Source organism: Anolis carolinensis, chromosome 3 (assembly GCF_035594765.1).
Source record: "Anolis carolinensis isolate JA03-04 chromosome 3, rAnoCar3.1.pri, whole genome shotgun sequence".
In the NCBI taxonomy this organism is placed as follows: Eukaryota; Metazoa; Chordata; class Lepidosauria; order Squamata; family Dactyloidae; genus Anolis; species Anolis carolinensis.
This window is the reverse complement of record NC_085843.1, coordinates 169,319,254-169,607,611: the sequence shown is the minus strand read 5'-3', so window position 1 is coordinate 169,607,611 and position 288,358 is coordinate 169,319,254. Positions and strand designations below refer to the sequence as shown.

At 40.2% G+C, this 288,358-nt stretch overlaps 2 long non-coding RNA genes across 2 annotated transcripts; both read left to right on the top strand.

Annotated features, from left to right (window-relative positions):
- The first annotated feature begins 128,243 nt into the window (after nucleotides 1–128,243).
- On the top strand, nucleotides 128,244–268,027 carry LOC134297654 (uncharacterized). The gene is made up of 4 exons (XR_010004475.1): nucleotides 128,244–129,126; nucleotides 193,176–193,363; nucleotides 196,647–196,706; nucleotides 265,560–268,027. It is a non-coding gene; the product is annotated as an uncharacterized LOC134297654 (long non-coding RNA).
- A 1,387-nt stretch (nucleotides 268,028–269,414) lies between these two features.
- On the top strand, nucleotides 269,415–272,292 carry LOC134297653 (uncharacterized). Its single transcript, XR_010004474.1, has 2 exons — nucleotides 269,415–269,974; nucleotides 272,089–272,292. It is a non-coding gene; the product is annotated as an uncharacterized LOC134297653 (long non-coding RNA).
- The last annotated feature ends 16,066 nt before the right edge of the window (nucleotides 272,293–288,358 follow it).

Genomic DNA, 288,358 nt, shown 5'->3' with positions numbered 1-288,358 from the left:
AGAAAGACTGGGTCCTATTTATTACATTTCTTCAGCAAAGATGAGGCCAAACCTCAATTACTGGGTTTTTCTATTAGAAGAGTGTCATCTTAGGGGACAAAGAACATATTAATGATTTTTCTTTTCGTTTCTTAAAAAATTGAGATAATAAAGCAATCAGGAAGAGAGTGTAAAGTCCTTAGCTATTTAGGGTTGGGCGAATTTTTCGTATGCTTGTTAAATTTGTATCAAATTTGGATCTAAAGCACTTTTGAAATGGGTTCCAACCTACTTGCTAACTGCCTTCCCAATATTAAGAATTTGAATCAAAAGGCACCTTTGTTTCTTCTTTCTTGGATGTCTTCGGGTGTAGCTGTGACCAAGCCCTGCTGAGAGGTGAAGCCAAACATGTTCCCATGCCTCTTAGCCAATCAGGGAGAGAGAGCCTTTTAAAAAACCCACTTGGGCAAGTCACACACTCTCAGCCCCAGAAAACCCAATGAAACAGGAAATAACACTTTCAAACCAGGAACAGATTTTCTTATTGAGAGGCTGATGGCCATCTGTCAGGAGTGATTTGATGGTATACTATGATTTCTGTTCCTGGGTGATAAATGTCATTTCCTAATTATTTCTGTCATAGAAATATGGCTAAACTTTATTACACTGCCAAAACTTTGTCTTTGCGCAAGGGACATGGTCCTATGATAGCACATTATGGTTTGCTGGGTGTCCACCGATTTCACTGAGCTTCAGCCACAAAAACAAATTTCTGAAGTAGAACAACAACTTTCAAAGTAAAGACAACCCAATGAAACAGGAAATAAGACTTTCAAACCAGGAACCAATTTCTGCAATTATTAAAAAATGGTTTCTTGTATAAGCTATGAAAATTCACCAGTGTTAAATGCAGTGTTAAATGCATTCCACCACTGTACCAAGTTTGAAAAGGATAGGTTAAAAAATGAGGGTGGGAGAGTTCCCCCTGGTCCTGTTTTTGGCCATTGCGCATGCGTGTCCACCATTAACGAATTAATTACGAATATTCTGAATATTCGTTAAGTTTTAAAAAAATTGGGTCAAAATTCGGAAGTAGTTTCAGAAACGAAGCACCAGCGGCCCCTACTTTAGAAGTGAGTATTGGACCATTTTTTTCATGGATCGCACGTACCTACTAGCTATTGTAGATTTGTATGTAGTTAATGATCATTGTATATGTGAGGGTATTCTAGTGAATGTAGTAGTATTTTTTGTATTAAGAAAATGTATCTTTGCTGTTTTTGTATCTTGAATTATAGATTATAGTATTGCCTCTTGTTTGTTTTGTTCGTAACTTTGGTGTTAGTTTTTTTCTAAACAGAAATTATAAATTTCTATTCAGACAGGCATTTAAAGATGAAGTTGTTTAAGATCTAGTCTGGGATGCTGTGGTTTTATAAATTTTTATGAATTGTTTTTAATATGCATAATGTTTAATACTGTCTTAATATTTGTATATTTGTATATTTTAAGTTGTATTGTAATGCGTTTAATTGTTAACAGCTTTGAGTCTCAGTATGGAGAGAAAAAGTGGGATATCAATAAACATAATAATAATAACAATACATACATTTTATTTGAGTACTAAAGCAATATTTTTGGAATCCAAAAATTAGCCGGGGGGGGGGGGGGTCTAACATTAATGAGGGCATAGAATTGTTATGACAAGGTCCATGCCCTTATCTAGTCCTCTCCTTAGGTACATCCATGTCCATATGTTATTTGTTTTTGTATGTGTCTCAGGACACACCCAGACAGTATCTTAAGTGCACACCCTCCCACGTTTTCCCGTGGGGTGTCCAAACGATGCTCTATGTAAATGTGACTGCATTTGGCACAAAGCAGAAAAACTTTGGGAGGGGGTGGTCGCTGTCTCCCTGTCTTCCTGAAATGTTTCTGGAGGACATCTGGACACCCCCCCATGTGATTTTTGGAGGGGATGGACTACAACTCAGGAACAAGCACATTTTTTAAAATGCAATTGCTCTTGGGTTAAAGGTCTGTGTGAGACAGAATATATTTTTGGTATGGAGTTACACTTAAAATGTATATGTTCCAATTACATACAAATTCAACTTAAGAACAAAAACCTATAGCATCTATCTTGTTAGTAACTTGGGGACTGCCTGTATTGATAATATCTAATCACCCTATGCATACAGTGTGAAACTTTGGTGCCTTAATCATTAATCTAGCACCAGTTTTAGTTAGTTAAATTGCAGAACTGGGACTTAGGCTCCAGACATTTCAATGGTATGTGTTCAGATACCACTTCGATCAACAAAAATATGTGATGGATCCTCTCTCTGAGTTGGCCCTGCAGTTCCAACCTTTCAAATAGAAACAGCCAAAGAAATAAAAGAAGTAATGATTAATTATGTAGCAAATAAGTTCAACAAAGAATCCTTGAATTTTCCTTCATTTATAGCTTCCATAACCTATTCACATCTTCATGCTATCTCTGACTACTATAATTCTGTTTCATCCTTTCCTTATCCCACTCCTAGCTCTTTAGCAAATAAGCCTCAAATTGGCACCTTTTCTTCATAATAGTCTCAGTGTTGTCATCGACTGACTTTAACCAGGATCTCCCAGCTCATTTCTTCACAATCTGCTCGAGGACATTCTGGAACATTTGCTTTTGCCCCAGGGATTCCCTTAGGGCCACGAAAATGATCCTGGGGCTGTATGCAGTCTATGTGCCATATTTTCCACATTCCCAGTATGGTGTGAATAGGGTCCTTATTGTAGAGTTTTCTTTTCAAAAATAGTTTTAAAATATTGAACCTCTAACAAAAATGGGGCAATAAGGTTTCAGTAGGCTACATTGTCTTGACTAATTATTGCAATCTTTAATGAATATTGCTAGTTCATGCAATTATCAGAACCTTCAGAATGAGAGAAAATGAGAGCACTCTTGCCATAATCTTGCCACTTTGTTATAATCATGAGAGTATGTATTGACAGGGAAAACATTGTTCTTTTGAAATAAGGAAAATCTTTTTCAGACATATAACTGTCAGAAAGTACATGTAGAACAAACTGCTTTGAGATTCTGGCCCTTTTACATTGCCATATAAAATTCAGAAATGCAAAACACGTGGGTATGATCAGTTCAGTTTTAACTATAGTTGTTGGGGGAAAATGGGCAGAAATATATTGTTTAAAGACAAGATAATCATATGAATGGTGGGGGAATTATTGGAATGTAGTGTTAACCTAGCCAAGAGTTCATTCATGAAACTGGGTTGTTGGATAGTGTTATATTATATGGAAAAGCATTATCTCTGTCCAACCTCCATTGATGGACTGGGGTCTGTGGATATATTCCAATTCTGCTGTTTCTCATTTCAATATCATTTTGTAGGGTGCTAGTTTATGTTTCATTTTATTTTTGGTACAAGAACAGCTGTGTGTAATACTACAAAATTTGTATCTATGGGTTTTGTACTAAACACATATTCTCCCCCCTTCTTCTTACTGAAATATTTCTGTTTCAATCTATATGAAAATCTCAAGGCAATATATTAAGTGAAGTTAATACAAATCATAACAGCTTAAATCAATATAATAATTTAATCAACGAAAACTATATTAAATCTAATTAAAAAGGTAAAAGAGATATAAAACAATTTAAAGCCATGCGCATTTGCTTTAGAAATAAAATCAATGAGGCCTCATGTGAAAAAACTGGAGGGGGTAAACAGGAAGAGCTGACTGTAGGATGTTGTTGACCTTAGCCATGGGAAGAACACATGAAGATCTCTTCATAATGGATCAGCTAATTGGTTTAATCAACCTAGCATTTCCTAATATTTACAACTTTAATAACCTCTGGCCATTCACTATGATGAGGTTGGTTGATGGAATATGTTTTGAGCACTTGAAGGGTATTCTGGTTTACTAGTGCTCTTCCATGCCAAGATCTTTCATAGCTGCTCACTTGTCAAATGTGAAAAAATCAGTTATGTTATAAAATTAAATTTTCTTTTTGGAAAATGAGTCTGGAGTTTTTTCATGTGTGCGATTAACATTATCTTTCTTCCTCTACGATGCCATAAAAGAGAGACCAAGAAGTGTGGAGGCATAGTCCATATTTCAAGAAAAAGTGACTTGACGTATTGCAGTCCGTATTTCAAGCAAATAGGTGTAACTAGCAAGGTCAATGTATCTGTAAAATGAGAAAATCCTTGTAACAATTCATTCATTCTTGAAATGGAAATTGTACGCTATCAAATGGGTAATAAAGAAATGAAACACTGTTGCTAGTAAAACACACACATGGCTTGCATGCAATATCAAATTTAAATACTGTGGTTTGTGCTACAAATTTATCAAAGCAATGAGTGGTATGGAAAACAAATACATAACATACAGGCAGAGCCGGCCCTAGGTATTTTTCAAGTGTAGGCGAACAGAATTTTGGCGCCCCCCCCCCCAAACCAATCACTGAAAAATAAAAGCGTTGGATAAGCGAAAATGTTGGATAATAAGGAAGTATAAAGGAAAAGCCTATAAAACATCAAATTACATTATGATTTTAAAAATTAAGCACCAAAACATCATGTTTTACAACAAATCAATAGAAAAAGCAGTTCAATACATGGTAATGTTATGTAGGAATTACTATATTTGCAAATTTAGCACTAAACATTGAACAGGGATATAGGGCAGTGTGGACTTAGATAACCCAGATAGCCCTCAGTATTAAAAAAAAACCCTCTAAAATCAGGACAATAAATAAAGAACAACACTCTGAAAACAGAAGAAATCCAGACAGTAAACAATCAGGGACAGCTAACTCCTCCCAAAAAAAGATTCTCCCAGGCAAGAAGAAGCCAGGCCTTGAAGCCACAGGGCCATTAAATGCTAATCAAGGTGATTAATTACAACATTCACACCAGCTTCAAAGAAAAGTTCTTTCTCCCACCCTGGACCTTCTACAGATATATAAACCCCACATACCTAGCTTCCAAGTTCCTACAGACCTCACAATCTCGGAAGGCCCCAAAGGTGGGCTTGCGTGGTGCGAAGGTGAGTCCGCGCTGGCCGGAAGGCCCAGCGCAGCCGCTGGAAGGCCCGAAAGAGAAGGAGGTGGAGAGTGGTGCCCTCCTCCCAGGACGATGGTGCCCCCGGGACGATGGCGCCACAGGCAAATGCCTATTTCGCCTTATGGTTGGACCGCCTCTGCATACAGGTAAAACTGTAGTGATTAGTGTTATTCCAATGAATAATTTCTTATTTTGGGGAACATGGTTATGATAAAGTAGAACTCCTGTCTCATAATTCAGAGGTGCAATCAAGAACCAAATGCTTTTATATAGGTCAAGCATAATAGTCACCTTTTTTTGCAAAGAAAGACTTCCAAGGCATGACAATGAATGCCTTGATTTTTGGAACAGGAAATCCAGTTTGTTTCTCAGTGTGGAAAGCTCTAACAGTAAGAAACTGCCAGCATTTTAATGGCACTTTAATGGCTATGACAACTTGGGTAACCACCCCTCCCTGATGATATCGACATATCTTGCACTTTTGGCCCAGCTCCTTTGGATCCAATCCAAGATTTTATCATTATATTTTTGTATGTGATTTTTATGACTTGTTTTTATTGTTGATTGATCTGTTTTATTGCTTTGTTTTTATATGGTTGTTGTCCGGGCTTGGCCCCATGTAAGCCGCCCCGAGTCCCTTCGGGGAGATGGGGCGGGGTATAAGAATAAAATTATTATTATTATTATTATTATTATTATTATTATTATTATAAACTGAAGATAATGATTAAAAGAAAATGAAATTGACTTCTCATAAGGGAATCAGCAAAGATATTAGATGAGAAATGCTACTATAAACAAGCATGAAGAGAGAAGTAAAAGTTTCTAGTTAACAGAGAAGATGCCAAGATTTTTCTCTGCCTATTCTTCCCAGTAGAAATAGTACAATACTATTTGACAATGTATTAAACTTAGGGCTAAAGTATTTAAAATTGAATAACTGTATCAGATAAATAGTCAGGGGTAAAGTAATGGATCTTTCAGCATCAAATAATCTTTTTTGGATATTTTAAACACATTTTCAAAGCCAACTTTGTTTAGTGTTTTGAGTGATGAACTATGGTTCCTGAAGACCAGGTTTCAAACAGCCATTCAGCAATGAAAACCTACTGGGTGATATTGGGTAAATCACATATACTCTCCGTTTTAGAGGAAGGCAATGGCAAACCTCCTCTGAAGAGATCTTGTCAATAAAACCCATGGAAAGGGCAATCATGACCTCATCAAATGAGGTACTTTTCAGTGGCATGAGCCAGTTCACCTATACTTTTATGATGGAGCCCTCCTACTCTCATCCCATGACATAGATCAACTTCTGGTGGGGCTCCATTGCAAAAGTATAGGTAAGCCAGCAACATGGGAGGCTTTCAGTGTTTAATAGAAGTCAATGGGGGGAAGCCGGGTGGCTGATGCTTTCCCCTGTAAGATGGGATGACAGGTGAGTCAGTTGATATGGCATGGGGTGACAGGTTCCCCACACCCCCCGAAGGGTACTGATGAATTCCAGAAGCTAATCTGATGAGGTCGTCAGTTTATAGGCAACTAACAACAGCAAAGCACATTTTAACAGATTACCATATATACTCAAGTATAAGCCTAGTTTTTCAGCTCTTTTAGGGCTGAAAATCTCCCCTCTGCTTATACTTGAGTGTGTGTCCTGGCCGGCTTATATTCAGGTCGGCTTATACTCGAGTATATAGCTAATCAGAGTTGGACAGTCTTATCTTATTAAAGCCTTTTTATTATCTTATATTACGGTTTTATATAAATATTCAGAAACATTCAACCTACTGATGCCTCAGTTAATGTAATTCTATTAATATCTATTTTTATTTTTGGAGTTTACCAGTAGCTGCTGCATTTCCCACCCTTGTCTTATACTCAAGTCAATAAGTTTTCCCAGTTTTTGTGGTAAAATTAGGTGCCTCGACTTCTATTCGGGTAGGCATATACTCGAGTATCTACAGTAATGTAGGCAAAGTTTGGCATCATGATGAACTGATCTGAAAGTTTTACTCAAGCATCCCAGAGTGTCTAGAATGAAAGAGACTAGGAGTCAGAGATAATTTTAACTCTCCATGACAGGAATTGGCTAGAATCTTGCCAGTGGCCAAGCCTATTTTGTCATATTGAAAGCCACTTGGGTATGATCTAACAAGAAAAGTGCTGATGGTTTCTCCTCTCCTGCCTGTGCTTATTTTTCAAGGAACGTTATTTTGCTAGGAATGTCACTTATTTTATCATAACTGGATGCCCAGGTATCAACAATCACCAGAAGTGCATTTGAAATGGTTGATCTGACTACAGTGACTCATGCTTTGATTACATCCTGCTTGGACTCCCTTTGGAAACAGGTTGGAGGGTTCAAAATGTTGTGACAAAAATACTGTCAAGTTATAGGGAGCATATAACTCCCTTTTAAAAATAGCTTCACTGACTGTCAGTTTGTTTCTCGGCACAATTCATAACACTGGCCATAACTTCTGAAGCTTAAAATGATTTACATATAGGTTATCTGAAAAACTGTGTGAATCTGTCAAAATTCTTAGATCTTAAGAAGGTTTTCTCTTGGTTATCACAGTCTCACTTGGTGAGGACTGAAGACCTTTCAATGGTGGCTCCCACCCTAGGGAAATCTAGGCTGCCTGCCCCTGCTTTCCATTTGCTGGCTGTTAAGGACCATTTTGATTAAGCAAGTTTTAAATATGCAAGCAGGGGAGTATCTTTTGGTGATATTTTATTTTTCATTTTTCAATTTTGTATATTTTAAATGATTTTATACTGTTTTTTTCTGGGAATTTTAGTTGTTTTAAAATTTTTATTGTTATTTTTTAAAGACTACCTCTGGGATCTGCCTTGTGTCCCACTGCGGGAGAAAAACAGCGTACACATGAAAAGCATTAAAAATCTGTAGCCTGCTTTGAGGCTGCTTTTTTCACTCTTATGCAGATTACTGTGTATTTATGCTGGAAGGGGGAAATGAACACGCATTCACACACACCTTCTACTAGGATACCGTAATCCACAATCTATTGGTATGGGCATTTATATAGTTGAAGCTCTCTCTCTCTCTCTGAACTCAGAAACAACAAACTATGCAACTTGGACTTTATAGTTTCTCTATTCTAAGGAGAACCAATTTGGTGTATCAGTTTGAATGTTGGATTAGGACTGGGAGAGATCAAGACTTGAGTCCCTCCACACTTCATGATGGAAACCCACTGGATACATTGGGCAAGTCACACACTCTCATCTTTAGAGGAAGACAACAGCAAACTTTGAATAAATTCTATCAAGAAAGCCCTATAAGGTAAAGGCTTCCCCTGACGTTAAGTCCAGTCGTGACCGACTCTGGGGGTTGGTGCTCATCTCCATTTCTAAGCCGAAAAGCCAGCGTTGTCCATAGACATCTCCAAGGTCATGTGGCCGTCATGACTGCATAGGATGCCGTTACCTTCCCACTGGAGCGGTACCTATTGATCTACTCACATTTGCATGTTTTCAAACTGCTGGGTTGGCTGGGGCTAACAACAGGCACTCATTCTGCTCCCGGGATTTGAACCTGGGACCTTTTGGTCTGCAAGTTAAGCAGCTCAGTGCTTTAACACACTGTGCCACCAGGGTCAGACTCAACTTGAGCTTTGTTTAGAGATAAAAGGTAAAAGAAGAAGAAGAAACTCATCATATCAGTATATTTGGGTTCTTACTGCCAGTAGGAAAGGTATTTCAGCCATTTTAGAACAGCAAGAAACAATCCAATGATGGCATGGAAAATCCAGAGGACAAAATTCAGCCTCAGGACCTGAATTTTCCTCTTCCTGTGGAGCTTTCAAGTTATTGACAAAGTTCAACATCAAGAGGAGATCACAGAAACAAACAGGAGACAGAGGGTAAAGAAAAGTAGATGGTTGGAATGAGAAGCCAGAGCATTATGCCTTGGAGCAATCATAGCAACATAGTTAGGATTCTTATGAATTTCCCCATGTGTGACTTCCAAAGTACTCCTTTGACAGCACTGTAGTCCTTCCATGATATATGTGTAATACTATGCTTTCACTTTAATTACCATAGTACAGTTCTATGGGATAGGAGCCTCCGGTGGCCTAGGGGATAAAAGCCTTGTGACTTGAAGGTTGGGTTGCTGACCTGAAGGCTGCCAGGTTCGAATCCCACCCTGGGAGAGCATGGATGAGCTCCCTCTATTAGCTCCAGCTCCATGCGGGGACATGAGAGAAGCCTCCCACAAAGATGGTAAAATATCAAAACATCCGGGCGTCCCCTGGGCAACGTCCTTGCAGATGGCCAATTCTCTCACTCCAGAAGCAACTCCGGTTGCTCCTGACACGAAAAAAAAAAAGTTCTATGGGATACTAGGATTTGCATTTCAGAGCAGGGTATGCAGAAGTCTCAACCAGAGAGATCTAGGGACTCACCAAACTACAAACCCCAAGATTCTATTGGATGCAATAATGACAGTTAAAGTGGAATCATATTGCTATAAAGGTGGAGTATGGAAGACCCCTAAAGTGTATAGACCAGAGAGAATCCTGAAAGGTGACTGCAACCCAGCTAATAACTGCCCCATTGTGTGTCTTCAGGACTATACCTTTTCTTTTTTGTGGGGCAAGGGGGCACTTAACCCTTCTCTCACCATTCGACTATTGACCTCATTCCAAATTAACTAAATACAAACAACAGTTTTATGGAAGAAATTAGATAAATAATTCTCAACCAATCTCCACCACATTATTCCCAGAACATCTCTGCTATAGAATATTAAAAATATATATTATGAATATTTTTATGAAATACAATAAACATAGAGCTAAAAAAATCACTTTTATTAAAAGCAATAAAAACAAACTATTAAAAAGGAAAGCCAAATTATATTTAGGATTGACTCATATTGGTAGTATTAGCTAAGATAGATCTGCTGAATCATGGTGGATCAGCACTTAAGTAAATTACATTTATTCGCTGAGTTTCCTTTAACTGGGACAGAAAAAAAGGATTTTTGTAATTGTACTTTCACATGCACACACATTGTTTCCATATATTTTCAAGTTGACTGGCGATAACAATCATGTCATAGTTTTTTTTCTTGGCAATATTTATTCAAAGGAAGCTCACCTATTACCAGTGCAACTTGCTGAGTTTCTATGGCTATGAATCCTGATCTCTGAGTCCAATACTCAAATCTCTGCACCATACAGAGAAATCTATATTTCTATCTACATATCACTTGATGTAATGAAGGCTTGGATCGAGATTTAATCATGTATATTGAAAACTCACTGATATCAGCAGGATAAAGGTTACCTATGAAGAGTGCTCCATGCAGTCATACTGGCCACATGACCTAGGAGGCATCTACAGACAACGCTGACTCTTCAGCTTAGAAATGGAGATGAGCAAAACACCCCAGAGTCGGACTTGACTAGACTCAATGTCAAGGGGAAACATTTACCTTTACTATGAACAAATTAAGTCTCATTAATTTGGATGAATAAATCGTAAACAAGATTTAATCTGGATCCAATTGAAAATATTACATACCACTGTGGAACAAGTTCAGATTGATCAGGCATGTGGGGAAAAAACAGGTACATAGTAGGCCTGTACAATCAATTACAAAATTAGCGGGTGCGGGAAAAATCATTTCCTCAATTGGATGGGGTCCATATCATAACTTTAATGGGTTAACTACTTTTTCAATACTTTTTGTTAAATAATTGTGCCAATGGGGAAATTTCAAGGGCTCCTTTCTCCCTCACTGTTAGAACTAATGGCACAAACCTTTCTACAATTATAGAAGAGATGTACCCCTGCTAGCCCATCAAGTTTTAGAATGTTTCACTTATCAAAAGAAACCCTGGCAAGATGGCACTACCTGGAGGAATCCACCACCTTGTGTGACTGTGGAGCAGAACAAACAACTCCACATATGTATGCTTGTCCTGCCTCATGTAGGGAGGAGGAGTTGTTTAAAGCTACGGACAATGTGGTCGCTGTTGCCCGCTTTTGGTCTAAAAGTATTTAGCTGCTTGTGATTCCTTTATTTCATCACTTTTAAACTTATTTATTATGCAATGATTTTGACACTGAATTTTTTAAAAAAAACTTATCCACAGATTTTTGGGGAATTTTCAAAGTTTTTATAAAAATGTTGTAAAAAACTACAAGAGTTAGCTCTCAATTTTTCATATAACGAGACAAGAAAACAAGGATCATCCCCCCAAGTTCCAGAATTATTTATAAATCTACTGATTTTGGAGATTTTTGTTAAAGTTTTGACAATTTTTTTTTAAAAAGCCTCAACAGCAATCTCACTGAATGTCTTTAACCAACAGAACTTCAATTTAGGGATTTCTTACTAATATGGAAGTATCAGTCAGTCCTCCTCTTTGTAGATTCAACAATTTATTGGAATTCTGGCTGCTTCTAGGAGGCTAAATCTCTTCCCAATCCTAATTGGAGTTTGTTTTTTTATGCTGAACGAAATTCTGGGAAATGTAGTTTAGGGCAGGGCCTTTTGAATTCTCCGCCATAATGCTCCTCACCTTCCCAAACTTCATTTCTCAGAATTTCTGTGCTCTCTCAGTCTCTTTCACTCAGTTTGTCCCAGCCTGCTGCTTTCCTCTCCTCATGGCGAGATGCAGCCTATCTCTCCTTAATTTAAAGAGGTTTCACCTTGCTTGTATTGAAAATAAAACTGTCTTCCAAGCATTACAGAATTTTTTAAAAAAATTATTGGGTGTGTTTTAAATCTTAGGGTTTTGCATGGGCACCCCCATTTTTCTTAATATCTATTTTTATACACATAACTTATGAATTAGATATGACTTATGATTTAAAAATGAAGATTTGCACACCCCTAGTGCATAGCATGAACATATGTATTTCAGACAAACACACTCACATATCTTTGAACTATGACTTATGTTTTCATATTTACATGAGACTTAGCTTTCCTTTGAAATCTGAAATTGTTCTAAATGCTTAATCTAAAGTCTTCAGGCTTCTAAAAACATTTTAGTAAAACCCAGAGTACTGACTGTGTGTATATGGAAAGGACTGAATACACTAGAAAAAGTTTTGAGTGTATGGCACATGATGCAACTCTGGAGTTCCAACAATGGCAAAACCTCAGTAAGCTTCCAAGACCATGCATTTAACATAATGATAGTGATCTGAAAAAATGACATGACCTCACAGTATGATAAATCCAATGCTCAAATCAAGGAAGGGCTTCATGAGAACCACCACTCCTCTTGATGTTCCTCCAGCAACAGCAAGGGTGTACCTCTGGGCAGCTAAACCTGGCAATTCTAACTGGATGGCCCCCCAAGAGGGTCTTCCTCCAGGGGCAAACCAAGAATGGGCAACTTGGAAGTCCCTGAACAGACTCAGAAGTGGAGTGGGCAGATCAAAAGACAACTTGGCGAGGTGGCACTACCTGGAGGAATCCTCCACCTTGTGTGACTGTGGAGCTGAACAAACAACTCAGCATATGTATGCTTGCCCACAATGCCCTGCCTCATGTACGGAGGAGGAGTTGTTTAAAGCTACAGACAATGCGGTTGCTGTTGCCCGCTTTTGGTCCAAAACTATTTAGTTGCTTGTGATTTTTTTTTATTTCCATTATTTGAAATGTATTTGCTGTACCAATGCTTTTGACACAAAATAAATAAATAAGTATGATAAATGCATTATGTCCTGCATTGTAAGTTATGTCAGACAAGCTGGAAAAAGATCTATGTACATGCTTTAACAGATGAAGAATGTGTACTTCCTAACATATCTCACATACAAATGGATTTCCAGTCATTTCAATAATATTAATGGAAAGTACAGAAGGGAAGTTTGTCTTAAATGCCAGCAAAGCTCTATTGTTGCAGTTTCATTGGATTAGGAGGAGAGGGAGATGAAGGGTATCAGAAAGGGTACCAGGATAGTGAAGATCCTGTGGCTCCTCCATGATGACATGATGGCAACAGTCTTGGACAGCAACAGCTCCCAAAGTGACCCATTTAAGGTGGAATCAGATGTCAAGCAGGGATGTGTTATTGCCCCTACCTTATTTTCCATCTTCATCACTATGATACTTCACTTTGTTGATGGGAAGCTTCCCACCGGTGTGGAAATCATCTATCGGACAGATGGCAAGCTATTTAACCTCAACAGACTGAGAGCCAAAACTAAGGTCACACAACATAGAACTCCAATATGCCGATGACAACGTAGTCTGTGCGAATTCAGAAGAAGACCTACAAACCACTCTAAACACCTTCACAGAAGCATATGAGAAGCTCGGCCTCTCACTGAACATCGAGAAAACCAAAGTGCTCTTCCAACAGGCACCAGCTAATCCCTCTGCAATGCCAGGAATACAACTTAATGGTGTAACATTAGAAAATGTTGACCATTTCTGCTACCTTGGCAGCCACCTCTCCACAAAAGTCAACATTGACACTGAAATACAACACCGCCTGAGCTCTGTGAGTGCAGCATTTTTCCGAATGAAGCAGAGAGTGTTTGATGATCAGGACATCGGTAGAGATACTAAGGTGCTTGTTTATAAATCCATTGTTCTCCCAACCCTGCTCTATGCCTGCGAAACGTGGACAGTCTACAGACGTCACACTCAACTCCTGGAGCGTTTCCATCAGCGTTGCCTCAGAAAAATCCTGCAAATCTCTTGGGAAGACAGGAGGACAAATGTCAGAGTGCTTGAGGAAGCAAAGACCACCAGCATTGAAGCGATGCTCCTACGCCATCAACTCCACTGGACTGGCCACATTGTCCGAATGCCCGATCACCATCTCCCAAAGCAGTTGCTCTACTCTGAACTCAAGAATGGGAAAAGTAATGTTGGTGGGCAGGAAAAGAGATTTAAAGATGGGCTTAAAGCCAGCCTTAAAAACTGTGGCATAGACAATGAGAACTGGGAAGCCCTGGCCCTTGAGCACTCTAATTGGAGGTCAGCTGTGACCAGCAGTTCTGCGGAGTTCGAAGAGACACAAATGGAAGGCTTAAGGGAGAAACGTGCCAAGAGGAAGGCCCGTCAAGCCAACCCAGACCGGGACCACCTTCCACCTGGAAACCGATGTCCTCACTGTGGTAGAACATGCAGATCAAGAATAGATCTCTTCAGCTACCTACGGACACACCCCCAAGATAGCAGAAATGGAAGACAATCCTCCTCGAACTATGAGGGATTGCCTAAGTAAAGTAATTAAGTAAAAGTACCATGATACTACCATCATAGGGTTGGGGAAGAGCTGTGTTTATTTCCCAAAAGGCACTCAACTGATATGTGAGTCTTTCTTCTTGTCACTTTACAACTGCCCATACAAGAAGGTCCTGGCAGGGTTGCCAGGTGTCAGTGGTGAAAATAGGGACACTCTGGGAAGGGATTAAAGTATAGTCAAACTACATTCATTCTGCAGTATAGAAGATGCAGCCTGTGTCAATTGGGCCTATGGAAAGGATTTTCCTGTTTCATACTGGGGGGAGGGGGAGGTCTTCCTAAGGACCGGTTCCAAAGGAGTCAGGGAAAGAGTTGGAAGGGAGAAGAAAAACCTGGAGCAGGATTATTTCCGGGGGGGGGGGGGGGTGTGCTTCTTCTCCTCATCCTTGGGACCTCTAGCCCCATGAAGAGGGACCCCCACAGCTACTCAGAGTGGAGTGCAGCCTGCTTCTCACACAGAAGGAAGATAGAAGACGTCAAGTCACCAATGCCAAGCCCTCTGACTCAGAGGAGAGAGATAGTCCTGGATCTTGTGCCAATCTGAGCATGCGCTGCTGAAAGTGAGCACAAGATCAAGGCGAAGTATGGGAGAATCGATGTCCCAGCCAATGATGAAACAGGACACGGAACATTTTAGGTAAATAAAGGATTGTAGCTTAAAATCTGGGATACCTGGTAAAGCTAGGTCCAGGATATTTCTTTGCAAAAGGTAGCAGTGAAACTTTTTGTAAATACCATCCATACAAGCAAGAACAAATATGTTTCCTATTCTTTTTTTTGCTGTGAAAAGGTCATTGCAAACTATAAACTATGCAAGTTTTCCATGCAGAAAATTCATGAAAAATGTACTTGTTTTCTGTGCACAAAAAGCCATTTACTACACACACAAAAATACCACATACAGTTCTTTAAAAGAAATCAAAGATTCTTAGCCATCTTGTCACAGTTTCCCAACACTTCAAAAATATCATTTTTCCATCCCTAACACAGAGAATATATAACCACTCATGTAGCCAGGGGCTATGAAAGCATTGTACCTCAATAACATTTAAGCCAACACTACTTCTTTGATAAGGACAGAACTGAATTGAAAATGGAGTATGGAAAGAACTTTACAGAATGAAGATAGAATAAAAAATCATGATTGATTTGAGGGCTCTGGCAGTCAGAACCATTAGTTAAGGCCAAGCCCTATATTTGTTAACTCAAGAAGACTGGGGTTTCAAGATGTGTCTGCTATATATGAATTAATGTAGGATTTAATTGCTTAGAAGAAACAGTCAGATTCCTGAGAAAAAGGTAAGAGAAAACAGTTACAGACATTATAAAGACACAATTAGCCAAATATTCAGTTTTTATCTTAGTGGCATGAAATTATATTGTATATTAATATTCATTTTGAGAATATATATATATATATATATATATATATATATATATATATATATATATATATATGTTGTAGCCAGCATTTCAAAAGAGAAATGTATTTATATATTCATGAAACAATTAATAAAACAATATAAAATCTACAAAATAATAAAGTATAGAGAGCAGTTCAGTAAAATAGCACTGAACTCATTTTATAATGTACAAAGTAGGAGGTGGTACAGGAAAGTTGTGAGTGTATCACATACAGAGGTAACAGTTCAAGTTTCCCTTCATCATTCCATACCATAAGCTCTGGATGGTTTGATCATTGCACTGTTTGATCAGTGCATGCTATTTGATCATTGTGCATTTGATCTATAGGTAAAGCTGTTTGATCGTGAGGGATCTGAAGTCCCTTTATCACAGACAGTGGAGTTGCCCATAATGAAGGGGGAGCAAAGCTTCGATGTATTTTGTCCAAAATACAATACCCTGGTTTTTAACTCCAGTTTCTTTCAGTCAGGGTGCTAGTGAAAAGTGAACAGCCTTCGGGTATACTTGGACTGCAACCAATATCTTTAACCAGCATAATGAACAGCAAGGTGTACTGGGAGTTGCACAGTTCTGATCACAGTTCTAATCTCTGCATTACAGGAAGGTTTGGGAAGAAACTTCAAGATGGAGTCATGCATATTTGCTCAAGGTTTCCAAGAATACATCTACACTGTAGAATTAATGCAGTTTAACACCCCTTTAACTGCCATGACTCAATTCTATAGAATCACAGGAGCTGTAGTTTTATAGGTTCTTCAGCCTTTTCTGGCAAGTAGTGGTGTGAACCTTAGCAGTTAATGTTCATTAATTCAGTTGCTTCCAACTCTTTGTGACCTCATGGATGAGCCCACGCCAGAGCTCCCTGTCGGTCATCGCCACCTTCAAGGTCAAGCCAATCCCTTCAAGGATACCATCCATCCATCTTGCCCTTGGTCAGCCCCTTTTCCTTTTTCCTTTCATTTCTCATAGCATCATTATCTTCTCTAGGCTTTCCTGTCTTTTCATTATGTGGCCAAAGTACTTCATCTTTGCCTCTAATAACCTTCCCTTGAGTGAGCAGATGGGCATTATTTTCTGGAGAATGGACTGGTTGGATCTTCTTGCGGTCCAATGCACTCTCAGAATTGTTCTCCAACACCACAGTTCAAAAGTGTCTATCTTCCTTTGCTCAGCCTTCCTTATGGTCTAACTCTCGCATCTATAGGTTACTACGAGGAATACCATTGCTTTAACTATGTGGACCTTCCTTTCCAATGTGATGCTGTGTCAGGACCCAGGCTGCAGGGCACCAATAACCATACACAGAGGCCAGAATCTATCTAATATCTTTATTGAAGGAGTATATAAAGTTAATAAAAACAAGTGTAGAAAATAGTCCAGAGTTAGACCTTTCAGGAAAGGTCAAAATTAGTCCAAAGAAACAATGTCCAATATAAAATATTAAGGTCCAAAGTTGTAATCCAATAACCGAAACACTCACTTGCCAAGCAAATGAGGGGAGATGACAAGGTCCTTTAGTCCATGAACTTGAGCAAGGCTAGGAAAATAACTTGATACTTGGAACACAAGGCTTGATTCAAGACAACAAGGTAACGAGGAGCAAGAACAAGATCCGTGGAATTACTTGGTAAAATCCGGGAAAACAAAGCGAGACTGAGTCCTGGAAAACAAGGCAAGGTCCGCGAAGGTAAACAAGGCTGGAAACAGGAGCGAAGACTTGGAATCAGGGACAAGGCTTGAAACAGGAACGAGGCTTGGAAACGGAGCGCGCTGTCCACACACAACTTACTCCAGTAGCTGACGAATTGACTCCGCGAAGTTACTTCGCGGGTAAAACACCTATATAGAGTCTAACCTTCCCGCCAAGAGCAGTTCTCTGGGAACCAGAAACGAAAGCTAATCTCTGAGACCAGATGTTTGACTCCTTAAAGATTCTCATGGAAAGCAGGCTTAATTGGCTAAATTCTTAGCAGCTATTCTAGCACTCCTGCGCGAGGCCGCTTCCAAACCTCTCTGTTGTTTACAAAACTCATGGCGAGAAAACACAGGAGATGTAGGCTCAGGGTTTGTTTGACATACTTCTGGAACACAACTCTCTTGCAGGTGCAAGGTTCCCAGATCTGGCTGGGAAGAATCTGGCTGGGAAGATTCCAGTTCTGACTGGGAAGGTAAAAAACCCAAGTTTTCTTCTTCATCAGGTATCACCATGTCATGAGCAGGACTACAAGGCCCATGAGTCATCACACTATCCCCCTCCTCAAGCCCCCTCCCAAACTGGGACTCTCTCCCCGGGGCGCGAGGTCGTGGCTTGGCGGGATAGGTCTGATGAAAGCGACGGGTTAGATCAGGAGCATGGACTGTGGAGGCGTCTTCCCAAGAGCGTTCCTCAGGGCCAAAACCCACCCAGTCAATGAGATATTGCAGGCGGCGGCGGTGAAAGCGAGAATCCAAAATGTCCTGAACCTCGAATTCTTCCTCCCCATCCACCAAAACAGGGACGGGGGCCGGCCGGTCAGCATCAGGGCGCACACCATCCGCCGGAAGGAGCAGGGAGCGGTGGAACACTGGATGAATGCGCATTGAACGTGGAAGTTGGAGTTTGAAAGTCACGGGGTTAAGTTGCGCCACCACTGGATAGGGGCCAATGAAACGGGCATCTAACTTCCGGCAAGGGCGATGGGAGGGCAAAAAGCGAGTGGACAGGAAAACCCGATCTCCTACCTTGATTTCGGGGCCCGGCTGGCGATGTTTGTCCGCGTGACGTTTATAGTCCTCCTTGGCTTGGTCCAGTTGTTGGAGCAAAAGTTGTTGCACCGCTGTGAGTTCCTGCAGCCAATCCTCTGCTGCGGGAACTTCTGAAGTTTCAATGACAGGGGGAAAGAAACGTGGATGGAAGTCGTAGTTTGCAAAGAACGGCGTTTCTTTTGTAGAAGCCTGGACTCCATTGTTGTAGGCAAACTCCGACAGTGGTAACAGAGAAGCCCAATTGTCCTGTTGGTAGTTTACATAACAGCGAAGGTACTGTTCCAAAGTGGCATTGGTGCGCTCCGTTTGCCCATCTGTTTGGGGATGATGAGCTGAAGATAAACGAGAGTCTATGCCCAATAGTTTTTGTAGTGCCTTCCAGAAACGAGAGGTGAATTGGGATCCACGGTCTGTGACCAAACTCTTGGGCAATCCATGTAATCTGAAAACATGTTGGAGGAATAGATCTGCAGTCTCTTTGGCCGTGGGAAGGCCTTCACAGGGAATGAAATGGGCTAACTTGGTGAAAAGGTCCACCACCACTAGGATCGTGGTAAATTCACAGGAAGGTGGTAAGTCAGTGATAAAATCCGCAGAAATTATTTCCCATGGGCGAGATGGGGTAGGAAGGGGGTGTAAAAGCCCTGAGGGCTTCTCCCTTCTTGTCTTGGAGCGCTGGCATACTGGGCAGGTGTTGACATATTTTTCCACATCCTTGCGGATCTTGGGCCACCAGAAATCTCTTAGGATCAAATGCATGGTTTTAAATAGTCCGAAATGCCCTGCTGGCTTGCAGTCATGACACAGACGAAGTGTTTTTTCCCTGCCCGGTCCTGGGGGGATATAAACATGATTTCTATAGCAAAGCAGTCCATCCTTAAGCGAAAAGGGAAAATGCAATCCTTGGCGGAGTTGGTCCTGCGCCCAGGCATCTGCTTGCTGACTAGCCCTGATTTCTTGAGCACAGAGGGGCCCTGGAGTAGAGGGAGTTGAATCAATGAGAGTGGATTTGGTGTTCCCCTCTGTGAGCGTGGCAAAGTTCTCGGGTTGTAGTAGTTGGGATTCAAAAGTCTCTTTGCGTCCTGCAGCGTATTCCGGTTTACGTGACAGGGCGTCTGCTTGCTTGGTTTGGGCTGGGGTTACATAATGAATCTGGAAGTTAAAACGTTCAAAGAATAAAGCCCAACGTTGTTGCCTCTGATTTAGCTTGCGGGCAGTTCTTAGATGTTCTAGATTCCGATGATCAGTATGGACTTCAATGGGAAATTTGGCCCCTTCTAGCCAATGTCTCCAAGTTTCAAAAGCTGCCTTTATGGCTAATAGTTCTTTTTCCCAAATGGTATAGTTTCTCTCTGGTGCGGTTAGTTGACGAGAATAAAAGGCACAAGGATGAAGGTGATCCCCCACCGGTTGTAGGAGTACAGCTCCAATCGCCACATCAGAGGCGTCCGCTTGCACAACAAAAAGGGTTTCAGGATCTGGATGCTGAAGGATTGGCTGGGACGTGAATAATTTCTTTAGTTGCTGGAACCCTTTCTCTGCTTGATCAGTCCAGCGGAAAGGCTGTTTCCCACGGATGCAGCTGGTGATTGGGTCAGACCAGCGGGCAAAATCTGGAATGAACTTGCGGTAATAGTTCGCGAACCCCAAGAATCGCTGCACCTCTTTCTTGTTGGTTGGCGCTCGCCATTCCAATACTGCTGAAACTTTTGCCGGGTCCATGGAGAGCCCTAGAGGCGAGATGCGGTACCCCAGGAAATCTACCTCTTGTAGATCAAAAGCGCATTTTTCCAGCTTGGCATAAAGCCCATGATCCCGCAATCGTTGTAACACCATTTTAACGTGGTTCTCATGTTCTGATTGTGATCTAGAAAACACCAAAAAATCGTCCAGGTAGATGATCAAGAACCGATCTAGATAGTCCTGAAAAATGTCATTGACAAAATGCTGGAACGTTGCGGGAGCTCCGCATAAACCATAATTCATAACTCGGGACTCGAATAATCCGAATTTAGTCTGGAAGGCGGTCTTCCACTCGTCCCCTTCTCTGATGCGAACTAGGTTATAAGCCCCCCGTAGGTCCAGCTTGGTGTAGACCTTGGCTCCTCGAAGTCGGTCTAGTAGATCCGAGATTAAGGGCAGGGGATAGCTGTTCCGCTTAGTGATATTGTTCAATGCTCTGTAGTCCACCACCAAGCGTAAGTCCCCTGACTTCTTCTTCACAAACATTACTGGGGAGGCGGCTGGGGATTGAGAGGGTCTGATGAATCCCTTGCGAAGGTTTGTCTCTATGAATTCCCTGAGAGCTTCTTGCTCCGGTTCAGTCAGGGAGTAGAGATGCCCTCGCGGGATCGGGGCCCCCTCCACCAAGTCAATGGCACAGTCATAAGGTCTATGTGGGGGTAATTTTTCGGCTTCTTTTTCATTGAATACATCCCAATACTCGGAGTACTTCTTTGGCAAGGTGATAATGGGCTCGGTGTCTGTGGCATGGCAGACCTTGGCTACGAGGCAATGGTTTTGGCAGTACTTTGAAGCAAACTGCAGTTCTCTGTTGGACCAGGAGATGCTTGGGTCGTGAAGTGTCAGCCATGGAATCCCCAAAATCACAGGGAAATGGGGAACCTCAGTAACAAAGAAGGAAATCTCTTCCATATGTTCCCTTATCCACATCCTGGTGGGTTCCGACCACTGGCTTACGGGGCCCGTCTTGAGAGGGCGGCCATCGATGGCTTGCACCACACGGGCATTCTTGAAGTCGTGATATTGTAATCCCAGAGAGTCGGCATACTCTCTATCAATGAAATTGTTGGTGGCTCCTGAGTCTATCATGGCGTGGATCATGACGGGTCCCTTTTTTGCTGACCATAAGGTGACCACTAGAAGGAACAGGACCCCGGTGGGCGGCTCTTGAATGGGTTTTTTGACCGGGTTGGCGAGCCTCTCTACGCCCGGTCGTTGGCTTCCCCCGCCGGCTGTGTGCCAATCGCCTCAGACGCCTTCGTCTCCGTGGAGGACGCCGCCGCAAGACGGGCGGCGGGCTTCCCTTTGGCTGGGCACTCTCTGGCGAAGTGGCCCCCATTCCCGCAATACCAACAGAGGTTTAGGCGTTGGCGGCGGGCCTTCTCGGCGGCATCTAATCTGGGACGCACATTGCCCAACTGCATCGGCACCTCCTCGCTCCCTCTGGGGTATGGGGATGGTGGTGGGGGTCTCCACACTGGACGCGGCTGAACGCTGGTGGGAGCGGGGGGTTTTGCCCCAGCTCTACCGCTCTGGCCTCGTACCCACTGTTTCCTGTTGGCAATCATGACTTCAGCCCGTAAACATTGATCAATGAGTGCTTCAAGAGTGTGGGGAGGATCCACCTTGGAGATTTCCTCCAGCATTTCAATGTTGAGACCCTCCCGAAATTGTCCTCTGAGGGCTACATCGTTCCAGCCGGTGTTGTGGGCCAGCACTCGGAACTCGGCTATGTACTGAGACATGGGTCTGTCTCCTTGAAAGAGGCGGCGGAGTTTGTGACCGGCTGCCTCCAAATTGTCCTCGATTCCCCAGGTCTCCTTAAGGTGGTCCAAGAAGTGTTGCGCTGATCTTAGGTGTGGAGAGGCTTGGTCGAACAGTGCCGTCGCCCAGTTGGCCGCTGGCCCGTCTAGAAGACTGTAAACCCACGCCACCTTGATGTCTTCTTGGGGAAACTTGGCGGCACGGGCCTCTAGGTAAGCCTGGCACTGGCGGCGGAATACTTGGACCTTGGAGGCTTCTCCAGAGAACTTGGTTGGCAACGCCATGGCCGGGAGGCGGATTCCGCGCTCCCTCAACCCTTTTATTTCTCCATCCTGCGCGTTGAGTCTGTCACGGATGCGGTCCACCTCGTCCTTGCTGATGGTGTAGCTAAGTGGCTGTCCACCCGGCACGGCTCCGGTAGACATTCTGGCCTTGGTTAATTGGTGCTTATGGTGGCGGAGTCAAACTGTCAGGACCCAGGCTGCAGGGCACCAATAACCATACACAGAGGCCAGAATCTATCTAATATCTTTATTGAAGGAGTATATAAAGTTAATAAAAACAAGTGTAGAAAATAGTCCAGAGTTAGACCTTTCAGGAAAGGTCAAAATTAGTCCAAAGAAACAATGTCCAATATAAAATATTAAGGTCCAAAGTTGTAATCCAATAACCGAAACACTCACTTGCCAAGCAAATGAGGGGAGATGACAAGGTCCTTTAGTCCATGAACTTGAGCAAGGCTAGGAAAATAACTTGATACTTGGAACACAAGGCTTGATTCAAGACAACAAGGTAACGAGGAGCAAGAACAAGATCCGTGGAATTACTTGGTAAAATCCGGGAAAACAAAGCGAGACTGAGTCCTGGAAAACAAGGCAAGGTCCGCGAAGGTAAACAAGGCTGGAAACAGGAGCGAAGACTTGGAATCAGGGACAAGGCTTGAAACAGGAACGAGGCTTGGAAACGGAGCGCGCTGTCCACACACAACTTACTCCAGTAGCTGACGAATTGACTCCGCGAAGTTACTTCGCGGGTAAAACACCTATATAGAGTCTAACCTTCCCGCCAAGAGCAGTTCTCTGGGAACCAGAAACGAAAGCTAATCTCTGAGACCAGATGTTTGACTCCTTAAAGATTCTCATGGAAAGCAGGCTTAATTGGCTAAATTCTTAGCAGCTATTCTAGCACTCCTGCGCGAGGCCGCTTCCAAACCTCTCTGTTGTTTACAAAACTCATGGCGAGAAAACACAGGAGATGTAGGCTCAGGGTTTGTTTGACATACTTCTGGAACACAACTCTCTTGCAGGTGCAAGGTTCCCAGATCTGGCTGGGAAGAATCTGGCTGGGAAGATTCCAGTTCTGACTGGGAAGGTAAAAAACCCAAGTTTTCTTCTTCATCAGGTATCACCATGTCATGAGCAGGACTACAAGGCCCATGAGTCATCACATGCTGTTACTTTTCACTATTTTATCAAGGTTGGTCATTGCCATCAACTTGATTTTCTTGATGTTTAACTGCAATCCAGCTTTTGTACTTTCTTTCACCTTGGTTATAAGGCTCTTCAGCTCCTCCTCGCTTTCAGCCATCAAAGTGATATCATCTGCATATCTAAGGTTGTTGATATTTCTTCCAGCAATTTTAACTTCAGCCTTGGATTCACCAAGCCTCACACATCATATGATGTGTTCTGCATACAAGTTGAATAGGTAGGGTGAAATTATACAGCCCTGCCATACTCCTTTCTCAATCTTGAACCAGCATGTTGTTCCGTGGTCTGTTCTTACTGTTGCTAATTGGTCATTATACAGATTTCTCAGGAGACAGGCAAGGTGACTTGGCTTCCCCATAATGCCAAGAACTTGCCACAATTTATTATGATTCACACTGTCAAAGGCTTTAGAATAGTCAATAAAACAAAAATAGATTTTTTTTCTGAAATGCCCTACCTTCCTCCATTATCCAGCAGATAATGGCAATTTGGTCTCTCTAGTTCCGCTGCCTTTCTTAAACCCAGTTTGTACATCTGGCAACTCTCACTCCATGTATTGCTGGAGTCTACCTTGCAGGGTCTTGAGAATTACCTTAATGGCATGTGAAATAAGTGCCGCTGTATGAAAGTCTGAGCATTCTTTAGTGTTTCCCTTTTTGGTATGGGGATATAAACTGATTTTTCCTATCTGATGACCATTCTGGTGTTTCCCATATTTGCTGGCATATGACGTGCATCACTTTGATAGCATCACCTTTCAAGATTTTAAACAGTTCAGCTGGGATCTCGTCGTCTCCTGCTGCCTTGTTATTAGCAATGCTTCTTAAGACCCATTGAACCTCACTCTTCAGGATGTCTGGTTCTAATTCACTCACTACACCATCAAAGCTATTCTTGATATTATTGTATTTCCTATATAGGTCTTGTGTATAGTCTCGCCACCTTCTTTTGATCTCCTCAGCTTCTGTTAGGTCCTTGCCATACTTGTTCTTGATCCTGTCCATTTTTTTGCCATTTTTACCTTTCTAATTTTCTAAGTTTCTAATTTTCCGGAAGTGGTCTCTTGTCCTTCCTATTCTATTGTCTTCTTCCACTTTCATGCATTGCTTGTTTTAAAATAGTTCTTTATCTCTTCTGGCTAACCTCTGGAATTGTGCATTTAATTGGGCATATATTCCCCTATCACTGTTTTCTTTTGCTTTCTTTCTTTCTTTCTTGGGCTACTTCCAGTGTCTCAGCAGACAACCATCTTGCTTTCTTTGTTTCCCTTTTCTTTGAGATGTACTTTGTTGCCGCCTCCTGAACAATGTTGCAAACTTCTGTCCATAGTTCTTCTGGGGCTCTATTTATTAAATCTAGTTCCTGAAATCTATTCTTCACATCCACTATATATTCACTAGGAATATTTGTGAGATCATATCTAACGGGTCTGTGTATTTTTCCTAATCTCTTTAGTCTGATTCTAAATTGTTCAATAAGAAGTTTGCAATCTGAACTAGTCATCTCCAGGTCTTGTTTTCACTGACTGGATGGATGTCCATCACCTTTGGCTGCAAAGATTTTGGTGTTGACCATCTGGTGAAGTTCATGGATAAAGCTGTCTTTCAGGTTATGGGAAAAGAGTGTTTGTTATGCATCCTGGCAAAATTTTATCAGCCTACATCCAAAATCAGAACAGTAAATAAGGAGCATCTCTCTGAAAACAGAATAATTCCAGACATGAATCAATCAGGGGCAGCTAACGACTCTGATCAAAGGATTCCCCCAGGCCAGGATGTGAAGCTGGGAAGGCCATTAAATGCTAATCAAGGTGATTAATTACAACATTCACACTGGTCTCCAACAGACAAGAGTTCTTTCTCCCACCTAGGAACTTCCACAGATATATAAACCTTCCTTGCCTAGTTTCTCCATATGCCTCACAACCTCTGAGGATGCCTGCCATAGATGTGGGTGAAATGTCAGGAGCTAATACATCTGGAACATGGCCATATGGCCCAGGAAACACACAACAACCCTGTGATCCAACTCAGCTGCAGACTCAGATGCTGGGCAGAGAGGCACTTCATCTTCAGCACTGATCCTGTCAATTAAAGGGATGTTGAATGACATAAATGTGATAGTGAAATTGAAAATGAATCCCTACACTGGCTGCTCTAATATGCTGCTATTTTGTCCGTTTTATGGAGTAACTATTAGGTTTACTCACTCAGTATGGAATTTTTTTGGAGGTACTTCCCTTGGAGGCCAATTAGTTATTGGAGAAGTTTAAGTTAAGTGGTCATGGTGACTTGCTACCATTTTGCCTCAGGGGTGGACATACCCTTCAGGGCCAACCTCGAAGCAGGTTCTAAGGCCTCCATTAAAGGAGACATCATTGAAATTCCTATTCCCAGAGAAAAGAGAAGTAATAGGATTTAACAAGATTTAATGAAAACAGCCTCGAAGGTCAGCTTCTATTGTCTTCAAGCAATTGTCTGTTAGTTAAAACAACAGGCAGGGTGAGACATCAAGACTCCATCACACCACCAGTATAATGACATCGCATCAGTTTGGACAGAAGAGCTGTGAGTTCAGCTGCAAAGGTCTGAAGGGGATCTTTTATACTAGGAATGGGCACTTTTCCTAGATAATAGAATCTCATTATTCCTTCCCAATTACTGGGATCTCAGCCCAATAAATTTTGCAAGCTGGGGAATATTCAGGCTTACTTATCAGGGGAGGGAGGGGTAAACCTGTGTTAGCTTACTGTCTAGAGAAAGCTTGTCTTATTTTGGGAGGAAGTCAACTGCATGCTTTTCATAGAAGTTAGTATTTTCATATATATTTTCTCAAGCCTGAAAAAAACCATCATTTCATCAATGAAAATTATTCAGAATTGACATCAACTTGGATTCTAATGGCTTAAAATGTCCTCCCACTTTGAATCCTTTCACTATTCACAGTGATAAATTATGTTTTGCCTCTCATCTTTTTTTCTTTTAACTTGTATATTTGGTTTAGAGTCAAAGCAGGCCACTCTAGATGAAATACTTTTGGCTTTCTTCTCCTTCCTTTTTATTGTGAGAGTGCTTAGTGATTCAGACAACATTGCTTTGGCGAGCTTCCAACACTCGTTCAGCATGATCAACTGATGATGAATAGGAGGATTAACACTAGCAGCATCTCCAGCTCCATCAGACACATTTGTTGTTCTCTTCTCATTCAGCATTAGGGTAATAAAATCCAAACTGATAAGGTCCTCTGCAGGTTTAATAATTTGCACTGCTTTGTCTCCATTCTGATAAAGCGCTTCATCTGCAAGGATAATGTTATCATTATTATCTCCTTTTTAATTCTTTAATATCCACTGAATTTTCCATTGTCATTAAAGCAGTTCAGGACATCAATACTAAATGTATCTGCACTATGCTACTGTGAAATCCGCTGGGATCTATATTTTTGCCTGTGAAAACTACTAGAATTTGCATGGACATCCAAAAAAAAACCCCCTAAAAATAGAATCAAGACTATTGTACACCAAAACTAGAATTGGCTATAAGTTTACTTTTGTTGCTCCATCCCATATCAAAAAGTGTGTGCAGGCTCTGTGTATGCATGGGCATCAAAGTGTTACAATTCACTAATTTTGGCAGAAAAAAGTAATTCATTTTTTCTCTTATCTGTAGGAGCACCCGGTGTGTCTTAGAGTGCTGGAATGGTGAATTTACTCTGGGTTTTTTAAATTATACTTTAAAAGAGATAATCAAAGTGCTGAACCCACTTGGGCTCACGTTTCAGCACTTTGGATGGATCCTTTAAAGTTCAGGCTGACACCAAGAGTGAATGTATTGCAGCACTGCCATGGTAGCCAATACAGCTACTATTGCTCTAACATGTCAATTTTCCTCCTATATTGCTTTCCATTAGCATCTCATTTCATTTTCATGCATTACTAGTGGGGGGGGGGATCATCCCAATGTGATTTATTAAAGTTTAATTGTGTTGACTTCTTGGTTGGATTTAGTATATTTCTCTTGACACCCTGAACAAAAAGCTCCAATAGATGCCAAGAGTTTTCAGTCAATGCCTCCTATGCAAGGTACTAAATTTAGCTGCAACAGGGGAATCCTAAACAAGAGGAAACCAAAAGTCTGGGACTTCACTCTTTGATGTTTTTTTTCCCTCCTCCAACAAAGGTAAAACTCTTTAATTGGCCTAGAATTTGAAACTACATATGGCAGGTTTAGCCTATATAACATCTGCATGGCTTTTCCCATGCAACAGTATGAAGACTCATTGAGGAAAGTCAGTATTACCCTCTTTTCCCCCAAAAATAAGACCTACCCTGAAAATAGGCCCTATCATGATTTTTCAGCATTTCTGAGGACGCTCAAAATATAAGCCCTATTTCAAAAATAAGCCCTAGATATAGTTCATTTAAAAAGTCCATCTGGAAAAATAAGACTGCCCTTGAGAACAAGCCCTAAGGCATCTTTTGGAGAAAAAATAATAATAAGGCCTTGTCTTATTTTGGGGGAAATGGGGTATCTGCCTTAAAAAGGAGCAATTGGCATCACACAAGACAGAGGCACCTGGATATCAAGGGAAGTTACTTTTCTGTTGCTAATGAAGTTGAAATAATATTACTTGTCTTATATTGCTCAAATCCTCTAGTCCACAACTGGCTAACAACGGGCATGTCCTTGCTTGCACTGAAATCTGCCAACATCATCTAAATTGATAACATTTCAGACAGAAAGTAGACTTGTGACTCTACATTGTCACCATTATTCTCCTGCATATGTTTTCCCATCTTTATGTGATGACAAATCTAGTGAACCTTCGAAATATTGAATAATGTATTTCATATTTTGGAGTTTACCAAATAAAGGTATTGCTACTTGTAGATTTTTGTATTTTGTTGTATTTTTCCAACAGAATGGTTTCCTGTTTTCACTCCCCTGGCATAAACCTTGGGCTACATGAAACCTCAGAGACCCAGGCAACTGCTCTGTGTTGAAAAGTTTTCTGGATCCATCTTTTGATCCTCCATTTTCTGACCTTGTCCACCTGCCAGAATTTGGTCCCTGATTCCAGTTAGGTAACAAAGTTTTCAGTTTAAATCTCCAGCAGATTTCATACTTTCAAAGTCTGCTTGTGTCTAGTGTAGATGAATGCAGAGTTAAAGTAATCTTTGTCATCAATATAATGGAGTGAAAATCTGGCAAAAAAATTGTTTTCTTCTGTTTAGTAAAGGTAAAGGTTTTCCCTGACATTAAGTCCAGTCATGTCTGACTCTGGGGGTTGGTGCTCATCTCCATTTCTAAGTCGAAGAGCTGGCGTTGTCTGTAGACTCCTCCAAGGTCATGTGGCCGGCATGACTGCATGGAGTGCCGTTACCTTCCCGCTGGAGCAGTACCTATTGATTTACTCACATTGGCATGTTTTCGAACTGCTAGGTTGGCAGAAGCTGGAGCTAACAGCGGCTGCTCCCGCCACTCCCGGGGTTTGAACCTGGCACCTTTCGGTCCACAAGTTCAGTAGCTCAGTGCTTTAACACACTTTGGCACCGGGGCTCTCTGTTTAGCTTGTGCCAAAAACACATTATCCATAAGCTTCTTAGAGAAATACAAATGATGAGATACAAATGTGCCATAAAAAGGAATGCTCCTGAGAATTGAACTCCAAGTTGAGTCTGCGTTTTTTTGTTGTAAGCTGACCTCAGTTGGGGCCAAAACATCTAGAATTCAAGTGGAGAGAGACTTAATTTGGTAGCACTGTGTTTCTTTATAAGGCAACCAGCATATATACCAGGTGTTGCCCGGGTGTCAGGGGGTCTGCTGCCACTCTTACTTTTATTCTTTATATTTTCCTCCACTTGTAACTTTTCCCATTCCCTTTCTCTTCCTTCTTTCCTTTTTTCCTCCTTACTGTCAGGACCCAGGCTGCAGAGCACCAATAACCTTACACAGAGGCCAGAATCTATCTAATATCTTTATTAAAGAAATATATAAAGTCAATAAAAACAAGTGAAGAATATAGTTCAGAAGCAGACCTTTCAGATGAGGTCAAATATAGTCCAGAAATGTATTGTCCAATATAAGATATTAGAGTTCAAAGTTTTAATCCACTTGACCGAAACACACACTTTGCCAAGCAATAGTGTGGGGAAATGACAGAGTCTTTAAAGTCCAATGTAGCTTGACAACAAGGCTGGAAAATAAACTTGATTCTTGGCTAGATCAAAGACTTGAAACGAGGCAAACATGAAGCATGAAACAAGGTCCGTGGCAAAACGTGAAACAAGGCAGGCTTGAAACTTGATCCGGGAAGCAAGGAACTGGAGTTACGAAGTCCACGCACGATCTCTCTCCTCAAGCTGATCAATTGACTCCGCAAAGTTCCCCTTGCGACAAACACCTATATTGGGTCTCGTTTTCCCACCAACAGAACACTTTCCCTAGAGAACGAGAAGCGAAACCCAACTCTGTCCAGATGCATGACTCCTTAGAATTTCCCAAGGGAAGCAGACCTAATCAGCTAGTTGTTTGGCAGCGATTCTCAGGCTCCGGCGATTAGCCTCTCTGACTCCTCTATCTCTATTATAATTGTCCCTCCGGGAAAACGGGGGGGAGTTCTGCCCAAGGCCTGTTTGGCTGAATTCTTGAGGGCAAACATCCTCCAGGTGGAGAGGCTCCGGCTCTGGCTGAACCGGCGAAAATCCCATGTTTTCCTCTTCGTCTGCCACAATATTACTAGGAACAGGACTACAAGGCCCATGAGTCATCACACTTACTCCATTCTTTTCTTACCCTTCTTTTTCTCTTTCTTTCTCTCCTTCCCCTTTCTTCTATCTCCAACTTTGAGAGAGCCTACCTCACAATGTCTCCATGGCAATATGGCTATCTTTGTGGCTCTTTACTTCCTCCCTCCCTTCCCCTCATACACATATCATCTTTCTTTTCCAGAGCCACTTCACCTAGCAACAGCCAATCCTTCACCTAGCAAAAGTCAATTCAGTGATATTACAATAGACCACTTCACTTCCAACAGCATTTGTGGTATAGACAGACAGACATACTTTGGCTTTTGTATACACAGATTAGCTATTGTTGATGGAATAAAAGGGAGTGAAGGAAATCAATGCTCCATAGAGACTCTGTAGTGCAACAGAGCTTGGAAAAGTTGCTTATGAATTATACCTACCTCTTTGCATGAAGGACATTATGTTATAGCACATTTTGTTATTCAGCCCATCAATTTAACATTATCGTCCACTCATTTTACAAAGTTTTTGGTGCAAAAACTAAGTTCCTGGTGTAGAACCACTACTTTCAAAGTAAGGACTACACAACCAAACAGGAAATAATACTGTCAAACTAGAAACATATTTTTTATTATTAAAAATGTAGTTTACAAAAACTTTGAAGATTCCTCAAAAAATCTGTGGATAAGTGAAATGTTCTGAAATTTGGTGGGCTAAGAATGGTAAATGTGTTCTAACACTGTAGCGAGTTTAACCCCAACAACTGTAAAAATGAAGGAGAAAGGAGCCCCTGAAATTTTCCCAATTATAGTAAGGTAAAGGTAAAGGTTTTCCTCTGACATTAAGTCTAGTTGTGTCTGACTCTGGGATTTGGTGCTCATCTCCATTTCTAAGCCGAAGAGCTGGCGTTGTCTGTAGACACCTCCAAGGTCAGGTGGCCAGCATGACTGCATCGAGCAACACTGTAGTGAGTTTAACCCCAATAGCTGTAAAAATGAGGGAGAAAGGAGCCCCTGAAGTTTTCCAAATTATAGTAAGGTAAAGGTAAAGGTTTTCCTCTGACATTAAGTCTAGTTGTGTCTGACTCTGAGAGTTAGTGCTCATCTCCATTTCTAAGCCGAAGAGCCGGCATTGTCTGTAGACACCTCCAAGGTCATGTGGCCAGCATGACTGCATCGAGCGACATTGCAGTGAGTTTAACCCAATAGCTGTACAAATGAGGGAGAAAGGGGCCCCTGAAGTTTTCCCAATTATAGTAATTATGCGCAATTACTATAACGAAATAGTAATGAAATTTCATGACTCTCGTTATAATAATGAATTTTTACTAACTATCCTTTAGAAACACTTTAGAAATGAAATGCCAGCACCCCCCAGTTTTGTAATGACTTTTGAACCATTTTAATGGATCACACATCCCTAGTATTAAACTCATATTTCATAAAATATAAGTCCACAATGATGTGCGCATCACTGATAACTCTCTTTCTTCTTTTTGCTTGTTCACATATAGTATAAAATTGGAGCAAATTTATTGTTTCTGTGCATGTTTTGCATTGTTGTAGCCATATATGTCAACCTTTCAATCACTATAATCTCTAAAATTCTCTCCACCAGCATTCTGTATTTACATTTTCACAAATTTATAGCTGCTTGTGCCAAAAATATTATTTTTATGGCATTGCTTTGTTTTGCTCTAGCAAATATTGTCAATGGCAGTAATTTCCCATAGAATATTTTGTTATATTTCAATTTACAGTTTTCATCATTGTTTTTCAGAATTTATAAATGGGTGAACATTCTAGCGAAAGAGGGACATAAAGTTCATATTTCCTCCAGCACCAAGAAGATATTCTGTTGCTTATTTCACTCACTTTTGCTGATGTATAATGCTACCTGTGAAGCAGTAATAATGTAATGCTAAACAGATATTTATCAGCCTGCCAAAATATAAGCCATTCAAATAATTTTGTCTTAAAAATTTTGTAGCCTTTATTTTGGTCAACAAACCATTGGCTAGGATCAAGTTACAGTACAATGATGGAATATATATAATTTTGCTATTTCATTCCTGAGATATTTTTCATCATTATAATGTATTTGCTCAAAAGTATTAACAACTTCACATCATTTGTATCTTGTACAATTTCTTTATCTATTTCTGTATCCAGTTGTAATGGGAGTTACAGCTTTAAAGTGCTTTATCCTTCTGTGCCTAAGAATCCTGGTGCCAAACAGCTCCAAGGATTCAATAGCATTGAGCCATGGCAGTTAAAGTAACGTCAAAATACATTAATTCTTCTGCATAGATGCACCCAACAATTCTAACAGATCTTAGGTTCTGCAATCTCCCACATTACCATCTCTCCTAAAGTTAGAGTCCTAAAGTCAACTCTTGTTATTTAAGCACCACAGTTTATATGTCTAGTTCTGGGAAACCACAAAGAACAACTTTTTAAATTTACGACTATTCCAGTTTTCTGTAGATTGAGTTAAGTAGTGTATTGTCTAGAGCAGGGGTCCCCAAACTATTTAAACAGGGGGCCAGTTTAAAATCCTTCAGACCATTGGAGGGCCGGACTATAGTTGGCCACCGAGCAATAAATAATAACAACAACAACAACAACAATAAATAAGAGGGTTGGAAGAGACCCTTTGGACCATTGAGTCCAATCCCCCTTTGTCTTTGTGGACTGAAAGCACAAGCAAAGCACCCCTGACAGATGGCCACCCAGAATCAATGTTAATAATAATAATAATAATAATAATAATAATAATAATAATAATAATAAAAAAGAGGGTTGGAAGAAACCTCTTGGGCCATTGAGTCCAACCCCCTTCTGCCTCTGTGCACCATAAGCACAAGCAAAGCATCCCCGACAGACCAGCCTCAATGTTAATAATAATAATAATAATAATAATAATAATAATAATAATAATAATAATAATAATAATGGTTGTAAAAGAAGAAGAGACCCCTTGGGTCATTTAGCCCAACCCCCTTCTGCCCTTGTGCTGTGGGGGCCGGATAAATGGCTTCGATGGGCCGCATCCGGCCGCCGGGCCTTAGTTTGGGGACCCCTGGTCTAGAGAAAGGAATTTCAGAGTGCATGAGGCTGGCATACATTTCTGATGTCTTTGGTATTCTAATCCCATGTTTCTGTGATGTAGGAGAAAGGAAGCAATTTAGGAATATGCTGGATTGTCTTGTGCAGACATTGTCATTTCAAAAGCAAAACACACAACTCCATATTAAGCAACCCCAGAAAAATTTTTCAACATAAACTAAGTAATATGTATTTTCTCAGTACTATAGGGCAGTCTCAAACTAGATATGGAAAAGAAAGCAAAAACACTTAGTTTTCAATGACAGTAGATGTTCACCCCAGATTTGAAACCAGGTCTACAAGACTCGACTTGCCTTCATTTCCAATTTGTTACAGCATAAAAGAGGTGATAAATGCAAACCAAAGCAGATGAAAATATTTGCCTCCAGCTTGTATGAGTGCAAATATCTGTATGATTCAATCAACAGGAAATTTATTTGACTCAGTTTTAAATTTGGTTCTAAATGCTGAAGTCTGTAGAAGAAAATTGTGCTGTTCAAAAGTTTTTGACAACTTATTACAATCAAAGATCGAGTTCTCTGAATGCACCAGATCCCATTTGATCTTGGAAGCTAGCAGAGTCAACCCTGGTTAGTACTTAGATGAATGACCACTAATGAATAGCAGATGTTGTAGGCTATATTTCAAAGAAAGACGTGGCAAAAGCACCTTTGAGTATTCCTCACCTAAGTCATTGGGTTAACAGGTGATTTGAAGGTACGTCATGTACACTGACAAGCAACTGGCAACCCTACAGTGACTACAAACAACTTTCATTCTGGATTTTGAGGCCTTCAGTTTCATTGAAAGGTATACTGACTTACTGAAACCAAAGGCTGATGCTTTCAGCTTTCTTTGTTATCTTTCCACCAGTTTTTCCACCATTAGTACTAGGGATGTGCAATCCATAAAAAGAATAGTTCAAAGATCATTACAAAACTGGGGGGCACTGGTGTTGCTTTTTTAAAGTGTTTCTAAAGTACAGTTAGTGAAACATTTGATGTTAAATTGGTAGACTGGATAGAAAAATGTGTTATAACATGATGTCCCTCATGCAAAGAAAATGTTTTTGCAGTTTAATAAAAATTTCACTATGTTTTTATGATAGAACCAATTAGGAAATGACATTTAACCAGGAACAAAAATAATAATTTATTGGAACTCTGGCTGGTTATGAAGAGACAAATCTCTCTGTACAAATATGGTTTATTAATCAGCCCATCAGCTATATCAAACATTTGACAAACACATTTAACACATGAAACATACAACCTACATTACAACCAAAGTTAAAATAAGCAAGCTGTTAATAAACAAGGGCTCAAGATCCTGAAACAGATCAAATATCTGCATCATACCAATCTCTCTGATGCTGAGCAGTGCACTGCATTCTGAGAAATGTAGTTTAGGGTAGGACCTTTTGAATTCTCTCAAATAGGGATCCTCTCTTCCCAAACTATATTTCTCAGAGTTCTGTACTGTTTTCAGAAAACACTGCTCCCTCTTTCCCCCACTCCTAATGCCAAGACTATTAATTTACTGACAAAAGGAAGGCATTAAGACAGCCTTTGGCTTTCCTTTCAGCTTTGCTTTCTTGCACTGAATAAGAAACTGACTTTGGGAGTCTTCCAAGGTTTACAAAACTAAAACAAAAAAAAGTATGGGGTAAGTTTTGATTCCTAAATTTTTGGCACAGACCACACCCACATATCAGATATTTCCTCATAAGTATGAATTTAATGAATTTGATCCAAATTATGAGGACTAACAAAAAATATACACCCCTAATCAGCACCATTCACTGGAAGTACACACAGTGGCCACTTTGATATTTTGGTCTTTTAAACATATTGCAAAAGTAAATAAAATATTATCAAAATTAGATAATCTGGTTAAAGATTATAGGATTCAATGGTCAAAGAATGTGGGTCATAATATTCATTTAGACATGTAAAAACAGATGTGGAAAACAAAAATTAAACTCACAAGATGCTATGGACTAAGCAAAACTTCTACAGGATAATGTATAGATACCACTACATGACCCTGGAAAGGTTAGCAAGGATGGATCCAAAATTAAAACATGTTTGTTGGAAGTGTCATCAAAAAGAATGAATTTTTTTTACCATATGTGGTGGACATGCCCTAAGGTAAAAAAAAAATCTAGATTACAATACACAAAAATATTGAAAATATCCTAAAAATTAAGATATCATTAAAACCAAAAGCATTTCTGCGGGGGTTTACAAATGCAATATCACCAAATAAATTTTTGATTTTTTTCTGTATATGGTGACTGCAGTAAGGATTATCTGTGCCTGATAATGAAAAAAGAATAAATTCCATCTATGCATTACAAAAAATGATGGATCTGGCAGAGATGAACAAAATGATACAAAATTATACAGTCACCAGACCCTCCCAAATTTGAAGAAGAGTGGCATCCTTTTTATTAACTTTTTAAAAGAAAAGATAAAATAAAAACATAATAGAGATTATCACTATTACAGAATTACAAGAAAATTATAAATGGGAGTTAGCGACAAGAATAGCAGGATCCCCAATGTCAACTCCTGAAAAGTTAATTTAGAAGATGATACAAGATGATTATGAAGAAGGCAGCAGTGTTAGGACAGGAAATGTTATATAGAGCTTTCAATGTTCTATTTCTTAACTTTGCTATCTTCTATGTTTCTATATATTCTATACTAGTGATGTGTGTGGTATTCCTTTAATCTGTTTCATTCATCTATTAGTTTAGTATCGTCCATTCAGATGCACAAAATGAAAGATGCCATTTTCAGACAAAGCAAAAGGCGACACGAAAGAGAAAGCTGCATGGTCACCATGCTTGCTTTCATTTTCCTTTTGTTTCAGGCTGAGTAACAATAAGCAGGTACTAACAGAGGGCTGCTTTCCCACTACAGCTGATGTGTGCCAATGGGTGTTAATAATAATATTAATATTAATAACAATAGTTACTCTGGGACCCTAAGCTGTGTCTGAGAGAGGTTTGCTTCCCCATGACAGCTGATGTGTACCAATGAGTGTTAATAATAATAATAATAATAATAATAATAATAATAATAATAAAACTCAGGACCTCAAGATTGAACTTCAAAGACTTTGGCAGAAACCAGTGCAGGTGGTCCCGGTGGTGATTGGCACATTGGGTGCTGTGCCAACAGATCTCAGCCGGCATTTGGAAACAATAGACATTGACAAAATTACGATCTGCCAACTGCAAAAGGCCACCCTACTGGGATCTGCGCGCATAATCCGAAAATACATCACACAGTCTTAAACGCTTGGGAAGTGTTCGACTTGTGATTTTGTGATACGAAATCCAGCATATCTATCTTGTTTGCTATGTCAGACTATGTTGCTGTGTCAATAACAATAACAATAACAACAACAACAACAACAACAACAACAACAACAACAGTACTCTGGGGAATACTCAAATATTTTAAAGGTTGGTGGGCTAAAAGGGGTCGAAATTCCCTCAGTGTGTGGCGATTTTCACTCCTCTAGTCCAAAAACCAAGTGGGAGAGGGGTGAGCCTCAGAGGCCCTCCCATTGCCGCTAATGGTCAGAAAATTTTCAATTTTTTTGTAAGTGAGATGAAAATTCTATTCGTATAGGCACCCCTGTTTTCAGAAACGGGGACAAACACAAAGATGATACAAAGCGAATGAAACAAAACAAAGCAAACAGCGATTCCATACAAATGCACACCATTACTCTATACTCACTTTTCTATTCTTTTGTTTTAGTCTAGATATGAAATGATTTTTCTTCTTTTTTCTTCACTTTTTTAACATCATAGAAACCTTTCTTGTATTAGATGACAATGAAAGAAGACAATAATATAAGTTTTTTTAAGTCCCTACTCTCTATATATTCTTACACCCGTCTCTATTTCTTATATTTTATCAATAAAATTATATTACATATATAAGAAATAGGGAAGGGTACAAGAATGTGTGTGTGTGTGTATCTTTTAATGCATGTAACAGCTCATTGTATTGCTTGCTTAATGTAAAATACCAATTTGACCCAAGATTGAAGACAATATTGCTGGGACCTCTTAAGTATCTTCTCATTCTACAGTGTAATGTTCAGGTTAGTGTGTTTGGTTGATGGGAAAGTGAGAAGGAATCCCAAGAGCCCATGATAACTGGGGAAATGAATAATGTCATTTCTCCCAAAAGCTTGTTCTTTGTCACAGCTACCTATGATAAACTATTAATATATTTTTATACTTTTATAATTATGATTTAAAATATATTTTGTTTTAGATTACCCTGAGATCTTTGGATAAAAGTTGGCTAAAAACATTTCAATAATGAAACATTAAGTAAACATGAGATTTTTCCCATGGGACATCTGTTTTATAGCTTCCTACATTTACTAAATGGTTGCTTCTTGACTCTCTGTGTGCATCTCCTCCACCAAGCAAAATGCAAGAAGAAGAGATATTAAAATTATAGAGTTGTAATTTAAAATAAAGAAATAAAATAAACCTCATATTCTAATCTGCTATTCATTGAAGAAAATCCAGAGTAGTGTATCCCCAAGAGATGGCTGTCCCACTTCTATATGATCTCACCAAAAAAAACTTAATTGTCTACAGTTAGTTGCAATGTTGAACTACTCTTACTGTTCTGAAATTGTCTCCCCTCCTATGACTTCAGTCCCTTAATCTCATACAAGAGGTATGTCTCCTTTTTATGTCACAACAATTTAGTTATTTCAAAATTATTGATGTTCCCCACTTCCATGTCATCTCTTCTCCCACATATTATCCCCCAGTTCCTCCAATCTTTCATTATGACACTTATTTTCCTTTCTAAGTGCAACCACATTTTAGCTGTCCTCCTTCACGGATGCAGTTAAACAAGGACAGATACCATACTAGAAGCTGAATTCCTTTCATTTTTAGTTTGAGACATTTGTCCTGAGAAGGACCCAGTAAGAATGGAAAGAGAGGCAAAATAAATGAGATTGAAAACTGTTTGGCATATGTTATGAAACAAGCAATAAAGTGTTCTCAGAACAATATTAGAATTTCCTTCTAATTGCAAAAAGAGCAGGCACAAAATCTGGGCAACATGCACTGCTTCAAAAACAAGGTTTTTAAAATAATAATAATAATAATAATAATAATAATAATAATAATAATAATAATAATAATAATAATGCAGATGCCCCAAAAGGCTGCATTCATCTGTTGCGTCATGGTAAGATAAAAGGTGGCCCTAACTAGTATGGTGCTAAGCTCTTGTTTCGCACACTGCATATTTCTTTCCGTAAACCCGACCAAGTTCTGCTCATATATTCCCATCCTTCTTCCTAAAATACAAATACTTTTTCATTGTCATAGCTTCCTAATGCTGATATTCCTTTTAAAGAAATACTTTGAAAAGCGATGGTGGAGCTTATTAACCTTTAACTTTTATAGCAATAAATCACAACCCAGGCACTGTTGTAACGGAGTGAATAGCTATGGTAAGATAGTTATTTATGTACTACTGAAGATGCCATATGAAGGATTCCTTTTACCATTTCCTGTTTTCTTTGGGAGGGATGGAAGGATTTATCTATACCATAGGGCAGGGGTAGGATGCTAGTCTTAAATTTTATTTTACTTCACATTGCAGTACAGGCATGATTATTTAAGTGTCTGGCCTTAACTGATTTCAAAGTCAAAACTAATTATTCTCCATTTCACTCCGTGCATAATGCAAGGGACAAGTGTGATAAATCTATATAACAAATGGGAAACGGAAAAAAAAATGTGTGTGTGTGTGTTTATGTGTGCAAATGTACACCTGTTCAGGATTCTAGCCAGGCAGATGATTTCTTTCAGAATATAGTGCTCTACTCTATTGCTCTCCTACCACAGTTTTCCAGTTTGTTCCTTGATGCTATCAGCCCGAATTTTAAACCCAATGAGTGTATTATTCAGATGCTTTGGATCCCACCTTTTTAGCATATTTTAAGGGCTGGAGGAAAAATTCCCTCCCACTTTATACATTTTTATACAGCAAATCTTTTCTGGCATATTTTTTTTTCGTGTCAGGAGCAACCTGAGTCGCTTCTGGTGTGAGAGAATTGGCTGTCTGCAAGGATGTTGCCCAGGGGATGCCCGGATGTTTTTTTTATGTTTTTGCCATCCTTTGGGAGGTTTCTGTCATGTCCCCGCATGGAGCTGGAGCTGATAGAGGGAGCTCATCCGGGTGGGATTCGAACCTGGCAGCCTTCAGTTCAGCATCCCAACCTTCAAGTCACAAGGCTTTAATCCACTATGCCAGCGGGGGCTCTGGCATATTAGCAGATACAGTAGAGTCTCACTTATCCAACATAAACGGGCCAGCAGAATGTTGGATAAGCGAATATGTTGGATAATAAGGAGGGATTAAGGAAAAGCCTATTACACATCAAATTAGGTTATGATTTTACAAATTAAGCACCAAAACATTGTGTTATACAAAAAATTTGACAGAAAAAGTAGTTCAATATGCAGTAATGCTATGTAGTAATTCCTGTATTTACGAATTTAGCACCAAAATATCACTATTTATTGAAAACATTGACTACAAAAATGCGTTGGATAATCCACAACGTTGGATAAGTGAGTGTTGGATAAGTGAGACTCTACTGTAATGAGTAATAGTATTTTTCATTACTCCCCTCTCCCCTCTTTTAAGTGGATTGTATGCAGGCTGGAAATTTTAAAAATTCAAAACCAGATTTGAAACATTAGGTAACAGTTTTACCTTCAAAACGCTTGTGAGAATTGTAGAGTGTCTTTTATGGTCATGGAGTGACTATCTAGCTATTTTGCCAGGTCATTTTTCTCAATTGCTTATTAAAATGCAGCCTGCAGCCGTAAGGATACTTTATTTAGTGCAAGATATAAAATTTCTTTATTTGGGGGCCAATCACAGCAGAGGCAAAAGCAATGTTCTTTGTCATTCTACATGTGCATCTGCTTGACTGCCGTTGGGGACCCAATAAATAACCGAAGCAATAGACATCAAAAGGTTTATTGCAGCTGCGTTATTACAGAACTGCAATTTCCTCTGCAGTGCTGCAGTTTTATGCATAGGCTGCTCAGTTGCAGCAAGTCTTTCTGCAGAGCTGATTGAGGGATGGGAAGAAGGAATATGTGGAAATGCTATACTAAATAGGTGAATATAATACAACCCATGATGTGTAGAGTATTGATGTATCCCATTGTATTCATATACAGGCATCTGTACACAAGTGAAATTTTTTACTCTTCATAAAAATCAGCCTGGAGTATGGGTGGCAGCAACAGAGTTGTGCGTTTAACTAAAAACAGCAGTTTGTACCATCTTGTTTCAATAACGTTATTAGGAGCAATAACTCCCGATTTCATCACAGTTCTCTCAAATGCACTTTAGTACCATTTTGTTAACTCTGACAAATGGAAGGAGACATACAGGACTGCTAAAAAGGGCTTATTTTACACAAGAATTACAGTACAGCAAGAAAATAAGAGGAAAGGTCAGATAAGGGTGATTAAATTGGTAGGGTTACTGAAAAGTGAGAACTACCGCAGCCTGATGATAGTTTGACCCCAAGTTTCCTTTTTTAATACTGTGGATTTGCCTATATTATTAGTAAATGGGTAGAGTTGTTTTCTCTTAAAATGGGTTCCTTTCACACCAAACAATTATAACACTATGATTGCATTTTAATTGTCATGGCTACAACCTATGAAATCAAGGAATTTGTAGTTTAGGGAGGGACATTTAGAATTCCAAAAAGTGCATAAACATTTTCATGGGTACTTTTTATTACTTATTATTTCTGTGATGCCATAAACTCCAACTACACCAACTATTTAATGCTGTTCAAAGATAGCTCTCAGCTGCTGCAGCCAGACAACAAACTCCCATAAAGGTGTGTGAAAGAAAACCCTTAATGTGAAGCAGTGCTCTGTGGTTTTTACAATCACCATCTGAGACTCAAACTGATTCCAGGATTTCCTTTGTAACCATCTGCACAGTGAAATCACTTTCTTCAATACCGGTTTGAAACTGCATGAAATGATCAGTGAAGATGTGCCCATAGTGAGTACTGCCAGAATTCCAATGCTTCACCAATCTATAAATACTAGGGACCAAAGGATGCAGCCATAGCATTTTAAGTGGAATCAGAATGATATAACTATGTAGTGTAAAAGAGCCCATGCACTTTGTCACAGAATGTGTGGTTGATACTTATTTTTTTTTGCATATAGTCCAAAAACCTTTCTTCCAAGTAGTAATTCTCTTGTGGCCCAGCAAGAAATTAACAGCTGTATGTCATTAATGGGAAAATATAATTTCCAGCCCAGAAAGTCCATACAGATTTTCATAACTTGTATATATTTCTTATTATTTCATAAGGCATATCTACATGTGGTACAAAATTTGAGGCTAATCCAGAGTGTCCAATCATTTGTCCAGTGACTGCGGCAGAACAGAATTCAGCTTGGTATTCTGGGCTGTATGGCCATGTTCTAGAAGTATTCTCTCCTGATGTTTCACCCACATCTATGGCAGGCATCCTCAGAGGTTGTGAGGCATGGAGAAACAACCTCTGAGATTCAGCTTGTCCAATCAGGTTTGGTCACAACTGAATAGATATCCTTACTTTCCCCTCTCTGTTTTTCAGGTTGTGCAGTCACCTTTGCTGTTGTTAGCAAAGGCACCCAGTGATGACCATAAACTTTCTGACAAATGTAAATCCCATCTCCTTTTCCTTACACCACAGAAAGGGGATGGCACACTGGCCCATGTGGACATTAAAACCAGTTCAAATTAGTACTGGATAAGTTGTCCACACCAACTCCAGAATGTAGGGCTGATCCAGAGTTTTGAGGAAACCCCAGCGCATTTATAACTTCTGGTAACATAGGGGCCTTCCAGACAGGCCTTAAATGTGGAACTCGTCTCAGTTTTACCTGAGGCATCTAAATGATATTTTTGCAGTCCCAGGAATCAATCCCCATGGTGATCACAGTTTTTCTCGCTCAATACTTACACAAAGACCTTTTGCCAGCACAGCCTCCTCTAAAGAGCTCTCCTGGTGTGCAGAAATGACACGTCTGGAGGTGGGATTTCTCTCCTACCCCCCCCCTCCCCCATGTCATTTTGAGCATTAGGAGAGCTGCTGGCAGCCCCCCCCCCCCCCGTAAGGTTTTTTTTGGGGGAGAATGTGGGCCTGGGGGTGGCTGAATGCCCTCCTGGGATACCACCTTGTTGACCTGGGAGGACAGGTAGCCACCACCCCCTGGGAAAGCACAGAGTTTGGGTTGGGGTGGGGACTAAATCCTGGAAGGAACTGAGCTTTAATATCCTAGTTCCTCCTGAGATTTAGCTGTGTCTGGATGACCTGGGCTAACCTGTTTTAGCCTGTATTATGGACCAGAAGTCTCTGTATGCTACGTGGATGTCTAGGAGCAACTTCTGCTCTGATTTGGGATTTCTGGTCAGTGTAGACAAGCTACATATCTTCCTTCTCCCTTTTCTGTATGATGTTGTGAATTCTACATACTTAATATTTGCGTTCCCTAAATATCCTCATTATTGGTGCACTGCCTGTATGAGGTCACGAAGAGTCGGAAATGACAGAATGAGTGAGACGATGACACTTGTATAGGTGAACTTATCCTGAAAGATACCTTTGTGGCTGAAATTCTTGAACTTTCTAACAAGACAGACATGCCAAATGTTGAAAAAGCTTCTTTGGAAATGTAATCACTGCTGGCCACCATCCTCCCATCTGTTTTTTTTTTACTCACTTTTCTTTCCTTTGCTCTTCTTCCCTCTTTATTCTTTGGGACCTGTGTTTCTGTCTCCCACCTTTGGATTTTATCACAATCACAAGCAAGTTGGTGGCATGTTTAAATCCCCATGTAAATATGTCTGAAAACAAAGCCCACAATGGCCTTTGATTTCACCATTAACAGATTTCCTCTTAATTACACAAGCAATGTAATTCTTCAAGACATTACACCTAGGTAGGGTCATTTGGGAGCCCCAGTGGCGAAGCGTGTTAAAGCACTCAGTTGCTGAACTTGCAGACCTAAAGGTCCCAGGTTCAAATCCCGGGAGCGGAGTGAGTGCCCGCTGTTAGTTCTAGCTCCTGCCAACCTAGCAGTTCGAAAACATGCCAATGTGAATAGATCAATAGGTACCGCTCCAGCAGGAAGGTAACAGCACTCCATGCAGTTATGCCGGCCACATGACCTTGGAGGTGTCTATGGACAATGCCGGCTCTTCGGTTTAGAAATGCAGATGAGCACCAACCCCCATAGTCAGACATGACTGGACTTAACGTCAGGGGAAACCTTTACCTTTACCTAGGGTCATTTGATGGGCATATACCTAGATACAAGACTATAGTTTTGACAAACACCAACTGAAATTATCCATTCCCTTTCCCTCCTTGAATTGTTATGAGCAAATCAAGAGAGGTGAGCAGAAGAACAAAGAGATAAGTAATACATTATAGAAGACAGTTTGGCCAGCAATGTTATTCACTTTCCTACCCACTTCAGGATGTCCCAGGCATATTCAGAACTTTTTATTTTTGCCCTTTTCTCCTTACACTTTGTATATTTTCTTCTGATTCCACTTGTACTCAGCTCTAATATTTTATAATACTGCTCTATTGGAAAGCTGCTTTTCCTTTAACATTTTATCATGTTTCCAGAATGTTATTCTAAATACCAATTAACTGAAGGGCATGGACACGGATTGATCATTTATGCAACATGACAAAAAAACACACTAGCTTCAGTGACTGAAAAGCTATAAAATCAATGGTGGGTTGTATTGTTCCATACTACTATTAATATAAACAATCTGACACCAAATGTCTCCTTTGTTATAACCTATTGGATCATTAACCCCAAAATGTCACTGTGCCACCATCAGAGCAAAGTAAATTATTCGGCAAAGCATAATACAGAATAGATTCAGATATTGATATCTTTGTTCTGTTGACAGTCAATTGAAAGAGCAAGGCTTAAGCAATACATACAAGAAGAGAGAAGGCAGTAGATACATTTATTATGCTTACCTACTTTCAAGGCTTACATCTGAGAGTTATACATATAAGTATTTTAAAATAAAATGTACAACACAGACATGTTCCTTACACAACATACCATGGCCATAATCTTACATTATGGATTTCATTCCAACAGATGAGTGCAAGCAAAAAAGAGGGAAGGGGACATTTTGTATTATATGTGGCTTTTAATTTTGCCATTGTGTAAGACCACTCGGGGTCCCCCTGGGGGAGAAGGGCGGTATATTAAATAAATAAATAAATTCTGGCCTATCCAGTCCGCATTAAACCCAGTACTGCTCTCCACACTAGATTGATGCTGCGGAGTTGCCATGGTGTCTGGACCAACTTTGACATTTCCCTATTTTTCTTAATACGGAGCTAAAACAGGTTAACCTGGCTTAACACTAAATAACCACTGGAAGTGAGAATACGTGATGAAGACAGCCAAGAGTGACTACATGGTGAGTTCAGACTATTAAGCTGATGTAGATAAGTCCTTTATTTGATGAGCGTTGCGGTTTCAGCAATGCAGTTTTGATAGATAGAATGATAACATGATCTCAATTTGAGTTCAAGGTAAGTCGTTTAACATCACAGTGATCCAAATATACACCCCAACCACAGCTGCTGAAGATCAGTTCTATGAGGATCTGCAGCACTTAGTGGATAATACACCAAAAATAGACATTATTTTCATTACAGGAGACTGGAATGCTAAGGTGGGTAGTCAAATGACAACTGGGATCACAGGCAAGCATGGTTTGGGACAACAAAATGAAGCAGGAGGTAGGCTGATAGAATTTGCCAGGAAAACTCACTGTGCATAACAAATACTCTTCCAACAACCTAAAAGACGGCTTTATGCATGGATTTCACCAGATGGTCAACACTGAAATCAAATGGACTACATCCTTTGCAGCCAAAGGTGGTGGACATCCATCCAATCAGTGAAAACAAGACCTGGAGCTGACTGTAGTTCAGATCACAAATTTCTTATTGCACAATTTAGAATCAGACTAAAGAGATTAGAAAAATACACAGACTAGTCGGATATGATCTCACAAATATTCCTAGTGAACATGCAGTGGGGGTGAATAATAGATTTTAGGGACTAGATTTAATAAATAGTAGGCTTGATCGATCCATGAAAAATTTGATTCTAAACTCGTTTCAAAACTAGAGGGGGCATTTTTTCGTTTTTGTTGCTAATAACGAATTTGGCCCCCAAAATTTTTCGAAATTAACGAAAATTCGTTATTTTCGAAATTAATTCGTTAATGGCGGACGCGCATGCGCGGTGGCCCAAAAACAGCCCGAAGGGGGGGACTTAGGGGGCTCTCCCGCCCTCATTTTTTTAGTGATCTTCTTCAAACTTGGTACAGTGGTAGAACACATTTAACACTGATAGCTCACCAAAATGTGGAACGTTTCCCTTATCCTCTGATTTTTGGCAAATTTTCATAGCTTTTATAATAAACCATTTTTTAATAATTGCAGAAATCTGTTCCTGGTTTGAAAGTCTTATTTCCTGTTAAATTGGGTTGTCTTTACTGTGAAAGTCATTGCTCTACTTCAGAAACTTTGTTTTTGTGGCTGAAACTTTGTTAAATTGGTGTAGTCCCCGGCTGAGACACAAGCAGCCCCGCTTGTGTTTGAGAGCGGTGAAGGGACAAAGGCACCCCCTCTTCTTTCCCCAAAAGGAGTTGTATTTTGTACAGGGAAGTATGGGATATGCAACTCTTTCCCAAACTTGGCTTAGGATTATCAGGAAGCGTCCCCGGCTGAGACACAAGCAGCCCCGCTTGTGTTTGAGAGCAGTGAAGGGACAAAGGCACCCCCTTCTTTCCCCAAAAGGAGTTGTATTTTGTACAGGGAAGTATGGGATATGCAACTCTTTCCCAAACTTGGCTTAGGATTATCAGGAAGCGTCCCCGGCTGAGACACAAGCAGCCCCGCTTGTGTTTGAGAGCGGTGAAGGGACAAAGGCACCCCCCCTTCTTTCCCCAAAAGGAGTTGTATTTTGTACAGGGAAGTATGGGATATGCAACTCTTTCCCAAACTTGGCTTAGGATTATCAGGAAGCGTCCCCGGCTGAGACACAAGCAGCCCCGCTTGTGTTTGAGAGCGGTGAAGGGACAAAGGCACCCCCCCCTTCTTTCCCCAAAAGGAGTTGTATTTTGTACAGGGAAGTATGGGATATGCAACTCTTTCCCAAACTTGGCTTAGGATTATCAGAAAGCGTCCCTGGCTGAGACACAAGCAGCCCCGCTTGTGTTTGAGAGCGGTGAAGGGACAAAGGCACCCCCTCTTCTTTCCCCAAAAGGAGTTGTATTTTGTACAGGGAAGTATGGGATATGCAACTCTTTCCCAAACTTGGCTTAGGATTATCAGGAAGCGTCCCTGGCTCGGATCCCTTGTTTCCAAAAACACTTTTGCGTGGAAAAAAGAAAGGAGAAAGCCCACCCCGCCCGCAAGAGGAAAAATGGCGCAGCACCAGGAAAAAAACACCCACAGGACAGCCCTTTGCAAAAACAAAAGAAAAAGAAAGACCCAACTAACACACACCACCCAAACTCAGCCAGCCACCCCACCTTTTCTCCCGGTCTTCACACAGCCATGCTGTGACGCAGCAATCTTTCCTGCCTGCCAGTGCCTGCACCAAAATCTCCCTTCCACCCTCTCCAAAATTCCCAGTGCGACTGAGCCACGAGGCGTGTGTGCACGCTCAGGACGTCCTACCAGCCCCTCCCCCTGGTTAAACGTGCTCTCTGATTGGCTACAAGGTGCAAACAACACGCTAGATTGCCCCAGTGGACTTAAACAAGTTTGGATGATTTGCCAAAGCATTTTTTAAAAACGAAAAAAAAGGCGCCATAACGGAAAACGGCCAATCGCGGTTTGAAACCGCGATATCCAGGCGTGTGGACAACCAAGGTTCGATATTGCTTCAAAACAAACGAAAATAACGAATCAATAACGGTAAACGGGGAAAACGAATTATTTGAGCAAGCCTAATAAATAGAGTGCCAGAAGAACTTACATTCCCACACCAAAAAAGGGAAACGCTAAAGAATGCTCAAACCTTTGTACATTGGCACTCATTTCACATGCCAGTAAGATAATGCTCATGATCTTGCAAGGTAGACTCCAGAGGAGCAAGAGTTGCGAGATTTCCAAGCTGGGTTTAGAAAAGTCAGAGGAACGAGAGACCAAATTACCAATATCCGCTGGATAATGGAGGAAGACATGGAGTTTCAGAAAAACATCTATTTCTGTTTTATTGACTAGTCTAAAGCCTTTGACTGTGTGGATCATAATAAATTGTGGCAAGTTCTTGGCGGTATGGGGATACCAAGTCATCTTGTGTGTCTCCTGAGGAATCTGTATAATGACCAAGTAGCAACAGTAAGAACAGACCACGGAACACCAGACTGGTTCAAGATTGAGAAAGGAGTATGGCAGGGCTGTATACTCTCACCTCACCTATTCAAGTTGTATGCAGAACACATCATACAAAGTGTGGGGCTTGATGAATCCAAGGCTGAAGTTAAAATTGCTGGAAAAAACATTAAGAACCTTAGATATGCAGATAATACCAGTTTGATGGCTGAAAGTGAGGAGGAGCTGAGAAACCTTATAACCAAGGTGGAAGAAGAAAATGCAAAAGCTGGGTTGCAGTTAAACATTAAAAAAACCAAGATTATAGAAACCAGACTGATTGATAACTGGCAAATAGAGGGAGAAAATGTGGAGACAGTGACAGACTTTGCATTTCTGGGTGCAAAGATTATTGCAGACGCAGACTGCAGCTAGGAAATCAGAAGATGTTTACTTCTTGGGAGGAGAGCAATGACCAATCTTAATAAAACAGTGAAGAGTAGAGACATCATACTGGCAACGAAGGTCCGCATAGTTAAAGCAATGGTATTCCCCATAGTAACCCATGGATGCGAGAGCTGGACCATAAGGAAGGCTGAGCAAAGGAAGATAGACACATTTATTTATTTATTTAAAACATTTATAATCTGCCTTTCTCACCCCGAAGGGGACTCAGGGCTGAGGACAACATATATACAGCAGTTGAAGGTCAAAACATCTGGGGACCCATAAGCTGAGAACCACTCTCATAGGGCATGGTCTCCAGACCTTTGATCATTTTAGTCACCCTTCTCTGAACACATTCCAGCTGCACTTTTTAGACATGCATTTTTAGACACAGTGATTCAATTTTATTAGCAAACTGGAGTTTTAACCCCTTATAAGAGATACAGACACACACATAAATTGTAATAAAGAAATGGGTACAAAACATATCTCATAAAATACATTTCATTAATATTAAAAAAAATTGTAAGGTAATAACACATTTCAAATATTTTTATCATTTGTTTTTATGGTTGTGTGACACAACTACACATTTCAGGCAATATACTAATGTGTTGTGACACACAATTTGGAAAACTAACACATGGCCACTTGAAATGAAAAAATAGCCTATGACAAAACAGCAAATGTAAAATAGAAAATGTGGTGGAAAGAGATTAAGTCAATGCTACCACCTTTTCACCATTAGACAAATCATGGTTAGATCTATCAACATAACCTGGGGAAAGGTTTTTTAAAAGATTACAACTCTCAGAATCCCCATATCAGCAACATGTTGGCTATGGAATTCTGACGATTGTAGTCTTGTCCCCTCCCCCATCCCCCAGCAAAAAAAGGATTATTATTTTACCAAAATCATAGTACCTCTATATTTGAAATGCTCCTTTTTTCTTTCGCTTGCAAGCAAGAAAGCCCACAGTTATGGGGCTGTTTAACAATGTCCAAAGCAATTAAATTAAAGCTAGTGTCTGACGCATCTCATAGCATTATTGTAAATTACATTGGTCAGGTGGTAATGGTTAGCCAGGAGCACTGTTCATTCAGTAAATCTTTGGGAGGAAAACCCTAGACCTTATCTGGAGAAAAAAGGAGAGGGATTATCAGGAAGCGTCCCTGGCTCGGATCCCTTGTTTCCAAAAACCTTTATCAAGGTCATTATACTAAACTATATAAGGCTTAGCAAACAATTGAAAAACCTAGATTTCATATTTTTATTAATATTGCTATTTGAGGATCGAGGTGTGTTATGGTGCCCTGTCCACAACTCTTGGATTTACAAGTATTTTTCAACTTCAATACTTGCTTAAGGAGGTGAAAAAATTAATCAACAAAGCACAATTAGTTCCCAAGAACAATTTACTACAAAATAGACTGGAAACATACACATATATACACATAAAATGAAAGAACTCTTCTCAGACCAAGCTTTTAGTCCTGTAGCATTAATTTATTGCTTTCAAATATAAACTATTTTGCCACTGTAAGGATTTGAAAAATGTGTATCATCTTATGCAGTTATTTGAAATGTAGGGTCATGGGGTTGTTGTATGTTTTCTGGGCTGTATGGCCATGTTCTAGAAGTATTCTCTCCTGACGTTTTGCCCACATCTATGGCAGGCATCCTCAGAGGTTGTGAGGTATGGAGAAATTAAACAAGGAAGGTTTATATATATCTGTGGGAAGTCCAGGGTGAGGGAAGAACTCTTGCCCCATGTAAGCTGCTCCGAGTCCCTTTGGGGAGATGGGGCGGGGTATAAAAATAAAGATAATAATAATAATAATAATAATAATAATAATAATAATAATAATAATAATAATAATAATAATAATAATAATTTTATTTTTATACCCCGCCCCATCTCCCCAAAGGGACTCGGGGCGGCTTACATGGGGCCAGGCCCGATAAAACAAACAAATAACAGTAACAAAGCAATAAAACAATTATCCCAGTAAAAAAAATCAACATCAATAAAAACAATCATTAAAATCAACAAGCAGGATACAGTGTTAAAAACACTACATCTACTAGCTACTTTCCTCCTGGGGGCATCCTTTGTTGACTGCCCTTAGTTCCCATGTCTCAGAGTGTTACTTCTTATTTACTGTTCTGATTTTTTAGTTTTTTAATACTGGTAGCCAGATTTTGTTCATTTTCATGGTTTCCTCCTTTCTGTTGAAGTTGTCCACATGCTTGTGAATTTCAATGGCTTCTCTGTGTAGTCTGACATGATAGTTGTTGGAATGATACAAATCATGTAGGGTCATGATTTGTATCTTTCTGGATCCTATTACATCTTATCAAACTTCCATAACACCATAAATATGTTTTATGTCTGAAGCCTCAGGGTCCATCCAGACAGGACTTAATTCTGGAAGGAACTAGGATTCAGGCCACACAACCACCTCAAACCCAGGGATTTCCCTAGTGGCATGGATACATGTCCTCCCAGATCAACCAGACTGCATGTAGTCAGCCTCCAGCCTTCCATCCCCCTCCCCCCCAAAAAAAAAACTTGCCTGAGGGTCCTGCAGGCAACACAAGCTCCTCCTAAGAGTTCTCCTGCACTCAAAAATGACACTTCAGGAGGTAGGGGAGAGGGCCTCTCAGTTATGTCTTGGAGGAGGAATGGAGAGCTGGGAGGGAATGTGGGCATCATTCCACTCTTTTGGGCTCTCAGAGACCGAAGAACCGAGATTGCTGTGGGGATTGACACCCGGTACTTCAGAAATTGTCCTGGGAGTCAATCCCCACAGGGCCCTCACCTGGAAAGATCTTCACAGGTGTTTTATTAACCTGGAGCAAACTGGGAAATTCATTTTCACCAGATTAATTTGGGTTTACCTTAGGCAGGGGTCCCCAAACTTTTTAAACAGGGGGCCAGTTCACGATCTTTTGGAACGTTGGAGGGCCGGACTATAGTTGGCCACCAAACAATAACAACAACAACAACAACAACAACAACAACAACAAAAGAGGGTTGGAAGAGACCCTTTGGGCCATTTAGCCTGACCCCCTTTTGCCTTTGTGCACCAAAAGCACAAGCAAAGCACCCCTGACAGATGGCCTCCCAGCCTCAATGTTAATAATAATAATAATAATAATAATAATAATAATAATAATAATAATAATAATAATAAAGAGGGTTGGAAGAGACCCTTTGGGCCATCGAATCCAATCCCCTTCTGCCTTTGTGCACCTAAAGCACATTCAAAGCACCCCTGACAGATGGCCATCCAGCTTCAATGTTAATAGTAGTAGTAGTAGTAATAATAATAATAATAATAATAATAATAATAATAATAATAAAGAGGGCTGGAAGAGACCATTTGGGCCATTGAGTCCAATCCCCTCCTGCCTTTGTGCACCAAAAGCACAAGCAAAGCACCCCTGACAGATGGCCACCCAGCCTCAATGTTAATAGTAGTAGTAGTAGTAGTAGTAGTAGTAGTAATAATAATAAAAAGAGGGCTGGAAGAGACCATTTGGGCCATTGAGTCCAATTCCCTCCTGCCTTTGTGCACAAAAAGCACAAGCAAAGCACCCCTGAAAGATGGCCACCCAGCCTCAATGATAATAATAATAATAATAATAATAATAATAATAATAATAATAATAATAATGGTTGCCATGGGGGCCGGATAAATGGCTTCGATGGGCCACATCCGGCCCCCGGGCCTTAGTTTGGGGACCCCTGACCTTAGGAATCATTTGGATGTGTCAGGTAAAACCAAGATAGGTCTCGCATTTTGGACCTGTGCGGAAGGCTCCTCAATACATTCACTACTGGATCTGAAACAGCAGGTTTGCATTCACCAATGTTCAAGCAAAAATAACAAAAACAGTCTTAAAGGTGCTATCACACACCCCCCCCCCCCCCCCGCTCTTTCTCTCGTCCTTTTTATTGCCTAAAAGATGAGGCAGCTAAAAGATGGGATGAGTGCACACACCTTCTTTAGCAGGAAATAAATTGTTGTTTGTATCTAGCTAAGTCCACAATGGGATAAGTAATCTACAACACACTCCAAATGCAATCTGTTCAGAAGTATATTTGCTTGGGTTCAGTAAGACTGCTGCCTCACTAATTTCCTACAGAATAAAGCTGGTTTCATGCAAATGTACCATCTTAATTACACTGCAGATCTCAACCTCAAAATACAATTTCTATAGTCTGAATATGCTGTACTGCAATGCAATTGTTGCCCTTAGTATTGTCGGCAAAAATAAACATACATAGGAGGATGTTTCAGAAAGTAATAGCAATTTCAGCATGTAGTGTGGGCAGCCATTTTACCATTACTTTCCTAAACGCCCCCATAATTTAAAACCATAACAGCATGAAATTATCCTACTTAATAAAACACAGTAAAAGCCCTGCTGGTTTTTAAAGAGAATGAGATTACCCAAGAATCTGTCTCTCTTTTTTCAGTTGTTCACAGAATATACATGTTTTTAAAGTAGTAGAAGTGAATCTTTGGCAAATTAGCATCAAATGCTCTCAAATTCCTAACCTTTTAAAAGATTAGCTAATATTTGATTTGTCTCTCTGATACTATCTAAAACCCAATGTGTTCTATGAATGGACCAGACCAGTTAAGCTGACCAATAGCAGTAGAAGGAGATAATCTTAGTCGTATTCATGAAGTTCATATCTTTTATACTACACAGAAGAAAAAAAGAGTGAAATTAAACATGCTTGCATATTTATTTCATATGTATTTCTTTAAATCCTGTTTCGTGTGTTATATGTATTTAATTTAGGGTTATCATATTTTGAAAAGCAAAGCAAAAACAAAATGAAACAGAAAACCACATTTACCAACCAGCTACTTCAAACCAACAATCACTTTAAATATCCCTACAAGTAAACTGTAATAATTGTTAGTAGAAACATTCCTAACTTTCATTCTATTTAACATTATTTAGTAGGGGTGTGCACAATATCAGCTTGTCCAGATTCGGTAGATTTGGCTAAAACTGGCAAGCAAATCCCCAGATACGAGGCGGGCGGGCAGGGCAGCTGGAGGCCGGCAATAATGAAACACATGGCGGCAGATCTTTGACTGTATTTGTCTGTATTCAGTTGCCACGAAAGAAGAGCAGCTGTGCATGGGTGTTTCCTCCCCCCCCCCCCTTTTAGCCTTGCCAGAGCCAACCAGAAAAAGAATGCAGATCACGTGTCTTTTTGCAAAGCTAGTGTTTGTGAGGGAGAGATGTGCTAGCTCTGTGTGTCTCAGTTCCACTGTTTAGTGGTTAGGAAATTGATCGCTTTTTGAGAATTCATTTTTTCTGCTTTAAATTTTCTTAACTATCTTTCAGTCCTTATTTTATTTTTCTAGTAATTTTGCTCAGGAGGAGTGATTAGTAAAATAAAACAAGGATTGAAAGATATTTAACTAAGTTCTTCCCCCCTTTCACCTCTTTGACTCTCAGTCTCTGCTATACCCTCCCCAGCCCTACTGTCTGGCTTGTGTGTTCCTATACCAGTCCAAAAGCCTCTCCCCTGATGTTCTTGTTAGTTTACCTCTTTGAATCTCTCTCTCTCCTTTATACATTTCCTAGAAATCAGTGGATGACCCAAATGTTCTGAAACTTAGGGGGCTTGCAGTGGAAAATGTGTTCTCCAAGTGTGGCCATTTTCATCCCGATAGCCATAAATGAGGGAAAGAGGAACCTCACAATTTCCCCGATTGAAACTACTGGCTGGATCTTCCTTAAGCAAAAATAAAGCTTCTGGTTGAGGATCCAAAAAATGGCATTTCCCTCTCTTGAGTTTGGGAACTTTCTGAAAAACTGAACACAATACCAGTTGAAAATGGGACCAAAAACGAGATGAATTTTTCCTGAATTGCAAACCTCTATTGCTTAGAAATATTCAATTATACTAGCAATTGTTCTGTTCATCTCAGCAGTATCTTGACACAATCTAGGATTACAGTCCCATTTCATATCTGCTCAGGTTTTTCAGCAGAACGGTTTTTTTCCATGGGAAGATGCCTACAAAGCCTACAGCTAATTACAGTAGCTACTACTGTCACCTTGTATCCACTAAGTAAAGACTGCTTCATAGATGGCTGTGTGAACATGACCATTGCATCTACTAAACTAAAAGTGTCTTAAAGCTGACTTGTTTGACAATTTGTGTTGTCCTTTTAAAGATTTATAAGAACAGTAGTCCACGGACTATAAATTGTACAGCCATCTTGTTGGGAATCTGCGAGCAGTTAAGCTCAAATGACCCTCTTTTGTGAGGTAAATTCCCAGGAAAATAGCAGAGTATGTGGAAGTATCACTTCCAAAACAGTAAGAAACTTACGTGAAATGAGTTTTAGGAAAGCCTTTGTTCTTCAGGATGGCAAAGGATGGCAAAGTCAGCTTAAAAGTTTAAAAGTATTTATTGAGGTAAAAAGAAATCCATCGTAGATAGGAAAAGAGTTTGGAGCTAACTAGCTTATCTTAGCTAGGTCTAAGATAGGTAGGCTGGTGAAAATAATAAAGAAATATAGATAGCTACATTTTGCCTACGAGAGAGGCAAAATGCATCCCTTTTGATGAAACAAAGGGATCAGAAGGAGAATCAGCATCAGAATGGCAACCAAACCGCATGGTCTGGTCACCATTCTGATTCTGATTTTGCTCTAGGGCCATAAAAAATCCAATCTAAATTGAAGAAGTTGCCTCAAATCCCTAGGAGAGATCACATTGCTAAATCAAGAAGTGAATGGGTGGATCTAAACCAGGAGTCCTCAAACTTTTAAAGCAGAGGGCCGGTCCATAATCCTTCAGACTGTGGAGGGGCCGAATTATCATTTGGGGAAAAAAACAAACAAATTCCTATGCACACTGCACATGTCTTATTTGTAGTGCAAAACACCAACAACAATGAAAGAACAATACAATATTAAAAATGAAAACAATTGTAACCAGCATAAACCTATCAGGATTTCAATGGGAAGTGTGGGCCTGCTTCTGGCCAATGAGATAGTCAAGTGAATTAGGATTGTTGTTGTTGTTGTGTGCCTTCAAGTCATTTCAGACTTTCAGCGAGCCTAAGTCTAAAATTATTTATTTATTCATTTACTACATTTATTTATTACATTTATATCCCACCCTTCTCACCCTGAAGGGGACTCAGAGCAGCTGTATGTACATACAATATATTATATTATTAGCATAGAACAATATTAGCATTATATATTACTATATTGAAATATACCACTATACTGTAATATTATATGTAATATATAACATATAATTAATATTATTATATGGTATTATTATCAATATTATATGTATATACAATATATTATATTATTAAAATGATATAAAATATTATATTATAAAACTGAGGGCGGGGGCCAGGAAAATACCTTGGAGGGCCGCATCCGGCCCCCGGGCCTTAGTTTGGGGACCCCTGATCTAAACAGACAGGAAGAAGGAAAAACATTAAAGCCTATCTGGTATGCATGGGACTATAGAGAGGTTTCCCTCAGTCTATTCTATGCTTGCTATCTAATAATAGAGACTTGAGCAGTGCAGATGACATCTCTAACACATCCCAAATAAGAGAGATAGATGTCCAGAAGGATGGCAGGAAGAGCTGAGGGTTTTGTAGGCAATGATGCAACCTGGCAAGAACCTTCTATTGTCATCTCATATCCTTTCATAGTTTGACATCGAATAAGGTTCACCACTGGCCTCTTTGCCTGCCTTGTATTCTGATTGTTCTCAGAGGAAACATCCGAGCCTGCAGATGGATGTTGTTTCCAACCTCAATCATTATGTGCATATAATAGGAAAATGGATGTTGAAAAGAGGAAGTGTGGTTTCAAACAACTTTAACTGTTCCTCTTCCATTTTCACCCCCTTCCCAACAAGCCTTTCTATTTGGTGCTTTTGATCATGGATTTTGTTGTGTTATGATGAGCATATACTTTTAAAATCACATTCCCATTTATCTGAAAACCAGTCTTGTTTCTGTTTTAGACAATTATAATGCTTCGTTTTTCATTTCAAGTGGATACATTTGGATATGGATTTCTAAAACAAATAGGTCTTATTATCACACCAGTCAATAAGCCATGTTGGAGGGTACTTAGACATGAATAAAATATTTTTTAACACATGACCTCATTTTAATCTCATTCCAAACCAAATTTCATGTCATATCAAAGTTTTATTGAATGACAATGACACCCCCATCTTTCCCTATCATTTGGCTTCTGAATGCACTTTCTAACAGGTATATAAAATGTGTTTTACAGTGAAGTAAGATACATTCATTTTAGCCACTTATTTTTGGGGACGTGACATCCATTGTGGTTGTTCTTCTTAACCACAAAAGAATAACTGAACCCTTTCACACCTAATCATCCACCCGACCTCTGTCCTTCTTAGTTGCAAAGAAAAAACTGAACCCTTTCTCCCCCACTCCCCCTGACCATTGTTCAACCTCTATCCTTCCTGGCTGCAAAGGAAATCCTAACCCTTTCTCCCCAAATTGTCTTATTGCTCTGCTTCTCAACAGCAAAAAATAAACAAACAAACTCCTTTCTCTCTTGATCATCCTAATCAATTCCTTTTTCTTTTTTTCATTTTCAAACTTAAATGAACAAACTGTGATGGTCCTTGCCTGCAACAAGCCATTTCCTCTGTTAATTGAACACTTCATTTTCTTTCAAAACAAGAACATTTTGCAGAACATTGCACTTTTGTCACATTGTGAAAGCTAAAACCTTTAAAGTATACCTCCCAATTGCTAAATATTCACAATTCCAAAAGTATTAATGTTGCAAAATATTTTAAGATGTGTATCACCGGAGCTATGAGTTAAAGGGGTCTATATCCTCAAACCTGTGAACAGTCAAAGTTGTGCAGTTTTTATCTAAGCCGAGTCAGATCCCTGCATGTGCAGTAAAGTGTGTGTGCTAACATCCTCAGAAGAAATCAAACCTAAACTATCCCTAAGACCAAAACCACTAAACTGAAGCTGTCATAATTTGGCCTTATCCTGAAAATAAAAGACTCAGTAGAAAAGACAATAGTTCCTGGTAATGTGAGGGGCAAGAGAAAAAGAGTTAGACCATATTGCAGATGAATAAACCTAACCAATAAAGTCACCGCCTGGGTTCTGGCCAAGATGAATGACCATTAGCAGCAAAATCCATGTGCTAAATCTTGTAAAGATACAGAAGGAACCCACATTGAAGAAATTAGAAAATCCAAACAAAATTTTCTTATGCACTCAGAAAGGGAAAGGAAAGCCCCTAGATTCTTTACTATATTGGTCAGTGGATCTTAAAATAAATGTATGTGGTTTTAACAAAGATAACAAATACTCAACTTCTATCAATCTTGCAACATAGGGCCGTTCCACACAGTCATATATCAAGGCAGAAAATCCCACAATATCTGCTTTGAACTGAGATATCTGAGTCCACACTGCCATATATTCCAGTTCAAAGCAGAAAATTCAGATAAATCAGGGGCTGTGTAATACTTTCAGTTTACATATTAGAATATACAAGGCAGTCTCTCAGGGCTAATCTACATAGGCCACATATCCTAAAGTGGGTCAGAAGTCACACCTAGGTGTCCAGATGGCATCAAGAGACTTTCAGCCTCTAATGTGGGGTACAATGAGTTACTCACATTTATCCTTCTTTAGCGTGATGTGAGCCAGTAGGCCAGTTCTAATTTGGACTATCCCAGCTGTTCAAATAGGACAATGTCACCATCCTGTTTCTACTGCACTCCACAGAATAGGGAAAGTGGATGGCACATACCTTTGTTGTTGTTTGTCACCATGGCAGCAGTCATGGAACTCCAGAGAAATCCTGGTTACCGCCAGACACCTTTGTTGCTGCCAGCACTACCTAGGGAAAGAAGGTGTTAAAGTGTCAGTCCTTGGAAGCTATATGACACAATGCAAGCTCACACAGGTAGTTCCATGGAAATGCTTTATTGAAATCCTTCTTGCCATTATGAACACAAAGCTAGTACTAACCCATTCCTGCCAAGATCCCAGCATATCAAACTACTACTTCCCCCCCAGCCCCCCTTCCACATTCACACCTATCTGTTGATAGTCTTTTCCCAGGCTTGAAAACCAGAGCAGGCCATAAATCAATCCTCCTAGCCAGGTGGCCCTTATCATTTAGGCTACCTCCACCCCAATTGCTTTTGGCAGGATGGGAACAGTTCAGCTAGTGTGAATGCTGGGTGATCATATCCTGACACAAAGTAAGGGAATCACCCTCCTCCTTTCTCCAAGTTATGTGAGTGTCTTTGCTGACATCAGCAAAGGAATCCAGCAATGGCCAAGACCAATTCCCAGCTCTGTGGTTACTGCTGCAGCAACAATCAATAATAAATATAAGGGTGGCTATAAAGTGGGGTTGAACAACACCGGGATGGAGGCAGGTAGTGTAGCTATTTGGAGCAGTTCCAGAATAAGTGACCCATGTTGGTGGATCCTCAGAAGCCATTCTTGTTAATAGGGGTGTTAATCAAGGGTGCTTACACGCTCCTCTTTTAATTACAATAATGTTTATATTAATGATATAATTTCTTCTTTATCAGATGCAGCATTTTTTCTTTTTGCTTGAAAGTTGAATATATTTCCACATTCTTATATGCTGACAATGCCATGCTTCTCTCTCATACTGGTCTTATGTAGACTTCTGAGAGCTGGTGTTTAGAAAGAGCAGGCAAAAATATGGATGACAGTTTTATAATTAACAACTGGAGCAAGTTAGCAATTACTATTACTTAGGGATAAAATTTAAGGACTTTTTGCAAGGCTCTTTATCAGTAGTAAGAAAATTTTTACTGAAAATTGGAAATGGTCTGAAGCTCCAATAATAGAAGAATGGACTTTTAAGGTTGCTTAGTTAGCCACATTATCACAATAACATGGATTTAAAGGGATAAACCACTTGTAAAAGTAGAAAGAGCATACTAATTTTTTTAGTAATACAAAATGTAATGATATGTAATACTTTGTGGCCATGAGTATTAGTTATTCCACTAGGTTTATTTAGCATGATTTGCAATGTTTTTTTCCCATCACAGTTTGGATTGAGGGTTTAAAGTTCTTTAGTACAGTAGACTCTCACTTATCCAACATAAATGGGCCGGCAGAATGTTGGATAAGCAAAAATGTTGGATAATAAGGAGGGATTAAGGAAAAGCCTATTAAGCATCAAATTAGGTTATGATTTTACAAATTAAGCACCAAAACATCATGTTATACAACAAATTTGACAGAAAAAGTAGTTCAATACGCAGTAATGTTATGTTGTAATTACTGTATTTACGAATTTAGCACCAAAATATCACGATGTTTTGAAAACATTGACTACAAAAATGCATTGGATAATCCAGAACGTTGGATAAGTGAGTGTTGGATAAGTGAGACTCTACTGTATTAATATTTTAGTCAATTAATGTTTATTGTTTTAGTTTATGGTTTTAATATTGCTTTCCAGCTTTAATTTAGGGTTAGTCTTTGTTACACAACCATACACACATATCTTCATATGCCTAGATATTGCGGATGCTCCTCCATATTTTAGGAAGGCATTACAAGTCTTCTTTATATGATAAATCAACACTTGATTTTTGTGGATTATTCACATTTGAAGAAAGACTTTCTGAGCACATGCTATAGATCAACATCATTGTTTTCTATGAAGAAATGTAAAATAAGCATTACATCTCTATCAGATTTGGCCAACAGGTAGTACACAAGCTCCATCTGGTTCCAAAGTACCTGCAATTGGCACCTTATGACCCTATTCAGTTTATCAAACATGAGTGCTTACATTTTTCCTTCTAAGGAAATGAAACTTTGATGTATCAGGTATGATTTTTCTGTTGCTCATTTTGCCAGTGTTTCAAGCAGATTTGGTAAACACAACTTTTCTTTTGAGAAAATCTTTCAAGAGGGATATCTATTCCCCACTGCCTTTAAATTGTTCCCTAATGTGTACCTGGAAATTATAAAAGCACCAAGGAATACAGAAGTATATTATTCCTCCTCAAAGGTGACATAATGCATTTTCACAGCAGTTGGTGTGATTTGCACTCAGAATTCATGACTCTTTTTTCAACACAGGAATAAATAACCTCAAATGTACCATTGCTAGAAAAAGGTATTTCACATTTATGATATCAAGGCATACTTTCTTATAAGCTTTTTCAAATATCTCACCGTATAAATATATAAATCTAAACGAGAAAAAGCATTGGCTGGGGAGTGGGTTGGTCCAGTCTTAAATAGGCTACCGGAGGATCAAGACAGGTGATAGGCCTCGCCAATTAGTGGGCGGAGCAAGGTGGGGCCTGCCCATGATTGGCCAGCCATTTAAGGTATGCAAAACACACCTGGCACAGGGGGCTCCTGGGAAGAAAGAGCCATCAAAAGCAATGGCAAGCAGGAGAGTGCCCGCTGCCGCAACATCCCTGCCCAGTAAGTCAGACAGAGCATTTATTCTCTAATATAAATTACTAGCTGTGCCCGGCCACGCATCGCTGTGGCGAAGTATGGTGGTATGGGAAATAAAGTATTGAGGAATTGGTGGTAGTTAAGGTAAAAGGTAAAGGTTTTCCCCTGACATTAAGTCCATTATAAATGGGTTATACAGCTGTGTGGAAGGGCCTTGAGTCTACACTGCCATATAATCCAGTTAAAATAAGATAATCTGTATTTTATAGACAGTGTGGAAGAGGCCTAAGTGAGGCCTAACTCGGCCTGTCCCCTGGGCTGAGTGGGTTGCTAGGAGACCAAGTGGGTGGAGCTTAGCCTTCTAACTGGCAGCACTTGGATAAAAACAGTTATTCCTCTCCCTCTAATTAGGACTTTATTTTTCTTTCCTTTTTGTTGTATGAACGTAGAGGCATGGATGAGGGGTTGTGCTGGCAAGTTTAGTGTTTCTGGGATGTGTAGTTTTGTTGTTTTGTCCTAGGCCGAAATTTCATTACCCTTTTATATATATAGATGCCATGACTGGGTACACGCTCAAATCTTACACCTTTGAATATGACATTGAGTTGGACCAGTGAGGTGTTTGCATTTAAAGACCCTTCAATTGAAAATTTTGCTCAGAATTTTAAGGCATCCTCCCCAGGCTGGTATCCTCTAAACGAATTAGACTACAACTCCAAGAAGCATATGAAGATTGAGGAAGAACAATTGTAAGACGATAGCAACATTTTCAGAAATCTTCCTAATGATATCAGCTGGACTCTGGGTGGAATGTGGGGTATCTTGTATTGTGTTTCACAAAGATTCCAGAAGAAAACATATACACGTTTTGAAAAAAATCTGTTCGCATTATTACAACAATTACTAAAGAATAATTGCCTGCAAAAGACTTCTCCTTCTCTCTTATCTTGTGTTATGAATCCATTAGTTATTAACCTTAACAATATAGAGGCATTCCTTCAGAATTCAAGTAGTTTATTAACTAACAGAAGAGGAGTTAAAGAGCCATTCTCCATGATATGATGTTGTGAAGAAGTGTATAATTATATTTTGTTTATAGATGACATGTTTATTGGATTTTGTTTAAACAGTCAGGTTTGGCTAAAGTTTAAAATGGTGAGTATTTGAATTGATGATGTGTGGGGGAAGGTAGCCATCTTAGAATGCTAGAACAGGTTACCCTAGCAACAGGGGCGGAGCCAACCGCCGCCTGGAAAGGAAAAGGGGGAATATTTAAAAACCCAGGCAGTCTGTGATTTTCTAGTCACAGTGGAGGATCTGATTCTTGTGAGGAGAATCAGGTTGGCTCAAATAGAAGGATTTGAGTCAGATCTAAGTTGGACCAGACTAGGCAAGTTAGGTGACTTGTCTAGGGTCATTTATAGAGCCTGTGGATTAGGGAAAATTAATCCCAGGGGATCCAGGAGGATCAGGGTTTAGTGTAATCCAGAGAAAGAAATATTTTGAAAGTTTGACCACCTCATAACCGTTTGTAACCATTAAGCGAAGTGCCTTTAACAAGTTATATGAAACCATCAAGCTCTGTACCTGCAATAAACTTGTTTTGATTTTATTCAAATCAAGCCTCTGTCATACTCTTATATTAAGTTAAGCAACATCAACATCTGAAGTGGAACAAATAGAGAAAGCTTAAAAGAACCAGTGCCATCTGCCTGACGTCTCCTCCATTGGTGGCAGCGAAGAAGATAGTCAAACAAATAATTAATTAACATCATCTCTCATAAAACATCTTTATTAATTGGCGGTGTGTGTGTGTGTGGGATCAAGAGGGATTCCATCTCTGTCACACATTCCTGTCAGACACCTCACCTCTGTACAAATTGGTGGCAGCGGAGGGGATCAAAAGGATTCCATTCCCTGTCACCCTCAGTTCTGTACAATTTGGTGGCAGCGGTGGGATCAAAAGGATTCCATTCCCTGTCACCCTCAGTTCTGTACAATTGTATTTCTGCATCATCAGTGCTGTATTAATACAGAGATGCTTCATTGTGTTGTGAGATATTTATGAAGTACAATATGGATTGGAAGGGAAAGGGAGAAACTCTCCCAGAAATGTATTGACAGAGAAACAAAGATAGATGGATAGTCAAATGGAGGAGACATGCACTCATAGCTATATAAAAAGCATATAGTTGTCAATATATGGACAATGCTAGTAGATAGAAATTACTGCCAATCTGTTATCTTTATGACATTGTGAAGCTCAGCTGCTCAAAGTATTCTAAGGAAAATGAGCATTCTGTGGTATGAAGAATGGAAAAAACAACAAGAATATTGAATAGTAAATCCACTTATCCCCAGATGAAAGTGTGGAGAGTGGTAGGTTGGCACATAGAACATGATTAGTCTAATTGCAGAGGCATCTTTTGTTTGCTATTCTTGCCAGGCTGTTCATTGTTGTAGTTGGTTAAGACACATAGGACATGCTCTCTGCGCAGAACTTATCTATTTGAACATTCCTGGAATCTTCAGACTTGATTGAACGGAGACCTGCAGTGTTCTCAATTTTTGCTTACAATAAACCAGACAAACATTAAGCATAGGTGGGAGTTTGAGTCATTTTTACAAGAACATTTCCAACTGTACACATTTCTCCAACAGAATAAAAATATCATTGATGTTTTCTGTGTGAGAGAGAAGGTGTCACATTTGGCTAGAATCTTGATTCGCAACAATTGCAGGTTTATATCAGCAATGGCATAAGCAGTGGTAGGAGGAAAAAGACTAGCATCAATGAAATAGACTGCACAGAGCAGGCAGATTTTATTTCTGCCTTTCCTGGCTGCTATTGTGTGGCCCTCGATAATGTGGAACTGTCAGTGCACAGTGCATGAACAAGTTCTCTCCTGTTTCTTAAACTGAACTGTTTTGTGGAATAGTATGCATATTTTTGTGAAATTACAATAAGAAACCAACAGAGTATGGAGGAAAGAAAGTTCATTGATATGGTTCTCAATTTGGAGAGGAAAAGGAGAACAGCTGTTCTTTGAAGAAATGAAAGCATGAGTGACCAATTCTATGTAACACAGTCTTGAATACTGGCCAGCTCAACTCAGCAGTCATTGCCAATTGACTCAGGAGTCAGGATCATTTGAGTAGCTCTTTGTGTGGCATATTTTTAGCATGTCTAAGGATATGTGTATTCCTAAACCTGGTTGCATTGATAGTGGTTTTATTGACTTGTTTAAGCATTGCTTTAGTCATATTTATTCAGATGTAAATCCCAATGAAAGCAAAGGGGCTTATTCTCAGCAATGTACTCTAGATTCAGCTTTAGTTATTATTATTATTATTATTATTATTATTATTTTATGTCACAGCAAACAAGATAGATATGCTGGATTTCATATCACAAAATCACAAGTCGAACACTTCCCAAGTGTCTAGGACTGTGTGATGTATTTTCGGATGATGCGTTCAGATCCCAGTAGGGTGGCCTTTTGCAGTTGGCAGATCGTAATTTTGTCAATGTCTATTGTTTCCAAATGCCGGCTGAGATCTTTTGGCACAGCACTCAATGTGCCAATCACCACCGGGACCACCTGCACTAGTTTCTGTCAGAATCTTTGAAGTTCAATCTTGAGGTCCTGATAGCGGCTGAATTTTTCCTGTTGTTTTTTGTCAATGCGACTGTCACCTGGGATGGCAACATCAATGATCCAAGCCTTTTTCTTTTCCACAACTGTGATGTCTGGTGTGTTGTGTTCCAGAACTTTGTCAGTCTGGATTCGGAAGTCCCACAGTATCTTTGCATGCTCATTTTCCAATACTTTTGCAGGTTTGTGATCCCACCAGTTCTTTGCTGCTGGGAGGTGGTACTTGAGGCATAAGTTCCAATGAGTCATTTGGGCCACATAGTTGTACCTCTGTTTGTGGTCTGTCTGTGCGATTTTCTTATAGCAGCTGATCAATGGTTTCGTCGGTTTCCTTGCACAGTCTGCATTTTGGGTCATCAGCTGATTTTTCAATCTTGGCCTTTATTGCCTTTGTTCTGATGGCTTGCTCCTGGGCTGGAAGGATCAGGCCTTCTGTCTCCTTCTTCAGGGTCCCATTTGTGAGCCATAGCCAGGTCTTCTCCTTATCAGCTTTTCCTTCAATTTTGTCAAGGAACTTTCCATGCAATATTTTGTTGTGCCAGCTGTCAGCTCTGGTTTGTAGTGCGGTTTTCTTGTACTGGTTTTTTGCCTGCTGTGTTTTGAGGAGTTTCTGATTTTTGACTTCAATCAAAGCAGGTTCTTCACTTTGCTTTACATATTCTGCCAGGGCATGTTCTTCTTCTTTGACTGCTTGTTTTACTTGTAAGAGTCCTCAGCCCCCTGTTCTTCTAGGCAGTTATAGCCGGTCAACATCACTGCAGGGGTGCAGTGAATGATGAATGGTCATGAGTTTTCTTGTTTTTCTGTCCAAATTTGTTCAGTTCCACTGTGTCCAGTTTATTATTATTATTATTATTATTATTATTATTATTATTATTATTATTAGCAATGTATCCAAATAGAAATCACTTTGGAGGTTTTCATCATTCATTCAGCAAAACAATAGTCGCAATAGAAGTAGGTTGAATCTAAATTAATAAGCTAGAAGCAAAGTGCAATAATTATGAAATAATTAAAAATGGTTCAGAATGTCATTTTTGCTCACCTTTCACCAATGAAAAGTTGTGACATAGATATGAAAGTGATTAAAAGACTTTATCCATACTTATTTGAGATTGTAGATGCCATTAGCAAAGTGAAATTCCCCATACAGCAGTCGACCTGAGATATTATGAAAGGGCAAGAATTTGCTATTGCTGCTACTTTCTTCCTTCTTTTTTCTCTTCTACCCCTCGCATTCTCCCTCCCCCAGTCTCCACACCCTCCCATCTAAACAATAAACACTGGGTTATTGGTAACCCTCCGGTCTTGTCCACATTCCTTTCACTGTCAATCCCTGGGAGATTCTCATGAGAAACAGTCCTGTTTCCCCAACAACAGATCTTTCCAAAGCACCTAAAAAAACACTTTCACTTTCTCCCACAGAAGTAACCGGCTCAAACAAAAAATCCTCAATCTCATCCTCAGAGGCAGAGGTTTCATAGGCCTCAACACTTCTGCAGAAATAAATAAATTACCACCTTATCACAGAAGAGTTTTTGGCATCCTAGGATGCTTCCCCATCAGTCCAGCAAAGGTTGGGAACATTGCTCATCACATGACATTGCTGGACTTCCATCAGAGGCCCTGCCCATAACTGGACTGGAAGCGTACAATGCTTCCCTCACAACACAGGAGCCTTTCTGTGTTGTGGTGGCTCCAAGGGAGACAGCACAGATCTGTGCCATTTTGGCAATGCTTCTCCAGTGTGATGGGGGGAAGCATTGCTGAGATAAAGCAGCACATAGGATAACAGAATCACCCCTCATCCCTGCTATTTAACTAAGGAGACTGCCAGGGAGGGGAATCATTTGTGTGATAAGGTCAAGTGTACACCTGAATTTGGATTTGTGTGTGTGTGTGTGTGTATGTGTGTTTACAATCATAGAATCATAGAATAGTAGAGTTGGAAGAGACCTCATGGGCCATCCAGTCCAACCCCCTGCCAAGAAGCAGGAAATCGCATTCAAAGCACCCCCGACAGATGGCCATCCAGCCTCTGCTTAAAAGCCTCCAAGGAAGGAGCCTCCACCACAGCCCGGGGGAGAGAGTTCCACTGTCGAACAGCCCTCACAGTGAGGAAGTTCTTCCTGATGTTCAGGTGGAATCTCCTTTCCTGTAGTTTGAAGCCATTGTTCCGTGTCCTAGTCTGCAGGGCAGCAGAAAACAAGCTTGCTCCCCCCTCCCTATGACTTCCCTTCACGTATTTGTACATGGCTATCATGTCTCCTCTCAGCCTTCTCTTCTGCAGGCTAAACATGCCAAGCTCTTTAAGCCGCTCCTCATAGGGCTTGTTCTCCAGACCCTTAATCATTTTAGTCGCCCTCCTCTGTACGCTTTCCAGCTTGTCAACATCTCCCTTCAACTGTGGTGCCCAGAATTGGACGCAGTATTCCAGGTGTGGTCTGACCAAGGCAGAATAGAGGGGGAGCATGACTTGCCTGGATCTAGACGCTATACCCCTATTGATGCAGGCCAGAATCCCGTTGGCTTTTTTAGCTGCTGCATCACATTGTTGGCTCATGTTTAACTTGTTGTCCACGAGGACTCCAAGGTCTTTTTCGCACACACTGCTGTCAAGCCAGGCGTCCCCCATTCTGTATCTTTGATTTCCATTTTTTTCTGCCGAAATGAAGTATCTTGCATTTGTCCCTGTTGAACTTCATTTTGTTAGTTTCGGTCCATCTCTCTAATCTGTTAAGATCGTTTTGAATTCTGCTCTTGTCTTCTGGAGTGTTGGCTATCCCTCCCAGTTTTGTGTCATCTGCAAACTTGATGATTGTGCCTTCTAACCCTTTGTCTAAGTCGTTAATAAAGATGTTGAACAGAACCGGGCCCAGGACGGAGCCCTGCGGCACTCCACTTGTCACTTCTTTCCATGATGAAGATGACGCATTGGGGTGTGTGTGTGTGTGTGTGTGTGACATTTGCTTCTATTCCTCAAAGAGTAAAATGTGTGGGAGTGGTCTTCATGAATGTAAGGTGAAATATAATTTTTCAAAATTAATCCTATGCTTAAAACCTACAATTTTTTTTCGTGTCAGGAGCAACCGGAGTTGCTTCTGGAGTGAGAGAACTGGCCGTCTGCAAGGACATTGCCCAGGGGATGCCCGGATGTTTTGATGTTTTACCATCCTTGTGGGAGGCTTCTCTCATGCCCCTGCATGGAGCTGGAGCTGAAAGAGGGAGCTCATCCGCGCTCTCTCCGGGTGGGATTCGAACCTGGTAGCTTTCAGGTCAGCAACCCAACCTTCAAGTCACGAGGCTTTTATCCCCTAGGCCACCGGAGGCTCCACAAAACCTACAATGTAAGTGTCATATTGTAATCCTTAGTGGAGTTCCTAACATAGAAAAAAAGAAATTCAAGTGATTTCAGCCAATCAGAAATTGTTAAATAAAAGAAGCATTAAGCATTTCACCTCTGACTGGTCACTTCCCCTTTGCAAGGTTCAAGATTTAAAAAACAGAAATGAAATCAAATGTATAGTTCTGCTTTATGTAGGTATTTTAAGCACCCTCTCCATCTGAGTACTCTCCTCACTTAACACTGGAAAGTAAGGTAGGTTTTTATTTGTAACACTTTATTCATTGGGAGAAGTGCAAGGAGATTTTGGTACCAAGATAATGACAGCATTTCTATTGGCAGGTCTGTGAACTGTGCTGATCTGTAACTCAGCTCCACATACAGTATGACTTCCACATGCACAGAGCAGCAAGTACTTGTATTAACCTCCCAACCTTAGCTAAGTCCTAGCAAGCAAACGATTTCCTTTGAGAAATGGCATGCAAGAAACTGCCCAGATGGTGTAGCTGGAAAATCTGCCCAATTTAAGGGCCAGGCATTGATTGTGCTGGAACTTGACAAATCATAGGAGAACCTGCCCGCTGACTTCTGAAAATCCTGAACATATGCAGGTGTTCGGATGTGACACAATTAATTAGCATATATTATGAAGAACTGGATCTGGGCCTCACTATTGCCAAAAGGGATTTGCGCTGCTGTTCAACTAAAAACCATAAAGAAGGAAGGTCAGATGTGAAAATATCTAAATTTTGCTGCATTTCTGAAAACCCTATCTTTAACTTTGTCCATTCTTTGGTCCATCTTAACTTTTGTTTGTATGTGTTCTTCCCAATGGAAATCCCCCTTTTTAGTTCTGGCTGCATAATCTCATTTGTTAAAATATGTTTGTGTATTTTTCAACTGCATGTATTGTAGTCATTTACATTTTCACATGCAATGCATACTTTTTCTCCTAAATATGTTGCAGGCCTTACAAATGTGTAGATTTCAGAGGAAATATCTGTTTCTTCTCACAACACATTTTGGCAAGGGCAAAATGGACACCTCCAAGAATGCCAAACCCCTCATAATTATTTTCTATCCTCGATAAGGAATGAAATACCTGTCTGACCATATCTTCCCCTATGAACCACCTTGGAGACTAAGAACATCTTGGGAGGCCCTGCTCTTGGTCCTGCCTCCTTCACAGGCTCACCTGGCAGGGACGAGAGACAGAGCTTTCTCATTGGTGACCCCTTGGCTGTGAAACTCCCTCCCTGGTGACATTAGATCTGTGTGGCTGGAACCAGGGAGTATCCAGACATAAGTGTGTATGCTTACTGATTGCGTCAGTTCAGTTCTGAGTTCAGTCGAGATCTGTCTGCTTAGGAGTCGAGTTCTGTCTGCCTTAAGTCCTGTGTTCATCTGTTTTCTGTTTGTGTTGATTCAGTAAAACTTTGTAAATAGTTTTACCAACGTCTGAGTGTCTCTTTGTTCTGCGCTCCACTGATTCCATCCAATTACTGCTGCGCTGCTAATACTCTGACAAGATCAGCCCCCTCCCTCCTACCCTTCAGAAGGAAAGTAAAAACCTGTCTCTGGGATCAGGCTTTCGGAGAATAGCACAGTGCAATAATAGTTTTGGAATATGTGCAATGACGACAGAACAGCCTTCAGCAATGATTTCTGGATGGTGTGATTTTAATATTGAATGCAATTTTAAATGTTTAATATATATTAATTTTAATTAAATTTATTGTAAGCTTAATATTTTGTATGTGTTGAAAGCATTGAATCATTGCCATATGTAAGCCGCCTTGAGTCTCCCTCGGGGTAGAGAAATGCGGGGTATAATAAATAAATAAATAATCCCCAAACATACTCTGAACCATTCCTTTTACTCAGAATGATACTTAGTTCTGCTCTAATAATGCATGAAGCAGTTGTAAATAAAGACAAGTAGATTGAGTAGTTTTGTTGTCCTTTATGAAATGCTTCATCCTTCAACAAGATTTGGGTCAAGACTCATCCATAGAAGACTCTTCGGGGTTTTTTAATTTGTTTTGAGATTCCTTTACAGCAGAGATCAGCAAGTTTGGTTGTTCTGTGAGCCAATCCTTCTACTTCTGGATCTTTAGAAGGCCAGCTCCTGTTACTACCAACATTCAGCAACAAATCGTAGCACTAAGGGCCCTTCCAGACAGGCCCTATATCCCAGAATTTGATCCCAGGTTTTCTGTTTATCCCAGATTATCTGGCACCGCAGACTCATATAATCCAGTTTAAATCAGAAAACCTGGGATCAGATCCTGGGATACAGGGCCTTTCTGGAAGGATCCTAAATTTCAGCAGCAAACTAAAAAATGTTTTAAACACAGATAGAAATATTAGTTCAGAAGATTTTCTTCTGTTTTGATTCTGATTGTGTTGTCCAACTATTCTGCACAAGACCCTTTGAAAAAGACATCTCTTGCTTATTTTAAAGGACTTTGCATAGTTTACAAATTTTCAGTTTGGAAGGTACAACAACAGCCCTCAGACGACATTTGTAAACCATCAGATGCATGTAGTCTATCTGTTCTCTATAGCATCCTGATCTTTTTAATTTTTTTTATTGTAAACACAGGTAGAATAGTATCAAAATCCAGCACTATATATATATATATATATATATATATATATATATATATATATCTCAAAGGAACCGCGGTGGCGAAGTGCATTAAAGCACTGATCTGGAGACCAAAAGGTCCCAGGTTCAAACCCCGGGAGCGGCGTGAGCGGCCGCTGTTAGCTCCAGCTCCTGCCAACCTAGCAGTTTGAAAACATGCCAATGTGAGTAGATCAATAGGTACCGCTCCGGCAGAAAGGTAATAACGGCGCTCCATGCAGTCATGCCGGCCACATGACCTTGGAGGTGTCTACGGACAATGCCGGCTCTTCGGCTTAGAAATGTAGATGAGCACCAACCCCCAGAGTCGGTCACAACTGGACTTAACGTCAGGGGAAACCTTTACCTTTTTATATATCTCAAATGATATTGTCTTAGTAATATTAACCTTGGTGATTCCACCTTTATCTCCCACTTGTGCCTATCAATATTTCACCCCTCCCTCTCCCATCCTGATCTTGAAATGGTGCTGATTGTACTGAGAGTAAATGCATGTGTGCTGGACTGTCTCTATTCCCCTTTCTCCATTTCAGTTGTTGGTGGAAACACCAGAGAAAACACTGAGTAGCCGCTATAATTATTCAAAAGCAATTGAGACTTTTCCTCTTCTATCAAGTGAAATTCTCCATCTCTATCTGATTTTTTAAAATGATTTCCCTAAAAAGAAAAAAACAGCGGGTGATAAAGGAAAGTTGAAAGCAAATGATGGGATGGTAGAAAGTGTCTATGGTTGGCTTTCAGCCAGAACTCAACACTTTCCCCTCGATGGATTGGCACCTTGACATGGTGAGGGTGCTTGCGTGTTCCAATGAACCTGCGGGCACAACCACTGGAGTCATGTACTCCCAGGAGTGGCCACAGGGGAGGATCCAGACCAAGAACAATCTGAAGACCCAAAGACCTCAACGGCGGAGCAGGCGGCGGATAACATGGTACATGTTACAATTGCTGTGAAGGCGGAAGAAGGCTGCAACAGACTGAGAAGCCACTCTTGTTGTGTTAATTACACTACTGCTGGGACCTCAATCTGTGAAAACTGTGTGTTGACTGGCTGTGCACCGACCTCCACACATTAAAAAAAAAATCACACACAGGCGTCTTCCAAGAAATGGAGGACCATCATCCTCGAACTACAAGGGATCACCTAAGTAAGTACTTCCTATGTGTTGCTGGTGAAGATTGCCTTAGGACATTATTACAGGCAACCACTCACTATTCCACTACAGTTACATTACTGTTCATAGTGGCTGCATATGTCATTGAACACTCCTCATATTATTTATTTACTTTTTATACCCCTCCCCATGGGGACTCAATGTGGCTATTGCAATTCTCTTCATTACCTCTGTTTAACTAGTTACACAATTTGTGGTCCCATGATCATAACTTGTGCACCCCCTCAAAACCTTGCCTTTTCATACTACTGCTGTTCCTTAATTTTTCTATTTTATTTTTAGCATAATTGTGCAATTCCAGCATTTAAAAGCAAACAAAATAAAATAAAGTGGCAAAATATAAAATGAAGGAAAACAACTTGAGAATAGTAAAGGGGAGGGCAGAGGGGGGAGACGAGTAAAATTAACCAGAGTTAATCCAGTCACTGCCTGATTTTGACGGGGAAGTTCTGGTTCTGTCTGCTACTGTTAAAAGCCTTGGGGTTGTGTTGGACTGACAATGGAGGCCCAGATCACTGCCATAAGTAAGCAGGCCTTTTTTCATCTTCGCCAGGCAAGGAAATTGGCATCCTACCTTTCGACAGAAGCATTGGCAACGGTAATCTATGCAACAGTCACCACTAGGTTGGATTATTGTAACACCTTATATGCCGGCCTTCCGAAGACAAAAACCCAGAAGATCCGAATGGTCCAAAATGCGGCGGCCAGGCTGCTAGTGGGATCATCTATAAGATCCCGTATTACACCGATTCTGAAACAACTGCATTGGCTACCAATAGAACATCGGATTTCTTACAAGATACTGATCCTGACATTTAAAGCTCGAAATGGCCAAGGACCATTATATCTTAGGGACCACCTCATTCCTTTTTTCCATCAGTGGTCACCTCGATCCTCCCAGGAAAATCTCCTATACATACCGGACCCTAGGGAGGTACACCTGGAAGCTACAAGGCGTAGAGCCTTTTCGACCTATGCTCCAATTCTGTGGAACTCATTGCCTCCATATATTAGAGCAATGTCGGAGTTGCGACCTTTTTTAAAAGCGCTCAAGACTCGGCTGTTTGGTTGTGCATTTAAGTAAATCAGATCTAATTTGCCAAATAGTCACTGTTGAATGTTTTTAGGTTGAATGTTTTTATGTTGAATGTTTTTTATATTGTGGAATGATATTTTAAATTGTAAGTCACTCGGAGCAGTGAAGTGAAGTGAAGTGAAGTAAAATCACGTTCCTACTGGCAGGCCAGCACAGAAGTGGAAGGGATGCATTGCATCAAGTTAAACAACAGGTCTATTGTAGGATTCAGAGCTATTGATGGGTTTTATCCATTAATAACTAGTGACAAGAGAATCACAGGAGGGAGGCACTGCATGAGAGCTGTGATGCCACTTTGCTTGTCTCATGCCATAAAGTCCTTAATGTTCCTCATGTTTAGTGAATTTTGAAAAAGATTGTGAGAAGGCATCCTGCTGCTGTTGCCACAGCACTGTCTTGTTCACCCTAAAAGTTGTGCGGTTATTTAGTAAGTGTCACTGTCTCAGGAAGGCTGCTCCATCTGGAGCTGCCATTGGGAACAGAACTAAGAATTCATTGAAGTTAATGATAATCATTATGGCGTACATTTACTTCAAATTATTTTTTTGTTTGTCATGCTGTGCTTTGTACTCAAATCATGCAGGTGAGGAGCTGCATATTGAACAAAGGATTTTTAAAAGTAATTGGAACTTTAGCATGGCCTATATGGGAAAGATGCTATTTGTAAATGTTGAACACTGCATTGTGCCTTAAGCATATGAAACTTTATCAGAAGACAGCTTCCACTTGGTGGCATAGATGCTGTCTATTGTTGCAAAACCCTTTCAGTGTATAGTAATTTGTACTACAGCCCTATCACTAGCTGATGAATGGAGCACAGTTGTTTCTATCCATGGTAACAGATAAATACTATATTTTATGCTCAGAGATAGTTAGATTAGAGAAAAAGGTGAAAATAGGTGCAATTTATATTTAAATTAAGGTAGCACTAAAAGGGTGTCAGCAGTGGCTCCTTGCTGTACCAAAGCTAATCAGAGAGAAGACAGGCAGATTTTTCAAACAATTAAGTAAACAGAAATCCCTCAGAGCCCTTCCAGACAGGCCCAAAACATGGGACCCGTCTTGGTTTTACCTTTGATAGCCCTGTGAATGAGGCCATTTGGGAAGCTGCAGGTGGGGCTTTGGCCTGATGGAGGGGCACAGCTTCCCCTTCCCTGTCAGCAATTCTGTCTTGCCTTACAGGCAAAGTGAAGTCACACTGCTTTGTCAGGCCAAGGCTGGTGAACTCACCAGTCTTGTTCTGACAGAGGAGTGCAGCTTCCCAACTGGCCTCATTCATTTCTTGAATGAGGCCAATTGGGAAGCTGACACCCCTCTGTCAAGATCTCTTCCCTGCCTGTCAGCTGAGATGGAAGAGCTGACAAGGGCAAGTCACTGCTCCTTTGTAATGCTAAGACTGGCAAGTTCACTATCTTTGGCCTATGGAGGAATGCAGGTAGGTTTACATATGATTCATGATACATGTATCATTCTAATGCACCATGTATTATAATGTGCACCTCACTTTTAGCAAAGCCATTCAGCCAAAAAAAAAAGTGCACATTATACCTGAACAAATATGGTAAATAGGTTGTAGTCTCATCCTTCAGCCACTTCCAGGTTTGGGGATCATATTTGACAGCGATGTGATATCACAGACACAGGATTTTGGCTCATGGACCCATCCCTGCCCAGAAGCTAGACAATCGTTTAGAGATGTGACATGACTGGAAAGTGCCTATTAACCCTCTTTTCTCATACAAAAGCCCTTTATTAATAGACTGTTGAAATTTACAACTAAGGAAAAACAACAGATATGTGATCGTTTATAATCTGAGATAATACGGGGTGTTTCTATGCTGTAGAACTACAGTGTTCCCTACTTATCGCTGGGGTTAGGTTCCAGGACCACCCACAGTAAGTGAAGATTCGCAAAGTAGGGATGCTATATTTATTTTAATATTTATACATGATTGTAGTAGTTATACACTACAGGAGCCCCGGTGGTGAAGTGTGTTAAAGCACTGAGCTGGAGACCGAAAGGTCCCAGGTTCAAACCCCGGGAGCAGCGTGAGCGACCGCTGTTAGCTCCAGCTCCTGCCAACCTAGCAGTTCGGAAACATGCCAATGTGAGTAGATCAATAGGTACCGCTCTGGCGGGAAGGTAACGGTACTCCATGCAGTCATGCCGGCCACAGGACCTTGGAGGTGTCTACGGACAATGCCGGTTCTTCGGCTTAGAAATGGAGATGAACACCAACCCCCAGAGTCAGACATGACTGGACTTAACGCCAGGGAAAACCTTTACCTTTACTTTACACTATTTTAAGTCTTTATAAACCAATCGTGTGTTGCTAAATCACCTCCTTCTCCTCCCATTGCCGCTTGGGCTCCTTTTCTCTCCCTTTGGCTTCTCCTTCCTTCCTTCCTTAGGCTGTAAATTGTATTTTTATGATTTATAATAGTCTTTTAGAGTTTATTGAAAAACCACGAAACAGCGAATCCGTGAAAAGTTTACCGTGAAGTAGTGAGGGAACACTGTAATGCAGTTTGTCATCACTTTAATGACTATGCCTCAATACTATGTAATTCTGAGAGTTGGAGTTTTAGAAGATCTTCACCCTTCTCTTCCAAAAGAATGCTGGTGCCTCACCAGATTACAAATCCCAGGATTCATGGCATTGAGTAATGGCAGTTAAATTAGTACCAAACACATGAATTCTACAGTGTAGATGCACCAATTGTTGGCTTATTTATTTATTTGTTTATTATTTCAGGCATTTTTACCCTGCCCTTTTCCAGTTGGACCCAAGGCGGCTTACAACATTGTTAAAACATCATCTTAACAGAAACCAAAAGGTAAAAGGTAAAGGTTTCCCCTGACGTTAAGTCCAGTCGTGTCTGACTCTGGGGATTGGTGTTCATCTCCATTTCTAAGCCGAAGAGCCAGCGTTGTCCACAGACACCTCCAAGGTCATGTGGCCGGCATGACTGCATGGAGCCCCGTTACTTTCCCGCCGGAGCGGTACCTATTGATCTACTCACATTTGCATTTTTCGAACTGCTAGGTTGGCAGAAGCTGGAGTTTACAGCAGGCGCTCACTCCGCTCCTTGGATTTGAACCTGGGACCTTTCAGTCTGCAAGTTCAGCAGCTCAGCGCTTTAACACACTGAGCCACCGGAGGCTCCCTAACATAAACCAAACAAGACATAAATGTAGTTAAAGCCATAAATTGGAATTAATAAAATACACCTAAAATTCCCAAATAACCATAGAAGCAAGGACTCAATAAAATTAATTAAAAGCTTTGTTGAACGGGAAAGCCTTCACTCCTTTTCCAAAAGACATGAAGGAGGGGGCTACTCTGATTTCTTCTGGCAGGAACTATTTATGGAGCCCCCAGTGGCCCCGCTGAGCTGCTGAACTTGCTGACTGAAAGGTTGGTGGTTTGAATCTGGGGAGCAGGGTGAGCGCCTGCTGTTAGCCCCAGCTTCTGCCAACCTAGCTGTTCAAAAACATGCAAATGTAAGCAGATCAATAGGTACCACTTCAGCAGGAAGGTTATGGTGCTCCATGCAGTCATGCCGGCCACATGACCTTTTAGGTGTCTCTGGACAATGCCAGCTCTTTGACTTAGAAATTGAGATGAGCACCAACTCCCAGAGTCGGACACAACTAGACTTAGACTTTAACTTTACCACTCTTACAGGCCTCACCAAGGCTCACAGTGTGTTTTCCCCATAATCTGGTTATGTGACTAGTTTTCTCTTGCTAAAGATACTCTGACAATTTGTCAAAAAAGTTTAGAGATGTATACAAGAGATCTACCCAGCTTGAATTTGTTGGAACTTATAAGGGATGCACATGAAAAACTGGTATAATTTCTGGTAAAACTGTAGTGAATGCTTTTGATTATTCCTTGTATTTAGGAGGCAGACCTGGCTTACAATACCTGTTTTCCATACATCTTCTAACCACCTCTACAATGTATGAGTCACTTGAATCAGAATTTGAAGCCACCTTTTGCTCACATTGTCTTCATCAGATGTAATTCTACAGATGAAATTCTAAAAACTCCATCACAAATCAGCTTTCTTTTGGTGGTGAAAGAAAAAAAGAGGAAAGGAATGGAAGCCAAAGGTGGTGGAACACATTAATACCATTCTTTTAAAATGAACTAGTATTCATGTTTCTGTCAAAGATTTTTGAAGCAGAACTTGGAGTGGTTACGTTTTTTAAGACTATGCTCCCCGGCTAATAGAACCAGTGATTATGCTGAGAGTTTTCTAGATTTTTCCAAGCCCTAATTGCAAATCAATCAAAAGCTGTTTTTTGAAAATCCCATTGGTAACCTGCGTGTCCTTTGCTCAGTACACCACATGATTGGTCAACAATGCTGTTTTTTTTCATGTCAGGATATTAAAGCTGCATGAATGCCTGAGGGTTTATTACACTGAGAAATTCTGAAGAAATCTTATGCGCTGTTGGCGCTGAAGATTCTCAGCATGCTCCTTAGTCCAGAATTTGATTAAAGGTTTTCTCATCATCATTTTTCTTCCTGATGCTGGTAGCAGGTACAAATGATTCTGCTGCTAACATTGATGCATTGAGAAGGGAAAGTGAGGAACTGCAAGGTAGCTCTCCTGATATCAGGCAATGGCGGTAATTGAAATTGCCAAGGAATGATGATGAAAGGACATAAAATATCCACATTATGCCAAATAAATTCATTGCGATTAGTTTTATTACAATGAATAGCAAATGCATTAATGATGGAGACACTTGAAACACAGAAAAGTGCTGCCTAGCTCAAAAGCTCTTTTCTGAAGGGACTTTTGTAATGGAAAAGCCACGTATAGATAAAATGCAGTGCAATTATATGCTATAATTACAGTCCATCCAGGCAAAGAATCTGATTAAGTGTCTTCTTCCAGAAAAGAAAGGCTTGGAAGAAAAAAAATGAGATAAAGAAGCCACTTTTTTCTTTAGAATACAGTAATCTCACTTATCCAACATAAACGGGCCGGCAGAACGTTGGATAAGCAAATATGTTGGATAATAAGGAGGGATTAAGGAAAAGCCTATTAAACATCAAATTAGGTTATGATTTTATAAATTAAGCACCAAAACATCATGTTATACAACAAATTTGATGCTACGTAGTAATTACTGTATTTATGAATTTAGCACCAAAATATCACGATGTATTGAAAACATTGACTACAAAAATGCGTTGGATAATCCAGAACATTGGATAAGCGAATGTTGGATAAGTGAGACTCTACTGTACCTAGAATGCTCTGTGGAATTTTATTCATGCTTTTCCACGAAAACAGTGAGAAACAAGTACTAAAACCGGAACAACATCTGGCTACAAGTATTTAAAAACTCTAAAATCAGAACAGCAAATAAGGAACAACACTCTAAAAAAAATTCTAGACATGAATCAATCAGTGGCAGGTAACACCTCTGAACAAAAGATTCCCCCAGGCAGGAAAAAGCCAGGACATGAAGCTTGCAAGGCCATTAATGCTAATCAAGGTGATTAATTACAACATTCACACTGGCCTCCAACAGACAAGCGTTCTTTCTACCACAGATATATAAACCTTCCTTGCTTAGTTTTTCCAATATACCTCACAACTTCTGAGGATGCCTGCAATAGATGTGGGCAAAACGTCAGAAGAGAATGCTTCTGGAACATGGCCATACAGCCCAGAAAACACATAACAACCCAGGTACTAAAAGATTTTTTTTTTCAAAAAGAGAAATAACTTCTTCATATAGCTTTCACAGAGAGGAAGAGAAGAAAGCTGTGTCTACATTTCAGGGTTGTTATTATCTTATAGAGTTCAGCACTTCACACATACTATGAGAGCTGCTCATGTAATTTCTTCTTTAATATGACTGTGTTGTTCTGTCTGTAGTTGATAGAGTTTGACGGGGTTTACTCCAGTTCCTTAGAACTGCATAGTACAATGCTCTTAAGCATTTACTCAGAAAAATATCCTATGTTTGATGGTTCTTGTTCTTTACTAAGTGAAGGTTTGCACAAGTTAAGACAAGTAGAGCTATCAACATACATTGGGTATCACAGTGAAGAATGCAGTTATAAAATATATAAACAGGAAGTAGCAATACTTTTAAAACACTTTTGAAGTGATTTTTGAAACATCTGCTCACTGCTTTCCTAATATTACAAATTTGAATCAAAAGGTACCTTTTTTCATCTGTTTCTAATGTCTTTGGATGTAGCTGTAGCCCCTCTGAGAGGAGAAGCCATGTTGGAATGCCTCTCAGCCAATCAGAGTGGAAGGAAGAGGGATGGAGAGGCGTTGTTTCAAATGTTGTTTCAAAAGGCCCCAAAATTCAGTGGATGGGTTAAACATTATGAAACTTGATAGGCAAAGAGTGGTGAATTTTTGCTTTGATTGAGGCAAATTATATCCCAATAGCTTTAAAAAAAAGCAGGAGAACGAAGCCTCTGAATTTTCTCCATTTATTTAAGTGGAAATGAAGCAAGCAACAGACATGGCCTAGATAAAACTCCATTTCCCAGAAGCCTTGCGCTAAGCCAATCAGAGCGGGAGAGGGAGGGAGGCAAAGGCATGGCCATCGTTCTGTTAGCGTTTTAGAAAAACGTTTTTTCAAAAGAGACCTCATGGGCCATCCAGTCCAACCCCATTCTGCCAAGAAGCAGGAAATCACATTCAAAGCACCCCCGACAGATGGCCATCCAGCCTCTGCTTAAAAGCCTCCAAAGAAGGAGCCTCCACCACAGTCCGGGGCAGAGAGTTCCACAGCTGAACAGCTCTCACAGTGAGGAAGTTCTTCCTAATGTTCAGGTGAAATCTCCTTTCCTGTAGTTTGAAGTCATTGTTCCATTGCTCTCTCCTCCCTATGACTTCCCCTCACATATTTATACATCATGTCTCCTCTCAGCCTTCTCTTCTGCAGGCTAAACATGCCCAGTTCTTTAAGCCGCTCCTCATAGGGCTTATTCTCCAGACCCTTGATCATTTTAGTTGCCCTCCTCTGACCATCTTGACCAAACTTTCATATGGTATGTGAATTCTTGGAAGGTATGAGAATTTTAGAGAGCGAGAGGGAGAGAGAGAGAGGTTTGAGTGTTGGACTCCGATTGTGGCTTGATTCCCCACTCAGCCACCCACTTGGGCAAATCACACACTCTCAGCCCCAGAAAAGCCAATGAAACAGGAAATAGCACTTTCAAACCAGGAACTGATTTCCTTATTCAGAGGCTGATGGCCATCTGTCAGGAATGATTTGATGGTGTACTAAGATTTCTTTTCTTGGGTTTTAAATGTCATTTCCTAATTGGTTCTGTGTGTGGATGTGTGTGTGTAACTATACATAGAGAGGGTATAGAGAAGGAGAGAGAGAGGATCTTATCACACACACCAGAAGAAATGTCTTTTATGTAGGCAATCCATGTTCTGAGAAGGCTTGATGCACACTGGATACATATTCACCCCATCACACCATAATCTCTCCTTTCTGCACCGAATAAAATAATGTGTCTTTAACTTATCACATAGGAGCCCCTGGTGGCACAGTGGGTTAAACCTCTTGTACTGGCAGAACTGCTGACTTGAAGGCTGGGTTGCTGATCTGAAGGCTGTCAGTTCAAATCCAATCAGGAGAGTCCAGCTCCAGAGAGAATGTGATCATTTTAATTTCAATACTATAATGTTTTTCCTATTTTTTAAAGTACCGTATATACTCGAGTATAAGCCGACCGGAATATAAGCCGAGACACCTAATTTTACCCCAAAAAACCTGGGAAAACATTGACTCCAGTATAAGCCGAGGGTGGTAAATTTCAGAAATAAAAACAGATACCAATAAAATTACATTAATTGAGGCATCAGTAGGTTAAATGTTTTTGATTATTTACATAAAGCTCTAATTTAAGATAAGACTGTCCAACTCTGATCAAATCATTATTCTCATCTTCTTCAATGTAAATGTGCTTATGTATCCTTTTAATAATAATAGAGTAAAATATTATTTTATTCTATTTATTACTACATTTATTATTTTCCTGTATTATTTATTATTATTATTATTATTATTATTATTATTATTATTATTATTTCATGTATTAATGTAGTAATAAATAGAATAAAATAATAAATATAATACAGTAGAGTCTCACTTATCCAAGCCTCGCTTATCCAAGCTTCTGGATAATCCAAGCCATTTTTGTAGTCAATGTTTTCAATATATCGTGATATTTTGGTGCTAAATTCGTAAATACAGTACAGTAGAGTCTCACTTATCCAAGCCTCGCTTATCCAAGCCTCTGGATAATCCAAGCCATTTTTCTAGTCAATGTTTTCAATATATCATGATATTTTGGTGCTAAAGTCATAAATACAGTAATTACAACATAACATTACTGCATATTGAACTGCTTTTTATGTCAAATTTGTTGTATAACATGATGTTTTGGTGCTTAATTCGTAAAATCATAACCTAATTTGATGTTTAATAGGCTTTTCCTTAATCCCTCCTTATTATCCAAGATATTCGCTTATCCAAGCTTCTGCTGGCCCGTTTAGCTTGGATTAGTGAGACTCTACTGTAATTACAACATAACATTACTACGTATTGAACTACTTTTTCTGTCAAATTTGTTGTAGAACATGATGTTTTGGTGCTTAATTTGTAAAATCATAACCTAATTTGATGTTTAATAGGCCTTTCCTTAATCTTTCCTTATTATCCAAGATATTCGCTTATCCAAGCTTCTGCTGGCCCGTTTAGCTTGGATAAGTGAGACTCTACTGTAATAATAATAATAAGATCAGAGTGAAAATAATAATAAAAATAGAGTAAACTAAATGTAATAGTAGCAACAATAATAGAGAAAAATAATAAATGTAATAATACCAATAATAATAGAGAAAAATAATAAATGTAATAATACCAACAATAATAGAGAAAAATAATAAATGTAATAATACCAATAATAATAGAGAAAAATAATAAATGTACCATATATTCTTGAGTATAAGCTGACCCAAATATAAGCCAACCAGGACCCTCACCCGAGTATAAGCTGACGAGGGCTTTTTCGGTCTTAAAAAAAGGGCTGAAAAACTAGGCTTATACTAGGTATATACAGTAACTGGAATTGTGATTTTTTAGCTGTCTTTACAATGTTGCATTATTTACTTTGCGAGTTACTGTTGAATCATTTACTGAAACTAGTAACCTTCAAGGATAGCTTTCCAAGCACTGACATATAGCTTTATTGCATGAATTGTCTCCATATGGACCAACCCATCAGATTTCACCCTGAGTGGGAAGTAGGACAGAGCCTGCTGACTCATTCCAGGTATGGAAAGGAGCAAGTTGCAGTGATGTTCTGTTTGTCTCCTGAATCATACTCCTATAACTGGTGTGTCACTTCTGGGTAAATGGACAGTTGACGACATTGCCTGCAGCACCAACTGCTCTGTAAAACACAGAGAAGGTCACAGTTGGTGATTTCTGGATTTCAGGTCATCATTCTGCAGAGAGCCTCCCTCTAGCAGTAGATGCATTTCACACCTAGCTGCTCCTTTTGCCAGGCTGTCATCTTCAATTAAAATGGGGTGACAAGCTTTAAACCTCTTTGCAATGGGCAAAGAAAACCTCAATGTAAGTCCAGTACTTCACAGTGCTGTGTCAATCATTATTCTGTTTCTAGGTGGATTCAATTATTTTCCACTGTACTTTCCACCCATTCATCCATGTCCATTTGAACAACCCTCTGGAGTTGACCAACATATTAAAGTCTTCTGCTGTTTGAGGAAATGGGCAAAACCTATCCATACATTTTTCACCTTTTCGCATGACCAGAAGAATTACTTACGGAAATGGATATGCTCTGAAGCAGTGCTGTTAGGAAAGAAATTTTTCACTAGGATTCTTTTCAAAGGAAGTAACAAATATATTTAACAATTTTCTTCCTGTTGCAAGAAAGTCTTCAAAAACCATGTAGCTTTTGAAGAATATCTACAGATTTGTGGCTTATACAATCAATTAATTTTTGACCGAAAACAGCATTTTTGGCTTAGAAAATATTATTTCTATATTATATTATATTTTGTACAGAAAAAGCTATTTTCTATCCCAATCAAGAGTGTGTGAATTCTGAGCAAAAAAACCCAATTACGAGTTTTTTTTTCCTTTGTAAGAAATAATAAATCTATGTAGAAATGATTTTCTTAACGGAAAATGCTGGGGTTTTTTATACAAAACAACGACATGACAATTTTATACAGAATAAAATCCAAACTGTGAAGATTCTCACCAGACCTGAATTCTTCTTAATTGGGCTTTCTCAGCAGTAACAACAACAACAACAACAACAACAACAACAAACCTCTCTCTCTATCTCTCTCTCTCTCTCTCTCTGAATGTTATTGGGGCCATATGACACCCATTAGAGGACTATCTTTATTAATGGTCTTCAAACTATGCACTTTTTGACTTGACCACCCCCATTTCATCCATGGATGGTGATGTTCATTTTTTTTATTACCTTTCCCCTTACTTGGTCACTATGGTGTTATATTGTATTTGTTTTAATTTGTTTTTATATCTGAATGTTATGATAATACCATTTTTAGTTATTTATATTGGTTTTAACTTGTCACATTTTGTTTCTGTTTTGGGCTTGGCCCCATGTTAGCCGCCCCGAGTCCCTTCAGGGAGATGGTGGCGGGATAGAAAAATAAAGTATTATTATTATTATTATTTTATTATGACACAACAAGATAGATATGCTGGATTTTGTATCACAAAATCACAAGTCAAACACTTCCCAAGTGTCTAGGACTGTGTGATGTATTTTCGGATGATGCGTGCAGATCCCAGTAGGGTGGCCTTTTGCAGTTGGCAGATCGTAATTTTGTCAATGTCTATTGTTTCCAAATGCCGGCTGAGATATTTTGGCACAGCACCCAATGTGCCGATCACCACTGGGACCACCTGCACTGGTTTCTGCCAGAGTCTTTGAAGTTCAATCTTGAGATCCTGATAGCGGCTGAGTTTTTCCTGTTGTTTTTCGTCAATGCGACTGTCACCTGGGATGGCAACGTCAATGATCCAAACCTTTTTCTTTTTCACAACTGTGATGTCTGGTGTGTTGTGTTCCAGAACTTTGTCAGTCTGGATTCGGAAGTCCCACAGTATTTTTGCGTGCTCATTTTCCAATACTTTTGCAGGTTTGTGATCCCACCAGTTCTTTGCTGCTGGGAGGTGGTACTTGAGGCATAAGTTCCAATGAGTCATTTGGGCCACATAGTTGTGCCTCTGTTTGTAGTCTGTCTGTGCGATTTTCTTATAGCAGTTGAGGATATGATCAATGGTTTCGTCGGTTTCCTTGCACAGTCTGCATTTTGGGTCATCAGCTGATTTTTCAATTTTGGCCTTTATTGCCTTTGTTCTGATGGCTTGCTCCTGGGCTGCAAGGATCAGGCCTTCTGTCTCCTTCTTCAGGGTCCCATTTGTGAACCAGAGCCAGGTCTTCTCCTTATCAGCTTTTCCTTCAATTTTGTCAAGGAACTTTCCATGCAATGTTTTGTTGTGCCAGCTGTCCACTCATCATCATCATCATCATCATCATCATCATCATCATCATCATCATTATTATTATTATTATTATTATTATTATTATTATTATTATTATCCTTTGCTCTAAGCAGTGCAATGCCAATCTTAATCAACACTTGCCTTCATTGTGGACCATGTTGTGCCCCCCTCATATGCTCTATGCATAGATCCAAATCAGATGTTTGCAAACCTCACAGATGTTTTGCAGTCAAGTTGTCTGAAATACTTGATAGATATTCACAGCTTTTTGCACATTTAAAAGAATTGATTCAGATTGTCAATATTTTTTCCTTGAGCATCTGTTCAAAAGGCAAGGATGTAACGATGCTTAACACTATAAGAAATTCCCCAGTTTACAGAAAAATACATTTAATAGTATCTTCAGCAACCATAGCTTTTGAAATCAGTAAATGCTTGTTGTTCCTAGTATTCCATGACTATGACCGATGTTGCTTGCAATGTTCTTGACACTGGAAATTGCTGGCACTATGTTTCTATCCTGTTTTGTTCACAATTGTAGTTTTAAAAATACTATTATCTGCACTTCTAGGAAATGCTCTGCTTCAAGACAGTTAGAGATATTACTCTTATAACCATATTTTTTTTCCAAAGAGATAAAAGTAGGATCAATATTTTTTTATCATGATAGTAAAAAAAAAAACTTTCTTCTCGATTATTAACTCACATGGTCAAATTCATAGCCAAGGGAGGGGGGTTACAGATTCAAACAACTTCCCTCTTTTTTTAGGTTAAGAAAAACCCTGATTTACTCATAATTTTAACTGGTTAACCAAATACCCATGCTAGGTTTATGAGAAGCAAATATTAAAGTTCCTCCAGAACGGCAAGCACTATCTCAACCCAATTTTGATAATTTATTCACACTACCATTACCTACCTTTCCTCCAGTTTACATTGCAATAGCACAGTGGTTCTCAACCTGTGGGTCCCCAGATGTGTTTGCCTTCGACTCCCAGAAATCCTAACAGCTGGTAAACTGGCTGGGATTTCAGGTAGTTGTAAGCCAAAACACCTGGGGACCAACAGGTTGAAAACCACTACAGTAGCAGCAATAGCCAACATGGTGGAAGCAACCAAGTTTTGATGTCACAGGTGTTTAATCAACCTTTTCGACATGAAGATGATGTAATCCACCAAAACCGACATCAGAATCGCACTCCTCAGGTTAAACTCCATAAGGAAAACTTAAGTTTAAATACTATTCAAAATGGTTCCAGGTATATAACAACTATGATCACTTGTGCTGGCTTATATTTTAATTTCTCCTAAACTATCAATTATTTTTCAGTAGGTACCAGATTATAGATATTTTATATAGCTTCTAAAAATGTAATAGTATATGTGGGTAGATTTTGATTTTTAGATATTCCAGCTTAAACATATATGTATAAGAAATCTTTCAAAATGCTGTATCTCAGATTATAATCAACATTTTTGTGAATTTTCAACATGATTATAGATTTTATTATATAGTTTTATTTGTTTTACCTCATGTAATTTTTTAAAAAAATATTTGAAATATTATTTTAAAAGTACCTGAAAGTGCTCTCTTGCTCTTTCCCCTTTCAGAGCTCTCTTACATCCAACCTCTTGCTCCTCCCACTGGAGTATAAAAGAAAATCATGAACGCTGCTGTGGGCCATTCCATACACAGCTGTTAGCTTGAGTTGCTGTTCTGAGACTTAAAGAACTGTTAGTTGCTATTAGTATTTCCTACAATCCACCTGATTTCAAAAGATACCTAAACATCTATCAAAGCAACTGAATGTTTTTGAGTTCATGGCAAAAAAGGACAAAGCCAAATATTGAAGAACAAGATGGAATCAGGTTGAGAACCATTGCAGAAACTGGTATTAATGAAGGCCCCAGAACATACACACCTGAATTGCAGGGGTTTTTTTTTCCGTGTCAGGAGTGACTTGAGAAACTGCAAGTCACTTCTGGTGTGAGAGAATTGGCCGTCTGCAAGGATTTTTTGACGTTTTTATCATCCTTGTGGGAGGCTTCTCTCATGGCCCCGCATGGAGCTGGAGCTGATAGAGAGAGCTCATCTGCACTCTCCCCAGGTGGGATTCGAACCTGACAGCTTTCAGATCAGCAACTCAACCTTCAAGTCACAAGGCTTTAATCCACTATGCCACCGGGGGTTCCTGGATTGCAGGTGAAAACTGGGAAGACTAAGGTGTCTACCACTGGTTCATCAAATCTAAGTCCTGCCAAAAAAACCATAAAGCAGGAGCAAAGACAAGAAACTGTGCCATCGTTAGACCTTGCACTTTATATGAACAAGACTGTTTCTTATGACCAAGTGTAAGCTCAGTTACTGCGAAATCCACAGACTCCATTGCCAGGATGTGCATTTCCTGTGGATAAGAAAGGGCATCTAAGTTTTCAACCCAAATAGTTGAATAAATTTCCCTGGTTAGCCTACTCATTTCATGTGCAAGGTGTGTGAGGTTTGGAGGAGAAGTTGGGGTTAAAGATGGTAATCAAAAGCTTGGTGCATTGGTTGCTAAGCAATTTGTGTGATAGAAAGATGTAATACAAGTCTTCAAAGGACACCAAAAAGTAGAATACCATTAGAATAGCTTGTGTTTGGTTGAATACTTCTTACTAGTTCACAGTGGAAAATGTCTTTTTTTAATTGACATTTTAGTAAGTGATACATGATTAAAAGGAGAAAAACTTTGGGGTAAAGTTATATAGTGTGGGAAGGGAGTGTATGGAAAGGAAAGGAGGGGGGGGGAGAAAAAAGGATAACAGGGTAAAGAATAGGTGTAGGGGATCATAGAATCATAGAATAGTAGAGTTGAAAGAGACCCCATGGGCCATCCCGTCCAACCCCCTGCCAAGAAGCAGGAAATCGCATTCAAAGCACCCCCGACAGATGGCCATCCAGCCTCTGCTTAAAAGCCTCCAAAGAAGGAGCCTCCACCACAGTCCGGGGGAGAGAGTTCCACTGCCGAACAGCTCTCACAGTCAGGAAGTTCTTCCTGATGTTCAGGTGGAATCTCCTTTCCTGTAGTTTGAAGCCATTGTTCCGCGTCCTAATTTGCAGGGCAGCAGAAAACAAGCTTGCTCCCTCCTCCCTATGACTTCCCTTCACGTATTTGTACATGGCTATCATGTATCCTCTCAGCCATCTCTTCTGTGGGCTAAACATACCCAGTTCTTTAAGCCTCTCCTCATAGGGCTTGTTCTCTAGACCCTTAATCATTTTAGTTGCCCTCTTCTGGACGCTTTCCAGCTTGTCAACATCTCCGTTCAATTGTGGTGCCCAGAATTGGACACAGTATTCCAGATGTGGTCTGACCAAGGCAGAATAGAGGGGAAGCATGACTTCCCTGGGTCTAAACACTATACCCCTATTGATGCAGGCCAAAATCCCGTTGGCTTTTTTAGCAGCCGCATCACATTGTTGGCTCATGTTGTTGTCCACGAGTACACCAAGATCTTTTTCACACGTACTGCTGTTGAGCCAGGCATCGTCCCCCATTCTGTATCTTTGCATTCCATTTTTTCTGCCGAAGTGAAGTATCTTGCACTTGTCCCTGGTGAACTTCATTTTGTTAGTTTCGGCCCATCTCTCTAGTCTGTTAAGATCATTTTGAAATCTGCTCCTGTCTTCTGGAGAGTTAGCTATCCCTCCCAGTTTGGTGTCATCTGCAAACTTGATGATCGTGCCTTCTAACCCTTCGTCTAAGTAGTTAATAAAGATGTTGAACAGAACTGGGACCAGGACAGAGCCCTGCTGCACTTCACTTGTCATTTCTTTCCAAGATGAAGATGACACATTAGTGAGAACCCTTTGGGTTTGTTCACTTAGCCAATTACAGATCCACCTAACCATAGTTTTGTCTAGCCCACATTTTACTAGTTTGCTTGCCAGAAGGTTGTGGGGGACTTTGTCGAGGGCCTTACTGAAATCTAGGTACGCTACATCCATGGCATTCCCTGTATCGACCCAACTCGTAACTCTATCGAAAAACCAGATCAGATTAGTCTAGCATGACTTGTTTTTGGTAAATCCGTGTTGGCTATTAGCAATGACCGCATTTGTTTCTAAATATATGCAGACCACTTCCTTAATGATCTTTTCCAGAATCTTGCCTGGTATCGATGTGAGGCTGACTGGACAGTAATTGTTTGGGTTGTTCAGAAAAAGGGATAAGGAATATAGGGTAAAATTTTGTTTTGGTCTTCCATTCTTTTCTCTTCACAATTTCTTCACTTTTTGTTGTCTTACTGCTCCTATATCCTAGGCTCCTCTAAGTTTCATTCCGCAGGAACTCCTGTTTATTTTTTAATCCTTTGCATTCTTTCTGTATTCTTCAAATGTCATCCAGTCTGTTGTTTTTATTGGTTTTCACAGTGAAAAATGTCTTGATGTAACCTGTCATCAAGATAAAAGAAATAAGAAGAAAGCAGAAGAAAACAGAAAGAAACTTCTGCCAATTGTGGAAACTATTGTCCTTTGTGGCTGACAAGAACTGGCTTAAAGAAGGAACAAAGATTCAAGACCTATTATCTGTGAAGAACATTTGCACAATGATGGTAATTTTAGGGCCTTGTTGAGATCTCGTGCCAGATCAGGAGACAATGATCTGAAAAGTCATTTTGAAACTTCAGCTATGAATGCCCAGCATACTAGTCCTTAAATACAAAATGAACTAATAAACTTTTGTGGTGACAAGATAGTAAAAACAATTGCTGAAAGAAGCTGTGCATCTTTTGTAACCACTAAATTACCCATTAAGAGTCATTTTCAGAGTTTTTTTAGACTTGAAAATTTGTAGCTAAAATAGATATTGATTTATTAAGTCTATATAAAAATATAGAAAGAGTCCATTTTTTTGTTATGAACCTACTCTTCATGTTTTGCTAAAAAAATAAATAAAGATTCTTCAACCCCCTCCCTCATTTTTTTTCTGGCTATGGGCCTGCACATAGTTGCCTTAAATACGTGACTTCTGAAGCAGAATGAGGTGCTGAAGAATAAGTGGGAAATCCCACTTTGTGAGTGTTGAAAGCTTATATCAAGAAGAGGAAGATGTCACAAAGAGAAAAATGTTTTGCAGGAGATAGTGCTTAAACCTCTTTAAAGAGACAGAAAGTGGCATACTCATCATCATGTTACCCACTGGTGGTTGTTGTTGTTGTTTTTCACTTATTCTGTTCTATTTCCTTGCTCAAATTTCCTGATTGAGGAGTAAATTGGACTAGAGGGGTGAGTGATTTATAGTCTAGACACCATTACCTACCAGCAATGGTTTTTCTACTAGAATTATTCTTGTTTGAAAGGAGAAAAAGTGATGTGCAATAATATGCAAAAATCAGACTTTGTCCCAGCAGCAATGTCATAATTTATTGCAGCTCCAACTGATTTTTACCACTCATTCTTGTTTTACAGAGTACTCTAAGCATCCAAATTTAGCAGGCATCTTTGAAAGAAGCCAGACATAAAACACCTACAGTATCATTGAAATGAACATATTTAATGCAATCCATCAATATCATACTCTGTCTAGAGCCATGTTCTGAAACAATATATGCATTATTTATCTGACTACACCAACATAAAAGTAAAAAGGCCTCTTTCAACAGAAAACATAATTCTCCAGTGAATCTGAGCAAATTATCATTTACTAGTCACTGAAAGCAAGAAATCAATTAAGAGCTTGTCATTGCTGTAGCTTTCTCCATTGGGTCAGTCTGTCCATTAATTCATTTCAAGGGTGTCAGATTTCTTATAATTAATGCAGGTAATAGACAGATAGGCAGACCATTAAAACTACTACTAAATACCAGGCTGTTCTTTACACATGGAGGTTGTGTTGAAAAAGGTCACATCTGAAACTCTAGTGAGGTTTATAGGAGAAGATAGGTTGTCTAAATGAACAGCTACACTGTAAAATGCATGCAGTTTGACTCTGCTTTAACTGGCATGGTTTGATGCTATGGAAACATGGACATTGTAGTTATATGACTTTTGCCTTCTTTGTTGTTGTATGTCTTTTGGGCTGTGTGGCCATGTTCCAGAAGTATTCTCTCTTGATGTTTCGCCCACATCTATGGCAGGCATTCTCAGAGGTTGTGAGGCATGGATAAACTAGGCAAGGAAGGTAAATATATATCTGTGGAGAGTCCAGGGTGTGACAAGAGTCCTTTGTCAGCTGGAAGCCAGCATTAATGTTGCAATTGATCACCCTAATTAGCATTGGAAAGGTTTGTCTCTTGCCTGGGGGGCATCCTTTGTTCAGAGTCATTAGCCGTCCTTGGGGCTCCTCTGCCCTCAGAATGTTACTTCCCATCTACTGTTCTGATTTTTGAGTTTTTTAATACTGGTAGCCAGATTTTGTTCATTTTCATGGTTTCCTCCTTTCTGTTAAAGTTGTCCACATGCTTGTGGATTTCAATGGCTTTTCTGTGTAGTCTGACATGATAGTTGTTGGAGTGGTCAAGCATTTCTGTGTTCTCAAATAATATACTGTGTCCAGGTTGGTTCATCAAATGCTCTGCTATGGCTAATTTCTCTGGTTGAGTGAGTCTGCAGTGCCTTTTATGTTCTTTGACTCGTGTTTGGGCACTACGTTTGGTGGTCCCTATGTAGACCTTTCCACAGCTGCATGTTATCCGGTAGACTCCTGCAGAGTCTATATTCATATAGAGTCTATAGTCATATTATTATTTATGGTATCAATATTTAATATCATATTATTAAATAATGTAAATGTATGCCTTCTTTGTTGTCCCTGTTGCCATGGCAAACTGCTAGAGAGCTCTGTGCCATCACCAGGTGACTGCCAGCAGTTCTTTAGAACTCTCATAATCTGCCATTGTAACAAGGTCTAAACTGCCTTATTCCATTTCTTTTCCCCTGTGCTGATGAGCCAGGGTAGATCAACAGTGACCAACAATCCAGGGGCAATCCGATGTGTTGTATGCTGGATCAGATCTGATATGGGTCAAAAAGATACTCCCTCAATTGGTGCAGAAGTAGGAGGGAGTTCACCTAACCATCCCCTACCATGCTCCAGGTTGTGGCAGTCTTCAGCTGTGACATGAGTCTTTCCTGTGGGCTGTCACCTGCTGTGATGTCAGCCAGGACAATGAGGCAAGTGAGGAAGGGGAAAGGGGAATTTCTTCTCTTCTCTCACTCCCTTCTCAAGGTGTGCTGTTCCCCAGCCAACATCAATGCAGGTGACAGCCACTAGCTTGGACTCATGTCAGCGCGGCTGGCGGGTACGAGGGACAGGGCCTTTTTGGTGGTGGCTCCCCAGCTGTGGAACACCCTCCCCAGAGATATACGACGAGCCCCAACCCTTTTGAGCTTTAGAAAAGTCCTAAAAACATGGCTTTTGATGAATAAATGATAAAGACGACCCAGAATGATTTATGGCTAAAGCACGAGGATATGGGATGAACAGATTTTAACCATATGTTATATATTTTTAAGCTGTTTTAATTGTTTGTAATGGATTTTATTTACTGTTATGTTTTAATTATGTGTCGGCATCAAATTGTTGCCAATTGTGTACACCGCCTTTGGGTCAGAAGGGCGGGATATAAATGTTGGAAACAAACAAACAAACAAACAAATAAATAAATAAATAAATAAATAATCTGAGACTGTTGCAATACAGAGAGTGAAAGGGATCGATGGCCACATACGACTGGGAAACATGGGGTGGTAGTGGGGACAGTTGCAGACAGTTCCATCCTGGAACCAGCTCAATTAGCCAGACAAGTCCAAAGTTAGGGTAATGATTGGGTGAATAGGAGGAAAGCATGGTATCAATATTTAATATCATATTATTTATTCCTAGCTTAAAAATGGGGTTCCCAACAGTTGGGGAATCCTATCAGGAAAATAATAGACCAGCCAGAATCTGGGCCAATTTGGTCTCCATATTAAAATGTTGTAACAAAATGAGCAGAGAGGGGGGAGAGGAGAGACTACTTCATCAGGCAGGGGGAATCTTTTTAAATCCCACCGCTGCCACCAATATAAAAGAAGGAGCAAAGCGGGGAGGTTGATTATAACAGATTTTCTTTTAAAATGGTAGCTGCCACCAACCTAAAATGTCTTTAGGATTTTTGTTGTCAAATGTGTCTGAGGCAAACTTCTCCCATTTCCTGCCCACACGGTTTCCGCCCCTGACTCCCAAAGTGATGTTCACTATGAGGCTATTCTGTGGTATTTTATTGCTGTATTGCTGGAACTTTTATAAAGGTTTCTTGATGGAAAATATACACTGTGGAGGCTCTTGAAAGATGAAAATAGAATAAAAATTTATTTTCTTAAAAACAGGTAAATAATTACTTCAGAGAGGTACATTAGCGTAAATGGTTACAGACGTTTTTCAGTTTAACTTAGTTGTATGTTTCAGGTTACTTCACTTAGTTTCAAACAGTTCCAACCAACCAATCTATCTATTGGTCACAAAAAAACCTCGCTCTATTTGCTGAGAATAGACACGAGTTCACCTGCGTTGTTAATTAACTCTAACCTAGATTACTTCTATTAACCAGCCCAGTAGTGAGAGTCAATCCCTTTAGTTATCTTCCCCTCAAGAGATCCAAACTGCCTCACCTAGCCTGTCAGTTTCCACAGCTTTCTCTCTCTCTCTCTCTCTCTCACACACACACACACCCTCCAAACTCCAAAACCCAACTGCTCTCTTCAAACCCTAAAAACAGAACTCTCTTCTTCAAACCCTCCAAACAGAACTGCCTGGAGCTCTTTTTTTTTCTCTGCACTCTAAGACTTGGCTCCTCCCATCTGCTCTGGTTGGCCAATCCTAGGAGTCTCTCTCTAAGCTCCTCTCCCTTTCTAACCACACTCGAGATGGCTGCCTGGCATTCCTCAACAAAATGGATGCCTGCCTCACTCACTGTTACCAAGGCTTCATTCCCAGCCTAATAGGTAAGGTTCACTACAAGTGTTGTAGTTGAATTAATCTGCATAAAAAGTGTGTGTGTGTGTGTGTGTGTGTGTGTGTGTTTGAATTGAGGGAGTATAGTGTTAAAGAATGTCAGTTTTCTCCTACAGTAATTATAATGGTTCCTAAAATGTTAGCCTGTTTCCATGTATATTTAACTTGCTGATTCCAAAAATGGCTTCAGTTTTCCCTTACTGACTTCTGTTTTTGAGATACAGAACATATGGCATATACCAGTCGTCATCTGCTTTACCATAGAAAACCGCAATAACCATATCTGAGAAACTAGAACTGATGTGGTCTATCCAATGCTATTTTCTGAATCAGTGGCCCATATAATCCCAGGAATCAGCCTAAAAACCAATACACCAATATTTAGTTTTATTGGGCTTTGTTATTCATCACTGTACATAGAGGATGATATAACTCAAGGATTTACAACCTCAACGGGAGAAGGGTGAATCTTGGATCAAAGGTCAGCAACTTTGCAGCTGCAGATGCTTATTTTAAATATATTATTGATGAATGGCAAAAGATTTTTCTCAAAATGTAACTATGGCGGTAACTAACTCCTTGAAGGGAACTATAATGTCAATGTTATCACTTCTGTTTAATTCTCAACTTCATCATGAAATTGAGTCCAAAATACTAAGCAAAACTCAGTGACAAGAAGGGCATTGGGAAAATTAGTTGTTTAGTTAATACACACACCCGCACAGCTGTCTTTTAGCAAGCCTTGTAAAAATTCTGATTTTGCTTCATTGATCTTTTAGTTTCAGAAAGGTTCTGAAGGTTCATAAACCATAATCAACTGAAATAAAAAATGGCAGTTATCTGTCATTAAAAGTTCTAAAAGAACTTCTAAAAGGATTTGCCTGTAACCTGTAAAGGGAGGGAAGGGATAATACCACCTACTTGTTTTGGGGAGGAGGAAAGGATATGAATTATGTGCACATATGTGAACATGATTGGAACAAGAGGGAGGTGAATGTGGGTCCGTTTCATGCACATGGCCCACTCTGCAAACTGGGGTTTTTTAAGTTGGAGTTATGGACTCTCAAAACACTCCATTGTGGTCCACTTATTTCAGGAGGGGGAAAAAGACATCCATCAGAATATATTCTGTCACTTCCAGCTGCAAACAAAGCATGCTAACATGGCATGAAAAACGCCAAAGATGCTCTATGTCAAGTTGCCTAAAATATTCAGTAAAGATTTAATTCTTTATATGAAATAAACAAGCATTTCCATTTCATTAGTATGCAAATTGGTTTTCATCTTTAATAAAGGGTATATGCATAGCAATGAATTGTTTTACATTTCTTTATGATTTATTATCATTAAAGGTTTGATTTGTATACTTATTTTATATACCTAAGGTAAAGGTAAAGGTTTCCCCTGACGTTAAGTCCAGTCATGTCTGACTCTGGGGGTTGGTGCTCATTTCCATTTCTAAGCCGAAGAGCCAGCGTTGTCTGTAGACACCTCCAAGGTCATATGGCCGGCATGACTGCATGGAGCGCCATTACCTTTCCGCCAGAGCAGTACCTATTGATCTACTCACATTGGCATGTTTTCGAACTGCTACGTTGGCAGAAGCTGGAGCTAACAGCGGCCGCTCCCGGAGTTTGAACCTGGGACCTTTCGGTCTGCAAGTTCATCAGCTCAGTGCTTTAACACACTTCGCCACCTGGGTTCCTTTTTATATACCTGGTGTCATGTAAAAAAATCTTGGACAAAAAGGGGTCGTAAAAAAACATTTAAGAAGCCCTACACTAAAGGATTGGGAGTCATGTTTCCTGCTGTCAGAGTTTGTTTGATTTCAAAATGGTTGGAAGTAAACATATATTACAGAGATAACAATTAATGTACCATGTCTCCATTTCATACCGTGTTTCGCCGAAAATAAGACAGTGTCTTATATTAATTTTTGCTCCCAAAGATGCGCTAGGTCTTATTTTCAGAGGATGTCTTATTTTTCCATGAAGAAAAATTCACATTTATTGTTTAACAAAAAAATGAACATTTATTATATACTGTACAGTAGTTGTCATCACAAACCAGCATAACCAGACAAACTCTGAATCCTATCAAGAATTTCTTATTACTACCAATATTTCCATTTACAACACTCTATGGTACGTACATTTACCGATCTGCTCTGGTGTTCTGTTTGTTGGGCATGCTTCCAAACAAAAACTTTGCTAGGTCTTACTTTTGGGGGAGGCCTTATATTTAGCAGTTCAGCAAAACCTCTACTAGGTCTTATTTTCTGGAGATATCTTATTTTAGGGAAACAGGGTAGCTAGGAAATCTATTATGTAAGGAGCATGTCTCCAGAACTGTTAGCTCCTACAGAAAAAAAGGTGAATCCAAGATGCTTTTTATAAAGCTATCATTTCCTCCCCCCCCCCTCTATAGTTTAAAAGAGTAGAAATATACATGGAAAAAGTAGTAGAAGCCAGGGAGGTGAGGAAAGAAGGGAAGAATGGGGGGTGGTGGGAAGATCCTTCAGGGCACTGGAAGTTCATCTGAGCAGCTTCTAATAGAACCAGCAGTAATAGTCAGGCATGACTGCACAGACATGCTTGAAAACCTCCTGGGAGAATCCCATGCATGGTTAAATGAAATGGATCACTCTAATTATGTTTTTGTTACGGAGCCTGAAACATTATTTCTAGGAGACATTTTTCCCTCCTGGACATGTTTATATCTGCGTGTCTGTTAAAATGGGGATAAAAACACATTTTGTTTTCACACAGAGGGATAATCAAGGGAATTGATCTTAGAGGACTCTACACATACACAAACATAAAGAGCCCTGAAAAAAATGTTGCAGGGTGAAGTACTCCCATTTCCTTCTCCCAATTTTCTACTCCTTGTCACTCAGTTTGTAGTTGAATTTAGAGTTAGGACCATGGATAAGATGATCTGTGCCTGGTCAGCGTTCAGGTTAAACTGAAATAGACCAGGTGTCACGACCCAGGCTACAGAGCACCAATAACCATACGCAGAGGCCAGATTCTATCTAATATCTTTATTAAGGAAATATATAAAGTTAGTAAAAGCAAATGTAAAAGTTAGTCCAGAAGCAGACCTTTCAGGAAAGGTCAAAATTAGTCCAAAGAAACGATGTCCAATATGAAATATTAAGGTCCAAAGTTGTAATCCAATAACCGAAACACTCACTTTGCCAGGCAAAGTGAGGGGAGATGACAAGGTCCTTTAGTCCATGAACTTGAGCAAGGCTAGGAAATAACTTGATACTTGAAACAAGGCTTGAAACGTGGAACAAGGTAACGAGGAACAAGAACAAGGTCCGTGGAATAACTTGGTAAAATCCGTGAAACAAGGCAAGGGTTAATCCTGGGAAACAAGGCAAGATCCGTAGGTAAACAAAGGCTGGGAAACAGGAGCGGAGGCTGGAAACAAGGCAAGGCTTGAGCAGGAACGAGGCTTGAATCGGAGCGCGCTGTCCAGACACAACTCGCTCCGGAGGCTGACGAATTGACTCCGCGAAGTTACTACGCGGGTAAAACACCTATATAGAGTCTAACTTTCCCGCCGAAGCAGTTCTCTGGGAACCAGAAACGAAAGCTAAACTCTGAGACCAGATGTCTGACTCCTTAAAGATTCTCACGAAAAGCAGACTTAATTGGGTACATTCTTAGCTGCTATCCTCGCACTCCTGCGCGAAGCTGCTTCCAAACCCCTCTGTTGTTTACAAAACTCATGGCGAGAGAACACGGGAGATGTAGGCTCAGGGTTTGTTTGACATACTTCTGGGACACAACTTTCTTGCAGGTGCAAGGTTCCCAGATCTGCCTGGGAAAGATCTGGCTGAGAAGATTCCAGTTCTGACTGGGAAGGTAAAAAACCCAAGTTTTCTTCTTCATCAGGCATTGCAATGTCATGAGCAGGACTACAAGGCCCATGAGTCATCACACTATCCCCCTCCTCAAGGCCCCTCCCAAACTGGGACTCTCTCCCCGAGGCGCGAGGTCGTGGCTTGGCGGGATAGGTCTGATGAAAGCGACGGGTTAGATCAGGAGCATGGACTGTGGAGGCGTCTTCCCAAGAGCGTTCCTCAGGGCCAAAACCCACCCAGTCAATGAGATATTGCAGGCGGCGGCGGTGAAAGCGAGAATCCAAAATGTCCTGAACCTCGAACTCGTCCTCCCCATCCACCAAAATAGGGACGGGGCCCGGCCGGTCTACATCTGGCCGCACACCATCCGCCGGAAGGAGCAGGGAGCGATGAAACACTGGGTGAATGCGCATTGAACGCGGAAGTTGGAGTTTGAAAGTCACGGGGTTTAATTGCGCCACCACTGGATAGGGGCCAATGAAACGGGCATCTAACTTCCGGCAAGGGCGGTGGGAGGGCAAAAAGCGAGTGGACAGAAAAACCCGATCTCCTACCTTGATTTCGGGGCCCGGCTGGCGATGTTTGTCCGCGTGACGTTTATAGTCCTCCTTGGCTTGTTCCAGTTGCTGAAGCAAAAGTTGTTGCACCGCTGTGAGTTCCTGCAGCCAATCTTCTGCTGCGGGAACTTCTGAAGTTTCAATGACAGGGGGAAAGAAACGTGGATGGAAGCCGTAGTTTGCAAAGAACGGCGTTTCTTTTGTAGAAGCCTGGACTCCATTGTTGTAGGCAAATTCCGACAGTGGTAACAGAGAAGCCCAATTGTCCTGTTGGTAGTTTACATAACAGCGAAGGTACTGTTCCAAAGTGGCATTGGTGCGCTCCGTTTGCCCATCCGTTTGGGGATGATGAGCTGAAGATAAACGAGAGTCTATGCCCAATAGTTTTTGTAGTGCCTTCCAGAAACGAGAGGTGAATTGGGATCCACGGTCTGTGACCAAACTCTTGGGCAATCCATGTAGTCTGAAAACATGTTGGAGGAATAAATCTGCAGTCTCTTGGGCCGTGGGAAGACCTTCACAGGGAATGAAATGGGCTAACTTGGTGAAAAGGTCCACCACCACTAGGATCGTGGTGAATCCACAGGAAGGTGGTAAGTCAGTGATAAAATCCGCAGAAATTATTTCCCATGGGCGAGATGGGTTAGGAAGGGGGTGTAGAAGCCCTGAGGGCTTCTCCCTTCTTATCTTGGAGCGCTGGCATACTGGGCAGGTGTTAACATATTTTTCTACATCCTTGCGGATCTTGGGCCACCAGAAATCTCTTAGGATCAAATGCATGGTTTTAAATAGTCCGAAATGCCCTGCTGGTTTGCAGTCATGACACAGACGAAGTACTTTTTCCCTGCCCGGTCCGGGTGGGATATAAACATGATTTCTATAGCAAAGCAGTCCATCTTTAAGCGAAAAGGGAAAGTGCAGACCTTGACGAAGTTGGTCCTGCGCCCAGGCATCTGCTTGCTGACTAGCCCTGATTTCTTGAGCACAGATGGGCCCTGGATTAGGGGGAGTTGAATCAATGGGAGTGGATTTGGTGTTCCCCACTGTGAGCGTGGCAAAGTTCTCGGGTTGTAGTAGTTGGGATTCAAAGGTCTCCTTGCGTCCTGCAGCGTATTCCGGTTTACGTGACAGGGCGTCTGCTTGCTTGGTTTGGGCTGGGGTCACATAATGAATCTGGAAGTTGAAACGTTCAAAGAATAAAGCCCAACGTTGCTGCCTTTGATTTAGCTTGCGGGCAGTTCTTAGATGTTCTAGATTCCGATGATCAGTGTGGACTTCAATGGGAAATTTGGCCCCTTCTAGCCAATGTCTCCAAGTTTCAAAAGCTGCCTTTATGGCTAATAGTTCTTTTTCCCAAATGGTATAGTTCCTCTCTGGTGCGGTTAGTTGACGAGAATAATAAGCACAAGGATGAATGTGATCTCCCACCGGTTGTAGGAGCACAGCCCCAATTGCCACATCAGAGGCGTCCGCTTGCACCACAAAAAGGGTTTCAGGATCTGGATGCTGAAGGATTGGCTGGGATGTGAATAATTTCTTTAGTTGCTGGAACCCTTTCTCTGCTTGATCAGTCCAGCGGAAGGGCCGTTTTCCACGGATGCAGCTAGTGATTGGGTCAGACCAGCGGGCAAAATCTGGAATGAACTTGCGGTAGTAGTTCGCGAACCCCAAGAATCGCTGCACCTCTTTCTTGTTAGTTGGCGCCCGCCATTCCAATACTGCGGAAACCTTGGCTGGATCCATGGAGAGCCCTAGAGGCGAGATACGGTATCCAAGGAAATCTACCTCTTGTAGATCAAAAGCGCATTTTTCCAGCTTGGCATAAAGTCCATGATCCCGCAATCGTTGTAACACCATTTTGACGTGGTTCTCATGTTCTGATTGTGATCTAGAAAACACCAAAAAATCGTCCAGGTAGATTATCAAGAACCTATCTAGATAGTCCTGGAAAATGTCATTGACAAAATGCTGGAACGTTGCGGGAGCTCCGCATAATCCATAATTCATAACTCGGGACTCGAATAATCCGAATTTAGTCTGGAAGGCGGTCTTCCACTCGTCCCCTTCTCTGATGCGAACTAAGTTGTAAGCTCCCCGAAGATCCAGCTTGGTGTAAACCTTGGCTCCTCGAAGTCGGTCTAGTAGATCCGAGATTAAGGGCAGGGGATAGCTGTTCCGCTTGGTGATATTATTCAATGCTCTGTAGTCCACCACCAAGCGTAATTCCCCTGACTTCTTTTTCACAAACATCACTGGGGAGGCGGCTGGGGATTGAGAGGGTCTGATGAATCCCTTGCGAAGGTTTGTCTCTATGAATTCCCTGAGAGCTTCTTGCTCTGGTTCAGTCAGGGAGTAGAGATGCCCTCGCGGGATCGGGGCCCCCTCCACCAAGTCAATGGCACAGTCATAAGGTCTATGTGGGGGTAACCTTTCGGCTTCTTTTTCATTGAATACATCCCAATACTCGGAGTATTTCTTTGGCAAGGTGATAATGGGCTCGGTGTCTGTGGCATGGCAGACCTTGGCTACGAGGCAATGATTTTGGCAGTACTTTGAAGCAAACTGCAGTTCTCTGTTGGACCAGGAGATGCTTGGGTCGTGAAGTGTCAGCCATGGAATCCCCAAAATCACAGGGAAATGGGGAACCTCAGTAACAAAGAAGGAAATCTCTTCCATATGTTCCCTTATCCACATCCTGGTGGGTTCCGACCACTGGCTTACGGGGCCCGTCTTGAGAGGGCGGCCATCAATGGCTTGCACCACACGGGCATTCTTGAAGTCATGATATTGTAATCCCAGAGAGTCGGCATACTCTCTATCAATGAAATTGTTGGTAGCTCCTGAGTCTATCATGGCGTGGATCATGACGGGTCCCCTTTTTGCTGACCATAAGGTGACCACTAGAAGGAACAGGACCCCGGTTGGCGGCTCTTGAATGGGTTTCTTGACCGGGTTGGCGAGCCTCTCTACGCCCGGTCGTTGGCTTCCCCCGCCGGCTGTGTGCCAGCCGCCTCAGACGCCTTCGTCTCCGTGGAGGACGCCGCCGCAAGACGGGCGGCGGGCTTCCCTTTGGCTGGGCACTCTCTGGCGAAGTGGCCCCCATTCCCGCAATACCAGCAGAGATTTAGGCGTTGGCGGCGGGCCTTCTCGGCGGCATCTAATCTGGGACGCACATTGCCCAACTGCATCGGCACCTCCTCGCTCCCTCTGGGGTATGGGGATGGTGGTGGGGGTCTCCACACTGGACGCGGCTGAACGCTGACGGGAGCGGGGGGTTTTGCCCCAGTTCTACCGCTCTGGCCTCGGACCCACTGTTTTCTGTTGGCAATCATGACTTCAGCCCGTAAACATTGATCGATGAGTGCTTCCAGCGTTTGGGGAGGATCCACCTTGGAGATTTCCTCCAGCATTTCAATGTTGAGACCCTCCCGAAATTGTCCTCTGAGGGCAACATCGTTCCAGCCGGTGTTGTGGGCCAGCACTCGGAACTCGGCTATGTACTGAGACATGGGCCTGTCTCCTTGGAAGAGGCGGCGGAGTTTGTGCCCGGCGGCCTCCAAATTGTCCTCGATTCCCCAGGTCGCCTTAAGGTGGTCCAAGAAATGTTGCGCTGACCTTAGATGTGGGGAGGCTTGGTCGAACAGAGCCGTCGCCCAGTTAGCCGCTGGCCCGTCTAGGAGACTGTAAATCCACGCCACCTTGATGTCTTCCTGGGGAAACTCGGCATCACGGGCCTCTAGATAAGCTTGGCATTGGCGACGGAAAACATGAACCTTAGAAGCTTCTCCAGTAAATTTGGTTGGCAACGCCATGGCCGGAAGACGGATTCCGCGTTCCTTCAAACCCTTTATTTCCCCATCCTGTGCATTGAGCTTATCACGGATTCGGTCCACCTCATCCTTGTCGATGGTGTAGGTAATCGGCTGGCCGCCCGGTCCAGGTCCGGCTCCGGTAGACATTCTGGCCGAGGTTAATTGGTGCTTAGGGTGGCGGAGTCAAACTGTCTCGACCCAGGCTACAGAGCACCAATAACCATACGCAGAGGCCAGATTCTATCTAATATCTTTATTAAGGAAATATATAAAGTTAGTAAAAGCAAATGTAAAAGTTAGTCCAGAAGCAGACCTTTCAGGAAAGGTCAAAATTAGTCCAAAGAAACGATGTCCAATATGAAATATTAAGGTCCAAAGTTGTAATCCAATAACCGAAACACTCACTTTGCCAGGCAAAGTGAGGGGAGATGACAAGGTCCTTTAGTCCATGAACTTGAGCAAGGCTAGGAAATAACTTGATACTTGAAACAAGGCTTGAAACGTGGAACAAGGTAACGAGGAACAAGAACAAGGTCCGTGGAATAACTTGGTAAAATCCGTGAAACAAGGCAAGGGTTAATCCTGGGAAACAAGGCAAGATCCGTAGGTAAACAAAGGCTGGGAAACAGGAGCGGAGGCTGGAAACAAGGCAAGGCTTGAGCAGGAACGAGGCTTGAATCGGAGCGCGCTGTCCAGACACAACTCGCTCCGGAGGCTGACGAATTGACTCCGCGAAGTTACTACGCGGGTAAAACACCTATATAGAGTCTAACTTTCCCGCCGAAGCAGTTCTCTGGGAACCAGAAACGAAAGCTAAACTCTGAGACCAGATGTCTGACTCCTTAAAGATTCTCACGAAAAGCAGACTTAATTGGGTACATTCTTAGCTGCTATCCTCGCACTCCTGCGCGAAGCTGCTTCCAAACCCCTCTGTTGTTTACAAAACTCATGGCGAGAGAACACGGGAGATGTAGGCTCAGGGTTTGTTTGACATACTTCTGGGACACAACTTTCTTGCAGGTGCAAGGTTCCCAGATCTGCCTGGGAAAGATCTGGCTGAGAAGATTCCAGTTCTGACTGGGAAGGTAAAAAACCCAAGTTTTCTTCTTCATCAGGCATTGCAATGTCATGAGCAGGACTACAAGGCCCATGAGTCATCACACCAGGACATAGACGTCACTCACCAGGGTGAAGACAAACCACAGAGGTTTATTCTGTGGCTTGAAAGGATGCAAGGAAGCAGATGCTTTCAAAGGTACAGCATAACATGAATACAGAGATACAAGGTTTTATTCATTTGACAGCTATTCAAGCCTCCCGCTTCCTTCCCCAGAAGATCCATGCTCATATTTGGAAATGCTACTGAGTTTCCAACTTATTTGTCAGTCTCAGGCGATAGGGAAATGCTTTGAAAACAAAGGTGAGAGGTCCCAGAAAAAAATGTGATGACCCCTTCAATCAAGTCTTGTGTTTTAAACAAAGGAGTCCACAAATGTACACATTCCAAGCTTCTCTTTCCACAGTCAGCAATCTCTTAGCCCAAGTGGGATACTTGGCTGAACAAACATAGGCCAGCTTTATCAGATCTGGCACAGAAACTGTCTATCATTTTACAAGTAAACACAATGGACTTTGATTATCACCTTTGTCAGGAACATCCGGGGGGCTCACCCAGTCTTCTTTGTGAGGTGGCAGGAAGATGAAAACCTCTGAGACTCATCTGGTTACATTTTAACACAAATCATATATATTGTATATACATATAAAGGGATAGAAATAGTATTAAAGGATACAAGGTAGGCAGAAAGTTGAAAGAAAGGATACATTTTATTAAAGAGTTTAAATAACAAAGTCTTTGTGAGGAAGCCATTGCTGCCTGTCTGCTATGAATTTCCACTTATAGATAATATCAGCAAATATCTTCAGACTTTAAAAAAGAATAAAATTTCTCTGTTCTCATGCCCTTGGAAAACTAGAAACCAGTGTGTGTGTGTGTGTGTGTGTGTGTGTGTGTGGTGGTGGGGAACTGTGTTTGACAACAAGTACTCTGCCAATATTAATCTGTACCAAATAAGTATGATCTTCATTTGGATAGAATAGATTGGACATCCTATTACCAGCAAAAATAAAATATTTCTGTTCATTTATTAAAGTTTGTAAATCTAAAACATCAGGTTATAATGACATGTGAAAGACTGTGGTAACATCTAGATATTACCAATTATAATAGTGCTTTTGCTAGAGAACAGGGTATTACAGAACACAGCAGCTAGGCTGAGCACTAGAATTAGCCACAGGTCAAGTGGAGATTGTATAAAATTTCAAGCTTGATCCCAAAATTAGGCCAGATTATCTGCTTTGAACTGAATTATATGGCCCCTTCTACATTGCCATATAAAATCCAGATACAGTAGAGTCTCACTTATCCAACACTTGCTTATCCAACGTTCTGGATTATCCAACACATTTTTATAGTCAATGTTTTCAATATATCGTGATATTTTGGTGCTAAATTCATAAATACAGTAATTACTACATAGCATTACTGTGTATTGAACTACTTTTTCTCTCAAATTTGTTGTCTAACATGATGTTTGGTGCTTCATTTGTAAAATCATAACCTAATTTGATGTTTAATAGGCTTTTCCTTAATGCGTCCTTATTATCCAACATATTCGCTTATCCAACATTCTGCCGCCCCGTTTATGTTGGATAAGTGAGACTCTACTGTAATTTGATTTGGACTGGATTATATGGGAGTGCAGACTCATATAATCCAGCTCAAAGTAATTAAAATGGATCATCTGATTTGATAATCTAGATTATATAGCAGTGTAGATCCATCCTGAGGTTACACTGCCAGATAATCTGGGATAAACAGATAATCTGGGATCAGACCCTGGGATATAGGGCAGTGTAGATCCAGCCTAAACAGATACAATGCCATTCACAGAAAAATAAGGTTTGTGGCTGTGATGGGTGTATGTAATTTTAGCAAGTGGGCTTTCTGCTATACTGTTGAGTGATATGCAGGCTCCTACGACTTTATTGTACTTGTAATTTTAAGTGGCAATTTTCCAATGATATGGACATTTCATATCATATTGCTTCTTGAATGTACATAAAATCCTTTTCCAACCCTTTCTTTCATCTTCTCATCTTCATTGATAAATGCAGCCTTGGGTTTTTTTTCTGTATTTTAATAGGCCTTCTTTGCCTTCCACACACTAAAATCACTAAAATGGATGATTCTTCAGATGCTTATACTTTCCTAATTATTACATTAAAACATCTGTGAGAGCAATTTATGGAGAATCTGGACTGCACTGGTTTTATAAGATTATGGAGGCAGTTAGAAACTGCAAGAGCATTGGACTGTAGTCATGTTGTAGTTAGAGAAATGTAAAAGTTAGAAATCTTGAAAAACAAATGAGCCAAAGATATGGACTCTTTGCCAAAAGAGTGAAAACCCTTTCAAAAACAACATTGTATTGAGAAATAGTGGGAATGTGCCTTTGCACCTGCCCAACAGCTCATAAATCAGAGCTAAGTTTTCTATGAGATATAGTTTATTTACAATTAATTACAGTAGAGTCTCACTTATCCAACATAAACGGGCCGGCAGAACGTTGGATAAGCAAATATGTTGGATAATAAGGAGGGATTAAGGAAAAGCCTATTAAACATCAAATTAGGTTATGATTTTACAAATTAAGCACCAAAACATCATGTTATACAACAAATTTGACAGAAAAAGTAGTTCAATATGAAATAATGCTATGTAGTAATTACTGTATTTACGAATTTAGCACCAAAATATCACGATTTATTGAAAACATTGACTACAAAAATGCATTGGATAATCCAGAAAAGCGAGTGTTGGATAAGTGAGACTCTACTGTATACCTGCATGATTGTGGGGGGGGGGGTGTCATCCCCCCTTGTCCTGGAATGCAACTGCATTTCATCCTAGCCTGTTTTTGCCCTGTGTCACTTAACTGGAGTACATAAATGCATTCTAGTCAATCTGGAATTGATGTGACATTGCTCCCAGTTTTAGATGCAGATGGAAATCATCTATGGAGGGGAGAGCACTTTTGACTTGGAGAAGATCATAGAGATAAATATAATTTTCATTTTTCTCTCTCTTGCTTTTTGGCCATTTTGTAAAAATGTGGGGGATTGGGTAATTCCTTGGAGGGATTGTAAGACACAAGATGGCAGACTGAGGACCACAGGCACCCCATTACTATTTCATAGCCTGGTAAATCACAAGCAGTCTCTGTTCTGAGGACATAAACAACATCTCATGTGGTGTCTTTCTTGAAAATATTTAGTTACAGAGAGTTAATTTTAACAGAAAATGAACACCAGAAAGTTTAATCAGGCGGTGTAAGCCCTATTGAGCCCTACTTCAGAGTAAATATGCAGACAATTCCATTATAATGCTGGGATCTGATACGTACATATCAAGAAGATAATGTGACCTATGCTTTCTTATAGACGTACGTAGGATTGTTTTGTTTGTAGAAAAGTCAAAATTAACTTCATGAATGTATAACTATACCATGCTTGCAAATACAATTTGTTATGCATGAGGTCTTGTGGTGGAAATTCTTATGGTATGGAGTGTTATAAACCATTTCATAGTGAGGTATGCAACATGTTAGAATTCCTTTTCTGGATGTAAATGCCTGTCACTTCTATGATGTACTGAAAACTCTGGTGTCTGCCTTTAAAGCAGTAACAGCACAAAGGTGGACCAAGCTGAATTGCATCTATGCTTTCCCAACAAGGGTGCTTCAGTTTGAAAAGTAATTTTTTCAGGTTTGCAGAAGCATAACTCATTGGATGCTAGCCTGGAATCAAGCTGTTTAGCTTGTTTTGCAAAGCGTGGTATATACTGATGCTAGAACAAGAATCTTGGCAGTTGTTCAATGCCTCTATTAAGTCTCTGGGCATGCTGAGTGTGAACTAGATGTTTCCAGAAGTCTGAGCAGAATCAGACTGACTTGGGAGTTCATGCAGTTAATGAAAGTGCTAAGCTTTCTCAACTGACAAATCTGGCTCCTGGGTATTTACTTAGACTTTACAGGGCGAGTTCTTGTAAGATTCTGGTTTCTTATAGGAAAATTCACATGTATTTGTGAAAGCTTCCATTTTCCACATCTCAGTTATACAACGGTGCCTTAGCATATCTCAGGCCTTATTCTCCAAATACTATACGCAAGCGTTGTAGACCAAGTTTATGTTTTACTGTAGTGGAGTGTGGTGATGGAGAAAAACACTTTGCAATGATCTTTTCTTAATATAATGACTAGTAACTCTAAAAATCTGTTAGGAGTCTCCCCTTCTACCCCATTATAGGTAAATATTTGATTTTAAAACACACACACCAAACCAACATGATACTATGGTATACAACAGACCTGGTTGAATGCATGGCTTTATGAATTATTATACAACTACAGGCAGTCCCCAGGTTACAATGATCCGACTTACAAACAGCTCATAGTTAAGAACAGGGGTGAGAGAACAGAAAGTGAGAAAAATCTATCCCTCAAAGGATTTCTGGAAGAGATATCATGGGGAAAAAATGTATCTGAACTGAATTTTTTTTTGTATCCCAGCCTGCACCTGAGCTGTCAGGTGAACCTGAGGTTGGGCCTGTCCAGCCTGTGATTGTACCTGCATCTGACGTGTCAGATGAATCTGGGTTGGGGCCTAGGATTCCCATGCAGCCAGAGTTGGGCGAGACTGCTGTTCCTGGACAGCCAGAGTTTGTTCCTGAGGCCTCTGGGAGCAGGCAGACAATGGTTTCAAGCAGGCAGCTTGAACCGCAATCCTTGGGAGAGTCAAGGTTGAGTTATTCCTTGGCAGATGGGCATTCTAGTTGTAATAAGAGTAATGAGGTCGACAGAAAGAAAGCAATATATCAACAGAGACAAGAAAGGAAAGTTTTGAGAAGGAGCCGATGGTTGCTAATGAGAAAAGGTTTTGAGCAAACTTCCCACGGAAAGAGGCCTTGATTCCAGCTTTAAGAGGAACCATTTCAGAGAGAGATTTTCAGAGGTGGTAACGTTGCTCATCGAGAGTATTGTTCCTGTTTCATGGACTCTTGTTTCATGCTTCATGGAATCTTGTTTCATGTTCCTGTGAACTTTCATGCCAAGTTTCTGTAGCCTTGAATTGAGTTTTGTTCCAGTTTTTGTTCTTGTTCTTGGGAAATTTTGGATTATCCAGATTGTTCCTGAAAGTTTTGCAGTTTAGATCCCTTGTTCCAGTTAAAGATCCTGTTCTTTGTTCCAGTTTTGATCCTGTTCCTTGGATTAATTTTGATACTTTGTTGAAGTTTATTTGTGTATTTGATTTTCATGGACCCTTGCTTCAAGATTCTCAAGTATCTTGTACCTGGTGGACTAAAACCTTGTTTCATTGTCTTTGAACTTTGATTTGCTATTGCTTACATATATTCTTCAGTAAACAACTTGCATTGCTTATAGTCTGGGGCTCCAGCATGGTTTTGAGGTTTCTCTGCAGTCTAGGGGTGCAACAGCTTTATCACCAAAACATTATTTCCACAACAAGTCAAATTTTTCATAATCCAATTCTCATAGGGACAGAAAGTGAGGTGAAATCTTCTGAACAGGGACACAGTCAGCAAAACAAACACTGCAGGGAAGTTAATTCTTCCTTATGCTATCCAAAGCTTTAAAAATATTTGGCTAGAGTTACACTTAAAAATGTATGTGTTTTGATTTACATACCAATTCAACATAAAAACAAATCTACAAAACATCTTGTTTGTAACTTGGGGACCGCCTGTATATTATCAAATATAGTATTGTGGGAGGATGCACCAAGCTCTTCAAATTAATTTTAAAAAATTACTATAATATAGTTGGTTGATAGATAGATAGAGTTCAGGCTCTCCTTGTTTCCCCCAACTGCTGTTTCTAGCACTCCTTGATCCTGAATGAATGGGATGAACTTGCATATCAATCCTATTGCTACATCACTGCAGGAATGTGGTTCCTTGGCAAAGTAGACTTGAGCCCATCTTCCAACTTATTGTATATCACAACCCCTCAAATTTATTTAGAATTCTATAGCAGGTCCGAGGACCTATCAAGGAGGAAAGCAAGCTACTTGCTTTGAAAAGTACAGCCAGCCTACATTTTTCTTGAATCAAGATTTGACTGAGACTTTTCTAGTGAAGAGGGATTTATCAATTAAGCTTAAAGGATAATTGATTGTTTTTACACATGAGAGACTCATGTAAAGAGACTGCTGGATATACCTCAATTAAACCAGCAATAGGCTATTAGGTCACAGCATATGGCAGACATATAGATCTCAAGGGTCAGTATCATGAGCCATTTAGTTCCATTCATCTTGAGAGGAATGAGATCGATGTAATTTGCATCCCAGGATATTATCTGACCCTGTGGGCTCTACTGATATTAGACCAGTTGCTTTAATTGGAAGCCAAAGCTGTGGTGGCCTGAAGGCAGTTGGAAATGGGTGAAGGCTATTGCTAAGTAGACATTATATCTCAGAAAGAACATCATGCTCCTCTGGGCAGAAGCAATTTTGAGACATTACTCTGTTAGCCCCTCTTTTTATGTATAGTTGAACTCTTAAAAAATAGTAGGCATTATTAATGTGTCAAAAGTACTGTACAGTGGCATTCTTCAGCCTTGTATATGTAGCTCACCCATTGTGAATGTGTGGCTTTCCAATGCTGTGGCACTGCAATTCCAATTAAACTGAAAAACTGGTATTTTGTTTTCTTTAAAATTTTTAGTGTACCAAATAGATTTTTTGATCACATAAATAACTTCAAAATTGTCGCACAATGTAAGGTTTTTGATAAACTGCCAATTTTGTTTTACAATTATTGCAAAATTCTGAAACATTTTCTTTCTCGACAGTAATTTGCATGGTTTTTCAGATTGCTCATATCTTTGATAGCCATGACCAACATTATGTGACATGTAACAGAGACTCTGTTACATGTCACATATCTGTTAAGATACCACAAAATACATTTCTGATCATGTAGAATCTTGCTGGGGCATGTCAGAGGCATGGACATTCGAGGATAAGGAGGTATACCATGATGGCAATCAGATGCAGATGGAAGCTGATGCTGATTCTGACTTTGTGCTATCAACATCCAGTGATCCTCATTTAATATCTCAGACAGAGCTGAACAATTGGTCAGAGATTTGTGTTTATCGAAGAGTCAGGAAGAGCTGCTTGGATTAAAGCTGCAAGGATGAAATCTTTTGTCATCTGGTACGGAAATCTCAAAATTTCTCCACTGTGATGAAAATTTGACAAAATATTTTAGCAAAGCTCATAGTGTGACCTTTTGCTGTGACCTCAATGGATTGTTTTGTGCTCTCATATGTAACCACAACCCAACAGAATGGTGATTGTTTATTGACTCATCAATCATAGAATCATAGAGCTGGAAGAGACCACGTGGGCCATCTAGTCCAACCCCCTGCCATACAGGAAAAGCATAATTAAAGTACTCCTGACAGATTCTTAAGTTTGGATGCAGTTTTGCTGCACAACGGAAATATCTACCCTTCTATACCTGTCAGACATGCTTTTTATATGAAATAATCAGATGAGAATATGTACCGTGTTTCCCCGAAAATAAGACAGTGTGTTATATTAATTTTTGCTCCCAAAGATGCTCTAGGTCTTATTTTCAGGGGATGTCTTATTTTTCCATGAAGAAGAATTCACATTTATTGTTGAACAAAAAAATTAACATTTATTATATACTGTACAGTAGTTGTCATCCTAAACCAGCATAACCAGACAAACTGTGAATTCTATCAAGAATTTCTTGTTACCACCAATATTTCCATGTACAACACTTTATGATACGTACATTTACCGATCCTGCATGCTCTGGTGTTCTGTATGGCGGGCATGCTTCCAGACAAAAACTTTGCTAGGTCTTACTTTTGGGGGAGACCTTATATTTAGCAATTCAGCAAAACCTTCACTAGGTCTTACTTTCTGGGGATGTCTTATTTTAGGGGAAACAGGGTAACTTCAATACTCGAAGCACAACTGGAATTTGTATGGTGATCTTAAGGTAGTTGAAATTCTACTGGGTCTGCAGCTTGGTTACACAGATATTTCTGTTTCCTTTACAACTTGGATAGTCAAGCAAGAGAGTTGCACTATATCAGCAAAGACTGGCCTCCCTGCAATAAATTAGGTCCATGGCCCACTGGTTGATCCAAAGAAGATATTTCTTCTGTCTTTCGCCATCAAACTTGGGCTAATGAACATTTTTGTTAAGGCCATGAACAAGCAAAGTGAAACCTTAATTTATTTGTGGCAGAAGTTTCTCCACATAAATTATACAAAGATAGAAGATGGAGTTTTCATTGACCCACAATCTGAGATGTGATGAAGGATAGCCACTTTGATGGTCTTCTACAGGGTGCAGAACATGCTGCAGGGACACCTTTTAAGAATGTTGTTTGTAACTTTCGAGGCAGCTATAAAGCAACAGATTACGTCCAACAGGTTGAAAGTCTGCTTCATGTATACAAATCAATGTCATTGAAGGTACATTTTCTTCATTCCCACTTGGGCTTCTTTCCAGACAACATGGGTGCTGTGAGTGATTAACATGGTGAAAGGTTTCATTCGGACATTGCCAAGATGAAGAAACAGTATCAGGGCAAGTGGAATCCATCTATGTTGGGTGACTATTATTGTACTCTCATCCATGAAGATTACAAATGAAAATCTGCAGCAAAATATTTTTAGTTTTGTTTCCTGATCACACCATTACTGTCATAGTGTATGCTGCTATGCATACACAATGCTTATACTGTGATTTTTAACTTTGAATATGTTTTAATGGATTTTAACTGTGAATTTTAATACTGTTAATTCTGTTGTAATGTTTGCATGTTTGAATATTATAATTGTATGCTAACGTTTTAATGTTAAAGGGTATAAATAATCATAATAACATTAATAATAATAATAATAATAATAATAATAATAATAATAATAACAATAGTAATAATAATAACAACAACAATATGAAACCAGTGCAGGTGGTCCCGGTGGTGATGGGCACACTGGGTGCCGTGCCAAAAGATCTCAGCCGGCATTTGGAAACAACAGACATTGACAAAATTACGATCTGCCAACTGCAAAAGGCCACCCTACTGGGATCTGCACGCATCATCCGAAAATACATCACACAGTCCTAGACACTTGGGAAGTGTTCGACTTGTGATTTTGTGAAACGAAATCCAGCATATCTATTTTGTTTGCTGTGTCATAATAAAATAATAATAATAAATCTTTCTCTAGAAAATAGTACACAGTACAGGAATAATCAATACATACTTGTGTTTAGCGTGTTAAAATCTGCTTGTTTCAATCTAAATTGTGGAGGAAGCAAAACATTCCCAAAAATGTGTTGTTCAGTGATATCTTTTCCTATATGGACAAAGTCTGATGGGAGCTGCTTCCTTATCATAAAAGTTTTATTATGTATTAGGATGAATATATGTTCTACTTTACACAGGATAATCCACTGTTGGAAAAACTGTTAGAAGATAGTCCTTTATTTCAAATCTTGTTCAGGTTTGGTTTCAACATGAATGACTCTAGGTAGAGACAGAATTGACATTTACATTACCTACAACCTGAACAGCCAACTTAGAAGATAAATAACACATTTTCTTCTACTATGCTAAAATATATTTCAATTTCAATTACAGTAGAGTCTCACTTATCCAACACTTGCTTATCCAAAGTTCTGGATTATCCAACACATTTTTGTAGTCAATGTTTTCAATACGTTGTGATATTTTGGTGCTAAATTTGTAAATACAGTAATTACTACGCAGCATTACTGCATATTGAACTACTTTTTCTGTCAAATTTGTTGTATAACATGATGTTTTGGTGCTTAATTTGTAAAATCATAATTTCCTGAATCTCTCCTTATTATCCAACATATTTGCTTATCCAACGTTCTGCCGGCCCGTTTATGTTGGATAAGTGAGACTCTACTGTATATGAATTATTTCTAAATTTATGCAGAACCCCATCCTTTTTGTCTTCTATTGGATAATGTATTTTTGATAAGGTATTTCTTCTTAAATGATGCTGAAGCAGCATTTTATGGTGTGCTCCACCCCATTCTTTAAAATAAAAAAAATACTTTTAAAAAATCTTGATCTATAGTTAAACTTTTTGATGTCTATATTGATAGCATGCTTCATAGTTCAATCAATATTTAGAACATTACAGACCTAAGCTTTCAAAAGCAGGTCCTGCAGATTCAGTGATAATAAAGGTGCTAGAGCAGAGGTGTCTAACTCATTTTCATTGAGGGCCACATCAGCCTGATAGTTGCCTTCAAAGGGCTGGAAAATCTATGGCTACAGGGGACCAACTATTTTTTTTACATCTATATATATAAAAGAGTGATGGCATCACGGCAATTCACAAAACAACAAAAGTACAGGCCCCCCAACCTCAAAATTTGACAACACAACCCATCATCCACACCTCAAGGTTGATACAACAAAAAGAAAAGAAAAATAAAGTCCTAATTAGAGGGAGAGCAATAATTTTTTTATCCAATTGCTGCCAGTTTAGAGGGCTAATCTCTGCCCACTTGGTTGCCTAGCAACCAAGGGACAGCCAGGTTTCAGTTAGGGGACAGGCAGATTTAGGCCTCGCTTAGACTTCTTCTACAGATTATCTAATTTGCACTGGATTATATGGCAGTTTAGACTCAAGGCCCTTCAACACAGCTATATTACCCATTTATAATCTTATATTATCTGCTTTGCACTGGATTATCTTGACTCCACACTGCCATATAATCCACTTCAGTGTGCATTTTATACAGCTGTGAAGAAGGAGCCTCATATAATCCAGTTCTGAGCAGATAATATAAGATTAGAAATATACAGTAGAGTCTCACTTATCCAACGTAAACAGGCCGGCAGGATAAGTGAATATGTTGGATAATAAGAAGGGATTCAGGAAAAGCCAATTAAACATCAAATTAGGTAATCGTTATACAAATTAAGCACCAAAACATCATATTATACAACAAATTTGACAGAAAAAGTAGTTCCATGCGCAGTAATGCTATGTTGTAATTACAGTAGAGTCTCACTTATCCAACACTCGCTTATCCAACATTCTGGATTATCCAATGCATTTTTGTAGTCAATGCTTTCAATATATCGTGATATTTTGGTGCTAAATTCATAAATACAGTAATTACTATATAGCATTACTGTGTACTGAACTACTTTTTCTGACAAATTTGTTGTCTAACATGATGTTTTGGTGCTTAATTTGTAAAATCATAACTTAATTTGATGTTTAATAGGGTTATCCTTAATTCCTCATTATCCAACATATTCGCTTATCCAACGTTCTGCCGGCCCGTTTATGTTGGATAAGTGAGACTCTACTGTACTGTATTTACAAATTTACCACTAAAATATCACAATGAATTTAAAACACTGACTACAAAAACATTGATTATGAAAAGGCAGACTGCGTTGGATAATCCAGAACATTGTATAAGCGAATGTTGGATAAGTGAGATTCTGCTTTAATATGAAATAATTACTGGGATAGAATAATGCAGAACAATATAATCTCTAAAACCAGGACAGTAAATAAACGGGAATCCCACACAGGAAACAATCAGGGCCAGCTAACACCTCCCAACAAAATATTCCCATCATCAAAATCAGGCAAATCCTCTGTTTTCTCAGGGCCACAGACAGTAGAAGCACATAAAATATTGCAAACAACACCACTCTGAAAACAAGGGAATTCCAGACAGGAAACAATCAGGGCCAGCTAACACCTCCCAACAAAAAATTCACTCAGGGAGGAAACAGCCAGGCTTTAAAGCTGCAAGGCCATTACATCCTAATCATTTTTCCTAATTGCAGCATTCATACTTGCCTCCAACAAACAAAAAAAAACCAATCAGAAATATTGTATATTCACAACCTTTAGGAAATAATATCCCCTGATGGTGCAGCGTGTTAAAGCGCTGAGCTGCTGAACTTCTGGACCGAAAGGCCACAGGTTTGAATTGGGGGAGCGGAGAGAGCCCCCACTGTTAGCCCCAGCTTCTGCCAACCCAGAAGTTCGAAAACATGCAAATGTGAGTGCATCAATAGGTACTGCTCCGTCGGGAAGGTAACGCCGCTCCATGTAGTCATCCCACATGACCTTGGAGGAGTCTACGGACAACGCCGGCTCTTCGGCTTAGAAATGGAGATGAGCACCAACCTCCAGAATTAGACATGACTGGACTTAATGTCAGGGGAAAATGTTTACCCTTGACCTTAACTACCACCAATTCCTCAATACTTTATTTCCTATACCACCAGACTTCGCCACAGCAACGCGTGGCCGGGCACAGCTAGTAATATATAAATGAAGTAACAGTCATTTATTTTCCAAAGGGGATAACACTTATTTCTTTCTCTGCTAGCTCAAGGGGATGACGAGGTCTGTGTGTGATATTGGGGCATTGCTGTTCAGCATCTGCCTTGCCAATTTGATTACTTTTCTAGGGAGAGTCAGTACTATATCTCAATCCTCCAACTATTTAAATAATAACTGTTCATTCATTTAATGAATGAACTCAGTTAGCGTTGACATGGATTGGATTAAGGCTCTTGCACAAGGTCTGATGGATGACTGGCATATATATTCGGCGTTGCACTGTGTTAAATCTTTTATACATTGTATTTTAATATGCTAGTTAACTATTTTAACTGTTTTATTATTTTATTGTATTATGATATACTGGTAGTGATCCTGCCAGTTGTGTAAGCCGCCCTGAGTCCCCTCGGGGAGAAGGACGGGGTAGAAATATCGGAAATAAATAAATAAATAAATAACTGTGGGTAGGAAAAATATAAAACAAGATCCTTTTGGAAAGACAAGATAACTATGTAATCTGCCCTCTTTCTCCATTTTAAAGTAAAAATCAGTCAGAGAGTTCATTCCAGACTATAAAAGATAATGTCAAAATAATTTTGCCAGATATTAAGATGTCCTAAAATTCTTCATACTTTGTACTCGTATCATGGCTTTACCTGACAAGCAACTTAATATTCACTGCAAATCTTGAGTATGACTCTGTCAAAGTTAAATGAGCTAGCCCACATGCTCAAATAGGAAAAAGTTAAATTTAATACCCTTACAATAAATATTCTTAGAAAATGGATAGCTGCTATCTTTCCAGCAATATTTGATCTTAACAAGAAATTCCTTTCCTAGCACATCAGCATTTTGTTTCTTGCTAATTGCAGCAGTCATTTTTTTTTCCATGTCAGGAGCAACCGCAGTTGTTTCTGGAGTGAGAGAATTGGCCGTCTGCAAGGACGTTGTCCAGGGGATGCCCGGATGTTTTGATGTTTTGCCATCCTTGTGGGAGGCTTCTCTCATGTCCCCGCATGGAGCTGGAGCTGATAGAGGGAGCTCATCCGCGCTCTCCCCGGGTGGGATTCGAACCTGGCAGCTTTCAGGTCAGCAACCCAACCTTCAAGTCACTAGGCTTTTATTCCTTAGGCCACCGGAGTCATGTGAAAAAAAATCACCTGAATGAACTGCCTTTCCAAACACGAAGCTTGCTAAATTTTCACAACTTTTGGCAACCTCTTATAATTTGGGCTGCTAGAAATACGCTCAAAAACCTTTGCAGTTGTGACCACTAATTATGAACAGTCATTTTCTTTGCTCACTTCCAAACAGATGGGGAAAGTCAAAATGTTAAGTAGCTTCATCTTCTCCACAGGGCTCTTCTGAATGCTATAAACGTCTGGATGGCATCCAGATTCTCTTTAGGGAATTTCTACTTGTATTTAGCCTCCGTAGCTTAGAGGGCAATCCGAAAGCAAAGTTAAGCAGAACTCTGCTTAATCGACACTGTTTCTCATCCCATTCCCTCTTGGCTCTGTTGAGGACTGTTAGTCAAAACTGTTAGACTGTTTTCAGGACATATTGGGTTCTAAAATTAAAGCTTGAAAATTGTTGGTGATTTTCAAGCTGTCAGTATTTATCCATGGAAGGGCTCACTCATAGGCGCAAAATGGTCTTTCAATGCATGGGTTGAACATTTTGATTTTGTGAGTCTTTGTTCCTATCTACATAGGAGGGGTTTTATCCAATTCTTTGAGATAGAGTTACGAGTTGGGTCGATACAGGGAATGCTGTGGATGTAGCCTACATGGATTTCAGTAAGGCCTTCGACAAAGTCCCCCACAACCTTCTGGCAAACAAACTAGTAAAATGTGGGCTAGACAAAACTACGTTTAGGTGGATCTGTAATTGGCTAAGCAAACGAACCCAAAGGGTGTTCACCAATGCGTCATCTTCATCATGGAAAGAAGTGACGAGTGGAGTGCTGCAAGGTTCTGTGCTGGGCCCAGTTCTGTTCAACATCTTTATTAACAACTTAGATGAAGGGTTAGAAGGCACGATTATCAAGTTTGCAGACGACACCAAACTGGGAGGGATAGCCAACACTCCAGAAGACATGAGCAGAATTCAAAACGATCTTGACAGACTAGAGAGAAAATAACAAAATGAAGTTCAACAGGGACAAATGCAAGATACTTCACTTCGGCAGAAAAAATGGAATGCAAAGATACAGAATGGAGGACGCCTGGCTTGACAGCAGTACATGTGAAAAAGACCTTGAAGTCCTCGTGGATAACAAGTTAAACATGAGCCTACATGTGATGCGGCAGCTAAAAAAGCCAACGGGATTCTGGCCTGCATAAATAGGGGTATAGCATCTAGATCCAGGGAAGTCATGTTCCCCCTCTACTCTGCCTTGGTCAGACCACACCTGGAATACTGTGTCCAATTTTGGGCACCACAGTTGAAGGGAGATGTTGACAAGCTGGAAAGCGTCCAGAGGAGGGCAACTAAAATGATTAAGGGTCTGGAGAACAAGCCCTATGAGGAGCGGCTTAAAGAGCTGGGCATGTTTAGCCTGCAAAAGAGAAGGCTGGGAGGAGACATGATAGCTATGTATAAATATGTGAGGGGAAGTCATAGGGAAGAGGGAGCAAGCTTTTTTTCTGCTGCCCTGGAGACTAGGACGCAGAACAATGGCTTCAAACTACAGGAAAGGAGATTCCACTTGAACATCAGGAAGAACTTCCTCACTGTGAGAACTGTTCGGGAGTGAAACTCTCTCCCTCGGACTGTGGTGGAGGCTCCTTCTTTGGAGGCTTTTAAGCAGAGGCTGGATGGCCATATGTCGGGGGTGCTTTGAATGTGATTTCCTGCTTCTTAGTGGGGGGTTGGACTAGATGGCCCATGAGGTCTCTTCCAACTCTACTATTCTATGATTCTATGAGAACTGTAGTTACTGCATGAAAGAGATATTGAAACAGGTTCTAGAAGGCTGTTATTATTCTTGCACCATAGTTATAGCTTTAGAAATAAAATTCATGATGGGATTGTCAAAACTTGTCAAATTTGATATTATTCTTATTCTGTTATTCAAGGAAATTTATTTGGAGGAGTATGACAAAATATGGTATATACTAGCAGCAGCAACAACATTAGGCTATGAAATGAAGCTTAACATCAGTTCCTATTACTGAAGAAAAAACAAAGTAATTACGTGGTTACGTCAATGTTAATATTAGATTAAGCATGAGAAAACAAAAAATGGTAGAAGACTTTAATGGAATTTGGGTACAAGATGATACACACCTCTGCATTGGGATCAGGCAATTGGTCTGAGGATTAAACTTTGAGTGGCTGGGGTGTTAGGGGAGGATCACTGGAAATATTCGGATATATCAAAATGGCCTTGACAGCAAGATGTGGTCTATGAATGGTGTTTTGCACATACTTGCTTTACAGGTAACATAAACTTTTATGTATTACAAAAAAAACTACATATGTCTATTTATAAATAATTCATTTGTTTAATTGGGCTTCACTCTGAAGTAAATATTATAGGTTTACTTGTGCAGGGTAATTTATTGTCTTCTTTTTAAAAAGTAATTATATATGAACAATCTTTATCATACTATTAATATGATAGTTATTTTCACCTTCACTTTAATTTTTGTTTCAAAAACCACATTTGAATTAAAAAAGAAATACGCTTGCCACCTAATTTTGTGATATGTGATATTTCAAAGAAATCTTTAAAAATCTTTCTTGTGTGAAAGATCTGAGAACTTTCGTTGGAAATGTAAAGCTCAGTTAAGACAAGTGATTTTTCTTATGGGAAATTGGGAGACAAATGATCACAGAGATTTGCTTAAAGCCGAACCTAAAGAAAACAAGTTGCAAAAGCATTCTCATAAGAATAGTAAGGTTTCTGAGGGACAGGGAGGTGGGTGGGAAGGCTCACATTCCCAGTTAGAAGTGCATCCTTAGAATGCTTGTGTTAAAACATAATGTTTTGAAAGATTCAAAAATGTCACCCATCTGTCAAAATATAGTTTATTCATTGTTATTCATGAATGAAACATAGTTCATTCATTGTTATCGTTTTTAATGTCAAAAACCCCCTGAATCCATTACCAGAGTCAGATGGAGTTCTAAATTTGTAAAAATAACCATTCATGTATTTCAAAATGCCTTTGTCTATTCATTAATATGCAATGAATGGTGCATACATATCAACAATTCTGGGAAGAATTAAGTTATGGGTTATCAGCTATTAGTCAGTCTCTCTCCCTCTGCAATTCACACATTTGGCAAATACATGAAACTGACTTGCATGTATATCTATCTTCCACTGGACCATTGATCCTCATCTCTCAGTTTTAGCACCTGAGAGCTACTAGCAGCAGTTCTCTAGAGCACCTACTAGCAGCAGTTCTCTAGAGCAGCAATGGGGAAAGTTCAGCACATCAGTTGCATAAAATTCCCCAAAATATATTTGTGGTCATGCATCCCAAAACAGAAGTGTGTGTGTGTGTATAGATAGATAGATAGATAGATAGATAGATAGATAGATAGATAGACAGACAGACAGACAGACAGACAGACAGACAGACACACACACACACACACACACACACACACACACACACACACACACACACACGAGGGTTGAATGAAAAGTAATGCCTTCACCTTTGTAACTCCTCAACAGAAGGCAGTACTGGTATGTGGCAGGTACTGACTTGTTCAGTTCCATTTGGCAGGAAGCCTTAGCATTGAATGGCTGTGTTGTTAAAGTGCAAAGTATGGAACCTGTGCAGACGGTCAGTCAATGCAACTTAAGCAAAATGCAGTCATTGCATTCTTGACAACAGAAGGTGTCACCCCAAAGGAGAAAAGCGTCACCTTCATTATCGTAACGCAAGAGGAGTTCCTGCCAAATTTCAAGTCTGTGTGTTTTCATTACGTCAGCATCCTGGGTACCCATCGTGCACAGTTCTTCTGATAGCCAAGCAAAGCAATAATGTGACCCACACATTCCTGTGAAATGCCAATTATGCTTGAAATTTCTGAGTGATACGAAGATCATCCTGAATCAATTTGTCAACCTTTTGCTTGTGAAACTCGGGGGTTGCTGTCACAGGACGTTCGACTCTTTATCATGCAAGTCAGATGTTCCCACCTCAACATCTTTGAACTTACTCACCCAACAATGCACAATACTCACATCAACACAATCACCATAAACAGCTTGCATTCTCTGATGAATCTCCTTTGGGGTGGCACCTAAGTGACTGCACTTTGCATAAGTCGCATTGACCGACCGTCTGCGCAGGGTTCCATTCTTCGCACTTTAACAACACAACCGTTCAATGCTAAGGCTTCCCTCCAAATGGAACAGTAGAGGAGAGTCTATTGAACAAGCCAGTACCTGCCGCATATCAGTGTTGTCATCTGTTGAGGAGTTACGAAGGTGGAGGCATTACTTTTCATTCAACCCGTGTGTGTGTGTGTGTGTGTGTGTGTGTGTGTGTGTGTGTGTGTGTATGATGGTATTGGGAAGCTAATGTTTGTTTTGTCCATCTTCTATTAATGCTTTTAAATCATCGTTTGTTTTTTTTTACTTTAATCTTATGTTTGGCCTGTGACAAAATCTGAGTCAGAAAAATTGGCCTCCAGTTACTTTTCATGCTCCTGAGTTTCAGATACGTGTACTGCAGCATTTTGACTTGACTGGCACTTTTGATAAACATTTGCAGTAATTGTTTTCTGTGCAAAAAACCATGCATGCCTGAAATTTACTCAAAAGCCATTCTTTGGTGAATTTTTTCCTGAATAGAATCTTGTCAAACCATATTTCTCCTTGTCATTACAGTAGAGTCTCACTTATCCAACATAAACAGGCCGGCAGAATGTTGGATAAGCGAATATGTTGGCTAATAAGGAGAGATTAAGAAAAAGCCTATTAAACATCAAAATAGGTTATGATTTTACAAATTAAGCACCAAAACATCATGTTATACAACAAATTTGACAGAAAAAGTAGTTCATTACACATTAATGCTATGTAGTAATTACTGTATTTACGAATTTAGCACCAAAATATCACAATGCATTGAAAACATTGAGTAGAAAAATGCTTTGGATAAGTGAGTGTTGGATAAATGAGACTCTACTGTATTTTTTATACTCAAGAAACACATTCTTTTCAACCATTTTGGCATGTTTCCATCCCTATTGATAAGACAGGCTTGAACTATGAGATCTCATAGTTTGAACTCTCAAATATTGAATTTTTCAAGTACCCCTTACTTCGACTACTCATCCCAATTTCCCATGCTGCTGCTGCCCAGCTTACATAACATTTTTTCCCCCACCTATCAAGAATCACAACTTCTACCTGGCATTTCAACCCGTAATACATTGCCATTATATTATTTAATTGGAAATCCTTTTAACAAAAATTGAAGGAGAGAGAAAATAGATGACACAGCCACAAATGTAATGGTCAGCAAATGAAATGCTGGCATTGATTGCTACCACCTGTTCAGCTTTTATTATTATGACCTGCAGTACGTATCGAAAAAGCATTAACGCCTTCTGCTTGTTGCCTTTCTAAAGTATTGTTCAGATCGCACTATGTTTTTTAAAAAAGAATGCCACATATTCCCCATTTCTGCTTGGCATTTAGTAAACCTGAGAACAGCACTATTGGTTTTAAATGGAGCATGCTGTGCTAATTATGTTTCTTTTAACCACTGTGCCTCCCTTGATTGCTGATGTGGCATTTGGGAGTTAGTGATTCTTAAATGTCAGCTTAAGGGTCGACTGCAGTACTTTTGGCAACTGAGCTTGCTTTATAGGCTCTGTTCAGTGATGGATTGCCTTTGTAATCTTAGTCTACTCAGTTTGGCAAGTATGAATTTTAAGGAGTGTTGTTTCTTACAAAGTATTTTAAGTAGAAGAACATTGTACTTCTACTATACATAAAGGAATTTGTGCAAATGTTTATCACTTACAACAAATATAGATGTAATTCTAGAAAGGTTCTTTCACAGTTCCTCTCCTTAAATGCTTGTTCTATGGGCAGGCTTGGCCTAGTCCCATGTATCTAATTCTTCACTTCTTCACTTCACTTTGTTTCTTAATTAGTCGCTCTCCACCAGAGTGCTCCGAGCAACTTACAATTTAAAATATCATTCCACAATATAAAACATTCATCATAAAAACATTCAACATAAAAACATTCAACCTAAAAACATTCAACAGTGACTATTTGGCAAATTAGATCTGATTTACTTAAATGCACAACCAAACAGCCAAGTCTTGAGTGCTTTTCCAAAAGGTGGCAACTCCGACATTGCTCTAACATATGGAGGCAATGAGTTCCACAGAATTGGAGCATAGATTGAAAAGGCTCTATGCCTTGTGGCTTCCAGGCGTACCTCCCTAGGGCCCGGTACGTATAAGAGATTTTCCTGGGAGGATCGAGGTGACCACTGATGGGAAAAAGAAATGAGGCGGTCCCTAAGATATAATGGTCCTTGGCTATTTCGAGCTTTAAATGTCAGGACCAGTATCTTGTAAGAGATCCGATGTTCTATTGGTAGCCAATGCAGTTGCTTCAGAATCGGTGCAGTTGTTTCAGAATTCTTCATCCATTATCTTTTCCTTTCCCAAATGGCAAAGTAGCAGCAGTCATAATCACCACCACAAAAAAGCAGCTGAAAATCATTTCAAGAAAATAATCTCTATATTAGCAGCAGCAGGAGGAGCAACAACATCTTTACCTTCATCTCTACCATCATGGAAAACCATTATGGTCCCTGCTCAGATATGAAATCCCACTGGAAGACTTTGAGCAAGTCACACTTTCTCAAAAAAACGATCCTTCAGATTGTTGTATGTTTTCCAGGCTGTATGGCCATGTTCTAGAAGTATTATCTCCTGATGTTTCGCCCACGTCTATGGCAGGCATCCTCAGAGGTTGTGAGGATGCCTGCCATAGATGTGGGCGAAACATCAGGAGAGAATACTTCTAGAACATGGCCATACAGCCCAGAAAACATACAACAACCCTGTGATCCCGGCCATGAGGGTTCAGAGGTTGCTACACTCCAACTTCCACCATCCAGAATCAGTCTTGCCAGTGCTGAAAGAGCCTGAATGTTTTGGTCCACATGGAAACCCAATTCTTACCCTAGGCCAGTGATGGCCAACCTATGACACGTGTGTCAGCACGCCTAGCCATTTTTGCTGACATGCTGCCGTATGCAGATTGATTGGATGACTAATGTCTCTTGTGGCCAAATTTGGTGTGATTTAGTCCAGTGGTTTTGTTGTTTACTTCATGGGAATTATGCACTATATATATATATATATATATATATATATATATATATATATATAATTCTATTATTCTATTATTATTGTATTATATTATTACTATTATATTTTTATATTATTCATTATTCATGACTACACTGAAACTACAATAGAGAGAAATCAGCGTGGAAACTGCAAAAGGTACCATAGATTGTTGTACATGGAAATAATTGTAGTAAATAGTTTTTGATTTATTAAATACAGTTATATATTACAATTATATATTTTTGTTATTTAAACTATATATATTGTGAAATTATTGTTTTTTTCTCAAAGTGACACACCACCTAAGTCATGCTAGGATTTTTGTTGAATTTTGACACACCAAATGCAAAAGGTTGCCCATTATTGCCCTAGGCAGTAGGCTTGTCCAATCTGGGTAAATTGTGATCTTTTTTGGTGTCCCAGATTTTGATGGGGAGTCCCGATCGATTTTTTGGGGGGCCTCCTGAATTCAGGACAACCCAGTTTTGGAATTTGTGCAGTGAGCTACAAGACCTAGTTCAAGATATTAGCAATATTACACAAAACACTAAATGTCTCACAATCCAAGCTTTTGAGGAATTGCTTTCCCTAATACTATAATCAGCCCAGACTTTAGGATCATTTGGGGATGGTTCTGTTTGTCAGAGTGGTTTATAAGATAACTAAATGGAACCACATCCATCTCTGTTGTGTTATCCTAAACAGTGAAGTCCAGGTGCCACTTTTCAAGCATCAGTTGAAAATCCATATATTTTTGCAAACTTTTAGGGCATTAGAAAATGCATCACTTTTGCAATTGCTGATCCTTACTTATGGTTGTACTTTCCTCTACTACAGTATAAATCTCATAATTAGAATGAAGATTTTAATTGTATTTCTCTATTGTACTTTGGTTTGTCTAGGTTCTTATAAGGAACAGAGGGATGACAATGTGAATAAATAAATTTAATTTGGGTTACTGGAAATGTTACCTCATTTTTCTTTTACAGTATATTGAGATGTGGGACTATAAAATTGTATCAGAAGATCCTATTTGGCAGAGAGAAGTGATAATGATGGCAGTGTTGACTGCAGCATTGTTACCTATAATTAATTTTTAATAAAGAAAAAATTGAAGACTGCTGTTTCTCTTTCATTGTTTGGAATGGGTACAATTATGTAAAGGCAGAAAATCACAAAAACTTTCAAAAGTGTAGAAACAATAATTGGTTACCATAGTTATGACTAATAGTAACAGCCCCTCACAATTGAATAAAATTATTATTTTTCATTTTAAAAAACTCTTAACATGCAGAAAGCAATAATAATGCTATGCTGTGCTTCTAATCCTAACCTAAAGATATACCCAAGGATGAAGGTTAGAATTAAATCTTTGTATATTTAATTTTTGTAGGTAATAATAAATAATATTTTCAGTGTTGTCATCAAAATGAAAAAGTCAACAAAACTACCACTTTCCAGAATTATGCTCAGTTCAGGACTCGTGTGTGGAATATTGAATAGAAAACAGCATTTTTACACATAAAGTATTTTTGTACATGAAACCTTTTTTGCACAAAAAAACATATTTGCACACAGAACAAGTCAAGAATGTGAAGGAGTCTTCTTCTTGGGGTTTCCTAACATCTGGAAAAACTGATCTGTGACTATTTAAAAAAAATTGTTGAATACTGCATTATTTCCATTATAGATTAGACCCAAGCCTCTATTAGAAAATAATTTCCTAAAACTTTTGATTGAGTCATTTGCTAACAGAATGGTGGGATGAACATTGCTTCTGGCTGGTATTTTATCTGATATACAGCTAATTTGTGAGATGAGCTCTGGGGATTGGGGAAGCAATGAACTGTATTTGTAAGCAGTTTGGGGGCAAAATGTCCTCTATTTTCAAGTTAGGAGGACCTGGACAACTTATGTAATGTTTTAAATGTTTAATATGTTTGATTTTAATCTAATTTAATTTCAGTTTCTTTATTGTATATGTTTTTAAGGCATTGAATAATTGCCTCTATATAAGCCACCTTGAGTCCCCTTCGGAGTAGAGAAAGCTGAGGTATAAGGTAAACGTAAAGGTTTCCCCTGACGTTAAGTCCAGTCGTGACAGACTCTGGGGGTTTGGTGCTCATCCCCATTTCTAAGCCCAAGAGTCGGCATTGTCCATAGACACCTCCAAGGTCATGTGGCCGGCATGACTGCATGGAGCGCCATTACCTTCCCGCCGGAGCGGTACCTATTCATCTACTCACATTTGCATGTTTTCGAACTGCTAGGTTGGCAGAAGCTGGGGCTAACAGCGGGCTCTCATTCCGCTTCAGGATTTGAACCTGGGACCTTTCGGTCTGCAAGTTCAGCAGCTCAGCGCTTTAACACACTGTGCCACCAGAGATATAAATAGGGCAAATAAATAAATGTGTGGAATTTCAGACACCACACCATTGACTACATTTTCTGCAGATGTGATTTAGAAGATATCATTGCCCTAACCACTTGACTCTTACAAGAAAAGTCAGAAAGGGAGGGGGGGGGATAATAACTATTTTCATAACCAAATTGTGAGAATACCTGGTTTTCACATTTGAAACTATAAGTCTGACTATTGTCCTGATGCAGCTAAATGATTTTAGATTCTTAATAGTGTTAAGGGGGCACTTTGTAAAGATTGTATATTAATACAGATATGGGTAAATTTATTTGCAAAATGGGCTAGATATGACTTGAATGGCTGACAAATCTGTTCAGGAATGGGTTGTTGTGAGTCTTCCGGGCCATATAGCCATGTTCTAAAAGGATTATCTCCTGACGTTGCAACGCCCACATCTATGGCAAGTATCTTCAGAGGTTGAGGGGTCTGTCAGTTTTCAACTGACGCCTTAACCTCTGAGGATGCCTGCCATAATGTGAGTGAAACGTCAGGGGAGAATGCTTCTGGAACATGGCCATATATCCTGGAAGACTCACAACAACTCAGTAACTCTGGCCATGAAAGCCTTCCACATCACACGTGTTCAGGAATCTTTAGGATTTGAAAGCTTACATCACTGAATTGGCTCCTACTATACTATAGGTGGCTGACATTTGGTAACTGTCAAGTCAGTGGGGTGGCAAATTCACTTGGGATTTAATTTAAAGTTTTAAAGAGCTATCCAAGATATTTAACATATTTTAAGATAGGAATCAGCACTTTAGATTTTTTTTTTTGGAGATTTTAACTAAAACCTGTAACTCAAGTGACATGAAACCACTAATGAAAACAGCCCAAGAAATAAATACATAGAAAAGGAGAGACTGTGGTTAGAGTCCACACACAAAACCCAACATAGATTTCTATGGATGTCATAGAATCATAGAATCATAGAATAGTAGAGTTGGAAGAGACCTCATGGGCCATCCAGTCCAACCCCCTGCCAAGAAGCAGGAAATCATGTTCAAAACACCCCCGACAGATGGCCATCCAGCCTCTGCTTAAAAGCCTCCAAAGAAGGAGCCTCCACCACAGTCCGGGGCAGAGAGTTCCACTGCCGAACAGCTCTCACAGTCAGGAATTTCTTCCTAATGTTCAGGTGGATTTTCCTTTCCTGTAGTTTGAAGCCTTTGTTCCGCATAGTCTGCAGGGTAGCAGAAAACAATCTTGCTCCCTCCTCCCTATGACTTCCCCTCACATATTTGTACATGGCTATCATGTCTCCTCTCAGCCTTCTCTTCTGCAGGCTAAACATGCCCAGTTCTTTAAGCCGCTCCTCATAGGGCTTGTTCTCCAGACCTTTGATCATTTTAGTTGCCCTCCTCTGTACACTTTCCAGCTTGTCAACATCTCCCTTTAATTGAGGTGCCCAGAATTGGACACAGTATTCCAGGTGTGGTCTGACCAAGGCAGAATAGAGGGGGAGCATGACTTCCCTGGATCTAGATGCTATACCCCTATTGATGCAGGCCAGAATCCCATTGGCTTTTTTTGCAGCTGCATCACATTGCAGGCTCATGTTTAACTTGTTGTCCACGAAGACTCCAAGATCTTTTTCACATGTACTGCTGTCGAGCCAGGCGTCCCCCATTCTGTATCTTTGCATTCCATTTTTTCTGCTGAAGTGAATTATCTTGCATTTGTCCCTGTTGAACTTCATTTTGTTATTTTCAGCCCATCTCTCTAATCTGTCAAGATCATTTTGAATTCTGCTCCTGTCTTCTGGAGTGTGAGCTATCCCTCCCAATTTGGTGTCATCTGCAAACTTGATGATCATGCCTTCTAACCCTTCATCTAAGTTGTTAATAAAGATATTGAACAAAACCGGGCCCAGGACAGAACACTGCGGCACTCGACTCGTGACGTCTTTCCAAGATGAAGAAGACGCATTGGTGAGCACCCTTTGGGTTAGCACCCTTAGCCAATTACAGATCCACCTAACCGTAGTTTTGTCTAGCCCACATTTTACTAGTTTGTTTGCCAGAAGGTCGTGGGGGACTTTGTCGAAGGCCTTACTGAAATCTCGGTAGGTTACATCCACAGCATTCCTGGAACGACCCAACTTGTAACTCTATCGAAAAAAGAGATGTGACACAACTAAATCTGTCATATTATTTCTAATGGCTTTAACCAGGGGTCCCCAAACTAAGGCCCGGGGGCCGGATGCGGCCCTCCAAGGTCATTTACCTGGCCCCCACCCTCAGTTTTATAGTACATATTTATATCAGTTTTAATAATATAATATATTGTATATACATATAATATTGATAAAAATATTATAATGTTATACAATATAATACTAATAATAATACTACCATATAATAATATTAATTATATGTTATATATTACATATAGTATTACAGTATAGTGGTATAGTTCAATATAGTAATATATAATGCTAATATTGTGCTATGCTAATAATATAATATATTACAGCTGCTCTGAGTCCCCTTCGGGGTAAGAAGGGTGGGATATAAATGTAGTAAATAAATGTAGTAAGTAAATAAATAATTAATTTTAGACTTAGGCTCACCCAAATTCTGAAATGACTTGAAGGCACACAACAACAACAAACAACAATCCGAATTAACTTGACTATCTCATTGGCCAGTAGCAGGCCCATACTTTCCATTGAAATCCTGATAGGTTTATGTTGGTTAAGATTGTTTTCATTTTTAAATATTGTATTGTTCTCTCGTTGTTGTTGTTGTTTTGCACTACAAATAAGACATGTGCAGTGTGCATAGGAATTGGTTCATATTTTTTTTTTTCAAATGATAATTCGGCCCCTCAACAGTCTGAAGGATTGTAGACCGGCCCTTTGCTTAAAAAGTTTGAGGGCCCCTGGCTTTAACTAATGACTATATTCTTTATTGCATAAGGTAAGTGCCACTCCCTTTTCTCTCCACTATGTTATTCACCAGTCCCTAATTGTGGGACTGCTTCAGAGTTTCAAGTAAGCTCTGAAACATTCTCTGACTTTTAGGAACATGGAGCAAAATTGAGTGAACTCTTTACAGCTGCCCTCTCCAGCTTGTTACTGATTATCTACAAGGACCTATCTGAGTAAACTCCACACATGAGGGGCAGCTGCTCTGCATTCATTGGTTGCTCAAGGGCAGAAAAAAAATCTTGGTAAACACCTCACCTCTGATAAGTGGAAGAGAACCTGGAACTGTGCTAGGAAGCTCGCTAGCTGCTTGCAGCAGAGTGAAGATTTGGATCATTCTTCCTGAATTACTCTAAAGATACATATATCGGTGTAGCATTCACAAGTATCCCAAAGGAGTTTTAGTCTGCATGGATTTTATCAGTACAATGAGTAAGTACCCTTGTTCCTTGGGAACATTCTTTTTCCTGGTGTCTAGAATAACTTGGTAAAATGTGTGCACTTCTACTGTGAGGTCAAACCCTGCAGAGTCCAATGCAGCAAAGTTTGAAGCAGATCTGGAGTAGACTGCTTGGAAGGAGGGGGACATTTTCAAAAGAAGGGCAACATAAAACAATGAGCAACATTTAGTGGCAAAATTCAGCCAAAGGTTTTGTATGGTGGAAAATCAACGTGGGCACTCTTTCTCTTTATCAGCCAGACAACATATTTGAGAAGGCAGACCACATAGGTGTTGAGTTCACAATTTTTTCCCTCTCAAAGAATGATCTAAACCCAAAGTTTGAAAGTATTTTTAAAGTAATAAAGTTTTTAGCTCGCAGTCAATACTTCCTTTCTTTTAAAAACTGTCAGTTTTTTCTTTGCCATTTTAAAAAGTACAGTTAGCCTTCCACCCATGGCTTGGAAATATATATATATTTTAAAATCTAAAAAGCAAACATTAATTTTGTTGATTTAAATGTTAAGAATAATTGTTTTTATTGCTACCTACATGGTTGGAAGATGGGCTCCTGAACGCAATCTGGAAAAAATTAAGAGGTCATGATCCCCTTCTCTTGAATTAGAGAGATCTAAGCATATGGTCAATACACTGTTACTATATGGAAGCTATCATAAAAGAAAATGGGTTCCTTGGAACTACAACAACAAGTATCCACTGTTACAGTAATACAGAAATTGCTTTAGATGTCATTAAACCTATATTTAGTTCAATGCATCAATATGAATACAGATACAAAAGTACTGCTATACAATCAAACAAAGGACTGTTACATTCACAGTAAAAATAATATTTTTCTCTTGAAAGATGAATTCACTCCTCTTCTCATGAACAAAAATTGTTCTTTAGTTCTTTAATTGTTCCAAATACACAAATTGACTCCTCTTCTTATATATAACAATTGTTCTGATTTCTTTACTATGGATAGTAGACTCCAAAACCACAACCAGTTTCAACTCAAAAGAGTCTTCATCAGGTGGATTGCAGTCTATTCTTTAAGTTGTTTTTCTGAGTTTTTTTTTAATATGGATCCTATAGGGAACATATATTGTGGCTACAGGTTATTTACAATACACATAGTTACAGGAGACATACAAGATACATAACAAAGATAATGTAAAAGTTATACTCACAGAAAAATCTATGTTTTAACATGCATACTCTGCAAGCAGTTTGATTCCAATGCGAGTATGAAGCTGAGTAACTAATCTCACTGTTAATATGGGAAGAACATTGCTCAGGTGGTTGTAAAGTGATGTAGTTGCTGTTACTCCTGAATCACATTTAAAGGAAGACTTTCAATTTTTACAAGAAACAGTTGGTATTGTTCAACCCCTTTGGATGTTCCATTTGGAGTGTGAAAATCCAAAAAGATTCATGCTGTAGGAGCAGGGCCGGCCGGAGATAAATTTATATATAAAGCGAGGGGGGAAATTGCGCCCCCCCCACAGGTGCCGCGGGAGGCGTGGCCATGTGCCGCGGGAGGCACATGGCCACGCCTACCGCGGCGCCGGCGGGCCCCGCCTCCTGCTCCCTGGCCCCGCCTCTCACGTAGCGTGGGAGGCGGGGTCACGGCGAGCAGCGCGGGAGGCGGGGCCAGGGCTGGCCCCGCCTCCCGCGCAGCTCACCCCGACCCTGCCTCTCACCCAGCGTGAGAGGCGGGGCCGGGGCGCACAGGCCGGGAGGCAGGGCTCCGCCCAGACGGGGCCTTGCCTCCCGCCCCGCGCGGCCTGGGCTTTTCCAGGCAGGCCGACTGCACTGGAGGTCCCTGCAGGCCGCGATCGCGGCCTGCAGGGACCTTCGGTGCAGTCGGCCCGCCTGGAAAAGGCCAGACGGGCGAGGCTGAGCTGCGTGGGAGGCAGGGCCAACCCTGGCCCCGCCTCCCACGCAGCTCACCCCGACCCCGCCTCTCACGCAACGTGAGAGGCGGGGCCGGGGCGCACAGGCCGGGAGGCAGGGCTCCGCCCAGATGGGGCCTTGCCTCCCGCCCCGCACGGCCTGGGCTTTTCCAGGCAGGCCGACTGCACCGGAGGTCCCTGCAGGCCGCGATCGCGGCCTGCAGGGACCTTCGGTGCAGTCGGCCCGCCTGGAAAAGGCCAGACGGGCGAGGCTGAGCTGCGTGGGAGGCAGGGCCAACCCTGGCCCCGCCTCCCACGCAGCTCACCCCGACCCCGCCTCTCACGCAACGTGAGAGGCGGGGCCGGGGCGCACAGGCCGGGAGGCAGGGCTCCGCCCAGACGGGGCCTTGCCTCCCGCCCCGCGCGGCCTGGGCTTTTCCAGGCAGGCAGACTGCACCGAAGGTCCCTGCAGGCCGCGATCGCGGCCTGCAGGGACCTCCGGTGCAGTCTGCCTGCCTGGAAAAGCCCAGGCCGCGCGGGGCGGGAGGCAAGGCCCCGTCTGGGCGGAGCCCTGCCTCCCGGCCTGTGCGCCCCGGCCCCGCCTCTCACGTTGCGTGAGAGGCGGGGTCGGGGTGAGCTGCGTGGGAGGCGGGGCCAGGGTTGGCCCTGCCTCCCACGCAGCTCAGCCTCGCCCGTCTGGCCTTTTCCAGGCGGGCCGACTGCACCGAAGGTCCCTGCAGGCCGCGATCTGGAAAAGGCCAGACGGGCAAGGCTGAGCTGCGTGGGAGGCACGGCCAACCCTGGCCCCGCCTCCCACGCAGCTCACCCCGACCCCGCCTCTCACACAACGTGAGAGGCGGGGCCAGGGCGCACAGGCCGGCCATCCAGGGCCATCCCAGCCGGCCATGAGAGCTCGCTCATCACCGAACAGGCCTTCCTGTTCGCCGGCGAGCGAGCTCATGGTCCCCGCTGGGAGGGGGGAAGCCTGACGGCGCCCCCCGGGCCCTGCGCCCGAGGCGGCCGCCTCACGTGGCCTCCGTGTTGGGCCGGCCCTGTGTAGGAGCTTCACCTGGAAATCTATGCCCTTGGAAGGTGCAACAACTTCTAGAATCTGGATCCTGAGTGATTCAGGATTGTGTTTTAAATCTTCAAAATGCTTATAGAAAATCGAATCAGTAGAGTGTTTACTGATCTTACTTTTGTGTTCTATAATACAGACTTTGACTGCTCATTTGGCCTATGTACATTAGTGAGCAGAGACACGTGATGGTATAAATTACCCCCTCAGTGGAGCAAGTAGCAAAATGGTTTATTTTATTTTGAAATTTAATGTGATGATTCTTAAAAAACTTTGCCTATACAAATTGTGGGCACATGGAGCAATGGTGACAAGCAAAATTACCTATCAAGTTGAATTTAGTAATGTATTGTTTGGAATCTAAATCTGAATGAATCAAAATGTCTGATGTTTTGTGTTCTCCTGTGGGCGATAAGAGGGGGATGTTCACAACCTGGTATGTCACTTACCAAATTCCAGTATTTTCTCACTGTTTTTATTAAATGTTTATATAGGTTGGTCAATGTAAGAGGCCACACTACTCTGTTGTCTCTAGATCTGATCTTGTCTTCTAATATAGTGGTTCTTCAGTCTCTACTTACTTTGACACTAGCCTTATGAATCAAATGTTCTGGAGACCCTTTATTTCTAAATTGATTTTTCAATATTTCCAAATTATATTCAAAGTCTTGTGGCAGGATGCAGTTATGCTTGATTCTTAACATCTGTGCATATGGTAAGTTGTTTTTTAGAGGTAAACTATGGTAACTGCTATAACGTAAAAATGCATTTCTGTTGGAGGGTTTTCAGTAATTGTTGACTATCAGTTTATTGTTATCTTTAATAACTTTACATCCAAATACGCTAAACTGTTGGAATTGATATTGCCAGTGAATTTGATATGGGGATGAATAGTGTTGGCCCATGTCAGAAGTTCCTGTGCTGTTTGATAATCTTGCATTATGATAAAAACATCATCTATATATCTGCAGTATTTCATCACATGATCAAAAACAGGATTTTGTGTATGGTTCAAACTAAATTTAACCTCTAAATGATTCATAAATAGATTGGTGATGTATGGAGCGGCTGCACTCCCCATAGCCCACACCCTGAATCTGAAAGTAAAAGCGTTGATCAAACTTAAAGTAGTTTTTCTCAAGAATCACATCAATAAGGTCTAATAAAAAGTGAGTAGGGGATGTAAGTACGGTCTTGAATCTAGTATATGGAAGCTAGAAGTTGGATGTGAATAAGGGTGCAACAAATATACACAATTTGTGTTGTGTAGGGCAGGACAAGAGATGTTCCAAACTGCAATTTATCACTGGTGGCAGCTGCAAACAGAACCAAGGATTCCTGTTGAGAACCCATGAAAAGAGTGATGAAATCAGCAAGGCAGAAGCTGAACAACTACCAGTCCCATTCCCACACATGCCATACACAGAATGTAGTAGGAAAAGAAGCAAACATTTTTATGAAACATATGAGGTAGCTTTATTTATAAATTACTTGTGCATACATAATCTAATAGAGGAAAGAGAGGACAATAAAATGGTTGGACATTAGAGAAATACTGGAAGAAAGGCAGAATAAAAGTATGTCTGGGATTAAGAGGAAATTTGAATTATATGCAAACTAGCAATTAGTATAGTCATGCTAGCTCACTAACTTTAATAGTCCCAGTAGCATGTTAGTAAACCACTGGAATAAATTAAAATTAATACTTCCTATTCCTACTCAGAGTGAGCCTTTGTTGTATATATTTTGTAAAAGCTTTTCAATAGTTAACCTTTTTCTTCAATTCTGCTCTTATAGTGGAAACGAAGGGAATGCAAATGCAATGTCACACCAGAGACTGGAAACAGAAAGAGCCATGTTTTTGGCAGTGGGGATGGTTTATGCTTTACCTGACATTATATAACATGACCTCCGTAGTATAGCTGTAGTAGGTTTTTTCAAATGCAATTATTTAAATGTGTTGGTTTTTGCTTCCCTGCTCAATGAACCTTCAAAGGCCAGTTATTGTTTTGTGTATTTTGCTGTTGCGAATGTTATCCCTACTAATTCACAAAAATCAATTTTCCCCAAGTAATTTCCTCTATTGATGTTTTCTTTTAAAAACAGCAGGAATGGGGAATTGGCCTAGCAAAGCTATTTTTCTCTCATTTTTTTCTTTCTAGCAGGTGTCCTTGCCTCTCAGTCCTACAGCTGTAAGGCAGATAGGGTTTTGATCTGAAAGCACATCAGTGTGGCGATTCAAACTCTGAGTTTAGCATTTGTGTTTTTCTCAGAGTGTAGATATGGTTTATGTTGGTTTACTGCATCTCATCATGAATCCCAGCTGTCTGTAATTTTATCCTCAATTCCTATAGTTTTACAATGTCTTAGATTAACGTTATACAGTATTGTGACTGCATTTATGGTAGGGGTTTGTAAATAATACCAACCATAATTTTGTTAACATCAGACATTTACCCTTTCCAACCCACAAGTCTAATTTGTAGCTTTGGGATGTATTCTTAACAAAACTGTTTTCCACTCATTGGATGAGTTTTCAGGCATATAAATCAAAGGTAAAGAAGTCAATTCCCAGAAAGTAGCTGAGATTAGTGAAGTTGATGTTGAGAGAAAACACAGAAAAGTCTGGGAGGGTGAGTTTCCATGTTAAAGCCCACTGAAAGTAAACTGCATGTAGTGTTAAACACAGCTTGAACTTGTACAGCAGCTTTCCTGGCCAGGCAGTTTCCATATATTTTGGAATATAACCTCCACTAGTAGCACTCAGCATGGTGGAATTGTAATATCGCAATATCAGGAGAGTACTTACTTAGACGATCCCTTGGCTTTTCAAGTGTTATGTCTTGGCAATGGGTAAGAAGGTGAATGTAGAGTCCTATTCTTGACCCACATGTTCTTCCACAGTGACGACATTGGTTTCCAGGTGGAAGGTGGTCCTGGTCAGGGTTGACTCGATGTGCCTTCCTCTTGGCACATTTCTCCCTTTTGCTCTCAATTTGTGCCTCTTCAAATTCCACAGCACTGGAATTTGAAGAGCTGACTTCCAGCTAGAGTGCTCAATGACCATGGCTTCCCAGTTCTCGGTGTCTATGCCACAGTTTTTAAGGTTAGCTTTAAGTCCATCTTTAAATTTCTTTTTCTGTCCACCAACATTCTGTTTTCTGTTCTTGAGTTGGGAGTATAGTAACTACTTTGCAAGACCATGATCGGCAATTCAAACAATGTGGCCAGTCCAGTGGAGTTGATGGTGTAGGAGCATTGTTTCAATACTAGTCGTCTTTGCTTTTTCCAGCACGCTGACATTTGTTTGCCTGTCCAAGAAATTTGCAGGATTTTTCAGGGGAAATGCTGATGGAATCATTCCGGGAGTTGGGTGTGACTTCTGTAGATGGTCCACATTTTACAGGCATATAGCAGGGTTGGGAGGACAATAGCTTTATAAACAAGCACTTTGGGATTAACTGGTGACTGCTGGAAGAACACTTTGGTTTTTTTCAATGTTCAATGAGAGGCTGAACTTCTTGTATCTTCTACAGAGTGGCTTATAGGTCTTCTTCTGAATGGTGACAGTCAAAATTATCATTGGCCTATTGGAGCTCTATAACAGATGTTGTTGTGACCTTGGTTTTGGCTTTCAGTCTGCTGAGGTTATATAGCTTGTCATCTGTCCAATAGATACTTTCCACGACAGTGGGAAGCTTTCTATCAACGAGATGAAGTATCATAGTGATGAAGATAGAAAATAAGATTGGGGCAATAACGCATCCATATTTGACACCTGATTCCACCTTAAATAGATCACTTTGGAAGCAATTACTGCCCAAGACTGTTGCCATCACATCATCATGGAGGAGTCACAGGATGTACACAAATTTGTCAGGGCATCTGTTATTTTGGAGAATGGTCCAGAGGGCACTGTGATTCACTGTGTCAAATGCCTTTGCAAGGACAATGAAAGCTATGTACAGGGGGTGATTTTGTTCCCTGTATTTTTCTTGGAGCTGTCATGCAGTGAAGATCATGTCCACTGTTCCTCTGGAGGGGTGAAAGCCATTCTGGGATTCTGGGAGAGTGTCTTCTGAGACAGGTCGAAGTTAGTTTGCAAGGATTCTTGCAAGGATTTTCCCAGTGGAGGTTCGAAAGGGGATACCTCGATAATTTCTGCAGTCTGTTCTATCCTCTTTTTTGAAAAAGGTGATGATGGTGGCATCCTTGAAGTCTGCTGGGATTTTCTCGGTCACCCACACTATTTCAATGAGCCGGTGGAGTTGTTGTGTCAGCTCAGGTCCACCTTCTTTTTTTTTTTTTTTTTTACAAATAACTTTTATTGTTTGACAATCTTGTGAATAACATTTACCAAAAACAGAGATACAAACCAGGACAAAAACAACATTTGCAGGGCCTGTGACTGGGGGTGGGATGGGGGAAGATAAAAAAAGGAGAGGGTAAAGGGAGCGAGGGGAAAAGTAGGGTGGAGATGGAGATTGGGGTAACGAACAATGTAAAAGTTGAAGAAAAAAGATAACAACAACAACATTAAAAAACCCCCAAAATTAATAAAATGACTTCCATCCATTTGCATGGTGCAAGTGTATAAAGTTCAGTTCATCTCGCATTGACTCTTCTATCTATATTGTCACAGGCATCGCCTTCTTTCTCATTCCGGAGTTGTTCTTCTCCATATCTTTCTATTATGCCCTCAAATTTTAAATTTCTTATCTTTTAGATAATTTTTAACAGGTTCCCAATTTGTTTGTTTTTGTGGTCTGCCCTGGTCGTTTGATAGTAAATATGTTAATTTGTCCATATTCATAATTTCTAGTACCTCGTTTATCCAAGAGTTCGTCTCTATCAGTTGAGAATTTTTAGCCATTAATATTATACCTAAATATTTGATATTTTTTTTCTTATTTGGATGCCTGATACATCTATCAATTCGTCTTGTCTTTTCTTTATCATATTTTTGGTTAGAATCATTGTTTTCTCTATATTTATCTTTAACCCTGATACTTTTTCGAATTCTATAATAGTCTCTAGCCAGTATCCTATTGTTTTTATTGGGTCCTTTATTACACAAATCAAGTCGTCCACAAAAGCTTTAATTTTGTAATTTTCTTTTCTTATCTTGTCCCTTTTAGGCGTGGGTCTCCTTTATTTATTTATTTATTTATTTATTTTTCAAACTTATATGCCGCCACTCCCCTAGGGCTCGGGGCGGCTCACAAGAACCAGCTAAAACAACAATTTAAAAACATCTTAAAAACATCTTTAAAACATTTTTAACAAAACATCTTAAAAACATCCTAAAAGCACCTTTTAAAAACCTTTTAATATTATTTAATAATATTTCCATTGCCAGGATGAACAAGGGGGAAAGTGGACGTGACGTCCCTGTCTAGTTCCTTTAGTTATTTTAAAATTTTTGGATTCCAATGTATTTACTTTAATTTTTGCTTCTTGTTTGTCATAAATTTTATTTATTGCATTATTAAATTTGAACCCCATATCTAATTCTTTAATCAGTAATTATTTTATTATATAGTCTATTTACGCCATCCGGCCCTGGGGCTTTGTTCCCATCGGTTTTCTTAATTGCTCTTTTTATTTCTTGCTTAGAGATTTCTTTGTTTAGTACTTCTCTTTGATGTTCTGATATTTTTGCAGTTTTTGATTGCCCAAATATTTAGAAATGTCTTCTTTTTTATTTGGTCTCTGGTATATAACTTACTATAGAATATATTGAATTGATTTGCTATTCCTTGTTTTTCCCTCTGTCACAATTTCTGTTATATATTGAGCCTGGTTTTTTTTTCTAATTCTCCAGGCTAACCACCTACCTGGTCTGTTAGCATTTTGAAAATGCTGCTGTTTTATGAACCTTAATTGTTTTGCCATTTTTTCTGTTTCTAAATTAATCTTTTGGTTTTTCATGATCTCTACTGCTTGTAGTAATTTTTTGGGGGGTCGTCTTTTAATTTTTTTCTCACCTTCTCTAATTTCTTCATTTATTTTATTCATTTCTGCATTTTAACTTATTTTTAAAGTGCTTTGCTGAATAAAATGTCCACGCATCACCGCTTTACTGGAGTCCCAAATTATTTGGGTTGGTGTTTCTATCAAATCATTGTGGGCAAAGTATTTCTTTAAAATTTCTTTATTTTTCTTGTCTTCTTCTGATTTTAGTAAGGACCCCTTCAGTCTCCATTTATATAATTTATGTGTTTTATTAATTTATTACAAATTCTACGGGACAATGATCTGAATTATTTCTGGGAAGTATTTTGATTTTTTCTACTTTAGGTATTAATGATGTTGACATCCACACCATGTCTATTCTGGACCATGATTTAAACCTGTTCAAGAAAAAGGTATAATCTTTTTCTTTTTGGTGGTGCAATCTCCATGAATCCTTTAAATTCCAATCTTGAAGAGCATTAAAAAAAACTTATTGGCAGTTTGCCTGATTGTGTTTTCTTTTGTAACCTTGAGTTTTCACTTTTATCTATTTTTGGGTCTAGGACTCCATTGAAGTCCCCCATAATTATTAATTCATCAAATTCTTGAGCTGTTATTTTTTCTTTGTTTTTTTAAGAAGGCTTTTTTGGTGCTGTTTAGGGCATATATATTACAAATTAATAATAATTGATTCCCTGTTTTCACTCTGGATCCTACCATTCTTCCATCCTCATCTTTAAAGGCTAATGCAGGTTTTAATTCAGGGTTTATATACAAAACAACTCCCCTCTTTTTTCGGCTGATGTCAGAACCCTGGCAGCAGAGCACCAATAACCATACGCAAAGGCCAATCTCTATCTAATATCTTTATTAAAGAAATATATAAAAGCAATAAAAACAAGTGAAGAATATAGTTCAGAAGCAGACCTTTCAAAAGAGGTCAAATATAGTCCAAAAATGTATTGTCCAATATAAGATATTAGAGTTCAAAGTTTTAATCCACTTGACCGAAACACACACTTTGCCAAGCAATAGTGTGGGGAATTAGCAGAGTCCTAGAGTTCAATGAAGCTTGACAACAAGGCTGGAATTAAACTTGATTCTTGGCTAGATTCATAACTGGAAACAAAGGCAAAACATGAGCGTGGAGCAGGGTCCGTGGTGAAACTGCAAGGCTAGACAAGGCTTGAAAACTTGATCCGAGAAGCAAGGAACTGGGGTACGAAGTCCACACACGATCTCTCTCCTGAAGCTGATCAATTGACTCCGCAAAGAATTCCTCGCGCCAACCACCTATATTGGGTCTCGTTTTCCTGCCAACAGAACTCTTTCCCTAGAGAACGAGAAGCGAAACCCAACTCTGTCCAGATGTGTGACTCCTTAGAATTTCCCAAGGGAAGCAAGCCTAATCAGCTTGATTTCTGGCAGCAATGCGTAAACTCCTCCGTTGAGCTTCTCTGATTCCCCTTTCTCTGGAATAAGATTCTTTTCTGGGAAACGGGGGAGAGTTCTGCCCAAGGCCTGTTTGGCTGAATTCTTGAGGACAAACATCAACATCCTGCAGGTGAAGAGACTCCAGCTCTTGCTGAACCGGCGAAAACCCCATGTTTTCCTCTTCGTCTGCCACAATAGTACTAGGAACAGGACTACAAGGCCCATGAGTCATCACAGCTGATGAGGAGACAAATTCTTTGCCTATGCTTATTTGCATTAATAATGCTATATGTCTTCGTGCGATGTGAGTTTCTTAAAACGCCACTATGTCAAAATAACTCTTTTTTAATTAGCTGAATATTCTTTTTCTTTTAATAGGGGAATTTAATCCATTGTATTGTTAAAGTAACATTTCAGTTCCATGTTTAGTCCTTAAACCCCAACTACTACTTCTACGTCAGTCAGGTCCGGTGGTTGTAACCAGTAAGGCTGTTTGATTTTTCAGGTGAGATGGTTCTGGCTCTTTTTCTTTCCCGATCGCTGTCGTGATTTGTGAGCTCAGTTCTTTCTTTCTCTCTCATTATCTGTTTATAGAATGCTTTGGCCTTCTCCTCAGTCATAATCCAGTATTTCTCTTGTTTATAAGTTGTCATCAACCCTTCTTTCCTCTCCCATCTGAAGCGTATTTGTTGTTTTTTTAGTCCTTCCGTGAGAAATAGATATTTTCTTCTTTTTTGGATGACACTTTTTGGGTATTCTTTCAGGAACACTATTTTCTTCCCTTTATAGTGGATAGTATTTTTTGCTATTGCACCTTAGGATGTCTTCTCTTGTTTTTCTTCTTGTAAACTGGACTATTACGTCCCTCGCTACTTTATTTTAGTGGTAATTCTGAAGGCTCTATTGATATTGTCGTCCATCTCTTCATCTGGTACTTGTATCAGGTCGGCCAGAATTTGGGTCACTATTTGTCTTAAATTTTCTTTTGGTTCTTCCTAGAGATTTCTTATTCTTATTTGGAACTCCAATTCTTTCATTTCAATCTTCTCTTGTCTTTCTTCCAGTTTCGCATTGAGTGACTCCAGCATTTCCAGTGTGTTCATAACCTTATCTTGAGTTTGTGAGAGAATATGAAATAAGAAACTCCATATTAGATGAGTTCACTGGAAAGGGTTGCTATGGCGACAGCTGCTTGGCTATGCCAGCCAGCATTCTGATTGGTTGCTGCCTTCTGGCTTGGCAGAGGCAGATCAACGGTTTGTCCAACTGACGTTTTCAGTTTCAGTTTGTCTTCTCTTCTGGAGGAAAAGGAGCTGACCAGATTTTTAGTCAGGAATGTAATGGCTGTCGTGCTCTCCAAAGTTTGACTATTTAAAGAAGGAATGTTACATATTTAAAAGGACTGTTACATACTGTTGCCCTGTGTATGTGTTTGAACTCTTGAAACAGAATAAAGATATGGTTATTGTTTCACTCAAGCCTAAAGTAACAAGCCTTATTTCTTGCCTCTGTTATGAAGCAAAGTTCAAACAGGTTTGCTAAAGGAAGAGAATTCTTTATGCAAAGTGATGAAAAGTAACAAATCATAATGCAGTATAGGACTAATATAGGAGTGAACCTTTAAAATTTGGTATTATATGCCTTCAAGCCAATCCCATCTTTTAGTGACTCTATTATAAGATTGTCTTAGAAATATTAATTCAGGGGAGACTTGCCATTGCCTTTCTTTGATTTGCTAAAGGTCACCTAATGAGTTTTGACATCTGAGTAGGGCTTTAAACTTTGATCTCCTATATTGGCTCTCTTAAAATTATATGAGTCTATTAATGTGCTTTTTCTTCAAGTATAGCTGTAGAGTAGAGATGGTTGGACTATTCATTTAAATTATTTCTCTGCTAAGATTCATCAAAAGAGCAGAAATAATCCCAAAGGTCATACACTTGTCTTACTGGCAAATATTCATTAACCTTTTATTTTTGCATATCAGAAGGTGAAGAAAATAGACTCCAATTTGGAATATTGCAGTATGTAAATCTAATGATTGGAAGAATTTAGACTGGAGTCCACAGGGTGTGTGTGTAGACGAATTGAACCTTTGCTAGAAAGCGAGCTTATGGCAGAATGATATGTTTGATTTGGGATAGTTCAGTAGTGGAGCACATACTTTGCGAGCAAAATGTCTTGAGTTCAGCCACTTGAATTCAATCACTGGCATATCATTTCTGAAAAAGGAACCCAGGAAGAAGAGATACCATAACTAACAGAAATATTAAATATTATTAATGGTTTCATGGAAACTGTGTTCTCCATTTCTGTAGGGTTAAAAACTATGGAGAGACATGGTTGTTTAGAACAGAAAATACCAGAGTTTGAAAAAATTAGTTTTTGGATCTATAGCTCTCAACATCTGGGTCACAATTCTATGGTAAGGATTATCAATATAATATCATGTTCTAGCCCTTCCTGTTCAACCTTGTGATGTCCTACAAGTTTTAATTTGTTCTCCATGCTGTTTAATATCGACATTAACCTCAAAAAAATATTGTCCATGGATTTGCAATTCAGTGTTATCAGTTGGTTGATGACATGCAGCTCTGTCTTTTTTCTCTTTTTCTAGAGAATGTAAAAGTCTGAAATGAAATACAGTGTACTGGCAAACAAATTGTAGGCTAATGAAGAAAAGACTGAAGTACTCCTGCCTTGATCAGTAGCTATTGGATACAATGGATTAGAGTTTGCTTTGGATGGGAATACCATTGTTCTTCAGGAATCAGGTTCACATTTCAAGAGCTAGCTTTGTCATTGTATATGGCTGGTGAATGTGGTTAAGTGTGTCTGTATGTCTTCAAGTCATCTGTTGACCCTTGAAAGCCCTATGTATTTCATAGGATATTTCTTAGGCAAGGAATACTCAGATATGGTTTTGTCAGTTCCTTCCTCTGAAATACAGCTTTTAGTACCTTGTATTCATTTATTGCTTCCCATCCAAGAAATAATAAATTCTGCTTAGTTTCCAAGACCAGATGGACAAGGTGGGATTTTGATTGGCAGAGGTAGTTTATATTAAACTTTAACTACCTCTTGGTTGCACTACTGTAACATGTTTTATGTGGAGCTTCTTTTGTTGTAAGTATTCAGGAAATTGAGGAAGATCAGAATTCTGCACTCCAGGTGTGGTGGATGGAAGGGATGATAATAGATGGCAATATTAAATTTGTTTCAAGAATGGTTTTAAAAAGTGTGCTTGGCTATTGAGAAACAAAAAGAAAAAAAAACAGAAGAAATCTGGAGTGAAAGGCCCTGATTCCTCTTGGGACTTTGTCCCCACTCCAACCCCCCAATCTTGGGCTTTGCCTTGGTTGATAACTAGATGCGATCCTGGGTAAACCAAAGGTTGGCCAGGAAGAGCATCCAGCCCCCCCAGCCCCCCCCCCATTAACTCCCCCAAAATTCCTCCTCCCTCACCTTCTGAAGCATCATTATTTTTATTTATTTTATTTAAGCATTTATTAATTAAGATATTTACATACTCCCTTTGAGCACCTCCACAAAGCTGCCCTTCAGGTGGTTTATAACAATAACACAAAATACAAGAAAGTAAAATGAGACTATAAAAACAGACAAAAGATAGCACTATTAGCAGACAAATTCAAATAATTGATAACCTGCAAGAATATATTTTGCTTCATTGCCATCCTAAAAACAAAACAAAAATTCACTAGAAGGCATTAATTATGGTGAGCATTACAATTATTGAAAGCAGAGGTGATTACATTGCAACAATTCAATGCCTTTAAAAAACAGTGTAAATAAAACAACAATTTAAGATATTATAATAAGATACAATTTCAATAAATAAATGCATTTAACACAATACAGACAAAGCAATTCCCATGATCCATAAATATAGTCCAGGCCTTTCCAATAGTCATTGCACATCTTTCATATTTATTATTGCACCAGATTTCCAAAGGCTTGGTCAAAAAGCCACAAATTCACTTTTTTACAGAAAGTCAGGAGGGAGGGGGCTGATCTAATCTCCCTGGGGAGGGAGTTCCACAGCCACCACCAAGAAGGCCCTGTCTCTCATCCCCACCAATTGCACCTACGAAGAAGGTGGGACTTAGAGCATGACCTCTCCAGACAATTTTAGACTCTGAGATGGTTCATAGAGGAAGATACATTCAGATAGGTAAGCTGGGCCCAAACCCAAGACATAGTTGTATTGTTAATATTCATTGTGTGAAGCATCATTCTGATGTGACTACAGAGCTCTCCAGAGTGGCCTGCATGGATGGTGAACCCCTCTGGTAAAATTTGAGGGAGGAAATGTAGGGCTGAGAGAAGGGGTCCAAAGAAGCTGGATGGCTTCTTTAAGGTCCAGATCTTTAGAGGTGTCTTTTAAATCTGGATTAAACCAAGTAAATTCGGTTTACTCCAGGTTGAAACAGATTAGCTTGAGGCATCCAGATAATGTTTTTAAACGTGGGTTTTAGGGCTGTGTAGAAGGGCCCAAAGAATCCTTGCAGTGTGAGACTTAATCTGCACAAAATTTCCTCATTTTCTGCACAGCAAGCAATCTTTTCTGCACACAGACATCACCACTGGAATGGTTTAGCTGGGATAGGATTAGTAGGCAGTGCTTTACAGTGGCTCCATTTTTTTTCTAGAGGACAGAACCTAGAAGGTGGTGCTGGGTGACTCCTGTTAAATCCCTTGGCCATTGGCCTGCAGGGTCCCTCAGGGATCTATTCTGTCACCCATGCTGCTTAACATTTACATGAAAACACTGGGAGAGATCATCTGGAGTTTTGGAGTTCGGTGCCATATTTATGCAGAAGACACCCAACTCTGTTACTCCTTTCCACCAAGGATGCTGTTCTGGTCCTGAATCAACATTAATGGACTGGACTGGATGAGGATGAACAGATTGAAATTAAATCCTGACAAAACACAGGTTCTCCTGGTCCAGGAAATGTGTTTATGCACAGAAAATACATGTGATTTTTAAAGAATAAATCCCAAATTGTAAATAGTTCCCAAAATCAGTGCAGTTTTCAAAATTTTTCTCAAAATGGAAAGAGAAATGCAAAATTACTCATTGTTTCCTTGATACTTAGTATTTTTAGGTTTTTCTTAAAGGAAATATATTTTTAAAAGCTGAAAAAATGCCCTCCCAACACATTTTGTTTTAAGATGTAGTAAAATAAATGAGCAATTAAGTATTTATTACTATACTGAAGTAGTCCAATATAACATATAGGTATTTTGTGATATATTTTAACTCACAATTGTAAGAATTTCTAGACTACAATCACATTCCTAAATATTTCTCCTCCTCTGTTCTTTTTGTATTTATGCTTTTAAATCTTATAACAATCAATTCAATGTTAACTGGCAAAAGCAACAGCATTACATTCTCATTATACCCTCCAGATAATATGCTTCTTGTAATACTTCATTTCCAAACTCTGGTTATAACCTAAAAAGCCTTACCCAACTTGTTTTCTGCAATGTCTTATTTTTGTCCCACAACATTCTGAGGAATACTGGCAGGCACTGGAGACAGGCTCTTATTGATGGTGGTTGCCTCTCTTCTAGAATTTGGAACAAAATGTTTCTGAAATATATCCAGACATACGCCCAGAAGTCTCTTCCAATTCAATCCCTAATAATAATGAGGAAAAAAAACAACAACAATAGCAAATGATGTCAATGTCACAGAGCCTCCTGAACCAACTTAAGAGAGCAAAATCCTATGGCCGCCCAGGCTGGATCTACACTGCCATATAATCCAAATTATCTGTCTTTGAACTGGATTATATCTGTCTACACTGCCATATAATTCAGTACAATGCCATTGCATATGGCAGTGTAGATGGGGGTTCAGATTCCTAGCAATTTAAGACCACTTCATCATAACTTATATAGTGTACTCAATCATTATTTCCAGTGCTATGCTTCTGACTTAACAGCATTGGAAATAATATACCCTTATTTTGCTTTATAATGACAACCATTAACAAAAAGGTGAAAAGAGGTTTGCTGGCACATGACTGTGAAAATCCCACTAATAATGCAGCAAGCACTGGGGTCTAATTGAGCTTAATAGTTATGGAGAGAAATTAACACAGAAATAATTGATCTGCAACAGATATGAAAGAATATAGAATTCTAAGGGGAGGAATAAGGGCATAAACTCTATACTGTAAATATATATAGAGTATAATAGTAACCATTTAAAATATAAAAGAACAGTTAAATATGTACTTTTTCAGCACACTAAGCTAAAGATACAGAATTGTAGCAAACTGAGTCTGTTTCCAGAAGCCATAAATCATGTTCAGTACCTCTGCATTATATAGCTTCCATCATGTCTACAATCATGTTATTGGAGCATAGGCTAGGCATAATGATTACCCAACATCCACCTTATCTTTCTCTTTCTAGGGAGAAAAATACTTACATTCAGATATGATTTTATCCATGGAAAAATGAAAAGATACGAGAAACACTATTGCATCCAGCAATTATTGTTCCTTCCATACACTACACACTTTTTGTCATTGTTGCTGTGTGTGTGTGTGGTTTCCATCAAGCTGATGTTAGTATAGCATGCTTTAAATGATATTAGCTACCTTGATAAACATCTGTTGTGCCTGTTCTTATTCGAATTAAACTGAAAATGTAAATTCTCTCTCTGTGTGTAACAAAAATAGTTTGCTAAGCAATATAAAATATGAATAAATTTCTGAAAGAGAAACAAAACAAAAATCGTAACTTTCTACATTCTGTATTTTTCGGTAGAGACTGATTTTCTAGTCTAGCCTTAAATTGCATAGCTTGTAAGCATAGTCGCTTTTACTCCAAAATAACTTCTGCCTGCAAGAAATCTACATACGATCGATGGCAAAGTTTTGCACATATTAGATTTTCATGGTTCTACTATTTTACCATCATGTACATACTTATTTGGTTACTTTAAGTGTCCTCAAAAGAAGAAATTGTTTGCAAAATGTTTCCTTCTCCTCTGAGGCGAACTTGGCATAGAAATGCAGTAGCTGAGAAGTCGGATTCAGTTTTAAAAAGCATTTAGCTCTTCAGCTTTTCGGACTCCATGTGCTCATGTATTTGCAAGATACATTTCTTGTGTGTTTGTGTATAGCAGTTGTTCTCAACCTGGGGTCCCCAGGTGTTTTGGCCTACAACTCCCATAAATCCCATCCAGTTTACCAGCTGTTAGGATTTCTGGCAGTTGAAGGCCAAAAACATCTGGGGACCCCAAGCTGAGAACCACTGGTGTATAGAAAGGTTACACAGAACATAACTTTTCTACACATAGGCAGGCTCTGTGCCTGAAGAAGGGTGAAATTGCTGTAGGATGGGCAATTTTGCCTGTCTGATGAGGTCAACCATAGTACATGGGTCAGACAATCCTCTTTTGGCAAATTGGGAATTGTGATCTTTAGCCATAGCAGGTTCATTTTAAACAGATTCTTCCCTGGTTCTTTCCTGAATCTAAGGCCCCATCTATGTTGCCATATAATGCAGTTTGGGGGCTAAGATAATATATGTGGCTGGTAAACCAGTTTTAGGGACTACAGGTGACTTAGAGGAGAAGTGGAAATTGGAAAATTCCTTTATGGGCTTGAAAGCCCTGTCTCTTTCAGCTTTCAGAATGCTATTCAACATGATAAAGAATTTGGATCCTTCCTCCCCCCAAAAAAAATCTGGGAGGGAGGGAGGGAGGGAGGGAGGGAGGGAGGGAGGAAGGAAGGAAGGAAGGAAGGAAGGAAGGAAGGAAGGAAGGAAGGAAAGCTCAGTTGCCATGTCTGTGTGTGGAAATCTATGAGCATCAGAGCCACACGTCTCTGGAAAATGTGCACTGAAAACAAATGGCCCTTGGGGAAAATGGATAATGCATAACAAAACGGGCTTCTTGGAAACATGCGGCTAAATTAACAGTAAAAATGATCCATTATTTCCAATATGGAATTAATTCTTGGGTGAAATATCAAAAAGAGATTTTTAGGCAGTTCTGCCACCTGCTCCTCAATGATAGGATTTGTATATTTACTGTTCTGATTTATTGAGCTGTAGGAATATTTTGACATACCTATTTCAACAGGGTGATGTTGCTAGGATTAATCCTATCAGTTTTAGCCTGTCTTTTGGGTATCTTAGGAAACTTATCAATAGTTTGGAAAGTTAAATATTTTTCAGCCTGTTCACTTCTGAAAGAGACGATCTTCAGTCAAAGATTGTTACAAAAAAAGAGCACACATTATTTTGTACGTATTCCAGGAACAACAAGCTATTTCATAAGCAATATATGTTTGTTGTTATTATGTTTGTGCTAAATAATAATGATAAAATGTCCAGGTTTTCAGTGTAGACATTTGTTTTTATTTATTTTTTTCTGCTTATCTTGTTCCTGTGCTGATTTCACTGTTGCACAAATGGAAAAATCTCATGATACTTGAAATTTTTCAGCATGGTGTTTTAATAAACAGAAATAAGGAGAAAATGGAAGAATATGCCTTATATTCCTCTACATGGCTTTGATCAGTAATAAATGATCAGAAGCAGAGTTCTCCAAATTTACCAGGAGGGTACAATTAGGACCCTGAGAGGAGGCCCTGAGCTGCAGTTGAGTTCCATCTGGTTACGGAATGATGTAACATAGCAACATTTCATCCCATTGAGGTTTTCTGGACCTTCCCCATCACACGGGGAAATCGTCACCCTTCCAGCAACGACCCGGGCAGGCTCCCATGTTGGAAGAGAAGCATCCAAGGACACTTCCACTCCAGTTGAAGGCGAGGCCTCCACTGGAAGTCACATGACCTTGTGTGATGGCTGGCATGGGGCTCCATCCCCAAAACAGGGTGGAAGCATCCTAGGACACTAAAATTGCCCTGTCTGATGAGGCTCTTAGTCAAACCTTATTCTGTTTTTCTCTTCTCCCTTTCCCATAAGGCCTCTATTGGCCTGCTGGGGAATGTCTGAGGACAGGAAAGTTTCCTATCTGATCAACCAAAAAATCTTAATACTGTTCTCCCAAGTATAACAGAATAAGCTGACAGGTTGAGGTTACTTCATCAGGCAGGGGGGAATCCTTTTTATAATATCCCACCGCTACCACCAATATAAAGGAATGAGCAAAGTGGGGAGGCTAATTATAACAGATTTTCTTTTAAAAATGGTAGCTGCCACCAACCTAAAATGTCTTTAGGATTTTTGTTGTTAAATGTGTCTGAGATAAGTTTCTTCCATTCACTGCCCACACTGTTTCCCACCCCTGGCTCCCAAACTGATGTTCACTATGAGAGTTTTCTGTGGTATTTTATGGTTATATTGCTGGAACTTTTATTAAGGCTTCTTGATGAAAAATAGACTGTGGAGGCTCTTGAAAGTTGAAAATAGAATAAAATTTTATTTTCTTAAAAACAGGTAAATGATTACTTCAGAGAGGTTCATAAGCGTAATTTGTTACAGACGTTCTTCAGCTTAACTTAGTTGTATGTTTCAGGTTACCTCACCTAGTTCCAAACAGTTTCAAGCAACCAATCTATCTATTGGTCACAAAAACCTTTGCTCTATTTGCTGAGAATAGACACGAGTTCACCTGGGTTGTTAATTAACTCTAGCCTAGAGTCCTTCTATTAACCAGCCCAGTAGTGAGAGACAATCGCTTGAGTTATCTTCCCCTCAAGAGATCCAAACTGCCTGACGTAGCCTGTCAGTTTCCACAGCTTTCAGTTCTCCCTCACACACACCCTCCAAACTGTTCTTTCCACTCCAAACTCCAAAACCCAACTGCTCTCTTCAAACCCTAAAACAGAACTGCCTTCTTCAAACCCTCCAAACAGAACTGCCTGGAGTTCTTTTTTTCCTCTGCACTCTAAGACTTGGCTCCTCCCATCTGCTCTGGTTGGCCAATCCTAGGAGTCTCTCTCTAAGCACCTCCCCCTTTCTAACCACACTCAAGATGGCTGCCTGGCATTCCTCAACAAAATGGATGCCTGCCTCACTGTTACCAAGGCTTCATTCCCAGCCTAATAGGTAAGGTTCACTACACCAAGCATGGCACTGACAGATATTTCGATGCTATTATTTTCTGCTTTCCAATGAGGAATATATTTCTCAACCCATATTACTTTTTCTTTGTGAGATTTTAAGGTAGTTTTGGATTGTGGTTGGCTTCAGCTTATGGAGAAACTCAATCTCCCATTTGGGTGGGCAGTTCCTGTAATGGATTTTAGGCTAGGCATTCAAAATATGACTGGTGTGTATGTATGGAAGGCTTTTCACTCCCAGTCATGGAGGAACCATGCTGCGTTTTTTACATGTATGAAATCCTATAGGAATGGGTTTCCGTTGATCAAAAATAGATTGTACAATTGTGTGTGACCTTGTCCCATGGTAGGTCAAGATTCTAATAAAGTAACCAATAAGGCTGTTGCCTTTTTTGTTCAACAATGGTTGTCTTATGTATTTCATTTAATAGAAGTTTTACCACTATGGATTGCAAAGAATAGATATAATTTTGGCTTAGAACTAGACCTCAAACATGCCATAGATACGGATGTTTCGTGAAGCAAATTAATGACTAGAAAACTGAGAGAAGACTAAAGAAGTTCAAATTGTATTCTACTTGCTTGCTTCACCAGCCAGATAAATGGCAGACAGCAGCCCAGGACTTCAGGTCAGCCAGGAGTAGAATGGGTAATACTGTTTAGGAGGACAAAGGTAACAATGTGATCAAGATAGCAAAGGTTTTTGAGTGTAGTACAAACTAGAAGTAGTAAAGAGACAAAGTTATAAAATTACCATTGGTTATTAATAGAGTCAGATGTAACAGTAGACAAGAAAAAAGCAGAAAGCATAGTCAAAGGTAGCCTGAAGTCATGTGCAGGATTTCTATCAGAATTCCATTAGGCAAGCAGTGATGGTGATCATGGCTCAGAACTGATATAAAGCCGTTGGCATTACACAACACAGCATAGTATATCTGTGTGCAGAACTATGCTACATTTGACCTTTCAACAGCCTCAGATTTACTATTGAGCTGCTGCAAGCCCCATAATCATTCTTTGGCTGATGGAAAGTGTGGTAGGGGAGATCATATAAGTCTCTGGTTTTGTTCCTGTATCTGGGTATAAAATTATATCACTGAATGACGCCTATTGGGGTCCTGTAGAGGTCTCAATAGATGATGTAATCATTTTATGACTGGCTACAGGACCAGAGCCAGTTGTGAACCATTGTTTTACCACTTTCTACAGTTTACAACATTTGCACAGATCTGCCAGAACACAACCAGACTACCTCATCAGATGGGCCGATTTGTTGTACACTGCTTCCCCTCCATTTTCGGCACGGAGCCCTTCACACAATATACAGGTGCTTCCAGTTGAACTCCTTGCCAAAAAGAGAGAAGAAGCAGAGCACACCACCACTGCAGCAACACAGGAGCCTTCCCATACTGCTTTCCCAGCAGTGGAAGGAAGCCAGGTCGTGATGCTTTCCCCCATGGGATGAGGGGCAAGGTAAGGCAGGCAATGCAGGACATGGAGTGGCGGCTTCTCCACGCACTCTGCCAGGAGCTCATGAATTTGCCCCAATGAGGGGTGACTCCATATGCCTTTTTGATGCGGTCTTAAGATTCAGCAACAATGCAATAGAGGCTTCTGGGAGATTACTTTACTTTACTTTTGGTTCCAATACATTCATATGTAGTACAGCATTAGAAGCTCAAAAATATTTATTGAAAACTGGGAAATTATGACCATTATAGACATTGCTAAAAAAGACTGCTTATGGTGAAAATACCCAGAAAATCCAAGCCTAAATGAGCCACTTTGCTTTTGAACATATGTTCCTTAACTTTGCAATCTGTCTGAGTAAGCCCATGGATTTGTTTTTTTAGACGAAGGTTGAAATTTGCTCTTGATTTTTAGTTTCAAAACAGTCATTAAGAACATAGCTGTAGGGTATTTGATTAGCACGATATTTTTTAATAAAAAGTGTGACATTTCACACCAATGTGAATTGTGTGTTGGGTGAATTAATTTTGCTAATTGGGCAAAGAACTGGCCACCAGAGGTGTATCTGATATGCGAAAAAGACATTGGCAGAAGCCAACATTAATAGCTACCTCTTCTCTCACTCCCTCTGAGAGATTTCTCACCTACTCCATCCTCATTTCAGGACAAAATAACACCCCAAACACATTTCTAACCATCTGCACTTCTGCCACCTCTGATAATTATACTGAGAGCAACCTGTTAAAAGCGACCAGCAAGAGGGAAGAAGACCTCAACTATATTTTTAAATGTGAAAGAAACCAATTTGACACACAGGTCTGAGCTAAGAGAGTATGCACTGATAGCAAGAAAGAAAAATATCAATCAATCTTAAATTATAATGATCTGAGATGCATTTACACCATAGAATTAATGCAGTTTGTCACTATGTTATCTACCATAGCTCAATGCTATGGAAGTATTAGAGTTGTATTTTTACCCTTCTCTTTCAAGGAATTATGGTACTCCATCAACCTGTGACTCTCACAATTTCATAACATTGGGCCATGGCAATTAAAGTGGAATAAATATCTGTGGTGATATGGCTTGAATTAAGGCGTACGCGAAAGATGTCAGTGGACGAATCTAACTACATATGCATTTTAAAACTTTATAATTCATGTTTTAATAGAGTTTAATAGAGTTTTTAATTGATGTGGTATTGTTTTATTGTTTATTGAACTCGTTATTGTTTTAGTGAATGTGTTTTGGGGAATGTAATTTGCTGACTGTTGTAAGCTGCGCTGAGTCCCTACGGGTGAGAAGGGCAGGGTAAAAGTGATGTAAATAAATATTAAATTATGGCATAAATATATTGGCTAGTCTCAGTTAAAGGTGACATAATGAATCAAAGTTATGTACTGAGTTGTCCTTCACAGTTGATTTGATGTGTCTGCTATAGTGAGGCTAGCAGCTGGGGTTAAATCTATAGCCTAATAGGTAATGTTGATATATATATACACAGTAGAGTCTCACTTATCCAACATTCACTTATCCAACGTTCTGGATTATCCAACACATTTTTGTAGTCAATGTTTTCAATACATCATGATATTTTGGTGCTAAATTCATAAATACAGTAATTACTACATGGCATTACTGCGTATTGAACTACTTTTTCTGTCAAATTTGTTGTCTAACATGTTTTGGTGCTTCATTTGTAAAATCATAATCTAACTTGATGTTTAATAGGCTTTTCCTTAATCCCTCCTTATTATCCAACATATTCGCTTATCCAACATTCTGCCGGCCCGTTTAGGTTGGATAAGTGAGACTCTACTGTATATAAATATGATCATGTAAGTTAACTTGTCTGTAGTAGACCTGCATAACAACATGCTACTAAATGACATTCTTCATCAACAACTGCTCAAGATACTTTATCAAAAGGCTGAGGATATGTGACCCTGTAGGCCAGTTGTGTTTCCAGGCCCCTATTTTTGTATCACTTGACGCCTCAAGACCGCCCTCCAAAGATCTTACCTTTCCTCTTTAAAAACAGAAATGTAAGATATGTGCAGAAACTATGTGCAAAAATTAAATCCATGTGATCTTTCCCTCACCCTCTGATAGAAGAATTGTATGAATTCAACCTTTTTGTGACTCATTGAGTGCCCAATATGTTTACTTATTTATTTCTTACTGTTATATCTGGCCTTACTGTTATATATAGCCTTTACCTTCCTGCTGGAACTGTACCAATTGATCTACTCACATTGGCATGTTTTCGAGCTTCTAGGTTGGCAGGAGCTGGAGCTAACAGCGGCCGCTCATGCTGCTCCCGGGGTTTGAACCTGGGACCTTTCGGTCTCCAGCTCAGTGCTTTAACGCACTTCGCCACCGGGGCTCCTGGATTAATAAAACCAGATTAATAATCTGGAGTAAACTCCTGATTAATAAAACACCTGGAAAGATCCAGACTTACTGAAAAGTTCTGATCTTTCCAGATGTGGACCTGTGCATTGACTCCTGAGACCGCATTCTGCAATCCCAGGGGTCAATCCCCACTGCCATCCCAGTTCTTTGGGCTCTCAGAGCCTGAAGGTGCAGGATAGCACCCACAAACTACACTCCCAGCCCTCCGTTTTGACCAAAATTTTACCGGATGGGCTTGGCTGCATGCAGGCTCCCTGAAGACAGCTTCTGAGCCTCCCTCCTTCCAACCTCCTGATGCATCATTTGGACACATCAGAAGACCCTCTGGTAAGTTTTCGGGAAAAACAGGAGGGATGTAGTCACTCACCCAAACCCCAAGGAAAGTGCAGAATTTGGCCCAGCTGTAGGGCCCTAATCCTTAGAGGAACTGAGTATAAAAATCCCAGTTCTTCTTGGGATTTGGGAATGTCTGGAAGGCCCCTAAGATAGGACAGTAGCTCAGGGTGCTGATCAAACCTAGCTACACCTTAGAAAATCAAGTGTGGGCTCATGAGAAGAAGTAAAAATGGAGAAACACCTCCAAGGCCCCATCTATGCTGCCATACAATGCAGTTTGAACTACATACAATAACTAATAACAAATAACCCTTAGGAACCTTAAAGACTAGTAAATTTATTGTGATATCCTCAGTTGGCAGATTTCTATAGGTGCCATGATGAATTTACATTTTCATACATTGAACAAGCTTCTAAATTGCTCTTATATAAAATGTAGTCTGTGCATACTGGTATGAATATAATCTGTTCAAAAGAAGCAAATTTGGCAAAGTGAGAATCAACCCTCACCAGTTTGGGAAGAGGAAATGAGTTATGGGAATTTTATTTAATCGATATCTTAATGCTAGAGGTCTTCTACCTTGATATATGGACTGAACTTGTGACAGCACTTCTAATAACCTTGATAAAAAGATAGTAGTGCCATAGGGAAGCCTACATCATTCATCAATGCTCTTATTTGAAAATACAGTAGAGTCTCACTTATCCAAGCTAAACGGGCCGGCAGAAGCTTGGATAAGCGAATATCTTGGATAATAAGGAGGGATTAAGGAAAAGCCTTTTAAACATCAAATTAGGTTATGATTTTACAAATTAAGCACCAAAACTTCATGTTATACAACAAATTTGACAGAAAAATTAGTTCAATACTAGCTGTGCCCAGCCACACGTTGCTGTGGCGAAGTCTGGTGGTATGGGAAATAAAGTATTGAGGAATTGGTGGTAGTTACGTAAAGGGTAATGGTTTTCCCCTGACATTAAGTTCAGTCGTGTCTGACTTTGGGGGTCTCAATTTCTAAGCTGAAGAGCTGGCGTTGTCTGTAGACTCCTCCAAGGTCATGTGGCCGGCATGACTGCATGGAGTGCCATTACCTTCCCACCGGAGCAGTACCTATTCATGTACTCTCATTTGCATGTTTTTGAACTTTAGGGTGGCAGAAGCTGCCCAAGTGAGTCCTAACTCTCCCTGTCCCCTGGGCTGAGTGGGTTGCTAGGAGACCAAGTGGGTGGAGCTTAGCCTTCTAATTAGCAGCAATTGGATAAAAACAATTATTCCTCTCCCTCTAATTAGGACTTTATTTTTCTTTTCTTTTGGTTATATCAACCTGGAGGCGTGGATGATGGGTTGTGTTGTCAGATTTCGAGGTTGGGGGGCCTGTAGTTTTGTTGTTTTGTCGGTCGCCGGGATTCCATCACTCTTTTATATATATAGATGCAGTAATGTTATGTTGTAATTACTGTATTTACAAATTTAGCACCAAAATATCACGATATATTGAAAACATTGACTACAAAAATGGCTTGGATTATCCAGAGACTTGGATAAACGAGGCTTGGATTAGTGAGACTCTACTGTATTAGTAAAACTGGAATAAATACATGCCAGGCTTGAATAAATATAGCCTAAATAAAGATTGATAGACTGTTCAAAGAGCCCTACCTATATTTAAACTATCTTGTTTCAGGCAAGGCACACTTTGACCCAGCTTGAAACATCTCTCTGCAATATTGAATTCTTACTCTTATAAACTAATTGCTGTGCAGCCAACATAATAGCATATCCGTGATATCATCCTATAATGTTTTCCAATTAAAGAAACAAGGTTACAGTTGTGCCTAATTAGGATTAATACATTTGGCAAGCTTAGATACCGTGTTTCCCCGAAAATAAGACACTGTCTTATATTAACTTTTGCTCCCAAAGATGGCCTTATTTTCAGGGGATGTCTTATTTTTCCATGAAGAAGAATTCACATTTATTGTTGAACAAAAAAATGAACATTTATTATATACTGTACAGTACGGTAGTTGTCATCACAAACCAGCATAGCCAGTCAAACTGTGAATCCTATCAAGAATTTCTTGTTACTTCCAATATTTCCATGTACAACACTCTATGGTACGCACATTTACCGATCCTGCCTGCTCTGGTGTTCTCTTTGGCGGGCATGCTTCCAAACAAAATCTTTACTAGGTCTTACTTTTGGGGGAGGCCTTATATTTAGCAATTCAGCTAAACCTCTACTAGGTCTTATTTTCTGGGGATGTCTTATTTTAGGGGAAACAGGGTATCATCCAAATGCAATGATGAACTTTAAAAACATTGTTTTTTGTGGCTGGTTCTCTTGTATCATCTTTCATAACAGTTACATTTAGTCACTTTTCTGGCTGTATTCTAACATTTTGTAAACACCCCTTTATTAAGACTTTTAATTTTCTCATGTAGATATTTTAAAACTACTCAGTTTGTTTTTGACAGGGGGTTTGTAAAAACAAACCCCTTTATAAACAGGATGGAAAGAAACATGAGATTAAAACATAATATAGAAGATGGCTGAACTGTCAGATTCAGCCATTGTTACTGTATACTATGGTAATATTCTGTTTCGTTCACTTCAGCTGCCAAAGCATATCCTGAATTGTTGATAATATGGAATGGATGGGAATTTCATTTCATTTTTTATCATAATTTATCAAAGTTCAAATGAGAACTAAAGTAAACTGATAGATTTGCCCATTCCTTCTCATAATTCACTACAGGACATTTGTGTGTTTTACTACATTTTTTTTAACCCAAAGAGCAAACACTCCCTTGGCATTTAATTCATGAAAAACACTGATTTCTGAGTAAATTATGAAAGCATGCATTGATAGCATGGCATTTTTAACAAAGCATTGTACTAGTTAGGTGTGGGAAGCAATTTTGAAAGCATTAGAATAGTACACAGTCTGGTCTTTTTATCATGTAATATTGGCAGCTATGAGTGAGATGAGGCTACCCATAAAGGCTGAATTATCATATTCCGTTTTTATGCTAATTTTAAAATGAGAAGGGTAACAATTTAACATTTCTGGATATTCAGTTTCCAGCTTGTATAAAACATATGGGGAAATGCAAGGGAGGCAAACTGAATTTTACTGTGAAATAGCTTGCGAGTTGGGTTTTTGCACTCCTTAGTTGCCAGCAAATATCAATCAAAGTGAAAATCAAAAGGAATATGAAAAGAAAAGAGAAACCCAAGCTCTGAGGACCCCTCAAAGTGAAGACTAAACACTGCAGAGAAAGGCTTTCTGGAGCAAGAGCGGGTATGGGGAAGAGAACCACAATTTGCTACATTGGCTACTGAGATATCTATTTCAGATCACTAATATTCCCCAGACCCTTCTGCTGCAGTAGTGATGTCGAGTAGCTGATTGCCAAGTAATACTTCAGACTTTAGTTACAGCTGTCCATGGAAAGAAGCTGAGAAAATATAAATGCCACCAGGCATAGCAAAATGAAGGAGGAAGCTCAGAACAAATGGATGTATTTTGTTGTACCAGCCTGAGGCAAATTTTGCTGCAGCTCCAACTCCAGGCAGCAAAGTTACTCCAGGGAGAGAAATGAAAAGACTGGGAAGCCAGTGGCCAGGACAAGGCCAGGAAGAGCCCTTCAGCCATTTCTTCTATAGCCAAGATTCAGGGTGTAGTCTTGGCTGGTCACCCTCTTTTTGAGGGCAGGCCCCAGTTCTCTTGCCTGAGTAGTAACCATTCCAATCAGAAGGAGCATGTTCTGCCACAATTCATTGAATCTGGGCCTCACGTACTGTAACCATGGCTCTTTTAGAGGAGCCTAATTCAGAAGTAATTTACAAAGATTCCTAGTGAAAGTCAGGGGACCTACATCACTGGTAGAGACATGATTCTGCAGTGACATTTTGATTCTGCACATTTTAAAACTGAGGCAAAAAATCCCAGCACCTGACAGCCGGTCCATGCACAGACCTGTCAGTCCTTGGAAATGATTCCCTGCCATCCTCAAATCTTCCTTTGAAGTGGATCGAAATTGAGGGCAGACAATATTTTTTTTTTTTTAAAAAAAACACTCCATTATGCACTGGATCTCATACGCGCACATGCAAATACCTTAATGTAAACACAAGCAGATTTCTTATTTCTCTCTCCACCCACTTGTAAATTCAAGCCATGTTTAATATTTAAGGGACAGGGAAAAGGCAGAACTACATAATGCCTTCTTTGCCTCGGTCTTCTCACAAAAAGAAAGCCATCTTCAACCTCAGTAACATGGAATGGACGAAGGATTGGGGGAAATCCAACCCCAAATAGGGAAACAAGTTGTCCAGGAACACCCGGCCTCTCTAAACGAATTCAAGTCCCCAGGGCCAGATCAGCTACATCCAAGAGTATTGAAGGAACTAGCGGAAGTTATTTCGGAACCACTGGCAATTACCTTCAAGAGTTCTTGGAGAACAGGAGAAGTCCCAGCAGATTGGAGGAGGGCGAATGTGGTCCCTATCTTCAAGAAGGGAAAAAAGAACGATCCAAACAATTACCGTCCGGTCAGCCTCACGTCGATACCAGGCAAGATTCTGGAAAAGATCATTAAGGAAGTGGTCTGCGAACATCTAGAAACAAATGTGGTCATTGCTAATAGCCAACACAGATTTACCAAAAACAAGTCATGCCAGACTAATCTGATCTCTTTTTTCAATAGAGTTACGAGTTGGGTTGATACAGGGAACGCCGTGGATGTAGCCTACCTGGATTTCAGTAAGGCCTTCGACAAAGTCCCCCATGACCTTCTGGCAAACAAACTAGTAAAATGTGGGCTAGACAAAACTACGGTGGAGTGCCGCAGGGTTCCGTCCTATTCAATATCTTTATTAACGACTTAGACGAAGGGTTCGTAGGCACGATCATCAAGTTTGCAGATGACACCAAACTGGGAGGCATAGCTAACACTCCAGAAGATAGGAGCAGAATTCAAAATGACCTTAACAGACTAGAGAGATGGGCCAAAACTAACAAAATGAAGTTCAACAGGGACAAATGCAAGATACTTCACTTTGGCAGAAAAATGAAATGCAAAGATACAGAATGGGGGACTCCTGGCTCAACAGCAGTATGTGTGAAAAAGATCTTGGAGTCCTTGTGGACAACAAGTTAAATATGAGCCTACAATGTGATGCGGCTGCTAAAAAAGCCAACGGGATTCTGGCCTGCATGAATAGGGGGATAGCATCTAGATCCAGGGAAGTCATGCTATCCCTCTATTCTGCCTTGGTCAGACCACAAGTGGAATACTGTGTCCAATTCTGGGCACCGCAATTGAAGGGAGATGTTGACAAGTTGGAAAGCGTCCAGAGGAGGGCAACTAAAATGATCAAAGTTCTGGAGAACAAGCCCTATGAGGAGTGGCTTAAAGAACTGGGCATGTTTAGCCTGCAGAAGAGAAGGCTGAGAGGAGACATGATAGTCATGTACAAATACGTGAAGGGAAATCATAGGGAGGAGGGAGCAAGCTTGTTTTCTGCTGCCCTGCAGACTAGGACGCAGAAAAATGGCTTCAAACTACAGGAAAGGAGATTCCACCTGAACATTAGGAAGAACTTCCTGACTGTGAGAGCTGTTCGGCAGTGGAACTCTCTCCCCCAGACTGTGGTGGAGGCTCCTTCTTTGGAGGCTTTTAAGCAGAGGCTGGATGGCCATCTGTCGGGGGTGCTTTGAACATGATTTCCTGCTACTTGGCAGGGGGTTGGACTGGATGACCCATGAGGTCTCTTCCAACTCTACTATTCTATGATTCTATGATTCTATGAATATTATAAAGTTTAAAAGAAAGATTTTCAGAGAGTTCTAATTTCTTTCCATTTGTACTTCCTTTCAGCCACCTGCATGCCCATGGCTCCATGTTTTGACAGTCAGATCAGCTGACTTTTCAGCTTTAAAAAAGTGCAAACGTATCAGAGCAGTCCACACCGGGGAAAGGGAAGGAAAACATGTGTTTAGCATGACTTCAGGGATATCAATCCTATGGTGCACATTTTGGAGTCGGAATCGGGTTTTAAGTGCACCTTTTTAACATGTGCTTTTCAGCTGTTAACAAGATTCTGCCCACATTGCTCCCTTTTAACCTGGTTACTTCCAGGTTTTTAGTCATGTGTAACAGGACCCTGAGTCTCACTGGGCCAAGAGGAATGTGAGCAGATCACATGGGGACAGAGGCAGGATTGGAATAAGCTGATCAGATGGGGCAGGGAGGAGTGGGCACTGAGTCTCACTGGGTCAAGAGGAATGTAAGGGGATAAGATTGGGGAGGGAGGATTTTTATACATGCAGATCACTTAAATGCTACTTCAGCTCCAAATTAAAACTTTCTTAATGTGGGAAGGTGAGGATGGAAAGGCTGGAACCAGGTGTCTGCACTCACTAGACAGGGCATCATTTGGGGGTGGGTGGGATGTAACTCCTAGCTTGGAGAAACACTCTTTAAGAGGAGGAAGGATGAAAGAGATTAATTCCTTCTGTAAATAAAGTAAAATTTAACGTTGCTATGCTCACTTTTAATGGGGGGAGGAGAGGAATTTGATAAGCAAATCACCCAAGGTGAGTAGTGAGATTGGCAGGGAACAAAGAAAGGCTATTGGTTGAAACTCACTTTCAGGAAGGGAACTGTGAGGCTTTCAAGACCAATTTATATTCAGATTTAAATGGGTGAGTGTGACTAAGATAGGTCCAACTTTTCCAGGAAAATCCTCACTGGAACTGGAATATATTCCTCATGTGGACTCAGCCTATGGTTCTTCAGCATTCAGGCTAATTTCTGCATCCAGATCTTTTTTTATCGAAGCATATATCTGGAATGTGAATGAACATTTGATTTATTGTTGTCATTTATAATTCAGTTCAGTGATAGGAACTAATTTAAATCAATTAAATTATGAACCCTGCTAGCAGATTTAGTTGGAAATGGGTTAACAAAAATGAGTATCTTTTTTTAAAAAACTGACTTGAGCTGAAATTTCAGCCTTAATGTATCTACAGAATTAAGTTACTGTTGAATTATAATGCATTTATTAATTTTGCTAGCCACAGTATGAAAGTGGAAGCAAATTTTACTTTGCTAGTAGGTTCTTCACTCAAAGCCTTATTTCCTTGATCATTTTCCCCAATAGTGCTTCATGCTTTTTTATAATTTCTCAGGGTTGAGGAATTAGAAGGGTTATGTCATGAGATTCACACCTTTTACTCAAAAGTTATGTCCATAGGATTAATTGGTTTAAGGAGATTTTGAGGTTAGGAATCTCAGGGTTCATATTTTTCTTCCTTCCTTTTGGCACAACAAAGCACTTATTTGGGGGGAAAAGATATGTACTGCTCTCTCTCTCTCTCTCTCTCTCTCTCTCTCTCTCTCTCTCTCTCTCTCTCTCTCTCTCTCACACACACACACACACACACACACACACACACACACAGAAGTAGCTATTACTGCCTTTAAAGATTCCTAAGATAAAACTCACTATCTAAAGTTATTTTATTTTTTCCCTACACCTGAGTAAAATTGTTGATGGGATATTGCATTCTGTTTAAATTCACATTATATTATTATAATGTAATATAATGTGAATTTAAACATCAATTTAAAATTAAAAATTAATCTAATTTTCTAAAATGCCCTCCTTCCAACATAAAAGAAATCAGATTTGATTTTTACACATGAGTGATAAAATTAGTTTGTCAGATCTTTCCCCAAAACTTTTCCATCTCTGATCCAGTTGCAAAGCTTCAAAAGTAACCTTTTTAAAATATAATTTGTTATGCATGGATGATGCAAGACGCACATGGAAGATGCAAATAAAGCCATTTGACTTGATTTTAAAAGATGCTAGTAAACATTAGAATTATGGCATGCATGCTGCATAGTAGCTAAAAGATTATGACTTGGATGAACTATCTCATAATAGCTCACATTTAGGACTATGAATGACTGAAAACAATCCTTTAAACCCGACTTTTCAGCCAGGCAGCACCCAAACAAAGACTTTCTTTTCTTTTCTTTTTAAATTTTTTAATTCAATTTTTGTGTGCTCAGGGAAAAATGCAATCTGTGAGCAGGAAAGGTATGAGAAGGAAAGGGAGGGGGGAAACTAGGTATCTAAGTTCTAGAGGCTAGTTTGGTAATAGGAGAAGGAGAGAGAGAAGATGGGGAGGATTTCGGGGTATAGGGTATATTAGTCTTCCGTTCTTTGTTCTTCACGTTGTTATTATTCTGTTAAGTTTATTCTTTTCAGGGTTTTCTAGACTCATCCGTATTCGAATTCGCAGGAACTCTTAGTTATTTTCTAGACCTTTGCTTTTTTCCCTATATTCTTCATATCTCTTCCAATCTGTTGTTTTTAATACTTTTCCTTTACTATCTTTTAACAGGAAGGTCAATCTGTCCATATCATAGATTTTATCTATTTTTTAGCCATTGTTCTTTTGATGGTATTTCTTGTAATTTCCAATATTTTGCATAGGTCATGCTTGCCGCCTTCGTGATGTAAGTTAATAAAATGTCATCATTCTTGTTCAAATCCTTTATACTTTCAGTTAGTCCTAAAAGATAATACTCTGATTTCATCAGAAATTTCGTGTTTAATATTTCTTGTGTTTCCTCATGTATTTGTCTCCAGTATTTTAACGTTTCCGGACAGGTCCACCAAGCATGGTAAAATGTTCCCTCCTGTTTTTTTGCATTTACAACATAAATTTTGAGCATTTTTGTACATTATTCCAATTTTTTTTTTGGCGTAATGTACCATCGATGGAACATTTTCATCCAATTCTCCTGAAGGTCTGTAGAGTACGGGAGCGAGTTACAGGGAGAGATCTACTCCCTTGTTTAAGGAGCTCCACTGGCTGCCATTCATTTTCCGGTCCCAATTCAAGGTGCAGACCATCATTTATAAAGCCCTAAACGGTTTGGGACCCGCCTACCTTCGTGACCGTATCTCCTACCATAAACCTGCCCGAGCCCTTCGATCATCTGGGGAGGCCCTCCTGTCACCACTGCCTTTATCTCAGGCCCGCCTTGTGGGAACAAGGGAGAGGGCCTTTTCTGCTGTGGCCCCCCGTTTATGGAACTCGCTGCCCATTGAGATCAGGCAAGCCCCCACTCTTTTAGCCTTTAGGAAAGATTTAAAAACATGGCTCTTCCGGTGTGCTTTCGGAGAGTAACTGTATATACCTCCTTTGTTTCTCCCCCCAACATCTATTCTGTAGACCCTGTTCCCCATGGTTTTATTCTTATCTCTTCTTACCCCGAGTTTTTAACTTTGTGTCCATGCGGCCCGCCCTTGTTATGTTATGCTACGTTTTGCTTTGATTTTGTTCTGTACTGTGTAGTGTTATTCTTGTATTGTTTAATTGTATTTTGATATGTTGTTTTTATATTTTGTTTATTGTATTGTCTTGGGCATGGCCCCATGTGAGCCGCCCCGAGTCCCCGTTGGGGAGATGGTGGCGGGGTATAAATAAAGTTTTATTATTATTATTATTAGAGTATGTATATCTTAATTTTTTGTTCCTTATTGTCTCCCATTCAGCCAGTCTAATTGTATGTCCAAAATTTCTTGCCCATTTTATCATGCAATTTTTGATTTCTTCTGTCTCCGTGGACCATTCTAAAATCTTGTTATATATTTTTGTATTATCTTTCTTATTTTGTAGGATTTTGTCTCAAACTATCTCATAACTTTTGGCAATCATGTTTGTGTTTCATAATGACTGAATGTGACTTTCCACACCTGTCTCTTCAGCTAGACAGCACCCACCAGAAGTTTTTTTTCTTCTTTGAAATGTTGTAGATGGGGCGGGGGGAGTTCATGTCAAGAGCAACTTGAGAAACTGTAAGTTGCTTCTGCTATGAGAGAATTGGCCATCTGCGGGTGCTAGGGAATAACATCTTCAGCACTGCTGTGGTTGTTAGATACATTGAGAGAAACAGTTATGGTAGGATCTTCAGAAGTTTTTCCTGTCCTATTCCTGTCCTAAAGCCAGTATTCCCATGGGAATTCTGCAGCTCCTATCAGGGAAAGGTGGTGTTTATTTTCCAACCGAGCTATTCATCCAGGCTCTTTCTTTGAATGCTTCAGTGTTAATTCTGTTAACATAAGCATTCCAGATTCCTGCTCTCAGTGATATGTACACTGATCAGCTTCCGTGGATTTTATGGCTTGTCCAGAATTTCCAATTAGTTTTTCTAACATACTGTTTCTAGTTGGATGTATATTGCAACATGCATTGTGAATGTATATTTTTAGTTACCCTGACCTCAAGCTGGCTTCAAGTTGAATTTTAGTGCCTATGTAGAAGGGCTCTCAGAAGCTCTGCAATTTGGGCACTGTAGGCCATTCTGTTTGATGACTTGGGATTGGAAATAAATGGCAGCCGATATTCATGGTCGTTATATTAAGACTGTGTTAGAATGTTGTAGAAAAAACAAAGCAAAGTTTAGCAACACTTTAAAGGCAAACATATTTCATTTGGTGTAAATAAAACTTTTTTTGGACTTCAGCCCACTTCACCACATGCCAAGAGTATAGATATTTCATAGATTATGTACATAAAAACTGTTCAGGCATGCAAAAGATAGCAGCAAGGGATTATTTATTTTAACAAACGTGATTTGACATCCACTGAGATGTGATGAAAGTATATACTGTGAAGAAACAAGTTAATATAAGAATGAGGTGTTTTCCATTCAAGTAGCCTCTTGAAGAGTGGTTTGATCATTGAATGGGAACTCTGGATGCCATGGTTCAATTCCCTCACTGGACATGGAAACCTGTTGAGTGAGTTATATACCATCAACCCCAGAAAATCCCATGATAGGTTTACTTTGGGGTAAAACGACTTGAAGGCAAATAAGGGTTCTTTGCCGAAAAAGCAATTCGAATTGTTATTTTTGGAAATTTGGGGGAGGGATCTGACTCTAATAGTTTGTAGCTGAAAAATTAAGAATCTTTTGGTATCATACCAGCTATCAGGTTTTATTTGAAATATGCATTTATGGACTGTAGTTGTCTGTCATCTATCGATCTGTCTCTATCTATCTATCTATCTATCTATCTATCTATCTATCTGATTTTTATTCTTTCAGCAGCATTTGATATAGTATTTGCCATCACTTGAACCATGTAATATTCCTGTGCCAGAGACCTGATGGAAACATCTGTCACCCTATTAATTACCAATTTGAATTTCAATAATCTTGCTAGCTAGGTTGGGGTCTTCTTGTTTATATCCCACCCCCCCTTAAGCTTGGTGGAAATGGAGGACCATCCCAGACAGAAGAAGTGTACTGCTCTTTGGTCAAAACTGCCAAATAAGCACAAAGTGATATTTTTCCACCATTAGCAAGTTTGCTAAACTACAAAGCATGAAATATGAGACATTCCTCCATCATTGTAGCAATAATTCTAAATTGTTAAAGTGTGATTAATGTCAGATAGGTTACATCTACACAGTAGAATCATGGCCTTTGGTGCGACTTTAACTGCCCATGGCTCAATACTATGGAATCCTGGGATTATAGTTTAACAAGATCTTACCCTTCTCTGCCAATGGGTTATAGTGCCTCATCAAATTACAGCTCCCAAAACATTGTGTTAGCTTGAGCTGTGATTATTAAAGTCAACATGGATTTCTCAAAATCAAGTAATGCCAAACTGATCTTATCTCTTTTTTGATAGGGTTACAAGCTTGGTAAATGCTTGGGAATGCTGTAGATGTAGCATATCTTGATTTCAGGAAGACATTTGACAAAGTTTCTCATGATCTTCTTAAAAACAAACTAGTAAAATTTGAGCTAGTATAATACTACTGTTAGGTGGATTTTAATTCGTTAAGCGACTGAACCCAAATGGTGCTCAAAAATGGCTCATCTTCATCCTGGAAAGAAGTGGTTAGTGGGGTGCCATGGGGTTCTGACCTAGGCCCAGTGCTGTTTAACATCTCTATTAATGACTTGGATGAAGGTTTAGAGAGCATGCTTATCAAGTTTGCAGTTTATACTAAATTGGGAAGTATAGCTAATAGTGCAGAATATAGCATCAGAATTCATAATGATGTCAACAGATTAGAGAGCTGGGCCAAAACTAACAAAATGAATTTCAACAAGCCTGCTTCAATTAGGCAGAAAAAAATGAAATGCAAAGATACAGGATGGGTGACACGTGGCTTGACAACAGTCTATTTAAGAACTATTTTTGAGTTGACATGAGCCAACACTGTGATGCAGCAGCAGCAAAAAAAAAAAAGCCAATGGGATTTTGGGCTGCATCAAAAGAAGTATAGTGTCTAGATCAAGGGAAGTCACAGTCCCCCTCTCTTCTGCTTTGGTTCTTCCTCACTTGGACTACTGTGTCCAATTCTGGGCGCCACAATTTAAGAGAGATATTGACAAGCTGAAACATGTCCAGAGGATGGCAGTTAAAATGATTCAAGGTCTGGATCCCATGCCCTATGAAGAATGGCTTTTAGAGCTTGTTAAGCCTGTAGAATAGAAGGTTGACAGGAGACATGATCGCCATATTTAAATATTTGAAAGGATGTCATAAGGAAGTGGGAGAAAGCTTGTTTTCTGCTGCCATAGAGGCTCAGGATTTCATCAGATGGCCCTTTGTAAAGTCGGGGACAGAGGAGAAAATCATGGGGCAGCATAGGAAACTGTGTTGTTGTGTTCCCTACTGTTGAGGTCCATGGTATCCCTTCCCACAATATTTCCTCACTGTCTCCCACTTCCACTTCGGCTCCTCTGCCTGTTTTTTATGAGGAGTTGGGTGTACACCTGGCTCCTCTGGGTTCGATTGCTGGAATGCTGTGTGGAAGCCTATTTCTCCTTATCTGGAATGTGGTATACAATACACTTTTACATGCCTTCCATTTGCTTCCAATCCAACCAAAAACCTAAAACCCTTCGAACTACAGGAAAGGAGATTTCACTTGAACATCAGGAAGAACTTCCTCACTGTGAGAGCTGTTCGACAGTGGAACTCTCTCCCCCGGGCCGTGGTGGAGGCTCCTTCTTTGGAGGCTTTTAAGCAGAGGCTGGATGGCCATCTGTCGGGGGTGCTTTGAATGCGATTTCCTGCTTCTTAGCAGGGGGTTGGACTGGATGGCCCATGTGGTCTCTTCCAACTCTACTATTCTATGATTCTATGATTCTAAAAGAATTTTTTAACAAATTCTGGTGTTCCTCCATTTATATATCTACAACACCTTGTATAAGAGAACTACAAAGATTAGTCTTTTTCTGTGCTTGATTTAGTTCTCACATCAGAACATAAAATTAGATTGGCTTGACACAGTAATATGTTTTAAAAAAGACAAAAAGAGCAGCATTTTTAAAATTCAAACCCTCACTCATCAAGCCAAAATAAGATCAAACTTTTTTCATAGCTGCAGATGAAATGAATATTTCACTGTTAATAGACATGTCAGATGTTCACTCTGATATCTTCACCACCCTTGCTCTCAGCATACTAAATATACATGCCTTGTCCACAGTTGAAAAGCTAAGATAACGAACAAATTCTGGTGAGGATACTTTAGTGACAGAAGGAGAATTATGCCATTGCACTTTTTAAAAAGCAGTATTTAATCATGACTAATAATAATGCTGTCAATATGGACAGAAAGATATGGATTCAGTTTTTTCCCCCAATGCTGTTGTGTACCCATATATTTCACATCCAAACACTCTCTCCAATCTATTTCCTCAAGAAGAAACTGGAAAGGACCAGGAGCCTCTGTCAAAACTTTTTTCATGAGAAGATGGATGGTATTACAATACAGTAGCAATATAGTAATCTGTTGTTGTTTTCTTCTTACTCAACAGCAGTTCTAGTTTGAATTGAACAAACTGAGATTCAAAACCTGGCTTTTAAGAGTTAGGTATTTAAATCTCTGCACCTAGATTTATGAATCTGTCAGTTTTAATCTCTTCTATAACTAAATGTTTTAAATCTTCAACTTTTTTCAAGCTGAGTATGAAGAAATTTGTGGATTTTGGTGAGTTATCATTAAAAATGAAGTGTTATGAAAAGGCATGAAATGAGTTGTGTCTGAGGTTCTAAATGCACTAGCAAAACTTTTTTCAAATGTTGGTAGTTTGAGAAGAATTTGTCATTTAGGGTCTGCTACAGGAATCCAACTATTTTGGCAAAAAAGTGCAATCTTAGGAATTGATCTACCTTGGTCTGGATGGGATTCATTCTCTTGGTAGGCAGGCCTCAGAAGGTCACTCTACAAGATTGCTGTTTAAAATGACTGCAACTTTGTGTGTGTGGGTGTGGGTGGGGGTATCCCACATCATTCTATTTATGTCCTCATGATATTTAAGATATATTTGTAACCGTCTGGACAGGATGTCCAGAAATGAATATTTCAACATGGGTTGGAAAATCTGGGGCCAGTCTGTAAAAGAAATTTCCAGACTGGTCCTGCAGGTGGTCCTACACACCCTCCTGAACATGTTGTGGTGGTGGCTTGAAGCCTATGCCAAGACCACATTGGCCACACTGGACCATCATCACCTTCCATGTTCCCATCACTGTTCTCAGTAGGCTTCACAGTGAGTTCCCAGCCGTTGACAGCAGTCTGCCTGACCAAGTGAGGAGATCAGCTTCTTCTTCTGACATCAGCACCTCTGAAAATGTTAGAATGGGATATCCAAAATAGCCACTCCTTCAGAAAGATCATATTTGTGGTGTATCTCTACTACTTGATCAATTTTTACTTCCAGGAAGACAGGTTGCTGATGTAGCACAAACATATCACTCACCAGTACTGTCATGAAGTATGTGGTCTAGCAAATTTTAGTATTTTGTGTGGGAAAGCAAAAACACTTCCAAATATTGAATAAGCAATTTGCTTATCTTTAAAGATGAGGTGACTTGTGGTTTCCCTTCTTCTTTAATTAGAAACCAACCAATCAACCAAGAAGAGATTTTCTGTCATTTCACTGAGTGGAGTTGCTTCTCTTGACAGCCCTGCTGCATCTCCTTTGACTCTCACCCTGTCACCTTTATTATTGATATTCCTGAGACTTTTGTGTGAGAGAGTGAAAAAATCATCCCACAAAATGAGTGTGGAATAGTCAGCTAAGCTTTACTCTATAGAACAGCAGAAGCTGATGTGGCTACTTAAAAACTTATGTTTTAATACATCCAAGCTAGGCCATTGCAAGCTGCTGGGACTGTTTCTGACAATTTGATAGTGCAGAAAGTTTCTCCAATATTGCTCTCAGCCGTTGTTTATTTGGAATACACTTCAACAATGTGGTTTAAACCCTAACAAGAATAAATGAGATAGTAAGATAATGAAAAGACAAAACAGACTATAAAAGTTGTGCTTTTTAATGTGCATTTGTGACAGAGAAATGGGGGCAGCAGGGAGTTTGCTATTCCCAACAATTTAGGTCTTGTCTACAATGGCGAAGTGCATTAAAGTGCTAAGCTGCAGACCGAATAGGTCCCAGGTTCAAACCCCGGGAGCGGCATGAGTGGCCGCTGTTAGCTCCAGCTCCTGCCAACCTAGCAGTTCAAAAACATGCCAATGTGAGTAGATCAATAGGTACCACTCCGGCGGGAAGGTAACGGCACTCCATGCAGTCATGCCGGCCACATGACCTTGGAGGTGTCTATGGACAACGGCGGTTCTTCGGCTTAGAAATGGAGATGAGCACTAACCCCCAGAGTCGGTCACGACTAGACTTAATGTCAGGGGATGTCACGACCCAGGCTACAGAGCACCAATAACCATACGCAGAGGCCAGATTCTATCTAATATCTTTATTAAGGAAATATATAAAGTTAGTAAAAGCAAATGTAAAAGTTAGTCCAGAAGTAGACCTTTCAGGGAAGGTCAAAATTAGTCCAAAAAAGCAATGTCCAATAAGAAATATTATGGTCCAAAGTTGTAATCCAATAACCGAAACACTCACTTTGCCAGGCAAAGTGAGGGGAATTGACAAGGTCCTTTAGTCCATAACTTGAGCGAGGCTAGGAAATAACTTGATACTTGAAACAAGGCTTGAACGTGGAACAAGGTAACTAGGAACAAGAACAAGGTCCGTGGAATAACTTGATAAAATCCGTGGAACAAGGCAAGGATTGGTCCTGGGAAACAAGGCAAGGTCCGTAGGTAAACAAAGGCTGGGAAGCAAGGCGAAAGCTGGAAAGCAGGGCAAGGCTTGAGCAGGAGCGAGGCTTGAGTCGGAGCGCGCTGTCCAGACACAACTCGCTCCGTAGGCTGACGAATTGACTCCGCGAAGTTACTACGCGGGTAAAACACCTAAATAGAGTCTAACTTTCCCGCCGAAGCAGTTCTCTGGGAATCAGAACCGAAAGCTAAACTCTGAGACCAGATGTGAGACTCCCCAAAGATTCTCACGAGAAGCAGTCTTAATTGGCCACATTCTTAGCTGCAATCCTCGCACTCCTGCGCGAAGCTGATTCCAAACTTCTCTGTTGTTTACAAAACTCCCGGCGCAAGAACACGGGAGAAGTAGGCTCTGGGGTTGTTTGACATACTTCTGGGAGACAACTTTCTTGCAGGTGCAAGGTTCCCAGATCTGCCTGGGAAAGATCTGGCTGAGAGGAATCCAGTTCAGACTGGGAAGGTAAAAAACCCAAGTTTTCATCTTCATCAGGAATTACAATGTCCTGAGCAGGACTACAAGGCCCATGGGTCATCACACTATCCCCCTCCTCAAGGCCCCTCCCAAACTGGGGCCCTCTCCCCGAGGCGCGAGGTCGCGGTTTGGTGGGATAGGTCTGATGAAAGCGACGGGTTAGATCAGGAGCATGGACTGTGGAGGCGTCTTCCCAAGAGCGTTCCTCAGGGCCAAAACCCACCCAGTCAATGAGATATTGTAGGCGGCGGCGGTGAAAGCGAGAATCCAAAATGTCCTCAACCTCGAACTCCTCCTCCCCATTCATCAAAACAGGAGGGGGGGCCGGTTGGTCTGTATCAGGTCGCACACCATCCGCCGGAAGGAGCAGGGAACGGTGAAACACTGGGTGAATGCGCATTGAACGCGGAAGTTGGAGTTTGAAAGTCACGGGGTTTAATTGCGCCACCACTGGATAGGGGCCAATGAAACGGGCATCTAACTTCCGGCAAGGGCGGTGGGAGGGCAGAAAGCGAGTGGACAGGAAAACCCGATCTCCTACCTTGATTTCGAGGCCCGGCTGGCGATGTTTGTCAGCGTGGCGTTTATAGTCCTCCTTGGCTTGGTCCAGTTGCTGGAGCAAAAGTTGTTGCACCGCTGTGAGTTCCTGCAGCCAATCCTCTGCTGCGGGAACTTCTGAAGTTTCAATGACAGGGGGAAAGAAACGTGGGTGGAAGCCGTAGTTTGCAAAGAACGGCGTTTCTTTTGTAGAAGCTTGAACTCCATTGTTGTAGGCAAACTCAGACAGTGGTAACAGAGAAGCCCAATTGTCCTGTTGGTAGTTTACATAACAGCGAAGATACTGCTCCAAGGTGGCATTGGTGCGCTCCGTTTGCCCATCTGTTTGAGGATGATGAGCTGAAGATAAACGAGAGTCTATGCCCAATAGTTTTTGTAGTGCCTTCCAAAAACGAGAGGTGAATTGAGAACCACGGTCTGTGACTAAACTCTTGGGCAATCCATGTAGTCTGAAAACATGTTGAAGGAATAGATCTGCAGTCTCTTTGGCCGTGGGGAGACCTTCACAGGGTATGAAATGGGCTAACTTGGTGAAAAGGTCCACCACCACTAGGATCGTGGTGAATCCACAGGAAGGTGGTAGGTCAGTGATGAAATCCGCAGAAATTATTTCCCATGGGCGAGATGGGGTAGGAAGGGGATGTAGAAGCCCTGAGGGTTTCTCCCTTCTTATCTTGGAGCGCTGGCATACTGGGCAGGTGTTGACATATTTTTCCACATCTTTGCGGATCTTGGGCCACCAAAAATCCCTTAGGATCAGATGCATGGTTTTAAATAGTCCGAAATGCCCTGCTGGTTTGCAGTCATGACACAGACGAAGCGCTTTTTCCCTGCCCGGTCCGGGTGGGATATAAACATGATTTCTATAGCAAAGCAGTCCATCTTTAAGCGAAAAGGGAAAATGCAGACCTTGACGAAGTTGGTCCTGCGCCCAGGCATCTGCTTGCTGACTAGCCCTGATTTCTTGAGCACAGATGGGTCCTGGAGTAGAGGAAGTTGAACCAATGGGAGTGGATTTGGTGTTCCCCACTGTGAGCGTGGCAAAGTTCTCGGGTTGTAGCAGTTGGGATTCAAAGGTCTCCTTGCGTCCTGCAGCGTATTCCGGTTTACGTGACAGGGCGTCTGCTTGCTTGGTTTGGGCTGGGGTCACATAATGGATCTGGAAGTTGAAACGTTCAAAGAATAAAGCCCAACGTTGCTGCCTCTGATTTAGTTTGCGGGCAGTTCTTAGATGTTCTAGATTACGATGATCAGTGTGGACTTCAATGGGAAATTTGGCCCCTTCTAGCCAATGTCTCCAAGTTTCAAAGGCTGCCTTTATGGCCAGTAGTTCTTTTTCCCAAATGGTGTAATTCCTCTCTGGTGTGGTTAGTTGACGAGAGTAAAAGGCACAGGGATGGAGGTGATCTCCCACCGGTTGTAAGAGTACAGCCCCAATTGCCACATCAGAGGCGTCCGCTTGCACCACAAAAGGGGTTCCAGGATTTGGGTGCTGTAGAATTGGCTGGGAGGTGAATAGTTTCTTTAGTTGCTGGAACCCTTTCTCTGCTTGATCAGTCCAGCGGAAAGGCTGCTTTCCACGGATGCAGCTAGTGATGGGGTCGGACCAGCGGGCAAAATCTGGAATGAACTTGCGGTAATAGTTCGCGAACCCCAAGAAACGCTGCACCTCTTTCTTGTTAGTTGGCGCCCGCCATTCCAATACTGCTGAAACCTTGGCTGGATCCATGGAAAGCCCTAGAGGCGAGATGCGGTAAGCAAGGAAATCTACCTCTTGTAGATCAAAGGCGCATTTTTCCAGCTTGGCATAAAGTCCATGATCCCGCAATCGTTGTAACACCATTTTGACGTGGTTCTCATGTTCTGATTGTGATCTAGAAAACACCAAAAAATCGTCCAGGTAGATTATCAAGAACCTGTCTAGATAGTCCTGAAAAATGTCATTGACAAAATGCTGGAACGTTGCGGGAGCTCCGCATAAACCGAAATTCATAACTCGGGACTCGAATAATCCGAATTTGGTCTGGAAGGCGGTCTTCCACTCGTCCCCTTCCCTGATGCGAACTAAGTTGTAAGCCCCCCGAAGATCCAGCTTGGTGTAAACCTTGGCTCCTCGAAGCCGATCCAGTAGATCCGAGATTAAGGGCAGGGGATAGCTGTTCCGCTTGGTGATATTGTTCAATGCTCTGTAGTCCACCACCAAGCGTAGTTCCCCTGACTTCTTCTTCACAAACATCACTGGGGAGGCGGCTGGGGATTGAGAGGGTCTGATGAATCCCTTGCGAAGGTTTGTCTCTAGGAATTCCCTGAGAGCTTCTTGCTCTGGTTCAGTCAGGGAGTAGAGATGCCCTCGCGGGATCGGGGCCCCCTCCACCAAGTCAATGGCACAGTCATAAGGTCTATGTGGGGGTAATTTTTCGGCTTCTTTCTCATTGAATACATCCCAATACTCGGAGTACTTCTTTGGCAAGGTGATGATGGGCTCGGTGTCTGTGGCATGGCAGACCTTGGCTACGAGGCAATGGTTTTGGCAGTACGGTGAAGCAAACTGCAGTTCTCTGTTGGACCAGGAGATGTTAGGGTCGTGGAGAGTCAGCCATGGAATTCCCAAAATCACAGGGAAATGGGGGACCTCGGTAACAAAGAAGGAAATCTCTTCCATATGTTCCCTTATCCACATCCTGGTGGGTTCCGACCACTGACTTACGGGGCCCGTCTTGAGGGGGCGGCCGTCTATGGCTTGCACCACACGGGCATTCTTGAAATCATGATATTGTAATCCCAGAGAGTCGGCATACTCTCTATCGATGAAATTGTTGGTAGCTCCAGAGTCTATCATGGCGTGGATCATGATGGGTCCCCTTTTTGCTGACCATAATGTGACCACGAGAAGGAACAGGACCCCGGTTGGCGGCTCTTGGATGGATTTTTTGACCGGGTTGGCGAGCCTCTCTACACCCGGTCGTTGGCTTCCCCCGCCGGCTGTGTGCCAGTCGGCTCAGACGCCTTCGTCTCCGTGGAGGACGCCGCCGCAAGACGGGCGGCAGGCTTCCCTTTGGCTGGGCACTCTCTGGCGAAGTGGCCCCCGTTCCCGCAGTACCAACAGAGGTTTAAGCGTTGACGACGGGCCTTCTCGGCGGCATCTAGTCTGGGACGCACATTGCCCAACTGCATCGGCACCTCCTCGCCTCCTCTGGGGTATGGGGTTGGCGGTGGGGGTCTCCACACCGGACGTGGCTGAACGCTGGCGGGAGCGGGGGGTTTTGCCCCGGCTCTACTGCCCTGGCCTCGAACCCACTGTTTCCTGTTGGCAATCATGACTTCAGCCCGTAAACATTGATCAATGAGTGCCTCGAGGGTCTGGGGAGGATCCACCTTGGAGATTTCTTCCAGCATTTCAATGTTGAGACCCTCCCGGAATTGTCCTCTGAGGGCTACATCGTTCCAGCCGGTGTTGTGGGCCAGCACACGGAACTCGGCTATATACTGAGACATAGGTCTGTCTCCTTGGAAAAGGCGACGGAGTTTGTGACCGGCTGCCTCCAAATTGTCCTCGATTCCCCAAGTCTCCTTGAGGTGGTCCAAGAAGTGTTGCGCTGATCTTAGGTGTGGAGAGGCTTGGTCGAACAGTGCCGTCGCCCAATTGGCCGCTGGCCCGTCTAGAAGACTGTAAACCCACGCCACTTTGATGTCTTCTTGGGGAAACTCGGCAGCACGGGCCTCTAGATAAGCTTGACATTGGCGACGGAAAACATGAACCTTAGAAGCTTCTCCAGTAAACTTGGTTGGCAACGCCATGGCCGGAAGACGAATTCCGCGTTCCTTCAAACCCTTTATTTCTCCATCCTGTGCATTGAGCTTATCACGGATTCGGTCCACCTCATCCTTGTCGATGGTGTAGGTAATCGGCTGGCCGCTCGGCCCAGGTACGACTCCGGTAGACATTCTGGCCGAGGTTAATTGGTGCTTAGGGTGGCGGAGTCAAACTGTCACGACCCAGGCTACAGAGCACCAATAACCATACGCAGAGGCCAGATTCTATCTAATATCTTTATTAAGGAAATATATAAAGTTAGTAAAAGCAAATGTAAAAGTTAGTCCAGAAGTAGACCTTTCAGGGAAGGTCAAAATTAGTCCAAAAAAGCAATGTCCAATAAGAAATATTATGGTCCAAAGTTGTAATCCAATAACCGAAACACTCACTTTGCCAGGCAAAGTGAGGGGAATTGACAAGGTCCTTTAGTCCATAACTTGAGCGAGGCTAGGAAATAACTTGATACTTGAAACAAGGCTTGAACGTGGAACAAGGTAACTAGGAACAAGAACAAGGTCCGTGGAATAACTTGATAAAATCCGTGGAACAAGGCAAGGATTGGTCCTGGGAAACAAGGCAAGGTCCGTAGGTAAACAAAGGCTGGGAAGCAAGGCGAAAGCTGGAAAGCAGGGCAAGGCTTGAGCAGGAGCGAGGCTTGAGTCGGAGCGCGCTGTCCAGACACAACTCGCTCCGTAGGCTGACGAATTGACTCCGCGAAGTTACTACGCGGGTAAAACACCTAAATAGAGTCTAACTTTCCCGCCGAAGCAGTTCTCTGGGAATCAGAACCGAAAGCTAAACTCTGAGACCAGATGTGAGACTCCCCAAAGATTCTCACGAGAAGCAGTCTTAATTGGCCACATTCTTAGCTGCAATCCTCGCACTCCTGCGCGAAGCTGATTCCAAACTTCTCTGTTGTTTACAAAACTCCCGGCGCAAGAACACGGGAGAAGTAGGCTCTGGGGTTGTTTGACATACTTCTGGGAGACAACTTTCTTGCAGGTGCAAGGTTCCCAGATCTGCCTGGGAAAGATCTGGCTGAGAGGAATCCAGTTCAGACTGGGAAGGTAAAAAACCCAAGTTTTCATCTTCATCAGGAATTACAATGTCCTGAGCAGGACTACAAGGCCCATGGGTCATCACAGGGGAAAACCTTTACCTACCTAAGAATCAGTAGAGGAACATACATTACATAAGGCTATGACTGGACTTAACGTCAGGGGAAACCTTTACCTTTACCTTTACAATGTAGAAAAATAATTATACTCACCTCATTAGAACTGTAATCCTCACTCACAAGGTTTTTTGTTTATTTGCAATATTGTTTATTTACAATATAGGTCTTTGGATTTTAATCCATAAAACCTTGCCTTTTATCACACAGTTCTAAAAGAAATTTGGGTGAGTAGCCTGCACTCCAAGTATTATAGCTTCACTATGGAGGAATCTGTAGTGGGTAGGACCAGTTGGTGGGAGATGATCATTTCTACCAGGAAGTGTGTCTTTCCTGAGTTGAATGCATGTGTGCATGTATTTATACAAATCAGTATATCAGTATTAGCACAATCCCACTAACGTTAAATATACATATTTGCATGCATGATGGGGGGATGTAGTAACCATGCTCATGTGGTCAAAAATAATGCAAATAATTGGAAATGCAAATTTTGTTCTAACAGTGAGCTGAGTTTGCCAAGGCAGGGGAGAAATAGTTGGCTTTTTTGGCAATTTCAATACAATGACATTCATAGGGTCACTACAGACCAGAAAAATGTGGTGGCAAAGACAATCCTCTTATCAGTGCAGAGAAGTTTTACTAGCTCAGGTCTTTTCCAGCAGCTTGAATCCATTGCTTTTGTCCTAGTCTCTAGTAGGTAAAGGTAAAGGTTTTCCCCTGACATTAAGACAAGTCATATCTGACTCTGGGGATTGATGCTCATCTCCATTTCTAAGCCGAAGAGCTGGCGTTGTCTGTAGACACCTCCAACATCACGTAGCCAGCATGACTTCATGGAGCACCGTTACCTTCCCGCTGGAACGGTACCTATTGATCTACTCACATTTGCATGCTTTCAAACTGCTAGGTTGGCGGAATCTGGGGCTAACAGCGGGCACTCACTCTGCTCCCCGGATTCGAACCTGCGATCTTTCAGTCCACACTATATTCCAATTGATGCCACCTAGAATTACAATTTTTTAGTTAACTCATGCTGAAACTCCTAAATTCCTTTCACATGTGTTGTTTTCAAGCCAATTGCCACCCATCTTATATTTATTTATTGATTTATTTATTTGCAGTATTTATATTCCGCCCTTCTCACCCCGAAGGGGACTCAGGGCGGATTACAATGAACACATATATGGCAAACATTCAATGCCAACAGACAAACAACATACAGTATAGACAGACACAGAGGCATTTAACATTTTTTTCCAGTTTCACGATTCCAGCCACAGGGGGAGCTGTTGCTTCACTGTCCACTAGTGGCTGTACTTCCTCATTCCTTTCCTCATGTTTTGCTGGCAGTTTTATGATGTTGTAAATTAGTTAAATTAGCCTCCCGCATGAAGCGTACCTAAATTTCCCTACTTGACAGATGCAACTGTCTTTCGGGGCTGCATAGGTCAACAGCAAGCTGGGCTATTTAATGGTCGGGGGCTTAACCCAACCCGGGCTTTGAACTCATGACCTCTTGGTCAGTAGTGATTTATTGCAGCTGGTTACTAGCCAGCTGCGCCACAGCCCGGCCCTATATTTGTTCATTTCATTTCTTTTCTACTTATGTTTCTTCCAGCTGACATTCATTTTGTTAGTTTTGACCTAGCTCTCCAATCAGGTTAATAGGATATGTATAAAGAGACAGGATACTTAACAGAGTGTGCGATCTCATCAATGAATCTCAGACCAAAAATATCTCTCTTTTAAAAAAAAATATCTGGAAGTAGAAACAGCATTGAGAATAACATTTTTCTTTCTCTCTCTTCTTATTGTGTCTACTTCTAAAAATTGAAGGATTTATATATTTATTTTATATTATTTTCCCTATTAGCTTAATTCCTACAAAATTTGTAGTGTGAAATGGTTCACTTCCTATTCTGAGAAGCTTCTCCTTAATCTCAAGCAAAAATAGATTCAGATTAAATGATTCACGGGCATAGAGTATGAGGACTTCAGATTAATTCAATATTTAAAGAGGCAGAGTGAGCAAAATTCAATTTAATGTGGCCTTTTGAATACCACTGCAAATTTAGAGCCCCCCTTCATTTCCAGTGTTAGCTAGACTTTTTCTTTCAACTCTGTTCTCTTGCCTTTTGCCTTCACTGATTTGAGTTCACAGCTTCTCTCTGCTGGACATTAATGTGGGTACCAATAACAGACAGGACGTTTTCCCTTTTTCCTATACCTGGCTTCAATTTTATCTCTTCCCCTCAAGTTGGAACAGCATTGAACGCCCTTGAGGTCAACACACCATTACAATTGGTGTCATTTCTGTTACTTGAATTGTGACCTTCATTCCCATCTTTGATACTTGTGTCACTTCTAATAAAAGCTTGATGGACATATCTGAAATTACGGCCTTTGTCCAGACACATCTTTTTCCTCTACACAATCTCCTATGGGAAAATACAAAGCTACCTGACGGTAGGCCTTCAGGGTGTCTAGTACTACATAGAAATGCTCTGTATATGTGTGTGTGTGTGTGGGGGGGGGCAGACAAAAGAGGGGTTTCCTGGTGCTAGGAAATTCCAAGAACCTTGCTCAAATTTTTAGGCCCGGTCCTGACCTATTGAAAGTTGGTTTTACAGAGCAATAAGCATTGAACTTTCTCTATTTGCCAGATGCCTTTCCCAAAAGCTATATGCTTTTGTAGTTGTAGGGGAGGTGGGTTCTTCTTTGTGAATATCAAATAACCACAGATATGGGTTTTTGGTATAGTAAAGGTAAAGGTTTTCCCTTGACATTAAGTCTAGTCGTTTCCGACTCTGGGGGTTGGTGCTCATCTTCATTTCTAAGCCGAAGAGCCAGCATTGTCCATAGACACTTCCAAGGTCATGTGGCTGGCATGACTGCATGTAGCGCCATTACCTTCCTGCCAGAGTGGTACCTATTGATCTGCTCACATTTGTATGTTAATGTTTTAATGTTTAATGTTTTTAATGTTTTTAATGTTTGTGTATATTTATAATTATTTTATGTCCCGGCATGGAATGCTTGCCATATATATATGTTGTGCTCCACCCTGAGTCCCCTTCAGGGTGAGAAGGGTGGAATATAAATGTTTTAAATAAATATTTATTATTTATTTCCGGTATTTCTACCCCGCCCTTCTCCCCTGGGGGATTCAGGGTGGCTTACAAATTGGCAACACAGTGCCATCACATCAACAATACAATACAAAAGGCATTAAAAACTAAAAACATTTAAAACATCATAAAAACCAATATACAATAATAAAACATTACCATGCACCGAGGTAATGTCCTTTCATTCACTAGACCTTGTTAATCTAGAATCTTAAAAACCGACCGTGTCAAGCTCGAAAGTTCATTCATTGAACGCTTGAGCACATAGCCATGTCTTCAGTTTTTTTTCTGAACCCTAGAAGGGAAGGAGCCTGCCAGATGTCACTGGGGAGGGAGTTCCACAGCCGAGGAGCCACCACCCTGTCTCTCATCCCCACCAGCCGTGCCTGTGAAGCAGGTGGGATCGAGAGCAGGGCCTCCCCAGATGATCTTAAAGTTCTTATGGTCTCATAGGAGGAGATATGTTCGGATAGGTAAATTGGACTGGAGCCGTTTAGGGCTTTGTAGGTCAAAACCAGCACTTTGAATTGGGCTCGGTAGCATATCGGCAGCCAATGGAGCTGGCTTAACACATACATAAATAAATGTTTTTGAACTGCTAGCTTGGCAGAAGCTGGGGCTAACAGTGGAAGCTCACCCAGCTCCACAGATTCAAACTGCTGACCTTTCTGTCAGCAAGTTCAGCAGCTCAGTGCTTTACCCGCTGCACCATTGGAGGCTATAGAATGGTTTTGGTATAGAAACCATTTTAATGTTTGTGTGGGTTGCACCATTTTGTGCCTTCACCTCACCATTACAGTTTGAGTTTCCAATGGACATTGCCTCTGATGAGCTGCACTTCAATCCCTGGGTCTGGAGGAAAATACCTGTGAGTCATAATTCCATATTTCATTTTTTCTTGGTTGCCAGTATGTTGCCCGTGCAAGTTCATTCTCCTGCGGGCCTTGCATTAAACATCACTTGTGATGCACAGGCACACTATCAGCAAAATACCACCTGCCTATATCAAGCCCCATCCAAGGCTTCCAGATTAAGTAACTACTTGCTTTCCCAGCAATGTGTCTTGCCCTGAGAATTTTCATCAGAGTTAACAGGTTCCCCCCTCATTACACTTACAGCATGCCTGTGATTATTTACTGAGTTAATTAATGATTTATATTCAAAAAGCAAGTGAGGCCATATTGGGCAATTGGTGGGTTGAAAGTCTGCATTGAAACACATCTGGTCATAATTAAGATTTACTGTAGAATTCCATTTTGCCCAAGATTAATTACAGACAGCTAAATGAATATCATCATAGCTGATTGACATGTAAGGCATGAAAAAATCAATCCAGGGAGCACTATTCAGATCTCTCCCTGCCTGATTTAAAATGAATAAAGATACTTACGCTAGACATAAATTGCTGTAACTAGTGAGATGCCCTCCTCTCCTCCTGCCAAATGATAGAAGCATGTATGAAAATGTGACTGAAAAGAAGGTCTAGTACTCAGCTTTGTTCTTTTAGCCTTACTGTTCTTTTATTTTCTTGGTTCCTTTCATTTTGTCCCTTGTCTGCATGCCCACTCTTTTTTTGGGTATGTTGTTGAAAATGGTACCCCCACCTCGGAGATTTGTAGTATGCCAAGGGAAATCGAGCAGAACCAGATGAGGTCACTTCCTCTTCCCCCACTATCCATAGGAGTCCCCACAACCTCCATGATAGACCAGCAGCAGCTAATTCTCAAAAGATAATCCTCCCTTTTATATACCTTTATTCATTTTTATTAATAACTCACAGAAATGTGCTGATTCAGACTAGTGCACATATGAACAAGGTCCATAGCAAAAGGGGATAAATCTTCACTTTATTTCTTAATTAGTCGCTCTCCACCAGAGTGCTCCGAGCAACTTACAATTTAAAATATCATTCCACAATATAAAAATATTCAACATAAAAACATTCAACAGTGACTATTTGGCAAATTAGATCTGATTTACTTAAATGCACAACCAAACAGCCAAGTCTTGAGCGCTTTTACAAAAGGTCGCAACTCCGACATTGCTTTAATATATGGAGGCAATGAGTTCCACAGAATTGGAGCATAGGTCGAAAAGGCTCTACGCCTTGTAGCTTCCAGGTGTGCCTCCCTAGGGATCAGTACGTATAGGAGATTTTCCTGGGAGGATTGAGGTGACCACTGATGAATAAAAGGAATGAGGCGGTCCCTAAAATATAATGGTCCTTGGCCATTTCGAGCTCTAAATGTCAGGATCAGTATCTTGTAAGAGATCCGATGTTCTATTGGTAGCCAATGCAGTTGTTTCAGAATTGGTGTAATATGGGATCTTATAGATGATCCCGCTAGCAGCCTGGCCTCCGCATTTTGGACCATTCGGATCTTCTGGGTTTTTATCTTCGGAAGGCCGGCGTATAAAGTGTTACAATAATCCAACCTAGTGGTGACTGTTGCATGGATTACCGTTGCCAATGCTTCTGTCGAAAGGGAAGTTGCCAATTTCCTTGCCTGGTGAAGATGAAAAAAAGTCTGCTTACTTATGGCAGTGATCTGGGCCTCCATCGTCAGCGATGAGTCCAACACAACCCCAAGGCCTTTAACAGTAGCAGACTGAACCAGAACTTCCCCATAGACAAAGAGAGCCATCAGAATTTCATTTAATCACAAATATATCCGCTGATCCAGAGATGCACACTTGCACAGAGATTAGCAGTCAAGAAAAGAAACAATATGACAGTCTCCTTAATAGAATGTGTCCAAACTGGTTTATTCTAAACACATTATATCCCTCAACCCCCCCCCCTTCTACTTTATGCTATCAAATATATTTTATCTTTACAAACTTGCTATGAAATATGTTTTATTTCTCTGAGACAAGCAACATTGGCCTCTTCACTTCTGCCTAACCCGGGCCAGAATCAGAAACCTCCAGGAATGTAATGCTGTGTCTGCAAGCAATGGGCACAGACTAGATGGACCATCCAGTGTTTGTGGACCAACACCTCCAGCTGACAAGCTTCATGCTTGTCATCTGGGACTGACCCAGGTGTGAGCTGGCTATCAGCGAACACAACTCAGGGACAAAGGGAGGTCTGTATAGGTTGGAGTATGTTATGTCAGCTCTGTTACGGGTTTGTAGAAAAACAAACTGCGTGCAGTCCTGTCCAGACTTATCCAGTTCTTTGTTGTATCCACAATGAGCAAAAGAAAAAACAAGCCACGAAAATGGAAGAGAAAATCAAAATTTACTCTTAAGTAGCAGAGTCAAAAATCATAATAAAACTTCCAGCAACAAAAACTCACATAAAGTCTCTTGCATTAAATTCATGCGTCTTCATAGTAGGCTCTCAGCAAGCATTCAGTAAGTCCCCAGTAAGTCCCCAAAAGACATTGCAAACATTTCCCAGATATACCCCATTCAGGGAGTGGCTCAAGCCTGTTAGCCCTGATTGTTCCAATTACTCAACCATGATTTGTAATTGACCAGGTGTTTTTCTCTTAACACACACTTACACAAGTAGTGATCCCACAGAAACTTAGTCACATACATGCATATACAGTAATAAGCTCCACTTGCTGCCAGTCTGCTATCAAGCACAATTCAAACTGCTGGCTTTAGCCTATAAAGCCCTAAATGGTTCTGGCCCAGCTTACCTGTCCAAACATATCTCCCTCTATGAACCATCATGGAGATTAAGATCTTCTGAGGAGGTCCTACCCTCAGTCCCATTTCTTTCGCAAGCACGGTTGGTGGGGTTGAGAGACATGGCCTTCTCAGTAGTGGCCCCTCAGCTATGGAACTCTCTCCCCAGTCATATTCAATTGGTTCCTTCCCTTTTAGCCTTCAGGAAGAAAGTTAAAACATGGCTATGGGACCAAGCTTTTGGAGAATAACTGCAATGCAATAAATGAAGAAAGAATATGTGAAATGACGTTTTGGAATGGCCCTTGACTATGACATTGTGGTTTATGTGATTTTAATCTTTGATGTAACTGCTTTTATTTGTTTTAGTTTTCTGTTTTTAATGTAGATTTTTTTAACAGTTGCACATTTTTAAAGCATTAAATTATTGCCCATATGTGAAGCCACTTTGAGTCCCCCTTGGGGTTGAGAAGGAGTGGGTTACAAATATGATAAATTAAAATAAAATATTATTTACCCAGCCTGGGACCAGACTCAGAGATCATCTCCCATTGTCCCTGGCATTCTGGATTCTAAATCTACATAATCCTGTCATATCCATGTCCTAGAATCATAGAATAGTAGAATTGGAAGAGACCTCATGGGCCATCCAGTCCAACCCCCTGCCAGGTAGCAGGAAATCACGTTCAAAGCACCCCCGACAGATGGCCATCCAGCCTCTGCTTAAAAGCCTCCAAAGAAGGAGCCTCCACCACAGTCCGGGGCAGAGAGTTCCACTGCCGAACAGCCCTCACTGTGAGGAAGTTCTTCCCGATGTTCAGGTGGAATCTCCTTTCCTGTAGTTTGAAGCTGTTGTCCTGCACTCTAGTCTGCAGGGCAGCAGAAAACAAGCTTGCTCCCTCCTCCCTATGACTTTCCTTCACATATTTGTACATGGCTATCATGTCTCCTCTCAGCCTTCTCTTCTGCAGGCTAAACATGCCTAGTTCTTTAAGCCGCTCCTCATAGGTCTTGTTCTCCAGACCCTTAATCATTTTAGTTGCCCTCCTCTGGACGCTTTCTAGCTTGTCAACATCTCCCTTCAGTTGAGGTGCCCAGAATTGGACACAGTATTCCAGGTGTGATCTGACCAAGGCAGAATAGAGGGGGAGCATGACTTCCCTGGATCTAGATGCTATACCCCTATTGAGGCAGGCCAGAATCCCATTGGCTTTTTTGGCAGCCCCCATTGTAGGCTCATGTTTAACTTGTTGTCCACGAGGATTCCAAGGTCTTTTTCACGCGTACTGCTGTCGAGCCAGGCGTCCCCCATTCTGTATCTTTGCATTCCATTTTTTTCTGCCGAAGTGAAGTATCTTGCATTTGTCCCTGTTGAACTTCATTTTGTTATTTTCAGCCCATCTCTCTAGTCTGTCAAGATCGTTTTGAATTCTGCTCCTGTCTTCTGGAGTGTTGGCTATCCCTCCCAATTTGATGTCGTCTGCAAACTTGATGATCGTGCCTTCTAACCCTTCATCTAAGTTGTTAATAAAGATGTTGAACAAAACCGGGCCCAGGACAGAACCCTGCGGCACTCCATTGTCTTTAAAACTATGATTTAAGCCCTCCAAATACGGATTATTCTTCCTGGAGACTTCCTCCACCCAGAGAGACACCCCCAGAGAGCTAATTGGCCACCACAGCTGTCATTGGAGCCTGCACCAACCAACTTAGTCCCACCTTCTGACCAAACAAGAGCGAGGGTGATATCTGGCCAGCCTCCGCACTTAGCCAATCATAACAGGAGAGGGAAAATTAAACAGAGACAATATAACACATGGGTTTTTACTGTATAAAAATGGTTACGTGTTCTAATATGGCTATGCTTGTACATTTTGGCATTCTTTGTTGTACATTGTATTCCTTCTGCAGATTGAAATTGAAGCCTCTGTCCTTGTCTTCAGTGCTGGTAAATCTTAGTTTATCTGGGAACATTGACAGTTAGCTGGGCTCACCGGACATGGACTCTTGGTATCCTTAGATCTTTAAATTTTGATTTCAGGTGCATCACCATTGTAGAATAAATGTTGTTTGACACCACTTTCACTGCCATGGCTCAATGCTATGGATCCTGGGATTTATTGTTTGGTGAGGAACCAACACTCTTTGGCAGAGCAGGATAAACACCTTATAAAACTACAGTGTCCGGGACTCCCTAGCACCTTTATTATGATGGACATTGGTTATTAGTGATGCAAATGGATCTGAGAGGAGAATGGGGATAAGAAGGGAATTTTGCAATGTGAACTTAAAACAGGGGAAACCCTTAATATTCCTCTAGAAAATCCTAAAGGCAAGGAAATTAGGGCTGGGAAGAGAGGCAGCATCCCTTTCTCTAAACTGAAAGGTCTTGTGTTTCTTTAAAGTCATTTGAAACAAAGTGATCAAATTTTTGTCACAGCCTCTGCTGCAGTTTTTAGGGGATCTTTAAAACTCTCCATGTAATGAAGCAGAAAAAAAATTCATTTAGGAATAAATTAGATCCTATTAAAATTCTCTGTTTTAAAATATAGAAACTGATGGAAAACTATCACCAATCTATGCAAGTCAAATTTTTGTTCAGTGCCATTAAAAGTGCCATGACAGTAAAAAAGATGGATGTTGGGAAGGGGAGAATCCGACTTTTAATATTTAATGTCCTTGTCCTGACATAAGGTGGTTGGGGGAGGGGAAAGATGGGGAGAGATAGGAAACAAAAAGAAAGAAAGACATGAAGCATAAGGAATTAGCTATAGATATATTTCATGGATACCAGATTTCCTAAATCCTTGCTTACAGCAATTCTCAATGAAAAGATAGCAGATGGTATTAGATGATGTAGGTGGTAATAAGAGCACTTAGGGGACAAATGCTCTTCAGCTTTCCCTTTTCTACTCACTTTGGAATGACTTAGATCATCTGAAGCAGGGGTCCCCAAACTAAGGCCCGGGGGCCGGATGCGGCCCTCCAAGGTCATTTACCTGGCCCCCGCCCTCAGTTTTATAATATAATATTTTATATCATTTTAAATAATATAATATATTGTATATACATATAATATTGATAATAATATTATAATGTTATACAATATAATACTAATAATAATACCATATAATAATAATTATTATATGTTGTCGAAGGCTTTCATGGCCGGGATCACAGGGTTGTTGTATGTCTTTCGGGTTGTGTGGTCATGTTCCAGAAGTATTCTCTCCTGACGTTTCGCCCACATCTATGGCAGGCATCCTCAGAGGTTGTGAGGTATGGATAAACTAAGTCAGGAAAGGAAAGAATATATATCTGTGTAGAGTTCAGGGTGTGGCAAGAGTCCTTTGTCACTGGGAGCCAGCATTAATGTTTCAGTTAATCACCCTAATTAGCATTGGAAAGGTTTTGTCTCTTGCCTGGGGGCATTATTATTAATTATTATTAATTATATGTTATATATTACATATAGTATTATAGTATCGTGGTATAGTTTGATATAGTAATGTATAATGCTAATATTGTGCTATGCTAATAATATAATATATTGTATGTACATACAGCTGCTCTGAGTTCCCTTCGGGGTGAGAAGGGTGGGATATAAATGTAGTAAATAAATGTAGTAAATGAATAAATAAATAATTTTGGACTTAGGCTCGCCCAAAGTCTGAAATGACTTGAAGACACACAACAACAACATCATCAACAACAACAACAACAACAACAGCAACCCTAATTAACCTGACTATCTCATTGGCCAGAAGCAGGCCCACATTTCCTATTGAAATCCTGATAGGTTTATATTGGTTAAAATTATTTTCATTTTTAAATATTGTATTGTTTTTCATTGTTATTGCTGTTTTGCACTACAAATAAGATATGTGCAGTGTGCATAGGAATTTTTTCATTTTTTTTCAAATGATAATTTGGCCCCTCAACAGTCTGAAGGATTGTGGACCGGCCCTCTGCTTTAAAAGTTTGAGGACCCCTGATCTGAAGCATCTACCTGTGGGCGGGAAGGTTGTGGCTGTTCCAGCATTTTCCTCTTGACAAGCTCATTGCAAAGGCAGCCATCTGGCATTTGGATAACTATTCATCTTCTGGAAAAGAAGTACCCATAGAGATACACCATATTATAACTACCCAAAGACTACAATAATCTGGGCATCTCTCTGTGCTCAGTGAATCCAGTTATGGCCCTTGGATAAGGCACCAGAGTTGGAAATCAATTACACAATCCAGTGTAAGCTGCCCTGAGTCCCTTCTGGGAAATGGAGGTGGGATACAAGAATAAAGTTATTATTACATTATTATTATTATTTCTTGTTACTACCTTTATTTCCATGTACAACAATGGAAATAGGTCTTACTTTTGGGGGAGGCCTTATATTTAGCAATTCAGCAAAACTTCTACTAGGTCTTATTTTCTGGGGATGTTTTATTTTCAGGGAAACAGGGTATATAAGTCCCTCCAAGTCATGTTTAGTTGCAGAATTTGCACAGATCTGGAAATACAAAGTAGGAATTCTACATGATTGTCCCCTGAAGATCTGTGTGTATGTACAAAACCTCCTGGGATAAAAACTACTCCAACAGAACTGCTGTATTTGTGTCGATTACAATATTTTTCTTTAAATACCAGAGCAGCTGATGGTGACATTTCCATCCCAGTTGACCATTTCTTACTTAGCACATCCATTGGAATATTGTGGATATTGTCTCTGCACCTGCAACACTCCTGCAGATTTGAGACATTTTTATAACTTTTCACATATTGGAAAATGTACAGCAAGTTTAAAAACACCACTGTCTCAATCACTCTGTAAATGGAATGCAATTGATGTCAAATCTGTTTTAAGGAAAGGCTTTAGTGCAATGATGGGCAACCTTTTGCACTTGGTGTGTCAAAATTCACCAAAAAACCTAGCATGACTTGGGTGGTGTGTCACTTCGAGAAAAAAACCATAATTTCACTATATATATATATATATATATATATATATATATATATATATATATATATATAAGAGTGATGGCATCAGGGCAGTGGACAAAACAACAAAAGTACAGGCCCCCCAACCTCGAAATTTGACAACACAACCCATCATCTACGCCTCTAGGTTGATACAACAAAAAGAAAAGAAAAATAAAGTCCTAATTAGAGGGAGAGCAATAATTGTTTTTATCCAATTGCTGCCAGTTTAGAGGGCTAATCTCTGCCCACTTGGTTGCCTAGCAAACAGCCAAGGGACAGCCAGGCTTCAGTTAGGGGACAGGCAGATTTAGGCCTCACTTAGACTTCTTCCTCAGATTATCTAATTTGCACTGGATTATATGGCAGTGTAGACTCAAGGCCCTTCTACACAGCTATATAACCCATTTATAATCTTATATTATCTGCTTTGCACTGGATTATCTTGACTCCACACTGCCATATAATCCACTTCAGTGTGCATTTTATACAACTGTGAAGAAGGGGCCTCATATAATCCAGTTCTAAGCAGATAATATAAGATGATCAATATACAGTAGACTCTCACTTATCCAACATAAACAGGCCGGCAGGATAAGTAAATATATTGGATAATAAGAAGGGATTCAGGAAAAGCTGATTAAACATCAAATTAGGTAATCGTTATACAAATTAAGCACCAAAACATCATATTATACAACAAATTTGACAGAAAAGGTAGTTCCATGCGCAGTAATGCTATGTAGTAATTACAGTAGAGTCTCACTTATCCAACACTCGCTTATCCAACGTTCTGGATTATCCAATGCATTTTTGTAGTCAATGTTTTCAATATATCATGATATATTGCTAAATTCATAAATACAGTAATTACTACATAGCATTACTGCGTGTTGAACTACTTTTTCTGCCAAATTTGTTGTCTAACATGATGTTTTGGTGTTTCATTTGTAAAATCATAACCTAATTTGATATTTAATAGGCTTTTCCTTATTATCTAACATATTCGGTTATCCAACATTTTGCCAGCCCACTTATGTTGGATAAGTGAGACTCTACTGTACTGTATTTACAAATTTACCAGTAAAATATCACAATGAATTTGAAACACTGACTACAAAAACATTGATTATGAAAAGGCAGACTGTGTTGGATAATCCAGAACATTGTATAATCGAATGTTGGATAAGTGAGATTCTACTTTAATATGAAATAATTACTGTGATAGAATAATGCTGATGGCACAGCATGTTAAAGCGCTGAGCTGCTGAACTTCTGGACCGAAGGTTGGAATTGGGGGAACTGACAGAGCCCCCACTGTTAGCCCCAGCTTCTGCCAACCCAGAAGTTCAAAAACATGTAAATGTGAGTGCATCAATAGGTACTGCTCCGGTGGGAAGGTAACGCTGCTCCATGCAGTCATCCCACATGACCTTGGAGGAGTCTACGGACAACGCCGGCTCTTCGGCTTAGAAATTGAGATGAGCACCAACCCCCAGAGTCAAACATGACTGGACTTAATGTCAGGGGAAAACGTTTACCTTTACCTTAACTACCACCAATTCCTCAATACTTTATTTCCCAGACCACCAGACTTCGCCACAGCAATGTGTGGCCGGGCACAGCTAGTATATATATATAGTTTAAATAACAAAAATACATAATTGTAATATATAACTGTATTTAATAAATCAAAAACTATTTACTACCATTATTTCCATGTACAACAATCTATGGTACCTCTTGCAGTTTCCACGCTGATTTCTCTCGGTTGTAGTTTCAATGTAGTCATGAATAATGAATAATATAATAATAATATAATAGTAATAATATAATAATATACTATAATAACAATAGAATAATATATATATATATACACACACACACACACACACACACACACACACACACACACACACACATAATTCTCATGGAGTAAACAACAAAACCACTGGACCAAATCACACCAAATTTGGCCACAAAAGACATTAGTCATCCAATCAATCTGCATGCGTCAGCGTGTCAGCAAAAATAGCTAGGCGTGTCAGTGCTGACACGTGTGTCATAGGTTGGCCATCACTGCTTTAGTGCCTTGGATATCTCCTTTAAAGTTCAGACTAAACCCCAGAGCAGATTCATCACTCCACTGAAAAGGAACCCATCAGCCATCACTGGATTAAAGAACTATATATCTTGACTTGAGATGAATCATTTACTGTTCTGCTTCAGGCTGCAAAAAGGATCAGGCTGGCCTCATTGAATGGGAACTTCACCTGCAGGGTAAGAATAGGTGGGGAAAGAGAACAGAGCAATTTTTAGCAGCCTCTTTTCCTTAGTGTTGACTCTGATGCTACCATTTACATGTTGACACTGATGCATCATCTGAAAACTTTTTCCAGGTGGATTTCCCACAGGGTCCTCCATATTGCACATTTAATCATTTTCATGATAACATACCCCTAAGGAGATAAATGACCATCCAACCATTAGCTCTATGGAATGAACATTTTAGTCAATAACCAGCATTGGGAAGGAAACTATTGCTCATCTCACAAACAGGGTTCCATAAATCTTCATCTTGCTAAGAGATAATTGTGAGAGGAGTTGGGAAATGTTACAATTCACTTTGTCTCTAACACCAAATATTCTTGCATTTTATTTCCCACAAACACTCCTCCTTCCTCTTTAATGCTCATGTTCAGCTTTCTGCGGTATTGTTGTTGTTTATGATAGTGATCTGCAAAATCCATCTCTCAGGCCATTCTGTGGATAAGTCTTTGAGCCACTAGAAGACGGAAAAACGAATGCATGGGAAATTCCATACTTTCTGTATTTGAATCTGGAGCAAGATGGACTGTAGAACATTATTTAGGTAAAGGTAAAGGTTTCCCCTGATGTTAAGTCCAGTCATATCTAACTCTGGGGGTTGGTGCTTATCTCCATTTCTAAGCCGAAGAGCCGGCGTTGTCATGTGGCCGGCATGACTGCATGGAGCGCCGTTACCTTCCTGCCGGAGCGGTACCTATTGATCTACTCACATTGGCATGTTTTCAAACTGCTAGGTTGGCAGAAGCTGGAGCAACAGCGGGCGCTCACTCCGCTCCCGGGATTTGAACCTGGGACCTTTTGGTCTGCAAGTTCAGCAGCTCAGTGCTTTAGCACACTTCGCCACTTGAGCTCCAGAACATTATTTAGTATTCTAGTATTTGGGGAGATTCAGAGTGATGTAGTGGCTTTAATGTTAGACTACAACTCACAAGACCAGATTTTGAATCCCCACTCAGTCATCATCATTACTAACACCACATAGAGCAAGCATATTGTAGTGGTTGAACATTTGACTAAGACTCTGGACTCAAATCCATGACTCAAATCATGGAATCCCAACGGGTGACTTTGAGCAAGCCACACTCTGTCAGTCTCAAAGGAAGGCCAGGGCAAACCACCTCTGAACAGGAAAACCCTATTATATGTTCTTCAGACGTCAGATATGACTTGAAGGCACATAACATTCCAGCACAGATTTTGAAAATCAGAAACTAATTACATTCTCAAAGACACCACTAAAAACCCAGTATATATTGCTTAGATAACCCCCCCCCCCAAATCCTGGTTTATTTCAGGCATCACTTGCCTATCCTCGATAAAACCCTGTAGAATGTAACATTTAGAACTTGTTCTACTCTCCACTGAGCCATGTAATTCACTGCATTGACCTTACCCTTTGGATGTGATCTACCTCCCAGGTTGATATGAGGACAGAGTAGGTGTAACAATGCAGAAATCTCCTTTTGGCGTTTTCCCAAGCTCATCAGATACTCCCAAATCATGTAGTTTCCGCAAGTTAATTTTTGGAAAATTGAATGTTTTCCTCAGATTGCACAAATTACAACGAAAACCTACAAAAATATGGTCATATGGCTCAGTTCCTTCCCACATAATCCCAAGCTGTTCCCCTCTATTGTAAAGAAAAAGTCCAAAAGCATTAGCCCAAAACAAAGATAAACCAACATTGGAAATGACTTCTGATTACTTCTTTTGTGATCGATTTGAGGATGGAGGGACAGAGAAAACTTTTTCTTACCACTGGTACAACTGTCCAGCCCCTGGAAGATCCATATGAGGGAGGGGAGCCATTATACTGCCCTTGGCTTATGAAAAGAAACATGACAAATCCATCTAATTGCAGTAACAAGGGGTTCTGTTCATGATCCTTGGTATACTGAGGCTGGATGGCCATATGTCGGGGGTGCTTTGAATGCGATTTCCTGCTTCTTGGCAGGGGGTTAGACTGGATGGCCCATGAGATCTCTGCCAACTCTATTATTCTATGATTCTATGATTCTACTGTGCATATAGAATCATAGAATCATAGAATAGTAGAGTTGGAAGAGACCACATGGGCCATCTAGTCCAACCCCCTGTTAAGAAGCAGGAAATCGCATTCAAAGCACCCCCGACAGATGGCCATCCAGCCTCTGCTTAAAAGCCTCCAAGGAAGGAGCCTCCACCACGGCCCCGGGGAGAGAGTTCCACTGTCGAACAGCTCTCACAGTGAGGAAGTTCTTCCTGATGTTCAGGTGGAATCTCCTTTCCTGTAGTTTGAAGCCATTGTTCCGTGTCCTAGTCTGCAGGGCAGCAGAAAACAAGCTTGCTCCCTCTTCCCTATGACTTCCCTTCACACATTTGTACATGGCTATCATGTCTCCTCTCAGCCTTCTCTTCTGCAGGCTAAACATGCCCAGCTCTTTAAGCCGCTCCTCATAGGGCTTGTTCTCCAGACCCTTAATCATTTTAGTCGCCCTCCTCTGGACGCTTTCCAGCTTGTCAACATCTCCCTTCAACTGTGGTGCCCAAAATTGGACACAGTATTCCAGGTGTGGTCTGACCAAGGCAGAATAGAGGGGGAGTAGGACTTCCCTGGATCTAGACGCTATTCCCCTATTGATGCAGGCCAGAATCCCGTTGGCTTTTTTAGCAGCCGCATCACATTGTTGGCTCATGTTTAACTTGTTGTCCACGAGGACTCCAAGGTCTTTTTCGCACACACTGCTGTCAAGCCAGCCGTCCCCCATTCTGTATCTTTGATTTCCATTTTTTCTGTCGAAGTGAAGTATCTTGCATTTGTCCCTGTTGAACTTCATTTTGTTAGTTTTGGCCCATCTCTCTAGTCTGTCAAGATCGTTTTGAATTCTGCTCCTGTCTTCTGGAGTGTTAGCTATCCCTCCCAGTTTTGTGTCGTCTGCAAACTTGATGATCGTGCCTTCTAACCCTTCGTCTAAGTCGTTAATAAAGATGTTGAACAGAACCGGGCCCAGGACGGAGCCCTGCGGCACTCCACTTGTCTCTTCTTTTCATATTCTTGTCATATTCTTTTACCCTAATGTATTTTTTTTTCATGTCAGGAGCAACTTGAGTCACTTCTGGAGTGAGAGAATTGGTCATCTGCAAGGACGTTGCCCAGGGGACGCCCGGATGTTTTGATGTTTTTACCATCCTTGTGGGAGGCTTCTCTCTCATGTCCCCGCTGGAGCTGATAGAGGGAGCTCATCTGCACTCTCCCCGGGTGGGATTCGAACCTGGCAGCTTTCAGGTCAGCAACCCAACCTTCAAGTCACTTAGTCCACTACGCCATCTGGGGGCTCAACCCCCTAATGGATAAACATCCTTCATTCTCCTCTCTGCCTTAGTCAGATATGTTAATTAAGCAAAATGTGTTAATAAATATATACATAAAGAAAATTGTTCAAATACACATGAATTTCATGAAAACCTCTCCCAATGTATAAAAAAAGATGAGCAGCAAATGCAGGTAAGATTCAGAGACATACCATGGAAATGAGATTAAGAGATGATCACATTCATACAATTTTACAAAATCCAGATTTACAACTCTAAGGATAATCCTTAGAGTTATCTTGTACATTTTGCTCATTGCCTGTGGTGTCAGTGTAATAAATCCTGTTGAATTACTAATACACTGTATATTTATATTTGGAATGTTGGGCTAGGGCTCTAGGAAACCAGGGTTCAAATCTCACTTAACCACCTTGTACAAGTCACACACTTTCATCCTTAAAGGAAGTCACTCCTCTCTCAATAAATCCTGACATTCTGACACTGGCGCCATATGTCAGAATCAACTTAAAACACATAAGAACACAAAGTCTGTTTGTTAATATCAGAATTAAATATTTTCAAGTATAAAAACCACACTGCTGAGCAAAACAGGGAAGTTGGACTGTGATATCATTCACCAATTTTAAGTCTTTGATACAACCAGGATAACAACAAAAATGATACCATCAGTTCCCAAAGTGATGTTGGATTTCTTTATCCTGAATAACCACACCTCAGCAGTTCTCATGGTCCACTGAGACTTCTTACCATTTTGACTAAAGTCAAGTTAAGTGTCTGTATTTCACTGACTATTATAATGATCTCTAATTAAAATATTGTTGTATTAATTCATCTATATTCAGGCTTTTCCTGATGTATGGAATTTATCTCTGCAAAGTACTGAATGATAATTTACTCAGGTCCAACCTGCAAACTACCGTGTGTTATGATTTTCCCCGAAAATAAGACAGTGTCTTATATTAATTTTTGCTCCCAAGGATGCTCTAGGTCTTATTTTCAGGGGATGTCTTATTTTTCCATGAAGATGAATTCACATTTATTGTTGAACAAAAAAATGAACATTTATTATATACTGTACAGTAGTTGTCATCATAACCAGCATAAACCAGACAAATTGAATCCTATCAAGAATTTCTTGTTACTACCAATATTTCCATGTACAACACTTTATTGTACGAACATTTACTGATCCTGCATGCTCTGGTGTTCTGTTCGGCGGGCATGCATCCAAACAAAAACTTTGCTAGGTCTTACTTTCAGGGGAGGCCTTATATTTAGCAATTCAGCAAAACCTCTACTATGTCTTATTTTCTGGGGATGTCTTATTTTAGGGGAAACAGGATACATAGCCTAGTTGGAAATTAGACAGTTCTGGTCCCAGTTAAATACCAATAGCCTAACCATAACTAGTTCCTTTTCGTTTTACTTCACACAAACCCTTGCTTATTCCTTACCGTCTCTCTTGGGATTCAATTCATAACAGCTAGCCCTTATCCTTCCATGCTATAAGCCTCTCTTTCCAGATTCCCTTATTCTTACAACATATCTTATGCATCTATTTGGTATTCTATTTCTTGAAAGCTCACTAATTTTTTTCCCATGAACTGTTGCTAAATGGCAGTGGCAGTATCATGCCAGAAACAATTTGGAGTTTATCCCATAAGGTAAATCTCTAAGCAACTTCTTAAGCTCACTTCCAGTAACAGCCCAACTTTGTCCTGTATGTGGTTTTCTTTGTGTCTGGGATCCACTATGATAAAGAGCTGACCATCACCACTACAGAAAAGGGACAGAATGCAACATCTCGGCTCATTAGCCACACAGACTAGCCCGTGTACATTGCACCTGTGAATCATGAGCTTCGATTGACTTTAGCACAGAGTTCAAAGCCCAGGTCCTAATCTACATGGCACTTAATGGGCTGGAACATCATTGCTTCAGAGCCATTGCAAGTCAATGGTAGTCCCTTGGGATGTTCCAGGCAAACTATGACTGACAGTTTTTTTTAAGTTTTGTTTTTTGGTCAGAAGCAGTCGCCTAGCTGGAAAATAAGATTTAATGTACTCTGAAGTCAAGGTAATTCCCATCTTTTTGGGGACACTTCCTTGAGAGTTACTGTACTAGCAATACTTTTTCTGTGTAGTATCTTACATTGCTTCATTTTGCAAAAGTTTCCTTCATAAACATGAGGTTGTGGAGCAAAAAAAAAATCACCCTATTTCTTTTTATCCAATAAATAAAATTAGAAATTAGCACTTTGGTAAGGGAAGGTGAAGAAGAAAATAAGAACTTCCTCATGTCTATTTAAATTGTCATGGCTACAAAAAATAACTCATGGTTATAAGTTTCATGCTTCTTCAAGATTCTTAAATCTTCTGGCACACAGCAACTTATACTTGCAGCACAATTCATTCATTCATTCGTTTATTCAACATTTGGATATTGTGAAATCTTTAAATGGTTAATAACAGAACAGGTTAAAATAATCTTGAAAACAACAAATACAGTAGAGTCTCACTTATCCAACACTCGCTAATCCAAAGTTCTGGATTATCCAACTCATTTTTGTAATCAATGTTTTCAATACATCGTGATATTTTGGTGCTAAATTCGTAAATACAGTAATTACTATATAGCATCACTGCGTATTGAACTACTTTTTGTCTGTCAAATTCGTTGTATAACATAATGTTTTGGTGCTTAATTTATAAAATCATAACCTATATTTAATAGGCTTTTCCTTAATCTCTACTTATTATCCAACACATTGGCTTATCCAACATTCTGCCGGCCCATTTATGTTGCATAAGTGAGACTCTACTGTACTTTAAAAGACTAACGAAGGAAATTGAAAAGGTTATTATAAGCTGGATAAGACTTGAATATATTGGTCAATTTTCAAGAGCACTGAAACCTGAAAGCAAATCTTGCCTCTCAAGCCATATAGTAAGTATGCATATTTATTGAAAAGACCTGTTGTTATGATGGAACACATGGACATTCCAGAAATTTCTGCTAAGGATCTGAACATGAATATGTAAAGCAGACTGTTAGACATCTTGTTCCCAAGATGTTGATATTTGAATGTATATAGTGAATGAAACTGGCATAGTTTACCAAGTTTAGATTGTATAGTTAATGATTTTATGCTTCCTGTTATCCTTTAGATAATTTTTATTTATTTTCTTTTCTTCAAAATGTGGACATTTTGGTACCCTCCTACTGCTTCTGCTTAGTGGAGTCCTGGACATCTATCTGAAAGACGTGTCCTGAGAGAACCACTGGAGAATGCGAGAGTAAGTGTAAAATAGTTTTATTTTTGCTGGCCCTATTAGTCCCACTAATATATTCGAGCATGCTAATGGACAAGAGTGTAAGTGTTGTCATCGGTGCTGTTCAATGAAACTCTTTAAATGGGTTGAGTGCCTATAAATTAACTTAATTCATATCCATAAATTGCCACCGATTGGATGATGGGCTGTCAAATTGAATTAAGATTGCCACCAAAAAAATAGAAAACTAAAAGATACTCTGTTGAATGATGCCTCCATTGGCTGTCAGCCTTCACATTAAAGATAAAGGCAGTGTTGTCTCATTGTATTGATAGATTTCTCTCCTCCTGTGTCTCAAGCGTACTTTCTGTCTACAGTGATGCTTTTTAAAACCCTCACCAGTGTAATTTTTATGATAACTGTAAAACAACATTAAAAGATAAGATTTGTTCCCCAGAAACCAATTCTATGAGGGAAATATTTTTCAAAAGAAAGTAATAGGTGGCTATTATAATTGCAGACAGTTCTAAGTGGCTAAGAGACATTGCATTGTTAGGAATTCTATCTTTAAATATATATATATATGTAGCTTTAAAAGAAAAGTAGATGAAGGTTCTTCAGTGACATAATAACAACTATCTAAGTAGAATAGTGCCACACATTTTCCTGAAGATAACAATTTGTAGGACTGTTTCATTGGGGGGGGGGGGGGGGGGAGCCCGCACAATTGAGTAAAAATTCTTCATATAAAACATGGACACAGTTTCTTTCATTTTTGATACTAGAGTTAGTCAAGTCATGTGTCTATTTTTAAGATGTTTCTTCAAAAATAATATTACCTTTTATCCCCCTTCCCCAAGATGAAACTGTGAGGGAAATTTTCATTTTTCTCACAACAAATTAATACTAAGTAAAAAAATTCTTCATACAATCTGGGCACACAATTACATCTTCTTTCATAGTTGAAAGGGATGCTTGAGAATCTGATTTTCATGAATTCTGACACAAACTAACCTAATCTACAATTCCTGGATTAATGTGTGGATAGGAAGTAATCCTTTCAATTTTGCACTTCTGTGAACTTTGCAATACAGTTCTTGGCTCCATACACAACACCACATATCACAATGTATATTTAGATTTAAAAAATTCTAAATCCATGCTTTGATGGGAAAGCATATTTCTAAATGCATATGCATTTTTCACATATATAAATGAAAAGATGTTCAGCACATATATTTTAATTTTCATGCAGATTTTGTTTCCACTCTATTACTTTTTTTAAAACTTTGAATTTCTTTCTTCTTCCCCCACCCCATCAAAATGGTACTCCTTTTTTATATGTTAAGTCGTTCATGTCTACATTTTTTGGAGTTTGCTGTGAATGTCATACTTTCTTGCCCAATCAATGAAGGCTAGACAGCGAACATTAAAGAAAGATGACAATGGAGCTAGAATCTTTTAAGGCTAGATCCTTAAAATGTCCAATTCTTCATCAAAAGAATTGTCCTTACTTTCCTTATGTTTAAATAAGCTACTTTCCAATACATCTTTTGTATTGCACACCTTGAAACAAGAGTTCAGAGGAATGGAACTCATCATTCTAAAAATGATGTCATCTAATAAAATCTCATTTGATTTGTATTCACAGGTTTATTTATTCAGCTCAATGTTCCCTATTTGCTTTTGTCTGCTAAAGATTAGAACAAAAGATTTCAGTTCCATAAAGTATACCCGTATCAACTCAGCAGCAGATTGTCTTGTGAAGGGCAGAATCCTTTTGATCAAATCATTTGTTCCCCTAAGGTCCGAATGTGTATCTGTGATTCTGCAGCTTCAGCAGAAAATCTCCATGAGTGTTTTTTGAAGGAAATGTGACCTTACTGTTACATACCTCCCACCTTTGAGGTTTTAGAGAATGGAATTTCTGTGCCATGCAAGCCACTTGGTTGTGCTTTGAAGAAATGGACATTTGAAATAGGTCTTTGCAGTGCATGGGTCTTTTAGAAATGATAAAAGTGGGAACAAAAACATGTTTTTACAATGACATGGCAATATAAGAACAGTGTATTTCAACTCAAAACATGACCAGTTGTGTATGATAGAATCCCAACATGACCACCCAGATCAGAACACAAAGGATTGTCTGTCCTGAAACTTGGTTTTTCTGGGCTTCTAGTAAACTAATTGTCAGATCCAAATAACTGACTTTGTGAGAGGTGACGCAGGATACAATCTAATGTAGGCATCTCTTGAAAAATAAACTCATCGACCTGACACTGGTCAAATTCTGCCACAGCCTTAGAGAAGTCTACTAAAAGTGAGTATCCAGATTGCATTAGGAATAAAGCAAGTTTAACAGAGTTTGTGGTGGTTATTGCTGACTAAAATGAATTTGAGAACTCAGAATGTAGACTACTATAAAACAGATCTTTAATCTGCAAACCAATGAACAGTGTATATCTTGTCCAAGGCATTGCCTTGGGCTAGAGTAGTGGCAAAGAATGTGTGACTCCACTCCATTGAATATTTGCCACTATGATTTATTTTTCTGGAAGCAATCCTGAGTCACTTTGGGGAGATAGGGTGGGCTATAAATAAAGTGTTGTTGTTGTTGTTGATGATGATGATGATTGTTGTATTGCGACTCCTGTCGTCAGGGCCGGTCCAACAATGAGGTGAATTAAGCAGTTGCTTCAGTCGCAAAACATACGGGGGCGCAGTCAAGACTGCTTTTTCTGTTGATTTCTTGTAAAACATGATGTTTTGGTGCTTAATTTGTAAAATCTTGATGTAATTTGATGTTTAATAGGCTTTTCCTTAATCCCTCCTTATTATCCAACATTTTCGCTTATCCAACGCTTTTATTTTTCAGTGATTGGTTTGGGGGGGGGGGGCGCCAAAATTCTGTTCGTCTACACTTGAAAAATACCTAGGGCCAGCTCTGCCTGTCGTCCTAATTTAGTATATGTAATAATGAAGAATGGTGGCACTAGCAGTCAAACAATATCTAAAAGATCACTTTTGCCATCTCTGTCTTAGGTCTAATTCCAAATAATTGGATCTCCCTGTATTATAAACCAGGGCTGGACAACCTGTGACTCAGAAGTTGTATGCAATTCTTGGCCATTTCCTGTATGTCTGCCAAAGCAGGTTAGACTCCACTGAACATCTCTTTCCCATTTCCTTGTTTCTGAGAATGCTGGGGTTTGGATAAGTGCTGGTGTGTATGTGTTAGTAAACCCGTATCTACTAACACATACACATGTAGTCACTTCCCTCTCATCTTTCACCAGATGTGGTCCTTGAGAAGCAAATATTGTTCACTCCTGTTATGAAGTATTTTTACACTTCATCAGAGACTAGCAAACCACGAGAGTGAAAACTCCTTGTTGATATATTTATTTTACTAATTATTATACTGGTATCTTGTACACTGTTCATGGAGTTTTAGGCAATGCTCATAGGTTTACTCAAAATATCTATGAGAGAAGTTGAGCAAATGCAATCCAGGCTACAATAGCCACCTGGCTCCTCAGGAGCAATGATATTGACTTAATATGAGCAATGCATATGATCTGGAAGCCAAGAAGAAGGATGTCATCTTTACTATATGAGCTATTCATAAGTTCAAGCATCATAAATAGCTTGATGTCAGTCACAAATTAGATCTAATGGATCATAATTTTACAGTATAAGGAAAAAAAACTTTCATTTTTAATCTGTGCTGCAGCATCATTTGAAGTGAGTATTTTTTTATTCATGTATAATGATAAAAGACACAAAGCCTATTATAGATTAAGCATTTCTTATCCAGAATGCATGTTTCCAGAAGTGTTGGATTTTGGATTTTTCCAGATTTAAGATATGTACATAATAATGAGATACCTTGGAGTTAAGACCCAAGTTTAAACATGAAATCTATTTATGTGTCATATACAACTTATACGCATAGCCTGAAGGTAAAATTGTACTCAATATTTTAAATATTTTTCTTTGCGACGTTTTTTCTATACATTGAACCCTCAAAATGCAAAGCTGTTATTTTATCAGTTACCTAGCTGACCAATTTTGGAATTCCAGATAAGTGATGCTGAATTTGTACTACCTTCATTTTGTGAGTAAATAAGACTCCAATTCAGTTACTGGGACATTTTTGTAAATCCCACTAGATTAAATAACTGGATCATTAGTATCACATGACTACTTTGCAAAGGCAAAGCTATCCAACAGCTCTTAGGTTATTCTCCAGTTTTGCTTTTGTAGTTTTGCTATAGTCAACTAAAGCGTTGAGCTGCAGAACTTGTGGACCGAAAGGTCACAGGTTCGAATCCGGGGAGCAGAGTGAGCGGCGTGAGCTGTTAGCTACAGCTTCTGCCAACCTAGCAATTCGAAAACATGCAAATGTGAGTAGATCAATAGGTACCACTCTGGCAGAAAGGTAACAGCACTCTATGCAGTCATGCCAGCCACATGACCTTGGAGGTGTCTACGGACAACACCGGCTCTTCGGTTTAGAAATGGAGATGAGCACCAACCCCCAGAGTCAGACACGACTGGACTTAACATCAGGGGAAACCTTTACCTACTTTTACCTATAGTCAACTAAGCCAGAGGGGAAAATGAAATGGCTTCTAATGCCTGAGAACAATAGGATAGTGCACTATTGAAATAATCTGCTTTTAAGGAATGCTTGCCCTCACTCTAGGATAATATTTTCATTTTGTTTCATATTTGTGAGTATATTAACTAGAAAGTTAACTATGTAATGAAAGAGCTGATTTTAATCATGATGTGGACACTGCCCTCCAGTTTTTATGTTGCCCCTAGAAAATACATAAGAAATTCGGTGTCCAGCTGACAAATAAGTGAAATCTGCCAATATATGCATCTGTCTAATTTGTCTATCCTTCAATCCATCAATTTGCTTTTCCCCTCTCCTCCTCTCTCTTTCTATCTCCCTTTTTTCATCCAAGAATGATAATCAGAAAACCTTCTGATTTAAGCAGTTTACCTGTGAAAAATTAGTTTTTGATGATTTTCAGATGGAGCATCCGAGTCATTAACCCATTGACCCTCCTTACCCACCCATTGACACAGAACAGGAAAAAGTACTTGTAACTAATACAGTTAGGAAATAAAGGCTTCACTGAGCGGGTTGGAATGCATTCATTTGGCTTTTATTGCCTTAATGCCTGGCTTCCTTTTAAAAAAGTATTATTCACATGCTGCTAATAGCATGCATACTGTTAATTATCCCAACATGCCTAATTGGTGTTTTCTTAAATAACAACTAGGCCATATGTAAATGATCTTAAGAGCATTAACATTTCATTGTGTGAAAAATTAGAGCAGCTAACAGATTGGGTGACAGAGCACACAGATTGTGCATATTTCCAACATGTGCAGGCAGCTGAGATGTTGATGCTGAGACTGTAAGATTAGCTACTTAAGAGGAGCTGGCAACTTCTGACCCATCTGATTGAAATGCAAGTTGGTCAATTAAAACTTCATTTGCTAAAGTATTGGTTTAACCAATGGTTTAAAATGTTTTTTTTTCTTATTTCTAACATTGTTGCACTGCTGAGTGATGGCCAAGAGCTGATTAGATTGTTGTTGGCCAAAGAGTCAAAGTTTGACATATTAGAGTGTACTCTCCTATACTATACTCTCCTAACTATAACTGGGTTTCTTCTCTATTGGCCATAACTCGCCTAGAAAAGGACAAGGATTACTTCTTCACAGAGATTTTCTGAGAGGTTGTAATGAAAGGAAATGCATAGAAAAATATGTAGCACTTAAGAAACGCATAGCTCTTGAGCTATGTCAATGCTCAATGTGTGCACTAGGGGTTTTTTTTTAGATAAAAAATCCCACCAATATAGAGCAAGTAGATATTGATTATTTCCAAAATGAAATTAAGGAGATATGAAGGGGTCCTTTCACACTGCACAGGTATTGTCCGAAATCTCAGGCAACCATTTCCCAGTGTACTGGCTCCAATCCATTAAAATACAGACACACAGAGATTGAGGGCAGAGTAGATCATTTATTGCTCCATTGGCCAAAGAAGGAGGCCAGGGAAGAATTCTCAAATCCGACATAACCCACTGTTACAGAGTGACTTGTACTTTTTATAGACATTTGAAAGACATCAGAAAGAATAGACAATTACAACCCACAATTTCATTGCTTCAAAAGTACATTTGTGTTTGCAAGGTTTACAGTTTGTGATTGGTGTACTATATGGCAGGAATTTTAATAACCTTTTCATTGGAGGAATTCTGGAACTGGTTTTCTGTCTCCACATTGCCCCTTTCCGCCTGCAGGAACTCATCAGCCTGGGATAGGATTATTTTGGGGAGACAATGTTTGTTGATTGATATTCACTGGCAGAGGGGAAGGTTTATTTGATTGAACAATGGATGTTATTTCAGATAATGGTTTTGGTGAATAGAACATTGTGTTGGGTGTCGGATTGGGCTGCTCTCGGTGCATATCTATATAAGCTGTTGCGGGGGGGGGGGCTTTGGTTGCAACCATCTATGAATTCATTGAGTGGTGAGAAGACAAGGAGGGGCTGTTGGTGTTGCTCAGCTGGCTTTTTCCTGGCTTCCAAAGCATAGCCAGGTAACTAGAGGTCATTCCTAAACCTCAGCACTTTGAGGGAGGGGGGGTGTCCAGCTTCAGAAAACAGTATGGAACCACAATTTTACTTTAACTGCCATGGCAACATTCTATAGAATCCTGGGGGGCACTAGAAATCTCTGTCTGATCATTTGAAATAGCGTTTCCTAAACTGTCAGTGCTAAAATTCCATATGCTGTAGCAATTGCAGTTAAAGTGGAATCATAGAGCTATACTTTTGTAGTCTGAAGGGGTCCTAGGGAAGAGCATTTATCCTAGAATTGTCTGCTCCATCTTTCCTCCGTGGAATGTCCTGCAGATCTCTTGGACTAGGTCTGATTGGATTTTGATTGGGAGATATTTATAGATAGACCATCACTTTTGATGGCAGTAGCAACCTAGTTTAGACCCTCCCCCCAAAAAAACCCCAACCCTGCAACAGTGAAAGGTTTATTATGGAGGAGCAAGATTGTTGCACCCCAAGGCAGCATGAGCACTCGAAAACTAGACAAGAGCCAATATAATACACTATATCTTTATTAAAACAATTATAAATCCAAAGGAAATTAGGTATAGAGTCTGAGTAAGGAATAGTACTTTTTAGAAAGTCAATGATGGTTTCAAATGGGTGATATTATATTCCACAATGAGTGCTCGATAGCTCTCCCAAGAAATCAAAGTCCATGAGTTAAAACAGGGAAACAAGGCTGTCAGGAAACAGAGTTCAATCCACTGGAAATACTTCGTAACAATCAAGGCAGCAAGGTTGTCAAAGCTGAGGCAAACTTGAAACAGGAACAAGAATAACAACTGAAGTAAAGTCAAGGTCTACTCAAGAGTAGCGGTATGGCACGGCCCGACTGTAACTGGAATACTTGGCTTGGGAACAGGAGCTGGAGACGGAGAAACCTCTCTAAGAAAGCAACGTTGACACCACAAGGAAATCTACTGAGCAAAACACTTTTAACAGATTCTGGACTGTTCAGAATTTAGGGAGTACAAACTCCCAAAACTTTCCCAAGGGAACGCTAACCATTATCCCATCTATTTGCCAGTCTTTGGCTCTGGCGGATTTCTTGTTTTGCACTTCTTTCTCTAGTTTCAAAATCTCTACGATTAAAAACCCCGTTCCCAGGCGTCTCTTCAACATCTGGCTCTATCTGCGAGGGAGGAAAAGAGGAATCTTCTCCAGTTAGCAAGTCCCCAGAGTCAATATCTTCGGGCACCTGCAGCTGTAAAGGCCCCTCCATGGAGGGTGTAATGTCAGTAAAATCCTCAGCATTATCTGTGTCAAAGTGCAAGTCCCGAAACACTGCAGGTCTTGGTGCCCTGGCTGGCTAGGATCTAACAAAGATTATTCAAGATTATAGAACACAAAAAGCCACTGGGGGCCATATACAGCTTGTTGTCCTCACTTCTTCTATTCAAGCTATTGGAATGCAATATGAAGTTTCATCCATAACTCCTAGTGGGAAATTGGTCAGCTCAATCTAATGACATTCTATGTTATGATACATAAATAATAGGATCCATCATAAAAAAACTAAAACAAAAGAAATAAATCTTTTGAGAGAAAATTCTCCAAGAAAGAAAAGTCATTTCAGCAGTAGTCAATGCTATCCCCTTTTATTCATTTCAACATTTGTTAGTAGGACCATTGTCAACAAATAGAATGGGTGTTTTTTTCTATTTCTGATGTGTGGCAATTTGGCATATTTTAACCATAATTCTATCTGACTGCTGCATTCATTTTTGACACTCTCCCAAAATTTGAATATTCAATTCCTTTGAAAATATACTTTCAACTACATACTTTGTAATATTTAAACCCACAACTGCATTGTAACAGAATTTGGTGAAGTATGAAATTTGGTGAGTGTCTGATCTATGCACAAGTCAAGTAGGCAGCTACTGTAATAATGCCGTTATGCTACCCCATTGCTCACTTCTTTACATTAAGAAAAAGAGAAGGAATGCTCTTATTACAGCATCTAAAATATCTATCAAACACCGTTAGCTTCCCATTCAGCCATGAGACACTTTTGATATTCTAGTTTTAGCTCTGTGTTTGCTTCAGGGGAAAGGCTGAATTACCAAAAGTGGCTTTTGGACTTGTGTCAAGTGTATTTCTTGATGTAGTGCAACCTGACAAACTCCTTGGAAGCTTTTAAAAGGCAAAGCCTATTAGGGGCTTGTGAGGAAATAATGTTGTAATGCAGTGCACTCTCTTTATTCTCAGGAGCCTGAATATAATGCAGCAATATGTGTGATCCCGGTGAATGCATTGCATTTGCCCCACAGTTCCTCTTTCTTTTTTTATAACTGCTTTTTTTCCAATGACCTCTCTCTCTCTCTCTCTCTCTCTCTTTCAACACACCCTATCCTACATTGAGTAGTGCAGGTTAAAAACATTGATGCATGTTCATACTCTTTTCATTTCTGCCTTTTATAAGCAACTAGCTTGGGGACCCGGCAATGCCCGGGTCATTTGAGAATGTTATTATTTGTCTTTTAATTTTATGTATTCTGTTTGGAGTGGGTGAACTACAATTCCCAGAATCGTGTGGTGCAGTACTCTGTGGATGGGGGTGAACTACTGCAATTTCCAGATTCTCAGGGCAATTGTCCTGAAATATCTATCAGTATTCACAGCAGGCAATATTCAGTCTGTGTGCCAAGTTCAGTCTGTGTGCCAAGTTTGGTCTAGATTCATCATTGGCTGGGTTCAGTGGTCTTTGGATGGAGGTGAACTACAACTCCCAAAATCAAGGCCCCTTTCCACAGATACCTGCAGCATATTCAGTAGGTCATGAGGCTTCTCTGTGTGAAGTGTGCTCCTAGTGCATTGTCGGTGGGGGTCAGTGTTTATCTGGTTGCAGGTGAACTATAACTCCCTTTTCCCCAAACTTGTCCAATATGTTGCATTGGTTATGGGGGCTCTGTGTGCCAAGTGTGATGCTCATTCATTGCAGGTGAACTATAAATCCTAGTACCTACTACTCCTGAACTTCCAGTCCAGTTCCCCTCCAAACCCACCAGTAGTCAAATCTGGGCATATCGGGTCTGCATGGTAAGTTTGGCCAAGAGCCATCATTATTTGGGTTCATAGCATTCTGGGTGTAGGTGAACTACAACTACTGTATATTCCTCAGTAGGAGTGACAATGCTCTGACTTGATGCAGGGTGAACTACAACTTCCACCATGTGGAGTCAATCCCTAAACTCCTCCAGTAAGTTTAGTTGCAGCTCAGTAGTGCTCTGTTTGTTATGCAGAGAGATTGGAAAGGAAAGGGCAGTGGGCGGGGCCATGCAAATTCCACAACAATGGAGAACCCTGGGATGCCTGCCTGTGGTGGAAGAAAAAGCAAAATCTAGGATGAAATGGTCCCCAAACAAAAGCATTCCTTGGGTGGTGGGCTGTAGTGTTTGGGAAGGACATTGAAAGGGGCTGGGCTGCATGTTCATGGCGCTCGCTGTAACTGCAATGTCAGTGGACGGGAGTGACTTGCTAGATTCTTAACCCTGGGAAGTATAGCCTGTTTGTGGAGGCTGGAGGCTGTCTGTGTGAGCAGACATCCGTGCCACATACACACATACGGGGTTTCTCTTTTATTATGGATTTAGATTAGAATTAGATTTAGATATCTTTTACTGGATCCATCAAGTTAGAATAGTGCCATCCCTGATCCACATGGGGAGTTTAGAGATTTCAAATTAAGCCTGTAAATCTATTGTGGCTTTACAGTGTAAACAAGGCTACAAATGCCCAGACAACAGGACTTATGTCCAATTACAGCTCCTACATAGAACAGTGTCAGTCAAGAGCAATGATTACACTTCCCTGGATGTCCTCACTATCTGCACTGCAGATGTGTGGGATGCTCATCTTCATATGGTGGGGAGAGGGCCACAGTTAGAGGAGCGTAACATAATATCTCATTACATTTGTGCAAATAGGGCTGAATTTTACCCCAGGCCTCTAAAAATTCCTTCAGCTTAAGAAATCCATGGTTTTTCAGGGCCAATATTACATAGCCAAAAGACTGTTTTATGGGCTTCTTACAGGGTAATTATTTAATACTCAAGGCAAACATTTAATTCATTTAGCAGAAACAATAGCAACATAAACAACAATGACCGCTTCTACCAGACTGGAGATTTGGACCAGTAGTGGTTCCAATTCTATGTAAGAATCAGTGAGATATCACGGGATAATGTGACATATTCCAAGTGGTTTCATTTTGTGTAATTGTGTTGTTGCTATTTGTCAATAGAGTACAATATTTCCACTATTACCAGTTTAGAAGCATTTGTGGGCCTCTCTCAGTCCTCCAGAGTAATTTTATGCCTAAATATATTAAAATTATAAGGTATCCATGGGAGATTTAGGAAAGTGTCCCCCATGGAGTGATACATACAACAGGGAGGGAGGGCAGAAAGAGAACTGAAAATAAATAGATCTAGCTTGGAAAAAACCTTGTGAGAATGACAAAGGCACATATTAAGCATGAAACTTGATAGAAGCTGTCTATATCTCTGAAAAAGTGTTCAGATGGAGATGAGTACTTCAGGATACATACTGAAGTGCAGATAAAGCAGTGAGATCTTCAGACCATCGAATGACAGATGGTGAGTGTTTATCTTCCCCAGATTGAGGTACAAGTCTCTTTGCAAATTTCAAATATTCCCTTCATGACTGACATTATTTTCAGCAACTAGGTATATCCCAACTTGAACGCAACCAAAAACTACATGAGAAATGCTTCTTGCTGGCTATCATGACTTTTAACATAGAAGCTGAATCCTTGGAGAGCAAGCTTTCATTTACAGTGGATACCCGGTCATAATGACTAGCAAATTACTGCTGATAGAAGTGGGGGGAAACTCTCAGACAGGGTCATATATCATCGGAAAAGCTCCCTCAACACATTATTACACAAGGAAAAAAAATCAATTACCCAAACTTAGGCATACTTCAAACAAAACAATAAAACCAGAAAGGTCAGACTGAAATCAAACAATGTCATGAATAATTATAGGAGAAAACCATTCTCACAAGAATACTGCACCCAAAGCAGTTGTTCTATGACTTCCATTCCTTTAATGTCATCTAAAAGCATATTAATTTCCATTCTGCTTGTTCAGTGTAACAGTCAAGACCTAATAATTGGTATGTATATGTGGGGAGTGGGGGGGGGGGGAATCAAAGAGTATTTTTTCTAATTTATTCCCAGCTTTTTTGAAAGTAATTTATGGATTATTGTGTTTGCCTTCAAGTGTCAAGCTTCATTAATCATGAATAACTTTTTTTTTACAAATAATATCAATTAGTGTACATAAAATACAACTTCTGTCTGCCTGAACCTGCATCACATGAGAACAACTGGATAGATTTGTATTAAATGTGGAAAGGACATCAGGTGCCCATGATCTGACTTAAAATCTAGGCAATGTAGGGTACACAAAGTTCACTTCAGAAAGGCCTATGTGGTTATATCCCAGTTATTTTATTTGCATTTTAATCAACCATGGATGGGACGTTTGGGCTGGTCTGATGAACATGGACCGTATGGGGAATGGACAACATCTATTTGGGAGGACCTCACTTTTTCTGTTCATATATAGTTTAGTGGATTATTCTCTTCAGAAACATTGGTTACTGTAATTAGTAATTATAACAAAATCAAAACAAAATATTATTCATAGCTTGTGGTCCAAGTAATAAGGAGTCTCATCCAAACACTGGAAAGTATGGTGATTCCATAGGCTTTAGACCCTCTCACATTTTTCAACTCTGCCTGTATTGACATTGTTAATATCTAGAGTCATAGAATCGTTGATCTGGAAAGTACCACATGAACCATTTAATCCAAAATCCTGCTAATTTAAGTATTTAAAACTAAAGAATCCTTGAGAGATTTCCATGCAATCTTTTCTTACAAAACTTCAATAAAGGGAATGCAAAGGGATGTTGTAGCAGCTTTAAGACTAACTGAAAGAAGATTAACTGTAGGTTATGTAGACCAAGTCTACTTCATCAGATGTTTGGAGTGAAGTGACTATGCACAGACATTCTTGTTCATATACATAGTTATGCAACTTCATGCATCTGATGAAGTAGATTCAGTCTACAAAAAACATATTACAAACATCTTTCCCTCAGGGCTAATTTATACCTACCAAATATTCTGTGGGTAGTCTGAAGGAGGTATGCTCTGGATGACCCTAGACACTGTTCACTTTCTCTGTTTGCAAACCACAACAGTGGTCTTCAGAATCAAACCAGGCTGCAACTGATTGGGCCTCACTAGACTATCACCCTTACTTTTCCTGTCTCCCCCCATTGCTATGGCAGACAGCCAGGAAAACTCTAGACCATTTCTGGGTGCCATTGCTGACATCACCAAAGGCACCTTACAACCAGGAAGAAGGGGATGATCTTCCTTCTTTCCCCCTAGATCCATAGAAGCATTGCTGAAGGTTAGGAACTCTCTGGCTGTTTGCTATGGAAATAGGAGCAGTATGGCCCCAATCAATTCCATTTACCCTGTGTTACTTAACACAGGAGAAAGGATAGCAGTGCCAATCCATGTAGATTTGCATTGAACTGCTCTACTCTCCACATTCCACCTGAAGTATGGGGCTGCTCTGGAGTATTGGTGAAACTCCTGAGCATTTTCTGAATTTTCATTACATGGGTCTAAACTGGTTCATCCTGGTTTACCCTATGTTAAGTCTCTGGACATTGTCTAGGCACCCAAGAGCCACTTCTGGGCCACTTCAGGATTTAGGACTTAAAGTCAGGAAGTTCTTAATAATTTTTATTTGGAATGCCATTTTTTTGTCATTTGGATCCATTGATTTTTACGCTATCTTCTACAGTGGAGGTAGGAGTGGAGCTAGATAATAATCCATCAGATATTTAATAGATTGCTATCATATCAATTCATATTCTTCTCTAAACTAAATCTCTAAACATAATTGGAGCCTCCAGTGGCCTAGGGGATAAAAGCCTCGTGCCTTGAAGGTTGGGTTGCTGACCTGAAAGCTGCCAGGTTCGAATCCCACCTGGGGAGAGCACGGATGAGCTCCCTCTTTCAGCTCTAGTTCCATGCTGGGACATGAGAGAAGCCTCCCACAAGGATGGTAAAATATCAAAACATCTGGGCGTCTCCTGGGCAACATCCTTGCAGACGGCCAATTCTCTCACTCTAGAAGCAACTCCGGTTGCTCCTGACATGAAAAAAAAAACAAAAACCTAAATTTATTACCTTATCACATTGAGAAATATCCCAGTTGTAGAACACTTCAGCCTCTTTTCAATCATGGAGAGGCATGGAACTCATCACATGTGTTAAACTACTTCTGGCTGTCATGCACAACCCTCCATGGTTGAAAAGAGGCAGAAATGACCTGAAAGGAGGGAACTCCAGCAATCAACCTCTTTACATTGAGAAATTTTCCCCGATATGACAGTTCAGCCTCTTTTCAACCATGGAGGGGCACAGAGCTCATCACGTATTCCAGGGTTGAAAAGAAGCAGACGTCTCCTGAAAGGAGGGAACTCTGAACATGGGTCAGCAGTCATGTTTAGAGCTCTTACCATACTTTGCTTCCATGTTTACAACTGAAAAACAGGTGCAATGGGAACCATCACAGTTTTTTGTCTTGTTTCATTGCCCAACTGTCAGCAATGGTTTTAACCTGGATCACTGTCTCTTGTATCCTACGGGCTTTGATGCAGAACGATAGTATCCCATGGAAAGCAATGGTTTTAACCTGGATCACTGTCTCTTGTATCCTATGAGCTTTGATGCAGAAATATAGGATCACATGGAAAGAAATGGTTTTTAATTTGTGTCAGTCTCCTTTAATGTAAGGGCTTTGGGCAAGGCAAGGGATCTCTTGGTTTTTGAATATTGTTGTTTCTCCTGATTAAAAGCAAAAAAGTAATACTGACCTTGTGATGAATGTAAAATTAATATATTGCCAGCTCTTAAGTTTCCATGTGTGAGTGTGATGGGGAGGCAGAACACAAAATGGGACTGCTGATGATATAAGAAGGACGATTCTCTCTCTACTCTTAAATGGACGGTCGCCCATGCTTTCCTCTCTCAATGTGATGAGGTGAATAGTGTCACCCATCATGAATTCTCATTTATTCAATGAGAACACTTAGCTTAGATAAATACAATACACTGGATATTTCTTTTATAGGGGAAGGAAGGAAAAATTGACTTTTTCACAGCATTTGAACTATAACCCCCAGAATTATACAGGTAGCATGGTCTGCCCAGGAAGTACCTGGGCTAAAGTACTAAACATATAAACATCAAGCCCAAAAAAGATTTTTTACATTTTAGTAATGGATATCTGCTCCACACAAGATTGTATTTATTCAGTTTTTCATGCAAATGTATAAAAGCTCACTCTATTAGGCTTTTAAAAGGTTTTTATACAGTCTGTACTTCCCAGAGAATATATGGGAAAAGACATAATTTGCATTTAGAAATAGGCATATTTTGGATGTTTCAATGTTTTTTGTGAAATGAAGAAAAATACATTCAAAAGTATGTTCACGACTGAAACACATACACCTGTATGCACATAAGGGAAAATCCCTCTGTACAATTCTAAAAGACACACAGATTCCATTTAACAAAGGCATGCATTCGTTATGGGGGTTGACACCTGTTTAAAAGGGGGCGGGCTGTGGCGCAGGCTGGTGAGCAGCCTGCTGCAATAAATCACTCTGACCATGAGGTCATGAGTTCAAGGCCAGCCCGTGGTGGGGTGAGCACCCGTCAATTAAAAATTAAAAATAGCCCCTGCTTGTTGCTGACCTAGCAACCCGAAAGATAGTTGCATCTATCAAGTAGGAAATAAGGTACCACTTATAAAAAAAGTGGGGAGGCAAATTTAACTAATTTACGACATTGGAATGAGGAAGTGCCGTCAGAGCGGATGATGAAGCAGCTGCTCCCCCCTGTGGCCAGAATCGAACATCCCCTCAGGAGAAGGTTAAATTGCCTCTGCGTCTGTCTGTCTCGGGCATTGAATGTTTGTCCTATACGTATATAATGTGATCCGCCCTGAGTAAATAAATAAATAAATAAAAGTTCTACTGGAATAGTTACACAGATAGATATACCAGTGGCAAAAGCAGCAAAGTTTAAGGTAGCTTCCCAGCCAATTCTGAAGCCATATCAGATGATGTTCCAATGGATGTCCTGTTGGTAGTGTGGGAAGATAGATGTGAGAGTACTGTGGACACACAAACACACCATTGTGCCATGGAAATATGAGAAAGCAGTTTACATAAGAGAGCGTTGAATAGTTCCATAAAGTAAAGGTTTTCCCCTGACGTTAAGTCCAGTCATGTCTGACTCTGAGGGCTGGTGCTCATCTCCATTTGTAAGCCGAAGAGCCGGTGTTGTCCGTAGACACCTCCAAGGTCATGTGGCCGGCATGACTTCATGGAGTGCCGTTACCTTCCCGCCGGGTAGTACCTATTGATCTACTCACATTGGCATGTTTTCAAACTGCTAGGTTGGCAGGAGCTGGAGCTAATAGCGGCCGCTCACGCTGCTCCCAGGGATTGAACCTGGGACCTTTCGGTCTGCAGCTCAGTGCTTTAATGCACTTTGCCACCGGGGCTCCTTATACACCAGTATTACACACAGCCAATTATCACTTTTATTTTTTACCTATTTCCTAAGACCTGTCCAGTGTATATCCAGAATTCAGGACAGCCCTTCCCTAAATTAGCATTTAGTTTGCAGTTGAAAAAGGATCCCCTTTCAGCATCTTGATGCTTCCCAAACTCATATTTGAATGTATATTCTGAAAATGGAAAGGTTTAACATGTTTACGATGATGCCTGAGTTTGTTGCATAGGGAGAATATCCAATATAGGAGATGGAAGCATTCAAAGATGCAACTCACGATCTTGCATTCATAATTCTGTCATGAACTCTTCCTAATGGGGAGAACAGCTCTAGCTCATTGCTTCCATTTTCTATTGCAGTGTGAACTGAATGTAACATATTCAACAGGAATTAACAAATGGTTTTTATTAAACCATGAACTCTTTCTATTTGTTTTCACAAATAGACTGGGCCAATGGTGACATCAGTTTCTTTTTTGCATTATCGTTTTCGATGGATGTAAGCATTCAATATTGCTAAGCAGGAAGCATAAGCATTCCTTTGCAGTTTGCAGATATGATCTTTGCTGTATAACAAAGAAGGTACTGAAATCTTAAGGAATTGCTGTGAACTCCAAGTCCAGGGAGTTCATAACAATAGAAGCAACAAAAGTAGTGATTTAGATGGGGATCTATGGTCGCACATAATTCCATAAGACTATTAAAATACAGAGATAAAGAAGCAAGATCTAGTATTAAAGGAAAAAGGAAGATTAAAGGTTTGTAAAATAGCTGGCTGACCTTTCAGTGCATCAATCAATCATTTTCTCCTGTGATCTTATAGGCTTTCAGCCAATTTAAAAAGGATTGATAAAAAATTTGCATGACATGGTCTTGTTTAAATAAACTCAGTTGTACTCCCCTGATCTTTCTGTCTGTGGCATCTGTTGGATGGCCTTTGAATTTTCAACATCAAAATACTGCTGAGTAAATGTGCAGTCTTTCAGATGAAAAAAAGCAGGCATCATATTAATTCTTTACACGGTAGAGCTGCTATCAAATTTGCTAAGAGCTCCATCAAAAGGATGGATAAGGGGCAAAAGAACTCCAAGTATTTCTGCAGGAAACAGAATGGAGTGTATATGATGCCAATACTTAGAAAATTCTAAATGCTGAGTGTTGTGCTATGAAATTTGAATGTTAAACACATTTGGGAAATGTTGTATATCACCAGGAGGCGACAATGCAAATGAGGTCACATATTCAGTTTGTGTTACTGTTACAATGGAAGAATTATGGATCAGCTTTCAACATTTTTGCTGTTCTGATTCTTTCTATTCCTCCATATGTTTGTTTATGCCTTGAGGCTGCTTTTCAAAAGTAAATGAAAGAACATAAGATTTAATAAAAATACAAAACCATCAAACATAATTTTAGAAAACAGCTTGAAAACTGCATTGATGCTTAAACCGCCAGCACCACAATAATTGTGGTTATAATAATTTAAAACATAAAGAATAATTTAAACAGACTAGAAACATATTAACAATCTGACAATATAAAAATAATGCAAAACCAGTTAAATCAGTTTAAGACCATTTAAAATCATACACATGCACACATTTGGATTAAATAAACTGAAATAACACGCCATCAGGACTATATACAGACATTTCATATGATTCTTAAGTTGCTGTTAATCTACACAACAACTCTGATTCTTTTTTTGTGTACATTTTTATTGTGTTATATGAAGAAAAAACCCATACAATCTTCAAAATTCAACAATCAAGATACAAATATTATTTCTCTGGTCCCACCATCTCCCTCTTCCCACCAGTGAACCACCACCCATAATATTAATGAATAATAATAAACTTTATTTATATCCCATCATCGTTACCCCGAAGGGACTCGGAGTGCACATATAACATACAACAAGTAAAAATGGTAGATAAGTATAAAACAAGTCACATAAAATTATAACAACAATCCCTGTCCACTAGGCTTGTCCGATCGATGGAAAACATGTTTCAATTCTCGTTTCTAAAGTAGGGGGTGCCGGCTCTTCGATATAGAAATTATTTCTTAATGTTTCACCCAAAATTTTCAGATATTTCCGAAAATTCGTAAGGTTTCTAAAATGGCGGACACGCATGCGCAATCGCCAAAAAACAGGAAACCGGGGGGGGGGACTTTTCTGGGGGTCTCCCGCCCTCATTTCTTGAGCTATTCTCATCAAATTTGGTACAGTGGGAGAACACATTCCACACTCTTTGCTCAACAAATTGCAGAATGTTTCCTGTCTCCTATAATTTTTGGCAAATTTTCATAACTTTTTATAATACACTATTTTTCAATATTTGAAGAAACCTGTTCCTGGTTTGAAAGTCTTATTTCCTGTTCAATTGGGTTCTTATCACTGTAAAAGTCCCTCTTCTACTTGTGTAGACTTTGGATTAATAATGCAGCACATGCCAAGCAATGCCTTGGCAGGAGTGCCACTGTCCTTTGGAAACTATAAATTGCCTTTGAACCTTTTGATCAATGGTGCCACTGGCTGACCTTGTGATTGCAAAAATGAAACTCTGGCTGAGGACTTTGGATTAGAAATGCAGCACACGCCAAACAATGCCTTGGCAGGAGTGCCACTGTGTTTAGAAACTATAAATTGCTGTGGACCCTCTATTGAATCAAATCAATGTCTGACTTTGTGATTGCAGAAATAAAACTCAGCCCAAGGCTTGGGAATAGAAATGGAGCGTGAGGGAAGCAATGCCTTGGCAGGAGTGCCCACGTCCTTTGGAAACTATAAATTGCTGTGGACCCTCTATTGAATCAAATCAATGTCTGACTTTGTGATTGCAGAAATAAAACTCAGCCCAAGGCTTGGGAATAGAAATGGAGCGTGAGGGAAGCAATGCCTTGGCGGGTGCCCCACGTCCTTTGGAAACTATTTCTTCCAATGTACCCTTTAGGTTTGAAAACAATGTGTTTCTTTGTGATTGCTGCAATAACACTCAGCCCGGGGGTTTGGGATTACAAACTGAGAGGGAGGGAAGCAATGCACTTGCAGGAACACAGACGTCCTTTGGAAACTATTATTTTCAAGTCCCCCCCCCCTTTCAGGATTACAAAGAAGGGCTGATGTGATGATTGCTAAATTCCAAAAAAGAAAACAGAAAGGCAAAAGGTCTCCCTCAGGAGTAGATGGAAAGCACCCCAAGCTCAGCACTAGCAGGGACGCAGATGTCCTTTGGAAAAAAAAATGTTTCCTAAAGCCAGCCACAGCAAGGACTCTGCCCCAAGCCCCCAGCCAATTTCCCCCCCAAAAAACACAATATCGAACCAGCAACAACAGAAACACTCTACCCCCAGTCACTTAGCCCTCTCTCCCCCAAGCAAGCAAGCAGCTTCCCAGTGCGCGCAAAACACCCTCTCTCCTCGGTATCCCAACCCAGAATGGCTTGGCTCAGTTGGGGAGGGGATTTTTATAGAGATCCTCCACGTGGACGCGGAGGATGCTAGCCCCCACCTTTTTCAGCCATCGTGGAAGTCTCTGATTGGCCAGGGAGCAGTAGCCATGTTAGGCTGCGCTAGGCTCCCATTCATGTTAGGTTGCAGAAACAAAAAAAAAATTAATTAAAAAAATATTTTAAAAAACATTTTGGAAGGAAAAAATTTAACGAAAATTTTAAGAAACAATTAGAGAATGGGCCAACGATGGTTCGAATTACATTGCCAGTTGCGCCCAGGGAAAACGTTTCAATACTCGTTTCAAAAAATGAGAACAATCCAAAATAATTACAAAACGAGAAACATAATGAATATTTGGACAACCCTACTGTCCACACATATAGCAGAAAATCAAAATAATACAATTTTCAAAATAGTAGATAAAACTATTATAAATAAATAAATATTATTATAAATAGTAGATAAAAGATAATGTTCAAGATCCTACAAGGCAGACTCCAGGAATACATGGAGCGAGAGTTGCCAGATGTCCAAGCTGGGTTCAGAAAAGGCAGAGGAACGAGAGACCAAATTGCCAATATCCGCTGGATAATGGAGGAAGCCAGGGAGTTTCAGAAAAACTTCTACTTCTGCTTTATTAACTATTCTAAAGCCTTCGACTGTGTGGATCATAATAAACTATGGCATGTTCTTGGTGGTATGGGGATACCAAGTCACCTTGTCTGTCTCCTGAGAAATCTGTATAAAGACCAAGTAGCCACAGTAAGAACAGATCACGGAACAACAGACTGGTTCAAGGTTGGGAAAGGAGTGCGGCAGGGCTGCATACTTTCACCCTCCCTATTCAACTTGTACGCAGAACACATCATGCGATGTGCGGGGCTTGAGGAATCCAAGGCCGGAGTTAAAATTGCTGGAAGGAACATTAACAACCTTAGGTATGCAGATGATACCACTCTGATGGCCGAAAGTGAGGAAGAGCTGAGGAGCCTTATCACCAAGTTGAAAGAAGAAAGTGCAAAAGCTGGGTTGCAGTTAAACGTCAAGAAAACCAAGATCATGGCAACTACACCTATTAATAACTGGCAAATAGAAGGAGAAAACGTGGAGGCAGTGACAGACTTTATATTTCTAGGTGCGAAGATCATTGCAGATGCAGACTGCAGCCAGGAAATCAGAAGACGTTTACTTCTTGGGAGGAGAGCAATGGCCAACCTTGACAAAATAGTGAAGAGCAGAGACATCACACTGGCAACGAAGGTCTGCATAGTCAAAGTAATGGTATTCCCCATAGTAACCTATGGATGCGAGAGCTGGACCATAAGGAAGGCTGAGTGAAGGAAGATAGACGCTTTTGAAATTTGGTGCTGAAGGAAAATCCTGAGAGTGCCTTGGACCTCAAGAAGATCCAACCAGTCCATCCTCCAGGAAATAATGCCCGGCTGCTCACTGGAGGGAAGGATATTAGAGGCAAAGCTGAAGTATTTTGGCCACATCATGAGGAGACAGGAAAGCTTGGGAAAGATCACGATGCTGGGGAAAATGGAAGGAAAAAGGAAGAGAGGCTGACCAAGGGCAAGATGGATGGACGCTATCCTTGAAGTGACTGGCTTGACCTTGGAGGAACTAGAAGCGGTGACGACTGACAGGGAGCTCTGGCATGGACTGGTCCATGAGGTCACGAAGAGTCGGAGATGACTAAACAACAGCAGCAGCAGCAGCCATCAATTTACAAAGTGCTGGGTCAACTTTATATGGGCTCATTCAGCCTACTTGAGGTCAAAAGCCTGTTTGAACATCCATGTTTCAGTTTAGAACAGAAGGATTGAAGGTTGGAGCTAATCTAATATTTTGTGGGAGGGTATTCCAGAGCCGGGGGGGGGGGGGGGGAACCACCAAGAAAGCCCTCTCTCTTGTCCCTTCCAACCATGTTTGAGACAGTGGTGGGACCAAGAGAAAGGCCTCCCCTGTCGATCTCAGTGTGACTTCCGACACCACACCATATGGAACTGGTCTTTTACAAAACTCGATCCTTATAAATTAATAAATTCCGCATGCCACTATTTCAAAATCTATTTTTAAATACCCAAAGGCAAGTCTCCATTTTCTAATAAACTCTTTGTTATTTCTTCCACTTAAAGCTATTGGAGAGCTTGGCCATTCAAATATACCCAACTAATTTTCTTCTCCAATCCTTAATGAGCAGTTCTTTACTCCCCTTCCAAGACTTTGCTATTGTAATTCTCACAGCTACAAAACTATATTGGCAAATTTCTACATCATCTTTATAATTTTCTCTTGAAACAAACTCAATAAGCATCTTTCTGGATTTTTAGAAATCATTTTATTGGTTTCTTTCATCATAGAATCATAGAATCATAGAGTTGGAAGAGACCTCACAGGCCACCCAGTCCAACTCCGTGCAAGAAGCAGGAAAATCTCATCATTGTTTCCAGAAATGTTTTACCTCCTTTCATGTCCACCAAACTTTTACAGCTCCCCAAATACTTTTTTTTGTGGTCTTCATTCCTTTTAGACTGTATTTTTTAACCTCTTGTTAAGCACAAAATATTTCAGGAGCAGCAATGTGCCAAATGAATAGGGTGTAGGGCTCTTTCTATTTTTTAGCATCTCTCCTCCCCATTTTTCAAAATCTGAAATGGACTTGTGGGCAGGCAAACCTGCATCTGTGGATGATGTCCACACAACTGTGACCCATGTATAGTTAGGGGACTGGAAATTGGCACCCAGGCTATCCACATTAAGCCCGCCTCTTAGAAAAATTAATGCGGGAGTCAGACATATAAGCAGTCAGCATATACAATATGCTCTTCTGATATAATGGCTTTGCATCTCTTATGTATCATTTCCAAACTACAGTCTTTGGTCACAAAAAAAGAGTGCTGAATAGGAAAAGTGCCATTTGGTCATAACCCACACATGGACAACCAGATGGATTCAGATGGGGTGGGTTACGATTTCGATACTGATAAATCTGATCCTACTCCATTTGGCTCATGCTCATATGATTGTCAAATGTAAACATATTTATCTGATTCATTGCAAACGTGTGTATCTAAAATCTATATCATTTCTTAATAAATACTTGGCCAGATTTCCTCTTCAGCATCATATCTTTGAATGTTTACTCTTTTTGTTTTTTGTATCTACTTCTCTGCAATGCGGGATGCTAAATTGTCTGCACTGCAAACAGGTAGTATTTTTTCCAATTCAGTTTTAATTCAAATTCAATTGGCTGTGACCATGCTTGCAGTAATAAGATTACTCATATATGTATCTGCAAAACACTCCAGCTTGGATAATACCAGCATATTAAAGGTTTATAAAAGTATACTGCTGAGTTCATAGAGAAGATCTCCTTCGAAGTCAAAGAGTGGGGAACAAAAGATCCTATTTTTAAGATAGTGCTGAAAATTAAGAAAGTAAAACTGATTCAAGTGGGGAGAAATGTAAAAAGAAAATCTGCTTTACAGTTTTATTTATTTATTTATTTATTTATTTATTTATTTATTTATTTACAGTATTTATATTCTGCCCTTCTCACCCCGAAGGGGACTCAGGGCGGATCACATTATACACACATAGGGCAAACATTCAATGCCCATAAACACGTCAAACAGAGACAGACAGACGCAGAGGCAATTTAACCTTCTCCTGAGGGAATGTTCGATTCTGACCACAGGGGGGAGCAGCTGCTTCATCATCCACTCTGACGGCACTTCCTCATTCCAAGTCGTAAATTAGTTAAACTTGCCTCCACACTTTTATAAGTGGTACCTTATTTCCTACTTGATAGATGCAACTATCTTTCGGGTTGCTAGGTCAGCAACGAGCAGGGGCTATTTTTTATTTTTAATTGACGAGTGCTCACCCTGCCACGGGCTGGCCTCGAACTCATGACCTCATGGTCAGAGTGATTTCTTGCAGCAGGCTGCTCAACAGCCTGCACCACAGCCCTGCCCAGACAAGTCTGATTTGCCTTTTTCATATCACTAAAGATGATTATTAAATGAAACTAATTTCAATTCCTCTCTAGATCTTTGAGTTCTATACTAACCAAAGTTGTTTGTGGAGAAGCACCAGTGTATCGGAGCCTCCGGTGGCTCAGTGTGTTAAAGCGCTGAGTTGCTGAACTTGGAGACCAAAAGGGCCCAGGTTCAAATCCGGGGAGTGGAGTGAGTGCCCGCTGTTAGCTCCAGCTTCTGCCAACCTAGCAGTTTGAAAACATGCAAATGTGAGTAGATCAATAGGTACCACTCAGGCGGGAAGGTAACGGCATTCTATGCAGTCATGCCGGCCACATGACCTTGGAGGTGTCTACAGACAACGTCGGCTCTTCGGCTTAGAAATGGAGATGAGCACCAACCCCCAGTCGGACACGACTGGACTTAACGTCAGGGAAACCTTTACCTCTACCAGTGTATCAGCAAACCTCCATTATTCTCTGTTCTCCATTCAGCTTTATTTCATTTCTATGGGAAGAGTGAGGTGGAAGTGGCATGGTCAGTTGTGAAGCATCTATGGACAATGCTGTGTATGCCACTCACAGTGAGCTTCCTTTGGATGCAATAAATAAAAACTAAAGGTTACAAACTTTTAGTGAGAATCTAAGGATTAGAGCAAGGGAGAACCTGGAGTTTCTGTAAGACATTGTTAGCAGGTAACCTTCCACATTGAATCGTATTAGGAGCATAGGATGCATATGAAAGTAAAAAATCATGAATAAAAATGCTACTTTTTAAACCTGTGAGAGCACCTCTCTAGAGAGTTCTAGGCCGTCTGGCAATCCTCTATCATTAACATCTGCTGAAAGCACACTGGAGAACCTAGAGATTTCTAGAGAGTTTTTTCCCCTATTAATTTCTAGGTCCTTCAGAATGACTGGAGGAAGTTGACCATAGCATCACACTGGAAGACATACAGATGATATTTTAACCAAATCTGTGAACAATCGAAACTGCAAAATCAAACCCGCAAATGTGGAGGGTTGACTGTAGTAGGCTAGATGAATATAACTGGACTGACAAAAAGGGGAATCATTAATGACACTTAGTGACTTCTGTGATCCTGGGAGAATGAATTAGGTTTGGATTTTAGTCCAGACATTAAAGAGAATCTTCAAAGTGCTGATTTATTTATTTTTTGGGGGGAAGGGGGGGTTGGATTAAGCACCTTGGATTGCTTCCATTTACTCTATTTACCTTCTGCAATCATACAAAGAAGACCGTGATTGGATCATGCAGTGTGGCATTTGCGTTGTTTCTTTTTGTTTGTTCAGCAGTAATTTGGGGACAGGGATGATAATTTCATTGCAACTCAGTAGGAATCAGGTTCATGTCAATTGCTATTTGTCTCCTACAAGACTAATTTAACAACACAATGTTTTGCTTTGTTTAAAGATAACGATGGTATAGTTTTTTTTACCTGCCTTTTATCCCTTGAACTTACCGTATATACTCGAATATAAGCCAACCCGAATATATGCCGAGGCACCTAATTTTACCACACAAAAATTGGGAAATAATTGACTCCAGTATAAGCCGAGGGTGGTAAATTTCAGAAATAAAATAATAATAACATAATAATAACAACTTTATTTTTATACCCCGCCCCATCTCCCCGAAGGCTTACATGGGGCCATGCCCGACACAACAATACAATAACAGCAATAAAACAATAAAACAAATATTGCATCAATAAAACATCAACATCAGTAAAACAGTCATAAAAGTCAGCATACAGCATAAAATGTTAAAAACGGGAGGCTAACACAGATCTGGGCCAAAGTGCAAAAAACTTCAACATGGTAGAGGTAGTTTCACAGCAAAAAATAATCAATAAAGTGTAAGGTAATAATGGCCAGGCATCCTTTTGTTGAGTGGGCAGATAGATCAAAGCTACAATTATTAATCCTCGATTAATCCTAAAAATAGATACCAATAAAATTACATTAATTGAGGCATCAGTAGGTTAAATGTTTTTGAATATTTACATAAAGCTCAAATTTAAGATAAGACTGTCCAACTCAAATCATTACTCTCATTTTCTTCAATGTAAATGTGCTTATGTATCCTTTTAATGATAATAGAGTTAAATAATACATGTAATAATAATAATAAATACAGGAAAATAATACATGCAATAATAAATAGAGTAGAATAATAAATGTAATAATAATAATAATAATAATAATATCAGAGTGAAATAATAAATGTTTTAATAATAATAAAAATAGAATAAAATAAATGTAATAATAGCAACAATAATAGAGAAAAATAATAAATGTAATAATAATAGAGAAAAATAATAAATGTACCATATATTCTTGAGTATAAGCTGACCCAAATATAAGCCAACCAGTATAAGCCGAGGGGGGCTTTTTCAGTCTTAAAAAAAGGGCTGAAAAACTAGGCTTATACTCAAGTATACACAGTATTTTGAGAATTCTGATTTCTACCTTCAAGATGTTGTTGATGGAAGAAATTCTTCAAAGCCAGACTAGATCACATTAATAATTAAGGTCATTGTGATAAAAATAACTCCAGTTGTATAACCTATCTCTTTACAGTTAGGAGATTTATGGCAGGAATTATTAACCCTAGCGGCTATTTTATCTTAGTGCTATGCATGAAATTGGCTGACCTTTTTATCTATTGCCTGTTGGGTTTGGTGTCCAAGAGCTTCAGATTGATGAGTCAGTATTCCCTAGCCAATTGCTTTACATTTACCGCTTGTGCTCTGTTTGCTTTGCTGGGGGACTGTGTGCATAGAGATCTGTAGTGAGACGTTGAAGATCAGTGATGCACTGGGATTTTCAAAAACTTCAGCCAATCAGCCACACATGTCAGATTCAAGGTGGCCTATGGGAGCTTCTAAAAGTAAAGCAGAGATTCAGAACATGCTGCATGAAATGAAGGAGATTAGCTGCTGTAAATATTTCACTTTTTGTAGTAACCAGCTTTTCTTGTGCATGAGTGAGATCTAAGAGCACTGTGACTGAATCTATGTGTTCCAGGAAAAGCTTAATATGCTTGGGGCAACGTGAGTTTAATAGGATGATTTGAACTCATTAAGATTAAAGCTGTGAGAAACTGGAGGCAAAAAGGCAGTGGGAAGAAACTCTCTGTACTGGGCAAGCTCTTGGGGCTTTCAAACAGGCAGATAACTTTGCTAGCCTAGGGTATTAGGGTAGTAGCTCACAAAAAACAGAAAAAGTATCTTCAGCAAACTCTCTGGTACCTGATGGCAATATACAAAAAGTTGTTTAATTGATGGAAAAAGAGATTTTGTGAAATACTATTTACATTTCCAATTTGTGTACATGTTTGTTGCATTTTAGCTCTTCTTTAAACAAAGAATAGGCAGGAGTCCTGCTATGTATGGATAAGTGTGGCCTGTCGGCAAAGTGCTAAAAACTATTATGCAGTCCTTTGAACAGTGTTCAAACATTCCATATAGACATGCACACACAAAGGCAAATTTTAAGTTGGAAAGCAGAGAGTATTTCAATGATGAAAATGTGGCTATTTGGGGATCTGGGGAAAAATATAAGGAGGGTGCACTTTATCCATGAGTGCACTTTTCTTATTCTCCCATCTCCACCCCCAGAACCAAACCAGCACACCTTTATAATTGGAATAACCTTCCTTCTCAGTCCCCTCCCTACTGGTATTGTTGATGGGAAGCTTCCCACTGGAGTGGAAATCATCTATTGGACAGATGGCAAGCTATTTAAACTCAGCAGACTGAAAGCCAAAACCAAGGTCACCACAACATCTGTTATAGAACTCCAATATGCTGATGACAACGTAGTCTGTGCACATTCAGAAGAAGACCTACAAGCCACTCTAAACACCTTCGCAGAAGCATACGAGAAGCTCGGCCTCTCACTGAACATCGAGAAAACCAAAGTGCTCTTCCAACAGGCACCAGCTAATCCCTCTGCAATGCCAGGAATACAACTTAATGGTGTAATATTAGAAAATGTTGACCATTTCCGCTACCTTGGCAGCCTCCTTTCCACAAAAGTCAACATTGACACTGAAATACAACACCGCCTGAGCTCTGTGAGTGCAGCATTTTTCAGAATGAAGCAGAGAGTGTTTGATGACCGGGACTTCCATAGAGATACCAAGGTGCTTGTTTATAAAGCTATTGTCCTCCCAATCCTGCTCTACGCCTGCGAAACATGGCCGATCTACAGACATCACACCAAACTCCTGGAGCGTTTCCATCAGCGTTGCCTCAGAAAAATCCTGCAAATCTCTTGGGAAGTCCGGTGGACAAATGTCAGCATGCTGGAAGAAGCAAAGACCACCAGCATTGAAGTGATGCCCCTACGCCATTAACTCCGCTGGACTGGCTACATTGTCCAAATGCCCAATCACCGTCTCCCAAAGCAGTTGCTCTACTCTGAACTCAAGAATGGGAAACATAATGTTGGTGGGCAAGAAAAGAGATTTAAAGATGGGCTTAAAGCCAACCTTAAAAACAGTGGTATAGACACTGAGAACTGGGAATCCCTGGCTGTTGAGCACTCTAATTGGAGGTCAGCTGTGACCAGCAGTGCTGCAGAGTTCGAAGAGGCACAAATGGAGGGCTTAAGGGAGAAATGTGCCAAGAGGAAGACCCGTCAAGCCAACCATGACCGAGATTGCCTTCCACCTAGAAACTGATGTCCTCACTGCGGGAGAACATGCAGATCAAGAATAGGTCTCTTCAGTCATCTACAGACACACCCCCAGGATGGAAGACAATCATCCTCGAACTACGAGGGATCGCCTAAGTAAGGTATGCAGTAGCAGCATTCTCCCGAAGTTTGTAACCTGTGAGAGGCATAGAGTGGAGAGGACTCAGAACTTCATGGGCAAGATATTATTTCATTTCTGATTGCTGTAGTAGCTCAGCCATGGTGTTCAAGAAAGCTAATGAACATATGTCATGACCAGCTCTGATAGTGAGGAGAAGGAGTTGCTAGAAGGGCTAACAGAGTAGGTGGAGTCCAGCAGTTCCCAGCAATCTGCTTTGCCTAGCTTGACAACTGCTGAAAACAAGTCTGCAGCAGGAGCAAACACTCCCCAGCAGTCTCGACAAGCCCCTCTAGAGGAAGCTGAAGAAAGCAAATCTGAGCAAACAAGAGAGACATTAAACATTAGCTACACCTCTAGAGCAGAGGAAAGAGTGGACAGGATATGGCAGCTGTTAGGTATTATCTGAGAAATTATCATTAATTTCTATTATCATTAATATTAGATAATTAATATCATTAATTATCATCAGCCGAGATCTTAAGATCTAAATCCCTCAGCATTGTAACTCCTTTGCAGCAGACAATGTTATTTTCTGGTTTGAGTCCAATGCCTGTTGGCTCTCAACCTGGCACCTGACTGCTGCTTGTCGATGTGTTACTCAAATAATTCTGATTCAACTTCTGGTAATATGACTTTCAGCTCTGGTGTCTTTGATTGTTTGAATTTAATGCTTCGGACTCTGGACCAGACTTTTGGAAATACCATTTTAAAAATGTGTGACAGATATTTACTATAAACATCAATAGTGAATCTGATCACAGGTCTGAGGGGATTACATTCTATAATTTGAGAGAAACTCCAGAGATTGTTTTCCATGTTGTCTCTAATAATGAAACCCCCTCGATGGATTGTCACCTTGCCGTGGTGAGGGGGCTTGCGTGTTCCGATGAACCTGTGGGCACTGGAGTGATGCACTCCCAGGAGTGGCCGCAGGGGAGGTTCCAGACCAAGCACAATCCGAAGACCCAAAGACCTCAACGGCGGAGCAGGCGGAGGATAACATGGTACATGTTACAACGGCTGTGAAGGCGGAAGAAGGCTGCAACAGACTGAGAAGCCACTGTCGTTGTGTTAACCACACCACTGCTGGAACCTCACTCTGTGAAGACTGTGTGTTGACCGGCCGTGCACCGACCTCCACACATTAAAAAAAATCACGCACAGGCGTCTTCCAACAAAAATAAAAACAAACCTACAAAAGTCCCATGGCGATCAGCGAGTGGCGACGGGGGCAGGACTGTGAAATCTGGAAGCCCCTAGTCACAGACTGGCACATGGGCGGTGGATATGGACTCAGTCGTTCTACCTCAAGGACCGAGGCAGTTGAGTAGTCCGGCAGCTGTATCCATGACTGAGCAGCCCTTTTTAGGATCCGCTCTGCTCACCCCACACGGGGAAGGGGCTAGAAAAGGTGCCCTAAACATAGTCTGCCCCTCCTACCCTGACTGGACTGCCGCGTCCAGAGGGGTCACCACTCTGCGGCCAAAAAAGAAAAATGAACTTTGGAACATGGAACGTACGGACATTGTTAGATAACACTGACAGCGAGCGCCCCGAACGCAGGACTGCTCTCATTGCAAGAGAGCTGGGACGCTTCAAGATCGACATAGCAGCCCTTCAGGAGACCCGGAGAGCAGGAGAGGGGCAGCTGAAGGAAGAAAAGGGAGGCTACACCTTCTTCTGGAAGGGACTACCTGATGAAGAGCGAAGAAGAATACACGGAGTTGGCTTTGCTATCAGAAACGACCTGGTGAAGCACCTGACTGAAGCACCCACTGGCATCAACGAACGACTTTCAACCCTCCGAATTAACCTTGCCAAAAACCAACAGGCAACCATCATATGCGCCTATGCACCAACTCTAGATGCTGACGAAGACATCAAGGAAAAATTTTACTGTCAGCTGGATACCATCCTATCGGAGATACCTAAGGAGGACAAAATCATCCTCCTGGGGGACTTTAACGCAAGAGTCGGAAGGGACTCTGACCTGTGGCCAGGGATCATAGGAAAAGACGGGGTCGGAAACAGCAACTCGAATGGCATCTTGCTTCTCACCAAATGCGGAGAGCACAACCTTGTCATCACCAACACGCTCTTCCGCCAGAAAAACAAGCTCAAGACATCATGGAAGCACCCTCGGTCAAAGCATTGGCACCTCCTGGACTATGTTATCACACGTGCCAGAGACCGCCGCGATGTGCTTCTCACAAGAGCCATGACAGGTACTGATGACTGCTGGACAGACCACAGGCTAATCCGATCCACGATGGCTATCAAGATCGTCCCCAAACGCAGACTCCAAGGAAGGAAAACAAGGCGAAAAATGAACACCCAAGCCCTTCAGGTGCCCTCCAAACGAGCCCTTCTCCAAACAACACTCAAAGATCATCTACCCACAGAACACCCCGAAAATGTTGAGGAACATTGGAACAAACTGAAGACCTCCATCATCACAGCCTGCGAAGAAAGCATTGGATACCTAACTAAGAAACATCAAGACTGGTTTGATGATAACGACAAAGAGATCCAACAGCTGATTGATAACAAAAGGAAAGCCTTCCAAACATGGCAGAGAGACACCAACTGTGCTGCCAAGAAAAAGATCTATGCCAGTGCAAAAGCCGAGGTCCAAAGAAGGACCAGAGAACTCAAGAACATCTGGTGGACAAAGAAGGCTGAAGAAATCCAACACCTTGCAGATACCCATGACGCTCAGGGATTTTTCAAAGCCACAAAGATCATTTATGGACCAAGAAACCATGGCATACAGCCCCTACGCTCATCAGATGGAACCAAAATTCTGAAGGACAAAACATCAATTGCACTACGTTGGAAAGAGCACTACCAGAACCTGCTGAATCGCAGCTCCAATGTGGCCGAAGAGACCCTCTCACAAATCCCGCAACAACAAACCAGGGATGAGCTTGCAGCACTGCCTAGTTTGGAAGAAGTCAGCAATGCCATCAGCCAACAAAAAAACAACAAAGCTAGCGGACCTGATGGGATTCCCGCTGAAATCTTCAAAGAGGGTGGACCTGAGCTGATGCAACAACTCCACCAGCTTATTGAAAAGGTGTGGATGACCGAGAAAATCCCAGCAGACTTCAAGGATGCCACCATCATCACCCTTTTCAAGAAAGGGGACAGAACAGACTGCGGGAACTATCGTGGTATCTCCCTTCTAACCTCCGCCGGGAAAATCCTCGCAAGAATCCTTGCAAACCGCCTTCTCCCTGTCTCAGAAGACACCCTCCCAGAATCCCAGAATGGCTTCCGCCCCTCCAGAGGAACAGTGGACATGATCTTCACTGCTCGACAGCTCCAAGAAAAATGCAGGGAACAAAACCAACCTCTGTACATGGCATTCATTGACCTTGCAAAGGCATTCGACACAGTGAATCGCAGCGCTCTCTGGACCATCCTCCAAAAAATCGGGTGCCCTGACAAATTTGTGAACATCCTGCGGCTCCTCCATGATGACATGATGGCAACAGTCTTGGACAGCAACGGCTCCCAAAGTGACCCATTTAAGGTTGAATCAGGTGTCAAGCAGGGATGTGTTATTGCCCCCACCTTATTTTCCATCTTCATCGCTATGATACTTCACCTTGTTGATGGGAAGCTTCCCACCGGAGTGGAAATCATCTATCGGACAGATGGCAAGCTATTTAACCTCAGCAGACTGAGAGCCAAAACCAAGGTCACCACAACATCTGTTATAGAACTCCAATATGCTGATGACAACGTAGTCTGTGCGCGTTCAGAAGAAGACCTACAAGCCACTCTAAACACCTTCGCAGAAGCATACGAGAAGCTCGGCCTCTCACTGAACATCGAGAAAACCAAAGTGCTCTTCCAACAGGCACCAGCTAATCCCTCTGCAAAGCCAGGAATACAGCTTAACGGTGCAACATTAGAAAATGTTGACCATTTCCGCTACCTTGGTAGCCACCTCTCCACAAAAGTCAACATCGACACTGAAATACAACACCGCCTGAGCTCTGCGAGTGCAGCATTTTTCCGTATGAAGCAGAGAGTGTTCGATGACCGGGACATCCGTAGAGAGACCAAGGTGCTTGTTTATAAAGCCATTGTCCTCCCAACCCTGCTCTATGCCTGCGAAACGTGGACTGTGTACAGACGTCACACCAAACTCCTGGAGCGTTTCCATCAGCGTTGTCTCAGGAAAATCCTGCAAATCTCTTGGGAAGACAGGCGGACAAATGTCAGCGTGCTTGAGGAAGCAAAGACCACCAGCATTGAAGCGATGCTCTTACGCCATCAACTCCGTTGGACTGGCCACGTTGTCCGAATGCCCGATCACCGTCTCCCAAAGCAGCTCCTCTACTCTGAACTCAAGAATGGGAAACGGAATGTTGGAGGGCAGGAAAAGAGATTTAAAGATGGGCTCAAAGCCAACCTTAAAAACTGTGGCATAGACACTGAGAACTGGGAAGCCCTGGCCCTTGAGCGCTCTAATTGGAGGTCAGCTGTGACCAGCAGTGCTGCGGAGTTTGAAGAGGCACGAACGGAGGGCTTAAGGGAGAAACGTGCCAAGAGGAAGGAGCGTCAAGCTAACCCCGACCGGGACCGCCTTCCACCTGGAAACCGATGTCCTCACTGCGGGAGAATATGCGGGTCAAGAATCGGTCTCTTCAGTCACCTAAGAACACACGCCCAAGATACCAAGGTTGGAAGACCATCGTCCTCGAACGTCGAGGGATCGCCTAAGTAAGTAAGTAATAATGAAAATTTGTGTGAGAGTGTGGAGAAGGGTACAAAGTCTCACCTCTATTGCTTCACCAAGACCCTGAAATCTAGACTGGAAACACGATGTGTATGCTGTGGAAATCCTGAAATTGTGCTTCTTGAGGTTATTCTTTCAACACTAATTCATTTTTATAAAAGTAAAATTGTCTAAAGCAATTTAGCGCCACAGCACCGGGGCCAGGCTGTGGCGCAGGCTGGTGAGCAGCCTGCTGCAATAAATCACTCTGTCCATGAGGTCATGAGTTCAAGGCCAGCCCGTGGCAGGGTGAGAACCCGTAAATTAAAAAAGAAAAAATAGCCCCTGCTCGTTGCTGACCTAGTAACCCGAAAGATTGTTGCATCTATCAAGTAGGAAATAAGGTACCACTTATAAAATAGGGAGGCAAATTTAAGTAATTTATGATGTTGGGATGAGGAAGTGCCGTCACAGTGGATGATGAAGCAGCTGCTCCCCCCTGTGGCCAGAATCGAACATCTCCTCAGGAGAAGATTAAATTGCCTCTGCGTCTGTCTCTGTCTGTCTCTGTCTCGGTTCTTTGTGTATATGGGCATTGAATGTTTGCCCTATATGTATATAATATTTTTTTTTCATGTCAGGAGCAACTTGAGTCGCTTCTGGAGTGAGAGAATTGGCCGTCTGCAAGGACGTTGCCCAGGGGACGCCCGGATGTTTTTGATGTTTTACCATCCTTGTGGGAGGCTTCTCTCATGTCCCCGCATGGAGCTGGAGCTGATAGAGGGAGCTCATCCGCACTCTCCCCGGGTGGGATTCGAACCTGGCAGCTTTCAGGTGAGCAACCCAACCTTCAAGTCACTTAGTCCACTACGCCATCTGTGGGCTCCATGTATATAATGTGATCTGCCCTGAGTCCCCTTCGAGGTGAGAAGGGCGGAATATAAATTCTGGCCACTAGGTGTCAGAGTATTCATCAGACGTCTCTTCAGTATATGTCTCCTCATTGTCCTTGAGACTGAAGGGAAACATCTCCTAGCTCTAAGTAACTTGTTTCCCTGTTGCCTTGCTTCTAAATTTTGAGATCGAATACTCTCCCTCAAATTTTTGGTTCAAGAAACATTCAGTGGTGAAAGAGGAGGCAAACTAATAATCACAACTTGTACAAAATCATGCCATAGTAGCTTTATTATATCAGTCTTTGCCTATTTGTTTGACAGTTAAGAGGATTTTTTAAAAAGCTGATGCATATGCCTTGAATTCGGGCCCCTGGTGGTGGCACAGTGTGTTAAAGTGCTGAGCTGCTGAACTTGCAGACTGAAAAGTCCCAGGTTCAAATCCCGGGAGCAGAATGAGCGCCCGCTGTTAGTCCCAGCTCCTGCCAACCTAGCAGTTCAAAAACATGCAAATGTGAGTAGATCAATAGGTACTGCTCCGGTGGGAAGGTAACAGCGCTCCATGCAGTCATGCCGGCCACATGAGCTTGGAGGTGTCATCGGCTTAGAAATGGAGATGAGCACCAACCCCCAGAGTCGGTCACGACTGGACTTAACGTCAGGGGAAATCCTTTACCTTTACTATGCCTTGAATTAGAAGGGTTTTTTTTCTTTCACTAAGGTTTATCATGGTAAATAAATTATATAACTTGCCTCAACCTGTCTTCCTACAAGGCTCAGGCCACAAATTCAATTTAACCTTCATTTATAACACAAACATTAGTTAGCAACAATTCTTTGGAGGAAGAACATTGCAAGCATTTTACCCTGTCACTTTCAATACAATTTGTCCATTGTGGGTTTACCTGTTCACAGGGATCCCTGCAAAGACAAATGGTTTCAACTCTGCTATAAATGCCAACATTCTTACTGCAAACTACAGTTATAATACAGTTGAAAAAACAAACACCTCTAATAGTACTTTAAAAATGTAATAAATTGCTGTGGAGCCTTTGAATGCTACATGTTGTATTCCAAGAAGCAGCTGGTAAGAATATTTAGGGACACAAACCATGGCAGACTGGTTAACTTAGTGAGTCAAAAAACCTTGGAGATCATTTGAAATATTGTATTGTTTCCACAGCACAGAGAAACCAGATATGGATGCTTATTAGGCTTGGGCCCAGATTAGTTTGGCTGAAAGTGATTTGTAATATTCGGTGGTCCGTTTCATGTAATCCCCTGAAAACAGAATGAGGAGGAGGGAACCAAAAAGCTGGGCAAAACAGATCAAGAGAGCCAGATTTATCTGCTACTGGAGAGGATGGAATTAAGTCTGCATTATACTTGAGGCAGTGGTCTGCTGCAGGCGCCTGTATATTTCCATCAAACTCCGCCATTGTATATGGGTTTATTAGTTAATGTTGAACCCATAAAATCTAAAGGAGCAGCTCCTTGGCATCATGAGGTTCCAAGCTACATTATTTTAAAGGTAAAGGTTTCCCCTGAAGTTAAGTCCAGTCGTGATCGACTCGGGTTTGGTGCTCATCTCCATTTCTAAGCCAAAGAGCCGGCGTTGTCCATAGACATCTCCAGGTCATGTGGCCGGCATGACTGCATGGAGCTCTGTTACCTTCCCGCCGGAGTGGTACCTATTGATCTACTCACATTTACATGTTTTCAAACTGCTAGGTTGGCAGGAGCTGGGGCTAACAGCGGTTGCTCATTCCGCTCCTGGGATTTGAACCTGGCACCTTTTGGTCCGCAAGTTCAGCAGCTCAGTGCTTTAGCACACTGTGCCACCAGGGGCCCCTAGTATTAGTATAGATGTGCCCTTATTGAAACTGCCCACGTGCCTGCCTTCTTTCTGTCCAGTCCCCACCTCTCCTTTTTTTTTTTTTTACAGTATTACACACAAAAAATGAATTAAGCCAAACTCTGCATAATTAGAATTGCAAGATAGAGAAGGGGTGAGATGGAAAAGAAAGTGGATTAGACTATACAAAGGGACATTGAGATTTCAGGTCACACTTAGGGCTGTCAGGACAAGCAAATATACAATGAACTCATTAAATTAAAAAAAAATTGTTATTTGTTTTCCACTCTAGGTGAAACAAAAGAATCAGGATTTGGGGTAACAGTAACCAAATATAAAATGAAATATGTTTTTTTTAAAAAAAATCTCCTCATAAACTAGAAATCAATTTTAGACATATGTTTAAATGGTACCAGGAAAGAAAATGAATGATGTTAATTGTGGCCGTACAGAATATAACACAGAAATGTTAAACATACATTGTTGAGTAATGAATTGTCATCTTCCAGTTAGAGGGGAGGTTCCCCAACTGTGCTCTGCAGAGCCCTAAGTGTTCAGTGTGCACTTCCCAGGGACTTTGCAACCATTCCAGGAAAAAATAAAAATAAATTGAGATGTTATGGAAAATTTCAAAGTTTTTAAAATACAATTTCATTGCATGGATATTGCGCAATTGTTTAGATATTTGTTTTACTTTATACTCCCTTACTATAGGTAAAGGTAAAGGTTTCCCCTGACATTAAGTCCAGTCATGTCTTACTCTGGGGGTTGGTGCTCATCTCCATTTCTAAGCCGAAGAGCCAGTGTTGTCCGTAGACACCTCCAAGGTCATGTGGCCAGCATGACTGCATGGAGCGCCGTTACCTTTCTGCCGGAGCGGTACCTATTGATCTACTCACATTGGCATGTTTTCAAACTGCTAGGTTGGCAGGAGCTAGAGCTAACAGCGGCCGCTCACGCCACTCCCGGGGTTTGAACCTGGGACCTTTCGGTCTCCAGCTCAGTGCTTTAACACACTTCCCCACCGGGGCTCCTATATATATATATATATATGTGTGTGTGTGTGTGTGTGTGTGTGTGTGTGTATATCCCCTCTTTCTCCTCCTGTATCACTATTCTTCAACACCATTAACTAGTAAAACATAAGATAGGCCTAAGTGGTTCTGCTATAGAAAGTGATTCTAAAAAGTGCTCCACAAGTCAAGGTTGGGAACCACTGAGTTAGAGAATTTCATTTGTGAATGGCTATATAAAGTCTTACCCAAAGGCTTACCTGCACCACCAAAATAACCCGGCTGTAATTCATATTATTCAGTTCTGGAGTTGCCCTGGATTCATGCTATTTATTGTGTCATACCTAGCTGTAATATAACCCACTGAAATAACATTTCTGTCCATACTCCAAGTTCAAAACAGCACCTAACAGAGAAAGAAGCCGGACAAGGAGGCAGAAGGGGACCTTACCTGATGGGGAGGGAAAAATGGAACAGCACAAAGAGGAAGGGGAGAGTGATCCTCAATTTACAGTAGAGTCTCACTTATCCAAGACTCGCTTATCCAAGGTTCTGGATTATCCAAGACATTTTTGTAATGTTTTCAATATATCATGATATTTTGGTGCTAAATTTGTAAATACAGTAATTACAACATAACATTACTGTGTGTTGAACTACTTTTTCTGTCACACTTGTTGTATAACATGATGTTTTGGTGCTTAATTTGTAAAACCATAACCTAATTTGATGTTTAATAGGCTTTTCCTTAATCCCTCCTTATTATCCAAGATATTCGCTTATCCAAGCTTCTGCCAGCCCATTTAGCTTGGATAAGTGAGACTCTACTGTACTTAGTCATGAGTAAACCATTCTTCATCTGCTCTGAGCAGAGGCTGTGGAATTCATGAAAAATTAAAAGGGTCCAATGTCACAAAGCAAACAGAACTGGACATGTTTTTGTAGAATGCAATTCTTGACACCCAGCAATTTTCCCTGCCCTTTTCCCCAAAAGGTGTCCCAATCTACTGTATGCATGTAGCAAAACACAGCAATAGAACGAATTTTGCTGAAAACTGCAGTGCAAGAAGTGAGTTTTTGTACATCTAATCAAAGCCTAAAATAAGTGAGTTTTTCTCCTAAAGGGGTCATGTGTCATGATCAAGGCAGCTGCAAGATATAGACAAGCTGCATCTTATATGCTGGTCTACAAAATATATTCCTAAACTTATAGTCAGGCAAAGTATGGTCAGAACACACTAAATATTCAAATGAAAGAAACTATAAAACATCAAATAAGGCCCAATGTGAAAGAGAGATTCTCAGCAAGTAACATGTTCCAAAACAGCACAATTTGGAAAGGAAATGTTTGGATAGCCTTCAACAGAAAGCTGTTTGAAAATGCACTTGCATACACACACGTGTGTGTGTCTTGCAAATATACATCTTCAAAGTCCCCAGACTCTACAGCAGAAATCAAATGGTGGGGATAGCAGAAAGAACAAAATGCTCATTTTGGTTTGGTTGGTTTCCCCCTGACATTAAGTCTAGTCATGTCTGACTCTAGGGCTGGTGGTCATCTCCATTTCTAAGCTGGGGACCCGGCATTGCCCTAGATGCCTCGAAAGTCATGTGGCCAGCATGACTGCATGGAGCACTGTCACCTTCCCACCAAAGCTGTACCTATTGGTCTAATCACATTTGCATGTTTTTGAACTGCTAGGTTGGCAGAAGCTGGGGCTAACAGTGGGAGCTCACTCTACTCTCTAAATTTGAACTGATGACCTTTCAGTCAGCAAGTTTAGCAGCTCAACAGTTTAATCTGCTGCACCATTGGGGGCAGGGTAATCATGCTGTCTGCAGAATCAGTGTCTAAGATAGAATCAAAGGCAGCCCCTTGTCTCTGTATATTATTACAACTAAACCCAATAGCTTATGTACCTGAAATCGGACATTTCCTCCACTTCCCTCCTTTCCATTTACCTGCCTTCCTCTGCTGCCTTTCTTTTGTGGCTGTTTCGTGATTATAAATCTCTGAGGCCTATCAACACAAAACAACAATTGTAACAGCAGTAGCAATAGTGAAATATGTCAGAGTATTTGCAGCGCAGCAGTAGTTGGATGGAATCAGTGGAACGCAGAACGAAGTGACATCCAGAGACTTTGGTAAAACTATATACAAGTTTTACTGTAAGCAGTAATAATCAAGACAAACAGACTTCCAGACAAACACGGGACTTGACTCTCACTCTAAGCAGACAGCACTCAACTCAACGCAGAACAGAACTGATGCAATCAGTAATGCACAAACACTTGTGTCTGGATACTCCCCAGTTCCAGCCACACATCAAGGTCATTACAGCTTCTTAGCAATTAACTCTTTCCAGACTATAGTACACTTTGGATGATGCAATCAGTATGCAATACAGACAAGACACAAATTGCATTTAAACACTACCAATACACAAATCCCACATTAACAAAATTGTACAGTCAAGCATTTAGAATAAAGGATAATAAACCTGCCTATTTAGGCTTCCCACATCTGTTGCTTTCCTGCCTTTATATCTGCACTAATGAACACTGATAAAAACAATCTAGCCCTTTGTATCTCAGCCATGTTTTGGCTGTGATTCAGGTCTGTACTTGTCTTCAGAACTCATTAGCACCTGTACTAAGGTCAAGAGAACAGAACAGATTCAAATCAATTGCTCCCTCTCATGACAAAATAAGCCATCTTCAGAACTTTTGGGAAGCTGAAAATTTGATATTTTCTATTCCACAATTTATTGGGGAAAATGTGAACTAATGTAACAATAAAGACAGTGCAAAAATAGAGAGTGTTCCAAAAATGCTCTCTTTTCCCACTTCCTTTAGATCGCTTGAGATCTTTCAAGAAAGAAACTAAGAATATCCACTAGCTGGACCCTTATAGTTGCTGTTATGGTGTCTTGAAGCCATTTATGTCAACATTCAGCACGTGTCATTACTTGGTTGAATTATCTATGGAAGCAAATTTTTCTTTGGTGTTTATGAAAGTAAAATCTCTATGGGTTGCCAGGTCTCAAGGCGTTGTCTGAAGTCTTTGGAACCTGCTGTGCTTCACTGATTTTCCAGGAAGATAGTCAAATCTCAGAAGAGGGAACTGGAGGAGAGACGGGGGATTTAATTTTTGCATATGAAGGGATTTTAAAGTCAGGGTACATATCTTCACTGACTCCTAGTGTGTGTTTCAAAGCCTTCTGGCTTAAGGCTAATGCATTTATATATGTCTGGAGCTTTTCCATTGTATATACTCTTAAGGCAGGAGTGAGGGAAAGGGACTGGAGAGGGATGGTGGCTGCATGCAATTGGACTTAATATATCATCTGGAGCAGGGCAGGGTAAAGTGTACATATTGTGACTCTTCTCAAGTATATCCTTGTAAATTTCATTTTTATTAAGGTAAAAACAATACATTACTGCAGTGATTTTTCAATTGTTGCAGGAACAGTAGTGATATTAAAAGGTGGTACACTCTGAGATCAAATACAGTAGAGTCTCACTTATCCAACATTTGCTTATCCAACAGTCTGCCTCTCGCCTGGGTCCACAGCTGTTTCTCTAGGCAGCAAGAACTAAACTTTTTATGCATTTAATTTCCGACAATGTTGTTACTGTAAGTTCATTTTATGCAATTCTATCTTTATTTGTAGTCAATTTGTTAGTAGCCGATGTTTTTGTAGTCAATGTTTTCAATATGTTGTGATGTTTTGGTGCTAAACTCGTAAATACAGTACAATAGAGTCCCGGTTATCTGAGATAAAGGGACAGGCCCAATCTCGGATAACTAAAGAGCTTGGATAATAGGGAGGCCCTATTATCCCTCCTGGCAATCTCATTTAGGGAAGTGCCCCGCAATTGCTGCTGCCTAGCAATGCTCGCGAGGTACTTCCTAAGGGGTGGGCCCTCGCCGAGGGACATTTCCCCGGATCTCCTTTGGCCAGGCCCTTGCTGGAGGAAAAAGTTTCCTCCAGCAATGGCCTGGCTGAGGAAAACCCGCAGCATGCTCCTCATTTCTCTGGAGCAAGGGCCTGTCCCTCCAAGAAACGTGGAGTGCACCCCGGATCTCCCTTGGCCAGGCCCCTGCTAGAGGAAAGAGTTTTCTCCAGCAATGGCCTGGCCGAGGAAAACCCGTGGCATGCTCTGAGAAACGAGGAGCATGCTGTGGGTTTTCCTCAGCCAGGCCATTGCTGGAGGAAACTCTTTCCTCCAGCAAGGGCCTGCCCGAGGGAGATCCAGGGAGACATCCCTTGGTGAGGGCTCAGCCCAGGGAAGCACTCCACGAGCGCTGCTGCAGCAGCGATCATAGGGCACTTCCAGCTCGCTTCCTCCTCCCTCTCCTCCTCTCGAGCTCCCTTCGCTCGCTCGAGAGAAGGAGAGGGAGAGGGAGGGGCGCCCCCGTGGTGCCTCGGATAATACGGACGCTCGGTTAACCGGAACTCGGTTTGCCAGGACTCTATTGTAATTACTACCTAACGTTACCATGTATTGAACTGCTTTTTCTGTCAATTTGTTGTAAAACATGATGTTTTGGTGCTTAATTTGAAAAATCATAACGTAATTTGACGTTTAATGGGCTTTTCCTTAATCCCTCCTTATTATTCAATATTTTTGCTTATCTAATGTTCTGCCGGCCTGTTTATGTTGGATAAGTGAGACTCTACAGTAACATAGTTATGCATGATAAGGTGCCTCTTAGTGACAATACACATCTTCCTTCTCCATCAAATAGAGGGACATAGGCTGAAAGATCAAACTGGCTTGTCTCTCAGGCATAGTACCTGCTTCTGTTACCATATCATTTTTGGTTTGCAGGCACATTTCTTCCATAGTTTCTGGCTGGTACAGGATCTTTGGAGCCAGAATGTAGGACATGCTCAGTTTTCTGAAGAGCCATTCTTGCCAGGCTTTTCTGCCTATGGCAAGGAAATGGTGAAGGCATAATCCACCCCTCTTAAAATCTGACACCTATGATGCAGGTTTCGCATTTCTTAGAACAGGACTGACCTCAATATGTTAGGCTAATATTCTTTCCCATAAAAAGGCAATAACTGAGATTATTCATTACACAGAAAAGGTGCATGTAGAACAAGTGATATAAAATTCATTCTGTGAAATAGTCTGCTTCTAGGTGTTGTCGAAGGCTTTCATGGCCGGGATCACAGGGTTGTTGTATGTCTTTCGGGCTGTGTGACCATGTTCCAGAGGTATTCTCTGCTGACGTTTCGCCCACATCTATGGCAGGCATCCCCAGAGGTTGTGAGGCATGGATAAACTAAGCAAGGAATGTTTATATATATCTGTGGGAAGTCCAGGGTGAGGGACCAGCGTAAATGTTCCAGTTAATTACCCTAATTTGCATTTAATGGCTACATCTACTAGCTACTTTCTGCCTGGGGGCATTCTTTGTTAACTGCCCCTAGTTCCCATGTCTCAGAGTGTTGCTTCTTATTTACTGTTCTGATTTTTGAGTTTTTTAATACTGGTAGCCAGATTTTGTTCATTTTAATGGTTTCCTCCTTTCTCTTGAAGTTGTCCACATGTTTGTGAATTTCAATGGCTTCTCTGTGTAGTCTGACATGATAGTTGTTGGAGTGGTCAAGCATTTCTGTGTTCTCAAATAATATACTGTGTCCAGGTTGGTTCATCAAAGCTTCTAGCTTTGATTTTGTAAATTTCCTTTTGTAAATCTCAGATTAATTTGGTAACATTGCCCCTCAAGTTCTAGATCAATTTTGAGTATTATATATTGACCAGAAGCTTGAGACCTACTATTTCAAAGAGGGTTTGATTCATTCATATATAGAAATCATTTCAAGGCACATTGAATTGACTTCAGAAAAGAATAAGTAAACAATAATGGTATGAGCTGCTTTGAGTTTCCTTGTGAAGAGAAAGATCTCAGCCGGCATTTGGAAACAATAGACATTGATAGGATTACGATCTGCCAACTGCAAAAGGCCACCCTACTGGGATCTCCACGCATCATTAGAAAATACATCACACAGTCCTAGACACTTGGGAAGTGTTCGACTTGCAAAATCCAGCATGTCTATCTTGTTTGCTGTGTCATAATATAATAATAATAATATAAAAGAACTGTGCGGTTTTCTGGCATTGTATATTTCTGCCGCTTCAGTGACTGTTCATTTGTATTTTGATTCTGTAGCCCACTTGTCAATGGATGTCCAAAATCAGCAGCATCCACCGCTGTCCTTTTTATCCTGGGCGACGACCGAGCCAGTATAGACTTTGTTTTGGTTTGATTCTCCATAATGCTAATGGGTTAGGTGCTCTTAGTTCCATTCATTAGCAGAAACCTTTCTGGCTTGGTTGGAACTGCCGGTAGTTACACTACCGCTAGCACAGCTCTCAACATCATTGGAGCAGTTAACCCCCCCCCCCCCCCCCACTAGGATCTGCGCACATCATCTGAAAATACATCACACAGTCCTAGACACTTGGGAAGTGTTTGACTTGTGATTTTGTGATACGAAATCCAGCATATCTATCTTGTTTGCTGTGTCATACAATGTTATTGTGTCAATAATAATATAAAAGAAAATATGTGGGAGACTCCCAGAGTAGATCTGAGAAAAATTTCCATGTGTGATAGCACTAACTGTATGGGTAAATTGGTGCTTTTGTTGCTGCAGTAGGTTTGAGGATAAGCTCTTTTCTGAAAAAGATTGTTTCGATCTATTAGGTAAAATAAGCCCAATCCCCATTGATCTAGAGTTCAGGAGGACTGGTCTGTCTGTCTATCTATCTATTTATCCGTCTAAACCATCATAGAAAATTATGTCTGTTTGTACTAAGACTCAACAATTATTCCTCTCTCCTTGCTACTTCCAGGCAGAGGCAACTGTATTGGGATACCTCGTGTATGCAACGGCTGTACAATACGACCCTTTCCATTTTTAATAAATTGGAAACCAGTTTTGTTTCCACAACTCCTGTCTTTGAACAAAGGAATGTCTATGTCACCTTCCAGATTCTGGTTATATGATGCAATATTTTGTACCAAGAGTTATTTTGTTGTAAACATTTGCCAGGTTTTATCATCCTATAAATGTGGTTTACCAAAGTACCTGTTCCAAAACGGCACTTTGTGTCCTTCAAGTTGATCTGCTTCTTTTAAAAGTGAATTATACTTGAGAATTTTGTACTATTTGTGTCTACTCTTCCTTAAGCTGTTTATACTATGTGCTGAGGGTCATCAGGAGCAGTATTGTGTGTTTGCTGGATATTTAACAAAGCAGTATTAATTTGTAGTTGTCAATCAAAGGCACCAGATGTGCTTACATTCTTAAAATTATTGACAAGAGAAAGTAACTGACATTTAAATTGCTGGTGCTCTCAGATACAAAAAGTCAAAGCAAAAGCTAAAATGTGACATTTACTTCTAATCTCAAGGAAATGTGTACATGGAGAGAAGGGGATGACAATTTACTGCTGTCAAAATGTGTATTAAAGACTTTCACATGGTTATTATTATATTCAAACAAATGTTAAAAGGCAAGTTAGATTCTCAGTAGATCACTTTAGAAAATATGTGTTTTCATGCACACAATTTGTGAGGTTTAATATATTATTAGCTTTATCATGTATATGGAGCCCTCTGAGTCTAAAGTGTTTTCATAACATCATTTTCCTTCCACAAATAACCTCCTTTATGTAGGTCATGGCTATTTCTCTCAAAAAGTTGTATGCCTCGGGTTGAAGTCTGTTCTTTTTGAGTCAAGTCCAAACTATATGTTATTTGCAAAGCCATGTATATCAGTATTTGAATTGTTACTTCTGTATAGAAAAGCTTTCCTCCATAACTGTGATTAGAAGGAGAGAGGTGAAGGTCTGTCAAAAGAGAGATGATAAACCCTTTACCTGTCTGTTCTATATTCCAAATAGCATCTGCAAGAGACTTTCCCTACTTTTTTGTTTGATGTTATTTCTCCCATTAAATATCTCATGGGAGTCAGGGAAGCCAATCAAGGAGCAATTTGGAATACAGGAATGGAAGGCAAGAAAATGGATTAGGTTTGTGTTCTCCCGGACCTTTTTTTCATATTTGTTCCCAAGTAAAATATTTGTTTCGTTATTATTCAATGTATTATTATAGAGACTACTGCATCAAATGGAAGATGCTAAGGGGAAATAGCTGTCTATCAGTCACTTCTCATGCACCCTTTGGTCATTCTCTTGTGTAGAAGGCTATCCTGCATATGGTCCCTAGAGCTGAGTATTGTAGACTCTCCAGTTTCCTCCCTACTAGGTCCCTAAACCTCCAAAATCCAATTTCTCTCTTTTAAAAATATCAGTGCAATTTTGGCACCTTTCCCCCTCAAACATTGAAGTGATTCCACAAGCATATAAACACATGTAAAAAAAAAAAACCAGTGTATCCACAAGCACCCCAGAACAGAGGAGGGTTCACTCCAGACCAGGGGTCCCCAAACTAAGGCCTGGGGGCCGGATGCGGCCCTCCAAGGTAATTTACCTGGCCCTCGCCCTCATTTATAATATATTTTTATATCCGTTTTAATAATATAATATATTGTATATAATAATAATAAAACTTTATTTATACCCCGCCACCATCTCCCCGTGGGGACTTGGGGCGGCTTACATGGGGCAGAGGCCCAAACGATATAGAACAAAACATAGGCAACATAATACAAATCACACTATAAAAAGATAAAACAGTAATACAATATATCAATTAAAACAAAAATACAGGATACAAAATTGCATTTTTAAATCGTAATAAAAACGGGATAGATTATTAAAAACCCTCTGGGGCTGATTAATTAGACTGTATAATACAATACAATACTAACAATAATATCATATAATAATATTAATTATATGTTATATATTACATATAATATTACAGTATAGTGGTATAGTTCAATATAGTATAATGCTAATATACTTCAGGGTGAGAAGGATGGGATATAAATGTAGTAAAGAAATGTAGTAAATGAATAAATAAATAAATAATTTTGGACATAGGCTCGCCCAAAGTCTGAAATGACTTGAAGACACACAACACCAACACAAATCCTAATTAACCTGACTATCTCATTGGCCAGAAGCAGGCCCACACTTCCTATTGAAATCCTGATAGGTTTATGTTGGTTAGAATTATTTTCATTTTTAAATATTGTATTGTTCTTTCATTGTTGTTTTGCATTACAAATAAGACAAATATGCATTGTGCATATTTTTTCACTACATATAAGATATGTGCAGTGTGCCTAGGAATTTGTTCGTTTTTTTTTTCCCAAATGATCATTCGGCCCCTCAATAGTCTGAAGGATTGTGGACCGGCCCTTTGCTTGAAAAGTTTGAGGACCCCTGCTCTAGACTATGGACGTGAAAAAGAGTCCCTCTCAAAATGAGAACAGTAAGTGATACAATATCACTTACTATAAATATTTTGAGAGAGATTATATAGGAAACGACATTTATCAACTCTTTATTGATTAGTCAATTTTGACCATATCAAAACATGTGAAACATACAAAACGTACACACTTACCCATACATACAGTAAAACCATGTAAAACCATGTATAGATACAAAGCATCCCGGTCTACTAGCCTACCAACCCACTCCTAGGTAGTTGTGCAAATACAGAATAAAAAGATTAAAATTAAAATTAATTATTCCCTTAAGGTAAGGTTTAAGCGGGGGCAAGGGTAAGTAAAACTAGTGGCTTGTCCATAGTAAATTTTAAATTTGGATTTTGTTATTGGCATTAATATCACAGCTCTCCGCTTCCATCTTCTTGTAGATGGCCAGCACTTTTTGCGAAAAAAGGGTCAGTTTTAAAATAGAGTTTTTATCTGAACCCTGTAGAAGGATGTGCAATTTCTCCTTATTCTCTAAATGAGGATGGTTCTCCAGCAGAGGCTCTAAATAGAAAGACTGAATCCTGTTGTAATAGGGACATTTTAAGAAAAAGTGTTCTGAGTCCTCCACTTCTGCATCTGCCCCACGGCACCCACAGGTTCTCTTCGTATAGGGGATATTCTGATGTCTACCTAGCTTAGACTTAATGTCGAGTTGCTTGAATCTAGCCCGGGTAAAGAGTTTTCTAATATATAGTGGAAGTGTAAAAAAGAGGTAGGTTTCCATGCCCATGTTGCATTTAAATTTAGCCAGGTATGGAGTGGCTCTAGCTTGCGCTATGATCATAAGATCATTTTGTGCAGCAATGTCAAGGGCTCTTTGGTAAACAATTGAGCACACTTTAGCCCCCAAATTTTTTAGCTCAAGAGGGGCAAAACCTAACTTACTGACAGTGTGGCCGAGTCTTCTTAGCCATGATGACCATTCTTTGTGGTTTTCTTGCTCTAATAGGCATATGGCTGGGAGTCTATGTGGTTGCATTTGTCTTATTTTGTACCACCAATTGATCTGCTTCTTCAGAATTACTGTGGAAATTGGGGGTACTCCCATCTCTGCTCTCACTGCAGCTGACAGGGATGAATTCTCCACACCTAAGCCAACTTTCAAGTGGCGAGATTATATAGGAAATAGAGGGCTTGGTTTGTGGGGTACAGTTCCGGGAAAGTCAGGGGGAATTGGTTCCTGACTACTTCACAGTTGCCCACTGCTGATCAGACTGGAATAAGACGTTCAAAAGACTTAATGTTTCTCCATACCAAACAAAAGCAAATAACACAGTTCATGTGTATAATTTCGAAGATCCAAATACTTCTTTATACGTGCTATGCAAATAAGTTTTGATTAAAGAACAAAGTAATTTCAAAAAGTGATAAACTTGTTGGTTCCTAATGCGTAATCAGGTACTCTTTCTCCATTGTGATGGTATAGCAGCCCATAAATAAGATGGCATATGCACCACAGACTTTGAACATAAGGCCAGGATTATGATAGCAAATGCTCCAGAATTCCAGGCAAAATGTAAGAAGTTTAAATATGTGACATTTTAATCTAAAACTGTAGCAGTAGCCCTTGTCCTTGAATTGTGCTTTTCTCCATTGAAGAATCTTTAGGAGCTCAAACACATCTCTATGTGCATAAAAATAAGATGTAAAAAACAGTCTGTTGCCATTCTTGTGTCAGATGAGGAGGAAAAAAATGAGAAAGTGGGGAGAGAACCATGATGATTTGTAACAATCTAGCCATACAAGAAATGGAGTCTTTTTCAGACATGCTGTATATACTCAAGTATAAGCCTAGTTTTTCAGCCCTTTTTTAAGACTGAAAAAGCCCCCCTCGGCTTATACTTGGGTGAGGGTCCTGGTTGGCTTATATTTGGGTCAGTTTATACTCGAGAATAGATTGTACATTTATTATTTTTCTCTATTATTATTGGTATTATTACATTTATTATTTTTCTCTATTATAGTTGCTACTATTACATTTATTTTACTCTATTTTTATTATTATTAATACATTATTATTTCACTCTGATCTTATTATTATTATTGCATTTATTATTTTACTCTATTTATTATTACATGTATTATTTCCCATTATTATTATTATTATTATTATTATTATTATTATTATTATTATTACTATTATTATTAAAAGGATACATAAGCACATTTACATTGAAGAAGATGAGAATAATGATTTAATCATTGGACAGTTGGACAGTCTTATCTTAAATTTGAGCTTTATGTAAATATTCAAAAACATTTAACCTACTGATGCCTCAATTAATGTAATTTTATTGGTACAGTAGAGTTTCACTTATCCAACATAAACGGGCCGGCAGAATGTTGGATAAGCGAATATGTTGGATAATAAGAAGGGATTAAGGAAAAGCCTATTAAACTTCAAATTAGGTTATGATTTTACAAATTAAGCACCCAAACATCATGTTATACAACAAATTTAACAGAAAAAGTAGTTCAATACACTAATGCTATGTAGTAATTACTGTATTTACAAATTTAGCACCAAAATATCACAATGTATTGAAAACACTGACTACAAAAATGCGTTGGATAATCCAGAATGTTGGATAAGCAGATGTTGGATAAGTGAGACTCTACTGTATCTATTTTTATTTCTGAAATTTACCACCCTCGGCTTATATTGGAGTCAATGTTTTGCCAGTTTTTTGTGGTAAAATTAGGTGCCACGGCTTATATTTGTGTCAGCTTATACTTGAGTATATACGGTACCTCATTAGAAGATGTAACCTTTGATGGAAGACATGACACTCATTTCATCCAGTTTACAAAAATATAGATATTAGATTTTAGATATTAGAGAACATGTAAATTTATTTTCTGTTTTTCAAGCTATGTTTTTCAATTATGTCTGCTTACCAAAAGGACAAATAATCAAAAGTAAGGGGGGTCATCATCATCAACACTATTTTGACAAGTCAAAACATAAAAACAAACAACAAACAACATGGTTAAGTGCTGGCAACACAGGAGGGATCACTCTAGACTATGGATGTGAAAAAAAAATCCCTAGCTGCCTTTCTCTTCTTATCTTTTTTATATTAGGTGTGTGAATTTGTTTTTTTTTCTTGCAGGGAAAATTATATATATTCCCAATGTACAGATCTTTGCATCCCACACTGAGTGGAGCATGTTTGTACATTTTTTTCCAGTTCTACACACTTTACATTCCCATTTTAAAATACATGTATGTGGCCCTCTGTCTATTATATTTTTCTAAAGTGACCTTGCAAATATGTGTATTGCTGAAACCAGGTGCAATGCCTCTTGGGAGGAACAAAATGGATACATTGACAATTATGCTTTGAACAGAATTCTTTTCAACCCCTGTCCAAGTCTCACTGATCCAACTTTAAAATCAGAGGGAATGTAAAAGTATATGCCTGTCCCTGGAGGGAGCAAAGAAAGGACGCAGGATGAGTGAAAAATACACAGAGGAAAAGAGATATGACTGATTGATTCTTTAAAAACAGGGTTTTGTTTTTTACTTACATCTCCCTCTGAGTCTCAAATGGAGCTCAGCAAAACCCTGGTCCGTCACAGTGTGGGACTGGTATATAGGCACCGTTTGTCCCTAATATAAGGCTTTGAAATAGGTAATTGGAGTTCTCACCCTCTGCTTCAGAGGCAATCTATTTTCCTGAGCTAAACTGTCCCAGCAGGGCCCATCACTCAAGCAAAGGAAGGCACAGCAGGACGATCCATGTGGATAGTCCAGAACCCCAAGAGACAAGAAAAAAGATGATGTTGAAGCAGTATTTGTTGAAGCTGGTTGGAATTTTTTGAAACATATCAGTCAGAACAATTGAGCTACGGACACTAATGGAGGTATTAGTGAGACTGGAGGACGGGTCTGCTAGCCAATTATGACCAACATGTTAGCATGGTCTCTATAGGTGTCCTTTTTCTGAGGTCACAAAGTAGAGAAAGAGCACTGCTTGGTTGCCTTGAAAATCTCTAGTTTCTGGTCTCTGTTTCAACAAAGATCAAAAACTCCAGAAGGCAGTCCAGTACATAGTTTTATGAAAGAGAAGGGAATCAAAAGTTGAGAAATGTGGAGTTAATGGCTGGTCCATAGTAAAAAGAATGTTCACTTGATTTTCTTCTGACTGTTGATCCAGGTGAGAGCTTTGGGAGAATTTTAGGACTTTAGTTTCAAGATTGTTCAGTTTTGGGAGTGCTTGAAATCAAAGTTTGTTGGAAGGAAGAGCTACCATAGGTGCACTTGAAATAATTTAAGTTTCTTTGATTTTACTATGCTAGATTCAGGTCTAATCCTTCATTTGTTTTTCTGCTACAGTAATAATCTGTGGATCGTGACTATGTCAATTAATTCTTAAAGTGCCCCTTTTATTATTTCTTTATTTATTATTTATTTACAGTATTTATATTCCGCCCTTCTCACCCCGAAGGGGACTCAGGGCAGACCACATTATGTACATATAGGGCAAACATTCAATGCCCATAAACACATCGAACCGAGACAGACAGACAGACAGACAGACAAACAGACGCAGAAGCAATTTAACCTTCTCCTGAGGGGATGTTTGATTCTGGCCACAGGAGGGAGCAGCTGCTTCATCATCCACTCTGATGGCACTTCCTCACTTCCTCATTCCAATGTTGTAAATTAGTTAAACTTGCCTCCCCACTTTTATAAGTGGTACCTTATTTCCTACTTGATAGATGCAACTATCTTTCGGGTTGCTAGGTCAGCAACGAGCAGGGGCTATTTTTTATTTTTTATTGACGAGTGCTCACCTCGCCACGGGCTGGCCTTGAACTCATGACCTCCTGGTCAGAGTGATTTATTGCAGCAGCTGTTTACCAGCCTGCGCCACAGCTCGGCCCCTATTATCTTCAGTGTCCCTCGATTAGCAGGTTTCAGGTTTCCTGTAGAGAATCCAGTCAATGTATGTTTGAATCATGTGAAGTACACAAGCAGTATGAACACTATTTTGAGCTAAAAAATAAAACAGCACCACACAACACAAAAACTTCTATTCAACCAGCTAATGGTCCTAGCACAGATATGATTAATTGCACACACACACACACACACACACAAAATGTTCAAGGACTGTGACAAAAACTACAGAACCATATGTGATGTAGTTTCCATCTCTCTTTGATAAACAATGTTCTCCCTCATCAAACATGTACACTTTTGTGAGACAAAAATAAAAACTCATCCAAATTCAGCTCTAGTTTAATAATAGAAAGACTCCAGCTGCATATGAAATTGTCTTTTCTGTGACTAAGGAGTAAGCACGGTATAATGTTATAAATTGCATAGCAGAAATAAGGAAGCTTAATCATATTCTTAAATTATTACAACATCTTATAGTCAAATAAATGCTTTCACATATTTCACATTTTTATGTTCCATCCACTTGTTGGGCAGAACTTTATCAGTCTGTTGGGCTGCGTGTTCTTATTTGATTACAATAAAATATCTCTTTAGACTATGTGTCAAATCCTCTTTATAAAAAAGTAAACACAGTTGTGCACATATGCCGTTGTCATTCTTAACAACCATTTTATAACCTATTAAAATGCTTAAGGATCACAAACACCTTAAAAAGACAATTGTTTTCTTAGTTACTAGTAGTCCTTTACAGATCTAAGATTGCCCTGATCTTTGAGTAGGTGTTATCAGGCTCAACCATTTCTGCTGCCTCCCTTCCAAAATGGAAAGCATTTCCTTTTGTTCTTTCCCATGCAGTCTTGTTATGGTGAGTATCTCACAAAATGTATTACTATTCTTTGTACTTACATGGAATGATCACAATAATACCTGGTGAGATGCAATACAATTTAGTACTTGGGCCAGTGCTGCCATAATTGCCCCGTTCCTGCTATCCTTCTAATGGCAAGCTAAAACCTTTTTTATTCAAGCAAGCCTTTAAAGAAAAGTTTTTAAGACTGAGCCAGGGATGATGTGAAATGTTTTAGGTATGAGAGTAGATTTTTAATGGTTTTAACTCTTTATTTTGGAGCCCTGGTGGCACAATAGGTTAAACCCTTGTGCTAGCAGGACTGCTGACTGAATCAAATCAGCCTTTGTACATGGCATTTATCAACCTTGCAAAGGCCTCCAACACAGTGAATCATAATGCTTTTTGGACCATGCTCCTGAAAATCAGATGTCCCGATAAATTTGTGAATTTCCTGCAGGTCCTCCATGATGACATCAAGGCAACAGTCTTGCACAACAACAGCTCCCAACATGACCCATTTAAGGTGGGATCAGTTGTCAAACAGGGATGTGTTATTGTTCCAACCATATTTTCCATTTTCATACCTATGATTTTACACCTTGTTGACATGAAGCTTCCTATCCGGGATCAAAATGACATATCAGAAAGATGGCAAGCCCTTTAACCTGCTGATTCAGAGGAGGACTTACAAACCACTTTAAACACCTTTTTAGAAGCATATGAAAAGCTTGGCCTCTCACTGACCAGCAAAAAACCCAAAGTGCTCTACCAGCATGCACCATCTAATCCCTCTGCAATGCCAGCATTAAAGCTTAATGATGTAACACTAGAAAACATTGACCATTTCTGCTTCCTAGCAGCCACCTCTCCATAAAAGTCGACATCAGTGCTGAAATACACCATCTGAGCTCTGCAAGTACATTTTTAATGAAGCAGAGAGTGTTTGAGGATTGGGACATTAATAGAGATAACAAGATGCTTGTTTTTAAAGCTATTGTCCTTCCTATTGTGTGCCTGCAAAACATGAACCATCTACAAACATAATTCTCGACTTCTGGAATGATTCCATCAGTGTTGCCTTTGACTGTGGTGGAGGCTCCTTCTTTGGAAGATTTTAAACAGAGGCTGGATGGCCATCTGTTGGGGGTGCTTTGAATGCGATTTCCTGCTTCTTGGCAGGGGGTTGGACTGGATGGCCCATGAGGTCTCTTCCAACTCTACTATTCTATAATTCTATGAAAACTCCTTTTCCTTTTGGGAAGACAGATGGACAAATTTCAGCATTCTGGAAGAAGCAACGACCACCAGCACTGAAACAACTGTTCTCTGCTACCAACATCACTGGACTGGCCACGTTGTCTGAATGCCTGATCACCCTCTCCCAAAGCTGTTATTTTACTCTCAGCTCAAGAATGGAAAATGGACAGCAAAAGAGTTGTGAAAGCAATCTTAAAACTACCTAAAAATGTGACATAAATACTGAAAATTGGGAAGCCCAGGGCCCTTGAGTGTTCTAACTGGAGGTAGTGCTATAGATTTTGAAGAGGCACGAATACAGTAGAGTCTCACTTATCCAAGCTAAACAGGCCAGCATAAGCTTGGATAAGTGAATATCTTAGATAATAAGGAGGGATTAAGGAAAAGCCTATTAAACATCAAATTAGGTTATGATTTTACAAATTAAGCACCAAAACATCATGTTATACAACAAATTTGACAGAAAAAGTCGTTCAATATGCAGTAATGTTATGTTGTAATTACTGTATTTACGAATTTAGCATCAAAATATCACTATATATTGAAAACATTGACTACAAAAATGGCTTGGATAATCCAGAAGATTGAATAAGCAAGGCTTGGATAAGTGAGACTCTGCTGTAGTAGTGGAAAGGGAGAAACATGCCAAGAGGAAGGTACATCAAGCAAATCCTTGTTGGGACCACCTTTCATCTGGAAATATATATTCTCATTATGAAAGACCATGTGAATGCATAATAGGTCTATACAATCACTTATGGACCCTCTGCCAAAACTCTACCCTTGGAAAACAATCATACTTGGCCATGAGTGATAGCCTATGACTGCCTGGTAAATACTCTGCATTTCTTTTAAGGATAGAGAATGGGGAAATCAGAAGCAAAACTCAAAGGCCCCTTCTACATTGCCATATAATAGAGATGATCAAAGCAGATAATCCACATTATCTTCTTTGAAGGAACCTCCGGTGGCCTAGGGGATAAAAGCCTTGTGACTTGAATGTTGGGTTGCTGACCTGAAAGCTGCCAGGTTCGAATCCCACCCGGGGAGAGCGTGGATGAGCTCCCTCTATCAGCTCCAGCTCCATGCGGGGACATGAGAGAAGCCTCCCACAAGGATGGTAAAACATCAAAACATCCGGGCGTCCCCTGGGCAACGTCCTTGCAGACGGCCAATTCTCTCACTCCAGGAGCAACTCCGGTTGCTCTTGACACGAAAAAAAACCCTTCTTTGAACTGGATTTTACGAGTCTACACTGCCATATAATCCAGTTAAAGGCAGATAATCTGGATCTTATGTGGCCGTGTAGAAAGGGCCTTAGAGTTCCAGAGGTTTAGCAGTGTAATTTCAGCTGTGTAACTGTGTTCCCCTTCTCTGCTACTGAATGTACTCTTATATTTCATTTTGTGTTGTGATTTAGTTCCATTTAATTCATCCAGTTTTTTGAGGGTTTAAAAAAAAATCAGTTAACTTCATGGAAAGTAATTATATTCTGCTCATTCTATACCAGCTGGTATTTACTTCATCCTCCATCAGGCATCAACAGAGCATAGTGCTGCAAGACAGAAATATTACTCTGGCAAGCATAAATATTTCATTTTTCACACCACAAATGCGTTGATGATTTATTAATTAGCCTAAAGGCCTGCTGCTTCTGCATAGCTGAGTAGAAAAATAATTCAACTAGGATGGTTGAGAGAGCCTTTACCATGCCTGTCCACAGTGGGAAGAAAGGAATACTCTGACCAGAGGCATATCTGGAGGCTAAAAAATGTCTCCAGTAGGCCAGGAATGAAATTGATCAAGATAAACCTTAGCAATTGCTATCTTTGAACCAGTCTTTGGAGATATGGCTTGCAGGATTTCAAGCAGCAGGTGCTTTACTTTGTGGCCATTTTTGCCTTTGCCTTATATAGGTATTGTGCTCAAACTAATGTAGTTTTCCTTGCAACCAGACACCATACATTTGGGGTATGTGTTCCAAACAAATTAAGAGAACTGAGACTATGTACAGAATGCTTGAAGGACTGTTCTTTCAGGCAGTTAAATACAATTGTGACTTCTTCAGAGAACCAAATCCATATATCCCCCCTTTTTATTTCTTTTTTTGAGGAAATTGTTGTTTTATCAAATACACTCAAAACTGAGATAAAACAGAACTGGATTTAGGAAGATGAATTCAGATTTTAATGAAGAATGGCTTAAATCAAAGGCAGGGGACAGGCAAGACAAACGTATCATGCGTAAACTTCTTTTCTCCTCCTCTCTCTTTCTCCTCTTCCTCTTCGCAATCTCAAAAATACACTATTTGCATTTCCATTCAGAAAGATGAGATGTGTAAGATATCTAAACATCTGAAAAAATTCTCATATGATTAGATATCCAGAAATAATAGAAGTGGTCTTAGTACTGAGAATTACATTTCTCCTCCAATATCTCTAACACAATGGTTCTCAACCTGAGGTCCCCTGATGTTTTTGGCCTACAACTCCCAGAAATCCCAGTGAGTTTACCAGCTGTTAGGATTTATGGGAGTTGAAGGACAAAAACATCTGGGGACCCCAGGTTGAGAACCACATTACTAGAGAGGATGAGGTAAAAGAAGTTAGATTCAACAGCATTGATAAAAGTAGCCTTCTTATACCACCCAAAGAACTGTTGCAAAACAAAATGCATCTTGCTGTAATAGAGCAGAAAGCTGCAAGATATTTTGGAGAACTAAGTGTGCATAAAACAAAGCAGATATACCGTATATACTCGAGTATAAGCCCACCCGAATATAAGCCGAGGCACCTAATTTTACCACAAAAAAACTGGGAAAACATTGACTTCAGTATAAGCCGAGGGTGGTAAACTTCAGAAATAAAAATAGATACCAATAAAATTACATGAATTGAGGTTAAATGTTTTTGAATATTTACATAAAGCTCAAATTTAAGATAAGACTGTCCAACTCTGATCAAATCTTTATTCTCATCTTCAATGTAAATGTGCTTATGTATCTTTTTAATAATAATAGAGTAAAATAATACATGTAATAATAATAATAATAATAATAAATACAGGAAAATACAAGCAATAATAAATAGAGTAAAATGATAAATGCAATAATAATAATAAGAACAAAGTGAAATAATAAATGTATTATTATTAATAATAAAAATAGAATAAAATAAATGTAATAGTAGCAACAATAATAGAGAAAAATAATAAATGTAATAATACCAATAATAATAGAAAAAAATTAATGTAATAATACCAATAATAATAGAGAAAAATAATAAATGTACCATATATTCTCGAGTATAAGCTGACCCAAATATAAGCCAACCAGGACCCTCACCCGAGTATAAGCCAAGGGGTACTTTTTCAGTCTTAAAAAGAGGGCTGAAAAACTAGGCTTATACTCGAGTATATACAGTAATTAAAATACACTGCTTAAAATCATTTTGAACTGATAAGATTAATCCTACTAGTCATTCATATATTTAAAGTAAGTGACATTTTTGGAAACTTACCTGCTGCCCAAAGATTAATTTGATCTTCACCATATGGACATTGTGTTATTTACTTTACTTAGGATATTAAACGTTCTATTTCCAGATGGCACATTCAATCTATTATGTGATCAATTGTTCTGGTATATATTTATATCTCACTTTATTGCTCTCAGAAGTTCTCAAAGTGAATTACAAAGATTCTTGAAATAAAAGGACTCTAAGAATCAGCACAGGAACCTACATTACATAAGGCTAAATTCCACCATAGCCTTACCTAGAAATTAAAGGAATAAATAGCTGTGAAAATTATGATCCATTCATTTCAAGGAGCCCAATCTACATAAAACTAGGAATGAAAATAACTCAGAATACATTCTCATCTGTACCAAGAGCAGTTACAATATATGACGACATAGGTGAATCAATACAGATGCACCTTGAAGCCAGTTGGAGGTTGGGGTGTCCAGAAAATGGACACCCTCAATTTGCAATGCAGTGTATTTTAAGCCAGAAAGAACATATTCAAAAATTCACCAGAAAATCACTGTAGTTTCATGTGCACAGTGACCAGCCTCCAACAAATAAACCAGACCACAAGTTGGGAAGCAAAAGGTCACAATGCTATGGAATCTTGGGATTTGTAGTTTTGTGAGACATTAGCACTCCTTGGCAGAGAAGGCTAAAGGCATTTTAAAACTATGATTCCATATCATTGAGCAATGGCAATTACATTGGTGTCAAGCTGTATTAATTCTACAGTATAGGACATTAAATACATTGATAAATGACTGAAGGAAAAGGCATGGCATCCTAGAACAATGACAATTGATACAAATATGGGGGCAATATACATAATAATCCTATTGAAACTCACTGATCATTTGAAAAGTTAACCACACCTCATTTCAGATTAGCATTATTTTTAGAAGTGGTCATGGAAGTAACCTATATCTCCAACACACAACTTTTTTCCTTTTCAAAACATTCCCTTAATTCACTAATACTTCCCTGGTCATTACTAAATTTTATAAGATTATGTGTCAAAATGATCACATAGTTTGATTTTCTAAACCAAAGAGCCATTGTTATGCATCACCATGTACATTTGCCATGTGTTGTCAGTAGCGGGCTTATTGCTTTTCCTTGTTAATTACATTGGAAGTTGCTTAATTGATGGCAGGGGAGCATCGTGAATAAAATGATTGCTTCCTCACTGCAGCACACGAAGCACTTTTGCACTCAAAACTAGAGACAGAAATGTGAATACACGTCTTAATATATTAACAGCAAACACTCTTTCAGTAGATGGTGCCAGCTATGTTCCCTAGATCTGGCACCAACCAATTAACCTTTGGATAGAAAGAGGAGAGTTTCAAGTCTCAAAGCACTAAAAGTTATTTCCAGCATTTTCTCCAATAATGGACATATTTGCAGACAATGAGGCAATCCTCACACACCCCATGTTTGATTTATTTATTCAAAAATAATGAATTTGATAGATTCACAAAGCAACAATGTCTATATTATTGTATGCTGCTGCTTCTATTCATTTATTTACCGCATTATTACCACTCCTGGGATTGGCAAGTCAAGAACATATGAACTACCAAAATGCTTTCTTATGCCCCCAAAATAGTCAGAAGTACACTTCTTGTTTTGAAGAAATTATTTTTTTTCAACTGTTAAAACAGTTCAGGGTGACCCTCCTCCCATGTCTAGAAGTGTTGCAAGGGTGGAGTCCACCCATGGCATTTATTTTGCAGGTGGAAAGGCATAATTTGTTATAGCTCCATGTGATTTAGAACTAGTGGAATTCTTGAGTTTTGAAAGCTTCTGAAGCAGCTTCTTTAAGAAAGATGAAAATACCCTCTTCTATAATAAGTGCCCCCTTGCTGTTCTTTTGGGCAGGATCTCCATTTTCAATTCAGCCATTACCTTGGGAGTATAGAGAATAGATGTGACTGAAGGTGTTGATTCCATATTAAAACAGCCTTGGACAATACATCAATTAAACAGAAGTGAATGTGTGCCTGCCTCCATTGCCATTATTACCTTGCACTTTATTGACTATTTTAGCTGTGAAACTACCTCTCCCATTTTGAAATATTCTGCACTTTGGCCCAGATCCGTGTTTTAGTCTCCAATTTTTAACATTTTATGCTGTATGTTGATTTTTATGACTGTTTTATTGATGCTGATGTTTTATTGTTGCGATATTTGTTTCATTGTTTTATTGCTGTTATTATATTGTTGTGTCGGGCAAGGCCCCATGTAAGCCACTCTGAGTCCCTCCGGGGAGATGGGGTAGGGTATAAAAATAAAGTTATTATTATTATTACTATTAGTCACCTGTCAACTTAGTGACTTCAAGAATTTCATAAGGTTTTCTTACGCAGCAAATACTCAGAGGTGGATTTCTCTGAAATGCTGTCTACCGCCTGGTATTTATTGGCACTTTCTCTCATTCAAGTACTAACCAGAACTGACCATTCTTAATTTTCAAGACCAGATGGTATCTGATGCCTATGGAGTATTTAAGCCTTTTAAAACCAGAATACCTAAATTTAGCTAAGATACGAAGAACAGACACTGAAACCAGTGGGACTTAATTTGGAGAAGAGGGAAACGATTCAGGATATGTGTTTTGTGTAAACTCTGTGGGAATGCTTGCTGCAGTTAATAATTATAAAGCATAAAATGGATAGTTCTTTTTGGCAATTCAGTATTGTTAAAGCAGGGCAGAGTTGTACACACACAAAGATAATTAAAAGCAATATTGGATGCTTTGAAATATGAACCTCTCCACCATCTATCTCAAGGTTAATTGGCTAGTGCTGTTCTTAACTCTGATAATTTTCTCCCACATCAATGTTGGCTGTTGTTATTTTAATTGTGAGCCACTATAATGTAAATCAAGTGTGTGTCTATATCTAGGAAACCTACTGAGATGGCAAGGCAGTAATAAATATCACTTACAATCACTTTTGATGCTATTCAGCTCTGTATCTTGTAATTTTAATTAGCTGCAATGATTCTAGAGGATAATAGGCTATCAGTACCACATTGAGCCCAAATTCAAAGAGTTGATTCGTCAGCAATCAGCAAGAGATACAGCTAGAGAAGATCAAAAGCTGGGGTGACACCAGATTTGGGATTTTGTGCTGATGCAAAGGAATAACATTTCAGAGGATCCCTGTGATCAAGGGAATTGAATAATTGCTGGTGTACACCAAATTACTAATGGCCACTGCAGAGATTTTTTGTAGCTTTGTATCGAGCTAATAAATATTTTTATTTTCATTTTAGAGAGTTGAGTGATCCATAACTTCTTCTCTCCATCACTTTGTCAGCAATACAGCTCCTTCTTAGAGAGTCTACTTTTGTAAATGTAGTCATGGTTAACATAGATGTCAAGACCCAGGCTGCAGAGCACCAATAACCATGCGCAGAGGCCAGAATCTATCTAATATCTTTATTAAAGGAATATATAAAGTCAATAAAAACTAGTGAAGAATATAGTTCAGAAGTAGGCCTTTCAGGAAAGGTCAAATATAGTCCAGGAAAACAATGTCCAATGTGTGATATTAGAGTCCAAAGTTATAATCCAATAACCGAAACACACACTTTGCCAAGCAAAGTGTGGGGAAAAGACAGGGTCCTTTAGTCCAATGGAGCTTGACAACAAGTCTGGAAGCAAACTAGATTCTTGGCAAACAAGGCTTGATATGTGGCAACAAGAGGCAAGAAACAAGAACGAGGTCCGTGGCAAGATCCGGGGAAAAGGCAGGCTTGGAACTAGAACAAGGTCCGTGGCAAGGTCCGGGGAACAGGGAACTGGAGTAGCGTAGTCCACACACGATCTCACTCCCGAAGCTGACGAATTGACTCCGCAAGGATTTCCTTGCGGGTAAACACCTATATAGGATCTTGTTTTCCCGCCAAGGAACACTTTCCCTGGGGAACAAGAAACGAAACCCATACTGTGTCCAGATGCATGACTCCTTAAGATTTCCCAAGGGAAACAGGCTTAATCAGCTAATTGTCTGGCAGCAATCCTGGCGCTTCTGCGATTCGCCTCCCTAGCGCCTCTATCTTGATTATAATAATCCCGGTGAGAAAATGGGGGAGATTTCTGCTCAAGGCTTGTTTGGCTGACTTCTTGTGGGCAAACATCTTGCAGGTGCAAGGGCTCCAATTCTGGCTGAAACGGTGGGAAACCCAAGTTTTCCTCTTCATCTGCCACAATAGTACTAGGAACGGGACTACATGGCCCATGAGTCATCACAATAGAGCCCATCTACACTGTCACATAATGTGTGACAGAAATCAAATTAGCCTGGGGCATTCAAATGATGGTCCAGGCTAATGTAGAGTAACTTGGGGTCAACCATTTAATCTAGTTTATACCTACCCAGGTTAATACCTGCAAAGATCCGGGTCTTCAAGGAGGATCTAGATCTTTGCAGGTACGGGGTCTGTGGAGACACTTGGAATCACCATCTGCAATTGCAGGTGTCCATCTCCAAAGTCATCCCATGCTTCTCTTGCTCAAGTAGGCCTGAGAAGTGGTATGGCAGTGCCACTCTTCCCTCCCTGTTCCCCATTTTGCCCCCAAATGGCAGGAACAACATATTTACCAATGTGGGAGTCTTCCCTGTAGCTCTATGACACTAAGGACACTTCCAGACAGACCGATAATCCGTGCCAAAGCGGATTTAAAAAACCTGCTTTGGTGTCAATTCCCATTCCCACTCCCCCCCCACCCCCACCCCCCCAAAAAAATGGACTATTTAACTTTAGTTAGTTTCGGCTCACCTGGTACGGTTGGCTTGCTGGCTTTAATGGCCATTTAATATTTTAAGAATTAATGTAATGGATCATTCATGTGTTTTATATTTAGGCCTAATTGTTTATACAAAATGCAGTGGTAATTGGTAGGTTATGTTATCAGTTAATTTTTGTTTAATCTTGTTGTAGTTGTTGTTTCCTATAGAGATTTGATTAGTCTGTTTTGTATTTTTACTTACAAATATGTTTGGCATTGAATGTTTGCTGTTTTGTGTTGTACTCCACCCTGAGCCCCCTCAGGAAGAGAGGGTGGAATATAAATAAAGTTAATAAATAATAATAAAGTTTTATTATTATATTATTATTTCCCCGGGGGTGAGGTGGCTATATGCCATCCCGATTACAATCAGGATGGCATGAAGTCACTCCAAAGCCCCCAAAAGTACCCCTTAAAATAAAATCAAGCTTACCTGGCTGCCAAAACATTGCTCCTCAATCCCTTCTGGCATGAGGAAATGATGCACCAGGAACTGCAAGGGTGGGGGAGGAAAAATCTGTCTCTCCCCCCCCCCCCACCGCCCCCAGATGGAGGGTGTGGGCTTTATGGAGACCACGTAAGTCTTTTTTTAAAAAAAGAATTTTATTAAATTTTTTATATTACATCGAAAGAGTGAGAACAACCAAGGTATAGAAAAGTAGGGAAAAGAGAGAAAGGTAAAAGTTTACAATCTACAAAAATATACCCACACACACAAAAACAAAAAGCAAAAAAAAAACAAAACAAAAACAAAAAACAAAAAAAATGACTTCCATTCCATCTTATTGGATAATATTTTCTTATTATTCAATAATATTTTTTCTTGCTAAGGAGAAAAAAAATAGCAAAATTGTCTCTCGTAATCTTCATTTTCTCAAATTATCCAGATAGTCCTGAAGATCGTCCCAATTCGTTCTTTTCATTATCTTGCCTGTATTTTTCTTCAACAAAAAAGTAAATTCATCCATATCCTTTATTTCTCTTATCTTCTCCACCCACTCCTCAATTGGTGGGACTGATTCCTGTTTCCATTCTCTAGCGAAAACAATTCTAGCGGAAGTCATAATATAAGTAAAAAGTTTATCTTCTTGTTCCGTCAATTGTAAGTCTAAATCTATAAATCCTAATAGATAATACTCTGGTTTTCTTATAAATGTTCTTTTTTAAATCTTTTGTGATTTTTCATGAATCTTCATCCAAAACTTTGTTGCTTCTTTGCAAGTCCACCACATGTGATAGAAGGAGCCAACTTGTTCTTTACATTTCCAGCACTTATCAGAAACTGTTTTATACATTTTGGCGAATTGTTTTGGTGTAGTATACCATCTGTGGAACATTATTATCCAATTCTCTTTCAAATCCATTGCATATGTATATTTAATTTTTTGTTCCACATTTGTTCCCATTCTTTCACGTAAGTCTTATTTTATTTTCAGGGATAATTTTGGGGCTTGTGGGGAGGGGATGGGCGCCATCCCACACTTTTGGGCTCTAGGAGTCCATAAGATGTGAGATGGCAATTGGGAGTCATCCCCAGGTAGACTCAGGACTACCCAATATCGAATCCTCACAGGCCCAATACTGCATTAGATCCGGGCCTTTCAGGGAAGCCTAGATCTAATGGGATATTTAATTAATTTGGAACAAACCAGGGTAACTGGTTTTGGGGCCTGTCTGGATGGACCCTAGGAAATGAAGTGGCAGAACTTTGGAGAAGAGGAGGAATTCCCTCTCTTAATCTTCATCACATCACTTTTTCATTGCTTTGCTATGGTTTACACATCTGCTCATGTATGGGACTAGAAAAAAGCTTTAAAAACTATTATAGGAGAAAATGACATGGGCAAATTCACCTATCGATCTTGCAGAAGGGATGGCACATACTAGCTGATTCAAAGATCAAGCAGAGGCATTTCAATTCAATATTAGAAAATACCTCTTTATTGTAAAAGCAATTCAATAACTGAAAATACTACCTGGCAAGAAGCTGATTATCTTAGAATTTTAAGTAGAGTTTGGTCATCCTTCAGGAATACTGTAGTAATAGATTTCTTGTATCGGCCTGTGAATGGATTAGGTGATACTGCAACTTGTATGCTTTTACTCTGCACATTTTTAGAAGCACTGTTTTTTGGGGTTTGTGCATTCGTATTGGCACAAGTCACCACATGTTTATGGATAAAGCCAATCACTTGTCTATAACAATATCATTGAATCTACTGATAAATAGCAAGTCAACACTTTTGTAAATTCTACTGCTTCTGTGAATTTTCTCTAGATGAGAATAGCAATTGGATTTAAGCCATGTTTAGCAAAGCACTATATGATACTAACATGAAACATCATCATCTTATTTTTCCTCTTTAAGATACTTCCTCTACCAGAATCTAATGTGAAGCAAGTTATTAATTTTGTCTCTTTCTGTGTGTGGGTGCACACACATGTGTGCGCATGAAGGCTCATACAAAGCAAGAACAATTTGGAGGAAAATATCCCTCTAGTGATCATTTAATGACATCTTCTAAATTGCTCTATTATAGTTATTTGAAGAGCCCCTAAAGTGTTTGAATAACTCTACAGTGCTTCTATTTGGCCATCTGGAATGCACAGTATGGGAAGGAATCCCTGAGCTGAAGATTCATAGGGATAATATCACTGCTGCATTATGAAAGTCTGGCAAGTAAACAAACATTCTTGTGGAAAGATCACAGCAGGGTGTGACAATCTTCCAGCTCTGTACAATGGCTTTAGAAGCCCTCCGGATAAATGCATTGTAACCCCACACACTGATGAAGGGCAAACATATTGTGTGTTGTGATACTTAGTTCTGTCCCCCTCCTCCCCACTCTCGTACAATCATGTGAAAATGGATACAATGAATTAAACTGGGGTTACCTTGTTTAAATTAGTTCCCCTAAACAACTAACACAATTGATATAGTGTTCTGAGGAAAGAGGACAGCATGAAGGCCAGACTTGGATATAAGTGGGAGGTAGTGGAGTTTATTTTTAATGGTAAAGAGGAACACAATGCCTCCTCTTCCTTTTATTTTTTCTTTGTTTCTTTTATTTTTTTGTAGTTGTGAATGTTGGATTTCTTATCTTCATCATTTGCCATGCTTTTTAGAGATGGGAAATATGCTTTTTTAAAGAGTGATGACAACTGGTGTATTGGCATTAATTGCCATTTTTGTAAGCCGCCCTGAGTCCCCTCGGGTGAGAAGGGCAGGGTAGAAATGATAGAAATAAATAATAAATAAATAAACTGAGAAAGAATCCCAAATGACAACAATGGAGCCAGTCCTATTGTTAGGCTGAGTGTAAGGGAGAAGGAAAATAGGGATTTTTCCTCAGGTGCCAAAATACCTTAATACATTAATTTGTTAGGGAATCATTTCCTGTCTCACTGTGGGTAGAAAAATGCTTTGAGCTAGTTCTACACTGCTACTTTAACTTAAACCCCATACCGAAAATGGTATGGGGTTTAGCCGAATTGCACACCCCTATTTAGTAGCACGTCCTTTAAAAATAAATAGAAATATTTTTCTTCTGAGGACATTGATGATGGTCTTTTTTTTTTTGTTCTTTTCTTTTAGGTGCTTTAAGGAGAAGAACAAAAAAAACCCATCATCAATGTCCTCAGAAGAAAAATATTTCTATTTATTTTTAAAGGACGTGCTACTAAATAGGGGTGTGCAATTCGGCTAAACCCCATACCATTTTCAGTGTCCTGATTTTGGTGCCCCCCACCCCGATCCATTTTTCAGGTACCTCATGAATTCTGGTGGGTAAAATTCATTTTTTAAAATCTGGCAGCTGAAATATCCGGGAAGATCTGGCCCATTAGGGCAATGGGGGAACTTCCCAGACTCCCGTTTCTATCATTTTTCTCCTCATATCTTTCAACTAGACCCGAGTTTAACTACCTCTTCACATGGGGCTAAAATTGGTGGCATGTACCAGTTCAGCCCAGTTCACCCATTGTGCCAGCTGGCTCCCATCAAATGACACCGGCGTGGCTCCGTGGGTGACCGAGGGCAGAGCTGGTGCATGCAACATAACAATACGGGAAGCTTCCCATGTTGCCATTGGAATCCATGGAGCCTCCGATGGCCTAGGGGATAAAAGCCTCATGACTTGAAGGTTGGGTTGCTGACCTGAAGGCTGCCAGGTTCGAATTCCACTCGGGGAGAGCGCAGATGAGCTCCCTCTATCAGCTCCAGCTCCATGCAGGGACATGAGAGAAGCCTCCCACAAGGATGGTAAAACATCAAAACATCCGGGCGTCCCCTGGGCAATGTCCTTGCAGATGGCCAATTCTCTCACTCCAGAAGCAACTCAGGTTGCTCCTGACATGAAAAAAAAAAATTGGAATCCATGGGGGGAAGCTGCTGCACTCCACATTTCCTCCCATGGGATCAGCTGGGTGATGTGGGGCGTGGGGGACCTCCAGCAAAGTGGAGTGACTCCAGCAGGAGACTAGCTATGTGACAAGAGAAAGCATCAGACGTAAGAAACCCCTCTCTCTGGGATCCTTTCTCCTTATATCCTTCAGTAACACCTGGCACCCTTTTTAAACACTTGTTTCAGTGAGAGCCACACCATCAGAAAGAGTATTAGCTAGTCATTCATTCAAAAAGATATAAATTAGGTAAAGGTTTACCCCTGATGTTAAGTCCAGTTGTGACCGACTCTGGAGGTTGGTGCTCATCTACATTTCTAAGCCGAAGAGCCGGCATTGTCCGTAGAAACCTCCAAGGTCATGTGGCCGGCATGACTGCATGGAGCGCCGTTACCTTCCTGTCGGAGTGGTACCTATTGATCTACTCACATTTGCATGTTTTCGAACTGCTAGGTTGGCAGGAGCTGGGGCTAACAGCGGGCGCTCATTCCGCTCCTGGGATTTGAACCTGGAACCTTTCGGTCCACAAGTTCAGCAGCTCAGCACTTTAACACATTGTGCCACTAGCTTTAGAAACGACAGCTTTAGAAATGGCAAGATACCTCTACCCTGCATTTGAAGTTTGTGTCGTGTGACCATCAGTGGCAGTTTCTTAAGTGTGTAGATGCTTAATAAATAAGTAAATGCTTATTTATTGCTATTTGAGTAAAAAAACAAAACAAGGAAAGTGATGCAGAGCCATGAGTGGCATGGAGAATTTAGATCACCAGCTGACTGGAGCACAACCTGTCTCTTTCAGAAGCATGCTTGCAACAGAAATATGGAGGCCAAGCTGGGCTAAAAGCTGGGCTAAAAGACATTTTGTGGCTTTCCTGTTCTGATTGGCTAAGCAGTCAAGACTCACAGAGAAACCCCGTGTTGGCACATGGTTGCCTCTCCGCACTCCATTTGTACCTGAATAAAATTAAAAGTATCAGTGGCCATGTGGTCTGTTGCTGCTAAAAAAAATGGTGGTGGCTCCCATGCCATTACGGCTGGCCAAAATAGACAAAACAGCCAGAACCCATTTTTAAAAACAGATCTGTGCACAGCCCTACTACTAAGGCCCCTTCTACACTGTCATATAAAATACAGATGATCTGCTTTGAAATGGATATGACATTGTAGACTCATATAATCCAGTTGAAAGCAGATCATCTGGATTATCTGATTTGATAATCTGGATTTTATAGCAGTGTAGAAGAGCCCTTAGTTCTCACCTCTTTTTGTGTAACCAAACTTTGCCCCAGATAAAAGGATGAACTGGGTCTCCACCATTTTGAAATGGACATCCTTTTTTCAATGAAGGAATACAGCCAAATTATACCAGCTCTAGAGCTGGTTTTCATTCATGTCACCCCTGATTTTCTACCAAAAGATAAAATACTTTTAAGACAGGAAATACTAACCTGTCATCTCCATGAAAATTAAGCAAAGTGTCTTAGTTCTGTTCTTGACATTAAGAAAAAAAAAGAAACCAAGAAGTCATCTCCAGCTGCAGCAAAACATCAGAAGCATATATACCCAAATAGTATATGGTCAAGTCAGTTTGTGCTGAAACAGTGACATGATTGTCACTGCTATCCATTGCCACATTTAGGGCCTATGCAACTCAGAAAGAAATTGCAATTACAGTAGAGACTCGCTTATCCAATGTTCTGGATTATCCAATGCATTTTTGTAGTCATTGTTTTCAATACATCGTGATATTTTGGTGCTAAATTCATAAATACAGTAATTACTACATAGCATTACTGTGTATTGAACTACTTTTTCTGTCAAATTTGTTGTATAACATGATATTTTGGTGCTTAATTTGTAAAATCATAGCGTAATTTGATGTTTAATAGGCTTTTCCTTAATCCCTCCTTATTATCCAACATATTCGCTTATCCAACGTTCTGCCGGCCTGTTTATGTTGGATAAGTGAGACTCTACTGTATTAATATTATTATTACTGTTTTTATTTTTGTTTTACAATAATAGCATACATGCCCAAAACCAATTCAATGTGTGGTGATTTATAGCTTGGTTTTGCACAGATAGATGTGTATGGATCTGCTCTATGCTGAGTTTCTCCCTCAGTGATCATTTTCTATGAATGCTCAGAGCACAGACTTTAAATCAACCAAAAGAGACCTTTACATGGAACTGGAGCACCTGAATACTCTCCCAGTACCTCTTCATATGGGTTTGATTTTGGTGGCAGTGACGGGTGTCCTGCCACCGAGCCTTATGGCTCCCATCACAGTCCGGAGAAGTACTCCCAGGTTGGATCCGTCATGGAACTCTCCCAAAAACCCTGGAAAATTACCAGCAACAGTCAATGGGAGGTTCCTCGTCTTTGCATAAGGAAAGATGGATGAATTGAGCCAGGTTAAAGGAACTTATCCTAAAGGCCTATGGTTTCGCCCTGCATCATCCCATCGGGGAAAGTGTCAACACCCAGATTCCCCTCATTTCAGGGAAGGCAACACAGGAAGGCTTCCAGGTTGCCACAGTTGCAGCATGTGCTCCTTTCTCTCACATTTTATTTATTTATTATTTATTTATTACAATATTTATATCCCGCCCTTCTCACCCAACAGGGAACTCAGGGCGGCTTACAATGAATCCTGGCCAGAAGTGCCTGTACATCATGTGAAGGGCTCCATGCAGAAAAGGGAGAGGAAGCAGCAAACGATGGACAAATTGGCCCATCTGATGAGACTGAAAGAGGCTTCCCCCATGTGATGAGGTAGGGAGGAAGCCGAGATTGTATGGGGTGTGGGGTGACAGGTCCCTCCTGGGTGGGAGCCGCTGGCATCACCAAAATCCTCAGTGATCCATAGTGATTCCATCAATGCGTGTAAGGAGGTCCTAGAATACTAGGGGTGTATCTTGACAGAGTAGAAACAGCAATGGTGATCCAGAGTGGGGTACTCTGGATCAGAATTGTCAGGGGCTACACACCACATCATTGAGTTTGTTCCAAAGCTGGGTGAAGGCTAAACTGCATTGTTCTGAGTTGCCCGCACAGCGGGATGATGGCTTCATAGCCAAATGGCACTGGAACCAGTTCAGTACCGTTCAACTTCAACCCATACCTTGCCCCTTTCAATCTCCTATTTGTGGAGCTCACGAAGCACAGAAATTGCACTGTTTCTCACATCACACCTGGAGTGATGATATCCAAATCGACGAAGTAACATAAGAAAGGGGAGGGGTAGGAGGAATCATTCCAGCTTTCCTCCCATCCCTTCACTGATCCCATCACTTGAGTTATCCTTCCTCTAGTTGCTGAGCAATAAACAGTGCAATTTTTAGCCTAGCAAGCACCACAAACTGCAGATCAAGGGGGCAAGGTAGTTGTCATTTTGTTCCTATACATTTTGTTCCTGAGTTTTATGTCATGACAAACCGACAAATGGTATCTCTGTTTAGCTGTACAAGAATTTGGTCCTGCCTCAGTGCTTGAAACCCAATAAAATGAATTAATTCATATCAAAAATGTCTCAAACTTTTCTCAATAAGCAGATAGTCATATTTTTTCCATTTTATTCTTTCAGTGGTGATTGAGTGTAATTAAATATGTGTCATAAAGGCCTCTTCTTTCCATTGGGAAAGAGATAAGAAAAAATATATCAGTTTTCTCTACACCATATATTGAAGAACAGGTAGAATGCTTGGAGATTCTTGGCTTTTTAAAAATGACACATAAGGGAGGACATGATTTGTTGTTCCTGTTCCTGCAATATGCCTTCAAGTTGATATTGAATTATGTGAACCCGATCACAGGGTTTTCATGTAAAGATTGATTCACATTGCCAACCTTTCAGAATAAGAGTATTTGTTTTGTCTGTGTTCACTCAATAGTTTTCTATAGCTGAGATGATGATGATACTGATGATCATGATGACAATTATACCGTACATTCAGAAGAGAATTAAAATGGAAAGGCACACATAAAACTGAAAAGGGTTAAGGAAATTGTACCTTTCTCCCTGATTGCACACTACTGCCAAAGGTTACTTTTTCTGGGGAAATGTAAGACCAATGGTTTTCTTTTCCATCTCTAATCCCATCAGTATGGAAGAAGACATCAAGAAATGATACATGGACAATTTTGTTCTTCCTTATGCACATATCTGTCTGTGACAGAAGATCTTTTAAAGAATTCTTATCCACTTCATTCTGTTAGTTACTGTGCAAGTTTGATGAAAACCAAATTCCCTCTCCTCATCTTCATTGCAGTTGGTGTAGTTTGGGGCTATTAACTTTATTGAAGAGATGTCCCAGCTGTTTAAAATAAAACCAAAGTGACTTTCCCCCTTCTCTGTTTTGCTCTGACAGCAATATGAACTGTTCCAGGTGCTTTTACCTTTGCTCACAGAGAGTGAGAGAAGCTAATGAGTCTCAGGAAATTTAACATGATAATTTTCCCTGTGTTTGAAAATAATAAAATCGGAGATTGAGCAGACTCCAACAAGCAAAACCTTTGGGGAATAGCCTGCTCCGCAAAGAAACCCATCTCCAGCACTCTCACATTTTAAGATGACATTTCATATATTATGCAGAAATCAAATAGAAATCAATTGGTCTTGTATTCCCTGTTCCCCTATTTAGCAAGAAGGCGAAAAGGTGCATTACAAGAGAGTTGGTAATTCAGGATGAATAATGCTGCCAACAAATTTCCAGCTTCCCTCCGTCTCTATAGGATAATGGTTTGGGGCTTTCTATCGTTCTCTGTCTCTGCTCCCATAATATAACTAGGGCCGCTTCCACACAGCTGTAAAAAATCCCACATTATCTGCTTTGAACTGGGTTATATGGCAGTGTGGACTTAGATAATCCCCTTCAAAGAAGATATTGTGGATTATCTGCCTTGATATTCTGGGTTATATGGCTGTGTGGAAAGGCTCCTGACACAAGACAGCTATGTCTGCCTGATGCTCAACCCTCACTGGTGCCTTTCCACTGTCTGTCCCTCTGTTATACAGTAGAGTCTCACTTATCCAACATAAACGGGCCGGCAGAACGTTGGATAAGCGAATATGTTGGATAATAAGGAGGGATTAAGGAAAAGCCATATCAAATTAGGTTATGATTTTACAAAGTAAGCACCAAAACATCATGTTATACAACAAATTTGACAGAAAAAGTAGTTCAATACGCAGTAATGCTATGTAGTAATTACTGTATTTATGAATTTAACACCAAATATCACAATGTATTGAAAATATTGACTACAAAAATGCGTTGGATAATCCAGAATGTTGGATAAGCGAGTGTTGGATAAGTGAGACTCTACTGTACTTCTTTCCAGGAGTGTGATAAATGGCAGAAATGTGTTCTGTTTTTGTTTTGAATTTTGGGTCCCCCATTCTGTTTTTGGGAAGATTCCGGGATATTAGAAAGGGTGCCATTCGAATTAGTAATTTGGAACCCTGAGTGCTGTTTTTGTTTCAGTAAGTTTCGGTGTCCAATGGGGGAACTTGCAAGGCTCATCTTTCCATCATTTTTGTGACTATCAGAATGAAATTTTCCACACTTATAGGACACATTTATGTTTGCAAGCCTTCCAAGTTTCAAATCATTTTGCTAATTCACTGATATTTTTGGGAAATGTTTAAAGTTCTTACCAAAAAACATTTTTTAAACCCATAAGAGGGGTTTCTGGGATCTAAAATCCAAGGCCTGTGAGTGGCTGAGAAACATGATGCAATAAGTGTGGCTGCGCTTGCTGCTCAACCCCATCACCCCCACCACAGAGAAATTGCTCACTGCAAAACAAATGGTCAGAATGCTAATTATGACAAATATGCCAGACTCAACCGATATTTCCTGAATTTAGCTGAAAGATTCGGCAGCTTGTGTTTCATTTTGGTAAGATATTGGAGAGGGGTTCTTCTCAGTTCGTATCTGTCATTTTGGCTGTCCAGTTGCCAAAATTATCTGAATTCCTAATTGATTTCCGGAATTCAGAACACCCCTATTACATTCTTAACCCTGCAAAGATCCTGCATGGGCTTACACCCAAAACATTTCCCCAAGTCTCCATAAATTTATTTTCCACTCAAAGCTTTCTCTTAGTTGCACATTTTGAGTTCTACACTAGCAAACTCACAACATGACATAGTTGAGCTTTCTCAGTTGAAACCAAATTTAATGCTAGTTGGAAGATTCTGGGTGGTGTTTCATCAAACAACAGCTATGCATCATTACCACTTAAATGATAGACCGCAGTAAAGGATCTCCCAGAGGCCATCCAATTGCACTGGCCTTGAACTCTATGTTTTGTCCTCCTTTTAACGTATTTTGACTTAAGTGCAAATTATTGCCTGGGAAATCAGCTCTGGGGAGTCTTGTTTTTCCTATATAATAATAATCTCTGGGACTTGGGCAATCACTTCTGCGCTCCCAGCTCTTTTCTTATCAGATGGATTTTCACTCATTTTCTCACAGAATGCAAGAATGGATTTATGCTTACAGATAGCTCTGATGGGAGCTGTTTGAATGTAGTGGTTGACGACATCTGGACTTTAATCTTACAATTCTAATTCCTTCGGTAGGCATATAGTGGAGCAAATTTGAGCATTTCATCCCTTCAATATATTGTCCTTCATTATCCTTGAAATTCAAAGACAATAAGGACATTGGCAGACTATGCCCCTTCTTGGCAGATCAGTTTTAGCTAAATCTAGGCAGTCAACATCAAGGCAGATGTCACAATGACGACCCTGGGAAGATTTCAAAAAATATTGGTGGCTGACCTACAGAGAGATATTGTCACAATAGGATGCCAAAGCCATCTTACAACTTAAAAAAGGCTGACAAGGTTTATTATCTATTATCAATTTCCTGCTTCTGTATGCTTCAGTTTCTGTGAGGTCTAGCCAATTGAAGGGTTATTGTGGACTCATTTTTTGAGGGACATATTCTGTGAAGGTGTAGGAGAATGTCAACTCTTTGAGAAATGACCTGAACCTCTTGTCCTAGTCTTTAAAATGCAGCAGAATCTAAGGTACTTATGTATAATAATCTGTTCAAAGGTTTCATTTTTAATGCAACTGCAATCACCATGATTGGTGCTTGCCTTGAATAAGTGATGGTAGGATTATGTCTGCAAAACAACTTTTCCATGTGTAGAAGATAATTTAAAAATTCAAACTGTTACAATATCCAGTAAAAATCTTAATACATTATCAGCACTGCTCTTTCATTTGTTGAGGAGAGAAATACAAGGCTGCTAGTGGACTTGCAATATACCATATTTCATCACATAATAGTCACACTTCTTCCATCAAAAGGGAGTGTGTGACTATTACATGAGGAAAAACATATGCCTTTAATAATCTAATGTCTGATTTTAAAAAAATAAAATATAAATAAATAAAATGCCTTACTTCCAAGACAGGAGGAAGAGGAGTGATGATTCAGCCTTAAACAAATGGATCCATTTCTGTTTGTTTGTTTGTTTGTTGTTTTTTAAAAAAACTGCAGAGCCATTATAGGCTGGTTCTCCCTTCTTTCCTTCTTTCTCTGAAGAGAAGGCAGTTTAAAAACTATAACATGGATAGCTCTGAAGCTCCACTCTTCCCTCCTTCCTCCGAGGCAAGGCAATTGATAAAGCTTGAAATTGAGGTCTCTGGAGCTCAGACCTTCTCTCCTTCCTCCTTTCTCCAAAGAACTCCATGTTGTTGTTTTTAAATTGCCTTAAGGCCTCAGAGGAAGGAGGGAAGAGAAAAGAATGGAGCTCCAGAGACCTCCATTTTGTAGTTTTTTAACTGCTTTGCCTTCAAAGAAAGAAGGGAGGGAGGAAGGGAAGGAGGGAGGGGAAAATCAGCTCCAAATGGCTCTGTCACTATTATGAGAGAAAAATAAAAATACAATTTTTGGCCATTTTTGAATGCGACTATTATGTCGTAACGACTATGTGATGAAATATGGTAACTTTACAATGCACCATCCAGATCTACAAGAAGTGTCTTGATCATGGCTCCAAGTGGTCTGGAAGAGGATCTTCATAGTGCTTTATTTCAGGTCTTTAAGGTAGGGGAAACTAACAGTCCCCTTTCCCACCATCTTTGGCTTTCTACTGTTATCCTCAATAGTATTAAAGTCTTTGACACAGTAGCAGACCAGGACTGTGTAGAATTGATGCAGTTAACAACAACAACTACTACAACTACTACAACAACTTTATTTTTATATCCTGCCTCCATCTCCCCGCAGGGACTCGGAGTGGCTAACATGGGGCCAAGCCCAAAAACTCACAATAGAACAGAATAAAATACATACATAACCACAACATCATTAACAAATAATACTAAAACAGGCAACATGTTTATAGAGTCTCACTTATCAAAGACATGCTTATTGTTGGGATATTTGTTTTTGTTTTATTGTTGTTATTATATTGTTGTGTCGGGCAAGGCCCCATGTAAGCTGCTCCGAGTCCCTCCGGGGAGATGGGGCGGGGTATAAAAATAAAGTTGTTGTTGTTGTTGTTGTTGTTGTTGTTGTTGTTGTTGTTATTATTATTATTATTATTATTATTATTATTATTATCCAAGGATTATCCAAGGCATTTTTGTAATCGATGTTTTCAATATATCATGATATTTTGGTGCTAAATTTGTAAATTACAACATAACATTACTGCACATTGAACTACTTTTTCTGTCAAATTTGTTGTATAACATGATGTTTTGGTGCTTAATTTGTAAATTCATAACCTAATTTGATGTTTAATAGGCTTTTCCTTAATCCCTCATTATCCAAGATATTCGCTTATCCAAGGTTCTGCTGGCCCGTTTAGCTTGGATAAGTGAGACTCTACTGTAATAACATAGTAACAAGATAAAATAAGAGGCCACCAATTTGCCACCACTTTAACTGACATGGCTCAATGTTATGGACTATGGGTGTTGGCAAGGCACCAGCACCCTTTGGTAGAGAAAGCTAAAGACTTTGTGAAGCTACAATTCCATAGTATTGCGTCGTATTGAGCCATGGCAGTTAATGTAGTGTCAAATTACATTAATTCTACAGTGTAGATGCATCCCTAGATAGAAGGGAAGGGAAATATCAGCTAAATGCAAATGTGTATGAATGAATGTGTTATTTTAATTTCAGATATTCCAGTGGATTTTTTTTCTGTGAACCCATGGGAAATTTGGGTTTTAAGGAGTGATGTGCAGGAGGCGATAATGGTGGCATTGCCAAGAGAAAGAGAGAGAGAGAGAGAGAGAGAGGAATGGAGAGCAGCTCTACAAGGGTGAAAAGTGGGAGAGGACCATGGAGAGGTCTTAACTCGAGGTATAAATTGCTTAAAACAAACTCATACTTTATTTTGTTAATAATTTTCTTTTGCGTCTGTTGCATCTACTTGGATTGCATAGTTTGAAGTCTCATGATGCAGGTATGTGCCAGAGTCTGTTCTATTTATAGGAGGAATTGGGAGTGTTTTCCCCCCTCTTCTGCAGCCAGTCAGAAAGAGAAAAGGGAAGGAGTCTGCTGCTTTTGTGTGGAAATAGATTTGAAAAGTGTTCCACTAGTGATAAAATGGACCCTGTCAGCTGCCAAGAGTCATATTTCTGTTCCATATCCTCACTTTACAAACAAGGATGCTTTTAACAACCAAGATGAGTAGGTTTGTTCCTTTCTACAGCTACCTCCACGGTTTTTCTTCTTCTTCAGGAGCCAGGGCCTTCCATCACTTTTGGAAATATCTTAGGGGAAAAGCTACATTTAACATGACAAAATGTTTTCTGCAAGACACCTAGAGGGAACCATCCCACCGTTCGAGAGGTCATATGTCATGTTGTATGAATAACAAAAAATGACTCACTTTGAATAATTAACTTGTAAATCTGTTTTGTGGATGGCAAAGAAAGTTCTTTTCTTCTCCCACTTAACAAGTTTCTATGCCAGCCAAACCAATGCAATTCACTGGGGAGGACTGAAAATTCTAACCTGTCCTTCCCCAACAAATGTGGTTTATACATCTAATTATGATTTCCCCCCATTCCTGTGTTGGAAAGCATTAGTCTGGGGGAGGGATCCAAGTCCCCAACTCTTCTATTCTTGCATTTAGGATGAATATTTTATGTAGTTGTGTCCCTGCTGTAGGAGAAAACAAACACGTCATCACAATATTCTCAATCAGGAAAAGCAGGAGGAAGGAAGGCAAGAGGGCACAAGCAGAGGAGGTTCAACCACCAGGCCAACTAGGCAGTTGCCTGTGGTGCCATCTTGTTGGGGGCAACATCGAGGCAACTCCTGTCTCCTGCGGCCTGCCTCCACTGCCGCACTTCCCTCCACAAGGAAGGAGCCAAGGTTGCCGCTATGGGGAGCAAAGAAGTGGCGCTTTTCTGCTCCGCAAAGCCCCGAACACCTTCCTTCTCGCCAGGAAGGCGTTCGGGGCTTTGCAGAACAAAGAAGCCGCCTAACGCCTTCCTGGCGAGGCCTTCCTGGTGAGGCCTTTCCCTTCTGCCCAGCACTCCGGCGAGCACCGGGCGGCCCAGCACTCACCGGGTGGCCCAGCGCTCGCTGCAGGAGGGAAGAAACCAGAATCCATGCTCTGGTGTGATGTGGCAGTAAGGTAAGTCCTACTGGTTTATTTTAATTCTTCCAGTTGGGAGCTCAAATAGTTACAAATATACTTTCCACCCCTAATCTGAAGCTTTACCTATGGAGCTATAATAGCATATTTCCTCATGCATCCACCATCTGATATTTCAGTAATCACTAACAAATGTGAATGTATGTACCATCCTTTAACAGCTGAACCTCAGTAACCTCAGTCATCAGTTACAACACCTTTCAGTATATATAGGGCTCATCTACGGCACCTTCTACACTGCCATATAAAATCTAATTTATTTGTTTTGGACTGGATTATATGGCAGCGTACTCATATAATCCAGTTCAAAGCAGATAATGTGGATTATCTGATTTGATAATAATAATAATAATAATAATAATAATAATAATAATAATAAAACTTTATTTATACCCCACCACCATCTCCCCAGTGGGGACTCGGGGCGGCTAACATGGGGCCATGCCCAAAGCAATACAATATAATAAAATATAAAACAGCATATCATAACATAATTAAAAGTAATACAATAGATAATAATAGACATCACATCAAGAAATCAAGAAACAGTAAAACAAGAGCAGGCCGCATGAACATAGAGATAAAACCCGGAGTGAGAGGGACAGAGGGGTACTCCAATGTGGACAGGGAGATATGAGAGTGGGGAAGTTTAGAGGATAAATGTTCGGGGGGGAGTAACACAGAAATATATAACAGAATTTACTCACCGAAAGCACAGCGGAAGAGCCATGTTTTCAGGTCTTTCTTAAAAGCTAACAAAGTGGGAGCTTGCCTGATTTCGGTAGGCAGTGAGTTCCATAGTCGGGGGGCCACAGCAGAAAAGGCTCTCTCCCTTGTACTCACATAATCTGTATTATATGGCAGGAGCTCCCGGTGGTGCAGCAGATTAAACCACTGACTGCTGAACTTGCTGACCAAAAGATCGGCGGTTTGAATCTGGGGAGTGGGGTGAGCTCCTGCTATTAGCCAACTTAGCAGTTCAAAAACATGCAAATGTGGGTAGATCAATAGGTACCGCTCTGGCAGGAAGGTAATGGTGCTCCATGCAGTCATGCTGGCCACATGACCTTGGAGGTGTCTATGAACAACGCCGGCTCTTCAGCTTAGAAATGGAGATGAGCACCAACCCCCAGAGTCAGACACAACTAGACCTAATGTCAGGGGAAATTACCTTTGCTAATGATAAGGCAGGATAGAAGTGATCATCTAAATTGGGCTAGGCTACAACATTGCTGCTTTGGACTGGCGACAGCTTTAGTAGAGCTGATTATATGCTCTGCTCCGGAACTGTGGAAGAAACACAAGTGGAGGCTAGACTTTTCTAGCTGGGCTGAAACACTGAATGCACATTCTTACCTGGGCTGTCTTTTGTTACATCAGCAGTTGGTTCTGGAACTCCAGACATTTCCTGGCTGGACACTTATCAATGACTAGGAGAATTCTAGAGTTCTGAGGCCAACTGCCACAACAAGAAAACACAACCCAGGTAAGTTACAGCCCCTTTTCCCTGTGCAGGGAAAAGGGGAATGGTGACACAAGTCCATGTGAACAGGCTAGACTGGTATGAATGACAGTCAATCTAGCTATCCTCATGAACCTTGAAGTCTGAGTTTGCTCTGCAGTCTTAGGGAAATTCTGGAGCACTCCCCAACTTCTCCTAACATGGAGTAAAATCAAGTTTACTGAATTTACTTTATGTTAGAGGATGAAAGTCCCTGGATCTTCTCAAATGATTTCTGGGTTGATTTGGGGTTTTCTGGTCAGTTCAGGTAGGCCCTTAAACGATAAGAACCACCTCTCAGGTATGGCCCAATGAGAAATATCTGCAAATATAACACAATTTTGTGGCACATTTATAAGTGACACATTATATTTTGTTTCACAGACTCCATTATGGACTTCATAAATTGGGGACTATGGGCCAGCCCACAACCCAGAATATCATAAAGCCATATAACCCAAAATATCAAGGCAGATAATCCACCATATCTGCTTTGAATTGGATTTTCTGAGTCCACAGTGCCATATAACTCAGTTCAATGTGGATTTTACACAGCTGTGTGGAAGGGGCCTTTGAAAATATGACAATAAAACTTGTTATTCCTAAAATGGCAAAAAGATTATGTTGGCAACAGTCTAACATGTCAGGAATGGGAATTGCAAAATACAAATGTTACTAGAATACAGTTTCAATCAGTCCTTGCTAGCATAGCTAGTAGTTAAGGAATGATGGGATTATTTGCCTAACATCAGGAAGATCACATGTTCTTCATTTTTTTTTAATAAAGAAAAAAATAGTCTCCATGTAAAACCTTGACCTTGCATAGTACTATGCAAAGGGGCAAATTTGTTCTATGCACAGGATCAATAATTACTGCATTGCTCCCCATCGTCAAGAAATTCTTGCTTTCACTTTTCCAACAGTCCTGTTTTATCAAAAAATAGTTGAGAAATGCCCAATTGTAGGTTGCATTCTTGCAGATGCTATTTTACAGAAATAGACACATATGCATTCTCTTATAAATACTGGTCTGAAATTAGTTGAGTTCTGACAAATAACAAAACAAATCTTTGAACTTTCTTATAAATAGAAAGTACTATATTTTCTTTTGAATATTTATTAAGGTAGAAAGTGGCAGATCTATTCAGCATATTTCCTGTGAATTTAGATCAAATGGCAGCAGCAACTCTATTCAATAGGAAGAGTGAAGTACCTACAGTTCCAAGAGATTAAAAGTGGGTAATAAGGAACATTTAATAGCGACACAGTCATTATAAGTTTGAATTGCTGTCTTTTCAAGCTTTCGCATTTTTTCCTTTAAGAGGAAGTTAGATTATCTGCTTTTATGGCCTTGTTTAAGTCAGATTTGTTTTTTAAATGGCTTTTGTTGATGCTATTGGATTTGCTTGTCAGGTTCTCTATGATTAGATGTATTCTTCTAAATCCTCTAACCACTTTGTGGATTACAACCTGTCAGCATAGGTGGTGCTGTAGGAATGCCTCACATTAAATTACTGACAAAACTTTCAACCCCCAACCCCACCCCCAGGAATTCAATCCATCCCCATAGCCAGATGAAAAATTATCACAGCAGTATGGGGATGGATTGAATTCCTGGGGGTGGGGTTGGGGGTTGAAAGTTTTGTCAGTAATTTAATGTGAGGCATTCCTACAGCACCACCTATGCTGACAGGTTGTAATCCACAAAGTGGTTAGAGGATTTAGAAGAATACATCTAATCATAGAGAATGATTTGCAGGGTAACTTCAAACCTAGCGTAGATCCACATGTGAGTATTTATATTACACCAAGAGTGTGATGGACTGCAGCCTTACCACTTCATCACATTTACTAAATTCCACTGAGTGCTACACTTAAAATCCGGGAAGCCACTGTTCTCATCACATTAGTTTCACTTTAAGTGTAGGCAGAGCATTCTTCGCGTATTTTAAGCATTGACAGCATTCTTTTCAAACATTTGAGGAGGTGGTGGAGAACTGGATTCTTGGTAATTATCTGGATGTGTGTCCAGTACACTTATCTGAATGCATCTGCACTGGATATTGAATGTAGTCAGGATCCATTTTAAATGACATTATTATTATTATTATTATTATTATTATTATTATTATTATTATTATTATATGTCTCCATGCTGTGAAGTCCTGGGAGTCATAATTTTCCAAGGTCCATGCGCTTCTCTTGGTGTATTTACAATATGGAATATATGCCCTTGCACTCCACTTTAAATGCCATTGCTCCATACATGCAGTCCTGAGAGTTATAGTTTTCCAAGGTTCACACCCCTCTCTGAGGGGCAGCTGAGAGAGAAAGAGAGAGAGAGAGAGATGCTTTCCCTCCCTTCCTCCCTGTTTCCTTGTTTCCAGAATTGAAGCTGCATAACAGCTGACATTACAAAGAGAGGAGTTTTTTTTCCACAAAGGGGGGAGAGATGGTGGGTGGTGCCTAGTGATTAAAATGTGATGACAAATGTACTGAAAGAATGCTGAGTACCGCTGATACATTTAATAGTGTATTGAAAGTAGGGAAATCCGTTTCATTCCAACACTGAGACAGACTGAGCTCTCAACCTCCCAGCTTCAATGTGATGAAGTGGTTAGTGTATTTTAGGATTTTGTTGCATGGAGATGTTGACTCAACATAGAAGCAGAAGTGTCACCTCTGGTGATGGACTCTATTGCATGATGTTGTGTAATACCTATTGCCGGTTTGGCACTTTCCCACAGTGAAGATGAGCAAAACCTGTCAATAACCCTTAACTGCACCACTGTCCCAGGATTTAGCTGATGTGATGAGATCTGGGCACTTCTGTGGTGCATGCTAGTGACATCAGGGGAGAAATGGTCCTCCTTTCCCACTCTCCTTCTGTTGAAAAAATAAGAATGATTTTTTTTTACCCTACACTTTGTGTAAATGTAAAATATTTTGTAAAAATTAAAATAAAATAGGGTGAAGTGGCACAGTGGAAGGGCAGAATTATGATGCCTACTAGGAAGGGCAATCTTGCACTGCCAAGACCTCATAGTTGCATGATGCCAACTGCGATGTGATAAGAAGGATGACAATACTGCTAAAAATATCTATCTGAAGTCATGGAAATGCTGCAGGGTAGCAACGTCTCTAGTAGTAGTAGTAGCAGTAGTAAAAATAAATTTTATATTAAAATAATAAAAATAAATTTTATTTGTTGCCCATTTATCATGGGTTGGGGTGGGGTACAATATAATTAAAATACATGAACAAAGGATCATAAATACATTAAAATCATAGAACAAAATTTGTACTACTAAAATGTAAATTTAAAATTAACAGATGATAATTGACTGCATAGGCCTGCCAGAAGAGATTTTTAACTGTGTTTTAAATTCTGACAGGTTATTCAGCTATCAATTTTCTTGCAGCAGGTTGCCCCACAGTTTTTGGAGCACCCAATGGAGGGCCCTTCTACACATGCTGTAAAACCCAGTATTAATCACGTTAAAAGGATGCACGTTTAGCAACATGCAGGAGGGATTGGGCTAAGAGGTTAAAAACAAGTGTTAAAAAAGTGTGTTTATAACCCAATTACAGATGAAAAATGTGCACCTTTGCATGACTATATATCCCTGCAGTCATGCAAAATATGTGCTTTCCTTACCTCTCCCCTGTGTAGACTGCTCCAATGAAAGTGCGCTTTTAAAAAGCCTGAAACAGCTGATCAGCTGATTGGGCTATTAAAAGGACACAGAGGTGGTTCAATGGAAGCACAAATGGAAAGCAATTAGACTCTCTGAAACTCTTTTGTTTAGACTTTATAATCTTAAGCAGAGGTTGAATTAACAATTGGGGAAAGAGAGAGATTCAACAGAATTAAAAAAAAAATCTCCATCATGTGCTGGACCTAATATGTGCACAGTTCAGTGCATAATGGAGTGCTTCTGCTTCAAAAGAAGACTGTGAGGATGGCGGGGCACCATATCTTGGGACTGACAGATCTGTGTGTGGATTTTTGCACTGTCTGGAAGCACCGGAAAAGGTCACTTGAGAGACTGTTGCCAGATGGGTTCTGGCTCTTTGAAGTAAATGTCCGCCAGAGAATTGAAGTGTCCAGAGCAGTTTGTACGAGAGAAGGCAATTCTGTAGGTTACCTGGACCCAAACCATGTAAGGATTCAAAAGTCAGAATCAACACTGTCTTTTGCCCAGAAACTAACTGGCAGCCAATGGAATAACTTTAGTATATATGTTATCTCCTAGATGTTTCCATGACCAATCTGGTTGCCATGGTTGAGTTAGGGTTTCCAAACTTGGTACAGGGGTAGTCCAATGTGCTGTTCATTGGAGCAGTCCAGCCTTGAGGTAATCAGTGCAAGCACTATCATATTTACATCTTCCAATTCAAGGAAGAGGCTTAGCTGGCATATTAGCCGAGGCTGATAATAAAATGTAAGATATGGAAGAATGTATGCAGATGAGTGTGGCTTTGTCTTGGCCCTTTTCAGTGCTGGTTTGCAACACCTAACTATTTTTCCTTGAAAAAATTGAACCACGAGGAGAGGGGGAACACTTCTGTCTCTCTTACATCCAAAGCATTGCTTTCCCAGGCAACCAGAATAAAACAGATTTTAACAATCCAATGTAATATGAAAATAAACAGTTTTCTTCTATCCAAACTTCATTGAAAATCAACATACAAAAAGCCCTGGTCTTCTTTTTGTCTCTGCTTCAAAATTAATAGAACAAAATATAATTTCCAACTTAATATCTTATAATTATTTTGCCCTCATATGTTAATTAATTTTTGATGCAGCCTACACCCCAGTGAAGTAAATGCCAAGTGTCCAATTGATTTTAATGAATCAGGACAACTTCTATTTGTGGATCAGGGAGGGCAAATGAAACAATTTGGTTTCTCCCCAAATGGTATATTTAAGAAAGAAAATCTGCCTGATTTCCATTCATGAAACATCAAAAGAAATATTGCTGAAGTTGACAATTTCAGCAGAAGCACCACATCTAGAGAACGTTCAAGTGGAACTTGGAAAATCTCAAGTGAAAACAGAAGTTTTAGTCTTCCAACATTTAGGTCACAGATCTTTGGAAGTTAAACAGGGTCAGCCCTGGTAGAGTACATGAATTAGAGACCACAATGACTACCAGGTGCTGTAGACTATCTTTTGGAAGAAGGAACTGGCAAAACCACCTCTGAGCATTCATTGCCTTTGAAAACCCCTTTGGAAGTCATGGGTTTACCATAATTTGACAACTTGAACGCACAAAACACACACACATTTGACCATGTTTCTAGACCAAAGCTTTGTTGTTTACTGCTCACCTTTGTATCCACACATTAATTCTTAATCTTCTGTTTGAGTTTGCACTTCAAGTCATATATATAGTAGCTCATCTATACCAGAGCTTCTTAAACTTTTTCAACTTGTGACCCCATTTTGTCTGAGAAATGACCCCAGATATATAAAATACATATACATATCAAGCCTTTACTGATGATAAATCATACAGTTATTTTAAAACAATTTGGTATTTTTTTAGCAATTTCTTTCTTCCTCTGCCCAAAGAATTCAAAGGGAAATAAACTTTCATGGCTAGTGCCTTCATGGCACTGTTGAGGAAGAGTGCTCAGACTCAAATGACATATCGTTCTATGCTGTTATGCTGTTTATATTGTTTTATTGTTTTATATTGGTTAAATTATGATTGTGTTTTAATGTATGTTGATGTCGGGCTTGTCCCCATGTGAGCCGCCCCGAGTTCCCTTGGGGAGATGGGAGCGGGATATAAAAATACAGTTGCTGGGATTTTGGGGAGCTGAAGTCCAAAACACCTGGGGAAGCAGAGTTTGAGAAACACTGCTCTAAGGACCTCTTCACTGTCAGGATGTTTTCAGCCCAGCATTCACAACAAAGCTGAACTGTTCCCATCCTGACAGAGCTAATTGGGGTGGGGAATGATCTAACTGATAAGAGCCATATGGCTGGGGGGATTGATTTGTGACTCGCTCTGATCTTTGAGCCTGGGAAAGGAATTTTGGGACATAGGTGTGAACGTGGAAGGGGGGTCGGAGGGAAGAAGCATTTTGATATGTTAATATGTTAGGGCTTGAGCGGGTTTCAGTTAGTAGTAGCTTTGCACTCGTCTTGGCAAGAAGGATTTCAATAAAATGTATCCATGGAATATCTGTGTGAGGCTACTTTGTGTCCTACATCTTCCAACAACTGGCATTTCACACAGGTGCCACCTGATAGGGGAAGGGAAAGGGTAGCAATGCACCCTGTCCCATCCCCACCATGTTATGGGGGGGAAGAGTGCGTGGGGTGCAGTTCCCTTTAGCGGTGCAATGGCACGACCCAAAAGGGCCGTGTAGTATGGCAAGCAGAGGCAACAGGTTACCAGGGAGAAGGCCAGCTCAAAAGAGGACACCTTTTCCTTTTTCCCCCTCCCCCCTCTTCTCATCACTGTTGGCCTCACCTGCTCATGACTCCAACATGAAGCTAAACTTGTTCTGACTCAAACTTTTAAGAAGTTTTGATATATAATGATTGTATAATGTAATTGAGGAGCCTCCGGTGGCGAAGTGTGTTAAAGCGCTGAGCTGCGGACCTTGTAGACCGAAAGGTCCCAGGTTCAAATCCAGGGAGCGGAGTGAGCGCCCACTGTTAGCTCTAGCTTCTGCCAACCTAGCAGTTTGAAAACATGCAAATGTGAGTAGATCAATAGGTACTTCTCTGGCAGGAAGGTAACAGCACTCCATGCAGTCATGCCAGCCACATGACCTTGGAGGTGTCTACGGACAATGCCAGCTCTTCGGCTTAGAAATGGAGATGAGCATCAACCCCCAAAGTCGGTCACAACTGGACTTAACGTCAGGGGAAAACCTTTACCTTTACCTATGGTTTGAGTAGATCAATAGGTACCGCTCCGGCGGGAAGGTAACGGCATTCCATGCAGTCATGCTGGCCACATGACCTTGGAGGTGTCTACGGACAATGCTGGCTCTTAGGCTTAGAAATGGAGATGAGCACCAACCCCCAGAGTCGGACACGACTGGACTTAACGTCAGGGGAAACCTTTACCTTTACTATAACGTAGTTGATAACTGCAGTTTTTGGAATCATCTCGAGTCCACCCTTTATGGTTAGTGTAACCACCACCCTGGCCTCAATCCTCTTTGTCCACACCACAAAAACAGTCTTTGCTATACCATTTCTCAAATGACCTAAGTGATCAGTATAGATCCATCAGACCCAAGTATGACGACAAAGTGGGAAATGGTGTACTACTGATAACTTCCCATTGGAAGGGAGAATGGCAATGTCCTGAGCATAGCCAGCAAAGGCATTTGGGGTGTGTTCTTCTTCAAGCAAGGGTTGGAAGGTTAGTGAAACATTGTTCCTTAATTTCCTCACATCAGTTTTTCAGCAGCATCTCACCCTCTCAATCCTGATGAGCTATTCAGGAGGAGAAGAAAAACTGAGACCTGTACTCTAAACAAGCTGGAATTCCAGGCAGAAAGACTTCAAAAGTTAGCAAAATATACAAGACACAAGTACTGTACACTTGCGGAGTGCCTACCTCTTGGTGGTCTAACTAAGGCCCCTTCTGTACTGTCATATAAAATCCATATTATCTGATTTGGACAGGATTATATGGCAGTGTGGACTCATATAATCCAGAGCAAATAATGTGGATTATCTGCTTTTATAATCTGTATTATATGGCAGTATAGAAGGGGCCTAAGTGGCGCCAGTGTTGTTGTTTTTTTCCAATGGGTCAAATCTTGTTTTACCATGCCCTTAACTTTAAGTTGTTTCAGTTTTCAAAGCTCTTCCAATTTGCTTGACTAGTTTGAAAGGTTTTAATCTTGTTTTCATTATTTGATCACATTATTCACTGGTTTGACACGCTGACCCCTTCTACACTGCTATATAAAATCCAGATTATCTGCTTTGAACTGGATTACATGGCAGTGTGGACTCATGTAATCCATTTCAAATCAGATAATGTGGATTATCTGCTGTGATGATCTGGATTGTATTGCAGTGCAGAAGGGGCCTCTGCGGTCTCATGCTGAAAATGTATTGTAATAAAATAAATAAATAAGACCGATGTTCCTCGAATTCTGTAGTGATTTAAAACATTGCTTCTTCGTTCCAAAATCAGAAAATTAGTCACTGAGGCCCCTTCTACACTGCCATAAAATCCAAATTATCAAAGTGGATCACATGATCTGCTTTGAACTGGATTATATGAGTCCTGCTGCTGCTCAGTCGTTTAGTCGTCTCCGACTCTTCGTGACCTCATGGACCAGTCCACGCCAGAGCTCCCTGTCAGCCATCACCGCCCCCAGTTCCTTAAAGGTCAAGCCAGTCACTTCAAGGATACTGTCCATCCATCTTGCCCTTGGTTGGCCTCTCTTCCTTTTTCCTTCCATTTTCCCCAGCATCGTGATCTTTTCCAAGCTTTCCTGTCTCCTCATGATGTGGTCAAAATACTTCCACTTTGCCTCTAATATCCTTCCCTCCAGTGAGGAGCCGGGCATTATTTCCTGAAGGATGGACTGGTTGGATCTTCTTGCGGTCCAAGGCACTCTCAGGATTTTCCTCCAGCACCAGAGTTAAAAACCATCTATCTTCCTTCTCTCGGCCTTCCTTATGGTCCAGCTCTCACATCCATAGGTTACTATGGGGAATACCATTGCTTTGACTATGCAGACCTTCGTTGCCAGTGTGATGTCTCTGCTCTTCACTATTTTGCCAAGGTTGGCCATTGCTCTCCTCCCAAGAAGTAAACGTCTTCTGATTTCCTGGCTGCAGTCTGCATCTGTAGTGTCATATAATTCAGTTCAAAGCAGATAATATGGTTTTTATTTGGCAGTGTAAAAGGGGCCTGATTCTTTAATTCAGATTCCTCTTACTATCCTCTTACTATCAATCATCTTGATTCCTTCATCTGCTAATAAACCTCTGATTGTTTCTGTATTATCGCCTTCTCTCTTTGTGTGTGTTATAAAACAACCTTTTTCTCTACTTTATTTATAGTCTCACAGGTCTAGATCTATACATACAACAAAGCAGAAACTCCATATTCAGAGCCCAACATAATGTAATTTTATTAATTTTTTGTTTGTTTTACATCGCGTGCCAAGAAGCAAGGAGGCTTGACAGCAGATTGATGACTCAGCCTCAAGCACTCCTGCTCATTCCTTTTGTACTCACATGTGACTTTGACACTGATCTTGAATGACCTGGTCCATTATAGGACTTGCATGCTGCATACCTGGGACAACGCCACAATAAGCAGTTCTAAACATCCCTGGGCACAGATATTTCTGAACTCAGCTGTTACAGATGGCTGATTCAATATCCGCCTCTCCATCACAATTTGCCTCTTACAGGCACTTCACACATGACATTTTTGGTGAGCATACTGGAGGCTTTTTTGTTGTTTTGTTTTTTTAAAAAGAACTGAATGTTACCCTGGAAAATGTGTGCTCCAAAGTCTATGCTTAGTAAGGTAACAGGAATGTGAAGATGGAAATAATGTTGTATGTGATTTCTTTGCTCTTTTTCTTTCATTCAGGCATATTTCTGGTGTCAAAATTCATTTCAACAGGCAGAAGAAAAGCAAATAAAAACAACCCTTTTAAGCTTTTGTAGTGGACAATCAATGAGTAAATTTGAGGCCTTTTCTACACTGCCATATAAAATCCAGATTATCTGTTTTGAACTAGATTGTATGGCAGGGTAAACTCATATAATTCAGTTCAAAGCAGATAGTGCAGATTATCTGTTTTGATCATCTGGATTATATGGCAGTGTCGAAGGATCCTGACTCTTCAAATATTTTCTACACCTTTAAAATACGGTAATATGGGCAATATTAGATATGGGCAAACATTTTGGTTGGTTCAGGGCTTTTTTAAACCAAGCATTTCCCCAAAATGGAGATCTACATAATTTCAATAGAAACAACATTAAGTTTTTGAGGGGGAATCCCTGAATATTAGAAGATTGATAAATTTTCTCATCCAAACAATTTTCTTTTGGGTATTTGATTCTTAAATATATTTCTTCGAATCTCTATGTGTTGAAACCTGTTTGTGCGCATTAATTAGAATTTCTATTTATTTCTTTTGTCACATTCCTCATCGACAAAGCAGCATATGAATAGCATAGTCATTTCCTAGTTTTATCTTAGCATAGTTTTAAAACTAGACTGGAGGGAAGGATATTAGAGGCAAAGCTGAAGTATTTTGGCCACATCCTGAGGAGACAGGAAAGCTTGGAAAAGATCACAATGCTGGGGAAAATGGAAGGAAAAAGAAAGAGAGGCCGACCAAGGGCAAGATGGACGGACGGTATCCTTGAAGTGACTGGCTTGACCTTGAAGGAACTGGGGGCGGTGACGGCTGACAGGGAGCTCTGGCATGGACTGGTCCATGAGGTCACGAAGAGTCGGAGACGACTAAATGACTGAGCAGCAGCAGGACTCATATAATCCAGTTCAAAGCAGATCATGTGATCCACTTTGATAATTTGGATTTTATGGCTGTGTAGAAGGAGTCTTAGTGACTAATTTGCTGATTTTTTCATTGAACTTCAAAGGATGCAGGCTTTGTCCATCCTACAAATCCAGGAATTTTGATTGGTTGGTCTGAATCAAGGATCTGGTTTTATCTTCTGAATTTGATCTGACCAGAAATGGGTCACATCTCTCCTTGGCAGTTAGTCTACTGTAAATCTGGCCCAGAGCAGTATATATTGGATCTCATTATTATTATTGAACTTCAACAAGATGGCGCAGAGTGAAACACCCTAATAACATAGCTCCGTGGGTTACTGACTAAGATTTTCTAAAACTAAGAATCCTAAACAGTCTGAAGGTTGAGGCATGTTAACAAGATAATTTTCAGTCTTCTATGAAAGGGAGTGACAATTTATCTAAGCTAATTGGAAACTTTGAAGAATTCTTTTATCAGAAGACTTGGTGTCTCCCTTGAGTTGTTCTCCTACAGATATCTATGGCTCCTTGATTCAGACCAACCAATCGAAATTCCTGGATTTGTAGGATGGACAACGCCTGCATCCTTTGAAGTAGACACCATATGCCTTTTGATGCAGCCCAAAATCCCATTGGCTTTTTTAACTGCTGCATCATATTGTTTGCTCATGTTCAATTTGTGGTCTGTTAAGACTCCAAGATCTCTCTCACAGGGATTGTTGTTGATCCAGTTGTCATCCTGTATCTGTGGATTTCAATTAGAATGAATATTCTAGAATTATGATTATCCTGTACTGTATGCTGTTTCCATCCATGTGATCTATTTGTGGAGCAGGATAGCACCCTTCTGACTTATAAAGCAAATTAAACCTTGACTGTGAAACATGGAACTATAATTTATGGTTATAATTTATGATCTAGGTACATTACTGATGTGAAAAGGAAATATACACAGATATGAGCTCAACTCTGTTCACAAAATTTGGAGAGAATTTGAGATGGGTTGTTTTTGCTTGCCCCCAAATTTGTACCAAGATTTCTAATGCTGCCCAGCTCCATCAGGAGACAAGGGTTGAAAAATTCAAGACAGCTTGTGCAGTCCAAGGGTGTACCTAGGCTGTGGCAGACCTCACATGGAGTATTTCTAAGCATGGCAACCCTGGATTTCATTGCATGAAGATCTTTCAGTGTCTGTTCTTCTGCTCACTTGGAACCTATGTTTTTCCATCTGGGATTTTAGTTATAACACAACTGTGCTCCCTTCCCAAGAGCAGAACTGAATTGGGTCCCGCGTTCACATGCATGACACCATATTCTCAGGGTAAAGATAGATGTAAAATCTTCCTCATTTTGCTGATAAATCCACTATCCCGACAGATGAGCTTATTTAAAATGAAGCAAATAAACAGACTTCTTGAGCATCTGCTTCAAATTTTAGAGCTGGGCAAAGTGTATCTTTAGATTACCGTATAGCTTCCAGAGCACCAAATGTCCTTTGCTCTGACAGGAGGCAGCCTGCAAACAACTGGATCTCTTGAAAAATGCATGGCTTTCTCAATTTTGCTGTTGTTCTTTCCCCATGATGTATAATTATTTAAACATCTGGTTCTTTTCAGAATCAAATACAAAGTAGACTATGTTTGCTAGCACTATTGTATACACTAGAACAGCATGAGAAGATGTGTAAGAGAAAAGGAGAGGGGAAATAAAGCAGAAGATGGTGAGAGACTGTGCACTCTCTTGCTAGCCTCCTAAATATTCACTTTTCTGGTTCTCAACCAAATATTTCAAAGATATCACATAAAATAACAGTTAAAATCTATTTTCCCTACTTTCTGTACATTTGAGATAGCTCAGTGACGTCTTCTAACAAAATATTCATCTAAATGTAGCATGTAATAAAACAGAAGTCGAAAACATCTTGGTGGAATATTCTAGCATACTTGGGGTTACACTAGCATGAGTACATTTTTCAGCATTAAGCAAGGAAGTATCCTCCTTGGCAATGGGTTTTTTTATCTCCAAATTCTGCAATGGCTCTCATATAGCACTGGATGCAGCTTAGCCCCCTCAACCCATATGGTCATTGACTGGCTGGGAGAGTTCCATTATGCTTTGAGCTGGCTGGCAACCTTGACCATCTATGACCTCTACATAAACATCCCAGTCAAGCTTTTTTTAAATAGGATCTCAAACACAGCATTTAAAAGCAAATGGAGTCAAAGCATGAGGCAGATCAGTTTATCCTCACTATGGTACCTTCCATTGGCTCTTTTAGCAATCACCTTAAAAAAATTCTAGGGTGGGTTAAGAAAGCTTCTCAGGAGGTGAATGGCAGTTGACTACCACAATTTCTTCCTGCAAGGTGGTGTAGTGATATTACATTTCAATGTAAAATTCAAGATAAAGCACCACCAGAGTGCTTTCTGGGAGGAAAATAATGGAAGTAGGGTTTCAATTACTGAAAGAGAAAATTCTTTATTTTGCTTTTATGGAGGAACACAGAAGAAAAAGGAAAAGGATAGAAAAAGATAGTCCAAGATAAGCAATATATCTTGGATCTGTATAAGATAATTGTCCACCTCCAAAAATTCAAAGCTGAAGTGTCCACTTCATTTCACTACCCCCAACTAGGATATCTAAACATGGCACTCCACCTTAAAGACAGTCAAATACAAATTTGCATTTAAGCAATACACACGATTTCCAGATGGCATCAAAATGTGGAACAAATAAGTGGGATGAAAAATAATGGGAACT